The sequence below is a fragment of the Camelus bactrianus genome, chromosome 18 (assembly GCF_048773025.1).
Source record: "Camelus bactrianus isolate YW-2024 breed Bactrian camel chromosome 18, ASM4877302v1, whole genome shotgun sequence".
NCBI classification, from domain to species: Eukaryota; Metazoa; Chordata; class Mammalia; order Artiodactyla; family Camelidae; genus Camelus; species Camelus bactrianus.
In genome coordinates, this window is record NC_133556.1 from 16,987,041 (window position 1) to 17,200,678 (window position 213,638).

The 213,638-nt window shown below is 45.1% G+C and overlaps 3 protein-coding genes and 1 pseudogene across 13 annotated transcripts; 1 reads left to right on the plus strand and 3 right to left on the minus strand.

Annotated features, from left to right (window-relative positions):
- Positions 1-935: 935 nt before the first annotated feature.
- LCMT1 (leucine carboxyl methyltransferase 1) lies at positions 936-47,860 on the minus strand. 2 transcript variants are annotated; one of them, XM_010960998.3, is made up of 11 exons: positions 47,568-47,860; positions 28,541-28,632; positions 26,888-27,009; positions 25,795-25,871; positions 23,453-23,514; positions 17,038-17,140; positions 12,405-12,525; positions 9,043-9,144; positions 7,911-8,002; positions 3,122-3,219; positions 936-1,157 (listed from the first exon to the last, which is right to left on the minus strand). In XM_010960998.3, exons 1-11 carry the CDS (start codon positions 47,675-47,677, stop codon positions 1,135-1,137), a joined length of 1,002 nt encoding a protein of 333 aa, XP_010959300.1. In that variant the 5' UTR covers positions 47,678-47,860; the 3' UTR covers positions 936-1,134. The 2 variants fall into 2 exon arrangements, with proteins under 2 accessions (XP_010959300.1, XP_074202274.1); XM_074346173.1 differs by lacking the exon at positions 47,568-47,860 and adding an exon at positions 34,757-34,881.
- An 8,263-nt stretch (positions 47,861-56,123) lies between these two features.
- LOC105073759 (thyroid receptor-interacting protein 11 pseudogene) lies at positions 56,124-61,862 on the minus strand (annotated as a pseudogene).
- Positions 61,863-62,706: 844 nt separating this feature from the next.
- Positions 62,707-140,577, plus strand: ARHGAP17 (Rho GTPase activating protein 17). Of its 5 annotated transcripts, XR_012500325.1 has the most exons (22): positions 62,707-62,897; positions 92,841-92,880; positions 96,452-96,556; positions 101,109-101,182; positions 103,059-103,170; positions 103,426-103,502; positions 105,159-105,270; positions 107,966-108,034; positions 108,192-108,273; positions 113,075-113,202; positions 114,809-114,920; positions 115,485-115,566; positions 117,351-117,431; positions 119,249-119,362; positions 120,773-120,864; positions 121,961-122,117; positions 123,837-124,070; positions 126,055-126,224; positions 131,966-132,583; positions 133,736-133,783; positions 135,698-135,746; positions 140,088-140,225. XR_012500325.1 is itself a non-coding variant. In XM_074346175.1 (21 exons), the coding sequence occupies exons 1-20, from the start codon at positions 62,845-62,847 to the stop codon at positions 133,780-133,782; spliced, it is 2,559 nt and encodes an 852-aa protein (XP_074202276.1). In that variant the 5' UTR covers positions 62,707-62,844; the 3' UTR covers position 133,783; positions 140,088-140,226. The 5 variants fall into 5 exon arrangements, 4 of the variants coding, with proteins under 4 accessions (XP_074202276.1, XP_074202277.1, XP_074202275.1 ...); XM_074346175.1 differs by lacking the exon at positions 135,698-135,746 and having other exon boundaries at positions 140,088-140,226; XM_074346176.1 differs by lacking the exon at positions 133,736-133,783.
- A 7,674-nt stretch (positions 140,578-148,251) lies between these two features.
- SLC5A11 (solute carrier family 5 member 11) lies at positions 148,252-204,880 on the minus strand. Of its 6 annotated transcripts, none has more exons than XM_010961002.3 (23): positions 204,729-204,874; positions 202,812-203,170; positions 200,696-200,755; positions 200,370-200,512; positions 199,995-200,183; positions 199,833-199,901; positions 198,940-199,456; positions 198,336-198,370; positions 189,506-189,664; positions 186,683-186,754; positions 182,169-182,273; positions 180,927-180,986; positions 174,212-174,316; positions 172,916-173,021; positions 170,015-170,095; positions 164,802-165,007; positions 159,012-159,147; positions 153,653-153,760; positions 153,155-153,305; positions 151,320-151,488; positions 150,710-150,925; positions 149,723-149,891; positions 148,252-148,556 (listed from the first exon to the last, which is right to left on the minus strand). In XM_010961002.3, exons 9-23 carry the CDS (start codon positions 189,638-189,640, stop codon positions 148,351-148,353), a joined length of 2,025 nt encoding a protein of 674 aa, XP_010959304.1. In that variant the 5' UTR covers positions 189,641-189,664; positions 198,336-198,370; positions 198,940-199,456; positions 199,833-199,901; positions 199,995-200,183; positions 200,370-200,512; positions 200,696-200,755; positions 202,812-203,170; positions 204,729-204,874; the 3' UTR covers positions 148,252-148,350. The 6 variants fall into 6 exon arrangements, with proteins under 6 accessions (XP_010959304.1, XP_045377079.1, XP_045377078.1 ...); XM_045521123.2 differs by having other exon boundaries at positions 198,336-198,487; XM_045521122.2 differs by having other exon boundaries at positions 198,336-199,456; positions 202,812-202,957; positions 204,729-204,860.
- Between the last annotated feature and the right edge of the window lie 8,758 nt (positions 204,881-213,638).

Sequence of the window (213,638 nt, forward strand, 5' to 3'; positions counted from 1 at the left end):
TGGAATCTCTCTAGGAGAGGAGAGGGCGGGGGGCTTCCTCACTGTCGTTCTGTGTATGCAGGTTCCAGTTCACAGCCCCAGTCAGATAACCAAAAATTTCATCAGGCGTGGGTAGGCCTTATGTTTTCAAATTGTGCAGTAGGTCCCCTGGAGCCCTTTGCATCTGTAGCATAACTGTATTAGTTTCCTCTTGCTGCTGTAACAATGATCACAAACTTAAGTGGCTGAAAACAACACACATTCATTCTCTTACTGTTCTGGCGATCATAATCACAAATCAATTTTGCTGGGCTAAAGTCAAAGTGTCGGCAGGGCTGGTTCCTTCTGGAGGACCTGAGAATGTTTTCCTGCCCGTTGTAGCATCTGGTGGCCTCCTGTGGTCCTCAACTTCTGCCCTTTCCTCCATCTTCAAAGGGCAACATTCTGGTCTCTGCTTCCAGCATCACACCTCCCTCTGATGCTGGTCCTCCTGCCTCCCCTTTGAAGGAAGGACCCTTGTGATTACACTGGGCCCACCTGGACACTCCCGGATAACCTCCCATCTCAAGATCCTTTACTTAATCACATTGCAAAGCCCCTTTTGCCACATAAGGCAACATGTCCACAGTTTGGGGGATCGGGAGGGGACATTTTAGAGGGCCAAGATCCAGCCTGCCACAAGGAACAAGGTGAAGGAGGACGGAAGCAGGCTAGGGCAGAAACGGGCGCCGAGACGAGCTCCAGCACCTGGTCAAGGTGCTGAATGCAAGGCCAGGTGCTGCAGACAAGAGCACACGGGGGTAAATCCTACGACGGATGCAAGGGAGTGCGCTGTCTGACTCACAGGCAGTGAGCCAAGGTCAAGGTTGGATTCTGGATCTTTGGTTTTAGCTGACACAGAGGTGAACCACAGCCCACCCAGGGGAGCAAACAGTAAACGGCAGAGGCCCAACACATAGGCAATTGGCAACTGAAATTTATTTAACTGATGAGCCAACATGAACAGGAGCTGGGACGACAACCCCAGTAACTGAGGTCCCTCGGAGTGCGGGTGACACTGGTAGCTGGGGCCTGACCACCGATCAGGAAACTCGGAGGGTCAACTCTGGAGAGGTCAGTGGGTTCAGCTCTGGCTCAGCACAAGTCTTGAACAGATCAGTAAGTTATTTCCTTCAAACCTGAGGGGAGGAAACACACAGTCGCTGTCAGGAGACTCTCCCAGGTTGGGGCAGAGAGGATGGAGGTGGGAGAATCCGAGGCTGCCGGCCCCAGGCCCACAGGGACTGGCTCTGGGGCACAGGCCACAGGTCCGATCACCGAGGCTCTGGTCTCTTATGTAAGATGAGATTTCACAAGGAAACAAGAGGTTGGATGAGACTGTGTTTATGGGTAGTTTTACAGGGATTGGGAAACACTGTAACAGTTTATGGACTCTCCGCAGTAAACACCGAGAAAGTCTATTCTTTACATGTTGAACTTCGAGCGAATGCAGACAGACCTTCCCCAAATAACATACAAGTAACTGATTATCACCAAGCAGCCAGGCAGAAAGAGGGCCGAAGAAGTCCCTTACATCAAAATGTTCAATATATTATTACTTTATAAAAACTAAAATTAACTCAATAGTATTACAAGCCACCTATATTTCTAAAAGTGTGGAAAATTAAGTATATTCAAACATAGCCTCATGACAGAATATAAAGCCATTAACATAGAGAGTTTTTAACAGCAAGGGGAAATGTGTATGTTATAATGTTTCGTTAAAAGATGAGGAATCAAGGTTACATAAATATAAAAATTCCATTCTGCTAAAAACAAACAAGAGCTAGAAAAAGAATGGAAGGAAAAAGTTACCAGGGCTTATCTCTGAGTGACGGGCATGTGGGTGATTTTTTTTTCTTTGTCATGTATTTTTTTTAGACGTTTCCAAAGTCTCTAATTACACTGAAAATTACATTGTTTTTAAAAATGGGGGATAATAGTAAGATAAAAATACACTAATATTGGATACAGTTCCCTGTGCTATATAGTAGGTCCTTGTGGTTTATCTATTTTATATACAGTAGTGTGCATCTGTTAATCCCAAACTCCTAATTTGTGTATAGTTGTATATAACTATATTCAATATTCTGTAATAACCTATAATGGAAAAGAATCTGAAAAAGAATATATATGTGTATGTATAATTGAACCACTTTGCTGTAGACCTGAAACTAACACAACATTGTCAATCAACTATACTTCAACATAAAAAGAAAACACACACTAATAAACGATTTTTAAATAAAAAACAATTCAAAAGGATTCTGTGGGCTGAACTGCCCAGCTGGGCAAATTTATAAACTAGCAGGAAGATAAGCCCAAGGCGGGTGGTTAACAACCTGGAATTTTCACACAGCAGACGTCCTGGCCTCTGCCAAGTTCTTTGTTTTGTATCCAATACCTGCCTAAAGCCCTATGTCAGACACATCTGTAGGAAGCCTGAGGGCACCTTTGACAAGAAAGACCAGAACTGGGAACTAAACTGGTCTCAGAGATGCCCAAGGGAGGGGTATCTGCCCGGGGGAAGGGAGGTCAACGTGGGCAGCGTAAAGGAGGAACTGGGTCAAGACCAAGGCAACAGGACACACTGAGACAGGCTCCGCGCTCTGCCCCCGGGGCCGGACTCAGCCAGGCCGGGGAAATCCACCTTAAAGAGAAGATGAGAGGGAGATATTCAACCCGCAGCTGCAGGGGTCTATTAGAGACAGACTGTGTGTTTAACATCTAGTCAACCTGGTTACAAGCCAGTTATAAAGATAAACATTGGTTCCTTTTATTAAGATTATAATAAGACCAAAAAAACAAAAAAAGAGAAAGAAAAAAGAAGATTATAACAAGACTCAAGGTCTTTACCTTCCACCTGAGGAAACACCACAGTCGACCTCTAAAGCGATGTGGGTTTGTTTTGATACATGCGGTTTATCTGAATGGTTCTCCTGGTTTGTGTGCTGTAAAGACACAGAGGACGTAACAGCTAATTCTCCAGCCATGCTCGTGGATACATGGATACGATCCTTTAGTTCTGCCTGGGTCCAAAGCTCCCGTTGTCTTAACGTTCTTTCTATATCTAGGTCAGGTCAGCAACGGTGAAGTCACCTACCGAGTTCACCTCCTCCTTTGGTCGCCCAACAGAGGCAGTAATGCTGCATGAGCTGCTCAAGAAGCTCCATTTCATCCAGGAATTCAAGGGACTCTATCCTGTCAAGAGAATGAAAATAGAACAATACAACAATACAAAGGGACAGAATTAAAATGAAGGCGATGCAGCTTACTTTTGGGTTCAGAAAGATGTTCATGCTATACTAGGGGAAAAGAGGCAGGCTACAGAACAGTCTGCGTGGTGTGGGTCCACTTTAATTTATTTTTATTGACATGAAGAAAAACTACCGTAAGTAAGGTCAAAAATGACAAATGACAAGCTAGAAAAAATGTCTGTGATACGAATGACAAATGGTAATTTCCTTGCTATATGAAGAGCTGTTACACTTCAACAAGAAAAGCTTTTAAAACTTATTTAAGAGGTGGGTAAAAGACCAGTTCACTGAGGAGGAGAAACAAGGACTTTTCCTCTTCTTTATGCAAAGAGAAATGTAAATTACAACACAAGCTATGTTTTCAACTAACAGTTGACAAAGATCACAAAGGCTGATACAGGGAACCCTCCTACACTGTTGGTGGGAATGGAACTGGTACAGCCACTATGGATACCAATATGGAGGTTCCTTAAAAAACTAAAAGCAGAGTTACCACATAATCCAGCACTCTCGCTCCTGGGCATACCCAGAAAAGATGAAAATTCTTAGTTCGAAAAGACACATGCACCCCAATGTTCACAGCAGCACTATACACAGCAGCCAAACATGGAAACAACCCAAGTGCCCAGCAACAGATGACTGGCTTAAAAAGATGGGGGTGTGTGTATGTGTATGTGTATGTGTATATAAGAATATTATTTGGCCATAGAAAAGAAAGAAATATTGCCATTTGGAGCAACCTGGATGGACCTAGAGAGTATTATACTTAGTGAAATAAGTCAGACAGAGAAAGACAAATATTATATGATATATAATACAAAGGAATCTATGTACGAAACAGAAACAGACCCACAGACATAGAAAACAAACTTACGGTTACAAAGGGGAAAGGGTGGTCGGAGGAATAAATTAGGAATGTAACAGGTACAAACTACTATATACAAAATAGATAAGCAACAAAGATTTACTAGATAGCACAGGGAACCATATTCAATATTTTAAAATAACCTACAGTGGAAAATAATCTGAAAAAACATATATATATATATGTTTATATATATAAACATAACTGAATCACTTTGCTATCTACTGAAACTAACACAATATTAAAAATCAATTATACTTCAATAAAAAAAGCTGACACACATTTTATCAAGGCCCTAGAAAAGAGGCGCTCTCATGCGTTACCAGTAGGATTACAAAATAGCACAGCCTCACTGAAGAGCAATTTGCTCCCTTCTATCAATGTTTAAAATGTGTATCTTTTTGCTCAGCAATTCCGCTTTAAGAATTTACCCTGTACGAGTTCAAGAAATCTCACTGCAGCATCATAGCTGCAATGTAGTAACAGCAAAAAACCCTGTAAACTAGAAGAGATGGGTTGAGGAGATAAGAACACATGCATACAACAGGCTACCGCGCAGCCATGTGAAAGGGCCTACTGTTTGCACGTACTGACATGAAACAGCCAGAGCCGCTGAGACACAGCGTGGAATTTAAAAAGCAAGTTACGGGGGGCTGGGGGTACAGCTCAGTGGTAGAGTGCACGCTTGGCATGCACGAGGTCCTGGGTTCAATGCCCAGCGCCTCTGTTAAGGGGAAAAGTAAAAATAAATAAATTAAATAAATGTTTTTAAAAAGACCATTAAAAAAATTAAAAAATTAAAATAAAAAAATTAAGAAGCAAGTTGTTTAGTAAGCAATGAGCACCACATATTACTATCTATGTAAAGAAACAGGAATACATACGTTTGTATATTCATAGGCTACTTTTGGAAAATACAGAAACAACAACTAACTGGTAATGGTGGTTGTCTCTTAGAACAGAAGGTCGTGGACTGGCAGTGAGGGTGGTGGACCAAGGGTTTTGTTTGGTTTTCACTCTATACGACTTTATTCTTGGTTTTTTTTTTCTATCATGTGCTTGTATGATGTTTTTTAAAAAAAATCACTTTAAATGTAAATTTTAAATGTATACACACACACAGAGAAACATGCACAAACATATGAAAACAGCTTTTTAAAATGTTTTCTGTTGAGATATGTGCCCAAGGTGGGGAGGGGGTGGGGAAACGCAGGTATTTCCAGAAAGGATAAAGAAGAAAAATAAAAGATGATCTATGTGCACTATTCACAATAGCCACTGTTAAAATTCTGGTACTGCCACCTGTCCAGGCTGTGTGTGTGCGTGTGTGTGTGTGTCTGTGCGCACCTGCGTGTACAGGGGTTGGGGGCTGTGCACAGTACGTGTTCCTGCATGTTCCTGTATTTGCGTTTCGCTCCTGTCTAGGTCAGCAGGCCTAAGAGTCACATATGAAGTGAGAGTGAGTATCCATGAAGTGCTCAGCACCATGATGAAGGCGCCAGCACGGTTATGACCAAGTTCAACTATCAAGAGACACCAGACTGTGAAGCTGCTCCCCCGAGGTGAGCTCCAGAAAGGCAGGCACAACTTTTGGCCTATTTTGATCGCTGCTGTAACTCTTGAGCTTCGAAAAGTGTGTGGTGCACAGCAGGCACTTGGCATTTGTCAAATCAACAGGCCAGCCTTCGACTTCTTTTTATACAGGGTATCCGGCAAGAGCCCTGGGCAAATGTACCCACCAATTATGAGGCATCCGCAGAGCTGGGAGGACTGGTCAGCCTGGGGTGGACAGACCAAAGCCCGTCTCGCCTCATCACCTGCCTGTTAGGACACGTGCCGCTGTCTGAAGGAGCCCACAGCAACGAGAGACTAATTGCTGCCTAGAAGAAACTTGCGCCCCTTGTGGTGGATGCCAGTTTGACTCCCCTCTGGGTCTCCGGAAGAGTAGCCAGAGCACTTCCATTACAGACGCCAGGCCTGGGCTATTCAAAATAGTTGCCTTGACATGTAGCAAATGAAAACCAGCCTGTGGGAAAGGAAAATTCTAGAAGAATCCAGAAACCACTGACCCGATCACGTGGAGACAACACTTTCACAACCGTCAAGGCTTTGATGGACATACTTGGAAAAAACAGTGATACTTCTAAAAGTTAACAGGAAGTTTGATGAAGAAGCAAAACCAAAAATTCTCATTATCTTGCAAGAGGCCAAAAACTAGGTCCCCAAAAGCAGGGGGAAGCACAAATCAGGAAGGACAAAGAAATCATGGAAAAAGACTTAAGCTGGCATTAACACTGTCCAGAGATGGTATGGTGAGGCTCCCTCCAGAGTGATTTATAACGAAACTACAACAAAACAAAATAAAAAACAAGACCCCACAAGCAAATATCCTGCTGCAGGCATTACTCTCTAATATCTTTAAAGTTATTATTATCAAGGAAACAACCTAAGTGTCCATCAAGGGATGAATGGATAAAGAAAATGTAAGTGTGTGTGTGTGTGTGTGTGTGTGTGTGTATATATATATACACACACACACACACATATATATTAACATGGAATATTATTCAGCCATGAAAAAGAACAAAATCTTGCCACTTGTGACAACAGGATGAAACCTGAGGGCATTATGTTAAGGGAAATAAGTGAGACAGAGAAAGACACCATACCACGTGATCTCTCTTATATGCGGGATCTAAACAAAATAAAACAGAACAGCACAGATTGGTGGTTGCCAGAGGTGGCAGGGAGGTGTGAAATGGGTGAGGGGGGTTCGGGAGCCAAAAGGTACAAACTTATAGTTGTAAAATAAGTAAGTCACAGGGATGTAATGTACTACATGGTAACTATAGGGTAATAATACTATACTGCATATTTGAAAGCTGCTAAGAGTTTATCTGAAAAGTTCTCATCACGAGAAAAAAAAATTCTGTAGCTATGTGTGGTCATGGATGTTAACTAGACTTACTGTGATTCCACAATATGTACAAATATCAAATCATCCTGTTGTATACCTGAAACTAATATAATGTATGTCAATTATACTTCAATAAAGAAACTAACATTCATTTAACATATCTACATATCAATATAAATACTAAACATCATTAAACAGGAATATAGTAGCCCTGAATGTCTTGATATGTAAAGATAAACACAATCTACTGTTAAATTTTTTCAAAGGGATAGTGGTTTACAGACAAATATATGTAATATCCATCTACTGATTCAAAAAATAGAAATCTATATATCAACAAAAACTTATCTTTATATACACAGAGAAAAAGATACACCCCCATTTATAAACAGCTGTCTCTGGAAGCTGCAGCTACAGACTGCACAATGGCTTTATATTCCATGTACTTTGCTCCAAAATTGTTCCAGAAACACACGCATGTATTTCTTTTATAATAAGGGGAAAAGTTCGCTTAAAAATCTGCAAGCAGACTTTTTTTCCCCTTAGAAGCCCTTGGGTAATGTTATTTCTCCTTTTTCTCCAAAACACAGGGATTAGGCAAGATTTCCACTGTCTCCGCCTGAGACAGCCTGTTTTAGCATAAACCTTATCTTAGCTAAGTAGCTAATGAGTTACTCTCAAGGTGCTATCAGTGTTTAACTTATATTTAGCAGGTTAACTCTCTTCAAAATAAGACTAGTTAGGGGGTGGATTTCTTGTTGGTTTTTTGGTTTTCTTTACATTAAAGGATGCAGGCATTTAAACCTTTAATTCACAGCATTTATCAGGGAGCTAAGTCTGGCCCGTCCCATACCTGCTCACTTCCGCGCGAGGTAATTTGCTGTACAAATTCATCATATCGATGGCTGATGCCGTCTCCCACCCGTTCGACAGGAGCCGTTCTTTCTGAAACGTGCGGTGGAGAGAAATGGGGAAGGAGCATGTGCTGTCATACAACTCGAGCCGTGCTCTGGGCAGGCGGGAGCTTCCCTCAGAGGACTCCTCCCTCAGAAGCCCATTCTGGCCCCTATCATCCTCCTTCTTATTTTCCGATTTTCTATACTGAACACACATAGTTACAACAGGGGGAAATGCACTAAAGTATATTTAAAAAGAAATACAGGAAGAAACTTTTCTACAAGCAACAGTTTTTACAAGAGCCCTAGTGGTGACATAATGTAAACCATGTAAAAACTAACCTATTTGAATTTCAGAAGGGGTGGGAAGTGTCTCTTCAGAAAAAAATTTAGAAGTCAGTATGGGAGGGGGACTACTATAGATTCCAAGAGATTTTAAGGAACCTATCAGTCAAACACAAAGTGTGAACCATGTTTGGATCCTGATTCAAATACACCATGAACATTTTTTTTCTAGATGATCAAGGAAAACTGAACATGAGTTGGGTGTTAGATGCTATGAAGGAGTTAGTGTCGATTTGTGAGGTTTTGATAATGGTATTACCATTCTCCTGGGAGTGGGGTGTGGCAGGGGGAAGGTCCTTAGTGGTAGGAGATTCACACTGAAGTATTTATGGGGGAAATGATATACTGTCTGGGATTTGCCTTAAAATATTCCAATGACAACACCAACAAAAGTTTCGGGGAAGAGGGTAAAGAAAATGACAATGACAAAATATTAATTACTGAAGCTGGTTGATGGAACAAAATGGGTGTTCATTTTAACTGTTTGCTCGACTTTTACGTTGTTTGAAAAATGGCATAGTAAAAAGTTAAAATAATAGAAATGTAAGTTTGTATTTTCCATACCAAGATGGCAGCCCAGGGCTTGGATTTCCCCAGTACGATGGCCCAGTGGCCCACGTGGGGCCCTAGCTGCCCGCAGGCAGGCACTCATGAGGGAGTCTCACATTCTCTTATCTGCGAAGGGAGGATGCCCTCTTGGCTGGCTAAGGGTACAAGAGGATGTCCCGATCTCTGCTCTCTGACCTGTGACTCTAACGACTTGCAGGTCTCCACTCCTGCCAGGTCGCACTGTCGTCTCCGCAAGTTCTCAATCATGATCTGCCCAAAGCGATCGTCCATGTTCACCTGGGAAGGGAGAGAGGCTCCTGGGCATTGCCGGAAGGGTTTCTTTGTTTCTTACATATGCAAAATAAAACATCCCATTTCAAACCAGTCAAGGCTTGACATTTGATAATACCCAGCACAGGTTAACGGAAGCCTGAGTGCAGTCCTGATGGAGCATAAACCAGTACAGCCCCTCAAAAGGCAACTGGGCAGTGTCCGTTCATTGTTAACACTCAGCCTGGAATCTAGCAAGCTCACTGCCAGCAACCTGTCCTACAGACAGACTCGCTTGTGCACACAAAGATGCAAGAGCATTTACTGCAGCTTTATGTGTAAGAGGAAGGATCTGGAAAGCCAGCATTTGGGGTTAAATAAATTCTGGCACGTTCATATAATGAAACACTGACAGCTGTGAAAACAAGAAAGGAAGATAGACAGACAGAAACGATCCCTAAAATAAACCCCTGAAAAGTAAGGTAGAGAAGAATGTGTATAGTATGCTCCCATCTGCCTTTAAGGAAAAAAATCCCTTTCTCCGCATTTATGTATGTGTAGGAGAATTCTAGAACACAGCAATGTTGCTTCTCAGGTTAGAGGCTGAGGTCTGGAGTAGATGAGAGAGTTATTTTTCTTTGTCTACCCTTTTGAACTGATTTTTTTAAAAAATTCAGCACGTGACATTATTTCTTGAATTAAAAAACTAGTTAAAAAAAATCTATATAAGTACACAATTGTCACAAAATATTATGTACACTACTGCAGCATATACATTGTGCCTTTGTCATATACAAGGTATCAAAAATTCACCACTTTAACAATATGTAAAATGATTTCTGTATTCATACAACCATGCTGCAAGACAAGAACCAATGTTAATTCTTCCTGGGGGATGCGTTTAGGCTTACGTGGCACTAATGACCGGATCGCACACTATTTATTCAGGACAGAAGCATGTCTGTGAGCACAAACGCCTGCATTTTGTAGCCCAGGTTTGGATCCTGGCTTGACGCTTCATAGCTGTGAGGCTGTGAGCAAGAAGCCTAAGCCCTTGGTGCGTCAGTCCCCTTACCTGTAAAACCAGGACAGCCCTAGGACCTACCTCATGGGTTGTGGTGATGATTAAATACGTTAATATATGTGAAACTCACAAAAGAGCGCCTGCTACATAAGTAATCAAATTCTAAGAATTTGTAATCATTATCATTACTGAAATTATCATCATCCATGTGGTTTTGTCATAAAAGTACTAATTAAAAAATAATGTAAGACGTGAGCAATTGACAAACAGGAGGCTGCCGCTGATTCTGCATGCATTAAAAGTTGATTACTAGCAAAATGAGGGTGGTGGGCAGGGATTTGAACCCATCAAGGGACGGCTGTGGTCAACACACTGAAAACTGGCACATTGCCTGGCCTGCTCCAAAGTGACACGATCTCTGGTCAAAATTCACTTAGCGCACCATCTCTCACGGGCTGCTGAATCGAGGTTTGCTGAATCAAAGAACACACAAATGGAGCAAAGTGAGTGAATACCCGGAACGTGTGGTAACAGGGGGAATGGGACGCCTTTTCCCCAGGTGTGGGATCCTGAAAGCAAAGACAGGTCACCAGGACTTATTCACATCAGAAGGTAAGACGGATGAGGCCACCTACCATTATATGGATATTCACCAGGACTGAAGATGGAGTCTGGGGAATGCCTCCAATTAAAGAGACGAAAGGAATTAAAATCAAGCAACCAAGGACCACCTATACAGGAACCTGGATTGGGAAGATGGGGAGGGATGGTGGGTAAGAGGCCAGGAGGCCAACATCTAGCCCTGGATCTGTCCATAGTTACGTGACGTTAGGCAAGGCCCTCTACTGCTCTTATCTGTGATAAAACTGAATAATAAAATGAGATTAAAAAAAAAGAAACAAAAATCGGGGGGAGGGTACAGCTCAGTGGTAGAGTGCGTGCCTAGCATGCACGAGGTCCTGGGTTCAATGCCCAGTACTGCTCTTAAAAAAATTTATAAATAAACCTGATTATCACCCTCCCAAAATATAAAGTCAATAAAGCTAAACTAAAATAAACAATAAAAGTAGCTAACATGTACTCAGAGCTTATGACCACCCCATTGTTGTTCAACATCTCACGGGTCCCCACAATAATGCAGAGAGCTGGCTATGTTTTTTTAATACACTCAACAAATTTAATCTGAATTATTAAGACTTGAGAGGTACGTATGTTCATGTATAACTGAAAATTGTGCTGTACACTGGTATTTGACATAACATTGTAAAATGACTATAACTCAAAAAAAATGTTAAAAAAAAAAAAAAGACTTGAGAGGTAGGTATTCTTATCCTTTTAAGAACAGAGAACTGGGGCTCAGAGACAGTCAAATAGCTAACTTAGTAACAGCTTACTTAATAGCCGGCAATGCTGTAAGTGCTTACACATATATTAACTCATTCATTAATGATGATTTTGGGATATGATCATCCTCATTTTTCAGACGAGGAAACAGGCACAGAGAGGTTATGTAACTTGTCCAAGTCACACAGCGAGGCAGTCTGCCTCCAGAGAATGACCTCCCAACCACCTAGCCATTCTGCTCAGGTCACAGAGCTGATGATAACGTCGAGGGCCAGGATTCAGATGCGAGCGGAGCTACATAACCCTTGCAGTGCTATATCAGAAAGAAAAACAGGCCACCCATGGGCCAAACTCAGTGATTTTAGAAATTAGAAAATTTTACATTACAGCCCTTGCATTTCAAGTTAGAAACGCAACTTGTCTTCAAAAAACTGGGAGTTCAGGCAACTTTAGGCCCACATGGTAACAAGTGGCTGGAACCAAACCATGGGCATCCCATGAAGTGGGACACAGGGGTCCCAGTTCACCAGTCCACACTAATTACACCTGCCCAGCTTCCTCCATTTGCATTAATATCTGCCTCTGAAGGCATCTGAGTTTGCTACCCCTACACTGATGATAGCCAAAATCCCCTCCATCAAGAGCTACGACTTTATAGTAAACACGATGATAAAATAAGAACTCAAAATACTCTTACAAGGCCAAAACAGACATTCCCAAAGCTCTGGGTAGAAGTTCGCAAGAAGTCAGGAACTCAGGAGTACCAGGTTTGCCAGAATTGGTTAATAAAGAAGATATGTGAGTGGCCGGAGGCAGGAGGAAAAGAACTCAGGGAAAGCATCCATTTGCAGATGCTCAGAGAGGGAAAGTCACCACTGGAGTCCCATGCGGGATGCAAGTTCCTTATGCTTCCTTTTACCTGCTCGTAGTTTATGAACATGGCAGTCTCAAAGCTGTTGGCCGCCCACTTGAGAAGGTTTGCAGACTGCTCCGGAGTCATATAAACCAGCACACATTCAGCTATCAGGAGGGTTGGCAATCTTAAGAGAAGAAAAAAAGGCAGATAACTAAGTCTTCATCGAACTTGGACTCTCCAGTTTCACATACGTTGCAGCACTGGAAGCGCAGCTCACACCCAGGAAAACCAGAAGCACTGGTTTTCGCATCACCTAATCAATGCAGTAATTCATGTGTAATCCCATCATGACCCAGAGTTTTATCCTGTAAAAGGTGAGCAATCAGCAATGATTTTTGTCTGGCTGATGAAAATGTGCTGTGTGTGGTAGGCTGTAAAAATGGCTACAAATTCTTCCCTACTGTGCACCCACACTACGGTGATGTGGACCTGCAGATACTCCCACTCAGGAGGTGGAGTGTATCGTCCTTCCCCTGGAATCTGGGTTCATCATGTAACGTGATTTGGCCAACGGAGCAGGAACAGACATGATACAAGCAGAAGCCTGGACATGACTTGCACACTGGTGCTCGCTCTCCTGCTGCACTTGGAAACCTGAGCCCACCACGTGAATGAGCCCAAGCTGGCTTGCTATAGGAGGGGAGGCCCTGTGGATGAGAATGAGGCAGCCTTGCTAACCTGCCCACTGTCCACACTTGAGTGAACCCCAGGAGGTATCAGCTAAACCTGGCCCCGAGCAGAAGAACCACCCAGCTAAGCCCAGCCCAAACTGTCAGCTCACAGAATGCTGAGCAACTCAGCTGTGGGCTGTTTTTAACTACTGAAGTTGGAAGGATTTGTTACACATCCAAAACTGACAGATACAATCTAGAGAGACTGATACTCATTCAACAGACTATCATTCTTCTTACAGAAGCTTTTACTATCAAGAATTGAAAACAACATGAATAGTCTTCAAGAAACTACATTAGTTATTATGTACTCTGATTTACCAGGCCCAAAGTAATGAATAAATTATGAAATAGGAAAAGCAATAAACTCCTGCAGAAATTTCTAAAAGCCTTAACTTTGGACAGGAAACACTGGCATCCCCAAAATATGCAAGCTCCACTGGTTTACTCCTGGCTTATGTATTACTGCTCCTTCCCTGACTCCTTCCCTGGACCCTCCCCTCCCCCTCTGCCATCTGAATAATCATATTCCTCACTGCTGATTGCTATTTCTTCTACAAAGCAAGTGAGTTATTTTATTGGTGGCAATCTTAGAATCAATTGTGTGAACAAGAAATTATGCAACAGTTGTGCAATAAGAAATTAGTTGCAAAGAACATGGCATATCCCCCCAGTGGACTGCCAGGAAGCTCATACGTATGATGCTTTAGCACTGAATTTACTGACACGGACGCTCTCCATGGTCCCAGACTCCAGCGGCCTCTTTGTTTGCTCCCCTATACTTCTTCAAAGCAGGTACCCCAAGAGTCATTAAAGAGTTCATGCAATTAGCCATTTAATGTCTCTTTTTTCCCCACACGATAATGTAAGCTGTTTTGTTCACGGCTCTCTCGTATCTGTACACAGTAGATTCTCAACTATTTGATGAATGAGTGAATAAATAAATGAACAAATAAGTGAACATACGTACATATATATGCACATACATATACGTACATATCTAGATACATTTGATTTTTTTAAAAGTTCCCCAACTGTATGCAGAGCACAGTCACATTTTAAAGACAAATACATATTTACAAATTTTGGCATAAAATTTATTAAGGTGGTTATCTCTGAGTTCAGGATTTGGGATGATTTTTATCTGCTTCTAGGACCATCAGAACCATCAGCAATAGCTACTAAAACTATCAAAATGAATGAGATTTTTTAAAAATAGTTTTCTACATTATCATCTGTTAACATTTATTGCTGAGTTCTGTTATTTTCTTACTTTTCAAGGAGGAAACTGAGATACACAGAGGTGAAATAAGTTGTCCAAGGTCAAAGTCTAGTGTATCCTTCCCTCAGAATTCAAACCTGTCCAGCCGGACGCAGTGCCATTACTGTGCCATTAAAGAGAAAGGGCACCCGCAAGTAAATGCTGGCTCTGACCTGATGGTACCAACTATCCACCTGCTCTGCCCATCTGGACTTCCCCCTTTTATTAACAGTAAAATGTTATATAACTTATTTAAATATATATCTCTAAATGCTTCCTGGACCCATTTGGAACTTGGTACAAAAAAATGAGGACAGTGATCCAGAGGAAAAATAGTCAAGAACGAGTTGTAAATAAAACTGAAAATCAGAAAGAAAAACATTAAAAAGAAGATTTTTTAAAATTAACTATAGTGTAAGTCTAAAACCTGAGATTATACCAATAGAAATTATTAGAAAAACTGACTGAGGGAAAAATAGTTCCAAAACCTCACCTAATAGGTTGAATACTTAGAGAAATCCAGTTTCAAGCATCTTTTTTAATGCAAAAGGTAACCATTATTTACATAAGATATTGACACATGGGATAGCCAGGTAGAGGTTATATGAGAATTTTTTTTGCAACTTTTCTGCATATTTGAATTATTTGAAAGTGAAAAGTTAAATATTTTACAATGTATTTTGTAAGAGGTCACCATTAGCAATATTAAAAGTAGGATTAATACATTTCAAAATATAAGTGAAGTGGGGGAGGGTATAGCTCAAGAGGTAGAGCACATGCTTTGCACACCCAAGGTCCTGGGTTCAATCCCCAGTACCTCCTCCAAAAATAAATAAATAAGTAAACCTAACTACCTTCCCCCACAAAAATAAAAAAATAATAAATTAAATTTAAAAATATATATATAAGTGAAAGAAAAGCAAAGACAAGACAGCCCATAAAGTAACACACAGAACACAATAAAACCACAAGGAAGAATATATAATTCTAATACTGGTTACATCAATTGTTTTTAGATCTTCAAAACCTCCAGCAATGGTAGCCCTAGTTGCTTATTCCTTTCATCGTTTGCCACTGATTCTTCACGTTCAATTTATTCTTTAAAGTAACTTTCTCTTACCTTCCTTTCAAACCTCCCTTTTGAGTCACCTCAAATATTCTTCAAAGTGTCGTCTTCACCTACATTAGACCATGTATTTGTAGACTTTTTGATGCTGGCCATTCTGACCGGTGTTAGGTGATACCTCACTGTAGTTCTGATTTGCATTTCTCTGATAATTAGTGATGCTGAGCATCTTTTCATGTGCCTCTTGGCCATCTGAATGTCTTCTTTAGAGAAGTGTCCATTTAGGTACAGGACACCATGGAGATGTGCCTTTATCTCCCATTAACTCTTTTTTTTTTTTTAATTGAAGTGTAGTCAATTACTATGTGTCAAGTTCTGGTGTACAGCACAATGTCCCAGTCTTGCATATGCACACATATATTCGTATCTCCCATTAACTCTTTAACTCCAATCTAATTGTGACCAGCATCACTGTGCTAAAATCACACATCTCACTCCACTCCTCTGCTCCCCAGTGGTACTCACTCTCAACAATTTGGTGTGAACCCTTCTGGTCCATTTTTAAAATACTTCTGGGATGTATATATGTAATCATGAAAATATGGTATTTGGGGAGTTTGATTTTGCACATTTGGTATCACTCTCTGCATATTACTCTGCAATTTCATTTTTTAAAACTCAACATTAAGTTGTGGGGGGAGGGTATAGCTCAGTGGTGAAGCATGTGCTTAGCATGCACGAGGTCCTGGGTTTAATCCCCAGCACCTCCATTAGAAAGATAATAATAAATTTTTAAAAATAAAGAAAACAACTATGGAAATTATTTTTAAAACCCTCAACATTAAGTTTCTGAATTCTCTCCAAAGTCATGCATTTTACCTATCATCCATCCATTCTCCTCCTGATGAACATTCAAATTGTTTCCAACTTTCTGCTACTAAAAATGGAGGCCGCAATGAACATCCTCCTTGTACACACACGTAGACCTTCCCAGGGGGATACGCCCGACAGTGGAGCTGCACCAGCACGTGGTACCTACATTTACAATTTCACGAGACACTTCCAGATTGTCCCTTGCAACGATCATACCAAGCTCGCTTCCACCCGTGGTGTACGTCCATTCCTCTCCCCCAACACCCTTGGCAACACTTGCTATTGTCAGACTTTCACATTTTTCCCAACTTGGTGGGAGTAAAATAGAATTTCACCTGGTTACTACTGAAGTGAAATACCATTTTCATATGATACCAGTTTCTTCTTTGAACCTCCAGGCCATCTATCCTTTGCCCATTTTTCTACAGGGCTCTTTTTGTTAACAGTAGCTATTCTTTATACATCAGTGTTAACCCTTTCTTTATGTGTTAACAATCGTATGTTTCTATGTATAGAATTATCTTCCCCGAAATTTTGTATTAGGCATCAGTATTTTATAAAGCAATACAGGTGATTCCAATAGGAAAACAGACTCAAGAAACACTGTTTCTAAAAAAAAATTCAGAAAGCCTTTCTAAACAGCTATGAAATTATAAAGATTACAGGGGGAAAAATGGTACATGGTATGATGCTGTATTTCTAACTGGCCTTATCTCAAAATAGCAGAAAATCACAAATGTAAGAGGTTAAAAAAAAAAACCTCACTGTGTATTCATGTTACATTTCTTTAGTTTCTCTTCCAGTTCAGGTATATCTCGGAGATCTGCTCCCATGATGCAGTATCTCTTTGAATCCAACATGTGCCCGTCTGCAAATGCAAGAAGAGGTTATAATTCAACAGAAGTTAATCAAGAAGAGACTATAATTTAACAGAAGTTAATCAAGAAGAGACTATAATTTCAATGGATATGGCTTTCTCAAAACTAAAGCAAATTTGTTTTTCTCCATTATAAAAATATATGTTCACTATGAGAAAAAGTTAGGTGAAGGAAGGTGAAAATTAAATAAAATCACACCTTCCAAAAATAACTATTAGGGTTTTGGCATATAACATTCTAGCCTTTTTCCTATGTACTTAAACTCATATACACAATACAGACACATCCTCTCCCTCTTCTCTCTCACAAGCACACACCCTGCACAGCAAAAAGAAAATGGGGCCACCCAATACTTGCTTTGAAGGCTTTTCCTATTTAACAGTAGTATCAGGGACATCATTCTCTGTAATGACTTCCCAGTGCTCCACGGAGTGCATAAAACTTACTTTGCCAATTGTCGCTATTAGACACACAGTATTTCCAAGTTTACTCCATCCTAGGCACTGCGGGGAGCATCCTTGTATATATACCATGAAGCACTTATCCAGTTAAGCAGGTTACAATGAGCAGAGTCAGGAGAACAAAGAGTAAGCCTATTTAAATATTGGTACCAACTGGCGGGCTGCTCTCCAAATGTTTTGCCAATCTGTGGGATATCATATTTAAAGGAAAATAGCTTATATACTAAAAGAGTTACAAATAAAATATTTGCTTTAAAAGATTCCAGCAGAGATTTGGATAGAATGGTATATATAATGGTTCTCAAGCTTTGACAGCTATCAGAATCATTCAGAGGGCTTGTTAAAACACAGACTGATGAGGTTCCGCGCCCTGAGGTTCTGATCCAGGAGATTTTCCAAAAGTAGAAATGTGCCATTTCTAACAAGCTCCTCAGACGGTGCTGGTGCTGTCAGTCTGGGACTACACTTTTAGAATCCTGGCGCACTTTTTAGTACAGGCGATAGTTAAAGTCAGGGATGGTACATGGAGATTCATCCATCTAGTCACAGTATTTTTGTGTATGCCTGAGAATGGTTTCAATTAAAAGTTTAAAAAATAGATTATAATAAAAAAGAAATAAAACTGCACGACTGTTTACCCAAAGCATTGTTCACTCAACTTCCCCGGGGTACAAACCATGGAAGGAGCTGGAATATCCGACAGCCGGCCTGCATCGCTGCTGAGAACTCAGGTTCCCATCTGAGAACCCACAGCAAAGGGATGTGGGAAAGACTAAAAGCAGCCGGAGAAGCCCATTTGGCTGATTCAAATACACTTGGCCACCCACCATAAGCTAAAAGAACCACCACCCAGGAACCTGCTAGAAGTCAGGGAACCACCACAGGGCAAGGCCGGGAAACCCGGCATCAGCCCCGAGCACCACAAGCCCGAGTCAGGGAAGGAATACAAAGCACGTGAAGGCACTTGCTTGCCCTGCTGTGGAAACGAGCAACGATTCCCAAACGCCCGTGTGCTTTCTTCCAAATAACATATATATTAATAATGAGTTTTTCCATTCTTAACCACAAAAAAAAAAAAGAGAGAGAGACCATCAGAATGTTGAAGCACGTGGTTCTCTCAGACCACACAAGTCATGGGAGACACGTCTTACTCAGGATGTGGATCTAAAGGTAGCACGCGAGACCGAAATGGCACATGGTCACAATGACTCTTAGAAATTGAGCACAAGGTACGGCAAAACTGCAAGAATCAAGGACGTGGGTGTACCCAGCAGTGGACCAGCCACGGCAAGCCGGCACACGACCTGGGAAGCACTGACCCCAAGGTCTCATTAACGACAGAATCGGACAACTCTAGTTATCGCTCATCCCCCACCCACCATGCTCCCAGGGCTCCTCTGAAGTCAGGGGCTCCTCAAGCTGTATAGAAACAGAAGGCGCATTACCTGCCCTCGAAGGATGCCTTACCTTCACAAGAAGCAGAATGTATCTTGTAGAGGATACAGGGCCCAGGGCAAGTTTCAGGGAAGTTTTACTCCTCTAGAAAAACATGCCATTTTTATAAACTCTAACACTGGTGAGACACCCCAGGCACAACAGAAAAACCGTGGTGCATCTGGAATGCTCCTGAGTGTGGGTGAGAAAAGTAACTTGCTCACCAGAATGAGATTTCAAACTGGCCAACTGCAGATCGTGAGCTACACGGATGGCTGGTGTTTGAAGCCACATGCTCTGCAGTGGTTTGTTACACAGAAAACTCATACAGGCTCTAATCATCTGCCTCATTAAGCTCGTGCCTATGAAAGGCATGAGAAAGGGGAAGATTTACGCGATGTTAACACAGTAGTTAGACACACACCCACACACAGAATCCACAGTGCACATAGTCATGATCGCTTCTGGGACCTCCAAGTCAGCATTTCAAGAGAGATGTGTTCCTAGGTGCTACTGACCTGCAGTGAATCCCACCAATCCCATTCACTGTCTGTCTTCAAGAACAGACTTACTATTAAGGATTGCAAGGTGTTCTTTCAGGCCCACAGATTTTCCTAGAACTCTTTAGTTTAAAAAAAGAGGTTGTAAAATGGAGACGGCCTCAGGTGGGTTTCCTGACCCTAGAGAAGTTTCACTTGTTCACCTGCTCATCTGTCCACCCAGTAATACTTACTGAGCTCTCACTATGTCCGGGGCACTGAGCCAAGTTCAGGGAATAAACTGATGAACAAAAAGATATGGTCCTGCCCCCAGGGGGCCTACCATCCGGCAGGGAAGATGAAGAGTGGGCAAGGCCAAGTGTGGGGAAGGTTACAGAGAAGCAGGCAGTCTTGCGGGAGCACGTGACAGGTTCTCACTTCCCTTAGAATGGAGTCCAAACTTGGCGTGGCCTACGAGAGCGCCCTGCCGCCTTCCTTAGCTTCATTGTGAACCATGCACCCCTCCCCAGTGCCAGCTCCAGTCACGCCAGCCTCTTGCAGGCTCCTTCTTCCCCTAAGCTTGTCTTGTCAGAGACGATCTTCTCCCTAGAGAGCTTCTCCTTCTTAGGGCTCAGCTGAAATGCCTGAAGCCACTCTGAAATGCTTTGATTTGTTGTTGTTTTTTCTTTAGACTCATTCAGTTCCACAGAGGAGTTGAAATGGGTCCCCAAATACCAACGTTCGCGCATTCAAGCATTCAGTATTTATTCAGTCAACAATCTCTGCGCACCAGGTGCTGTTCGAGGTGCTGGGGATATGGGATACAGTCATGGAAAAGACAGGAGAGGCCCCTGCTCACAGGAGACTTATCCCCTAGGGGAGGGAGAGCTGATACATCATTAAAGAATCAAGATAACATCAGAGAATTAAGTGCTATGAAGAAAATAGGAGGAGGAGGAGAGAGGAGGATGCCTAGGCGGGAGGCGGCAGCAAGAATGAGACGTGGGTGATGAGACCGAGCCCATCAAGAAAATTAGAGGGAAAGAGTTCCCGGCCGAGGGAAGAGGAAAGGTTTCAAGTGAGAGCAAGCTTGGCACGATCAGAGGACGGCAGGAGGGCAGTGTGGCGAGGCCATAGTCCCTGTGGTCGAAAATAAAACCGGGCTGGGGGGTACAGAGGCCCGATTAACCGTGTGGATCTAAGCAGGCAAGTGACAGAACCTCACTGACTTTGTAAGAACTCATTCTGGCTGACTTTTCACTGTGTGCCCACTTGCATACTTTTCATTTTTCAACCCCGTGCATATTTCAGCTTAAGAAAACACATATCATCAATTCCAAGCTGCATTTTTTTCTCACATCTTCACATTTCTAAAATCAAGATGCATCTAACAGTCGATAATGTACCAGTTTAATTTGCTGGCATTTTTTCTTTCCTACTGGCAAATACATAGTGGTGATTCTTAACAGTCACAGCCCCACAGGTCTGATGAACTAGGGCAATTTTTAAATGAAATTTTGTCAGTTTTACTACCATCTGCCACTTCTCTCAGATTTTCATTCACATTTTTATTTTTATTCAAATTTTCCTTTCGTAGTATAATGGGGAAGTCAAAAACTATAAAGGATAAGGCTGGAAATTTTTCCTACATAAGACACAAACAGAGTTAAAAAACAAGCAAAAGACTGAGAAAAAAAATCTGCAATAAAAAAAGTTGACAAGGGGCTTGTATCAAAGAACGTATCTTCATGTTATAAAAGGTTCCTAAAAACTGGGAGTGGGAAAAAAAGGAAACAACGCAACCGAAAAAAAAGTTGCACAAAGGAAATGAAAAGGAAATTTATGAAGAAATTCCCAAAGGCCAGTGAAACTAAAGAAAAATACTCCATCTCGCATTCAGAGTTATATAAAATTTTAAAACAACGGGACACCATTACTGCCTATCAGATTGGTGGCAATTTAAAAAAATAATACCTAGTATTAATGAGGGTGCAGGGAAAGGGAATCCTCGTCTACTCTTAGTGAAAATATAAATTAATACAAAGGGTCTTGAAGATCAGTTTGGTAGCAGCCATTAAAAGTCATAACGTGCAGTCCTTTGAGCTAGCAAGTCCTGCAAACACACATATCCACAGGTTTTCTACAACACTGTTTAATAAAAGGCAGCAATCGAAATGACCATCAGTAGGGAACAGATTAAATAAAATGGAATTTCTGTGCAGGAGCACTATAAATGCACTAGAAATGATGAGGTAGGCTTGTATATACTGACATGAAAAGACAGCCATGACTTACTAGGATGAGAAAAGAGCAAGTCACAAAACAGTATGCATAAATTATTCACTTGATTAAAATTATATATAAACCTCTATTTGCATATAGAAGCATAGATTCATTCATTCAACAAATACATGTTGAAGGGATAGATTGGGAGTTTTAAATTTGTAGAGACTGACAGGCATATGCAGAATAGATACACAAGATTATATTGTGTAGCACAGGGAAATATACACAAGATCTTGTGGTAGCTCACAGTGAAAAGAAAATATGACAATGAGTATATGTATGGTCATGTATAACTGAAAAATTGTGCTCTACACTGCAATTTGGCACAACATTGTAAAATGACTATAACTTAATAAAAAAATGTTAAAAAACAAAACAAAACAAAACCCAAATACATGCTGAACTACAGCATGTATTTATTCAATGTGTACATACACTCGTTCAATAGAAATTTACTGAATCTCTTACATGCCAGGCACTGAGTATTTGCGTACATATTTTATTATATGTGGTATTCACCTTTCTCTAGGTATACTGCGCATCCGTAGTAGGAAATACTCTGAACATCAGTTATCTTGGATGGGGGGGAATACGGAAGGAAGGTCTTTACGTTCTACTTTATATATTTCTACATTGACGGATCAAAGTCCTAGCAAAGTGCTAGCACATTCATTACAGATAATCATTCTGACACAAATATTAACCAAATACATAGAGAATTACGGTAGCAAAACTGTGGAGAAAGCAAATAGGCCAGCAAATGGCAAAGCCTGAGTAGGTTCTACTTAGAATTTATGTAAGGGAAACAAAGGACGGGGGCAGATGCTATTTTCTGTGAAAACCTACTGGGAGTCTGATCACGAGGCGGATGACTGAAGCACGGTGGTGTGTGAATGACGCGGCTTGTGTAACTGTCTGATCGTCGCTGTGTTATCTGTGTCGACCCTCTGAGAAGGCCATCCTCTCTGAGCATGCTTTCTAACCCCAATTATTAAGAAGGCCCTTGAACATCTCTGTCAGACACAGACTGAAAATAATGGAAGATTCTGGAAGAGCTACATCATAATTGGAAAGGCTTAGAAATGAGGAAAGTATTGTTGGAAACATTCATAATGAAAACTTGAGGGGGAAAAACTGACTGCAGCGGCCAAGGAGGAAACATAAACAAGGATGTAGGTCAGGTATAAAACAAGAGGGTAGTGGGGACAGAACTGGAGAGGACAGGGACCCGCTCCCCCAAGTGAGGCAGCCCCCGCTCAATTCTTGTAGGAGCTGTGGTCTGATGTCGCCGGAACTGATTTTTCCAGGTGAAACTAGAAATCAATTCTTTGATGAAAAATCTACTTTTGAAATGTTGGCGACTAAAATTCTTTTTAAAAAGATTCCAGGTTGGGGAATCTATGAACCTCTAAGAAGAGTCATACCAAAAATTGTTTTAAATTCCTTCACGGTAACTGCAATGAAGGTGAAAATGTATCAGCAGACACATATGTAGATACGTGTATATGTACACACACACACACCCACACACACACACCCACACCCCCACACACCCACACCCACACACCATCTTTAAAAAGGGGGAAAAGAACAAAAATTGTTATATAGCCCACAGGGTATTACTTAGGTTAAGGATACTTGCCTATTTGAAGTGTGTCCTCTGAATGTAAGTCTAAAATGGGTTTTGATAGGACAGGTTTCAATCTGTGGGAAGATGAGAGAGAGAAGAAAGATGAGTCAGGTAGCTTATTACTGCAAAAATGCAGACACTCAAGTGGATTTCGCTACTATTTAAAGGAAGGGCCACGCCAAAGGGTCTTCTGTTTAATTACACGTGATCCTAGGCACATCCAGTCAAAGTCCAGTGGGTGCAAGTCTCAGTTAGATCAGCTAAGCTTTACACTGAGAATCTGATATCAAATCACAAACCGATCATGAGAGATTTACTTACAGGCTAGCAAGACTTTTCCAAATGTTTCAGTGTTTTCCAAGCCATCTGCTAATGTCTTGCCTCTTCTAAGACAAAACTTTTAAGAGAGCTATTACTTCTCACAGGTAAACTAAAAAGACTGACTCTTACTGAGACCTAAAGTTTAGTTAACATTTATGTGGTAACGTCCCCAGTGAAGAAAATGCAAAAAAACCAGACATCAGAGAGCCAGGTTCAATTCTACAACAACCACACACAAACATCAATGCATTTCTCAGCCCAGGAAACCACCCTGGCCTGAACTGAGAGCCTACTTGCTCTTTTCACTCAGGGTTCTAACAAGTTGAGCCATACTCTGTAGGTCCCGGAGCATCAGAATTGCCATATAGCATCTACAAGGCATAGATAGATAATATATATACTTTTATATTTGGAAAGAGTAAAAAGCTTCTTTTCATGAACTAGGAAAAAACAAGGCTTGAAAATTATCCCCAGTTTGTGAGAATTAGACGCGTCTGAAGGACAAGCTACAACTTCATGCTTATTACAAAAGTTACTGAAGTATAAGAATCAAGATTTTATTTACATGACTAATATAAAAAGGAGGGAGGAAATAATGCCATTTGCAGCAATATGGATGGACCTGGAGGTCATTATGCTAACTGAAGTAAGCCAGAAAGAGAAAGAAAAGTACCATATGATATCTCTTATATGTGGAATCTAAAAACTGACACAGATGAACTTATTTATAAAACTCATAGACATAGAAAACAAACTTATGGTTACCGGGGGGAAAGGGGAGGGTGAAGAGATAAACTGGGAGTTTGGGATTCACAGCTACTAACTTCTATATATTAAATAGATAGGGGGAGGGTATAGCTCACATGGTAGAGTACATGCTTAGTATGCATGAGGTCCTGGGTTCAATTCCCAGTACCTCCTCCAAGAATAAATAAATAAGTAACCCTCATTACCTTTCCCCACATAAACAAACAAACAAATAAATAAAATAAACACTAAGGTCCTCCTGCAGAGCACAGGGAACTATAGTCAATATCTTCTAATTGCTCATTATGAAAAAGAACGTGAAAAGGAATATATACATATATATGTATAACTGAATCACTATGCTATGCACTAGAAATTACCACAACATTGTAAACCGACTCTACTTCAATAAAAAACAAAATAAAAAGGAGGGGAATGAGTGCAGGTTAAAATTATTGGGAAACTTTAACCCTGGTCTTGCAGTCAGGGTTTAAACATCAGCTCCACCCTCTTCCTAGCTAGCTGACCTTACGCAACTTAACTAAACTACTCTGAGCCTCAGTTTCCTCATCTGTGAAGAGAGGCTAAGGATAGCCCTTAATGTATGAGTTGGCTCTGAGGACTGAGTGGGCCAATCCAAGTGAAACATTTAACACAGGGCTAGGCAAAGAAAAGCTCTCAGCAAAGATCAGCAAACTCATAACTTACAACTAAGCAAACTCCTTGAACAGTGGACTTAGAAAAGCCCCCTGAATATCTCGTATATAATAACCGATTAACTTCAGTTTCCCATTCATTCTTGCATTCAAAAAATATTTACTACACATCTATTCTGGGCCAGGCACCTTTCTGTATCCTGGGGTTAAAGAAGCAAAATACACATAAAAATTCAGATTAATAGAGGGGGAAGGGATAGCTCAGTGGCAGAGCAGCATGCCTAACATGCACAAGGTCCTGGGTTCAATCCCCAGTACCGCCATAAAAACAAAAAAATACATATAATTATCTCCCCCCACCAAAAATAGAAGTAAGTTTAAAAAAAATTCAGATTATTAAACTACTATAGGTCATTTTTAAAAACGTGCAGAGAAATTATACTAATGGATAGAAGAGTCACAAGGGAGAGGATAATTCATGGTGAAGACTGCACGATACATTGGAATGAGGGTCCTGGGGCAAGAAAGAGAGAGAGGAGGGGAGGAAAGGAAAGCAGTGCCTGAAAATGAGGCCTCAGAGCTGTTTCTAAATTCCAGCAGGCTCTTCCTTCCGGTCAAAGCCACACTTACTTGATGCTGTGCAGTTTTCTCGTGACTATCATTGGAAAGTCGACTTCAAAGTATTTACTTGGTAGAAGGTCTTCATCCTGAGAAAAAACACACAGTAATCCTTATATAATTATTTATCACTCATACAACCAGCGATCATCTTCAGGTACCAAGTACTAGGCCATGCAGTGCAGTGGGGGTACTTCAGGATTTTAAATCAGGGGAATGATAAGGTCAGAAATGTGCTTTCCAAATTATTCTGGTCTTGGCAGAGGACTGAAGGAGGTTACTGTAGTTGACCAGGTAAGATGTGATGGGGAGCCTGAATCGGGAGAGTAGCCACGGGGATGTTAAGAGGCAGCTTAGAAGCAGGACATAACAGTACTTCTCAAAAAAAAAAAATACAAACAAACAGCTTGAGACCCATTAGAGGAGGTCAAGCAATCAGTCTTGTGGGTTGCAACCAGCAGTTGGGGGATAAAAGAAAATAAAATAGCAAGTATCAGAAAGCATCATATGGAGTGGGGCAAGTATTATTTTGTGATACATCGACTGTCGTCTGTGACAGTGGATGGTACAGAGCAGGCACTCGGGAGCCCGGGGGGCAGGGTTCACCAACCAGCTCCATCGTGTGTTTGCTGAGGCCTTAGGAAAGTCACTAGACTCCCTGGGCCAAGGTTTCCTCATCTGAAAAGTAGAGAAAATGATAATACCTCACAGGGCTGTGAGGATAGTAACGAAATGCCTGCATGACACTCGGAATACCTGCCCTTAGCATGCATCGTGTGTGTGCCTCTATTAGAGCTCAAGCTCAGAACTTCTCCTGATACGTTTCCACACACGCAGAGGGAAACATATGTGAGGATTTTCATTACGACCCAGCGCGTAGCAGCTGAAGGTGAGAAACAGCCCTCCTGTCTTCACTAGTGCCCTGGGGAGATCAAGTACGGGGCTGATGTCACTGTCGGGGGTGGGAGGCCGCAGACAGGGGTGGGAGACAAGCTGTCACCGCACCCCCCTTGATTATATTGTTTTCAGTTTTTGAACCAGGTGAACATCTTCCAAAAATTAAATGTAAACAGCTGGAGACAGAAGAGGGGAAATTTTAATGTACCTTTAACCTCCAGAAGGTGGTATCCATCCCAGCCCCAAGGTTGAGAATTTGACAATTACATTCTGTCTTCCGCAGAAATGCCTTCATAAGCTGATCGACGCCATAGACTCGAGCAAAATATCCTGAGACACAGACAGAGCAGCACGCAGTCAGCCCATGACGACAGAAACAGCGCCTGCAAAGCCCAGTGTGCCTGAGGAGCAGAACGGCACCTGGCCCTTCGTCAGGGTCGGGGTTTATCTGAAGATTTTACAGGGGAAAAAATGGCTTTCAATTCTCTTCCCTTTTTTTTTTTTTTAAAAAAAAGGCTGTTTGAACCAAAGTATGTACAATCAATTTAATGGTGAAATTCATTGTCTTAGGAAAAATAAAATGCCCTATTCTGTTCCTTATGAAAGACAAGCATTTTGTATCAAAATATCTGATCTAAATGTTCTTCTTGAAAATGGGCTTTTTCATGGCTCTCGCGAAAGCTACTCAGTTCTCTGGTAGAACTCAAAACTGTGAGATCGCATGGAAAATAACATTTTGCGCTCAGGAAATTGGGCAGATGGATGTTAAAGCAAAGAAAGCCATACTTCTTACCGTGCTCTTTTCACCTGCACCCTGTCTGGGTTAGAGCCTCTGTGTTTATAAAATGGCACCGCAGATGGGAGGAGGGGAGGCACCAGCAAATGGTCCTAATAAACAGACTTGTTAAGCTCTGGGGTGGGGACCTGGCGCGAAGGAGATGGGAAATGCAGAAGGGAGACAGGAAGATAGAGTCTGTCTGTTACAAAGGCCCACCGCTCAAGGTGTGATTATTTCAAGAACAAAATTTGAGAGGAGTATTTAGAAACTTTTATTGCAACTAGACACAGGGATTTTATGATTTACAGAATATCATCCACAATGGATTAGATTTGAGGGGGAAAATATGTCCCCACCATAGACGTTTGGGATGTGCGCTCCTTCAGGGCTGCAGGTTCCCAATCCAGAGATGCAAACCCAGGAGAGGAAGGAGGAGGCAGGCTGCCATGCTGCCCGGGGCCGAGCCAGTCGCCGTGGCGGGTCCCTGACTCTGGACCGCTCATTAGGAAATCTATCTCAAGAGCACAGGAAGGGGGCTTAAGGCCTCTTCCCTTCTTCTCAGGAAGCACCATTCAAACTTTCTTTGCATTTCTGATAAAACCTACCAACAGGATCCATCTTTAGGGTCAAGATTCCCTGCACACACAGGAATTATGGTCTTTGGTCAATTTCTTAGTCTGAAATGAAGTCACACTCCTGTCTCAAATCCTTTGACTTCCTTGATGGAAATTATGTGCAGAAACTAATAGTTACTAACCCTTTAGTAAGGCAACAACAACAAAAAATAATCCCTTACAGTAAAAGATATATAAATGGCTTTTAAAAACAGAAAAGTGATTTTTCAACCTCACTCCAAAATAAGAGGAATATAAAATTAAATTCCGATAAAACACCATTTTTCAGGTATCAGATTAACAAAAATTAAAAATTTCATAATACACCGTGCTGGTGAGGAAGCTGGGAAATAAGGACTCTCTCTGTCGGAGAGAGTACACGCTGAAACTCTCTTTTTAAGAATGTATTCTTAAAACCTCAGGCCCCTCAGCTGACGAGGAGATGTTGGGGAGGGAGTTGGTCACTTGCCTCTGTTAATTTCAGGGGCCTTCCTCTCTTTAGACAGTCTCACCAAATGCTGGATGTAAGGGTCATGCCAGTAGCCAATGCTCACTGCAAACCTGAAAGAGATGAAAAAGGCAAGTGAGAAGAGAGTAGGTTTAAGCCAGGTTCATGGCCAAGTTCCCAGGAACCAGGTCAAGGAGCCAGAGGAAATTAATCTACCTCAAAAGGCCAAGTCACATGTCATATTCCAGCACAAGATTAAACAGACTCATCGGTCCATCTTTATAGTCACATACACTGCTGATCACATTTCCCCACCATGGTCATTTCTTACCTCTCTCTTTTCTCCTATCACTAACTCCTCTCCCAGGACCCTAGACAGCAGATAACCTCACCTCGTACTTCATAAAGAAGACCTGGAACCATGTATTCATTCAGCAAACTCACTGGCCAGAGCTAGCTGGATAACTCTGCTCAATCAAAAGTTCTGCGTCCAGGGGAAGTGAGACCCAGAAATAGCTGGCCAGCATCACTAACAACCATCACTAAGCATCACTAAGTCTTTCTTCTGGCTCTATATTAAGTACCAGTCATTTCACATCCCTTAAGGAGGTCATAGTGGGGAAGCCAGGAACCAATGAACAAAACAGCTACAACCTGGAAAGTGCTACGGGGGCCTAAACTCTCTCTACCCCCGTCCACACTACACGGAGTTAGAGTGTTAGTGTCCTAAGCCTGGGAGCTGGCGTTCTGATGACCACTGGAAGTCCCCTGGCAACCTCAGTCTTAGGACCACTGAGCAGTCATGGAAAGAACCTGGATGCCTAGGGCCATGCCACGCCCCCGTGGGCCTGCAGCCCCTCTACCTCTCCATGGATATTCAGTGAGAGAACAAACATCTTTACCACTTAAGCCCAGTTGAGTCAGGTTTCTGTTATTTGCAGCCTAAAGGATCCCAAGTGACAGCCTGAATAATACACTCATCGCCATATTGCGTGATAAGTAAGCTGAAACTTAAAGGGTGTGTGTGTGGGGGGGGGTCACCCTGCTAGGTTCTAAGCTCCCAGAAGCAGATATTACATCTTTCCTTTTCTTTTTCTCTTTCTATTATATTGGGGGGGGGGGGATTAGGTTTGTTTGTTTGTTTGTTTTTAACGGAGGTAATGGGGATTGAACCCAGGACCTTGTGCATGCTAAGCACGCCCTCTACCACTGAGCTATAACCTCCCTCTACATCTTTCCTATTCTTTATATCTATCGACGAGGCTTACTGCTGCCTTGATTGCAAAAGGTGCTGAATTCTGTACAAATACGTCCCCCTAGTCTCTTGCATCCAGGTTTGCACATCTGTAAACACCTATAAGGAAGCATATACATTCAGCTACTCAACTCCACACAGAAACATACAAGTCCTCACTAAGGGACACAATTTGCTATAAGCCCAGACTGCCCAAGGAAAACAGCAGACCCACAGAGTTTTACAAGAGGAAACGAGCTCAAGGGAACTATATTCAATACCCTGTAATAGCCTATAATGCAAAAGAATATGAAAAGGAATAGATACACATGTATAACTGAATTACCATGTGGTACACAAGAAATTAACACAACATTGTAAACCGACTATACTTCAATGAAAAAGGGGAAACGTGCGCAGCTGTCTAAAATAGTGCTTTTCCAACAGTAAGTTGTGACCCATCAATATCATAAAATCAATGTAATAGTTTGCAAATCTCCACTTTAGAAAATGAAGTACCAGAGAGTAAAACAGAAAACAGCAGCAGCATTCCACAATGTAAGAGTCAGGACTGTTTTGTGACGCTTTCGTTTCAAGCGTCTGTGGAGGTAAAAGCAGCACGAAAACCAGTGTTCTCACTGTCCCTGGCAGCTGGATGAACGCTGATTTCAAAGGGATCATCTCGCGCCATCTAGTGGTAAAGGCCGTATCTGCAGCTGAAGTAGATGAAGCAAAAAAAACCCGTAGACTAGCGATGAGAACACTCATCAGTTTAAGGGTTGGAAGGGACCTTAGTCCATCCCAACACCCAGTGGAAGAAGCCTTTCAACAATATGGAGCCACTGTGACTACTCCCCACAAGAAGGCACTCGCCCCACTGCCAAGACACTCGAACTGCTGAAGAGCTGATCAATTTGCCTCCAAGTGTTCCTTGTCGGATTTATTACTGCCGTCGTGGATAACAAGGAGCAGTTTCTATTCCTTCTAACCCTGCATTATCGGTAGACTTAATACTATTGATTCAGTCAAGCAAAATTTATCGAGTGTCTGCTAAGTGCCAGGCATTGGGGGTACAAAACAGAGGAGGGACAGAGGCAAAGATAAAGAGAGATAATGACGTATGAGGGAGATAATCATATGGAGGATGGAAGGACCTACTTTAGGGAAGTAGGAAAGGGAAGACCTCTCTGAAACAAGAATGGCTGAGCTGAGTCCAAGCGAACTGGAAGAAGTCAGTTGTGCAAAAGGCATTCCAGACAGGAGGAGCAGCAGAGGGTGGGAATGGACGTGGAGTGTTTCAGAAGCAGGAAGTAGGTAGGGGGCGGGGGGTGTGCTGGAGAGGAGTAAGAAAACAGGAGAAACTGGAGAGGAGGTTGGAGAGAGAAGCAAACTCAGGTTGGGAGGAATGGATTTCCACAGCACACTGAGTGTGGTTGATGACGTCTGGCAGTACAAAAAGGTGGGGAGATGCACAGACGTAACACAGGTACCCCCGGTCACCTGGGGAGATGCACGGATGTAACACAAGTACCCCGATCACCTGGGGAGATGCACGGACATAACACAAGTACCCTGATCACCTGGGGAGATGTATGGACATAACACAGGTACCCCCGATCACCTGGGGAGATGCACGGACGTAACACAAGTACCCTGATCACCTGGGGAGATGCACGGACATAACACAGGTACCCCCGATCACCTGGGGAGATGCACGGACGTAACACAAGTACCCCGATCACCTGGGGAGATGCACGGACATAACACAAGTACCCCGATCACCTGGGGAGATGCATGGACATAACACAAGTACCCCAGCCACCTGGGGAGATGCACGGACATAACACAAGTACCCCGATCACCTGGGGAGATGCACGGACATAACACAAGCATCCTGATCACTTGGGGGAGATGCACGGACATAACACAAGTACCCTGATCACCTGGGGAGATGCATGACATAACACAAGTACCCCGATCACCTGGGGAGATGCATGACATAACACAAGTACCCCAGTCACCTGGGGAGATACACGGACATAAAACTAGTACCCTGATCACCTGGCAAGATGCATGGACATAACACAAGTACCACGATCACTTGGGGGAGATGCACAGACACAAGTACCCCCGGTCACTAGTTCCTATGAAACTTCCTAATGTTTCCAACATGTGTCTGTTTCCAGTCCTTCAGTCTAGATGACTGTCAGTGGTTTCTATGCCCCCAAGGAAAAAGGACCTTACTGATTTGCCTGTGAGAGTGGCCAAGACAAAAAGCTGGACAACACACCATTGGGAAGAGGAAGGAAGAGGGTGCGGCAGGGCACTGCTGCAAGGAGTTCTGAGGGGAGATGAATGCCATGATTCAGAATTTACAAGCCACCAACTGAAGATGAGCTGGGCAAAAAAGAAACATTACCTATATTTCATTACATCTAAAATACCATCCATTATAAGATTAAAAAAAGAAATTAAAACCCACTGCCAATTAGTTAACTTAGTGTTTTTCTTATTGCTCAGAATTTTAATTTGGGGGTTATTGACAAAGCTCCTTTATTTGGACAGGGTGTCATCAGCTCTCTCCTACAGACATAAAAAGGAAAAGATGAGTGAAATAAGTTGGCTAAGTCTTCGCTTGCAGGATGTCTGTGACCTTCCACACAATAATGATCTTCGTGCCGCTGAGAGCGCTGGCGAACATGCACTTCGTAAGAGGTCTCCACCATCCTCTCTGAGACTTTCTTCCAAGCAGCTGACCCTCGCTCTGGAAGTTTTGATTCTGGCTCTTTCCTGATCTCATCAGAAGGTATCATTGGGTGATTTCCAACCACAACAGGATTTGTGCTCCTTCTTCAAATGGCCCTTAAATGATGTATAGACTAAAGCACCAGGTGCTGTGGTCACAGTCATCCAGCCACACCACTAGGAATAACCGCCACGTCCACCGGTAATGACACCTCTAATACGACTGGACAGTGACTGCAGGACACGTCGAGAGTAAGTCACATCTGCTTTCAGAGAAGTTAAAGTGTAAGAATGTGCGTGCCACAGAATGGCTCAAACGGTACTGCCTTCATAACAAGAATGTTTGGATTTCACAAACAACATAAAAGGCAAATACTAACCTAGGAAAAAGATTAAGGAAAAAAACTAATATCCCAGAAGAAAAAGAATGACAAAGGACAAAACTGGAAAATTCACTACAGATGGACAACAGGCACATGAAAAGATGCTCAACATCACTAACTACCAGAGAAATGCAACCAAAACTACAATGAGGCATCACCTCACACCAGTCAGGATGGCCACCATTAAAATGTCTACAAATAATAAATGCTGGAGAGGGTGTAGAGAAAAAGGGACCCTCCTACATTGTTGTGGTGGGAATGTAAGTTGGTGCAGCCACTATGGAGAACAATAAACTTCCTTAAAAACGTAAAAGTAGAGTTATATGATCCAGCAATCCCACTCCTGGGCATATATCCAGAGAAAATTTTAACTGGAAAAGATAAATGTGCCCCAAAGTCCATAGCACTAAATACAATAGCCAAAACATGGAAGCAACCTAAATGTCCAGCAACAGATGAACAGATAAAGAAGATGTGTGTGTATGTATACATACATATACATACACACACAATAGATTATTACTCAGCCTTAAAAAAGAATGAAATAATGCCATCTGCAGCAAGGTGGACGGAATTAGAGATTATCATACTAAGTAAGTTAGAGAAAAACATTATATGGTATCACTTACATATGGAATCTTTAAAAAAATACAAATGAACTTATTTACAAACCAGAAATAGACTAAGAGAAATAGAAAACAAACTATGGTTAAAAAGCAGAAAGGGGTGGGGAAGAGGGATAAATTAGGAGTTTGGGAATAACATATACACATTAGTATACATAAAATAGATAAACAAGGATGTACTGTACAGCACAGGGAACTATATTCAATATCTTGTAATAACCCATAATGGAAAAGAATCTGAAAAGGAAGATACACATGTATATGTATAACTGAACCACTTTTTTGTACAACACTGTAAATCAACTATACGTCACTAAAAAAAGGAAAATTCACAAAAGAAACTGACCAACCCAATGAACATATAAAAAGCCCAGCCTTATCAACGATCAAAGAAATAATTTTTTTAAAAGGCAGAATGAAAACGAAAGCAAAAACAGAGCAATATTTCTCCCATCAAATCAGTGATAAAACTATCTTTTTAATAGAACCCGGCTCTGGAGAGGACTCAGGCCGAGGGTGCTGGAACTGGCCCGGTCGTGCCGCCAGGCACTGCGGCAACAGGTGTAAAAAGCCAGAATAACGTGCAGACACGATGACCATGCAGCCCCACTTCTGGGATGTTTATCCTTAGGGAAAAAACCCAAGAATGAACACAAAGATTTTTTTCCCAAGAACGCAGAACCTGGAGTTACAGTGTCAGGTCCACAAAGCAGGTGACAAGATTATATGGACAGGATGCTCTCAATTTTGTTAGAATGAACGTATACATATAAATAAAGAGTGCCCAGAACAGACAGCAAAACATTAATAGCAATGATCTCTGCACCGCGATACTGTGCACCTTAGTCCTGCCGTCGTCCATTTCCCTGATCGTCTTCTGCTCCCGACACCCAGAGAACACCCCTTCCACTGGAATATCCTGATTTCATGTTTCGCTTCCAGAATCACAGAGCCAAAAATCTCAGCTTTGGAAAGACCTTAAAGATTCACTCCATTTACATTCAATCCACCACTGCTTTGAAAACGTTCACGACACTCACCTGTTCAATGTTAATACGTCCTTAAATCAAATCAATTTTCTTAGGACTCAGGTCGATGTGCTACCTAATATTTTCTCCTAACACACACTGCAATAAATACCTATTAAAATTTGAAACATCTATCTGTGCCCCGCCTCAAACCATCTCGCATTCCTCCCATGGGAAACATGGGTCTGGTCCAACCACCTATTCATTAAAGAAACACTGACCGATTCTGTCCTATTGGCAAATGCGTCCACTCCAACAATGGGAAATTCATGTAAGGTAGGGAACCGCCCTCCAACAGGCATTTCGTGATCTGAGGATTCAGGGAATGGGAAGGGGCCCTCCCTGCTCTCCCAGACTATGAGGATCAAGGCTGGGGCTGGTTTATATCACTTCTCAAGGACACTCACTGAGTGAGTGCTGACTGCATGCCAGGCATTATTCCAAATGCTTGACAAACAGGAACACATGGGGCCCTCATAACAACCCTAAGGTGGTTTCCCCAAGCTGTGGGACCTTGAGGGAAACTAACTTCACTGCTTTACAAGCCTACTTACCTACTTGGATTTACACCCCTCCCCCAACACTTCAGCAGCTTAAATGGTATCTGTGTGTTTCTGTGTGTCTGTGCATAGGTACTGCTTAGCTGCTTACGGATGCACACGTTATGTGTATATATGTATATTCATAAACATCAATTGCAAAAATCAACTGAATATTCTCAGCATTCATTTTCAAATTTGGAATTTTAACTGCATACTGCTTTGTAGTCTTTAAGATACTGCTTTACCTCAATTTTCAATTTGTATTGTTCTTTTATATCTTTTAGTTTTATTTTTTCGGTTTTTATTTTCTGTCGGTTTTATTCTTGGTTTATAAGTGGGAGACAGAAAGCAAGGTCTTACGGGCAATAAACTCTGTACCTAAACAGAGTTTGGATTTGTTCACTTCTTGGGAATTCTGGGAAGCCTCCTGTGGCTTTCCTTAAGTAGATCCGCAAGACTTTAAGTACTGAATCACCTACAAAGCTGGGCCTTAATAATGAAGAAGGCCCAGAGGCTGGTTTCCTCCCACAGGAGACTTACTAGTATTGCCTTTTGGTTTCATCTAATGTCTAATTACTTTACAAGGCATAATATGATCTACAATCTGCCTTCTCTCTCGTAAGCAGTCATTGAACAGTGGGCAAAGTGTAAACAGAGAAGGAACCAACATTCACAGAGTGAAGTAAGTAGGAGAATCCAATCAGCCCCCTTGGTACAACGTCTCACATCTAACTTTTTAATATATATATATATTTGATATAATTAACACAGAACACAGTAACAGGATGCCATCCATGGACCTGAATAATGTTAACACACTTCTGGAAAAAATACAACAGTTAAGAACACGTATTCCAAATATTTTCTCCCAGGATGTGGCTTGTCTGTTCATTTTCTAAGTGTATCTATTTTTCCTTTGTAGTTAGTGCTTTTTTTGTTCTGTACATAAAATATTTACCTTCCCCAAGGCTGCCAAGATAGTTGCCCATGTTTTCACATAGAAGCTTTATGGTTCCAGCTTTTATATTTAGGCTTACAATCCATCTCCAATTAGAATGTGTGTACAGAATGAAGTCAATGTTTCCACCTGAATATGTAGTTGATCCAGAACTATGGGTTAAAAAGGCTTTCCGTTCCCCTACTGAACTGACTTGGCACTCTGGGGAAAAAAAATCAGCTGACAGTTCCGGTTGTAGGTCTATTTCTGAACTCTATTCCGTTTCATTGATCTATTTTTCTACCTTCGTGCCAAAACCACATTTTTTTTGATTACGGTGAGCCTTAAAATTAAGTAGTATTAAGTAGTGTTAAGTTCCCCAACTTTGCTCTTCTTTTGAAGGTTTTTTTTTTGGCTAGTCTGAATCCTTTGTGTTTTCATATATAATTTAGAATCAATTTGTGAATTTCTTCAAAAAAGATGGTTAGGATTTCAACTGGGATTTAGACAGGTGGTGTTTTAATGCTATTGTAAATATTTTAAATTTTCATTTTCCTATACATGTATGTATATTTACAACACATCTATCTGACAAAGGATTCCTATCTAGAATATGTAACAAAACTCCAAGTAAGTCAAAAGCAGCAACATCATCATCAACAAAAATGGGCAAAAGACCTAAACAGATGGTTCACAGAAGATGTAGGAATGGCCGACGAGCGCACAAAGGGTGCGTAACGACATCCGTCAGCAGGGAAGCGCCGTTTAAGACCATAATGAGATGCCCTCTCACACCCACGGACAACACCGAAAGTTTAACGAAGAATATGGAGCAACTGGAGGTTGGAGGCACTGCTGGAGGGAAGTGCAAACTGATAAACCACTTTGGAAATTAGCCTAGCAGTTAATACATACCCACCCTACGACTAAGCCATTCCACTCCTGGGTATTTATCCAAGAGAAATTTCAGACTTACATAAGAATGTTCACTGCACCCTATTCACACAGGCCATAACTGGATGCAAGTCAAATGTTCATCCTCAGGTGAATGAATGAACAAATCATAGTATATTCACACAAAATAAAAAGCAGTAAACAAAGATTCTCTCCTTGACCAACGTCTAGCCAGGCTCCTCTGGGCCCTCTTCTCGACTAGACCTCAATCTTGGCCTGTAATATAAAGACCTTAACACACACTAACAGAGTTTTTAACAGCTCAAGGCCACTCCCCTAGGATGCCTCTAGGCCCCCTCAGTGTACCTGCCTGAGAAAACTCAAGGCTGCCAAAAGAATTCACTGTTTGTTCCAGCCAACACCTGAAGACAGGGCCCCTGTCACCCAGCTAGCAAGTCCAGATGGCAAATCCAGATCTAGACCAACACACTGTCTCCCATTTTCTGTAATTTTTCACTGACTTGACTGAGCTCTTGCTCACCACCTTTCTTCTTCTCTCATTCTCCTTATAAAGTGCCTTCTGCCCAAACTGGAGTTGAGTTTAGTTCACGCTGGATTCTTTTCCCTATTGCAGTAGTGATTGCTGCAGAAAATCTGACCTTACCACTATAGTGTTCGGCTTTGCCTATCTTTGACAATGTGTGTAACATGGATGAGTCTCAAAGAATGCGTCAAAGAAGACACAAAAAGAATTCAGACTCTATGATTCCATTTATATGTGCTAAGATGATACCTTATAACTGCTACCTTATAACATACAAAATAGTAAAGCCAGATGGATGATCTAAGCATCAAAGCAAATCTAACCTGTGTGAACTGAAATCAGAAAATGGTTGCTAGCTCAGGGTAAGGAGACTAACTAGAAAGAGACAGAAAGGAACTTTCTGGAGTTTCAGAAATATTTTCTGTCTTGTTCCAGTGGTCGTACACAGATACATAGAACTGTCAACCCTCATCAAACTGAACACTGTATTCTGTGTAAATTCTCTTCTTCTCTCCCAAACCCTTCCTCTCCCTCCCTCTTGCTTAAGAATACCTAAGAAAATTCTAGACAGGAAAAAAAAAGGAAGCATGTGGGATGTAGTAGACCTTCCAAGTTCTCTTTCCAATAATCTCTCCCTCTTCTTCCTAAGAGGATGTCAGTTTGGTTTGAGGCACCAATCTGCCCTATTTGAAATTCTCACCTCCCCTCTTTCCTGCAGCTAGCAAGGGGTCCATGTGTCCTAATTCTGGCTGATAAGAAGCACATAGAAGTCTAACAGTAGGGCTTCCCCAACAGCTACTGCTTTCCTGATGAAAAGGGACAGACTTAGGACATTCATGTCTTTTGCTAATATCCCTTTCCTCTTCTTTCCTCCTGGAGCTCAGCTGCTCAAATAGACTAAGAAAATTCTGATATCCCTACTACAAACCTTATTCTTCCTCTACAAAGCAAGCTATGGGAGCTTTCAATCCATTCACAACTGAGTAACTTTGAGTCAAAAGTTTTCAGACATCAAAATGAAAAAAAAAAGCAATTTCAACCGCAAGTCAAGAGTGACATATGCACTGCTGTGTTAAAGTACATACAAGAATTTGGTATATAACACAAGTGTCATTTCAAATCAATGGGGAAATACAGACCATTCAATAGATGGTGTGGGGACAACTGGCTAATAATTTGAGACGAAATTAATTAAAACTGCTACTTTATAATATAAAAAATAATAAAGCCAGATGGATGATCTAAGCATTAAAACCAAAACCATAAAATGCCAAAAGAAAATGTTATAATGGTTGAGAATGGTCTTTCAAAACATCACCCAAAACCCACTGAAGTTAGAATGTCAGATTCTGTACCATAACTCACTATTTCTGCATTATGAAATGTACAGAGAGAAACAACAAGGTCCTACTTATAGCACAGGGAACTTTCTTCAATGCCTTGTATAGCTTATAATGCAAAAGAATATGAAAAACAATACATACATAAGTATAGCGGAATCACCATGCTGTACACCAGAAACAAACCCAACATTGTAAATCAATGAAACTTCAACTTTTAAAAGTGGAGGAGAAAACTGAAATGTACAACACAAGCTAAACTGAAAGATGAGCGTCAGCTGGAGAGAAAACCCTGCAACAAACACAGAGGCGAAGGATCACCATCCCAGAGACAAAAGAGCCTCACAAATCGGTAATAAAAATACAGATAACCAAACGAGAAAAAGACAACAGCCTGGCAGGACAGTGACATGGGAGGGAGGGTTCACATCACAAACACCACAGAGTGTGAGTGGACAAAAAATTGCTTGGCCTCACTCTCGAATTTAGAAACACAAATCAAAAACAGGTTATTATTCCCCACCTTCCGGTTGATGAACAATCTAAGAGACTGAGAAGGTCTCAGGATTAGCATCTCCATTCACCACAGATGGAATGGAAACTGATATAACTTGAGCACCATTCTGCAGAAACTTCTCCCCTGAAATCCATCTCATAGGAAAACTCAAACACATGGGCAAAGCTGCTCATCACAGCACGATCTGAAGAGCAAAATCATAACCACCTAGATGTTGGCCAAAAGGACAGCCAAATAAAGTACAAGCACACTGCAGAACTCTGTGCAGCCAGTTTAAAAAAAAAAAAAAAGAGGCGGATCTGGGTGAAACTGCATGTACAATATGTTCATAGTAGGCTCCTGAGTGGAGAAAATGTACAGCTGCCCCTTGAGCAATGTGACAGTTAGGGGCGCCAAACCCCATGCAGTAGAAAATCCACGTATAGCTTTACAGTCGGCTGTCTGTATCCTTGGTTCCACATCCGCAGATTCAACCACCATAGGACTGTGTAGAACTACAGCACATATTTAGGGGGAAAAAAATCCCCGTATAAGTGCACCTATGCAGCTCAAACCCATGTTGTTCAAGGTCACCTCACCTCACTTTTGTCACTTAAACAAATTAGAGAAAAAAATGTGATATTTCTATTCGAGATCTAAGATCATTATCTTTCCCAGATATTTTCTAAAATCTAATGCATTCCTTTTATTTAAAAAAAGAGGGAGGTTGAAAAAAAAAATCAGTGATTTACTTGACCTTCCTGATGGGCAAGTTTGGCAGCTAATGTATCCTCGACAGAATGTTCTGGTTTGAAGGTGACACGTCTTCCCCAGGGATGGAAAACAGCATGACACCTGCCTTCAAAATATTTCAGATCAAACTATTGGCCCTGCTCTCTGGGGCAGAGCTGTGAAGATGCAATCAGTGTGCTGAGAGGCCGGTGCCCTTAGAAAAACGCTGGCTTTCCCCAGAGGTGATCCTGTGAGCTGCTTGCATGGCAAGGCGGGGTAGGTGGGGATATCTTTCAGTTCAGCTGAGAAATCAGAGTAACGTCTATAACTGACACGATGGAGTTTCAGCCTTACAGCCCCTGGTCTGGTTTCTAAAACATTTGGACCACCAAAACCCAGTAAAACAGAAAGCCGGAATTTTAAGAGCTCCTCGGGAAACAATCTTGAACTTTTGCCTTCAGTTGACTTTAGCCATCTGACAAATACTTACTGTGTGTCTTTTGTGTGAATGGCACTAAAGTACACATGTCCCTGCTGGGTACTGGGCTAACTCTGGTGGGGGAGACAAACATTAAACATGTCTGAATTCCACTGGGCGTGCACAGAGTGTTACGAGAACATGTAACAAGGGGCTGTATCTTGTCTGCAGGTGCCAGATGGCTTCCCTGAGATAAAGCCAAACACCTTGGGGTCACTTTCGACCCCTCAGTCTCAGCCCACCCCCCAATCTGTCAGTCCGTTCTATCAGCTCTGCCTTCACAGTGGATCCAGGATCAGGCGGGTTCTCAGCACCTCCACCGCGACCATCCTGCTCCAAGCCACCAGCATCTCTGACTTGGGATATTGTGACAGCAGGTCTCCCTGCCTCTGGGCTTGCCCTCTGAACAGTCTGGCCTCCACAGAGAAACTCAAGGCATCCTGCTGAAACCTGTCAGGTCACAGCCATCTTCTGTCCAAGGCCCTCCAGCGGCTCGGCTCCCACCTCACTTAGAGTGTCAGCTGGGTCCTTCCAAGAGCCAGAAACACCTGCTTCTCTCTTCCCTTTCATTCGCTCAGGCCTTGCTGCTCCTGGGACACACCAACTCCAGCCTCGGGGCCTTGGTTCTCTCTTTCCCCTCTGCCCGGGACACTGTTTCCCCAGATATCCCTCCATGGGCTCATTCCTTTCCCCAGTATTGACCTTCAGCAGGGGGGGGCTTCCCTGGCCACCCCAGCTCACATTACAACTCCCCCCAGCACTCCTGCTGCATCTCCCCCAGCTCACGTGCCAGGTGTTTGGCTTGTGTGTTTCCTGGCCGCTTCTCCCACTGGAATAAATGCCCCATAAGAGCTCCACTCTTGCCTGTTCCATTCCCTTCTGCACCTGCACTAGAACCAGACCTCCATAAGTTGAGTAGGGTCTCAATAAAGAATGTCAAATGAATGTATCACTCCGAGGGATGATGTGGAACTGATCAGACACAGGAGGGTGGGAGGAAGCACTGCGGGAGGGAACGGCCTGCTGAAAGGCCCCAAGGAAGGCAGGGCCAGGGCACACTTGGGTAACTGAGAGGATGGTGGGGAGAAGGGAAGAGGAGGGTGAAGTGAGGCTGGAGAAGCCATACAGAACGGGCAGGGCTGGGCAGACCACATGAGGAACTTTGCTCTTTTTCTAACAATAACAAGAAGCCGTTACACTAGGGAGTGACCCAGTCCGATGTGCCTTTTGCAAACCTCTGGGGGTAGGAGCAACTAGGGAGCAGAGGGAGCAGACGAGTGGCACAGCCCATGACCTCACTGTGGACTGAGATGGCAACAGTGAGGTGGAGAAAAGGAGGTAGATTCCAGAAACATTTCACAGACAAAAATCAAAGGCCTGGGTGATTGATGGCTTTGGAGGTAAGCGAAAGGGCGGTTCCACCATGATGCCTGCCGTGGTCTGAGTGGACAATGGCACCATTCCCTGGGAGGGTGGGGGTGGCAAGGAGGAAAAGACAGGAAGGTGATCTTGAGCTCGGCTTTAGAAATAATTTGAGATCATTCTGAGAGATCTGAATGGCGATTTCCAGGTGGCAGCGGTCAGGCCCAGGGCAGTATGATCATATCAGGAAAGGTGAGGTGTGTCATGCAACGGAGTGTGGATTTTGACCTTGTGGCTGATGGAGAATCTAAAGGTTCCAAGTAACAAAGTGACAGGAGAAGATTTGTGATTCTGAAACATCACCCTGGCCACAGCAGAAACACTTGGCCAGGGGAGGAGGCTAGACTAGAAGCAGACAGAACAATAAAGACGTGTTGCAAGATTTGGGAGCAAGGAGACTGAGCAGGGGCTGTGGCTGACGGGAAGGAAAAGGGAACAGACTTCCTCTTTGTCGCCAGCCCATCTCCCGCATGGCTGCTGGGGATTTTTGAAAACACAAATCCAGATCATGTCATTCTCCCCACTGAAAAGCCTTCACGACCTTCCCCATTTTATCCTTTGACAGTCTTTCTTGAATTCTCTCTTGCTTTCACCCCTCCCCCCACCACCCAATGTCAAGTTCACTAAGACATCATGCTACTTCAGTCTCTATGCTCTTCAGCTCCTGCTATTGTCATCTGCCTGGCAAACCCGTTTGTCTGTTTAAGACTCACCTCCTCCCCTGTGAAAAAATGGAAAGCAGCGCTATCCCCTAGGAGCTGGCCTGGTGCCGTGAGCCGGGATCCAGCGTTGTTAGATGCTGCCTGGTGTTCAGAGGCCATGAAGTCCTCCTGGTGGACATAAACAATCTCGCCAAACAGCTAGCACAAAGGTTGCACAGTGATGAAGTGAAGACAAAACAGGACTGCTTCATAATTTTGTCTAAACAGCCAAAAACAAGGCCACCCGGCCTGCAGAGCAGCAAACGTTCCTCTCTCCCACGTGACTGCCTATGGCTTCTTTGTGAATTACAGCATGTCAGTCTAGTCATACCTCCTTCTAGAAAAGACTGAGCTAGCCAATCCCAGAACTGTCCCCACCTCCATGTCAGCATCCAATCCAGAGCAAATCCCTGCTTCCTGGAACTCTCCCCAAAATTATCCAACCAAAGCCCAAACCCTGTAAGTTCTAACATCCCTTACTGAGGAGGCCTGGAAGCTCCCCATGATGGGAGTTCTCCCTCATTAAAATGAGTATTTAAACTCATTTAACTGTGTGTTTCTAATGGTCTTTGCTGGCGGACGTTGACAACTGAAGCAGTAGGAAAGGATGGTTGAGTTTCTTGGAGGGAAGTTAAAGGTATGCCAATCGGAAGGCATCTATTTTCTATGTTAAGCAATACCCATAATATCATCCTGTTATCTTGAAGATGAAAGAGGGTGGAGTAAATCAGAAGCTTTCGGAAAGTGGAAAATGTCTGATTTAAGTATTGCGGAGAGTGAGAAAGTGAGTTGTTGACCAGACACTCATACTAGAAAGGATGCAGGTGAAGCTGGTTGATGTGAACGCACAGCAGCATTCAGCTGTGCCAGGCTGTATGATTTCCCCCACCGGTATTCAAGGTGAAAGTGGATAATCTGGTCCCACCAGGGTTTGGGGTTTACTAGGATGAAGGGCAAGGGCGATAAAGGCATTCCCAAGAGAATTACAGAAGGATGGACTATGAACTCTAAGCTCAATTGAGAGGGAACAGCCTCAAGGAAGTCTCTCCAGGCTAGAGAAAACCATGGAGGTCCCGAGGAGAAAGATGCTGACGGCGGATGAGAAATAACTGATCAAGTTGGCTGGAAAGAAGAGACTGGGGTTGGAGGGTGGGGCTGTGAGGTGGTACAGCACCTGGATGGAAATGCAGGGTATCGTGGCGGGAATGGTGACAGAGGTGGATGAGAAGAGGTAATCACCGCAGACAAGGTGTTAAAGGAAAGAGCGCCCTGTGTGTAGCTGGGTCCTCCACACACACGCCAAGGATGATGGTAAAAACTGAGGCAGGGAGGAAGGCCTGTGGGCCAGGTGCCAAGGTATTCAACGAAGTAGGTGAATAACCAGCAGCAGGCAGAAAACAATCACGTGGAGGAGGAGAGGGTGCAGGGTGCAGGGGGCATGGGTCTCAAAGAAGTGGGCTGAGGGAACAAAGAGCAGTGGGGACACAAATTTTGAACCTCCCGATCCTGAGACATCCAGGGTATGAGAAAACCGAGCTGTGACTTGAGAGGGCTTTAAGTGAAGGATCTCCCTGAGCTCAAGGCAAAGAGAGGGAGGGAATGGCTGAGGGGAAGCTGAGCAAACGGAGGCAGCTGGTGACTGTGGAGGGGTGGCTTCAGAGGACACACTGGGGGTGGCTGGAGGGGCTGGGGGGGCAAGGATAAACAAGAGTGGGTAACTGATGTGGGGCACCAAATGGTGGGGAAAATAAGAAGGGGAATGGGGACGGGGGAGAGTTAGCTATCATAAGCACTGTATAGATAACTGTTAAGTCAAATGGAACTACCAGGCATAAACCTAGTACATCCACCAGAAGAGTTCTAAGTCAAGAGTTATCGCTGTATTCACTTACAACTGGGATAAAAAGAAAGACACAAAGGAACTTATTCACAAAACAGACACAGACTCACAGACATAGGAAACAAACTTATGGTCACCAGGAGGGGAAAGGGGGTGGGAAGGGATAAACTGGGAGTTCAGGATTTGCAGATACTAACTACTATATATAAAAGAGATAAACAAGTTTCTACTGTACAGCACAGGGAACTCTATTCAATATCTTGCAGTAACCTATAATGAAAAAGAATATAAAAAGGAATATATTATGTATGTGTATGACTGAGACATTATGCTGTACCCCCAGAAATTGACACAACATTGTACACTCACTATACTTCAATAAAAAAAAAAACAGAAAATTAAAAAAAAATTTTTTAAAGAGTTATCACTGTAGGAGTGACAGCCAGGATGATGACAATGATGATGGTTTGGTGACAATGGGAGTGGCAATGGTGTCAGCAACTATCAATTTTGAACACTTACTATGTGCCAAGCCCTGATACAAGCATTCCACATTTAATCCTCACAGCAACCCGTGGAGAAAGATTATGTTCTTACCTGTGGAAGGGCTCTATCCTAAAGGAGGGAGCAAATTAAAACAGAAATAACAGAACTGTAGGAGCCCTGGGAAGCAAAAATGGCTTTTTAAACACTATTTTAGGGATCTTACAGCTGTAATTCAGTGTGGCAGGAGCTAGCCTGACCCATGCCTACTACATATTCAGTAACTTCAAAATAAATAATACTCAGGCTGGAGGGAAATCAAAACCAGCAATAATTTATTGAAGGCTTCACCTGGTGCCAGATCCTGTGTTAACCTTTGTATCGACCATCTCCTTTAATCCTTACATCCAAAGGGTCAGTTACCATTATTACCCCCATTTGAAAGATGAGGAAACTGAGGCAGAAAGAGTAGTATGTCCACAACTCATGCAAAGAAGCCCTATCTCACAACATGACTTTTTTTTTTTTTTTGACAAGACTGAAGGGCTGAACATGTTACGGTGAAGACAGAGATCACAGTATCACAGAACCTGAAAGTCACTGAGTCCTGCAAAGTGTCTTCAGACATTAACTTATGGATTCTCACAATCTCTTTGCATGTTTTTTTCAGCTGAGAGAAAACCCGGTGCATGAAAAGCTTCGACGAAATGCATCCAGGTGGCAAACACGTGTGGTTTTCACCACCCGGGACTTATCCCAGAAGATTCTGATTCAGTGGGTCTACAGGAGGCCCTGAGTACCTTTTAAAAGCCCCCAGGCTATGCTGATGGGCCATTCGGTCTGGAAGCTACTGCCTTAGATTCTCTGCAGTTCCAAATCCAACCCAACGTTTAGATGTCTGTAGACACAGAGGGCATTGGAAACTGAGGCAAAGAAGAGCTGACATGACAAAAAATAGCCGAGAGAGTCAAGGAAAGGCACGCTCTAGTTATACTATTTCTCTGTATTTTTGTGTCTCAACTATTTCACAGCTAATTTTCTTTTTTAAAGTAAGCAAGTTGGCCAAAAATGTTCCCAACAAATATTAAGCCCATACTACCAAAAAATATTAAATAACCCTAACCCTAACATGCTACTGCAAAGTGTTTTATTTCCCCAGGTAATTCTGACCACACTTCCAATTCTCTTAGCAAATGAGAAAAACTGTTTCTGATTCAGCAGTGCTACAGATGTGGTTAATAGCAATGGAAAACAGAAGAAGTAACGTCAGGTCCAATTCATTTAAGTTCACAAATTTCACCAGGGATTGCCTCCAAGCCTTTAATACTTAAGTATGTATTTATCTGTTTATTTAATCAACCACCACTAACACCTACTATATGCCAGACACTGCTCCAAGTGCTCTCCTAATATTGGTTATATTTTCATCTTTACAAGCGCCCATGAAGTGGGCGTTATTATCATCCCCATTTTACAGATCAGGAAACAGAGATGCAGAGTGGTTTAGTAACTTGCCCAAGTTTACAGAGCTAGCAAACAGCAGAGCTGGGACCAGCTTGATAGTCTGGCTCCAGAGTTCATGTTCTGAAACACACTATGCTTTGTTTCCAAGAACCGATAAAAAGTACAAGGCTTAACCCAAAACTTTTGTCTTCCCTACCCTACAGTCCCTACGTGGCCCCAGCTTCCAGGGCATTCATTCAGTTCCTCTAACAGACCACACTCCTTCCCTGCTCTGCCTGAACACTCCAACATCCCTATTTACTTTTTTTTTTTAAGCCTTCTGTTCTCAGCTCAAACATTATTGCCTAAATTACAAACTCTAATGATGCCCCTATTTCTCAGCACTCAACACAAAATCGTAATTATGTTATTTCATGGGTAATTATTTCCTCCCTGTCTGCCTTTTCCCCCTAGGCAGTGAGTTTACCATGTTAATCTTGTTCATCACGTGTTCCCAGTTACTGAGTACCCACCAACCAGCCAAAAGGAAGGGACTTCCACAAAGTAAGATCTAGATCATTTTTGCTGAATGAATGAGTGGAGAACACTCAAGCCTCATACTTTCTTTTTTAGACTTTCAGGAACCTGTGCTCACACCCCCTAAAAGTGTAGACTCCTGGAGCACAGAGGCAAGAGCTCTGCAAAGTACTGATTCTGCACGCGAGTACTATGAGGTCCTGGACAGGTCACTTCCCCCTTAACTTGAGTTTCAGGCGCACAGTGGAGATCATGACTAGTCCCAGTGGAATGTAACCTATAAAAGGAGAACCTGCGCTTCTCCTCATAACCCATCAAGACTGCAGTTACTACTTGCTTCATGTCTGTTTCCAGCAAGACAGGCTCCAAGGAGGCCAAGTTCACGTCTGCCTGATTCCAGTCACGGTATCCCGTATCCCAGTCACGCTATTTCCAGGCTCGTACCGTGCCTGGCACACAAGAAGTTTAGATATATAATTGTGAGTTAAGTAAATGAACCCCTGCTCTATACACTTCACAGGTGTCGCACGAGTTGACGGGTGCCTTTTGGCGTAAAAGCGTATTCCTTAAACACAGGCCCGCCTCCCACCTAGGCCCCAGCCCCCCGGGGACGGCGGCCCCTAACCCCGCGCCGGGCAGGCACCTCTTGCATATAGAAGCATCTTCACAAGTACCGCGCACACCCTCGTCGTCCGTGTCGTTAGAGGGGGAAGAACAGGAGGTGAAAGACGGCCTCCTCAGGCTAGTGGCCATGGGCGTGGAGGCTTCGGGGTGCTGCGCCCACCGGGTACATGGAAGCGGGGTCGACAGACGCCGTGACAAGGAGCGAGCCCCGGAGAAGGTAGAAGAGAGGGGCTGGGCTCCACCCGGCTCAGCTGGCGCGGCTCAGTGACGCCGTCCACGGCGGCTGCCCCAGCAACCTCCGCGCGTATTGGCGCCCCTGTCGAGACGCTCGTTGGACAGTTTCCCCGCCCCCTCAGCCCGCGGAGGTGCCCATTGGATAATTCTTTCGGCCCCGCCCACACAACCCGGAAGGCCTCAGAGAGGGAAGGTCAATTGAAATTGACGCAAGAGAGCACTGCAATGCTTTCCGGGAATTGTAGTCTTAGGTGTTTTGGGAGGCCCGCCTGTTTCTAAACGGCTGGTCAACAAATTTTATAACTGTAATTAACTCAGGGCAGAAGAGCTGGCAGGAGTCTCAGAATTGGAGCGAAGGGCAGAGAAGCCGGAGGAAACAAGTATCAGTGTTTCAGTTAGAACTCAGTCTCATTCAACTATTTTTTAAAACAGCATTTTGTTTGTTGTTTTCTGTTTGTTTTGGGGGGAGGTAATTAGGTTTACGTATTTATTTTTAGAGGAGGTACTGGGGATTGAACCCAGGACTTCGTGCATGCTAAGCATGCTGCTCTACTACTTGAGCTATACCCTCCCTCCTCATTCAGCTATTGAACAAATATTTATTGAGTGCCAACTCTGTGGCAGGAACTGGGTGAACACCTTGGCACACAAGGATCGCCTTTGAAACGCTGTGAGGGAAGGTATGTGTGGAAAACTAATACAATGGAGAACTATGTAGCAGTGAAAATTAATGAACTAGAGTAACCAGTTACAAATATCAATGGCTGAATTTCAAACACATAGTATTCAGTGAAAGAAGAAATACAACATTTTTGCAAAGTTCAACCCAAGCAAAACTATTATTATTTAGGAAAGCACACATATATGGTAAACGAATATACAGGAAAGTAATGGAATGAGGGGAAAAATAGGAATCAGGACATTTGTGACCTTTAGGGAGTGGGGAGGGTAGAAGACTAGAGGGCAAGGGAATGGGGAAGGAGTGCATGAACTCCTCAATAGCTCTCAAGCTGGGGTAGGTTCACATGTGTTTGTTTCATTATTATGTCAATTCAAGATGTTCATTACATATATTTTGTACTAGACTTACTGTAAGACATTTTCTAAATAGATTATTTAAAGTGTGTTTGCATATTCCATTTCATTATCAGTCAGGATCAAGGAATGGATATACTCAAACTTTAATAACTTTGGATCATACACAAACACAAGCAAGATAAACAAACAGCAACAAAAATCCAGTGCACGTATCTTGGGGCAAGATCAGGTATCAAATGCTTGCTTAGTATCCAGTGAAGGAACAAGAGCTCATTGATACCCAAAGTAGAAATGAAAGTGGGGAAGGTTGAAGTTAGGGAGTTTTGCCAGGGGGAGAGGTGATGAGGTGAAATGCACCGCTTTCTCTGAATGGTCCTCTGCCAAGAGGGTAATGCAAACCAGCTTGGCAGTGTACACGTTCCATGAGTGTTAATGGGTAATGTGTCAACAGCGAGCAGTATAAAGTGTCAATCCCATAGGTCTGGATGGTGCAGCTGAGGGTGACTGGCAAAAGGTGGAGGCAGATGTGTTGATACACTTGTTATTTCATGAGCAAAGACTACCTCTAATTTTTACTGAGCCTTTGATTCAGAGAAGCTGATGATTCAGAGAACTTTGGTCAGTTTTTCACCCCAAAAGCTTCCATCAGGCAAGGCCAGCTCATTCCTTTTAAGCTCCATTAAGCAAGGGGCTCGAACTTTATGATACAGGAGTGGAATCTGGAAATGGAAAGCTTACCCATCTCAAGCCACATGATGTCTCGAAATATGAGACTACTTTGGGGTCCCAATCAGACAAAGGTCACTGCCAACTAAATCTGCATCCTCTGATAAAGTCAAGAGACGAGAAACTAGAGTTTAAAATCCCTGTGAACATTAACTAGTACTGGAAGCAAAAAGCTGAGCATTAACCATGAAATTTCTCTGTGAGTGGCCAGAGTGGACATTTGCTGCTTTGACTAGGCATTATTTCTTCTATAACAACAGCCAGAGTTTATTATGGAGAACTAAACTCTCCTTTTAGTCCATGTGGATCAGGTGAGGTTCCATGCCACACATTGCGGTGTGGAACCTTACCAAGGCCTGGCCAATCACACCCAAAACCACTCTAGTTACACTTCAGTAGTGTAGCAGGGGTGCGGGAGGGGAGGGGGGAGAGAGGGGCAGTGGGTTGGTGACCAGATGGGTCAAATCAGGAGTTGAATGGGAGTTGCTAAGTCTGGAAGAGCTCTCTTTTCTGGCAGACTTAAACCTGAGAGGATGTACCTTTGGAGTCCCTGAGATGCACCTTGCTACCTCAGATAGCCTGAGAATGATGCTAATGAGAAGGCTAAAGGAGTCTGGAGCACTGGATGCTCAGTTAGGGGGGTGACCTGAGTCTGTAGTGTGGGGCTGATGGGAAAATCATCGGAGCCTGTGGAGCTGATCAATCAGAAGCAGCTGAATTCAGAAAGATGCAATAAACCGTTACCCAGCACTTGAAGCTTTCATCCTGCTCTGAGTGCACATTATCCCTCCCCTCCCATCACCACCTGGCAGTACCCCCAGTCAAATCATTATCTTCCTTCTTTGCTGGTCCTATTTTCCAAGTTTTTGGCGTGCAGTTTCCTCACAAGCTTTCCATTGCTATAACCTGTTGAAAAGGCTGTGTTTCCTCCTTTGAATTGCTTCTGCACCTTTGGCAAAAATCAACTGAGCATATTTGTGTGGGACTGTTTCTGGGTCTCTCTGTTCATTGATCTATGCGTCTAGCCCTCGGCCAAGACTATACAGTCTTTGTGGCTGCAGCTGTATGATAAGTTTTGAAGCTGGTAGATGGGTTGCTCCCACTTGGTACTTCCTTCAAAACTGTTTTAGCTATTCTCATTCCTTTAGCTTTTTTCCATACAAGTTTTAGAACAATCTTGTCTGTACCTACAAAAAAAAAAAAAAAACTCTTACTGGGTTTTGATAGGAACTGCATTAAATCAATCTATTTAATTGCATTAAATCTATTGATTTGGGGAAATTTGACGTCTTTACTATACTCAGTCTTCCAATTCATGACCATGGTCTTTTTCTCCACTTATTTAGATCATTGATTTCTTTTATCAGTGTTGTATAGTTGTCAGTATACTAGTCCTGGGCATGTTTTGTTAGATTTACACACGTGTTTTATTTTTATTTGCAATTATACACATAGTTTAAATTTTGGTGTCCACATGGTCACTGCTAATATCTAGAAATACACTTGATTTTTGTGTTTATTTTGTGTCCTGTGACTTTATTGAACTCAATGATTAGTTCTAGGAAGGATTACTTTTTAATAGTTTCTTGTGGTATGAGGCTTGAAGTTAAGATTCAATACTGAGAGCTGTCTTGGCATCTGGAAAAACTGAGAGGACCTCAAATGGCCTAAGTACAGTTCCCCACTCCCTCTTCTCCCATACACAAGGTCCCTGAGTAAAATGATCCTTCTCACAGGGACCAGACACAGTCCCTGCTTATTCACGAGCAGCAGGCTTCAGTTCCCTATCAGCCCATGGAATTATTCAGACAAGCCCATCACACCCTCTTGCCAGAACCAGGGCTCACCCCCACCCTCTTGTCGCTACAAAATCTGCCTCCTAAGCCCTTGCCTGTTCACTCTGTTCTGAAGTGCCACCCTCCGTGTGGCCCAGCATGCTGTGTGGTGTCCTCCCCCGGTCTGTGAGACTAGTAAACTGCTGTTCATCCCATCTGTGTGGTGTCGAGTGTTGTGTGTTCACTCAGCCCTGTTAGTCTAGGGTAGGAATCTCTACTCACCAGTGGATTAAAGAAGAAGTGAGTGAAAAACTGGCATCATGAACAGGATGATCTAACCTCACCTGAAGATACCGGGCCAGCTTTAACTACCCGCTCCTTTGCTAGTTAACTGGTTCGTAAGGCAGCGGTTACCGCCTGGGATGTAAGTGCCAGTTGCTGACCCTCCTGGGCTTTAGCTCATGTTCTGTTGTCTCCAACGGATGTTGCCATCTCTTCTCACCCTCACGTCTCATTCTCGCCAACTAGGCGAAAACTATTGTACATTGACTATATCCCAGAGTTAAGGTACCATCAGCTGTGGCTTGTGTCTGGCAGGTGGTCTCCGAGGCTCCTACCTGAGACCAGGGACAACACAATGCCCTAACTGGTGGGTGCTTGACTTCCACTTGCTGGGTGTGGGACTAGCACTTTGGTCACTGTGTCTGGCCTGATGGCCGCCACTGGGGCAGCCACAGAGACTGTGTTTGGGAAAGTGCGCCTGGCCCAGCACTGTCCTGGGGATGACCCCTTGTGCTGTGTGTCCTGTGCTGCTGCTTCCCTTGCTGCTGTCATGAGCTCTCCTGATCCCTAAGAGTACTGAGGTGCACATCCATGGGAGTCCATGGCCAAGGAACTGATGAAACAAAAAGCTGGGGGAAGGGGCCTTGATATTCAACTGCTCTCTCAGTGCAAAACCCCTAATCAATACATGTGGGCTTTGCTTCCTGTAGGTGCTTACCAGCACACCAGAGGACTGATCTGCTCATCAGGGGCTTGGGGGCCTGACCCAGGCCATGGACAAAGTCACCTTGCCAGCAACGTCTACTTCAACCTCCTCTCGGCCAGTTGGCCTTCTCTCCAAAGGGGCACAATACTCTTCTACCTAGTTACCCACAGGGCACCTAGCACCTCTGCTGTCATAGACGATCTTTGCAGACAGGATCGTCACTGCATCCACCCTTCTCCAGGACGCCAGGTATGACATCACCTTGATGACATCCTCCTTTGAGGTCATTTATTTGAAACATTTGTAAAGGACATACAATCGTATCCGACATCTTTGAGTCCTTTTGGGGCTCTGCAGGCAACATGCTCCTTGTTTACAGATTGTGTTTAAGCCCATTTATGCCGTCACTTTGAAATTAGCCCACCTTGAGTGGGAGCCCCACCAACAAAGGACTCTAGAGTCTGTTTAAATTAAAATCAACTGGCACTCCTCTCAGTGAAGAGGATTTAGCAATATCCTCCTGTGCTTCCTGGCGTCTCTGGACCACTTATGATGTCCGTAAGTTGTCCGGGGGCTTCTGATGCAAGAAACTGCCCTCCTTGGGCCTGAATCACATACTATTAGAGCAGGAATTGCTGGCCATGCACTGGGCTTCTCTGGAAATAGAGTCTCTCACAGCCCCTGATCGTCCATACTCAGCGCCCTGTTAGTCCTTGAGCCATGGAAGCGACATCCCACAAGGTCAGTGTGGTCCTAAAGGCCTCCCTGCTACAGGGTGAAACCAAACAGGAGCCCTCTGGCCCATCCCACCTGTTGGTGGGGTTGGCCTCCCACCCTCAGTTCATTGCCAGATGCTGTGGTGCTGGAGGACGTCACCCCCTCCCCCAGACCCCTTGGGGTCAACTGAGTGAACATCAATAGGAAAGAGTCCATAAGCTTTATGTTGTGGATGATCACCTCTCCCTCTTGGTCAAGTGGCAACATCACTTCCTAGGGAAGGACTCCTCCTGTTCCCTAAAAGTCTCAGTCATCACCAAGGTTTAAATTGATATGAAGGTATCAAAGAACCCATTGTGGTATTAACCCTGAAATCAAGATTCAAGCTTAAGTATTGCCTTGACATCTGTTAAAACAGGAGGGCTTCAAATGGTCTAACTTCAAATTCCCTTCCCCTTCTGCTCCTATAGGTCAGGTCCCCGAGCCAAACTACCCTTCTTATCCCCAGGACCAGGCACAGTTTATCCCCAGGTAGCTGCCTCCAGTTCCCTGTCAGCCTGTGAAATTATTCAAACAAGCCAGTCACACCCTCCAGTGGAAAACAGAGTCACTTCCACCCTCTTGTTACTCCTAAGTCTGCCCCCGAGAGCCCCTGCTGGTTCACTCTGTTCCCAAGTGCAACCTCCGTGTGGCCCTGCCTGGTGTCGCCGAGTCTTCCATCCCCTGGACTATGAGTCTATGTGACTAATAACCTGCTATGAGACTCACCTGTTCAGTGTTCAGCCCCTCCCCACAGCTTTAGGGTGGGAATTCCCTCCCCACCAACAAGTGAAGAGGAGATCAATCAAACTCTTCTGATCTGCACTTTGTGGAAGGCATTACCCTGCTATGATTAGCCTCCTGGGCTCAAAGCTATTTGGGTAAGAGTCCATTCGTGTTTGCAAGAAGTCTCACGTGGCTGGAAGGTGGTCCACATGTGGGGGACGAGCAGGAAGTAAGGCTACACAGGCAAGGCCTTGGTTATTCTGTTCAAGTGTGGACTCCGGGCAATGGGGAACCTGAAGTAATTTACAGCAGGAAAGTAACATCAGATCTTCACCTTAGAAAGTTCACCCTCACAGCAGCACCCAAAATGGACCCAAGGGAGCTCGAGAGTGGAACCACCAAGATTAGGGAGGAGTCCACTGTACTAGCCCATGGAAGAGGCAGGAAAGGCTGCATCAGAGCCATGGGAGCAGAAAGGAAGGGAAGGAAGTAAGGTCTATCTGGTAGTTGATTGGCTATGGAGTGGGCGAGTCAGAGAGATCAACCATGGCTCTGACACCTCCTGCCTGGGTGACAAGATGCACAGAGGTTTTATTAGAAGATAAAAGGGACAGAGGAGGAGGAGGAGGGTTCTAAGGGCAAATGCTGAGTTCCCTTTCAGACATGTTGCTTTTGAGAAGCCCACAGACATCCAGCAGACAAGCAGATAAATCAGGGTGGAGTTAGGAGAAGGGTGAGGTTAGACAGAGGCATTCAGAAGTCCCTGGCATCCAGGTGAACATCCAGTCATGGGAGTGGATGAGCTGCCCTGTGCCTGCAGTGAGAGGGAGAAGATCCATTTAGCTGAAGATGGCCCCTCAGAGAACATGCCCACTTACGAAGTGGTCCAAAGACGCTACAAAGGAAGCAGGGAGAAAAGCGCCTAATGTCAGGAAGGGAACCTGAGAGTGGCACCCCAAAAGAAAGAAGGTGGAGAGAATGTTAAAGAATAAAGATGGGGATAACATTTATCTGATGCTACAGAGAGCTTAAGTAACTAAAAAGATGAATTTCTAATGCATCAGGAAATTAGGGGGCATTGAGACAAGATTTTGTGGAGCTTTCAAAAAGAAATCAGTGAGAAATGAGGTGGTGACAAGGAGTGAAGAATTTTTTTCAGAAGCTCAGCTGTGAGAGGTAGAGAGAGAAGTTGGTACCTGAAGGAGCAGGAAGGAGGATGGTTTGCTGGCAGAGGCTTTGGCAGGCTCTTATGTTCAGGGAAAGAGACAACTAAAGATAAAGCAGAATGGAAAATTAGTGGAATGAGGTCTTTGACGAAGTCTGAATGGATAGTTTCCAGGGTACAAAGGAGCCATGAGACGTCAGCTGCAAAGCTGGACCCCTTGTCCTCTGAAACAAAAGGGAAAGAGCAGAGGTGAATGGAGAACAATGGATGGTTGAACGTAGGAAGCAGGTGTGGGAAATTGAGGGTTCTTGACTTCTGGCCTCCAGTATCGAGGGCACGATCGTAATTCAAGAAAGCAATGAAGCTCTGGAGTGCCTCTTGAGATGGGCAAGGGAGTTGGCCATGGCCATTTGATGGTTTTATGGGTTTTTGATGGTTTTATTAAATGCGGATCAATAGGAACTAGTTAAATAAGTTAGGGTACAGTAGGGTACCTCCCCACTACAAACTGCTGTTTTAAAAAAGAATAAGATGAAGTTCATTCACCTTTGGAAGGATTGCTAAAGTGTAGTGATTTTCTTTTTTTAAAAGCAAGTCAGAATAATATACTTCCATATATACAAATATACATATATTTCTAAAAGGCCTGAGAGGGTACAGGCTACCAATGGAATGGTTTTCCAGGCAATGGAAAGAGGACTGGGATTTAGCCAGGAGGATTGAACTTCCATTTTTGAAAATTTTAGGCATCTTGTACTTTTGTGCTGTTTGCCTTTTTTCTTATCCAAGGAGTGTACCCGTGTGTCTACCATAATTTTGAACATTAACACAAGTTAATGTTTTAATTACCCAAGGTATACATAGACACCTGGTCTTTGCAAAAAAAAAATTAAAGCTTTACAAACAATATTTGAAGTATCCTTTGACTACAGCCACCCATCCCACCAAAGCCCATTCTCACAAGGAGTAACCACTGTTTTAAGTTTGGGGAATATCTTCTAAGTCCTTACAACACACTTTTTTTTTAAGTATTAATATTTTTATTAAACAAAGTAAAACTGAAAACAAATACATGGCCTTATTTTTTTTAAGGCCATGTTGTGGTGAGGTACACAAATGTAGTGCCCGGTTTCTTTAGGACTGTCTCATCTCTGGCTGAAGAAGCATCTACTGCTTTGAAAGGTCTTTCGGCACAACTCCAGCGCTCTTGCCAGGTGACAGCAGCAAAGGTGTGTATGTGGGCAGAACATCAGTGACAGCATTTAAAAGAAGATGCTCCGATCCATCGGTTGTAGGTCCAGGTGGGTTAATAAGTGAAACAGCAGTGGAGCAGTGATTCACACTGGGTGTTTTGGGTGCGGCTCCTAGGGTCGTTGTAAGACTTGGTGGGGCATTTTTAGCCAGTTGTTTCCTTCCCGGTGAACTGGGAGTCTTTGTGTCTTCAGTAGACGCTTTTGATGGTGGACCAGTAGAGTGAGATTCTGTTTCTAGAAATTGAGCAAAAAGTTCTGAAAAAGAATTCTTAGGCATAAATTGTTGATTTGGTCTCGGAGGTGTGTTGGGGACACTCTTCGACCCAAGCCACCTAGTCATCCATCTGGTACCACCGCCTTGCTCTTCCTTAAAAACCAGCTCCATTTCTTCCCTTTTTATGCCCAGAGTGTTTCCCAGTAGTTCTAACACTTCATGGCGTTGAGGTCTGGGTGTTTGAAAATACTCCATCAAGAGCTTCCTCACTAAGCTTTTGTCGACTTTTTCTTCTGCTTTACTTACTAAGTCCAGCAGTTTCCTTTGCACATCATCTAGCACTTCCCGTTGGACCTCATTTTGTTTTGTCAAAACTTTAATTTCTTCTTCCTTCAGATTCAAGACAGCTTTTGTCTTCTGCAGTTTCCCTTCTAGATCGTCTGCCTTTTCCATCCATTCAGCAAATTCCATCTTCAGATTAGCTAGTGCTTGTGCATACTGTTTTTCTTGTTCTTGGGACGCACAGAGCTGTTGTGAAATGTCATCTTTTTGCCTGGTGACAACATTCAGTTGTTCCTTCAATGACTCCATCCGCAAGCAGGCTCGTTGGCGTGCATCTTCCATTGCATTAGAAGACAGAAGGAGCTTTTCCTCCAGTGCCTTCGCTTTCATTCTGAGTTGAGCTGCTCTGTCTTCTGCAGCTAAGGCTTTGCGGTTATGAGACTCTTTGGATTCCAAAGCCAGGCGATGGGCTCGCTCTAGATCCTGCTTCAAATGTAGTTCTTTGTTGTGTAAATGTTGAACCTCACTCTGGAGGGCACAGTTTTCCATCTGTTTCTGTTTCAGTGCCAACATGACTTCATCTCTCTCCTGTTGAAAAATAAGTGTCTTTTCTTGCATTGATGTCACTGCATGCAAAAGTTGATTTAATTCCCCATTCTTGCCTTGTTCATTTTCTTTCAATAGTTGCTCCAAGGCAAGAGGTTTTTCCTTCATGGCCACAAATTTCAACCGTTCCTCTCTCCGCATCATAGAAAGCCGCATGTTTGTCTGTTGTAGTGCTTGATTTTCTGTTTCCTTTTCCCTCCATGTTTGTACTATTTTTTCATTGGCCTCTTTGAGTTTACAAATATCCACTTCCAAACTGGCGACTCTCTCCTTCAGGTTGATTACCGCCTGCCTCAAAATTTCATTTTCACTCACTTCATTAGTGAAGTCTTCACTTACAGAAAGTAATTCATCACTTTTGGCTTTGAGCAAGAGCTCTCTTTCCTGGAGTAAGTTTTGTAAGTCATCCTGTTTCTCCCGGAGCTGCTGAAGTTTGGAATCCCTTTCTTCATGCTGTTTTCTGTCGAGTTCTGAGGCGGCCGCAATGGACTCACACAGTCTCTGGTTATCCTCCTGGAGGGTTCTAATTGCTGCATCTTTTTCCTTTGTTGATTTTCTTAACTCTTCTATCTCTTCTTGGAGCAGCTTTGAAGACTCACTGGATCCATCAGACTTAACTGCCTGAAGAGAGGCAGCTGACTCGGAAGGAGGCGATTCGGTGGAGGGCTGCGGTAAGGTCAGTTCAGGTTTCCCTAGTAGAAGAGCCTTGGCATTGCAAAGCTGCTCTAGGCTGAGCTGCATTTGTGCAACTTGTATCTCCAAGTTTTTGAGTTGGGTTTTGTTCTCTTCATAATTTTTGATCAGGTCAGTATAGCTCATCTGTAGTTGAGATTTATTATCACTGTCCATGAAAACCCGTGCCTGAAGTTGTTGAAGCTCGTTCTGAAGATGGGTTGACCCACGCTGCATATTTTGTACCGTGGCCACCACGTGCTGTTTCCATTCTTCCATTATTGAAACGTGTTGCTTTAATTGTTCCCGTTCCCGTAGAAGCTCCTCAAACTGATTAATCTTAACACCATTAACCTCATTACCACTGCTGGAATTCTGCAGAACTGTCAATAATGTCTGACATTTCTGATTCAGTGCATCCATTTCAATGTCTCTTTCTCGAATGATGTGGGATAAATTCCGAATAGTTTCTCTACACATATCCTGATCACTGCTTTCAGCTCTAGGGGGTAGTTTCATATTTGCATCTCGGAGCTTCTCAAGATCTGCCTCTTTGCCCATAATGATATCCACCATTCTGAAGTTTTCCCTTTTAAGAAGGCTATTTTCCTTAATCTTCTCGTCTAAAACAGCTAGTATTTGTTCTCTTTCCAATGCATACATTTGCAGTTGCTGCTGAAGACACCCATTGTCTTGGGTATAGGAAGCTGAAGATATTTTGGTATGAAGACACTGTATCTCCAAATCTTTTTGCTGGATAAGCTGGGTTAGTTTACCAACCTCAGTTTTGGAGAGCTGATCAATCTGTTCAATTAAACAGATATTCTTTTCAGTTAGAAGTTGAATCTCTAATTTTTGTTCTTTTAGTCCTACTAATCTTTCGGCATCAGCTTTAGAAAAGTCATGCTTTTCAGTTCCGTTTTCTATATTAAGACTCTGAATTTTTGTTACTTGAAAAACACCCAAATGTTCTGTTGGCATGTGCTGGGATTTTTCGGGTAACTGGGTTTTGATTTGTTCAATTGTATTTTGTAAATTCTCAGTCTCCTCCCCTCTGGCTGTAAAGAGCTGAGTATGTTTAATATTCATTTGCTCCTGTTGGCTTTGAAGACCATCCATTTCCTGTTTCTGCTCTTGTAAAGACTGACGCTTTTGCATCTTAGTCTGGTTTTGATCTTCAGTTATCTTTTGATCATGTTTTATTTTCTTCTTAAGGTTGCCTTTCATGACACTTGATGGAGAGCTCTCAGAGTCTAGATCCGTAATAGCGTCTAGCATGTTAGGGTTAATCGTAGATTCGGTTTGACTGTCTTCTCTCAGTCGTTCCAGTTCCTCTTTCAGATGACTGTTTTCTTCTTTCATGGATGCAAGACTTGTGTCTTTTTCTTCGATGGTTTGCTGTAGCAGTTCCATTTTTCTTAAGCCTTGAGTATATTTCTCTAATTCCTCCCAAGGATCTGAACTTCCTTGCAGTTTTTCAATAAAAGTTTCTTTCTCTTCTATAAGTTGTTTCAATTGCTCCTGCTCTTCTAAACAAGATGACAGCATTGCCTGAGTTTCTTTATGGTCAGCAATTATCTGCTCAATATTCTTGAGTTCTGCTATTTCAGAATCTTTCTCTTGACTGAGTTGAATTAAACACTCCTGCTCCAGGTGTAAGGCAGAGCTATCTGGGTGATGTGTATTTGACAATTCTTCAATCATTTGCTCGTTCTTCCTCGTTTCTTCCAACAGCCTCTTTTCAGCCTGACACAATTCTGCTTCTGACTGTCCTTTTTCCATTTTTAAAGCCTCCACTAGAGTGTTTTTCCCCAGAGACTTCTGAGTGTTACCAACAATAGATTCTTCCCACTGACGTCTTACATCTTCAAGTGCCAAAACCAACTTTTCATTTTCCATTTTGAGATCAAAAGCCACTTTGCTTAAGTTGACATTGAGCTTTTGCATTTTGGAAAGATTTTGCCTTAAGTTTCTAACTTCGGCCTCCTGTTCTTTAAGTGAGTCAACCTTCACATTAGTGTCTTGATTAAGAGACTGGGCAAATTCATTCTTGATTCTTGAAAGTTCCTTCTCGTTTTCTTTAATAACTTCCTTAAGTTGACAGTTCTCTTTCTGGATGTCGACATTACAGTCTTGTGACTGGTTTAGCTGATGTAATAAATCTTCTACTTTGTCCTCAAGCTTCTGCTTGGTTAAAAGCAAATCATTAGCAGCTAATTCACTTTGAATTAACCTTTCTTTTTGCATATCCAACTCTTTAGTAATGTTCATCTGATCATCTTCAAGTTGACGGACTCTCCTTTTTTCTTCCTCAAGCTCTTGCTTTAGTTTTTGGATGACACCATCTCCTTCATTTTGTTGTTCTGATCGCTGATCTTTCATCAAAACCACGTGCTCTGCAGTTTCTTGTTTCTTCTCATCCAACTCTCCTAATTCAGGTGTCAGTAATTCCTTCTTAGTAGTACTCTGATTGAGTTGTCCTTCCTTGCCTTCCAAGTCACATCTTAAATCATGTACTTTTGAACCAGAATTCATATCTCTTGTAGCTGTACTTTTAATTACTTCATAATCGTTGCTCAATTTGACAAGTGATCGTTGAAGTTCTTCCTTTTCTTGACTTAGCTGTGAATTTTCTTTTTCTAGAACTTGGACTCGTTCCTGAAGTTTCAGGTTGTGTTCGATGACATCGTTATCCTGGCTTAAGCTGCTCAGTCTCATTGGTTCGTTTTCAGCATCCGACAGTGCTTGCTGCTCTCTGAACACTTCCTCCATTGATGTACTTGGTGGAAGCACTTGTTCCTTTGCTGTCATGGCGTCACTCTGCTTCATAACGTAAGGTTGCAATTCATCCTCTTCAGTTCTTTCCTTATTTTCTTCATTTATCCGGTCTTGTTCCCTCCTTAAAACATCTCTTTCACTCTCTACAGATGATTTTCCATTGATGTATTTCATTCTATCCTCAAGTTCTTTGATTTTCTTGGTGGACTCTTCCTTTTCAGCTTGTAGAATTTGAATAGCTTTCTGCATGTCATGAATTTGAAATTCATGAGTTGGTCCAATTCCGGAGCCCCCCTGCAGTAACAGATTTTCCAGTTCTCCAATCCTTTCTTCATAGTCTCTACATTTCTGTCGATGGCTACGACTTACTTCTGCCAGTTTCTGTTGATGAACATTCTGCATTGTCACTATTTCAAGTTGATGGTCATCAATTTCCTTGTATCGATTTTGTTCAAGTTCCTTTATGGTATTTTGCAGTTTGCAGATTTCATTTTGGTCAAGGCTCTCTGCTCCCTGCACTGTGAACTTTTCGGCAATGTGTCTCCAGTGGTTGACATCAGCCTCAAGTCTTAAGACTTTATTTGACAATCTATTTATTTCTTGTTGTGACCAAATTAGGTCAGCAAAGTCCATATCATTATTCCGGACAGCTAAAGCATGGTCATTGGTATCATAACCCAGTGGAGGTGGTAAAGTGACTGGGGGTACAGAGCCAGCTTCAGGGTCTACTGACCGCGAGACTGACTGCAGCTTCAGCAGTTGATCCTTTAGCGCTATCTGTCTTGCTGTAAGGAGTTTGATATCTACATCCTTCTGTTGTAATTGATGTCTGTAACTAGTAGTCTGCTGTCTTATTTGAAGCTCTGAGGCTTCATACTTCTCCTCTAGATCACTATAAAGAGTTTTAAGTCTCTCATTCTCTGATTTTAAAATTGACTGAGAGTCTTCAACCTCCTTCGTCTTAGATTCAGGTACTTCTACCTTTTCACTTCCTTTCCTCAACACATTAGTGATGTGTCCAGTGAAAGATGCTACACTACCACCCACTTGCCCCAGGGAGTGGCCTAGGCCGGAGCTAAGGCCACTAAACCAGGAGGACATTGCTGCGGGTCATAGAACTGACCTGGTCCGCTCCGCGAAAAGCGTCCAGCACAGTAGGACAATCCCGCGAACTGTCCCTGAATTGCAGCCAGCGCAAAGCTAAGAATCAAATCACAATGAGGGGTTTCTAGGCAACGGCGGAGCACAGGAGCCCCTCAACACTCCACCCTGCCTCGCAGCACCCAGGCCTGGTGTGGGACCTAACGAAGGTCCTGTCTCCAATGACCTGTCTCTCCTCGGGCCTTTCTGCCCGTCCACACGTCTTCCCAGCACCGGGGTTAGGCCCTTCTCCCCCAGCTTCCTTGACTGTCCCAGTGTCACACGCCATCCCGACCTCCTGGATGCCGCCGGCCACCATGACAGCGGCTGTGAAGGCGCCGTCTCCAAAGTACCTCCACCTGCACTTAAGCACGGCCCTAGTTAAAGACACTGAACACTTCCATTGCCCCAAAGCTCCCATGTGTCCTTTCTGGTTCCACCTCGGCCCTCCTTCCCCAGCAAGCCCGGCTTCGGTGTCTAGCCCTGAGGATGGATTTTGGCGGTTATCAGACGCCATAGACGGGGGTGTTGCACCATCTACTTTCTTTGTGTCTGCTTTTTTCACCGTGTGTTTGAGACCTAGTCTGGGAAGGGAGTTAAATATCACTCGAGCGGGTGATCGCTGAGCGAAAGCACGCCGAGGTCCTAGGGGACCGCGAGGCCCTGAGCGGCCGCTCCTCGTGAGGCACGGGGAGCGACCCGGGGGGAAGGGCCGGGCGGCGCGCAGCCAGGCCTCTGCCCTGGGCCTGGCCCTCCTCGTCGGACCCGACCCGGCCGGCCCGGCGGGCGGCGCCGCTGGAAGTGACGCGGCGAGGGCGGGGCCGCCGGCCTGGGGAGCTGCCGCCGCCGCTGCCGCCTCGGCTGGGAAGCGATGTAGGAGCCGCCAGGCCGTCCCCTGTCCTGCCCGGCCCGAGCCCCGCGGGCCGCCGCCGCCGCCGCCGCCATGAAGAAGCAGTTCAACCGCATGAAGCAGCTGGCCAACCAGACCGTGGGCAGGCGAGTGCACCGCGCCGGGCCCGCGGGGGGACGCGCGGGCCGGGGGCCGGGGGCCGGGCGCCGCGGGCGGGGGGCGGACCGGCTCCTTCTTGGGCCCGGTCGCCCCGGGGCCGGCCGCCGCCTCGCCCGAGGCCCGCGGGGCTGGGGGCCGGGGGCTGCGCCACGCCGCGGCCTGGCGCCCGGCTCCAGACCGCCGCTTGGCCCCCCGGAGACCGGCTGGGCGGGCCGCGCCTCCCCGCTCCCACCCCTCGGGGTCCCCACTGCCCCGCGTCCCCGCCCGGCGGAGCATCGCCCTCAGGGCGCTGGACCGGCCCTCTGTCCCTTCCTCCCCACCCCCCCGCCCCGAGATCCAGCCGGCCCAGGCCCGCCGCCTGGGGCTGCACCTCCCAGGAGTGTTGTGTCCGAGGCTGCCGGGTTTGGGGGGCGGCATGCTCAGCCTTTCCGGGTTGCCCCGCTGCGGCAAAGCTTTCGCTTACAAGTGCATGATGGCAAAAAAGTAAAGGGTTAGTAAAGCCCAGCGGATCTGCCCAGAGAGTTTCTGAACGCTCTTTGAGGCGGCAGCTGAGAGGTGGTGCCGTCTCCTAACCAGGGGCGAATGTGAGCTGGAGTGCTTGACATTTAGAAATTTGAAAGTGGGAGAAAAGGATTCTGCAAATGCCTAGCGCCAGTTAAAAAAGAAATGATCTTTAAAAAAAACAAACAGGTCTTCTCACTTTGGGTTTGGAGGCCCATCCTTTCTAAGTTTATTTGGGAAACTTGGCATTGATCATGAAATGACAGGAGAGACCAGAGGTTGTGGATGTTCAGGCTTTTGAAAGAGAGGAATGGTTTGTGGTTTGGAGAGCTTCTGGAGGTGACTGTCCTGTGCTGTATTGTCTGGAGCAAATATTTCAAGGTCTTCCAGGGCTAGTTAGCTCTGTGGTACCGATTTTGCTGTTAATTCTCTGATGAGATCTGAAAGTGGGAATTTTTTTTACAGCTTTCGCTTCTTTTCTCAGCACTTGAGTCAAAGGGGGACTTTGGTTTGGCCAGAGCACGTGGGACACTTCTTTTTTGTGTGTGTGTATGAAAATACTTTTACTTCCTCCTGCGTTTTCCAAATTTGCTTTTTACTGTTTCGTTTCCCTCAACTTTTTGCTTAGTTCTGTTGTTTAATTTTTTTGGTACCCTCACCCTATTAGCTTGGTGTGCATTTATCCTATTTTCAGAGTTAATCCCTATCTGCTAAACCCTAGAAGTGCCTGCTTTTCAGGTATTTGTGGGAAAAGGATAGAAATAGTTTTGAGAGGAAGGTATACAGAGTAGTAGTGACAGCTGATGTTTCAACCAAGAATCTGTAAATGAATGACAAGATAATTCCTTGGCAGTTTCCTACCCCCTTAGTGTTCTCAGTAACATGCATGGTGGAATCAATATTTAGTGAATGTCAAGATGCATTTGTCAGAGTCATTTTGGCCTGTTTGTACCTTGTATCAGGCAACTGGTTTTTTTTTTTTTTTTTGAACAGTTCAGAGGCTTTAAAAGCTCCAAAGCCGTCCAGTGTCTCTTGGCCCTGCTTCCTCTGTAGCAGCATCTCTCTTTACACTTTTAAATTCCAGCCATACTTGCCTCCTTTCAGTTTCCAGAGGAGGCTGTGCTTTCTTACATATTAATTAGCCTCTACCTGGAACTGTTGGAAGCCTCTTTCACTGCACCTGCCCTAGGCCACCTCCTGTTCATTCTCCAGTTCTCCCTGTAAAGGTCTCTGTCTCTCAAAGACCTCTCTGATGCTCCAACATAGATTGGATGTGCCCTGCTGGGTGCTTTCATAATTCCTGTTTTTCCATAATGGAATTGTGTCTTTACTTGCCAGTGTCCCCCTTTAGACTGAATGCTTTGAGAGTTTTTACACTTTCTCTCTTGATTCCCAGAGTCCGCTGTGGTTCTTATCACATGGTAGATGCTCAGTAAATACTGTTAAATTCGTGTAAATCCAGTTGTTCCTCGACTGCCCTGGTGGTGTGGGCCCAAGTATGGGAAAACGAGAATTGGATAGAGTAAATGCTGTGATTCATCCTAGGAGTATAATTCTGGCCCTGACCTTTGACTGTTTGAAAATCTTTATTGCTTGATGCAGTGGAAGCGACAGCTATTACAGAGCTATTAAGGGTGTGGCAATTATGCACCTAAAGTCAAAACTGTTTTTAGTGGGGAAGCTGTTGTTTTACGGCTGTTGATTTCTTAGACATATTTGTATTTCCTTCTACTTAATTAATTGTAAAGGATTAGGGAGGGAAAATGGAGGCAGGAGGGAGCCTGCAATTGTTATTGGGCAGAAGCAGATGGTTGCCAGGTATCAGAATCAGGATTCTGGATGTATTTGGGTCAAAATGAAGGCTAGAAAGCAAAGAAGGGGTCCTCCCCTCTCCCCCCGAAAAACTCAATTATAGTGAGTGAAGTTATATGTGTGAACGGCTTGTGCACAGTGTGTACTACCAATTCATAGAGTTGTAGGTGGCATCTTGCAAGGAAGTATTTTCTTCCCAGAATGAGCACCTTGTGGGTAACCCCGCGGCGAGGTTCCATGAGATGGACTCGTGGGAGAATTAGTAATGGCTGGAAGGAGTGAGTTCTCATGATGCAGTTTATTTACAGTGGGTCGGTGAGTCTGTTTCAGAAGACACTTTGCGTACCACAGGGGCAAGGCTTATGAGGTGGTCTCCGGGTACGGGTGTTGCAAAGAAGAGAATTAGGATGGGTCCTTTTGTCCCCCTGCCTTCCGTGGATTCATGCATTCAACAGACACTTGTTCGGCCCAAAGTGTGCGCCATCGTGCAAGAGCCAGACGTGAATAGGACACACTTTCTGCCCCGAGGGAGCTCAACAGATTTGTGGAAGAGACAGGCTAGCAAAGAAATAATTATATATCATGAGATAAATGCTTGTAGAGGGGTGGCTCATGCTAGTTCTTATTGAATAGAGGGAGGTAACAAAAAGACAGGTGAAAATTTGAGCAAAGCCTTTTGGCTTTGTTTCCATGTTCAAGCATATCTTTTAAATTTCTCTGGTATTGATGAGGTCTCTTTGGATTGTAAGAAAACCCAATTCTAACTGCCTTAAATGAAGATGGGAATTAAATGTGACCAAAAGAATCCAAAAGGAGCTTGGCCACAGACTGGGCTGTTTCCAGAGGCTCCACTCTTTAGACAGGCTTGACCCACACCCCACTCCCCCGCCCCCATTGTCCATCCTCCTCAGCTCCTGTCCCAGAGGGACAGAGAATGCTTTTCTCCCAGGCACTGTTGCCAAAGCCCCAAGACTGACTCTGAGTGCTTCTGCCTGGGTCGCATGCTTTTGCCTGCAAATGGGTACAGCATCAACCCCACCTAAATCACGGGACTAAGAGTTGGGGAGCGCAGGCACCCCAGGGGAAACCAGAGTACGGTCAGGAGACAGAAACATCATGTTGAGTATTTGGTAGTCTGGGTAAAAAGAAAGCTATTTTGTTTTCTGAAAATCCTTGATGCAGATAATCCACTGGACACAGGTGTTACTTTGGGGGAGGTGATGCCCTGAACGAAGGAAGGTGTATACAGAGTGAGGAGATGGTTTAGTTATGAGGTTGAAGTGTCCAGGAGAAAAGGAATCTGAGGGCCTAACCCAGAGAGCTATTACCCAGGTGAGGCCCAGGGAGGGAGTGTCCCAGTGGGTGTTGGTTTCTGCCTTATTTGAAGTACGCCCTGGAGGTTCAAATGCTTTCCCAGATAGTTATCTTTAGATAAGCCAAAGCTACAAACTCAAATGCCTAAAGGGTCTGGGCTGGTAAAATAAATGGGTGACTTAGGCCAGGTGAGGTCTGGGGGGCCTCTCCGCCACCCCTCACCCAGCGCATGATTATTGTCTCACCAAAGGGGCATGTGTCAGGATGGACCCAGCATGACTCAACCTTTGCAGCTTTGCAGAAAAGCCTGAAATCTGGATTTTAATGAAAGTCAGATGGCATTAAATGCAAATTAAATAATCACCATGACACTACAGGGGGCTAAACAGCACATCAGTGGCCAGATTTGGCCTGTGGGTGACCAGCTGGCAACTGCTTGTCTAGAAGGACCTAGAGGTTGAGGGTCCCTGTTGTTATTACTCTTGTCCCCTGTGCCTTGCCCCAGTGTCACTGCATTCTTGGGTCTCGGGGTTTATTGAAGAGCTCGTCCTTCCCCTTACAGAAAGCTGTGAAAGGTTTGATGGTACTAATCACTGACGCTGCTCCAGCTGGCTTCGTGCGCCAAGTGCTGAACCAAAGCAGCCGGCGTGGTTCTCACCTACTGGCGATTGTCGTTTCTGTTTTATAAAGGAGGGGAAATGATCTGCCAGGTTCGCACAGCTCCTAGGTGGCCCGGGCTCCCCTTGGGCCCATGGCTTCTGACTCTGGATCCTGTGGGCTCCCGACTGCAGAGTCTGGGCTGCCTTTTCTCCAGGGGAGGATTAATGGTCTTTGGTGCCTGTTAAGCTGCTGGGGCTCAGTGCTTTGCATAAATTATCTCACTGCATTCTTGCAGCAGCTCTAAGAGGTGATGTTATTTGTTCCTGACTTAAGGATGAGGAAGCCAGAACTCAGAGAGGTCATCAAGCTAGCAAATGACAGAGCTGTGCCTTCACACCCCGGTTTCTGATTTCAAAGCAGCTATAATTCCGTACTTCATGTGGGCAAGTCTTACATGAGAAACCCCTTGTTTGAGTCATGAGCAGTGCTTTCATAAAGTCCTGGAGGCCGAGAGCTGGATGTTGATCTAGTCCAGTGGCTCTTACCAGGTGTGGTTTTGCCCCCCAGGGGACATTTGACAACGTCTGGAGACATTTTTTGATTGTTGTGACATGGTTGGGGGAGGGCTGTTACAGGCATCGGGGAGATAGAGGCCAGGGAGGCTGCGGAACGTCCCACAGTGCCCCTGACAGCCTCACAACATGGAATCACCTGGTCCCAAATGCCAGGACTCCTGAGGCTGAGAAACTGTTCTAGTCCTTCCAGGGTGTGGATATGTGAATTATGACAACCAAAGATCCGCACTGCTTGCAGGCCACAGATGTGTTCTCTTTGGCCTACTCCGTATTTATTTACTTTTAACAGCCATTGGCTCATATTTAAAAATGAGGCGTTTTCACACGAAAACCTGGATTTCCAGCTTCTTCTAAAATCTAAAATCTTGGAGGACCCGGCAGTGCCTCTGTCCTCCCGAGTCCAGGTAGGGGTGGCAGAGTAGCAGCTGTCCCATCTGGGTGCGGCATTAGCCATCCAGTTCCCCTCAGCCCCTTCCTGGCTTGTTTTATTCTGTTACATTCTTCCCTGACCCTCCCTGATGACCTTTTTCCATTCCGCCCGGGCAGTGCTAATTCTCAAGATGAGTCAAAATACCTCTGTCCCACGCACCCCCGAGATGTCCTCTGGTGCCACATGGAGTCAGTGTCTCTCTCTCCCATGACACATCCCAGACCATTTCCTTACTTCTGCCAGCATCATGTTCCACATGCCTCACCTCTGCTGCTTCATTTTACTCACACTGATTTCCTCCAAACAGTATTTCCGAGAAAGGGGAAGAAGCTGGGCTTTGCGTCTATCTGAGTGGATTCCATCTGGCCTCAGCATAGAGCAAGGGTGGAAAGGAATCTGCTTTCTTTGCAGCTTCTTCTGAATCTTATCTTCGGGGCCTGATTATGTACTTTACCTATTGTGAAATTCTAGAATATCAAACAGGGTATTTAAAGGTGAATGAAAACTCACTGTTCACTGGGGACAAAAAAGAACGCTAAAAGGATGTGGTCATATAGCTGTAGCATCATTTTCACACAGACAGCAAGTGTGGAGGCAGCATGTTACTCTAATATGGAATTACCTGTGTGCCAGTGATTCCCAGCGTGTACACAGCAGACCACCCCACCTACCCCCAAAGGGATTCAACACTCTGGTACAGGGGCCCAGAGTCAGCATGTGCACTGGGCATTTTTGTCAGACTGCAGATGGTTTTGCATAGATCATTTCTATTTATGTTTCTCAAATGTAGGCAGATACCTTTGTAATGAATGAAGTAAAAATCCATTTAAAAATATTATTACACGCTTATCTGCTTTGTAAGTGTGTGTGTGTGTTTTCTTAAACGTAGATAGTAAAAGTATAACATGACCATGGCCCTTTATCCAAAACTTCTGGGGTAAGATAAGTTTCAGAAATCAGATTTTTTCAGATTTTAAAGGAAAGTATTACTGCACACATGCTGTTATATAATCTCTCCAGTGGGGTCTAGGGCAATAGCCCATAATCAAACATGTTAATATTTCTGTAGCAAAATACACAATATTTCTATAGTGTTTTAAAGATTATACACAGCTTCATGTTAACTCAGGTCCAATTTTGTTGCCAAATGAGTTACCAAAAAAAAACCCTCTTTGTTTTGTAGGTTTCAAAGGATGGATAACGGATTATGGACCTGTAAATTCCTGTTTGAGAGAGTCCGAAATTTTACTTTGCATAATGTCTCCCATTTTCCAAAAAGTTGGAAATCACAATTACATTCTGTAAGCAGGGGTCACAAACTCAAGTGCCAGATCAAGTCAAATTAATAAGTGAAGTGGGAGATAGGTGTAAGACAATAGGGGATGATGAGGACTGCAGTGAACTAGTGAGTACATGTTCGTTTAAGGGGGATGATTGCTCTCGGCTCCAGCCACTGGTTGCCATAGTGAATGTGGGTACCGTGGCGTTGCATCTTCCCATGTTTAATGATATTCCAGAATGCTGATTTCTTTTATTTAAATGTTGGCAACTAAAAGGAAAAGGAAAAAACACTGTGTAGACCAAAGAAATACATCTTCAAGCTTACCTGGTCTTGGGCTACCTGCTTTGACCTCTAGTTTAGAGACTAATTCTTTGGGTGTGAAAGTTGGACAGTGGTGTTTTGCTAATGAATTTCTTCTTAGGACCGGGATGAGACATTTGTTTTTACCACTATTCATCGTACTTAATTAGTCCTAAGATGTTTCTCTCTTCCTCTCCTTTCCCTCAGTTGTGTTTAGGTGTCTTCCTTATCAGAGATGCCTTTCGGTCTAGTAGTCAATTTGATCTCTCCTTGAATGTTTCATTAGCATTTCTTCTGTAGTTTCTCAGTGTTCTTCCACATGGGTTAGCCAAATTTATGCCTCCTGAAGAGTTTAAATCGAAAATCATAAACTATGTAAACACGTATGATATCAAGTATGATGTTGTGTATGTTTTGAGTGTAAAATATTTCAAATTAAGACATCAAGTTGATGGACACTTTATTTTAGAATTGCCTTATTTTCCAGCCAGTGGGAAGTTTTCTTTTTCATCTATGAGTTTGAAACTTGAAAGATATTAATCTTGAAAAAGGGAATAAAAGCCCCAAGTTAAAATCTTTAGGTTAAAGTAGTTAAGGGAAGTTAGGTTATAATGCTTCTGCCTTACCAGGGCCATAGTGACCTGAAGTGACATTGCCCAGCTGCCCTTGTATGCAGGCAGGGAAGTGTCCTTGTCTCCTGTCTTCTGAGACCACTCCCCTGGGTGATCTCAGCCCCATAGCTGCCACCTCGTGCTGACGACTCTCAATTTTATGCCTCTGGCGCTGGCATCTCCCCATCCCTAGACTGAACATCTCCACCTAAATGTCCTGCTGAGATTGAACTCATGAAGTTCATCCTCAAATTGGCCTCCTTTGCCTGGACTCCCTAGTCTACGGGTTGGCAAACTTTGACCTGCAGGCCAAGTCCTGCCCAGTGCCTGTTTTGTGAAAAAGGCTCCTTGGAACACGGCCATGTGCTGCAGCAGCAAACTGGAGTTGTTTTAGCGGTGAGCGCATGGGCTGCAGGGCCAGAGCTATCTACTGCCTGTTCCTTTTGCGGAAGAGTTTGCTGACTCTTGCTCTAGTGTGTTGAGTGCCACCACCCCTGCCCAGCCACCCTCTTCCGTGTTCTTTATATCCAGGCTCTCTCCAGGATCCGGCAGCTCTGCCTCCTGAGTATCTTTTAACTTGGTTTCTGCCTCTCAGTGGCCATTCTTGCAATGACCTTAGTTTAAGCTTTCATTTTTTTTTTTAATTTTTTATTTTTGGAGGGGGAGGTAATTAGGTTTATTTATTTATTTGTTAATGGAAGTACTGGGGATTGAGCCCAGGACCTCGTGCATGCTAAGCAGGCATTCTACCATTAAGCTATAGCCTCCCCCACTCCAGCTTTCCTGTTTTTCACCTGGGCTCACAAGGGTCTTCCAACTGGCTCTGCTGCCTTGAGCTGGTTTTCATCCCTTCTGAGGGACATCTAGGTCTCCCCTTAGTTTTGACATGGCCAGTCATTATTTTAATGATTATGGCCATTCCCCTCTAAATTATTTTTTTTGATGAATTACCTGAAGTTTAGAATCACAACACTTGTAGAAAATTAATATTTATATAGTCAGTGTATTGCCAAATTGCCTTCTAATGTGTTGACGCTATCTTTCGCTTACGGTACAGCAGGCAGTGTCGCACTGCAGTGCCCGTCATTATGCACGACAGGATGAAGGCTGTGTTTCGCCTTCACCCCAGTAGCACCCGACATTGTCTTCCTAAAAATTGACTTCTTATTTTAATTTTTTCCACTAAGGTTGAAGTGGCCGTTCTCCTTACGTTTGTATTTCCTTGTATGCTCAAGTTTTCTGTATGTGTCACTTGTTTATTTAATTGTCATAGAATTACTGTTCGGTTGTCAATTTCATTGTTCAGTTACCAGTTCAGTTCAACGAATATCTATTGAGAACCTGTCAAGTGCAAGCGGCTGGGACTAAAAATATAACCAATTCCTAGGAACTTGAGTGGGAAGATAGCCATACAAAAAGATAATTTGAATATAGCCAAATGTACCTGTTCTAGCTGATCTTAGGTATTAATAATGAAATATTTTAATGCTGTATCTTAATTTATTCATATGTTTTCATATAAACAAGTCTATATTCTTCTTCTAAGACACGTTACTTAAAGCAGTGATGGAATCTTGAGAGAGCATGTCTATGACTAAGTGCAGATTTGATATAAGTTTCAGAAGATAAAGCAGATTCTGTCAACAGTCAGACCCTGTGATGTATATAAGACACTGTTTTTGAATAGGTAGAGCCTATTTGTAGCAAATGATACGAAAACAGTGTTCAGTTCATCTTAGTCCCCCAGGTTGTGAGACTGGTTTCCTCTGTCTTGCTATTTCACATTAATTACAGCTTATTGATTATTTGCAAAGACCACTTCGTTTTAATTAGTCCTAAGATGTTTCTCCCTTCCTCTCCTTTCCCTCAGTTGTTTTTAGGTGTCTTCCTTATCAGAGATGCCTTTTGGTCTAGTAGTCAATTTGATCTCTCCTTGAATGTTTCATTAGCATTTCTTCCGTAGTTTCTCAGTGTTCTTCCACATGGGTTAGCCAAATTTATGCCTCCTGAAGAGTTTAAATCATAAATCGTAGACTACATAAACAGGTGCTCGAATGAATAACAAATATTTAAATTTATAAATGTTCAGAATTGCACAGAAATTCCTCTGTGCAACTACCAGCTACCTGTCACCTGTCAGTGTGAACATTTACACATCTACTAACTTGAATTTCATGTGGTCATTGGATACTTTCAGATGCATGGGCTGGAGTGGCCGCCTGAACCCACGCCCAGCTGTACCTTGGGGAAATACACCCAAGTGTTTCTCCTTCACTAGCTCTGGTGAGTGCTAGGGTAGAGGAGGAACAGACTCAGGTGTGGGGTCTCTGAAATGTGCATGGGGCTCCCTGAAGGCTTCTCCGACATGTGACACTTTAGCAATCTTGATAATAGGAAGGTAGGGCTGATTGGTGATGAAGAATTCCAAAAGGGAACAAAAATTTAGTAGGGGAAAACGAAAACCCTGAAAATGTATTCTTTAATTTGATTTTTTTTTGGTCTATAAATTGAAAAAAGACAACTAAATTTGATTCTTAATGGTGGAAAAACTATATCCAGCTCTTATTTTCAAATTAGGTAGTGAAAGGTTGTGTGTAGATGCATGTGTTCTCAAGTCCAGGATGACTGTATTTAAATTCACAAGTCCCTGGATGCATTTCCATCCAGTAGAGGGAGGAAGTTGGTTCTTCCAAGCCTTAAAAAGCCTTAAAACCCAATATACTCAATTTTCTTTGCCTAGTGTAAACAGATGGCCGTCTTCCCCCCACATAGGCAATTTTGCTATGCACTGAAAGTCTAGTGAGGCATCATTTCTCACAGTGTAACTTTTAGTATCTTTACTTTTCATTATATTTGTTCATCCCCTCTCATAAACTTTTTAGTACTTTCACTGCTTTTGCATTTTTTTGGACATGCCAGGATTAATAACATTCTCCAAAGAACCCCAGCACGGCGGGACTCAAATACATGGCCACCCACGACTTGTGAACACCAGTTTTTGGAAAACGGCAGTATTGACTGGCTTTTGTTCTCAACGGTGGAAGCCAGCATTAGAAACGCTTCTGTTCCAATTTGGGGAGGTGGGGAGGGAATCATGGTTTGAAGCCCACTGCAGTGGAACTGGGGAGCCCCTTCATGCAGAAGGTTGAGATAAGTGGGTGCTTTAGGAGGACAACTCTGGCAGCAGGTGGAGTTAGGGTTGTGGAGGAAGGGGAAGAGGAGAAGGTGAAAGGAGGCTAGTTAGGAAGCATGGCAGCCAGAGCTAAGACGAGGGCATTGGAGACTGACCTGAAACCGTATTTAACTGAGGGGAGGGGATGGCTCAACTGGTAGAGTGTGTGCTTAGCATGCAGGAGGTCCTGGGTTCAATACCCAGAACCTCCTCTAAAAATAAACAAATTAAGTAAATTACCTCCCTCCCCCCACCAAAAGAAAACATATTTAACACCATGATGTTTGGGATGAAAAAAACAGGTGCGTGGTTAGATGTTCTTTACTGAAACAGGAGACACAATGATTTTTCACTTTTCTGTTGTTTTATAATGCTTCTCTTTTTAAAAACATATAATTCTTTTTCTTTCCTCTTCCGTTAATTTCTGGCTCTGGGTATGTGTGTATGCCCTCGGCAATACCGCACTGTTTTCCTAACTGTATCTGTAATGTGTTTTAAACCTGGTAGACCTCGTTTGCTTCAGCTCCTCTTTTCCAGCTATTCTTTCCTGTTTCTGTCTAAAAATGAATTTTGGTATCACTTCTTTGCTAGTTCCTAGAAAAATTCACTTAGGATTTTGACTGATTTCAAGCTCACTTATCCAAGTAATATTTATTGGGTGCCTGCTGTGGATTAGGCCCTGAGGATACAAAACTAACTAAAACCCAGGAATTACGGTCCAGTAAACCTATGAACTAAACCTTGGGGAGAATTGACAGCTTCACAGCATGAGCATGGCACATGTTTTTGTATGCACAAAGCTTTTACATGCTTCCTAAATATTTTGTTGTGTTGAGAATACTGTCTAATTAGTGTAATTGGTAAACCTGGGTGATATTAATGTTTGCATATAATCTGTGCACATACACACACTTGCATATAATTTCGTGGACTTCAAAGACATCCTCAAGCCCTTGGACAAGAACCTCAGGATGAAAGAAGAACATCTCCATGGTCAGTAGCTCAGGAAGCTGACCGGTTATCAGAGAGATGCTGGGCTGCAGCTCCCATGCTGTGAACTGGTGTCTTGAGAAGCGTTGTTTACAGATGGGCCCCTCACACGTCTTTTTGGTGCGCTATTCTGCTCGTCTCTAAAATATACCCTCGAGGTCTCTCTGAGAGATTTCCCCCCAAAAAGCAGAAATCTGGTTCTCTTGATGAGATTTGATGAGTACATCAAATTACTTTCCCTTAATAATCAGCTCTTTGGGCAGTTAGTTAATTTAGTTATGTTTTCAACTTTTTTAGATGGGGACTTTAAAAAACAAACACCACTTTAGGGCAGTTGGGGTGCAGTAAAAAGTGTGCTGGACTCATGTCTGAGGAGCTGAGAGCCTGTCTGCACCGTTCCCCAGCGCAGACCTCTGTGACCTTGGCCGAATTAGCCTCCCTGTTGTGTTCCCACACTTGTCCGCCCAGGGACAAGCCCTGGTATGTTTAAGAAGTTGGCATGTGATAAGGAGGCATCATAAGACAGTCAGGAAACAGTACGAGACAACAGGTTAGTATCGGGAAAAAGAGTCAGGTGAGATTTCATCTCACTGCTATATGCCAACATAAACGGATCAAGAGTTTCTTTTGAAAAATAAAACTGTAAAATAAATAGAAGGAAATATGGAAAGAACTTCATGCTCCGGCATAAAAGTGCAGAGCATGAACAATAAAAGTTAAACGCTGTCTGTCCTATATCATAATCAAAACCATGACAGATGAATAACTGGCAGAAGTTGAGAGCAGCCACAACAGAGGGTTAATATCCTTAATATAGAGAGCTTTCTGGTCAGTTTCAAGACCACCACTCTAATGAGCAAATACCATGATCAGAAAGTCACACACGGCTATTAATATATGAGACTCTTTTCAAAATTACAAGCAATCGAAGAAGCACAAAGCGACTCCATTTTTCATGCAGCAAATTGGCAAAGTTGAAACCAATGCTGTACTGCTGTCTGGGGAGGGGTGAGAGGAAGACTGTGTTGTATGCTGTAGGTGGAGATGCAAACTGGCTTTCTTTTCCAGAAAGAAATTTGCTGGGGTGTGTGTGTGTGTGTGTGTGTGTGTGTGTTTTGATTGAATTATAGTCAGTTAACAATGTTGTGTCCGTTTCTGGTGTACAGGATAATGTTTCAGTCATCCATATACATGCATATATTCGTTTTTGTATTCTTTTTCATTATAAGTTACTACAAAATACTGGGTATAGTTCCCTGTGCTATACAGTAGAAACTTGTTGTTTATCTATTTTGTATATAGTAATTAGTATCTGCAAATCTCAAACTCCCAATTTATTCCTTCCCACCCCCTTCCCACCCCCACCTCCCGCCCCCGGTAACCACAAATTTGCCTTCTATGTCTGTGAGTCTGTTTCTATTTTGTAAACTTCATTTGTGTCTTTTTTTTTTTTTTAGATTCCACATATAAGTTATATCATATGATATTTTTCTTTCTCTTTCTGACTTACTTCACTTAGTATGATAATCTCTAGGTCCATCCATGTTGCTGCAAGTGGCATTATTTTATTTGTTGTGGCTGAGTAGTATGCCATCGTGTTTTACGAACCACTTCTAAAGTCTGAACCCGAATTCTCTGTCCGCCATCTGACCACAGCCTCTTCCCCTTTCAGACTCCTCTCCCAAACCCTTCTTCCTGTCCTTGCTGACACCCCCTGCCTCTCTGGCCTCGGTCCATCCCAGCAGTCTCTCTTTGACATCACGTTCAGAACCTTGTCCAGCTAGCCTTCTCTTTTCACCTGTTCTGCAGAATAATAGCCTGACTCCTCCTTCTTGGCATCTTCACTCCCATACCTGGGATACAGGATGTGGTCCAGAAAGATCATCTGATTGTGCAGGCTGGGGCTGCCAGAAGTTTACGGCCTCCAAGCTCAGCTGGACTTTTAATACTGCCTTCCAGTCCTTGACTAAGTTTCCCATCCCATTTTCCTAAGTGCCTTCGCCAGACTTACTTTTCTCAAACCTACTCCACCCGCTCCAGACACACCCACTCTCCTTGGATGACCTGCCTCCTAATTTCCAGAGAAAACTGGATTCTGCCACCATTTCTGTCCCTGCTGCTGTCGCCGCTTCCCCTCTTTCCCTTTCCCGGGGGCTCCGCTGCCCTGTCTCCCCTCTGCCTGCTCTGCGTTTTCAGTCCCTCTCTGGCCACTGGCTCTTTCTCCTCGGCGGCTGCGGGTTCCGGTTTTTCTCTGCCTTCTTTTTTCCCCACGTGGCTTTGCTTCTCCCTCTCCCCCTCTGCCCTGCACCCTGGCCTCCAGGCACCATTCTCCTCATCCCTCCCGTCCTCTCTGCCACCGTCTGCATTTTTAACCAGTCCCTCAGCTTCCCTTCGCTCCCGGCCTCCCCGGGGACTCCTCTTCTGTCCCCCACTCTGGCTCTTCTGTGTGTTCACAAGTCTTCTGTCCTTACCTGCCGTCTTCTCTGCAGGATCTGCATTCTGAGTGAACGCCCCCAATCCCTGCTTGCTGCTCCTCCTCACAGCAGGCTCTGAATTTCCCACCCAGGTGCCTCTTCTGTGGCATCGTACATACATCAGAGCCAACATCAAAAAACACACTGAAAAAAACTCCACCCGAACGTTCAGCAGATCCCTTCAGTTCAGCATTTCTGAAGCAGACCTCACTGACCTGACCCTTAGGTCCGCCCAAATTTCCTCTCCAGGGAAAGAACCTTATTATCCAGCCAGTCACTCAGCATAGAAACTTGGTGATCATTCTAGGCTCTTCCTTCTCACCCTACACCCACGCCACGTCACTCAGCCCTGTTCATCGTCCCTTTGTAAGAGCTCCCCGTCCCCTCTCCTTCCCCGCTGCCTCCTCACTTGGGGGCAGGCCCCTCGTCTTTACCTGGGTCTCATGTACGCGGGTCTCCTCGTGTTCTCCTCCAGGGTGTCCTGCTCTCACACACCTTCCGCACCGCTGCCAGAAAGGTCCGGCCAAAGAACAATAATGGGAATCAGGACAGCTTGCATTTATTTGGATGCTTACCGATGCCGGGCACCATTCCAAGTGCTAGTCACCGACTGATTCATTTAGTAGCCAGCACAATCAATACTGTGTTATTCCCTTTTACGGAGGGGAAAACAGAGGCCCAGAGACATTCAGGAACTTGTCTGAGGTCACAGAGCTCGTGAGTCTGTCTCCAGAGTCCACACACTTAACTACTTACGTTACAACAACAAGAAAAACCATGTTTCGGGATTTCGAGGAATTAGCACTTTGCATGTATTATCTCTTTCAATCCTTTCAAGTCTGTAAGTTAGAAACTCAATATCTCCATTTTTACAGATGAGGAAATGGAGGCCCAGAGATAAGTAACCTGCTCATAGCTACACAGCTTTTGGATGGTGGGCTGGGCTTTGAACCCCAGCAGGCTTGGTCCACACTTTCACTCGTAGCCTCATTCCCCCGACAAGGAGCCGGGGGGCGGGGGCGGGATTCCTTCTGAACTCACGCTTTTATCAGTTTCCTCCTGTTCTGTGTTCAGACTTGTAGGTGACAAAGGAGATATGCACATATAAGTCGTTTTCACGAATAAGAGCATTTGCAGTGATAAGAAAAGACCAGCGTCCTGTTTGAACGATCTCCAGATTTGTTGAAATGCTAGATTTTCCCAGAAATTCCTTTGCCTGTTTAAAATGCTCTATTCCGACTGCTCCCTCTCTGCCTTTTTATCAGGTGATTTTGCAACTTGGATTTTTAATACAGTCTTAAGAACACAACTATCATAATAACATGTTATGGCACAACAGATTGAACTGTCACCAGTAGGTTCCTGAAGGTATCCATGATGGGAAAATTCTCTGAGAAGGAGAACTTAAGACATTATGGGAGACAGTTTAATTTAAGATAATTGACCAAACATGTGTTTATTTCTTCTCTGCCTTTAAAATCCATTGAAATGTTAGAAGAGATCTTCCTTTAAAATTTTTGGAGATTAAAAAATATGGTACTGAAAGCTATTCAGAAAAAAAAAAAATCCCAGGTGACTTATTGAGAAGTAGCTCTGTGGATGACTAAAGCAAGTGGTGTTTTATCTGCTCATGTGTTGTCTAAGGCAGGACAATGGGATGGAAGAAAAATCCTCAGAAAAGATATTGCACCCACCGTGGGGGAAAAGGGCTACTAACAAAAAGATGCAGAGTTCTTGGAAGTTAAAAACTATTAATACTGTCCCTAACATAAAAAATCTCAAGGAGCTAAAGAACCAGTCTGTAGAAAAGAAGTAAAGCAGGTTTCTATGTCCTTTCATTTTCCAGGTTACAAGACACCCCCAAGTTTCCATCATCAGCAATAGCGCTAATTAAACAAAAAAGAGTTATTTACTAGGTCATTACTCGGAATAGCATCCTTCCACCTCCTCCAGCCTCCCGCCCCATTAATGTAAATGAATTATATTAATCTTCCTACAGAAAGACTGCCACCTCTTTGTCTCTCTGACAACCGTGAAGATTCTTTCTGTTAACCAAATGGTTCTTAACTGAGGGCAGTTTTGGCCCTCCCCCCGACATTTGGCAGTATATCTGGACATTTTTGGTGGTCACCACTGGGGAAGGAGGACGCCCTGCCACTGGCTTTGAAGCGGGTGGGAGCCAGGGCTGCTGTTAACGTTCTGTGATGCTCAGGACAGCACCCTGAGTAAGAAGGAATTATCTAGACCAAAATGTCGGTAGTGCCAAGGTGGAGGAATCTTTAGCTCTAAAATGCCGAGCACGCTTGTAGCCAAAACTTTTTCTTTCTCTCCCAAGACCTCAGAGACATAAGTTAAAGTCCAAAAGCTGGAAATTGGCAATCTTCTTGATGTTAAACTACCCCGATACTTTACTAGAAAATAGAGAAAATCTCCAACATTTCCTTGTGCCTAATCTGCCTGCACGGTGAAACTAGGGTGTGACATTAAGTTTGACATTTACCCAGGAGCAAAAACATCCACTGTTAGAATGATTGACACATCTTTCTGCCATTCTGTCCTTGTCAGTCTGTCTGGTTCCCAGGGAGTTTGGTTGCAGCCTCACAGTCCCTTTTTGACTGGGGCAGCAGACAGCTGTGACTAACCAGAGGTGGCATGGGAAGTAAGAGCTAAGACCTTCCCCACCCCAGACTGCATCAGTATAGATGTCTTAATGCCCAAGCTCTCTCCGTCTCCCTCCTCCTCCCCAGCACAATGTTGTAGTGATCTTTAGAAGATGAAATCTTTTTAACCTTTGTCTCTCTGAAAAAAAAAAAGGCTTTATTTTGCCTTCATCTTTGAGGAATATTTTCATTTGATGTAGAATTGTTGGTTGATTGCTTTTCTCTCTCACCACTTTAAAGATGTTCTTCCATTGTCATCCGGTCATAGTAGTTCTGATGATAAGTCAGCCATCATTCTTATTGTTGCCCTCCTGTATGTGAAGGGCTGAGCCTTTTTAGTTTCCAGTCGGCTTTCAAGATTTTCTCTTTATCTTTGGTTTCCAGCAGTTTGACCTTGATCTTTTTAGATGTGTTTTTCTTTGTGTTTGTCTTGTTTAGAGTTCTCTGGGCTTGGATCAGTGGTTTGCTAGTGTTCATTAAATTTGGAAACTTCTTAGCCATTTTTTGGTTCAGTGTTTCTTCTGCCCTGTGTCTTTTTTTTTTCCCTCTAGCACTCTAATTACATTTATGAAAAACTGATATTGTCCCGTAGATCTTGGATATTTTGTCCCAGTTTTTTCCTCTTTGTATTTTAGCTTGGATAATTTGTTTCAGTTTCCAGACCTCTGCAGAAGTCCCTCATCTATTCATGCATTCTGTCCACCTTTCCCACTAGCTCCTGTAATGTACTTATCATAGTTGTTTTAAAGTCCCTGCAAGATAATTCCAGCATCGTGGCTGTCTTTGGATCTAGTTCCATTGACTATTCCATCTTGATAATGCATATTTTCTGTTTTTTCCCCCCATGGTAAGTTTTTTTTTTTTTTACTGTGATCAGTTTTGGTTGAATGCCAGATGTATGGAGAAACCAGGAGTGCATGCCTCTTCTGTCAGGCCATTTGTGTGAGGGCTCAAGTCAGTCTAGAGTGTTGTTGTGTGACTCTTGGCTTGGTTGTTGCTTTTGGTACATTCAGTTCATCACAGGCTTCAACTTTCATCCCAAAGGCGGGATGAAAATTTTCCCTCTGGCAGGTCTTGTTTAGCTCAGTTTTCTTGTTTACCCCCACATTTAGTAGGACTTGTGTGCCTGCATCAAAATAGCTTTTCTCAGCTCTCCTGTCCCTCCCTGTGGCACTGCCTGGTACTCATTTTTTTCTTTTTTCATGTCTATTTTGTTTTGTTTTGTGGGGGGGGGGTAATTAGATTTATTTATTTATTTACTAATGGAGGTACTGGCGATTGAACCCAGGAAAGCACGTACTCTACCACTGGGCTATACCCTTCCCTGCTCTGATACTCAGTTTAAGGCCCAAAGGCCTGCAGGGTTTCTCTCATTTTTCCCAGTTGTTCTTCAGCAGGCCCTGCATGCCTGTGCCTTGGGTGGCCTCCGAGGGGGATGTGTCAGCCCTCCCGCCCCTCCCTCGGTGGTAGACTGCCACCACCTCCCACTCTGTGTGAGGCCCCAAGTACCCGAAGCCTTCTCAGTTCCCCAGCTTTGCCCTCAGACTTCAGCGGGCCCCTCACACCTGAGCTTCAGGTAGGGCCTTCCCCGAGCCGGGTCACCTTGTCTCCGTGCTCTCTCTCTCACTTCTGTCCTCATTACCTTACTGTCCTCTATCCAACATTCGTGCTTCGAACTCCAATTCATCCACGAGGCCTCAAAAGGCATCACTAGTTTCAGAAAACCTTTCTGGTATCCTCGATCTGCATTAGATGCCCTCCCATTGCTCTGTAACATTTGGCAAGTAAATTAAATTCTCTGTGCCTAGGTTTCTCGTCTGTAAAATGTGTACAATAGTAGTACTGATTTCATAGCTATCCTGAGGATTAAATGAGTGAAAGCACGTAAAGCGCCTGGAACACAGACGTTAAGAGCAGGATCTCTGGAGCTCAGAACTGCCCAGGTTCAGAGCCTAGCTGTGAAACCTTGGGCAAGTCTCTGTGCCTCAGTTTCCTCATCTGTAACATGGAGGTAATGCTACTCCCCCCACAGAGTTATTTTTGACCTTTAAGGAATTCATTCTTAAAAGCACCTGGAGCAGCGCTAAACACATGGCCCCAGCTCAGTGAGTGTTCTCAGTGGTAAGGATGACTGATGACCGCCACTCTCCGGGGGGCGCTGTGCTCCACCCATCGGCGTGCTCAGCGCACTGGAGCGACATGGTTTATTTTCCTCGAGAGTCCCCAGCTTGTCAGGGCAGGGGCCGTATCTCTTACTCATGATGGCTCATGGAAGGGAACCCAACAAATATTTGTTCAGTGACTAACCACATGGAAGGGTTAGAGGCAGAGTACGCATGGCAGCAGTCTGTGGCTGAACTCAGTGGTGGGCTGCCAGCTCCCCTGAGTTAACATTTCATTTGAGTAAAAGCCTTTTGGGTAAAAGCCTCGTTTGAAAAAAATCAGTGTTCTATCTTGAGTCACCCACAACATCGTTTCAGCCCTTGTGGTGTCGGAACACTCTTCTTTGACCTTTAGAAAAGGGCGCGTGGAGATGATGGTGTTCTCCACCCAGAATCTATCTGTCATCCGTCCAAAGCAGCCTCACCCCAATCTTCCAGGTGACTGTATTTTCCCTTCATTTTGTGCACCACACTAAGCGTGGAAATTTCTGGGCTACATCTGTGATGTGTATTCCTTGTAGAATCTTAGAGGGTCTGCACTTACCCAAATTCTCAGCATTCTTTGCCTTTAAAAAAATATGTTTATTGTTATTTATAGAGATACAGCTCTACGTTTGCAAAGCGTGGTTTTGAAATATCCTCTCATGTGCTATTGTGTTGTGGTCTTTGAAAAGTTGTGTGAGGTTGTCGATGGAAATATAAATAGAGATACAGAAAGGTCAAGGATGGGTTTTTAGATCATATGGTTAGTTTGTGTTAAAGCCAGCCCCAGCATCTAGCATGAAAATTAATTAAGAGAGACTCCACTTTGGTTAATGAGCTTGAAATTGTTCTCTTTCTGGGGGTCCACAGACTTTGTTTCATTATGTGATTTGTTTAATGGGTGCCTGCCTCAGTTTCCACATCCCCGAAATAGGGATAATAAAAATTGCCCTCTGAGGGTACATGTAACATAGTAAAAATGGAATAATACATGTGAAAATGCTTTCACTAAAAAAGAGAAGGTAAAAATTCAAAGTATTACTTTTTTTTTTTTTTTTTAGTGTTGGAAATCTGGTGATTTATGCAGGGTATAATCCATGAATTTTTGTTTCTGTGTTTGATTTATTTCTCGACCAGGGAGCGCTCCAGATTTTTATCAATTCTTCTTGAACTTTTAAAAGTGTTTTTCAAGTTGTGAGTTTACAGTCAGTGATTCTGCCATCCTATTTCTGATAAAATAGCAACTTGTCATTGGCCGGGATGAGACTGTTAGGGCTGGGCGTCCGGGTCCTTTTTTGTCTCCTGGGTAACTGCAGAGGCCCTCCAGGTGTTCTTTCTACCCCCATACTGTACCCTGCTATCAGAATTGTCATTCTAAGATTCAGATCTGGGTTTCAGACGTGCCACTGCATGGCTGAGAAACCATCAGTGGCTCCCCATCGCCTCCTGCTTCCTTAGCACCAAAGCCTTCGCTTCAGCCAGGTCCCCTCCTCCCCTGCTCCTTGCCCTCGTGCAGGACCCTCTCCAGATCCCTTCCCCCGCGCTCTCTGGATGTTGTGTCTTATCTGAGATCTGTCTGGACAGCTTCCCTGCGAAGCCTCTCCTGGCTGCGCAATCCATTCCTCCCCTCTCTGTGCTCCCACAGCTCCCAGCGGACTTGTTTACATTTCTGTCTTTCCCATCAGCTCCGCAAGGGTGGGGACTGTGGTTCATTTCTCTCCTTTTTTCCCCTTCCCCAGTTCTTCACATGGAGAGGGAGCTCCATGAAGACTGGCTGAATGAATGAAGATCTAAACTATCTGGTGGCAAGTCCGCCCTCGGGCGGTTTCTATCTGGAGAGTTCTCTGGCCCCCCACTCTGCATGTACACCTGAGAGCCACCAGCGCTGGCACCTTCACAGCCTCGTCACCACCCGTGGGAGGCTCAACAGCTTAAGACGCTGATCCTTTGATGAAGGGTTTTGCTAACTCACCACATATTTGGTCTCTGGGTTTCTGTGTATTGTGTGCCTGTGCCTCTCTTTGGTGGCCTCCAGCCCACACAGCGTTATCACAACCAGCCCTTTGTCTTCACCCAGCAGCCTGCCCTGCTCCTGCTGTAAGCGTGACATCGCTTTTTGTCTTTGTGTGGTCTCGGCTGCACCGCGACTTCTTCCCGGAGAAGCTGCAACAGCTCAATGGCTGTGGAAGGGTCTTTCTTAGAGAAAGACTTACTGCTTGGGATTTATCTGAAGGTGGTTGTTATTTGCTCTCAGAACGGCCAACACTCCATGCACCCTCCCTGGGTGCCAGGGACCGTGTTTATGAGAGCAATAAGATAGATAAATGAGATAAGTGGCGTTTCCAAACAGCCACTACGGTGGTGTTGTTGTTGTTGTTGTTGTTGTTGTTGTTGTTGTTGTTGTTGTTGTTGTTGTTGTTGTTATTCCCATTTTACGGTGGAGGAGGTGGAGACTCCCATTTGCAGCTTACCAAGTGACGGCACTGGGATTCAAAGTCAGGTCTGTCTGACTTCCTGAGCCCTGGCTCTTGGCTCCTACCGTGTTCTGTTTCCTTATCCTTTGCCTGAAATGAAACTTAGAACCTGCTCTCCATTAGTTTCTTATCACTCCGCGTACACTGCCTGCGAAGGCAAGAGAGTAAACTCAGTCGTGACTCATGCACTTCAGACCACATGCGGGCGGTCCTGACCTAGGAGGAGTGCGCGTGGGGCCGGCTATAGGGCAGCACCGCGGCCGCCTGCCTGCCCTTCGCTGCCGGAACCCCCGCTCCACCGTGTCCTGGTACACACTCTGCCGCCCGCAGCTCCTGGTACTCTGCCCCTTCTGCTGCAGGGCTCCTCAGCCCTGGTTCTCAGCCCTGGCTGCGCTTTGGGATGGCCTGGGGAGCTTTAAAGCGCACACAAAAAAACCCCACCCCCCAGAGGTTCTGATTCAGTCATTCTGGGTTGGGGTCCAGCTGTTGTTTGTTTTTTTAATAACTTCATTGAGGTGCACTTTGTATATCATAAAATTCGTCCATCTTAAATGCACGATTCAATGACTTTTAGTAAATATACAGAGTTGGGTAACCATCACTGCGATCTGATTTTAGAACAGTGTCACCATCCTGATAAGATCCCTTGGACCCCTTTACAGCTAATCCTTGCTCCCACCCTAAATTGCCCTCGGCTAACCACTAGTCTTCTCCCTGCCTCTATAAATTTGCTTTTTCTGGCCATTTTTTTTTTATCGATGGACTCACCTGCATTATTTTTCAAAGCCCCCTGATTGTAATGTGTAACCATGGTTGTGAAACACTGTTATCTCCTAGTTTTTTGTTTTATTTTTTAACCACCATTTCCTGGGTTCGGCAGATGCTTTCAAGGGCTTTCATTTAGATAAGCTGTAAGCGAAGTGGGCCTCTGTAAGCTGCACTGAGAACATAAAGATCATTTATAACTTGCTTTCTATCGGAACATGCTTTTCAAAGTCCAACCGTGCTGGCTTAGGAAGACGCACCTGGAAGAGAGCCTGTGCGACCTTGTCTTAGGATGCGGAGTGCCCCTCCTCCAGTGGCCACGGCCCAGTCGCAGCCGAGCCCTGGAGTTGGTGTGGCTTTGCCCTTGGCACTTTTGATTTCAATTTTCTGCATGGCTTTTCGGCTCCTCCTGGCCTCTTGCCTTGCCTGGCAGTGAACAGCACCCACTCCTTCCCTGATCCTCCCCCCAAGAGGTCTCAGCTCCACATGCACTTCCACTGTGATGTGTTGCGAAATATTTCTCATGTATTTTTGCCTATTTGAGGAAGTTCTGAGATCTCAAACTCAGCTGCCCCCAGGCCCAAGCAGGTGCTGTGAATGGTTAGAGCAGGCGGGGAGGGAGGCACTTGGACTTCCCCCGGAAGACTGTTGAGGGGTGTCGCAGAGTGTGCCGGTGGCCCTGCCGCTTCTAACTTTGCCATAAGCAGGAGTCCTTGGTGGAACTTTCAGACTTAGCACATGGTTACAGCAGGGACAGCAAATAGATTCCATTCCATGTGCCAGAGGGGAGAAGCCAACTGACCAAACACAAAGCTGCAGGTGAAGCTGACGTGTGTAGGAAAATGATAAAACCCGATTCAACTCCTTTTAAAATGTAACAATTCATCTTAGTCATTGACTGGGAGTCAAATAATATTATGGAGATTCAGTGAAGTTTGATAGGGTTTGTTATTGTTATTTAAAGTAAAAAATAAAGGTTGCTTATCTTAGAGAAGCTGTAAGTATATGGGTAAAATTCCATCACTTGGGGAAATAAATCACAGCATAGAACTGAGATGTATTTCACCCATACTATTATCAAAATACTTTCTGCTTGTTCGTTTTCTCCCTGATAAATATCCTAGTTCTTTCCAGTATCATGCGTGGAGATCTTTTCTTTCTTTTTTTTTTTCCCTTTTCTTTTCCCAGATTACCTCTTTAGAGTTCTGTAAACTCCCTTTTAAGACTTTTTAAATTACTTTGTGGAATGTGTAACGAATTGATTCATTCCTAAAGTGTCAGAGGGTCCTTTATTTTTAAAATCCAATTAAGTAGATTTTAGATTCCTTCCCAGAAATTTAAGAAGACGGCTAATTTAATGAGATAAAACAGGAAAAATTCACTCAGTAGTTCCCTGTCTCACTGTGAAATCGGATGAGTGAGTCCAAACTCTGTGCAATTCTCAAGTGGATTTTATAAACACTTTAACAGGAGATGACAGTGTTGCACACAATCTGGTTCCCAGCAGAATTAAATGGACTACTTCGCCGTGGGTCTGGCCACTGTAACTTCCCTGAGAATACCAATGCCTGGGCATGCACTGACTGTGCGGTATTGTCGCCTGCTGTGCAATATTGAGAATCCTCAGGAGACTGGTCAGAGTTCTTCTTACTCATCAGAGGTGCATTTGGATATTGGCAGATGACCAGGATTTGAAATCAGCTTATTAAAAATTCTCTCCATGTCCCATTTCTTTCTTTTTTTAAAATTTTAATTGGTATATCAAAGTGAATGCATAAGTTAAAAACCGACAGAACCATGATCCCTTACGTGAATTTGTAAACCAAAAAACAGCAGCACTGTGATCTTGGGATGACAGTATTGGCTCCCAGGCCACCTGTTGCCATCCCTGAGTAGAGAGTGTGCTGGGGTGGGGGTGGGGTGGGGTTGCAGAAAGATGAGCCCCCAGAGCGAGTGAAGGGATGGTAGGGGAGTCATCTGGTGGAGTCTCGAGAAGCCAGTGTCTCTCAGCTCCTGAAATGCAAGTTGGGAAGGTGCAGAAATCCCCCTTCAGAGTCAGAGGAGTTTGGAAGTGATGGAAAAGGACTGGCGTTTCACAGGAAGGGAAATTTCATGGCATTTCACTTGAACAGGGATTAGGGGTCAGGAAACTGTGGCCTATGGGCCAAATCCGGCTGCTGTAGGCTCAGAATGCTTTTTGCATTTTTAAGTGGTTGTAAAAGCAAAATCAAAAGGAGAGTGATATTTCCTGACATATGACAATGATGTGAATTCACATGTCACTGTCCATAAATAAGTTAATTGGAGCACAGGCGGGTTCATTCATTTCCATGTCATCTGTGGCCGCTTTTGTGCTGCCACAGCAGAGCTGAGTCGTCGCACCGGGGACCATCTGGCCTGCAAACCTGAAATATTTATCATCTAGTCTTTCCAGGAAAAATGTGCGACGCTTGACGTAGGCAATGGTATTTATTTACATCTTGTCCTGGAATATGTTTATAAGTAGGAATCAGGAAGAAAAACTCATTATAATATGTGTTTTGGGGGGACGTGGGTGGGTGTAGGTGGGTAGGGAAAGCGGAAACGCGTATCACATACTAATTTTAGTCATCCTGGGTTTTACAGTGGAAGGCAATTCTCTGTTTTCCTATGGCCACTTTTCTGCCTTAGAGTTCCCGAATTTTTTTCTTGCTATATCTCTTCTGAAATCTGGAAAGTTCTTTTCTTCAAACCTCCCTCTGTCACTGTGACAGCCATTTCCTTTTCTCATTCACCCGTTCAGTGCATATTTACTAAGCGCCCCCTGTGTGACAGGCAGGGGCTAAGCTGGGTGCTGGGGAGGGCTGATGGCTAAGGTAGACCTGGCCTCTGCCCCCACGGAGCTCTCTGGCCGGCAGACACGAGGTCAGTAATGCTCCACGCTTGGATGATCACAGCGGGCATTGAAGGTGTGGACTTGAGCATTTATTGCCATGGTTCCCATAATACGTGCTTGCAGCAGATGTCTGTGCCCTGAATGCGGTCCTCAGTTTCCTGGGAAACAAAATGGTGCCTCAGGATAGTGGCCTCTGGCACTGAGTGTAGCAATGGGGGAAACTCTTCCAGAAATCAGTCCACGCTTAGAGATGGAGATTGTCAAGGCCAATTGGAAAATTTCCTTTGACCCCGTCTCCTCATTTGAGCATGTCTAGGACAGGTGAACCTTTCTAGGCCTGCACAGCCCTGCTGCTTTTAGGCTTTGGGAATGAGGAGGAAAGAAATCTTCTGCTTTACCAGAAAGTGACAAATAAATGAAAAATCCTACCTGATGTAAGCCTGGTTTGAGTGACTAGTGAAATCACACAGCAGCTAGCGTAGGAAAAAACAACTCCCAGAGTAAGATGGTGAGTGGGAAGTGCCTTCCTGCGGTGTATTGTTTTTCCAGTTACAGACAGGAAACATCAAGTGTGTTTTCAAGCACAGAACGCTGGACACAGAGACGGCTCTGACAAAGCAGAAAAACACCCATGTGCAAAAAGTTTAGGTCTGTGTAGCAACATGTTTGATTTAAAACAATCCGATTTAGCAAGTATTATTTTTATGATTGGATCACATTGTCTTGTTACATTCAATATGCTGCTCCATCCCCCTTTGCTTTATTTATGAGTTTTAAAAAACTGATCAAAGATAACAGATCTCAGCAAAACCAAGTTTCTTTGGTTTACATAAATGGCTTTTTAAAAAAAAATTATTTTAAAAAATTTTTTTGTTTTTAGGGGGGTAATTAGGTTTCAATATTTATTTACTTTTTAAGTGGAGGTACCCAGGACCTTGTGCATGCTAAGCACGTGCTCTACCACTGAGCTATACCCTCCCCTGCACCGTAAATGGCTTTTGAATGGGCACCTTGGCCAGTATTCTGAGTGCTAATTGCTGAAGTTCCCTTAGGTAAAATTTTCACATCTGTGGTAAAGATGAATGTTCCAAAACACTTCAGCGTAGAAAGGGCTGAGCCTTGGACAAGTCACAGTGATGAGGGAGGTCAGGTCATTTGGACCACATATTGGGGGAAGTGGGGACAGTTGTGGGTCCCTAAAATTGAGATGGGGATTGCACAGGCCAGTGGGGGGATTTTTGTGTGAAGGAGCCACCCCAGTTTATCACATTCCCCAGTTGTGATTTGTCACTTAAAAGTAATCCTCCCTAGGTACCTCATATTCATGGATTGCAAGAATTAGTATTGTTAAAATGTGCAAACTACTGAAAGCAATCTACAGATTCAGTATAGTCCCATCATAATGGCAACTGGACCCTTTGCTTTAAATTTAGAAGCACTTTACCTGAAAAGGTATCTGCAGGCTGAAAAATACACAGAACATACTACATGAAAATGTTAACATACAGTTTAAAAAATAAGTTTACCCTGTGTTTTCTGCCTTTGAGAACACTCTGTTTACTACATTGATAAAGTTAATTTTAGAAAGAGATTCAATGCATCTTCTTAACCAGATTTTAGGGTTCACTGAAATTATTTAAATTGCCTGTAATAAGGAAAAATTATTTTCCCCCAGCTTTACTGAAGTATAATTGACAAAACTGTACATATTTAAAGTATACAATGCGATGATTTTATTTACATATACATTATAAAATGATTACTACGATCAGATTAATGAACATATCCATGACCTCCCATAGTTACCTTTTCTTGTGACAGTTATGAGAATGCTTAAGACCTACTCTCTTAGCAAATTCCAAGTCTGTATTATTAACTGTAGTTGCCATCCTGAACATCAGATCCCCAGAACTTATCCATCTTATAACTGAAGGTTGGTACCCTTTGACTAGCATCTCCCTATTTCCCCCACTCCCCAGTCCTGGTGACCACCCTTCCACTCTGTTTCTATGAGACTGTCAGTTTGAAACAAAGACAGTAAATATCCTGATTTTTGCCTTGTCATTTGGGTACGCTGAGGTCTGTGCTCTGTTGTACTTGTGTACAGACTGACAGCTGGACCAATGACTTTACAGTTGATGTTACACTTCACTTAAAGTTATGCGTCACTTGAAACCATATCAAGTATGATACTTAAAAAGGTAACTAACATACTGTTTTTAAAAATCTGATGCAGTTTAAAAAGTCAGATAACAGGAAAAGGCTTATCACAACGTACAGTGGAATCTCTCCTTATTCATCCCACTTTCCCAGTTGAGATTCTCCAGCTGAAGAGACAAGTACTTTCAAATTTGAGCTGTTTATTTTGACATTTACTCGTATCCATATTTATAGATAATATGTGTAAACTGCTATCCTTCACGTTATCAAGTTTAGGCATTATTTATTGGCTTCCTGTTATGATAAATGAGGGTTTGGGGCTCTTGTATAACCTTCCTCTCTCCTTCTGCTCCCCCATCCTTCCAGTGCAGTCATATTATAATTTGGGGATATACTATTTGATATTTACATTACTATATCCAATCAATTTTTTGTAGCTGAGCATAGTAGTGGACCATGACTATCTTGCCAAAGGACTTTTTGTTTTTTTTCTGAAGTTAATTCTTGCTTTCTTTTTACATTGACTTTCTTTTTCCTTGTGATGCTCACAGTGCTGTGGCTCATATAACTGACTCTCAAAAAAAAAAAAAAAAAAAGCCCTGGTTTATGTTGTTTGCATTTGTTTGCATTCTATCTGATTTTTCATTTCAAGTTACCAGCGTGAGGTCGGTGAACAAGGAGCTGAGACAAGATGCACACAATTGGTTCTCCTGGACCATGGAGCTATTACTAACTCTCTCACACCTGCTAAGCACCCACATTTTAAAACTAAGTTTTCCTCTTATATTTTTAAAATAATTTTGTTTCATAAGAAGACACACTTGCTCTGAACCTCCTCTTTTGAACTTGTGAATATTTTAATAGGTCTTGGGACTTCCCTCCGTGTATACTTATTCTTTCAAAGGGACATTTCAGAGTTCTGCCAGAGGTGTCCAGGGCCTTGTCCAGATCGTTGGGTCCTGGCCAGAGGAGACAAGGTGAAAGTTACATAATCCAGTGGTGGTATTTTGCTAGAGGAGGGGCAAGGCTCTTGGTGAGAGGGAATCATGGAGAAGCTATGGTGGTCTCATGCCAGGTATGTCCCTGCTAGGCTGTCAGGGTTCTTTCTGAGGCTGGCTTCTTGAGCTCATAGTCAGCTGTGGTCCTACTCCATTTCCCCAACTGGCGTGACTACCTGTGTTTGGCGCTTCAGCAATGCCTGGCACCACATGTGCCAAGCAAGGGCCGAGATGGCACATTTTGGCTGGCTGCTTGCAGAACGTGCTCAGAGAGTTGAGAGTTCGCCTCTTCTGGAAGCTGGGGCCTTGGCCTCATCTCCAGGCTCTGCTCCTCTGGTCCTGGGGAGTATTTGAGTCAGGTCAGTGTTCCGGTCTCCTGCAGAAACCAAGCCACTCCTATAGGCATCTCCCAGTTAACTGGGGCACTGCTGTGACAACTGGTATTGGAATTCTCTGTGGCAACGCCTGGGTTTTACCGGACATGCCATCACCCACGTGTGGGCTGGAAGTGTGTGCCACCACACTTCTCGCGTCTAGCACTGCTCTGAGCTTAGCACTGTTTTGCGGTCATTCTAGGGGGTCCCACAACCTTCTGGCCAAAGGGCTTTCCCTTCTCTAGTGTTGGTTCATAGGCAAGATCATGTAGCCTTCCATTCTGCAGTTTATCTCATAAAAAGGCTTCAGATTTTCTGGTTCACTAATGGTCTTCACACAACCCTCCCGCAATGTTCAGAGCTGAAACAGATTTTTTTTCTTTTTCCTTTAAAAATTTCTTTGTTTATTTCAGTGGGAATATGGTAGGATTGTTAAATGACTTGGCCTAAATCACTTTTTGGACTGCGGAGAAAAGTCTTCTTAAAAAATTACTGTGATCTGGCAACTGAGAATGCTCTGCTGATTGTTGGCTGCCCTGTGAGTTTTCTGGAAAGGGCACTGAAGTCAACAGTGGTTCTAAAGCACAGATGAGGGAAAGTTGTAAAAACACTTCGTTTCTAAAGTAAAGATGAGATAGCTGAAGGAAGGAAGATGCAATTGTCATTATTGTGTGTGCTTGATTGCATGATGTTTCTAGACTTGTGACAAACTTGTTTGTTGTGAAACTCAGAAGTGATCATTTTAAGAATTGAAGTTCAATGTGCTCTAGAAAATTGGCTTATTTTCTTTATTTCTCTGGAGCAATCAAAGTGCGGTCTATAGGTCTCAGGCTAGGGAATTCTGGGCTGGGAGGGGAGGGGCTTGTTAACAAAACACAGGATCTCACTTCAGACCTACTGAATTAGAAACTCTTGAGGTGAGACCCGGAAAATGGCATTTTTTTTTTAATTTTACTTTTTAAAATCTGCAAGGTTTTTGTTTTGTTTTGCAGAGAGAGGTAATTAGCTTTACCTATTTGTTTATTATTTTGATGAAGGTACTGGGGATTGAACCCAGGACCTTGTGCACGCTGGGCACACACTCTACCACTGAGCTATACCCTCCCCCAGAAAGTGGCATTTTTAAATCAGTGAAGCTCCCCATCCCCCCTGTTGAATCTGTGCATGCTCAAGTTTGAGAACCACTGGTCTCAGTCATTTGTTCTTATCTGGGGTTGCTATTCTCTGCAAACTTTCATTTTGTGTTTCTTTGATTTTGCTTCAGTTGCCCTCAGGTATAAAAACTGGTAAAAATTTCTCCCCTTGTTATCATTCATTTCTGCCTGCTTTGTTTTAAGCTCCAGGATAATAATTACTCAGTTTCATGAGTTGCTTTCTATTTCTGGATTTCTCACTCTGAACTTTTAATTTTTCCCACAGAGCCGAGAAAACAGAAGTCCTCAGTGAAGATCTGTTACAGGTAACAAAATAAAGACTTTCTGAAATGTTCTGTTTAAACAAACCAAAAAAAAAAAAAAAAAATCCCATAGGTGAGAACTGAAGCTTCTGGTGCTTTGTTTTTTGTTTGTTTGTCTGTTTTTTGCCTGAAACAGAATTAGCACAGTTAGCATGGTTTTGAGCCGGAAAGAAAAGCAGTTGAATCTCACATGATAAAAAGGGATCTGAGACCTTGGTGGCATGTTATGAAGTTCCGACAGGACTAGTCCCGCATTCGAGTGCCAGGTGTTGGGGTGGGGCCGGGGGCGGGGCTTGGCTGACCCCATCAGCCCACTGGCACTCCAGCCTGGTCACGGTCCCGGGTTGGCTGCTGTGATGGTGCCCTTGAGGGGACAGGCTCCAACAGCTGCAGCAGAGCTGGCTCCAACCTAGAGTTGGGATTTTTCGCTCCCTCTCGTGAACTCCAGCCTGTGGGGTCCTGGAGGACTCAGAGTCTCAGTGACAGCGACCAGATCTCTCAGAACCACCCAGGGGCCCTCGGGTGGCCTCACCTCATCAGGCCGGACTTCCCTCTCTGTAGGGGGGCGCCTTTCCCACTAGGAACCTTGGCCAGGGCCCCCCCATGCCTCCTCTCCAGAGGTCTCTCTAACTTTGGGGGTGAGAGTTCCTCCCCAAAGGGCCCAGACTCTTTATACTCTTCACTTCACCCAACCCTGCTCCATCCCCACCCGCACAGGACGCTTCTCAAAGGACAGGACCCCTTCCTTCACCCACACGTAGCCTGGGGTTTCTGTTCAGCCTGCTCACCTGTCTCCTTGCCTCTCAGCTGTGTAACCTGCCTCAGGTGTACCCCAGTGAGTCCTTGGAGACCAAAGACCTGCTCCCAGGTGACTTTTTGTCTCTTCCCATGGAGAGAAAGAGGTAGATAATTTAGAGAAACACTGCGCCCACCACCCCAGGCCGAAATAAACCTCTGAATTAGAACCACCGTCTGCAAGTAGAATATTTTAAGGCTTTTTTTTTTTTTCCTATTTTTGAAGACTTCAAGTTTTTAATCAAGGACTAGAAGGGTTTTGGAGGGGAAGGTATAGCTCAGTGGTAGAGCGTGTACTTAGTATGCACGAGGTCCTGGGTTCAATCCCAGTACAAATCAATCAGTCCATCAAATTTCCTCCCCCTCCAAAAAAAAAAAACTACAAAGGATTAGAAGGGGTTTTTTTTAAAGATTTATTAAAGAATCATAATCTTAAAAATTTTTTATTGAGGTATGGTTTATGTAGAATATTATATAAGTTTAAGAAGCAGATTCTTTAAAATAAATAAATAAATAAAAGAAGAAACAGGTTCTTAACATTATTTCTCTACTGGTCTTTATCAGATAGTTCAAGTCCATGGTCAGACCTTTAAAAATATCGTCTGGTCCAGTTGCACTAGGTTTTCCCATCAGCATTCTCCCTGCCACATCCCAGGTTAGTAACACGCGTTATCCCACTTAATCCTGGAAGCCCTAAGAGGAGGCCAGAAGGCCTTGCAGACGGGTGGAGGGTGGCAGAGATGGCGTGGGACTCGGGCAGCAAGTTCTTGTCCTTCTGCCCGGACATCCGCTGGGGCCCGAGGGCTTTGCTAGCTTCTAGGAGCTCCTACTTTTATGGCACAGATACTCCCTGTCCGCGGTCATTGTGACAGATGTCTCGCCGCTCTGACTTCTGTTGTTTTCAACCACAAACAAGGCACGTGATGGTTCAGGGTGCTGAGTCTGTGACCAGCCACCTGGATGCCCCTCCCACGTCTGCCCCGGACCAGCTTGGTGGCCTCAGGAGCTGATTTATACCCTCTCTGTGCCTCAGTTTCCACTTCTCGAAAAGGAGGGTAATTGCTGTATCCGCCCCACGGGGTGGGTAAGGGGGGCTCACAAGTGAAACGTGGTGAGCGCTGGGAACAGAGCCTGGCACGTAGTAAGTGCTAACGATTAGATATTTGTTGTCCTGGTTACCACTATCGCAAGCCACAGAGATGATTTTGTTTCTGGTGTGAAACTTCCCTTAACTTGCTCTGTGTTCTCCGGCCTCGTTTCTTGGGTCTCTGTTAGAGCAGCTCAGGAGGCTGCCTTATTATTTTGTTTGTACGGAGTTTCCCCAGGAGGCTGCGAATCCCAGGAGGGTGAGAACCGCAGATGATTTCCTGTTGTTCTTCTAATACCGTGTACAGGGATTCAGCATATACCCCTTGTTTTGACAAATATTAAGTGAACACCTTCCGTTTGTGGGCCAGGCAGTGATCTAGGCACTTGGAATAAATCAGTGAACAAAACAGGCCAAGGCCCTGTCCCTATGGACTTCCTCTTCCAGTGGAAATTGGAATCAAAATGAAATGAACTTTTGTGGGTTTTCTTCCCCCCCCCCTGCTTTTGTGGCAAATGAAGAAGGAATATTAGTTTTCCAGTTTTTAGAACTGGGTTGTTATAAGATTTGGAGCAAGTGATGTGGCTTCTGGTCCTAAACACATGTGCCTGCAGATCAGGGTCCCGGGAAGGGGCCTTGGATCTGGAGAAGGGCTGCTTGAGAAAAAGGCACAAAACCCTCTCATTGGGTAAAGGGTTTGGGGGTAAAAATGTGTTCTGCTTTGAATTTGTTGATTTTTCTTTAAAATAGAAAGCATCCCTAAGGGCCTGCTCTCATTCTTGATGAGTCATCAGAATACACATTTTTGGCATTCCTTCCTGTAAAAAGTGGCTCTCTTTGCCATAAACAGCCACATCCCAGCGCTAATATTTTGGGAAGTTGATCATGATGTGTGGGTCCCCTCAGTCGGGTTTCTCACTGCTGGTTGTCAGTTATTCTGCCTTAGAGGTTTATTATTAAAAAAGAAAAACAAAACAAAACAAAAGCAAAGACAAAAAAAACCACCCCAAGCCCAATAAGGAATAATTTTGAGCACACTGATCTTGAGTTTCAGTCGTGGGTCATTTCTTTTGACTTTCTGTCTGATGCACCGTGTGTGGAAGGCCCTACAGCCAGGTGCAGGAGAGCCTGACTGTCCCTGTGGCTTTTCCACTTGGCAGTCGCTCTGGGTCCGGGCGTAGGCTGTTCATTTGCGGTTCTGCTGGTTGGAGCTGGGGCTTTGCCGGTGCTGTAGTGTGTTAACTTTGCCACCACTCACCCCTCCCCTTTGCACACAGATTCAGCCATTAAGGGATCTAAAACCTCTAAAACCTCAGTGTAAGGGAAGTCAGGGGTTCTCAGCCAGGGGCGAGTTTGCCTTCTGAGGGGATATTTGACAACATCTGGGGGCATTTTCGGTTGTTGCACTGGAGGAGCTGGATGCCACTGGCATCTAGTGGGTAGAGACCAGAGATGATGTTGAAGATGCCAGTAATGCACAGGACAGCTGCCCACCACCCAGAATTATCCAGCCCAGTTGTCAGTAGTGAGAAGCCCTGGGGTAGGTGCATGGAAACCATCACCATTTACACCCAAGACCTGGAAAACTCGACCACAGGTTGCCCTTCCTGCCTCCATGCAGACACCACACGAGGAAGAGGCTGAGTCTGTTCGTGAACCCTGCCAACGGCTCGTTTGTCTTTGTTCTGTCAGATCGAGCGGCGCCTGGACACGGTGCGCTCCGTGTGTCACCACTCCCACAAGCGCCTGATGGCTTGCTTCCAGGGCCAGCACGGCACCGACGCCGAGAGGAGACACGTGAGTACTGGGTGGGTCCGTGTCTCTGGGAGGCTTCTCGCCCTGTATCGGTCCACTTTCCCTGAGCAGCATCAGCAGATCTGCCTGCAGATTTGTTTCTTAGATCCCCACTCACGCTCCTGATACCTGCCTGACCATAACACGCTTTTGTGCTTACATCATGGAGCCGAAAGCCCTGCTCACACTGAATTGTCTCCAGGGGCTTTTAAAGATTTGTCTTCCATCAAAGAATGGATATGTCAGTTAGGACTCCTTTGATGGCAAAAAGCTGAAAGCCTGTCTTAAATTGACTTAGAAAGTAGAATTTATTGGCTTACTGAGAAGTCCAGAAGTTGGGATGGACTTGAGGTAAGGCTCGGTCAGTCGAGCCTTTCCGTGATGTAACCAAAACCCCAGTTTTTTCCTTCTCTCCTTTTGGCTGTCTTCAGTGTCTGCTTTATCTTTCATGGTTACGAGTTGGCTACCAGCAGCTTCCGTGGGCTGCTCCACACAGGTGCACGTCCAGCAGGAGTAGAGAGCGTCTCTTCCGGTAGCTTTCTTAGTGGGGTGAGAAAACTTCTTTTTCCACACCCGTGGCAGGTAGAAATTTCTTCCCGTTGCCTTGATCTGCATGGAGTCACGTTCTCTGTTTCTGAACGTTTCCACCTCCTCAACACCCCGACCCGCACTAGCTACCAGGGGTAGGGGGTGAGGTTGGGTGAGAAGGTGGGATGTGTTGATCGACTTACACTGATCACTGCTCACCCCAGAGCATGGGCTGTGGTCCTACCTCCAGCTCATAGGCTTCACTGAGGCCAGGCTAGATCCTTAGGAGAACTTAGGGTGCTGCAGTAGACAGGAGGAAGAATGGGCCCTGGGAGAACAATCGAACGCCCACCCCGGGATACGTCTGCTCAGAGCATCCAGCCCCCCGTGTCCCACCGGCAGAGCATAGCAGTTTTGTTCATTCAGCAGTTTCGTCCTTAGTTTTACAAGTTCCTGGCTTATGAGCACACACTGCCCCTTAGAAGCCCATAAAACATTAAGGTGGGAGTTGCAGCAGCGTACAGGGAAGCTGTGACTTCCCACATTGCTTTGTTTGTCACCAGATGTCTCACGAGGAAGACCTGGTATGCAGATGACCTGTGTCACCCTTCTTTTGTATTTCCTACACGCGTTTCTGGCCATCTTGACAACAGGGTTACTCCTCCCTTGCACGATACGTAGTTTTCCCACCGCGATGTCTGTCTAAGCAGCGGAAGTTTGTAAACACCTGCGATTCCAGGAGCGTCTGCTGCAGGTCCTGTCCGTCAGAACCAGACTCGGTCTGCTGGTTCCGCCCCTGCTGCTCCCTCCCTTTCTCTTGCCACGGCTTCTGCTCTGCCTGCCCTTGTCGTGCTGTTTCCTGAGGTTCTGTCCTTCACCTCTTTATTCTCACAGTCACATTCCTTGGGCCACCCCTTCGGTTCTCATGGCTTCTAACTGTTGTGTTTATTCAGGGACTTGTAAACCGTTTTCAACCAAACAGAATACTTCCTCCCCTCGTTGTCTGTTTAAGTGTGAGTAACTAGTTCTTCCCTCTGTGTTGACTCTTAAATTCCTTCCACCCTATTATGCAAGCCAGAAACTGTAGGGTTATCTTATACTCCCTTTTATTTTATCCCCACCCTCCCATAGCTGCTGGATGAGCGAGTCCTGTGATTCCCTCTGTGAATATTTCTTGGATTCCTCACTTCCGCTCCATCTTTACCACCTTCGCCTTAATGAAGACTCGATTCCCTCTCACCTGGCCTGTCGCGGTCACCTCTTGAGCTCCATTTCCTGCCTCTAATTTCCTTCTTTTCCAGCCTTTCTTCAACCTGATCACCAGAGTTGGTTTCTTGAAATACAAATTGATCCTGTCTTCCTTCTGCCTGGAAAAAAAAAAAAAAAGTCTTAAGCTTAGCTGTGCTCAACCAGGACCAGAATTACACTCCTGGGGATATTTGGAAAAGTGTAGAGACTTTTCTGGTTGCCATCAGGTCTGGGGGACACTACTAGGTTTTGGAGGGTGGGGACCAGGATGCTGAACACTCTTCACTGCCTGGAGGGATAGCTGCACCCAAGGAAGTGTCCCATGGTGCGGGCAGTGCTCTGGTGGGGACACCGGCTGGTTCCCATCGCCTGGTTTAATGTCCAAGCTCTTTTTTTTTTTTTTAATTCAAGTATAGTTGATTTACAATATTATATTCATTTCAGGTGTACAACATCATGATCCAGTATTTTTTTTATAGATTATACTCCATTTAAAGTTATTAGAAAATATTGGCTGTCTTCTCTTTGCCGTACAAAATACCCCGAAGTCGGAGCTCTTTAGATGACGTAAACCCTTCACAATCTGCTTGCATTTCCCTCGTCAGTCTCAGTGTTGCCCACTTCCTGTTACTCATGCTATAGGCCATCATCGTCACACAGTTATGTCTTGTTGGTCCTTTTGTCTGCTTTGAGACACAGCCCAGGTATTGCATGTATTCATTAAAACACAAATGCAGTATTTATCAAACACTCACTGTGTACAAGTGCCGGAGCTGTAAAAGAGTAAGATGTGGTGTCTGCCTTAAAAGGTGCTCACAGCCTGGTGGAGGAGGCTCCCCGCCCTGAAATGGTAATTATTAAACAACATGCTAAACAGAATGTGCACAGGGTATTGTGGGAGGACCAAGAATGGGCACCAAAGGAGGAGGGGGGAGGCAGGGAGGCTTCCTGGAGGCGGTGGTGGCCGAGCTGTAAAGGAGGAAAATGAGTGGCTGGTGATGGGTATATTCCAGGCAGCAGGGGCAAAGGTGCCTCATTTCTAAGACCCAGTGCCTTAGCCTGCCTTTTCCAACCTCAAACCAAAGCCCTCAAGACAGGGCTCTGGGGATGTTTACACTCTGCACGTGGGAAGAGGAGTCACCGTGAAAACAACAGACAACAGGTGACCACGAGAGGTCGGTTGTATGCAGAAAACCACAGCAGATCTCTAGGGCTCTAAAAAACAGAGGAGGAGCTTCCCAGAGGCCCCGCCTGCAGCTCCCATGCGAGCGAAGAGGCAAGAACTGGAAGGGACCCATAGAGCTCCAGAGCTGCAAAAAGTGTATTTCTCTTAATTACTGCCCTTATCCTACATTAACTTCCCTTAGAAAGGCTGCGTAACTAAAAGGTATCACTTACCCTCTATTTTGATCCAAGCTCACTGCCCGTTTTCACGTGTCTTCCTGGGCTGGAAGTGTGAGAGCCCAGGAGACGTGAAGCCTGTTATTTATTTATTGGAAAATAACTCAAGGAGGAGGAGAGATGGGTAAATATGTTTGTTGCTACTTATTGTTAAACTTCAGTGTGCTATTTTGCATGGGCTGTCCCATTTACACGGTCAAAATCCATGATAAGAGAAGATGAAGTGAGGTCTCTCCCAGCCCTGTTCCCGGGCTCCCCATGCCCCTCTCCAGGACCGCCAGTATTAGCAGCTTCTTGTACAGCTTTCAGGAGATACTCTACATGATAGAAGCAGGGACGGGCACACCTGTATCAGGTGCAGCCCTTGAAAGCAGGAAAAGCAGGAGACATGCCTGAGGTCGGGGCGGAGCAGTTCCCCCCAAGGTGGACCCTGGGTCTCTGACGTGAGTACCCTTTCTACTGGGAAGGCAAAATTACATGGAGTCCTGTAGCAGTGAAAGCATTTTTTGTTAGCAGATTATGGTGTTACAACCAACGCACTTGCTGCTTTCCAGGCCTCTGCTGCCCACATTCTGACATAAGCCATCAGCCGGTGGTGGACAGACTCTGAACCTGGGCTCGGGCCGTCGGTGCTGAGGTCTGGCTCTGTGCCCCCTCACTGGGGTGCCTGGTCATGCATGTGAGCCCCCTGGGCTTCATGTTGCTTGACTGCACAGTTAGAACAGTAATCAGATGACCCTTACAGTCATTTCCAGCTGAAAAACAAACCTCTGATAGGAAGTGAGTGGCTTCGTGCCTAAAAAGCCTTTTTTGTTATTTAGCTAGGTTTTTCCAGATCTTTAACGAGAGCTACGACTTTATGATTACAGCCAAATGAATAGCCAGTTTCAGAAAGAGTATTCTAGCTAGAGTTTTTGAAATTGAGCACTCCATTGCATTCATTTTTCATAATAATCAGAGAGCAAGGTCTATGTCTTAGGTCCCCAGTGCCTGGGACATAGTATGCCCTTGACTTATTAGTAATTATAATAATAGCAACAACCACAGTAATAATAGCTGTGAATGTTTATTGAGTCCTTATCACGTGGGAGGTACTGGACCTTGAATATCTCCTGTAGTTGCCAGGCAGCCCTGGGACCCTCGCACTGTTATCCCTAAATTCCAGGCATGAGGAAACTGACACAGAGGTTAAGACACACGACTCGTAACCTTTAAGACCAGAACCTGAACCCAGACAGACTGTCTCTTATGTGCAGTTTGCCTGGAGGAGAAACCAGTGACTGATAATCTGAAGCAGGTAACTGAGAACAGGGTATCATTTGTAATGGGAAGAAAAACAAAAAACAAAAAACAAAACTCATTGTCTTCTTCCTTCCAGAAAAAACTCCCTCTGACAGCTCTCGCTCAGAATATGATAGAAGCATCGACTCAGCTAGAAGACTCTCTCCTGGGGTAAGAGTTGGCCGCTTTCAGAAGGAGAACCAAGCGCCCCGCGGGTCAGTGGAAGTGGACAGCTGGGTGGGGTGCGTGGCAGCCACCCGTGTGACCACAGGGACCTGAGCATGATGCCATGGCTCGTTTGCCGGGAGAACAGCTCAGGCTCTGTGGGAGGCCGCTGGGATGCAGGAGAAGCTTCCTTTTAGTGGAAGCAAGGATGGATGATGCAAAGGGCTGCTAATGAAAGTAATTGATAGGGCCAATATTTATTCCCTGGATATAAAGAACTCAGTCCCTTCCCTGTTCCAGGTGTTTACTCAGATTTATAAGCCCTGACCAGTCCCTTCCTGTCCTTAAGAGTCACTTATTTTATTTAAAAAAAAAAAAAATTGGGGGGGTATTTAGGTACTTTTATTTTTTTTAATGGAGGTGCTGGGGATTGAACCCAGGACCTCGTTGATGCTAAGCACGCGCTCTACTAAGAGCTCTCTGTGCTCCCTCCCTGCTAAGAGTCACTTATTTTAAAGGCAATCACCATAATGTCCATGGAGGTTGTCTCAAAGTAGTATCCTTTCTGAATTATCTGGATTGTTTTTTCACAATGGGCATGTATTATATTAATACTTTAAAAATCTAATAATAAAGCTGTTTGCATTGTTAAGAAGGAAGGTTTTCCCTTCCTTGTACCTGCTTCTCCACGAGGCCAGTGTCCTTTGATCCAGTCTGCCCTCTCCTGCTGTAAGACGGGCCCTCCCTTCCCAGCCAGGTATATGGCCTTTGGACTTTTCAGCCTATTTCCCGAGGTCTGCCATGCTGTGTATCCTACAATTCTCCGTGGTTCTTGGAGGAGACAGTGGTTTCCTCTCACTCTGCACCCTTCCTTTGTCTTCTCTGTGCTCCCGTACTTGGGGGCACTGGCCTTGAGAGGAGGGGATGCGCGCCTGCATGCTGGCACCCCTCCCTCCAGCCTGGATGTGTTTCCGTGTTCATACTTCCTCCTCCTGCTGCCGACACCATCGCCACCCTGGTTGGCAGAGTGCTTGCCGTGTACCAGCACTGTTCTCAGTGCTTTTCCAGTAACAGCTCATTTAACCCTCGAGCCAACCTAGGAAGATGGGGAAGTAGTATTAACATCCCCATCTTACAGATGAGGAAATTGACAAACAGGGAGGGTGAGTAAATTGCCCAAGACCGCACGGCTGGCAAACAGCCACGCCTGCATCCACACTGGGGCAGCCTGGCACTAGAGGTCACTGTTCCTGCCTGCGGCACTGTGGCCACCTCAGGCCAGCACCACACACGTTTATTTATAATTTCAAAAGGACCTCACAGAGAACTGGAGGGGGAAGGGCAGAGACAGAGCCATTAAATTCTTTGCAGGTATACTTCGTGTGCCATCAACGGTAGTACGCTCCCAGGAAGGAAGAGGAACCACGAGTTTCATGTGACGCAGCCCTTAAGTGTTAGCCCACCGGCTCACTTGCCCAGTGGCAAACCAGCACTTGCTTTAACTCTGGAGCAAACACCGCGTAGGCTGGACTCACTGGCAGACAGAAAACAATATAGTATAATGAACTTTACCTATGATTTAAAAGATTTTTCAGGGTGCTTTTGAGAATACTTGATTTCACTTGACCCAAGGACCTAATCTTTCAGTGAGTTGTCACCCCACTGTTAACCCACATCCCACACACACAAAGTATACCTCAGATAGCCTTGTTCATTTTAAAGCACAAATCTGTGGACTCGCACTCTAAATTTAGAGTAGTTTTTCATTGTGTAGCACCCTAACGTGTTCCCATCGCTTGGCGAGCCGGGCTGGCTCGTGGTGGTAATCAGGTGCCAGATTTAACGGGCGTATGTTTGTTGTCGGGCGTCTTGTTTTTTAAAGGAAGATGCTGGAGACGTGTGGGGATGCTGAGAATCAGCTGGCTCTGGAACTCTCTCAGCACGAAGTCTTTATTGAGAAGGAGATAGTGGACCCTCTGTACGGCATAGCAGAGGTGGGTGCTTGGCTGGGGAGCCAAGACTGGTGGGGGCTGGGTGGTGAGTGGTTGTTCACTTATGTCTAAAATTTTAACAATAACCAAGGGCTTTGACTTACACTTCTTTTTGGAAATAAGGAAAGTTAAGTTGAGGGTACAAAATCCTTTGCCTAAGAGAAAAAGAAAATAGTAAGTAAATATTGCACTTTCAAATGTTAAACTGAAAACCTCAAAGCTCTTCTCGTTTGGTATGTGATTTGTTCTTCTTTCTAGGTGGACATTCCCAACATCCAGAAACAGAGGAAGCAGCTCGCCAAGTTGGTGTTAGACTGGGATTCGGTCAGAGCCAGGTAAGGTGAAGCTGCCAAAAATGACCAGTAATACAGTACCGTGTCACGTCCCCCCAGCCACCCCCACCATGGACGAGAGAAGGACCACTGGGTGGACAGAATGGAAGTCCTCACACATTCACACACTGGACCACAGCCTGAGACACAGCCTACTTACAGCTGCTTTCTGTCCTCCTCCTCCCAAGCGTGGCCATGGGATGACGGTAGAACACCCTGTTCCTAGTCTAACAACAATGAAAGGAGGCAGGAAAAAAAAAAAAGAAACCTAAGGAAGTGTATTTGGGGGAGAAGGGATGGTGGCAGGCAGGTCTAAGAGTGTTGCTCTTGATTCCAACACTGGAGTGTAGGAATAAATAGATCTGTGATCTTAACAGCTTCTAAGGGTCCCACTGGGTCGAAAAAGCCCATGTGGTTGTGATTATTTTTCACAATCGAGTAATGCTGTGCTGAAAAGGTAGGAACTAAGTAAAACCAAGTAACCATCCTGGAGGGCTGATGTCAGACGGCCCGTCTGTAGGACTCGTGGCCAGGCTCCAGCCTCAGCTCCATCCTTGAGAACATCTGTGTCAATGACTCATGAGAGGAGGAGCCAAAAGGGAGGGAGGCGCCGTGGGCCCCACCCTTTCTCATACCTTATCACGAGGCCCGAGGTCACACAGCTAATGAAGGTAGAGCTGAGCTTCAGACTGGAGCCCATCAGACTCATGCTCTCTGCATGGCCAGTTTTGCTTCATTCGATTTACGGAAGCCCTGCTGTGGAGGAGTGCGTCGCATGAGGAACGTGACGGAGGGCAGAGCAGAGCATTTTAGGGGCAATTCAGGTGTCTGGAAAGCCTGATAAGTTGCTAACATGGGTTTTCATGCTACATCTATATAATATCCATGTTTAAGTTTAAAGTGTTAGAACTTTCTGCATGGGCAGTCATGTCCCTGTTTAAACAGAAGGTCGAAACACCTTGAAAACCAAATAGAAATTGTCTTAGATTCGTATTTCCCATGTACCACCCTACTATTGCTATGCTATTATTGGTGGGGGGGATCCTTTTGACTTCCTATAAAGGGAATGTAAACATTCCACATCATGTTTCAGATTTGCTATAAGTATTGTCTTTGGAATATTAATTCTTACAAGTGATTTTAATTCTTAAAGTACGTTCATGGCTACATACTAGCGACGTGACTGAAGTTCTGGCTTTCACTTGCTGAGAGTAATCAAAGGTCAGGACAGTAGGAGGTGTTATAAGGGGTCTTTAAGAGCAGCAGCTGCCTCCCAGTGGCACAGGGAACATTCTAGATCAAAGCAAGACAACAAGGAGGTCATTCATGGCAAGAATCCCAAGACTGGACACTAGAGGAAAGGCGTTTCACGGATTGATTGCCAGCAGTGGAGTCTGTGTGAGACAAGATGTGGTGTCAGTTCTGCTCAGAGCAGAAGCTACTCCCAGCACTATGGGAGTCCTGTCATGGTGGGAAGCCGATGTCGCCTTTGCCTGTTTCCATTCTCAGAGGATAAACTTGCAGGCATCCCAGGTACTGATACCTGTCCCAGGGAGAATTGGTTTTGGGGAAGGAGTCTGTCTCCATCAGGTCCTTGACTCCATAAGGTTGAGCATGTACCGCTGATTCTCAGATAATGGCCACGCCTGTGCTTTGCAGGTGGAACCAGGCTCACAAATCTTCAGGAACCAACTTCCAGGGGCTTCCATCAAAAATAGATACCCTAAAGGAAGAGATGGATGAAGCTGGAAATAAAGTAGAACAGTGCAAGGTAGGAGAATTCCTTAGTAAATATGTACTTACACCAATCTTTTGGCTTTTGCAAATGACAGATGAAAGGTCAAATACTGCCAATTTTTTAATGTTTTACATAATTCCTATTAGAATTCCCTGAATGGTATTAAAGGTGGTTTTTATTTCCTTCTTCCTTCTCTATTTTTCCAAGACTCTACATTACTTAATAATCAGAATAAAATATTATTTTAAAAAAATTCAAGTATTTAAAATAAAGAATAGGGGAATAAAAAGTAAAACTATAGAAAAACATCATACATTTACAGCAATCAAAACAGTGCACGATGGGCACAAAAATAGATTCATGGAATAGTATAGGTTTTCTAGAATGGATGCTGTTATATTTACAAGTTGAATATATAGTAAAGGGGTCATCATATATCTGTAGAGAAGGGAAGGGTTTTTTTTGAAATGTTGCTTGGACAATTGGTTTGTAATTTGAGAGAAATGCTACTTTGTATCTCATAAATTAAATTCCAGACTAGGTGGTTAAGTGAACTCACTCTCTATGCATCTATCTGTGAAGGTTGATGTTTATTCCTAACGTTATTTGAGGTGGTAAAGAAACAGGCCTGTGGTGATTCTTAGGATCATTGCCTGAGACTTTTCTTCCTCTTAAACTATTCATCATTTTCCAAAAACGGTCTCTTTGTTCTACTAGATAGCATTAAGATGACTATATTTTAGTGTATTCAGATCATGCTATAATCCACTTTCCAAGATAGCAAACCTTGGACAGTTAACTGCAGTAAAATGACTTGTTTAAAATAATATAATGGGTAAGAATTCATACCAAACTCACAAAGTCGTGCCATACCCTTTATAAAGGTAATATTCACACAAATGCTTCTGATGAAAGTCTCACACTGGCTTATTTTTGTTCGGAAGAGCTGTAGCTTGGCCATATCATTTACCCAGCAGTCTTCTTCATATCTGGTCTAACCTTGATCTTGGCCATTGGCTACTTATTGGATATAAATTTGGCTGGAGATTTGGGGAGTCTGAACTGGTGCTCTATGGACTAGTGTCTGTTCTCTCACCTTCCACACCATGGCTTGTCAGACATTCAAATGGTGAAAACTTATGAAAATATTTTCTGTGTCCTTTCTCTTTATGGTAACTTCTGGATACTTTCCTGAGATTTAATTTCTGTTTCACTGATTCTCTCTTCAGCTGTGTCTGATCTGCTGTTTAACTAATTAACATTGAGTTTTGAATTTCATCGGCCATATTTTTCATTTTAAAGTTCTAATTCTTCAAGTCTGCCTTTTTTAATAGTGCATGATTCTTTTTCAGTATTGATTTTTTTAAAATGTTTTTAATCATTTATATGCACTTATTTTAAGTCTCTGTTACTTCTGTTTTCTGAAGTTCTCGGTGACAGTGGTGGGAGTTTCCTTTATGGTGGACTGTTGTGCAATTTTGCACTGTGAGCTCATTTTAAGAGGGACTTTATCTGTGGGACTTCTGGGGATTGGAAGTGAGTCTCCCAGAGAGTATTCCCAGTCCAGTAACCTTTCTCGGTTTGAGGGTTCCTGGATCACACATATAATAAATTCAGACTTCAAACCCTCATGAAAGCATGTCTATATATATTTATGAACTCTCAGGGAAATGTTTTACTTTTCCAGACCCAGAGCCCAACCCCAAACAGATAAACTCCCCAGAATTTCCATGCTCTGCTGAGAGCATAGTTTCTTAGGAATGTTATCTTTATGTGTGACATGTCTCATCTTCTCTCAGTGATGGCATCTCACCTCACCAGGCCCAAGGCTTCATTTTCTGTCCTTTGACCCCTCATGACTGCTAGACTCAAAACCTTGGCCAGAAGATTAGCACAGACCCACCCCAGGTCACCCCCAGCTTCTGCTCATGCCCGGCCTTTTCTTAATTTTTCTTTTCCTTTCTCTTTTTCTCCTTCTGTCTTTTTTTGGGGGGCAATTGGAGTGGGACTTCCTGAATTTACTTTGTTGCCTTCCCAGTTATTCTAAAAGAATGTTTGTTACTCCTAACTAGCATTTCATAAATGAGAGGGCCTTCATGTTAGTTTGTACAGCTTGATGCTAATGACAGAAGGCAGTACATTTAAAATATATATATGTGTATATATGAAATTTTTATATATATGTATATGACAATGGGAAATATGCATATATCCAATTGCCCAATCTATCTCTTTCACACAGGTTATTTAATTTTTATGTAAGTAATTCATTTACATTTAATTCAGATATCAGAAGTATAAAACAATATATAATTAGACATTAGGAAGACAGGGGACTGTCCATTGCTCCCAACAGGTAAGCACTGTTAGTGATTCTTGCTTTTTCTTCTAGGGGTCTTTTTTTATACAGATAATGGCAATAAAAGTATTTCCTTTCCTTTTTTTACCCAGATAGGAACATACCATAGCATAAGTGGTGCTCTGCGCTTCTTAACAAGGCATATTAACAGTAGACCTTGGAGCGCTCTCTGCATCCATCCACAATAAGCTTGCTTACTTTTCCATCATCCCAGTATGTGATCGCACCAGTCACTGATGGCCATTTCATCTGCGGCCGTTTCATCCCGTTTTGCTCTAGGACTAGGCGCTCACGGAGGTTAATTCTCAGGTGTCCCTTTCTTTCGCCTCTTTTTCCTTCAGTGACATATCTTCTCTCCCACTCACCCAGGATCAGCTTGCAGCAGACATGTACAACTTCATGGCCAAAGAAGGGGAGTACGGCCAGTTCTTCGTGACGGTAAGCACTTTGCCCTGACGGGATGGTAAAGCATTGTAAAGTTGAGCCATTTTAGCTTTTTTGCAAAAGATGTCATTTTTGGTTTTGCTCAGCCATTGTGTGTGTGTCCATCCAATGCTAACGTTACTTTTGTTTTTGAATGTGGGTCTGTTCTCAGTTATTAGAAGCCCAAGCAGATTACCATAGAAAAGCATTAGCAGTCTTAGAAAAGGCCCTTCCCGAATTGCAAGCCCATCAAGGTAATGTAACCTGTGTGCTGGCCTGATGCCTCCTTCTCGCCTCTGCCACTTCTGCCTCTGTTCTTCTTCACCCCGACTCCTTTGCATGCGTTTCCTTTGGATAAAGCCGCTCTGCCCAGGCAGGCACTGTTTCCCAGCATACTTCCATCTTCCCTTGCTGCATTCTCTAATTTCTCCCAAACCCAAATTAACACACTAATGGACCATTTGCAGTTCTTCTGACATCTTCAGTTGAAGAGAAGGCTGCACCCTTTGGGGAGTGCCTGTCTTTTTTTTTTTTTTTTTTTTTCTCTCTCTCTCTCTTCTAAATAGGCTCGAAAAATTCTAGCCTCTGATTATCTTTTCCCAAATCAGTTATTTATTCCAGAGGGCTTTATTTCTAGCCCTGTGTCTCCAAGAGCATACATTCGTGGGAAAATATTTCAGACTGAGCACCTGCCACCCCATCATCAGGCATATAGTCAGGATGATTGGACCGTCAGACCACGGCCACCTCTCTCAAATCTCTCCTCTGTCCTTACACTTGCTTTTGTTTGTATCAGTACTCCGTCTGCCCACCATGTTCAAGCACATTGCAGATCCTACTCTCAAGTTATGAGTGGACTGAACTTTCCCCCAGTGTTTGCTTTTAAACTGAACCTTAACCCCTTTGATTCTAATTCTCTCTGATTTGTCATGAGAGCATCCATCAGCAGAGATCAGTAAATGTCGTGGAGGCAGGAAATTGCTCTGTCATCCTTGGACGTGTTGCAGTAGTTTGCTAACAGTGTAGCCCCCACATCTGGCGCTTAGGTGCACCCGGCAGAGCCACTGGTCTTGAGCCGAAAGAGGATCAGCCAAGTGCCGAGTTCAACAACTCTGTGATCAGGAAAGAGTGAGCACGTGTGAGGGCGGGAGTGGCCCCCTCCAGAATGCCACTTCTCCCCTAGATTGCAGGAGATTCCCAACAGGCTGTGGCTTTGTGCCTGAAAGTTTTTAGATTTTGGAATTGGAAAATTCTGTGTCTTGAGCGGCCCCTTAGCCAGCTCTTCAGCCATCTCGAGTGCAGGGGGTCTGAGTTACTGGGCCATTCTCCCTTACGTTCCCAAGTGACCCCATTTCCAGGTTCGTGGATAATGGGGTTGAGTCACGGTGCAAAGGAATGAAGCTGCTGGAAAACGTTCAGCCTGCAGGGGCCCGACCCTTGCTGGACACGTTCAGGGCACCGGGAGCCTGTGTTTATGGGATACCTTCTGGGAGCAGGGCCCTGCAGAGGACAAAGTAGTAAACATCGCCATCCTAGCCTTTGCATGGCTTCAAGTCTGGTTTGGAAGAGTTGACTAACAAGCACAAAAAAGAGATTTTTTTAACAGCACCCCTACATTTTCTTTTTTTTAAACTCTTATTCTATTTTTTCCCCAAGACTGTTTTCCCTAGAGAAGTATGTCACTCATGGGGCACAGGCAGGGGCAGGGAAGAGGCTGAGGATGGGACAAGGAAAGCTGGCACGTGAGGGGACGGGCAGCGAAGGAAAGGAGATTCTTCTTTCCTCCTAAAGGTGCCGCCTGCACCCAAGCCTTGGCTTTCAACGCCGTCCCCCTCCGCCTGTCCTCGGTTCTGTCTCTTACCTTCGTCCTGTCTTCCCCTTCTCCTCTGTTTTCAGAAGACTCAGAGTGTCCTCATGATAGGAAAAAAAGCCTGACCCTCTGCCCCCCGGGCCCCACACACCCCGACCGCACACTTACGGCCTTTATCCGGTACCAGCCTGTCCTCCACGGGGGCCTCATTACAGCGCTTTCTCCTTCATTTTTCTTGTAGGCTCTGTGAGTGACCGATTTCTCCCGGCCGCCTCTGTTTTCTAACCACCTTCCCACCTTGCAGTCTGGTTTCTACTCCCAATCACTCTGCTCTTAAAAAAAAAAAAACAACAGAAAAAACCACTGCAAGTCCCCTATGGACAGATGATTCTGAGTTGTCGGATTCTTGGATGTGACGTGGCCGAAGCCGTCCCTTCCTTGCTAATTTTTTCCCCTCATTTCACTTGATTGTTTTCCGTCATTGCTGGGGCTCTGTTTTCTCCATTTCTGTCCCCGGGAGTCAAGCCTTTTCTGCGATCCAGACCTTGCTTCTGTGTTCTCTCCCTCGCTCCCTCCCTCCCCGACATTTTCTCTCAAAATCCCTCCGTTTTGATGGCTTCACCTCTCACCTGCATCCTAATCTTCACAGCCTCCGTGTCAGCTCCCTTTGAGAACTGTCACCTTAAACTCACTGTAGCAAGCTGACTCTCCCCCACCCCCGCTGTCCTCTCCTCCCGCCCTGTCTCCTGGGTCCCTCCTTTCTCCAGACAATCCAGGTTTCAAACTTGGAGCCATCTTTTCCTTCCTCTCTGATCCCCTCTCACTGGGTTCTGTCCATTTTTCCGTCTGCTGTACCTTCCTCTCACCCCCACTGTCCCACTCGATTCCATGACCTGTCGCCTCGTATATGAGCTGTGGGATAAAGTGTAAATTTTCAGACTCAGGGTCCCTGGTCTTTTCTCAGCCTACGTGTTCTTGGACTTTTTAATTCTTGTCCATCTTCTAAGACCTTCGCCAAGTTCCCCTCCTTTGAGAAGCCTTCTCTGACAACTGAAGCCAACAGTGAACACTTTCATCTCCTGAATTGCCGTAGTGTGGATGGTCTACACCAGAAGTCGCAAACAGCCATATCTCATTTAAAAAAAATTTTTTTTTTTCCCAACGAATTGCCATGATTTAAAAACCAGACTCTTTCACATAACAGTCCTAATTCCCGGCTTCTCTTGAAAATTCAGAAGATCTGGTGACGCTGGATGTGCTTTCCTGCCCGGCGACATGGGTCTGGCCCCGGGAGCAGCTGCTGCCTTTTCAGCAGACCACGCGCTCCCTTCCCGGATCCGGCACTAGCGGGGCCGTGTGGCCCCTGCACACGACTGAGTTTGCGACCCTCGTCTATACCATTTTCCTGCCATGATTTCGCAGACATGTCATGTCCTGTTAATTACTGTTGTGTGTTTACATGTGTGTCTTGTATTTTCTCCACAATTAGATGGCTCTCATCCTGAGGTGGGAGAGGTTTCTGTGAACTTTGGGTGCCCACTGCAGGGCCTGGTCTGTTGTTTAAGAGGCCAGCCCCTACGGTGAGGTTTGCCTCCAGAGTGGTCTTGAGGTCAGCGGCTCTCACATCCACCCTCCGCCAACATCACACTAAGGTGGGGGGGTGGGACGCACCTTTCAGTGTTTACTAGAAAGTTCCAGGAGAGGTCTGGAGGGCGCCTACCTCTCAGCATTGCAGGGCCGGGCATGTGGAGGTGATGGCAGGTGTCATTTGCAGAGCTCCCTCAAGTGATTCTGAAGTATCCCCCCACCCGGGGAAGGGTCAGCTGGCCCTTTTCTACCTGTGTGGAGAATCATTGCTTTAGATAAAAGGGACAAAGTATTCATGGTAAGATCTGGCCTGTGAGAGGACCCAGAGTCCCAGAGCTCTGTCTTCCTGGAAGAGCCAGGCCCTGGATGCTTTTTCTGTTAGGAATTCCACTGACCAGGGCCAGGGCCGAGGCTGGAGATGAGGGGCCTCCCAGTAGCTCTGAGGGCATGATCTGTCCACTGCCCCTTGCCCCCTCACCCCTTTCTTTACCCTTTACCCCACTTGCTCCTCCTGTCAATTTCTGACTTCTCACAAGCGCCCTGGTCTGCGGATCTGTAGGATTTCACGTCCCTTCCTTCCCCCTGTGCTGGTCCAGTGACGGCCCCGCCTGCTGTTATGTGCATGTCAGTGTCAGAGGACATGCTAGGACAGCATCACCTACTTCAAATCCGGGATTCAGATAGCGAAGTGGCTGAAGGACACGTGTCCACCAACAGTGGTGCTGAAGACACGAGCCCTTCCTGTCTCTGGAAAGGACCAGGTGTCCCCAGGGGAGCACTTCCACTGACCGGTTTCCCTCTTTGGCTCCTGTGTGCTTCTCAGCAGGTGCCAGGTCCCCACACCCACCCAGGCAGGCTGAGCCCAACCATACACTTCTTACTGCGACCCCGTACATCCATTTCCTAAATTCCTGTTTCTGTTTTACTGCTTTCCTGTATGTCTTTCTGCTGAGCTGCCTCAAATCCTTTGTGGGACGAAGCAGAGCGTATGATGGGAAAGTCATGCACAGTATTGCTTTACTGCGTCGGTCCAGCCTTCAGCCTAAGCTGCATTGGGGCTGCATCCTCTCCTACTCAGGCTCTTTTGGACCATTGGGGATACGGGGCTCGGAAGCACTGCATGTCCTGGAGATGTTGCTTTTAGTAAGAGCTCACTTGGCCATCTCCATGGTCCTGTGTGACAATGCTTGGCTGGTGTTTAAAATTTTTAAGAAATTATTTCTTTTTCTAATTGAAGGAGTCGATTTCTTGTCCTCTAGGTAGAAAGCCAGTGCTGCTTTGCATGGCTAGGGTGAATTTTTCAGTGGAAGCAGTGCGCTCAGGTGGACCGGGGTTTTAGCGCCAAGCAGCCCACCTGGCCAGGGATTAATGCTGAAGTGATGCGGGGGCAGGGGCACCATCGCAGCTCCTGCTGGGCTTCTGGCGGGGGGGGGGGGGCACGTGGGCGTGTTCAGGGATCTGCTCCAAAGGTCACCTCCCTAGCCTGGCACATATTTTGTGCTCTCGTTAATGATAAATAACAGATAGAACAGATGTTTCCCATTTTCCCAAAGCCTCGGCTACAGGCTGCTTAAAAAAAATCCCTGTTGGTAGTCTGGAGAAGGAACTTGGTGATGCCTCAAGGCTGGAGTCTCTTACTGAATGGCTTGCTGCTCTAGATAAGTGGGCGGAAAAGCCCGCCTTCGGGACGCCTTTGGAAGAGCACCTGAAGCGGAGCGGGCGCGAGATCGCGCTGCCCATCGAGGCCTGCGTCATGCTGCTCCTGGAGACCGGGATGAAGGAGGAGGTGAGGGGCGGGGAGGAGGAGCGAGGGGGCGGGGCAAGGGGGACAGGGGGCGGGGCTGAGGAGGGGGAGGGACATGGGAGAGGGGCGGGGAGGCGCCGGCCAGCGGGGTGGCCCTGGTGCCCCGTCTGTGCCCCGTCTCCGCCCCGAGCACCGACTAGACCACATCGTCACGTCGGGGCTGTGTAGACCCGTGGCTCTCAAACTGCGTTCACCGTGATCATGTTTTACACTGAGACCCCGTCCGTTTTCCCTATTGTAGACGCTGTAAATGAAACCGAGAACAGTGGTTACCTCGCCTACCTGCAGTACATGCTGCCTTTTTTTCCTTTTGTCCCATTTGTTTCATGTTAAACACTGGTTATGATTTGTGAAAATGAATTCTATGATGCACTGGTGAACCAGGGCTGCCGGGAGCTTTAGTGTCTGATAGCAAGGATCTTACATTTGCGTAGTGCTGTACAGTGGGGCTGGGGACAGGTATTTATATACTTCTTAAAATGAAATCCTTACCCAGAAAACCCCGTGAACCAAGCAGGGTGGGTCTCATTACTCTCCCTGTGTAGATGAGGGATTCAGCTCGCAGGGAATTCGTGCTGGAGCAGAGCCAGGATCAAAACATGAGTCTTTTTTTTCTTCCTTTTAAAAACTTTTTATTGAAGTATAAGGTCTGTATAGAAAAGTGCGTGTATCATAAGTGACCAGCTTGATACATTTTCACCATCCGAACCCCACCCATGTACTCAGCACTCAGACCAAGAACCCCCCACCCCAGGAGCCTTCCTTGCATTTCCTTCCAGTCACTGCCCCAACCCCAACCCAAGTCAATGTGGCCCCAAACTCCTAATAGTCTACATTAGTGCGTCCCAGGGCCAGTTTCTCCACCCTCCCCATCCCCCCCCCACCCCTCACCCCTGGACATTTGGAAACATTTTTGATTGTCACAACTTAGGGGCAGGGGGAGGACTTTCTACTGTATATCTAAGGAGTAGACACCAGGGATGCTTCTAAACATCCTTCAGTGCACAGGACAGCTTCACAGCAAAGAATTACCTGGCCCAAAATGTCAGTGCTGTTGAGGGTGGGAAGCCCTGCCTAGATGAGTTTTGCTTAAAACCCAAATCTTACAGCTCCTGGTCCTCTGTCTTCCTAGGCCCACCTCTCTTGGTTGACCTTTCATCTGTTTTTCTCTAAGTAACATTTCGGGCAGTGAAAGTGACCAGTAGCCAAGTCTAACAATTTTTCTCGAGATGTCACTTTTTTAAAAAATTCCTAAATTGAGAAAAGCTATATAGCAGTGAATCCTGTGGAAATAGAAAATATTGCTTCTCAATAGATTTCTAATAGTCAGGGATATTTTAGCAATGCGACAGGGCACAAGCTAGCACTGATTAAAAATGGACTGCTCTCTGCCTGCCCCTCGGCCCAGGGAAGTAGCCAGGCCCTCCTCGATCCTGGCTCCCCTAGAAGAGCTGTGCTGGGGTTGGGGGTGGGCGGGCAGAGGGCTCTTCCAGCAGATCGTTACTGCATTCGTGCGTTTGTTCATTCATTCGTTGGTTCAGGGTGAGGCTCACAACTTGAACTTGATGCTCATGGCTTCTGTCCTCAGGGCCTTTTCCGAATTGGGGCTGGGGCCTCCAAATTAAAGAAACTGAAAGCTGCTTTAGACTGTTCTACTTCTCACCTGGATGAGTTCTACTCAGACCCCCACGCTGTAGCAGGTGAGCTGCGAGTTGTCGCCCTGGAGGTGGGGGGTGAACCCTGTCTCAAATCATCACTTAAAGATGCAACTTTAAGTGACAGATAAAACTGCAGTGGTCTCCTTATAGGTCTAAGTGACTAAAGCGAAATGACAAATACAACTGAAAAGCTTGTGTATGTACACTTACACTGCACATATCTTTTCCATTCCTGTTTTTTGGGTTTTGTTTTAATTTGATTTCCTGATTAAGTAAAGGTGAAAGGTAGCTTATCATCCAAATATTTGGAGGCATGCTTGTATTTTCTTCCCTTTTATGCCCCAAATCTCCATCTGCCTAGAGAAGTGATGTCTATTAAGAAGATGGCTTTGAAGCTAATTTCATTTTCTATTGATCTCTCGATACATTTTACAAGGGATGGAAATTGTTTTATGAGTATTTCATTCTCTAACCGCTCCACCAGTTCATGATTTGTTCTATACATTGTAAACCATTAGAGTTGACATCTTTTCAGTTTGCAAATAATGTCTTGAGATTCCTGGCCTCACCCCTTGTCATGCTCAAAGAGAGTCTTAATAATTTCAGGTGCTTTAAAGTCCTATTTACGGGAACTGCCTGAACCTTTGATGACTTTTAATCTGTATGAAGAATGGACACAGGTTGCCAGGTAAGTTTTAAGAACACTAAGATTTAAAAGTTGAAGGAAAAGATGTGATACTCTGTCCCATTTGTAAATTGTCTTGTTCTTAGGGATCATAAAATAACATTAAAATAGCATATTTTGAGCTGTGTGGGAACCTCAGCTGTGCAATAATTTAATACTGACATTATGAGTAACAGTAGTGCTTACTGAGCATTTCCTGTGTGCTAACTGCTGCCCTGATCTTTATGCCCATAACTAGTGATATAAAAGGCAGAAGTTGTTATCCTCATTTTACAGATGAGGAAACCAGGGCTTAGGCAGGAATGGAGTCAAGGTAACAGCAAATAATTGGCGGAGCTGCAGTTCAGACCCAGACCTGTCTGCCCCAGAGCCTGAGGCCCCGCAGTTTATCCCTTCTCTTCCGTTTCCAGCTTCGGTCTGTCTTGAAGCAGATGATTTTAAGCAAGACAACCTTGTTGCAAAAAGTTCTAAAGACATCTCTCCAGCCAACCAGCCCGCCTCCTTGTTAACTTGTCCCTCCCGATTCTGACTGGCTTCCTCTAAGAGGTGCCTAATTCCCCAGCCATAAGGAAAGAGGAGCAAATCTCACCTCCTGTCCTAACCATTCCCCATCTTCAGACACCGTCACCCCTTCCCATCAAACGGGCCTTGATGAGAAATCAGCTGTGTGCTGTGATGGGTTATACCTCGGTGAGGTGTGAGTCTGTCCCCCATCACTTTAACCAGGCATTTGAGTTTTTCTCTGTAGCTGTGGAAGGAGCATAGACGGTGGGGATTTTAAAATCAGTTGTGTCCTTGGGAGCCCAGCCTGCTATAAGTACCCGTCTGTAGGAGGGCTGGATAAATGGGACCCACTGATCAGCGTCAGATTGCGGGGTTCTGGGGTCTTATTAGGAAGGCTTCTCCACTCCTCCTAAGCCTTGACTCTTCTCTCTGTTCTGAGACTCCCAAGCTCGTCCCTGAGAGGAAATAAGCTGTTAAAAAAGGTTATCTGTTATTGGTGTATTGGTTCTATGCTGGAGAAATATAGTCCCCTCCCGGTGACAAATTGGCCTCTGAAGTATAATTATGTTGAACCCCTGCCTGTAACTTTCCAGACTGGTTCAGTTGGGGAGGATATTTTAAGTCCAAAGGTTTGTTGTGTGGGCAACTTCTCATGCTCTCTCCCACGGATGGGCAGAGTTGACTCTGCTCTGCAGGCTCTGATCTGGCCCTTTCTGCGTCTATGAGAGCTTGCACATTGAAATTCTCTAGCAGAACAGCTCCTGCAATAGCTTCACAACAGAAAAGGGCTGCTTGGCCCAGAGCCTTTGAGCAGAATTGAGCACCGGGAGAGAGCTGGGGGTCTGGGTACCTGGGAGCTTGGCCCATTCATCAGTGCCTGGGCTACACTGAAGACAGGAGATCTGGGCTCCATGAAGACATACACGAATATACATGTTTTCTCAACAGAATTTTCAGTGGTGAATGTCTCCCAAGTGCCAAGCAGTGGTCTAGCGGGTTTTGTATGGTTATACCTCTGAAATGTCATAGTCCCTTGGCAGAATTAACGTTCTTATCCCCACTTTGGCCCATCAGGAGACCGAGGTTGACTAACTGCTCAGCGGATGTTCATTTGTTCATTAGTATTTGACTCCAAATTTGCTTCTTTCCAAAATCTGTGTTTTCCAACCGTGCTTTCTCTGTCAGTGAAGCATTGCTGTTAATGATGAAGTATTAACACAGGGATTCCAAACATGAGTATTCATACATGGTTGTGAATACACTTTTTTTTTTTTTTGTCTCAGTGTGCAGGATCAAGATAAAAAACTTCAAGATTTGTGGAGAACCTGTCAGAAGTTGCCACCACAAAATTTTGTTAACTTTAGGTATGTAGGATTGGCATTCTGTAAATTAAGCCACCAAGGATGGTGAAGAACATTTTAGTCTGCAATAGAGGGACCATTTAATCCAAGCATGTTTGGCACAGCAAAAAATAATGCTCTGGAGAGTAACTGGGGGTTGCAGGGATGGGGTTTGATACAAATCACTGTGATGCATCTGAAGCCCCTGCATCACGCCTGGCATTAACAGGTAAGTCACTTGATCATCTTACCACTGCAGCTACTGGGGAAAAAATTCTGGTGAAAAGTTTGATTGATGGTATGTTGGATTTGGGGTCTAAATTATCCAGTATCTAAAAAGCAAAAATTAAACAACAGTTGTACTTTCTATAATATGTTTTATACGTGCTACAAGATTTATCCTAAGCAGAGCACAAATTATCCTGCTACATACACTTTCAAGAACTGGAGATTATATGTTATTTTATAGAGTGACTATGTTTCTAAGGAAATTTACCATGGAATAAATTCTAGAACTTAACCTCTGTTTTCACTTTGACTTAAAATGTAACCGCGGAGCAGTACAGAGAGAAGGGTAAAAGGTAGCCCCAGGTAATAAAGTCATTTAAGACCAAAGAAAATGCTGTAAGAGGATTTGGTTCCGAAATGACAAATACTTTACCAGTGAAATTTCTGGTATGCTACCTGTCCTTTCATTTCAGTCTTGGATTCTTTCGCTAAGCTACACGAAATATTTTCTTTTAATGTCTTAAGTATCAGCCTTGCCTTGACGTTTACAGCATCCCTCATTGACTTAGTTAACACAGCCAGCTCAGAACTGCAGATGCTCTTACTCTGTTTGATGTCTAATGAGGAAACTGAATTACAGTTCTTGGTCCTTTGGGATTTGGCCTTTTATTTTGTTTAATTTGCTCATCATGATCTTTAGTAATTGTTTTTTGAACAGGGAGTACATTCCTATGGTTCAAAATCCAAAAGGTACACAGTGGGAAAAGCCCTCTCCTCTTCTTCTCTCCCAGCCAACTGCTTGCTCTCCCGAGACACAGTTGATGTTTTCAGTTTCTTATATATCCTCTCAGCAAAAATTGATGCCTATATAATCAGATATATATACACATACATATGTACAAACAGTTCTTTCTCTTACACCTTTCACTTATTTTTTTTTAAACCAAGTGGCCGTGTATTTTATATACATCATTCTCCTCCTTGCCTTCTTTGCTCAAAATACATGCTGGAGATTTGTCCGTATCAGTATGTAACAACTTTTTATGGCTGCATAGTACTCCACTGTATGGATATACTGTAATTTACTTAATCAGCACCCTACTGGTAGATGGTTGGGTTGTTCTTAATTTTTTTGCTTTTATAGTGCCATTCTTGTACAAAAAGAGAGTATATCCATATGATAAATTGGAAATTTTCATAATTACAGCCTCAAGCATTTTCAAATACAGTTTTCTTTAAGCAATATACCTATACTTCTTTTCTTTTAATTATGTTTGTATTAAAAACATTGATCCTACTGTTAATCATATTGTAGTCTGTTTCGGGGCAGGTAGATAGGGCATCAAGGAGAGATGGATTAGAAATACACAGCCTACAGAGATGGAATCATTGAGCCTTCCATTTGAGCTGTTTTCCCCTTCCAAGCCCTAAACAGTTTTCGGAAACCAAGAACTCAAGGAACCTGTAAAACACTTGGCCTGAGCCAGATGCTGACATAGTCACAATCTGCAGTTGGCCCCTGAGCGATCCGGGACTGAGCCCCCGGGCGGGAAGGTACTGTTCCTCCAGGTATTTCAGAGTAGGTGCTTTTCCCCTTCTCTCTTGTTCTGTAGGTATTTAATCAAGTTCCTTGCGAAGCTCGCCCAGACCAGCGACATTAATAAAATGACCCCCAGCAACATTGCAATCGTGTTGGGCCCTAACTTGTTATGGGCCAAAAATGAAGGGTGAGTAATCTTTCCCCATATCCTGTCGTTTTAATTTCTTCCTTTCCCACTTGATAGGAAGAACAGACATAGAACTCAGCCTTGAAGTTGATCTTCCCGTTTCACCGACTTTCTCGGGACACTGCTGTGGGCTGGGTCCTGTCCCAGAGGCTGGTCACACAAAGTGTAGAGACATTGTCCCGGTCCTCAGAGGGCCCCACTCTTGGGCAGTCAAGAGGATAAACGGCTGCACTTCTTTGTATCACAGACATCATGAAGGATGAGGACAGTGATCCTTGTTGGAGGAACATGACGTAGGCTGAGAAGTTCGGGGAGAGCTCTGCGTAGGCAGTGGCACTTTAGCTGTTGATGGATGAATGGCTTCCTGTAGATGGGACCTGAATGAGTCGCGGCATGGTGGCTGAGAAAGGGCCTGGTCTCTGTGTTTAGGGCGTGTCACGTGGTCTCATATAACTTGAGCACAGGGCACGTGAGGCTGTGGCCAAGGCTTATGAGGCCACAGCCAGGCTATGAAAGATCTCATATATCTTGCTGAGATGTTTGGCACTTAGTTGATGGATCACGGTTGTGGGTAGGGGAGGCATCAAGATTTCTCAGCAGAAGAATGACTTGATCAAATTGCATTTAGAGAGAGAAACTTTTGAAACTGAGAATTATAGATTGACTAAAGCCAAGGGATCGGGGAGGTCAGCTCAAAAGCTCGTGGGAAATCACACATTGATGTCCACTCTGTTTGGTGGCCTTATGATGGTCTCACAAATAACCTTTTTCAATATACATAGATTTATTTACTTTATTTTTATTTTATTTTTTGAAGGGGGTAGGGAATTAGGTTTATTTATTTATTTTTGACAAAAGTACTGAGGATGGAACCCAGGACCTCGTGCATGCTAAGCACACACTCCACCACTGAGATAGACCCAACTACCCCCCAAAAATAACCTTTTGAAGTAGGTACTTTTGTCCTCATTGTTACAGATGAGGATGTGCAGGCTGAGAAAGGACAAATCATTTGCTGAAGGTCACACAGCAGGGCAGCGGTGGAGACCACAGCCTGTCCTTAACCTCCGCCTCCCTTCCCTGCCTCCCATCACTGCCAGTCAGCTTTATAAAATCATGAGTGATTCAAGTTTCCATGATAAAAGAGCAGGGACTTTCTGAATCAAAATCTTTCTGCCTTGGGCTGAGAGTATAGCTCAAGGGGTAGAGTGCAGCCAGGTCGGGGTAACTCTTCTTCCTGGGTGATCCCTGCCACACCCAGAGGCCAGTGCCTTGTGGATTTAACTTCTGCATCAGTACTTCACTATTTTATCCTTTAAAAATAAATCAAAATAAATTGCTGTGACTCAACCTGCAGAAATGAGGGGCTGCCTAGGGGAGGTGTGTTAACCCTGTGAACTTCCTTTGCAGAACACTGGCCGAAATGGCGGCAGCCACGTCCGTCCATGTGGTCGCGGTCATTGAACCCATCATTCAGCACGCCAACTGGTTCTTCCCCGAAGGTAACTTCCCCTCCAAGCTCACTGACTCCCAGAGCAAGAGAAAAATAGTTTTAAAAGTCTTTTTACAAAGCAGATACACCAGTAATCCCTTCATGGTGCCAGAATTGGTTTCACTTTTTCACGATTCTTTTTAGACTATGTGCATTCATATTTTGACATAATAGGAGCCACATTATTGTGTATTTCATTTTGTTTCACTCAACAGAGCTTCCATTGTTCAGCGAGTGTATAGGGAATATTCACTAGATGCCGTATGTTTGCGGGTTAGACATACTGTCTTCCCTGGAGGAACTTGGCCACTGGAGAAGGAGGCCTCCTAATCAGAGAAATTGTAATACATAGAAAATCAGAAGGACGGTGGATGGAGAATGACTTGAAAAACTCAGATGCTGGGCACAGAGAGCCAGGGATTGCTTTAGAGAAGGGACATCAGATATGCAGGGGTCCTCAGAGGTCCTGTGGCCCTCCTTTGGAGGTCCTGATTGGACAAGTGTTGGGAGTCTGGACCTCCCACCCCTGCTTTGCCCAGAGCAGCCCTGCTGTCACATCCTCTGCGTGTGAGCTCTGTGGGGCCTGGGCGTGCACATCTCTTCTTCACCATCGACTCCCTGATCAGGAGTCACCCCACTCACGTAAGCTTGCGTGGTCAGCGTTGGATAGATGAGTTAATTTTGGTGCTCTGCCCAAGATTTCCTTCGAGAAAACGAGTCTTCAAAAACTGCCCAGGCAGTATGGAGTTAATGTTACCCTTTATTTTTATTTAACATCCAGCTGTGAATTTCTTTTTACTTTTTTTTAATGATTCAGATAACCTGAGCTCACGGTCCTTTTCTGTAGTCCATGATTTTTTTTAACAAAGAAAAAAGCAGGGGAGTTATGTAACTTATATTCTGAATCATCCCGCCTCCCGTATCTCTAGTTTTCCTAGTTTGAGAAACCATCCTTAAGAAGATGCGCGTGCCTGGGGCTTCCACTTGTGAAGCACTGAGGGCTGGTGGATGGCAGAATGAGGCTCCTATTCCACTGGGTGTTTCCAGACTCTCTCAGCCCCTGTGCTCCGTGTCTCATATACACTTGTTTCTTTTCCTTCTGGCAGAGGTGGAGTTTAACGTATCGGAAGCCTTCGTACCTTTCGCCACCCCCAATTCCAATCACTCGTCTCACACTGGAAATGACTGTGACTCCGGGACCCTGGAGAGGAAGCGGCCGGCCAGCATGGCGGTGATGGAAGGGGACCTGGTGAAGAAGGAGAGGTGTGTGTAGACCCGTTCACTTCCACACCAGCGGTAGATGTCGCGTAGAGGAACTGCTGAACCCATGGTCTCGGGCGCTGCCTCTGTGGACTTGTAATCCGGGAGCGACCCACTCGGCACCCAGGCCTGTTGCAGTCCAGATAGTTTCAGGAATTCCACTCTGGTTCATCCGAAACGTGAATCTGACCCCAAGCAGGCGTGTAGTTTTGTCAGTTAACTCTCGTCCCTCGTGCATTCAAGCTTTACGTGGTGGTCTGTGAGAGCCCCACATGGTGGCATCTCACACATCTAAGTGTACCTGATTGGGGGAAAAAGAAAAAGGGGGAAAAAAGTGAAATACTGTGGACGTATGTCCCAAAGTGAGTGTGAGAACAGCCCACCTCTCACAGCAGCTTGTGTGACTTGGTGTTTAAAGAGTCGTAGTTTTAGTATGACTTGGCTCTTCCCTGGAAGCCACCCACTGAATCTGCTTTTCAGCTGGAGAAACCTCAGTTTGTGCCAATCCTGGAAGAAAAAAACGTCTGTGTTGGACTTAGTGAGAGACAGTATGTCTCTATGCTAGGCTCCATCAGTGATTTTCGCAAATTATTAAGGCTATTTGTGGTTTTTGCCTTCGATGCCAATCTAGCCAACATGTGTAGTGAAATGCCACTGTGTTCCCCAGTAATGCTAAAAGTTAGAAGTAACATGCTTTTCTCGCATACATGTAATAATAATGTTACTGGAAATAGTTTTATACTAAGACTAAACGAGCTCTTCTTTTAATTACCCAATCTTACAGGGGGGTGGATTTTTTTTTAAGTTTGTTTTTGTTTTTTGTTTGTTTTTTTTAACCCACAGCAAAGAAAAAAGCTTTACTTTTCTCTTCTGTTCCTCTGGAATTCACACTTATTCTGTGCAAAAGTTTTACATCTCTGAACCCACCTTCACACATGCAGTAGTGCCCCCGATGACAAACGCCAGCCTCCACAAAGTCAGCCTTTGTATATTTTAAGTTACAACGTGCAATGTTACAGGTCTAGTTAGCACACAATAAACAATTCTCAGCTGTCTTCCTGGATAGGGTTCTCCCCGCCGACTGACCCAGTAAACACAAGCTCAGGGAGCCATGTACTTTTTACTTTTTGAACTGGGAAAAAATTTTACAGTTCATACACCAGTGGGCTTCAGTGATGAGTGAGTCTTCCTTCCACCTTATCCTCCAGCCACCACCCCAGCCACTTCTCAGAAGCAACCATTGTCCCAGTGCTATGCATCCTTCCAGATGCAGTCTTTGCATACACGTAGACCAGCGTGTCCACATCTCAGCCTGAGAGGCAGTGTGATGTGACGGCATTACGTTGCCACACTTCTGCACTCGCCTTCCACCTTGATGCCCAGGCGCCCAGCGCCGAGCTGATGGGCTTGTACGTAGCACTGTAGAAAGACACACGCCAACTGACGTCACTCACTCAAGATGAGACCTGCCTGTTCGCTTTCAGCTGCTCACACCCACTTTGAGAGAGGACACTGATCAGTACCAGGTCCACGTTTAAAGCCAAGTTGAGTCGCTTGCCTGGGTGATAGGAATGACCGTTAATCTGGTCCTTGCCGCTTCACTGCATGCCGGGCAACTTGGGTGGCTGTCCCCGCGTGCGAGGTTGAACACGCGCGGACTGATGGGCTTCTGTGTCAGTCGTTGGCTCGCAGGTGTGTTGACTGTTTCTTCTCTCTGTGTAGCTTTGGTGTGAAGCTTATGGACTTCCAGGCCCCCCGGCGGGGTGGCACTCTAAATAGAAAGCACGTATCCCCTGCTTTCCAGCCGCCACTCCCGCCCACAGATGGCAGCACCTTGGCTCCAGCGGGCCCAGAGCCCCCTCCCCAGAGCTCTAGGGCTGAAAGCAGCACAGGGGGTGGGACTGGCCCCTCCTCTGCGGGCACCCTGGAGCAGGGCCCAAGCCCGGGCGATGGCAGGTAAGGGGCCGGCTTCTGCTGGCAGTGGGTGCTGGACGCCCCAGCCTTCTTACAGGTGCTGGCCTGCGGGCGTGGCCTCCGTGCCCAGAGGATCGCTCAGCACGGAGTGAACCCAGTTAGCCTTCACGCCTCCGGTTGGCAAAGGATGGAAATAAAGACTGCAGAATGCTTGCTTCCTTTCCTGTTTTCCAAAGAAAGCAACATTTGTTTGCATTCTTTACCATACCGCTTTGGTGCTGGAAGCCAGAAGCCCGCAGGTGTCTAGCAGTCCTGTCTGATGTGTGCTCATTGTTCATGTACCACTTGCTTGTTGTCACCCACTACGCTAACGAGCCAGCATTTGACTGTAACAGGCTGTTAGGTTATTGTATTCCTGGCATTCATGCATTCGTTCACTTACTCATCCATCCATCCATCCACCCATCCCATCAGATTTACTGAATAACTAAGTAATATATCCTGGATGCTGTGCTGTGCACACTAGGTCACTAGGCTACCCCCACCCCCTAGCTTTCAGTCTTGTAGGGGCGCTGATCCACGAGAACAAGGTGGAAAATGTGATGATTGGCTTTCTTAAAAGGCTCTTTTGTTCCTTAGAGCCACCTGGAGTGGACTACAGATATACAGCAATTTTAAGAAAAAAAAAAAAACAAACAAAAACCTTTTGAACTTGAGACTTTAATTTCATCTGCATAAATCCAGTGCTCTACTCTGCCCAGGCAGATGACCCCCAGAGGCCACTTCAGGTGGTGTCCCGGGTCGCTCTGAACTGGCAGCTGCTGTAAAAGTTGAGCCCCTCTTGTAGGTGTGGACATCTTTATTGCCTAGGTCTAGCCTGGCTACCTGTAAAGCACTACACGATTGTATAGAAAGTGAAATAAATACTGAAAACCGGCGTGGCCAGTTCATCCACGTCCTTTTTTCTGCCCCGAGATGAACCTGCCTTGGGAGAACTCCCTTACCTCATCTTTAGGTGGGGAGAGAGTGCCGACGAGATAAGAATCTTGTTAAATCCTCATAGCTGAACTCTGCGGGGCGTATGCTTTCTTGAATTCCTTTCTTCCCTCATAATTTGAGGAAGTTCACTCTTTGGTTAAAAATAACTAAACCTTCAAACTTCCTAGTGCTTCGTGTGCACATCATAAGCTCCACATTGGCCTGTCCATTAGCTGTTACTGTATGTGTATTCGTTTTGGCTTAAGTTTTTTTCTTTTGAGAAGAAAACTCTTAGCAAACGCAGACATTTTCATTTACCTGGAGCGTTCAGTTTGTTTAATCAAGGCTAAATACATTATTTAAGACAATAATCAGTCTTCACTGCAGAAGGACAAATAGAATCACTTTGCTCTTTGTTTTTTATGCTCTGCAGATATTTTTGTGTACATTTCACTAATGGCATTCACTCTTTGGTGACCGTGACAAAATGGAGCTATAAAGTTTAGTATAAAAAGTTCTGAGCCAGGAATTAGTAAACCTGAGTTCTGATCTCTACCCTAATATTAACTGACTCTGGACCTTGAGCAATCATTTAGCCTCTCAGAGTTTCTATTTCTTCAAGTCCAAATTATTGATGATAATTGAGTGCTTTGTCATTAATTTTGTCCAGTGTATATGTCAAAGTTGCATTATTATGAAGTCCAAAAGCCCTTTCATTTTTTTTTTTTAATATTGCCCAATTGAAGTACCAGCAGACCAGAACTTGAAATTTCTCGTTGGTTGCTGCAAAATGGGCCCTATTATGATATTTGACTGGCAGAGTAGTTGGAAGACAGTCTGATGCAATGAAGCTCATAAAATCTGTAGTCCTGTGTGACGCCAAATAAATACTAGCTTTATAGACCCAGTGGGAGCTATTTAAAATTGCAGATGACCTCCTTGCTGGCTTCAGGGAAAACTCTGGTCGGAACCTTATATTTTACAGCAGGCTTATTAGCTTTTCTGGCTGGGAGTGCCTGACATCTAATTGGTCTTCTGTTCCCCATAGTCCCCCAAAGCCCAAGGACTCTGCACCGGCACCTGCCCCTGCACCAGGGAGAAGCAGCGGTCAGGCGGCCTCTGGCCAAAACCCGGCCCCAGCAGCTGCCGGCTCCCATCAGCTCTCGGTCGGCCCGGCGCACAATTCCGCTGGCCCAAGCCCTCACACTCTGCGCCGAGGTAAGTGGCCACCTTTACTCCGTGCCCTCGGGTAGGGATGACAGACCTCCCCGGGTCCGTGCAGGGATCAGGTTGAGAAGCCTTCCAGCTCATCGGTTCCACGTCTGTTATAAAATGGCAAGCCGAAAAGCCAGTCGTTAAGGAAAAGAATCATCAAAGGGAGATGAAAAAATGGGGAGCAGGAAAGCACACATTTACGAAGATGTTCAAGCTACAAAGCTTAGCAAACAGTCATTTCTCCAGAAACGCTCTCAGGTTCCCAGGACTCGGCGTTCCAAGCCCTCACTCTGTTTTGGGACTGCCCCAGCTAGGCTTTGTGGGTCTGCAAGCCCCTGGACCCACCGGCCTGGGGTCGGGGCCTTCTGGGTCCCCCATTCACACGGAATCTGAATTGTTCCCACCTGGGCCCTCTAGTTCCCCGCCCAGCAGCTGGGGGAATGGCTTTTTTTTTTTTTCAATTGAATGAAAGATTCTTCAAATTCTGTAGTTCTTTGCTTTACGATTTTCAAAAGTTTCACATACATGATTTCATATAATTCCATAATAATGCCCTTTTTTCCCCAGTTCCTACCTGCCTCTCTCCACTGCTCTCTCCTCACTGATAGTCACTAGTTTGTTCTCTGTATCTGTGAATCTGCGTCTTTTTTTGTTTTATTCACTAGTTTGTTGTGTTTTTTTAGATCCCACATATAGTATTTGTCTTTGTCTGTCTTATTTCACTGAGCATAATGCCCTCCAAGAGGGGAATGGCTTTAAAACACAAAGCAGGTCATGTCACCTCTGGGTGGAACTCTCCAGTGGCTTCAGTGCCGACCCCCAACCATCACCCTGCGGGGTCTGGCGGAGCCGCCTCTGAGCCCAGCTCTTACCCCTGCCCCTCTCGCTGCACCTTCAGCCTCGCTGGTCTGCTCTCTGTTCCTCGGATGCACTAAGCTTTTTCCCTCTTCAGAGCTTCTGCACGTGTTTTCTCTTCCAGAACAGTCTATCCCACTTCTTCACGTGGTCCCTTCCTTCTATTTTACTTTCTGTTTTATTGGGGTAAGAACACAACATGAGATCTGCCCTCTTAAATATTTGTGTACGGTGTACAGTCGCGTCCTGTGAAGTGTGCAGTACAGTGTTGTACCGCAGCTCTCTAGAAGTTATCTGACATAATCGAAACTTTATGCCTGTTGACTACCAGCTCTCCATTACGCCCCATCTTTACTCCCTCCCCCCAGCCCCTGGCAGCTTCCGTTTCACTCTCTGAGTCCGAGTTTGACTGTGTTCCATACCTCCTATAAGTGCAGTCATGCAGTGTTTGTCCTTCTGTGACTAGCTTATTTCACTCAGTACAATGGCTTTAAAGTTTGTCCGTGTTGTTATATATGACAGAATTTCCTTCTGTTTTAAGGCTAAATAATATTCCATTTTATGTATATACCACTTTTTTTTTTTTTAAATCCAGTCATCCATCATTGGGCATATAAGTTGTTTCCACATCTTGGCTGTTGTGAATAATGCTTCTGTGAACATGAGTGTGCAAAAAGAAATTTCTTCAAGACCCTGATTTCAGTTCTTTTGGATAAATATCCAGAAGTGAGATTCTTGAATCAATATGGTAGTTCTATTTTTAAATTTTTTTAAGAGCCTCCAAACTGTTTTCCTTAATGGCTGTGCCAATTTACATTCCCAATAGTGTACAAGAGTTTCAGTTTCTCTGTATTCTCACCAACACTTTGGTCTTTTTTTTTTTTTTTTTTAAAGCCATTCTAACAAGTGTGAGGTAATGTGTCATTTTGGTTTTGATTTGCATTTCCCTGATTGTTAGTGCTGTTGAGCACTTTTTCATATGCAACTTTTGGCCATTTTTATCTCTTCTTTGGAGAAATGTCTTTTTAAGTCTTTGGTCCATTTTAAGACCAGGTTGTTAGTGTTTTTGCTATTGAGTTACAGGAATTCCTTATATTATTTTGGAAATTAACACCTTATCAGATACACAACTTGAAAATATTTTCTCCCTTTCTGTAGGTTGTCTTTTTATTCTGTTGATTGTTCCCTTTGCTGTACTGAAGCTAATTAGTTTGATATAATTCCACACATCTATTTTTGTTTTTGTTATCATGGCCAACACCAGTGTTATGAAACTTTCCCCTTGTGTTTCCTTCAGAGATTTACAGTTTCAGGTCTTACGTTTTAAGTATTTAATCCACTTTGAGTTGACTTCTGTATATTGTGTAAGATAAGGGTCCAGTTTCATTCTTTTACATGCAGGTATCCAGTTTTCCCAGCATCATCCTTTCCCCATTGTGTATTCTTGGTGCCCTGTTGACGATCAGTTGACCAGATGGGCGTGGATTAATTCCTGCTCTCTCTGTTCCATTCTACATGGGGTTGCTTCTTATCATTCAGGTCTCAGCTCAAAACCTTCCTCCCCCGTGAGCCCTCCTGGACTGCCCAGTCTGAGCTGATGACCACTGCCAACCCTACCAATCACACAAGTCATTCTCTATCATGTCACTCTATTCCTTTCAGGGCATTTTTCTCCATCTGAAATTTTTTATTTTGTTTTTTAGTAGATTGCCAGTCTTCCTTTGTAGCTCTCACATAGCTGGGATTTTACCTACCCCATACGTTCCAATATTCCTATCCCTGGGACTCTGTCACAGAGAGGGCCCTCAGTAAATATGTGTGGTCTGGGAGCTCCAGGTGCCTCTTAGATCTAGAACGACTTGGGATATTTGGCAGATGCAGATGTTTTTGGTTGTCACAGTCAGGAAGGGGAGTGGTATCAGCATCTCGTGGGTGGCGGCTAAAGCCAATTAAATTCCTTGTGAACCAGGATGCCCCGTGTCTTAACTCCCAGTTGCATTTATCGGCGTATGGGTGGTCTTCAATATAAAATGACACATATTTTTGAATTTGATATAATTTTAGACCTTAAGGAGAATTGTAGAGATAGTATTGAAAATGCCCATATAGTCTTCACTGAGCTTCTCTTAATTTTAACATTTTACAGAACAACTATTGAAATCAGGAAACTAACATTGATACAGTGAAATTGGCTAAACTTCAGGTTTTGACCAGATTTCCCCAGTCTTTCCTGTAAAGTTTTTCTTTCTGCCCAGCATCAATCCAGAATCCCATGTTGCATTTATTTTTTTAAGGTGATGATTTAATGTATGTGAAATAATTACCACAATCAAGTGGTTAGTATCCAAAATATATCAGAAACTCATACAATTCAATAGCAAAAAGGCAGATAGCCCAATTAAAAAATGAGCAAAGAATACATTTCTGAGTCCATATTCTTTTATTATTCTCTCTGTAACAGGACTAGGGAAATAGAATAAATAACAGTTTTGCTAATGGAAAATCTCTTTTTTTTTAAATAGACTTTATTCTTTTAGAGCAGTTTCAGGTTCACAACAGAATTGAGCAGAATTTATTTGGTACAATTGAAGAACCAACATGGACACATTATTATCAACCAAAGTCGCTAATGGAAAATCTTAAGAAGGTTCTCCTCCAAGCCACCATCATCTTCATCTGTATCCCAGCTGATGCTTGCGGGAAATTAGGCCTTTTCTCCCTGGATGCCAGCTATACCCATGCTTTCCAGTTGAGATTCCCTCGTAGCCCCGTTAGGAGTCTTTCCTGCTTCCCTTTTCCTGCAATCATAGATCTCAGGCTTCCTCACGGAAGACTTTGATCCTTTGTGTGCCGTGCCCCACACCGCGGACCCCAGCTCAGTCTCCTGGCACCTTCATAGGTGGCCTTAGACAAGGCCTGCCTTTCTCCCAGCCTGGCCTCCACCTGGGACTCGGACCTTGTCACCCCACTCTCATGTGTCCTCTCCTAATTCCCTCTGCACCCTTAAAGGTCAGGAATGATCTTTTATTCAATGTGAATTTACCGTTAATATTGCTGAGAACAGAGAGTTGCAAATTTTTCTTTTTAAATTGCCTATAATAACTAGAGAACTGCTAATATTCCAGATTCTTTCCTTTGTCAGCTTGCTGTGGGAAAAGTTCTTCCAAGTTCCAGGGTCAAAAGTTCTAGGCCAGCAGAGCAGAGGAGACTTTATACCCTTTCCATTTCTGAATTCTGAGCCCTGCGAACAGGGAGCCAGGCGGTGTAGGAAAGAGGGAGAGGTAAAAAGAGTCCAGGGAGGCCACAGGCCGTGGTGGGAGCCTCTGTTCTGCCACCTAGCAGCTGTGTGACCGTTTACAAACACTTGACCTCTCTGAGCCTCCGTTTCCTGCACCGTGAAATGGATATAACAATGCCTGCCTGGCAGTGAGTTGATGAGACTCCGATGAGACAGTCTATGTAAAGAGCCCAGCCGGTGCCAGTGACGTGTTAAGTGAATGACACACGTTCATTCTTCCCTTCGTTTCCCTCTCCCTTTCTTAGGGGATTAGTAGGATCTCAGCAGAATTTGAGAAATGCTAACGTCTCTCCTTTCCACCCGCCCCTCCCAGCCCCAAATCAGTCTCCACACTTGTTTCTCCCTCCTACCCTGCCCTCCTCAGTACCAAATTCCCACCCGGCAGTGATGCTGATCTCAGCTGGTGTAGGGACGACAGCGATGTGACTCGGCTCTCCTTAGAGAAGTAATTCTAAGGCAGCCTTCAGATTTGTACTTTTATTTAGAATATATCTGTTAGCACAGATGATTCTGGAATTCATAGAATTTCTGTTACCAAAAAAAAAAAAAAAAAAAAATCAAGCTCTCTAGAAGAATATGGCTTAGGGCAGGGGGCCAGGGTTATGTACTGGCAGACCAGTCATGCTTAGGGGGCCCTCCTTAGCTGCTCTTGCTTCTCTGCGTTTCTCCTCTCGAGAGAAGGGTGCTGACCGGCAGGATGCCAAGTGGGTTTGGAGCAGAGACTCCACATAGGTGAGGCAGCCTCTATTCACTGAGTGCTCTAATTATTGAACTTTTAAAATGAGAGGTCTTTAAAGACCTATATGTGTATAATGTACTTTTAAAAAATAACCTTTTTATTTGGAAATAATTTTAATTTTAAAATGTATTTTATTTATTTATTTTTGCCAGGGGTGGGGAGGAAACTAGGTTTGTTTGTTTGCTTGTTTTTAAGTGGAGTTACTGGGGACTGAAGCCAGGACCTCCTGCAGGCTAAGCAGGTGCTCTGCCACTGCACTAACCAACCCCCAAATAATTTTTAGATCTACAGAGAAGTTAGAAAGATAGTCTGAGAGTTCCCCTATACCCCCCTTCCACTTTCCTCTATTTTTAACATCGTGCATCACCTTGGTACATTTATCACAGCTAAGAAACCAACACTGCTACATTTTGGTACATTGCTACTAACTAAACTCCATGCTTGGTTCAAATCTCACCCGTTTTTTCCACTAATAGCCATTTTCTGTCCCTGGCTCACTCCCACTAGGAGAGCACATGGCATTTATTCCTCACAGCCCCTTACTCTTCTTTGGTTTGGGCCAGTTTCCAGGCTTCTTTTGTTTTTTCATGGCTCACCAGTTTTGGGGGGTACTGGTCGGGCATTTTGAAGACAGTCTCTCAATTTGCGTTTTTCAGATGTTTTTCTCATGGTGAGACTGAGACTGTGGATTTTGGGGAGGCGGACCACGGGGTGAAGGGTCACCAGACCGCATGGTGGTGGGTACTGATCTCGGCATGGCTCACACGGCGAGGTTAACCTCGGTGCCCTGGTCCAGAGGGCGTTGGCCATCACCGGGCTGCTCTTACTGAGAGGTGTTTTCCCTTTGTGCAGCCGTTAAAAAACCTGCTCCAGCACCCCCGAAACCAGGAAACCCACCTCCTGGCCATCTCGGGGGCCAGAGTTCTCCGGGAACGTCTCAGCATCCCCCCAGCCTGTCACCAAAGCCGTCCACCCGAAGCCCTTCCCCTCCCACCCAGCCCCCGGGCCAGGCCCCGGGCCAGCCGTGCGCCGCCTCGCAGCCCTCTGCACCCCGGAGGTACTCCAGCAGCCTGTCTCCGATACAAGCTCCCAATCACCCGCCGCCGCAGCCCCCCACGCAGGCCACGCCGGCTGCGCTCGCCAAGCCGGGCAGCCAGGGCGCGCCCGCCCCCGCCGCCCTGCCGGGGGAGCACGGACTCGAGCAGGCACCCCACACCCCTCCCCAGACGCCAACGCCCCCCAGCACCCCGCCCTTAGGGAAGCAGCACCCTGGCCTGCCGGCTGCCCAGACCCAGGCGGTGAGCAACCCCGAGGCTTCGGCGCTGCACGGAACCTTACCGAGACCGAGACCAGTACCGAAGCCGAGGAACCGACCCAGCGTGCCGCCACCCCCGCACCCTCCCGGCGCCCACCCCGCCGGCGAGGGCAGCCTCAACATCGCAGCGCCCACCGCTTCCAAAATAGTAACGGGTGAGTAGGCAATGGGTTCACACACTTCCCCCTCTCCACTCGACCTTGCTTTTGCAGGGCTCCCCGTCATTTAGCCTTTGATTTCTATCAGGGGTGGGCAAACTACAGCCAGTGCCCAAATCTGGCCCCCAGCTAATTTTTGTAAGTAAAGTTTTATTAGAACATAGCCACGCCCATTCATTTACATACTATCTCTGGCTGCTTTTGTGCTAAAACAGCAGAGTTGTGTAGCCTTCTCAGAGGTCGTACGCTCTCACAGCCTTAAAAATTACTACCTGGTTCTTGGAGTTTGCCACCCCCTGATTTATAGGTTCATTTTGTGTTTACAACCGTCTATGGTTACATTTTTCTAGGTCTAATGTCCTAATCCAGGGGGAAGGTATTGTGCAGCTTGAGCATGACATTGATTTCTTAGTGAATTCCCCATTAAAATGCTTGTTTTCCTTTTAAGAGTAAAAATATTCATAGTAAGTGAAGCATTTCAGTATAACCATGAAAAACGTGATTTGTGCCAAACTGGGTGCCCTGGGAAATGAGATTTGGGGGCATGACCCTATGAGAGTGCTAGCCTCTCCTGGCAAAGGAGAGAAGAATCAAGATTTCCCCATCATTCCATGGAAACCTGGTTTGGGTGTTGAAGATTGTACAGATTTTACCTACCTAATGGAATTTTTCAAAATAAGCAGTCTAGAGCATAACTATTTTATTTAATTACGATTTTAAAAAATATTTCCATCCCAAGTGTTCTACTTTACTATTTGATTTAAGGATGGGATGGATGGATTTTTTTTTAATGCGTTTTTTAAAATGGTAATTAGGAGCTTTGAATCATTTCTTAGAACAGCCTAGTCTTAAATTTTTCGAAGTGGGGCTGTTTTTAGAGAAGAAGCTAAAATACATCTTTGGGCCCTCCAACCGTACAGAGTGACTTTTCTGCTGAAAATGAGCAAAAGGTACACCCTGAACTGGTACCCGAAATGGTGAGGGTTAACCGACTAGTCTCTCTTTTGATAACTTTTTTTTTTTTTTCAGGAGAATAATGTGTGATTCGCGTGTGTTGTAAATTGTTAACTTTTTTTCTGATGACACCTCAGCTTTTATTTTTTTAAAACAAAGTCGCATTGGTTTGTTTGTTTGTTTGTTCCCCACTAGATGCCCTTCCTAGTGCCCTCACAGGTGGGGAAGGTTTCCAGGACTAAGGTCTGTAACCACCCCCCAAGCAGCTTGCCCGCAGCCCCAAATGCTCCTGCTTAGCATACGTGTTTTGCATACGTGCTTTTGACTTTGTGCTCAGGAGCAGCCATCTGACCCCCTGCCATCCGTTCTGTAGCGTGTAGACATCACTTTTTGTTTTTATCAGAAGCACTTTGAGCTGCAATGCTCCGAATTCAAGAGGTAGATGTCAGTAGCTTGCAAGCCGATTTCCAGCTGCTCAGATAAGATAGTAAGACTTGTCTCCTTTCTTTCTGGTAAGCTCTTCAAAGATGTTCTGCTCTCCTCGGGGTGATTTCCCTGTCATTGACTGGCCGGTCAGCATTCATCCAACCAAAGAGGATTCGGGTGCAGTTAGCACAGAAAATTGTGTCCCCTGTGTCTTAAGCTTTTAATTTTTAATTTTACATCTTAGTGCAAGTTAACTGCATGGTGCTTCTTAATTTGGTGTTTGAAATTTGCAGGACCAAAAAAAAAAAATCTTCCTCCAAAGATCCCACACTAAATTTCTTTGCATTATGGCTTACTTACATTTTTGCTTTCTTAAACCATAGGAGCTTTTTGAAAGATACCGTGAGGGTCATCTGAATTTTGCCTTTAGGTCCATATTTGGATGGCATAAGGCTCTCATTGTGTATATAACTGCTTTAATCAGCTGATCTGAGCCTTAAGCTGTCAGTGGGCTACTTAGCCAGAATTTTCACTGCTTTGGTTTGACCAAAACTTTCCGTAGAAACCAGAAGGGGAAAACAAGAATGCAGTCTTTATAACACAGAGTGGGGCATAGGTGTGATTACACCTTCCTGACTCCTAGATGATAAACCCAAAAGTCTGGGGTTGCCCAGTTGGGTGTGGAAGTCACTTATAGAGTGAAATGACTAAACCCTAGTTAAGGCTGAGCCTTTTAACACTTCAGTACTTATGAGACATCAGAAGTTTATTCCCCAAACATTCCTTTTGTTTAGACTCAACTAGAATTAATGGCTATTCTTTAATACCATTGTTATCTGGGGTGTATTTATTCCAGAAGGTTATTTTATTGATCTGCTATGACACTGTAATGGTCTGTACTTTACAATTGTCAGATAAGTGAAATTTTATATTATTGATGCTTCTCCTTAGGATATGAGCTAAATATTTGAAAACCAATCTATGCTTTGAATTCTCCTAACTCAGGAGATTCCACAGGTCACCACAGTTATCTTTGTATTACAGAATTAATTTTTAATTTCTTAAAATCCCCTAGATTGCCGTTAGAAGTGCACAAAAAGCTAGAATTTAATAGAATTCGTGAATCTGCGGTGGGGGAGGGTAGAGCTCAGTGATAGATCACTGTGCTTAGCATGCACAAGGTCCTGGGTTCAATCCCCAGTACCTCCGTTAAAAATAAATAAATAAACCTAATTACACCCCCTCCAAAAAAAAGAAAGGATTCATGAATCTGCTAGTGTTGATCGTGCTGCTATTAACCGATCTCGGGTAAAGCCATTGGGTATTTCAGGAAGAAAAAAAATGTGACTTCCTTGGACAGGTAGTCGTTTATAATGATTTCACTTGGGAAACTCTGTACAGACAAATTCCTGAAAACAGGTTATTCGTTATCGTTTAGAGGATTTGACCTTAAAAACTGAATTATGGCCGGGGGGGGGGGGTGGAGATTAAGATAAGCTCCTTGCGGGAGATTTTTGCTGCCAAACAGGTTTGGCCGCCAGTTCCTGGCAGCCCTGCACCAGAGAAAGGAGGGACTCTGCTGTCCGTCGTTTCGAATCTCTTCTTCATCGTCCCTCAAGAAAGCAGTAGGATTTGAGCTTCGCAAGGAAGAGCGTTTACATCTTGCTGTTTTTAAAGTAATAGATTTTAGCCAAGAGTGTTCTAATTTAAACATTTTATTAAATAATTTAGATGTATGACCTGCCATATTCAGTAAGAACTGAAATTGGAATATGTAATGGTAAGGAAAAGGCACCTGATTGGCCGAAGCGTTTTTGCTACGTTATGATCATGTTTGCGCACTAATGCCTGTCGTTAACCGGTCACTCTAACCCTGCCTGCTTGCATCCCCACTAACAGTGCATGCACTCCAGGCGGCTGGCCGCGTCGTGCTTGCTGTCAATGACTCCGAATACTAAGCGTGCTCACAGACGTGCCCCAGCTGGTCACCTTGTTACCTCTTTAACTTCCAGTCTTTTCTATACCAGGCAGGCTTGAGGGGTAGTGGAAAGAGCCCACACCAGAATCACACACGCCTGAGTTATATTTTCAGCTCTCCGTGTAACAGCAGTCACAGCACAACCTGGTTGATCTGTAAAATGGTGACATTTGTGAGAATAACTTTCAAAGGGGTTACATCAGATAACATACAAAAAACATCTTACAGTTCTTACTACACAGTGGGTCTAAATAAATGGTCACTATTTATGATCATTTTTATGAAAAAATAGATAACCAGAGTTCGATACGAGGTTCGCATGTCACCATTTTAAAAACTCATATGCCTGGACCCAGACGCAGGCGGTCTGGAGCCCAGGCATTTATGTTTTGATTCTGATACACCAGTTGGTGGTGGGTTAAAAAGACAGTGTTCTGGAGTAACAGGTATTTCTTAATTTGGTGAGCCCCAGAATTCCCTCAGAGTCGTTCTTCCACTGCGCGGTGGTGGAAGAAAGCACATTACTGTCATTAGATACCCGACACTGTGCTGGCCCTCACGGTCTTGGCTCTCTAAAATTAAACTCTTTTTATATCATGAAAGTAATGCCTTTTAAAAATAAGTTCAGATCCTAAAGCAAATTGGGGAACTAGAAATAATACGAAATCACCCTTCCAAGATTGAAAAAGTCCACTTTTCATATTTCATTTTTTCCTTTCTAGGTTTTCTTTTTTTTTTTCCCTGAAAGGCAAAGGAGGGGTGCATGATCGTAACTATTTGGCACATACAGATTTTGATCTTGCGTTTTTATTTCACTTTACCTCATACACTCTTTCCCATGTTATAATGTAGTTTTCATAACCATCTTTTTCAGTGACTGCATAATAATTTCATTAAGCAGATGCATTAACTTCTCGTAGTTAGACATTTAAGTGACTTCTGCTTCTGCTTCCACTTTATTTTTAATAAATAGACATCAGACTTGTATGAAGATAAATATCCAGTGAGACTTGAGCAGAATCTCTCCTTTGACTGAAATAATGACAAGTTGGCTCAAAGTCTCTTATAGACTAGTCGGCCTCTCACAGCCCTAGAAAACTAAATAAAGAACCGAAGGAAGTCATTCCCCCAGACTCTAGTTTAGACAAGAAGGATGAAAGATCGGGAGGGGGTGGATTCACGCTGCAATTGTTCCTGTAACGTTCAGTTTCAAGGATGTGTTTGGATCTGTGACCCGTCCAAGTGACTATCAAAATAACCTTGGCTTTTTTGAAGGGTAGGTTTACAACCTAGAGCACATAATCGTAATTGTTGAAGTGACAAGTAAACTTTCTAGAACCATAAGAGAATGACCGTTCTGACCCTCAGAGAACCTAGTTCCTGGATCCAGATGCTCAAACAACAAAGGACCCAGGTGACATCTGTCAGCGCCCCAGATCTGTGGCAAGCCACGTCACATTCTGCCTGTGCATGGCGGCTGTGACCTGGGCCTCTGTTTTTTTTTTTTTTTTTTTTGCTTATCTTTTGGTTTTAAACTTAATATCTGTCAGGTGAGCTTAGCTCCCAGCAGTGTGCTCAGAGACCAGCCCTTCTTGGAATGCATGTAATGAAAAACGGAACCTTGAAAATTCATAGCCAGAAAGTTTTTTAGAGGTATTTTAAAAAAATAAATAAATAACTGAGGGTTCCTGCAGGTACCTTTCTAAAATAACCTTTATCGCTCTTGTGCTAAAACGAACCCGAGTGTTTAAGACTCAACCCATGACCTCCTCAGATACCATCTTCTCTCCCAGGTCCCTCACCGTGGGACCCACAGCTTCCTCTGGGGAGGAGGAAAGGCATTCTGCATATTAAGAACCAGACGGCAGAGCCCGACCAGCCTGGCTTTGACCCTCCGTTCGATGCCTGGACAGAGAGCTCAGCCTCTCCGAGTCTCCCTTTCTCACCTTACTGTGGCTCTGATGCTGCCTCAGGGTGGTTTCCCGGGGATTCAGCGAGATGCTGTGACGACGCGTGTGGAGCACTTCATACCGTGTCGAGTATACCAGCGGCTCAGCTGTTGCGGTTTTTCTTTCAGAAAGCTGGCTCTGCCCGCGTGCTGTGATTCTTACTGCTTTCTGTGTGTAAACAGATTTGCCGTTTTCTCTCAAGAAACGATTCATATGAAAGTGAGAGAGGGGCTGGGGAAAGAGACGCACCTGCCGGACAGGGCAGGCAGGAGGTGGAGTGAAGGCATGTTCCTTACGCTCCCACCACACTTTTTTTTTTTTTTTCTGAGTATATAAGGAACATGCATTCATCGTAATAGAAAAATTCAGAGAAGTACAAAGCCAGAGATTATTTATTTGTGACGTTAAAAAGACAGCAAGTTTGTCCTCCAGAAAAGGTCTGTGGCTGATAGATGTTAGTCTGCATGTAAACGGATATTAACAAATAGAAATCTAACTAGTATGTACACCCCCTTTGCACTGTGCATCCCCCACCAGGCATATCAGTCCGGTACTTCCCTGCAAGCTCTTCGGGCCAAGAAGAGACACTGGCTGATTGCACTGTCTGTCTTGTTGGGTTAGGATAATGGTAAAGGGATTGAATTTGCAATGAATTTTCTGTATCAGGGCTGTCTTCAAAACATGGCTTCTTCTTTACATGAGGCTATAGGAAAGGAGAATTGGAAAGATGGTCGGGCTGGATGACTTTTTATCTGTCCCTCTGCCCATCCATCCAGACAGGCAGTCACAACATTTATTAAATGTCTGCTTTTAACAGTCCCTTGGGTCACTGCTTCAGTCAGTGCTTTAAGTCACTATTCTAGGCACTGGGGATACACCGAGAACCAGACAGACATGGTCCTACCCTCGTTGACTTTTGTTCTGCCAAGGACAAATCTGAGACAGCCTTTATTCTGTACACATAGACCACCCTCGACTGTACCATTAGATAGTGAAATTCAGCACCATTTAATTGGTTTTACAATTATTGTAAGACTTGAATTGTCTGAAAGGGTATTCAGCACCTGAATTCTTACACGCTTTTGCACCTCTATAAACCTAGCAATTTCTCTGAGTTGAGGTGCATAGGAAACCTTGAGGGATGGGTCAGCCAACCCAGGAGTCACTGGTAGAAAAGAGACGCCCTAGGAAGTAAACAGATCTTGCAGAAACAGATCTACTTGGGAAACAAATCCTTCTGTCTTAATTAGGACCTCTCTCCCTGACTTGGCTGTGGGCTTCATTAAAGCTGTGTCTGGCTTGTTCACGGTTGTGTCCTCACAGGTACAATGTGGTAGATGCTCAGTAAGTGTTTGTTCATGAGGGAGAAAATATAAGACTCACCGCCTCACTAGGTGATGGTTACGGTGTCTTTGTGAGCACAGGAGTATTTCCCATCTTGAGGAAGGAGTTCCAGCCAACATAATAAGACACGAAAAAGGAATTATAAGTATACAAGTGTTAGAAATAGATGAGAAAATTAATATTTGTGGAAGATTTGGTGATTTACCCCAATGATTGTCAGCCTGGAGGGACTGTGCCCCCAGGGGACATTAGGCATTGTCTGGAGACCTCTTTGCTTGTCACACTGAAGGAGAGAGGGCTGTGTGCTACCATCATGGAGTGGGTAGAGGGCAGGGAGGCTGCTAAGCATCCTTCAGTGCACAGGACAGCCCCACAACCCAGAATGATCCAGCCCCAAATGTCACTAGTGCCAAACTTGAGGGCATAACATTAATACCAGGAGGAAACTCACCAGCCTCAGTGGAAGGAACTCTCTCCAGTGAAGCTGAGCTGTTCCCACAGCCCAGATGTTGTCAGGGCGTTTCAGTCAGTGTGTTAGAGGCACGAGTAAGAGTAAGGCTTCTTTTCCTCAATCAGAGCGAGCACATCCTTTGGGGGTTGCAACTCTGAGGATTGCCCTGGGCTCACAAAGGACCACCAGCGCCAGGAGGTGGAGCTGTGCCACGCGGCTGCCCCTGGGGTCTCAAAGGCTTGACACAACTTCTAAGGGCTGATGGTGCCTCTAGTAAGGGAGTGTGTGTGCATGGGCTGACTCTCCATCTTTCCAACTTCTCCTCTTCTCAGAGCACCTCGGGCGGCCTCTTGGGCATTACCACGCATTGATACCGTGTCTCCCCGTGTTTTTGTCCAGACTCCAATTCTAGGATTTCAGAACCGCTTCGCAGCATCTTTCCTGAAATGCATTCAGACTCAGCCAGCAAAGACTTGCCCGGCCGCATTCTGTTGGATATGGACAATGACACAGAAAGTACCGCCCTGTGAGGAAAGCTGCCCCCGCCCTTGACCCCTTCCACCCTGGCGAGTGGAACAGGGGCAGGCAGACATTGATCTTCGCAGACCAAACAGTGAGAAGCTTTCAGTGGAGGGAGGAAGAAGGCCTTACCACGCAGGACTTGGCCTTCTCACAGCCCGAGGAGAGAGCGGAGGCTGACACTTAAAGCTGAATGACCTGTGTCTTGAAGAAGTTGGCTTTCTTTACATGGGAAAGAATCATGCCAAAACAAACAAACAAAAAAAACAGAAAGAAGAAATACCTAGAGCAGAAAGAGTACCATTGCCGAGATGTGCAGGAAGCTTTTGTCACCGCTGTTAACACAGACGGTACCAGCGGCAACTTGGAATGAATGAAGAGCAACGCGTTAACTATCTATTTAATAAAATGCATCCATTACGCAAGTCGCCTCTTTCCTGCTCCTGGGACTTTCGTTCTTATGTATCCCAAGGGAGGTCCCCGTCCTTCCGACTTGCTGCAGAATCATTTTGTATGAAGTATGTTCTGTGTCTCCCCGACCCTGTCAGAACCACGAGCATCAGTGGTGACTGCTGGATCCGTCACCTCAGCAAACTGGAGTGCCTGTGCCTTGTTGGATTGTCAGAATGTAGCGAGAAATGTACTGTTCTTTTTTTTTTTTTTTTTAAACAATGTAATTGCTACTTGATAAGGACCGAACATTATTTTAGTTTCATGTTTAATTTGAATTAAATATATTCTGTGGTTTATATGAAAACGTTATCCTTCTTGGAGGCAAAGCTGTGGATTGTGTGTGTGTGTGAGTGTGTGTGCATGTGCGTGTTGTCACTTCACTAAACAGAATTGTGATGGGACCTGTGAGGGTCCAGTTGTGACTCTAGAAGTTTGAAAGACTGGAGAGCAAGGTCGCAGCGTGAAACCAGCCCCCGGGTGCCCCAGAGACCTCCCGGACTGGCTGTCTCTCAGCGAAAGTTCTGTGGGTAAGGCTTCTCCTCTGCTCTCACCAGTCCTGATCCTCTTTCTTGTCCAGAGACGCTTGTCTTGTCTAGAAACACTCAGATTCCCGGAGACCAACTCCCAGTAACTCAGCCCCACAACCTCATTGCAGGAGCCAGAGCATCTCTTATCGGGGGAGCTCCGTCTTCCAATCTTCTTTCCCAGGATTGAAATACTTGGGAAGATTGTGTGGGGCACTGGAGCGAGGTGAGGCTGATGGTCTGGACGGCTGTTCTGATGACAGCCCCTCTCCGTGGCCCAGGTTTGGCATCTTCTCTTGGGACACCTGCTGCCATGTTGGTGGCTGAGCGGTTGAAGTGATAGACTTGCTTGCTCGGTGCATCAGTGACCTGTCCCTTGCCTAGAAGACACTGGACTTCCTTCTACTGTGAGTTGACTTAAGTTTGAACTTGAAAAGGGCAACCACTTTTTCCTCTTGAAGTTTCCTGTACCCCAAAGACCTCCCTGCTCTTAGTGATTACATTGAAAATCTGTACCTATAAGTCCATTTCCCCCTATATCTTAAATTTGTGTTTGCTGAAGACTCACTTGTTCCTGCCTCCTGCACCATCCCTGTGCTATTCTCTTTCTCTACCCGCCCCCTTCATCTATGGAACAAGCCAAACCCTGTAGAGAAGGCAAAGGTGTCCGTGTCTGTCGCCCGTAAGCATTGACCCCTTCTTCAAGGAGCCCAGCTGCCCACAGTCAGGCGTCTCCGCAGCACCGTGGAAAGGCCTCCCCCATGATGCCTGGGCTCGCACCGGGAGGAAAGGGGGACATGGCGCTTGCTGAGGAGACGGTGTTGGTGCCTGGAGACAGGGACAGTCCAAGATGAACACCCTCCCCAGAATGCAGCATGTGTTTTATCGCTGATTCTGAACTAAAACAGCCAATGCCCTCATTATTTTAAGAATGGTGTTCAGTTTTCACTCCCCTGTTGTTTGTAGCAGTCTCCCTACCTCAACAGCTCCAATCTAAAGAAAAATGAAACTTAACTTGACTCCTACCGGTGTCAGTGGCTACCCTCCATCTTCCTGGACGGACGAGTCATGGTGTGGGACTTGGCGGCTCAGCTCGTGTTCACAGCTGTAGTTGCATCACGGTGGAAGCACCTCCCCGCTGCTGCAGAGCCGTGGTGACCACTGCTGGGGAAGTCGCCACGCTGCTGTCACCTTGCCCTGGCATTACACTCGGTGGATCCTCTTTTCACCAGACCCACCCTCCGCGAGGTCAAGGAGTCTGTCCTCTAAACTCATGGCGGCCATTCCTGACCATCAGGAGGGTGATGTGATGCTGGGATCTGCCCCCTTCACGTTGTCTCCTTCCCTTCTCCACAGAAAAGTTCTCATAGAAAGTCTAGTCCCATGTGCTCAGGCCTTCCGCTCCCACTGCCCTGCCCACAGCTGCCCCAGGGCCGTGGACCTGTTCCTCTCAGCACCCACACCTTGCATGTAGCACCCATCCCGCCTGTTCTTGATCCAGCGTTTTGGAGACTGCAGGGGGTCAGAGCATCCCTGGCTGCCTTGAGTGTCCTGTGTTCGACCCTGTGAATTCCCAAGAGTTCAGTTGCAGTTGGAGTGACTGAATTCTTGGGCTTTCTCGATGGCCCTGGTTCCCTTAGGAGTTCCATGCAGGACTCCTGTCCTCCTCTTGCGGCTCCAGCTCCTAGTGCTCCCCAGAGCCCAGTGAGTCCCACAAGTGCTCATATTTGAAGGTCTTAAGACAAATCCTCCTTGTAGCTTCTCTGCCTGTGATCTGTTCCTGCCACCTGCACGGCAGACCCAATGGTCTGTAACCATATTTCAGAGCCTACACCTTCTCACAGTTGCCGCTCTACCGTCTCTACTCCCGGGTCCCAAGTGGTCTCTGGCTCACAGTCTGGTCTTGCATCAGCTTGGGTAGCACCTCACTGATGGGTTTTTTCAGATCAGTGGCTTCCACTTTTCTAATATCAGAGTGATGGAGCCAAGGAGGAAAGATCTGCTGGTATGGCGAAGCCACTGGCTTTGAGGCAACCAAAAGGCCGGAAAAAAAAAAAAAAAAAAAAAAAGCTGCCAGCCAAGGGGAACAGGGCATGGGGTGGTGCAGAGTTGGGACACCTTCTCTGGAAGCCACTTTTAGATATGTCTGTAATCCACCCTCCCTCCCGTAACCCATCCACATCACTGAGGCCATTCTGCATTTCCTGCCCTGGTACCTTCACAACAAATACCCTTTTTTGCATAAACTTTCTTGGGTTTGTCTCTGTTGCTTGCAATCAAATCTCTCCTATTTGATACACTCTCCAAAAGAGGCTAAAAGAGGCTGTCCTCTTCCACCCACCCTCAGGCACAGAGCTGTCCAGACCCCTCCTTACAGCTCTGCAGGCAGACTTCCCTCTTCCCACATCTCCCCACCCAGCTTCACCCCTCACAGCCACCCAGGCATCCATAAACCACACACACCGTCTGTTATCTATTGCTATGTGACAAGTGACCACAGACTCAGCAGCTTTAAACAGCATACATGTATTGTCTCATAGGGTCAGGCAGGAGTCGAAGCACAGCTTAGCTGGGTCCTCTGCCTGGGTCCCACACAGCTGCCGTAAAGGTGTCAGCCAGGGCTGCGGTCTCATCTGGAAGTCTGACTGGGGAAGAACCCGTTCCTAAGCTCCCTCAGGTTGTCAGAATTCATGTCCCCGTTGTTGTAGGGCCACATGCTCTGAGGGCCCTGGCTTCTTGCTGGCCATCATCTGAAGGATGCCCTCAGCTCCTTGAGAGCTCCTGCAGTTCCTGGTCATGTGGGCTTCCCCAGTGGGGCTGCGACTTCAGCCAGCCAGCAAGGACAGCCTCTCGAGTGAGTCTGCTAGCAGGACAGTTTCCATGCTATGATACAATCACAGGCTGACATCTCGTCACCTTTACCATATTACATTGGCTAGAAGCCAGTCACAATTTCCGTCCACACTCAGGGGGAGGGGATTACACAAGGGCATGAACACTGGGAGGTGGGGATCATTGAGGGTTACCTTGGGGGTCTATCCTCCACACACATCAAACTATCATTACAAGGAAGTGGGTGTAGCTCAGTGGTAGAGCGCATGCTTAGCATGCATGAGGGCCTGGGTTCAAACTCCAGTACCTCCATTAAAAATATTTTTTTAATTTAAAAAGACAGCAAAAAATATTACAAATGACACATGTCAGGGTAGACTTGAGCCAAATATATATAATATATTTTTATTGAAGTATAGTCAGTTTACAATGTTGTGTCCATTTCTGGTGTACAGCACAATGCTTCAGTCATACATGAATATACATTTATTCATTTTTATGTTCTTTTTCACCATAAGTCACTACAAGATATTGAATATAGTTCCCTGTGCTATACAGTATAAACTTGTTGTTTATCTATTTTATATATATTAGTATCTTTTGAAAGAACCAAAACAAAAATTTATCAGGGTTCTGTTTTTACCCTCTATCCTTGTATTTGAATTCAGTTTTCCTACACATCAAGCAATTATTTGAATGACCAGAAATTTTTTTAATGTCATTTCATGGTAGAAATAACATTTTTGCTTTCACACAAGGATGCTCAGAATTGAAGCCATGTCTTAAAAATAATTTCTATGTTTCCTCCAGGTGAATATAGAGGGCTTACTCTTCCAAACACTGGCCTAGACCCTGGGGAACCAACCTGAATCCTACAAACGTTGCCTTGGCCCCCAGGAAGCTTGCAAACAGATACCGAGGAAACAGGGAGAGACTGCAGAGATGGCAGGAGCCAGAAGAGCCCATAGGAGGAAGGCCATCTTGATGGAGATGGAGATGAAGGCAAGCACTCCAGATGCTAGGAACGGCTTGTGCTGCAGGTGTGGGGTGAGGGCATGGAAGTAGATGGGGGGGGGGGCAGGCAACGAGGCTGGGGAGGTGAGGAGGAGCTAGAGTATGAAGGACCTGACACCCCGTGTTGGGATGTCATGCAGGGGAGGAGGCTGCTGTTGACAGAGGAGGAGAGTGATGGTCGTATTTGTATTTAAGATCCTCGTGGCTGCAGTGCAGAAAATGGATGGAGTCGGGGCAAGACTAGAAGCAGGGACCCCTGAGAGAGGAGCTGGTGGGGCCCCTCCTGAGGTAGAGGCAGTGGACCAACGAAGATGTTGTCCAGGAGGCAGAGTCCACACGACTTGGTGATTGATCATGGGCCTTTCCCAAAGGTGAGAGCTGGTCCTGAGGGCAGCCTGGCAACTGTCGTTTATGGTCAAGGAAGGCTTGGAAGTTACATTGTTTCCAAAGGGCAGAGGACGGGTGATGGATCACCCATTCAGTCACCTCCATGAGCTCAGACCTCAAGGCCTGAGCTGGTGCAGGAAGAGTGGGTGTTCCTTGGTCATAGGTACCTGGGCAGGGGTGGGCAGCCAGGCCGGGTAGGGTGGCTGCTGGATCTGAGACAAGCAGCCAGACACCTGTGTTCTGATGGACTTCCATTCGCCAGGCTGTGCCAGGCATCCTTGCAAATGATGCCTGCCCTCATGGAACTTTTTGTCTAGTTGGGAAGATGGTTAAGCCATCAATGATAAAGTGTGATCATGCTTTGAAGGTTCCTGTCAAAGTGGGTGTGGGATGACCAGGAAGGCTTCCTGGAAGAAGGGATGTTCAATCAGCGACTAGAATAGGAGTCAGCCAGGAGAGGAAGCGGGGATGGTTTAGGCAGAGGGAAGAGCAGAAGCAAAGACCTATTTGTTGCATATTTATAACCATACGTATGGGGCCCACTGGATGTCAGCCACTGTACCAGGCCCAGCGGTGGGACAGCGTGAGCATGGGCTGACCCTAGAGTGCAAAGGGAGAGCCGTCAGAGTTGAAACTGGAAAGAGGCCTGACCATCAGGGGTCTTGAAATTCCCACCCAGGAGTGTGGATTTCATCCAGGGAGTAAGTGGAGAAGTGGCTTGCTCAGCTTTGCTCTCTCTGCCTAAGGCTGGAGAGTGGGCCAGGCTAGAGGCAGAAAGACCAGGAGGCTGGTGGCAGTGAGCCAGGGGCGAGGTGGCAGCGGCCTGAGCTACTGCGGTGACAGCGCCCATCAAAACGCACTTCTTACCCCAACCAGCTGCAGCAGAGGTCTTGGTGGGGGTGGGGGGCTGAGGGCCAATTGGGGAAACCTCCCAGGCCTCCCACTCCCCACCTTTGGCCCTTGAGAGGGTCACTCCGCCTCCTCTGGAGCCCACTTGCCCCAGACGCCAGCTCAATCTCTTGCCCAGAGCCAGTTTTAGGTCTGGATAGCAGCCGCGTTAGCCAACAGCTGCCCACACAGGTCCTTTCCTAGGAGGACTGAGGAGCCCGGTCCAGCCCACAGCTGTCATTCGGGCCCGTGGGGAAAAGCCAGGCCTCTGACAAGGATAGGTGTCGAGGCTTTACCTTTGGACCAGGTTGGGCCAGGTGTTGAGCTCATCAGGTAGGAGGAACTCAAAAGATACCCTGAGTGACTGGGTGAGCTGGTGGCTCCTCAGCCCCAGGGTTTCCCAGCCATGCTATTTTGAAGTCTGGGCTTCCAGTCGTCAGGCCAGCGAGTGGTTCTAACCCACCCCAGCAACCCCGCTAATCTCAGGACTAGAGTAACATCTCAGGGCGCCTGGCTACCCCAGAGATGGTTTCAGGGCTGACTCTGCTGGCCTGCGCTTGCTGCTCTCATCTGTGCATATGGTACCCACAACCCCTACAGTTCATTCCATCGGGCCCCACCCATCAGGGCCCGGAACAGAGACATTCGGATGGACAGCTCTACATGGAACAGGATAGCTGCTCTCCAGGTCATAAGCCCCATTGCCCCTCGTCCAGCAGTGACTCATTGTGGAGCTGCCCGGCCTGGCTTCTCATTTTAGGGAAGCATCATTGTGTGGCATCAAGCAGAGAAGCCCAGGCTGAGGCAGAACTTGGGATGGGCACATCGTTCCCTGATTTCCTCATGGCACAGGATTCCAGGGCACCAGCTCAGGTCTACTTTCCAGAGATTGTAATGAGGAGCAAGCTTCACAATGAGAAAATCTTTGGGGGCCAACTCTTCCTTTACCCAAAGCCAGCAACAGCGAAAGGCGGGAGGCAGGATGCAGCTCCCACTCCCTGCACTTGGAAGGTGAGTTGGGGAGGGTTCAAGTCCTCACACTCAGCCCAGGAGATGTGGCTCCTGGGGGCCTGGGAGTCTCTTTGCTTGTCTATTCCTTTGAATTTGGTTGTTGATGTTACATGATGGACAGGAAGAGTGAAAAACTAGCCTTTTGAGACATGGAAGCTGTATGCTTCTCTTTCCAGCGTCTAACCTTCATTCTCTTTTCAGAAGAAAAGGGCTAAACATCATATTGAAAATGGCCCAAACATACATCCAGTGGACGTGCTAATTCAAAAAGACACCTGCACCCCAGTGTTCACAGCAGCACTATTTACAGTAGCCAAGACATGGAAACAGCCTAAATGTCCATCAACAGATGACTGGATGAAGAAGATGTGATGTATATATACAATGGAAAAACTACTCAGCCATAAAAAAGAATAGAATAATGCCATTTGCAGCAACATGGATGGACCTGGAGATCATCATTCTAAGTGAAGTAAGTCAGAAAGAGAAATAAAAATACCATATGATATCACTTATACGTGGAGTCTAAAAAAAAAAAAGTCAAATGAACTTATTTACAAAACAGAAATAGACTCACAGACATAGAAAACAAACTTATGGTTACCAGGTGGGGATGGGGGGTAGGAAGGAATAAATTGGGAGTTCAAGATTTGCAGATACTAATATATATAAAATAAATAAACAGCAAGTTTCTACTGTACAGCACAGGGAACTCTATTCAATATCTTGTAGTAACCTATAATGAAAAAGAATATGAAAAGGAATATATGTATGTATATGTATGACTGAAATATTGTGCTGTACACCAGAAATTCACACAACATCGGAAATTGACTATCCTTATATTAAAAGGAAGAAAGAAAGGAAGGAAGGAAGGAAGGAAGAGAGAAAGAGAGAAAGAAAGAAAATAGCCCATAAACACTTTTGAAGCCTCGTGGTAAACAAACAAAGCTTTATTATTTTTTTTCCCATCATTAAAAAAATCAGGGCATTGAAAACAAACTGAGATCGTGGACCCCCGGGCCCACCCCACGTTAAGCAAAGTAGCCCCAGAGGAAGACGGCACAGCTGACGCAGACGATGAGGTTGACGTCCAGAAGGGTTTTCACCAACGGGGTTTCTTCCAAGGACACTATGACAGGGTCCGCCCTGCCCGGGGGCCCCTCCTTGCCCTTGCTGTCCACTCCACAGAGCCACAGGATGGCTTTCACCACTTTGGACCGCTTTTGGGTCATGTCGCCTAAAAAGAACCCAGCAAATAAAAAGGTCATGAGGATGGGCTGTGTCTCCCAGACAGGAGCGAAGAGAGACCAACCAGGTGTGTTCCAGACACTGTGATAAATGCTGTATGTTTTACAATTGTGTGTTTTCTGGAAGGTATTCATTAATACCTTAATTCCGGAAGACCGTTTTGTTCTGGAAGATCGGTATTTCCTGACTTTTCACTATTTTCAGGTGCAGAATTTCAGGTGAAGGGGTAGAGGCTCAGACTCATTCGAGTGAAGCCACACCGCTGCTGAGCAGCGGCAGAGGTGGGTTTAGGACCAGTTCTATCTGACTCCCTCCTCTCGGGCGCACTGCCTGCCAGAAGGCTGAGCTGGGCAACCTTGTGGGAAACTCTCTTTCTCCATCGAGAGCTGGGGCTGCAAAGTCAACTGCTTATGGAACCAGATAGGTAGGGGATCGGAGTCCAGGCAGCTGATATGCCGACTAAACATTTCGAAATATTCTTCACCTCTACCAAGAAAGCTCCTCTCTCTCATTTTCCTTGGAACATACGGCCTTCTAGATCTATCCCTGGGTTTCCCACTTTGGGATGACATGGGTTCACATCCACAAGTATTTTTTTTAAAAGCCATGTGTGATGATTAATAATAACTACAACCTTGGGGTTGTGGAGACAGTAGGGACTGGTGGGGACCTTGGCTAAATGCACATCCCAGATCTAAGGAACAGCTGCTTTACAGCTCCAGACAATTTTGCCTGCATGGGCTCTGTGTTGCCAGATCTTCCAATTTTTCAAGAGAAGATGGAAATCTGGAGTGTTATATGAAATCTCTTGATTTTTAAATAACTCACATTTTATTAAAATAGTAGGTGGGCCGAAACAAACTAGGTCTACAAGCTGCCAGTTTAAAAGCAGTCATTTAGAGAACACCAGAATTACACCCTCCTGCCACGGTTCTAGTAGGCACTCAACAAGCCTTGGCTATCACTGCCCACCTGAGGCATCTGTTACTGACCTTTCCAGTGGCCACAGAGTGAAGAAGGACCAGACCCTGGGAGTCAGGAGATGCAAAAATTCCAAGTCTGCCCCTTTTCCCTTTTCTGGCTTGTGATCTGATGGGAAAACGTCCCCTTAAACATATGATGCTCCTACTGCAACTGAGGAGCATGGCAACTCACTGCTGTGGGGTTTAGACGTGCTTTCTTGAACCATCTCGAACTGGATGTTGGTGCTGCCGGCCTCTGACGTCCCATTCTGGGAGAGGGTGGGAGGCAGCGGAGTTGCTGGTGGCACCTGTTCCTTCTGGACCAGGGGGTCATGGCGAGTAAACCAGGTCAGGCGACTGACCTAGGGGCAGAGGTGACTTGTGAGATGAGGAGTGGGCTGGAGACCGTCATCCCTTCCTCCCATCACCTTCCAACACAGAGCTCAGACTTCACGTCCAAGTCTGCCCCAAGCTCACCCTCCCACTCCACCCTCTAATGAGTTTCTAGTCCCCGCACTTTTCAGAATCAATGGACATTTCCATCTTTCTTCCACACAACTCTAATTCCCCTGTTGGGATCCCACCCGCCCTCATTCTAGTCCCCACAGCTTAACCCTAGCCCTTGGGTGTCGTGGGATCCAGCAATCAGCCATTCAGCTGACTCATTTCTCTGGCCACAGGGATTAAGCTGGTTCAGTGTGTCCTGAGCTGACTCCATCAATGGGAATCAGGAACTTTACCGGAAATGCTGGGACAAAACTGCTTATGCTTTTGCTTAATGAGGTTAAGAAAGCATGAGGGGGAGGGGTGTAGCTCAGTGGTAGAGTGCGTGCTTAGCATGCACAAGGTCCTGGGTTCAATCCCCAGTACCTCCATTAAAAAATAAACAAATATAATCTAATTACCACCCCCCCCCCAAAAAGACCAAACAAACAAACAAAAAAGAGAGTATGTATTCCTAGAAGCTGCTGGCCCCACGTGGGGCCTGAGACTAGAAGCAGAGTTGAGAGACAGATTCTGGTGGCCTTTTCACTGTCCTGAAATCAAGTTCTTCCTAAAACCCAGCCCTGGACTTTTCAGCTTTTTGAACAATCAGCCCTTTCCACTTAAGTCACGTGGGTTGTTTTCGGTCACTAGTAGTGAGGGGTCTCAATGGATATAGAGTCAAACCCAGATGTACCATCTCCTGGGAGGGCGGCTGTGTGAACCAGCTCACGGTGGACACGGTGATCAGGGTGACCCCGGACAGAATCATGGAGAAGTAGAGGTAGTGGACATTCTTCACCACAGCTGGGCGATTATCTGGCTGGTCACACCGAGGCTGCTCATAAATGAAGTCCAGGACCAGCCGAACCAAGCCTAGGAGAAGGCCCAAGATGAGACCTGAGAAGGCACCCTGCAAAGCAGAGGAAGGCCATCTTAGACCCGTGCAGGGCTCGCAGGCGGCCGGCACGGGTCTCCACAAACCTCAGCAAGCCCTTTCCAGACTTTGTCCTTCAAGTGACAGTCACCGCAGGGGTCAGTGATTCGAAAAGGGTTGGAGCTACTTTTTACATTTCACATATAATTAATCAATTACATATCATTCTCTGTTGATTCAGCTTCCCTATTTAATGAAAAAATGCATCAAAATAGAACCCCTCATTGCTATTTTTTTTTAAACACCCTCTATGTATCTCCTATATAGAACTCATCCCCCTCCAATGACACCGAGTCAAGACATCCTCATGTCCTCTCTCCGGTCACCTTCTCTCCCATCTTCATGGGCTGAGGGGCTGATCCAGAGCTACCTTTTCATTGGTCCGCTTCCAGAAACATCCCATGATGAAGATCACGGCCACAGGCGGCTGCAGGTAGGAGCTGATGGCCTGGATGTAAATGAAGAGTTGGCCGCCCTGGCTGGCCTGGACCACAGGGATCCAGAGGATGGAGACCAACACCAGAAGCAACACAAACACCCTAGTACCGGATGGAGAGAAATCCCCCCATTAGCGCTGTCTTCTCTGAACAGTTCTCTTTTTTATACAGCTTTATTGAAGTAGAATATTATATACCATAAGATTCGCCAATTTTAAGTGTACAATCCAGTAACTTCCGAGGAATTTATAGAGTTGCACAACCATCACTGCAAGCAAGTATTAGAACATCCATCGCTCCAAAAAGTCCCCTCATGCCCATTTATAGTCGATTCCTGTTCCCACCCTAAATAAGCTTCTGTCTCTACAGGTTTGCTTTTTTTGGACATTTCACATAAATGGTATCATACAATATACGGTCTTTTGCAGCTGGCTTCTTTCTCTTAGCAAGTCTTTGAGTTTCATCACGGAGGGAGGGTATAGCTCAGTGGTAGAGCTTATGCTTAGCATGCACGAGGTCCTGGGTTCAATTCCCAGTACCTCCATTAAAACAAACAAAACAAAACAAAGCAAAAAAACCTGAGTTTTCTCACAGATCACGTATCGGTATGTCATTCCTTTTTATTGTTGAGAAACATCCCATTGCGTGGATATGCCGTCACGTACTGCTGTTTCTCTTTCACCTGTCAGTGGCCACTTAGATTGTTTCTACTTTTCAGCTGTTGTAAAAATATGCCACTGTGAACATTTGTGTACAAGTCTTTGTGCAGACATATGGTTTCATTTCTAGGAATGCAATTCTAGGGTAAATTTATGTTGAACTTTTTAAGAAACTGCCAAACTATTTTTGAACAATTGAACTATTTTACCTTCCCACCTCTGATGCATAAGCTTTCCGACTTCTCTGCCTCCTTGCCTGTCGTTTTGATTATAGCTGTTCTAATGGGTGTGTAGTGCTATCTCGCAGTGATTTTTCTAGATTACTATCTTGTTTTGTAGATTATTCTAGATTACAAGTCCTTTGTCAGATATATGACTTGCAAATATTGCCCCCAGTCTGTGGCTTGTCTTCTTGTTTCCTTCATGGTGTCTTCTGAAGTGAGAAGGTTTCAGATTTTTATGAAGTCTAGTTCATCTCTTTCTTTATGGATTATGCTTTTGGGGTCATACTTCTCCCTAACCTATAGGTGAGATAGCCCTTTGGATGTACCTCCTTGAGGGGCAGAGTCCCAAGATGCCTACTAGCATGTGTTTTACATTAAATGTACGTGCCACTCATTCTGGTCATTTTCATTCTCCCCGTCAGACTTCAGGACTTTGCAGAAAGCTTGTTAGAGAAACCTTCTCCCCAAGCCCCAGAACATCCTTCTCCCTTTTACCTGGCTAACTCCTATTCACCCCTCAGAACCCAATCCAGGTTGGAGACTTTTCCTCTGAATCCCTAGGTCTCCTGACTCCCCAGTCATAAGACTCATCGGGGTTATACCTGCCTGTTTCCTTATCCTTCTCTTCTCTTATCTCCACAAAGGCAAAACTGACTCTTTTCTTTTCACTGACACATAGTAGGTGCTCCCTGCACATCTCTTGAATGAATGAGTGACTGACTCATACATGGGGTCCTAGTGTACTTCACCTTTGCCATCAGAGGAGGGGGAGAGCCAGCCTGCAGACGTCGCTGGTCGGACCTACCTCTGGGTGACTCAACTTTCTCCTCCCTGGATATCTAGACTTTTCACACCCCTGCCCGGCCCCGCCCAGTGAGACTTTACCTGCCCACAATCATGAGCTCCTTCTCAGATGCCCGAGGCCGGAGGTGGTTCCAGAGGTCCATGGTGAAGATGGTGCTGGCACTGTTAAAGATGGAGGTGAGGGAGGACATGAGCGCCGCCACCATCACAGCCATCATGAGCCCACGGAGCCCTGGGGGCAGAAGGGAGGTCTATGGGCCTCAGGCTTTTGCTGCCAACAGCTGCTGCTCTCACTCGTGACTCCATTTCCCCAGGCCCATGGCCAGCTGATCCCAACAGGTTCAACCCTGAGGAGGCAGCACTCAGGGGTGGGAGCCAAGAGGAGAGACTCAGAGGAGTGGGCTGGGCAGAGCCCCCTGGATAGCCTGAGCTTCATTTAGGGCTTAGTCCATCAGCTCAGAGCCCATTCCCTCCCGCATCCTCCCATCTTGTCCACACCCCCACCCAGATGAGAGCCCAGCCAACGTCCTCCTTTCTGGGTGCGCCGGAGGACTCCATTTAGAGGTGAGAGATCATTACCCACAGGCAGGAGTTCCAGCACAAGTTTGGGATATGCGATGTCAGAGCAGCCGGCGGGGTTGCTACAGACCTTCTGGCAGATTTCTGGGTCTGCACAAGCCACTTGGTCTACGGAGGAAACAAGCCCAGAGCTGAGCAGACAGACCCTCAGAGCTCCAGGAACAGCCAAAACCTGGCCTGGCACAGCCCAGCACCAGGAGACAGGATTACTGTGGATAAGCGTATAGTTCAGTGACATAAAAAGGAGCCTAGACTTTACAAACTATGGCCTTCTTACTTAACCATCCTGAACCTCAGATGCCGTATCTGTTAAATCGGGACAGTAACACAACTCCTCTTCATACGATTATAGTGAGGATGGGCTGAGATGACACACTTAGCACGCAGTCTGACACGGAGGAAGCACTGAATACATTTCAGTTATTATGACTGTAACCCAAATAAAGCTGAGACACCTAGCGGCCAGTCTCAGCACAGAGTCCTGTATCAGGATCCTCCACTCCCTAAAAAAGGACCCAAGAATTCACATCTTTACTAAGTTCATCAGAATTGCAAAGGACAATGCCGTCACTTGACACATGGCAAATCTTTTTCAAATTCCTCTTTCTTCCCAACCCCTTCTCAACAGCTGTTCCTCATTTTAGACTCCTAAAAATCCAACCAGGCTCTGAATTTCTCTCTCCTCCGCTTTCTGCATTTCCGCGTCAATTCTTGTCTCACCTAAACAGCATTCTGATTTTCTAATGTAAATCCACCCTGACTTCCTAGCATCTCCATCTGTACCTCTCGCTCGGAAGACAGAAGAGGAGATAAAAATTATAATAGTGTGTGTAGAGCACAGGGAAGTATATTCAATTTCTTGTAATAACATGATGGAAAATAATCTGAAAAGAAAAAATACACATGTATGTATATGTATAACTTAATCTGCTGTACACCCGAAACTAACATTGTAAGTCAACTACACTTCAATAAAAAAAAAGTTGTTTTTAATTATACTAGTGTGTAGCACAGAGTAGATACTCCATACATTTTTGTTGGGGAGAAGGTATCTGTCTCATTATTGTTACCTTCAGAGAGGGGAAGGGACACAGCAAGGCTGTGTTGGAGGCAGAGCTTAATTTAAACACGGGTCTCCCAACTCCCAGTCCAACCTTTCAGGGAAGGAAACCATCTCAGTGCCAGCCCAACACCACTCGCCTCCGCTGGACCACTTACTAAATTCTCAAGTCTCTTCTGCCAGCTGGATCTAGGAATAACTCCCATAAGTACTCCCAGGCCCTCTTTCTGCTCAGTCCAAAGGCATGTTTTTTCCTCATTCTCATGGGTGCCACTGCCTTCCAGCCTGCCTTCAAAGGCAAGTGGAAAGCACCCCGAGCCTCAGTTTAGGGGTGAGCTTGGGTCCCTTCACTGCTCATGCCCATCTTCTCCCGGGTCCTGATGCAGCATCAGTGTCATGATGATCATTCAGTTGAGGCCTCAAGTTCACAAGTGGCCTCGAACGCAGATGTTTGACAGTATTTCCAGATGAGGTTGTCTGTCTCGTCTTCATATTTTTATCTGCATTAAAACTGTTAGTTGAATCAATGTAAACATTTAAAGTACATCACGACTTTTAAAATCTAGTGTTGTTGATTCTTCATTTTCTTTTTTGAAATAGCCTAATGCCTAAGGAATGGAAGTCACCCCAGGGCCCTTCATCCATTAGGAAGCCCAAGAACTAGCTGGTCTTTGTTAAATTTCTCCACTCACTGTCTTGTCTTCTCAAGGCTGGGACCCTCCCTTCCCTCCACTAACACCCACCAATGGGGGAGGCAGTGGGTGCTGTGGCCACAACGAATAATACTATGGAGGAACTGTAGATGGCCTGCATAACTCTAGTTCAGTCTTAGACAAAATTAAGACTGCAGACCAAAATGATATTTGACAAGAAAGATTGAGAAGAAACAATCTTGTTGGGAAAAATCCTTTTGAGAGGTCAAAGTTCTTGGCTTGTTTATGACTCTTAGCGTAGGAGAAGATTATAAAAATGTCACATTCCTCTGGCCAGGACATGGTATGGAGCCTCCCCGGTGGGGCAAAGATCTTGTTTATGTTCAATCTTATGGGTCCTGACTCTTGTTGTCCAAAAGCTCCGCTCTTCAAGGTCCACCAAGAAGGAGCCAGACCCTCCCTGAGATAGTTCAATTAACTACCTGGTTTTTGTTTAACCTTCTAGGAATGTAACCTTCAACCATGAAACACGTGACAGACACAGAGTTTATAAAGCAAGTTTGTGGCAGAGAATGGTGTTTGTTCATTCAGGCTAAAGGATATGCTCATCATAGGGAAATTAGTCGGCTCAGCTAGGTTACAAACGAAACTAACAGCCTTACAATCATTAACACGCCATTCACTAATATCCACTCATCTGCCTTGGTTTAATTAATCAGCCATTTCATACATGGAGTGGTTTCTCTTGTCAGATCCTCCGATGCTTGAAATAAAGGATGGCTCTAGCAGAGTCCAGTCCAAACATAGCACCAAACCTCCTTCTCCCACAGATGCCAACATTCACGGAAGGTTCACTGTGATTCAGATGTCGCCAATAAACACAGTAATACACCTTCTCGTGTAATCTTCACAACTCCAGGGGAAAGATACTGTTATCATACTTATTTTCAAGACAAGTAAACTGAGGCCCAGAGAGGTTAAGTAGCGTCCCCAAATCATACAGCTAGTAAGTATCATGGGTAGGACTCAAAACCTTAGTTTATTCTAAAGCTCAGGTAGAGAGGACTGGCTGGTAAACAGATATATTCCTAGACTCCCGTGTTTTATTGTTTTGAGGGTTGTTTTGCTTCTTGCTTGGTTCCCACTGAGGTTCCTTTACACGTGTGTGCCATGTCTCAGATGGACAAAGTGGAAGAAGGTGTTGCCCAGGCTCATGAGAACTCAGGATCAGAGCATGCTTTTAGGCAGTGCTGGACCCATTTGAAGATTCAGAGAGGAGCTGGGGCAGCTGAGACAGAGAAAAGAGTGGAAATGGGTATAAACAGTGGCTGGCCTGGCACCTGGCCTTTTACACCAGGGCTTCTCAATCTTCTGGTGGGCTCGTTAAAAACAGATTGCTGGGCCCCACCCCCAGAGATTCAGATTCAATAGGTCTTGGATGGGGCCTGAAAGTTTGCATTTCTAACAAGTTCCAAGGTGACCCTGATGCTGCTAGACTGAGGACCACACTTTGAGAAGCTCTGGTCAAGACCTTCAAATACACCACGTCCACCTCACCATCTCCACCCTACTTCCCTCCCTTAGATTCCTTGCTCACTTATGGCTGGTGCCATACACTAGAGTGTTTTGATATCTATTTCCGCTTACTTTTATCATGAGTACCAGACTCATCTGTTACATTACAAACTCCCTAGGGGTGTGGAACATGGCACTTTGTTTCACCGAATAATCATCATTGGCTGGCTGACTGCTGAGAGTGATGGTCAGGCTCTTGTCACTGACCTGCCAGATAGTTAAGATGTGATTTGCCAAGGGAGACAGCAGCATGATTAAGAATCAAGTTTTAGAGGCAGATACACCTGGATTTAAATTCTGTATTACCCAGTACCAGCCAAGTAATTTCCAGCAAGTCACCCAACCTAGGAGAGATCTTTGACCTCTTTCTTAACCTCCTCATCCAGTCCATCATTAATCTGGTTGGCTTCAGTCTAAAACATATTTTTGAATCATCCACACGGACCAATTGTCGTCTCTTCCCAGAGGTCATCCCTGGAAACCCTGTCAGAAGTAGCCCCCACTCAGCATCCCCTGCGAAGTCTCCCTAAGCATCTTCCTCAGAGCACTTTGCAATGTCTCACTTAGATATTTGCTTATCTTTGTCTGTCTCCTCCACCACTAGAGTGTAATGCAAATACTCCACCATAACTGTATGTCTTGTTCATTTACAGAGCCCCAGAATCTTCTAGAATAAGACCTGGCAGATAATTTGCCCACAAAATATTTGTTGCACCCATGAATGAATCCATTAATTTCTCTGAGCTTCAATTTCTTCATCCGTAAATGAAAATAACAATGATAGTACCTACCTCATAAGGTCGTTTGAGGAATAAATGAGGTAGTAGATGTATAGAATAATAGGAGTGAACACTTCTATAGTGCTCACCATGTGCCAGGAACTGCCTTCAGCCTTAGGAAATAGCATCCTCATTTTACAAGTGAGGAAACAGAAGCAAAGAGAAATTCAGTGATTTATCTGGTCACATAGCTAGTAAGTGGCAGAGCCAAGACTCAGGGAAGGCAGTTCAGATGAGAATCCATTCATATTCATAACCACCACACTCTACTGCAAAACTCGTCACACAGGGACTGGCCCTTAGCACAATGAATGTTGGTTGCTTTAAGCCACATTCTTTGTTCACATGTCATCTTGTCCCATAGCTGTGTATTTTCCCATCAAGTCATCACAAACCCCAAGTCCCAGTGCTTATTCCTCCCATCTGGGCTTTTTCCAGCCTTGTGCCCCTTCCCTGGAAATAAGACCAACGACTCCCTGGGTTCTTCGTCTAGCCTGATGGAGCACAAGCCCAGTGTCTAGCACCACGGACAGCTCCCCACCCCCTTCCCTTCCCCAAGTCTTTCCACCTAATTCTTATTGTTCCAAATTATTTTGACAAAACTTCTGGACCAACTAACTTGGCATTTCATCCTACCTTTTCTTTACCTCTGCATGACATCATGTAGGATGAGGAATAAGGGAAGGAGCTTTCTGCTCCTTTGAGTTAATAACAGTGTTGGCAAAAAAGGAGCTTTCTTCCATACAGATCACTGATTCCTGACATCACAGTGATTCCCAGTAACATCCTCCACCCTTAGTCCTGTTTAATCCTCATGGTGCAAACCTCATCCCTTTACCATATTTCAAAAAGCAAAAGCTAAGGCAAATACTCTAGAGGCTTTGATATCCCTGATTTTGTTAAGAAAAGTACCCCTAAATGAGCCCCACTGGGCCAAAGTTACCAAAGGGCTCAACACCAAAGCTTGAGGGGAAGTCTCATGTGAGATTTCACGGAGCTGACATCTGGGACCACAAGATTTTAGCCTAGTCTGTGGTTTCAAAAAACATGTAGTTGAGACTCCAGATAGGACTCCACTCGATTTGGTCTGGGGCATCTACAGGACATTCCCATTGAACCAATGTTGGGAAACAGCACAGAGTCCATAGATGCCAGGATGGAGCTGCCTCAGTCGAATCACCAGGAAAGAACTCCAGCTGCATTCTTGTGGGGCAGTCAGTAATACATTTAGAACACTCCACAGGGTCCGAGACTCACAGACAGGTGAGCTCTCCTTTCAACTGTCTTCTCACCTGGAAAGAGGATGCGGCTGACCATACCAGGGAACACCATAATGAAAAGAGGCAGCACCTTCAGGTATGCAGCCATCAGAGAGCCTCCTTTGGCATGAGAGAGGTTCTTGGCAGCCAGAGTCCGCTGAACAATCACCTGGAAAACAGTGGGGTGGTTGGAAGCTGAGATGCCTTTCTCTTCAAGCAACCTAAGTGTGCATATCTTCTTGGTAGGCATGGTGGACTCAGGAGCTTGGTTTCCTGTTCTCAATCCCTGTGGTCAAGTGGTCCAGCTGGGGTAGCTATGCCAAGGCAGAGAAAGCAAGAGCAGGAAGGAGCAGAAAGCAAGAGCAAATACTCAAGGTTTGACTAGAAGTGATGAGTGAAGAGGAAGAGACAGAGAGAGAATCTGAGATATTGCTACCATCAGGATGGGTGTGCCTGGGCTTGATGTTACTCTGCCTCGGTCTTATCCTGACCTCCTTCTCTCTGTTGAGTTGGGTGAGGTTAGTCTTGCCAGAATTTATCCACTCAGAACAGACTGTTTGTGGCCAGAGACAGAGGGCAGGAGAGGGCAAAATGGATGATGGGGGTCAAAAAGTAGATTTCCAGTTATAAAATTATAAAATAAATAAGTCTAAGGGATGTAATGGACAGCATGGTAACTATAGTTAATAAAATAATAATAATAATGGATTGCATATTTTTAAGTTGCTAAGAGAATGGATCTTAAAAGTTTTCATCACAAGAAAAAAATCTGGGGGGAAAGGTATAGCTCAGTGGTAGAGCACATGCTTGGCATGCACAAGGTCATGGATTCAATCCCCAGTACCTCCATTAAAAATAAATAAATAAACCTAATTACTCCCCAAATGATTAAAGAAAACGAAAAACAAACAAAAAAAGATTTTTTAAAAAAAGGTAGATACATTTGTGATTCTGATAGAAATGGCCAAACTGCCTTCATTGGAAACCAACTTGTATTCCCATCAGCAATGAATAAAAGTTACTATTTAAAAAAGGAAGAGGGTCTTTTCCAGTAGGCGGCCTGAGGTGACCTCTAAAAATGGTTCACTATTCACTTGACCCAGAAAACCCCACAAAATTATGTAAATCAAGAGGTTCAAATCTTCGTGTTCACTTTAAGAACACTCATGAAACTGCCCAGGCCACTAAGGGTATGCATATCTGAAAAGCCACCAAGTATCTGAAGGACATCACTTTACAGAAGCAATGTGTGCCGTTCCGTCGTTACAATGGTGGAGTTGGTAGGTGTGCCCAGGCAAAACAGTGAGGCTGGACACAGGGTTGATGGCCCAAAAAGAGTGCTGAGTTTTTACTGCACATGCTCAAAAATGCAGAAAGTAATGCAGAACTTAAGGGCTTAGATGTAGATTCACTGGTCATTGAGCACATCCAGGTGAACAAAGCTCCCAAGATGCGGCGCAGGACTTACAGAGCTCATGGTCGGATCAACCCTTACATGAGCTCTCCCTGCCACGTTGAGATGATCCTTACTGAAAAAGAGCAGATTGTTCCTAAACCAGAAGAGGAGGTTGCACAGAAGAAAAAGATATCCCAGAAGAAACTGAAGAAACAAAAACTTATGGCCTGGGAATAAATTCAGCAAAAAATAAATGCAAATAAAAGTAAAATAAATAAATAAATAAATAAAAATAAATAAAAATAAAAAAGGAAGAGGGTGGATCAACATACACAAATCAATCAGTGTAATACATCACATCAATAAGAGAAAGGACAAAAACCACATGATCATCTCAATAGATGCAGAAAAGGCATTTGATAAAATTCAACACCCATTTATGATTAAAAACTCTCACCATAGTGGGTATAGAGGGAACATATCTCAACATGATAAAAGCTATATATGACCAACCTACAGCCAGCATGGTACTCAACAGTGAAAAACTCAAAAGCTTCCCACTAAAATCTGGGACAAGACAAGGATGCCCACTATCACCACTCCTATTCAACATAGTCTTGGAAGTCCTAGCCACAGCAGTCAGGCAAGAGAGAGAAATAAAAGGGATCCAAATTGGAAAAGAAGAGGTAAAAGTGTCACTATATGCAGATGACATGTTACTATACACAGAAAACCCTAAAAGGTCCACACAAAAGCTACTAGAGCTGACTGAAGAATTCAGCAAGGGAGCAGGTTACAAGATTAACGTTCAAAAATCAGTTGCATTTCTTTACACTAACAATGAATCAACAGAAAAAGAAAGTAAAGAAACAATCCCCTTTAAAATAGCACCCAAAGTAATAAAATAACTAGGAATAAATCTAACCAAGGAGGTGAAAGAATTGTACACAGAAAACTATAAACCATTGATGAAGGAAATTAAAGAAGACTTTAAAAAATGGAAAGATATCCCATGCTCCTGGATTGGAAGAATCAATATTGTTAAAATGGTCACACTGCCCAAGGCAAACTACAGATTTAATGCAATCCCTATCAAATTACCCAGGACATATTTCACAGAACTAGAACAAATCATAATAAAATTTATATGGAACCATCAAAGACCTAGAATTGCCAAAGCATTACTGAAGAGAAAGAAAGAGGCTGGAGGAATAACTCTCCCAGACTTCAGACAATACTATAGAGCTGCAGTCATCAGGACAGCATGGTATTGGTACAAAAACAGACATATAGACCAATGGAACAGAAGAGAGAGCCCAGAAATGAACCCACAAACTTTTGGTCAACTAATCTTCAACAAAGGAGGCAAGAATATACAATGGAATAAAGTCTCTTCAGCAAATGGTGTTGGGAAAACTGGACAGCAGCATGTAAAGCAATGAAGCTAGAACACCCCCTTACACCAAACACAAAAATAAACTCAAAATGGATCAAAGACTTAAACATAAGACAAGATACAATAAACCTCCTAGAAGAAAATACAGGCAAAACATTATCTGACATACATCTCAAAAATGTTCTCCTAGGGCAGTCTACACAAGCAACAGAAATAAAAGCAAGAATAAACAAATGGGACCTAATCAAACTTACAAGCTTCTGCACAGCAAAGGAAACCATAAGTAAAACAAAACAACAACCTACAGAATGGGAGAAAATTTTTGCAAATGAAACCAACAAAGGCTTGATCTCCAGCATATATAAGCAGCTCATATGACTTAATAAGAAAAAAACAAACAAACAAATCCAAAAATAGGCAAAAGACCTAAACAAGCAATTCTCCAAGGAAGAAACACAAATGATCGATAGGCACATGAAAAAATGCTCAATATCACTAATTATCAGAGAAATGCAAATCAAAACTACAATGAGGTATCACCTCACACCAGTCAGAACGGCCATCATTTAGAAGTCCACAAATGACAAATGCTGGAGAGGCTGTGGAGAAAAGTGGTGCAGCCACTGTGGAAAACAGTATGGACATTCCTCAAAAGACTAGGAATAGACTTACCATATGACCCAGGAATCCTGCTCCTGGGCATATATCCAGAAGGAACCCTACTTCAAAATGACACCTGCACCCCAATGTTCTAGCAGCACTATTTACAACAGCCAAGACATGGAAGCAACCTAAATGCCCATTGTCAGATGACTGGATAAAGAAGATGTGGTATATTTATACAATGGAATACTACTCAGCCATAAAAAAGAACAAAATAATGCCATTTGCAGCAATCTGTATGGACCTGGAGATTGTCACACTTAGTGAAGTCAGTCAGAAAGAGAAATAAAAATACCATATGATATCACTTATATGTGGAATCCAAAAAAAAAAAGACACAAATGAACTTATTTACAAAACAGAAATAGACTCATAGACATAGAAAACAAACTTGTGGTTACCAAAGAGGAAAGAGAGGGAGGGATAAGTTAAGAATTCGGTATTTGCAGATACTAACTACTATATATAAAATAGAAAAACAGCAATGTCCTACTGCATAGCATAGGGAACTATATTCAATACCTTGTAATAGCCTATAATAAGAAAGAATATGAAAAGGAATACATATATATATATAATTGAATCACTATGCTGTACACTAGAAATTAACACAACATTTTAAACTGACTATAGTTCAATTTAAAAAAAAAAATAAAACATACAAAGCACTCAAAAAAAAAAAAAAAAAGTCACGGGGCCCAGGGAGGGGAGGGCTTGGGTTTCTGGGCCCTCTCGCCCTGCCTGGCATTTGGAAGAAAACTGAATAATCCTGGAATAGGTCCCCGGGCTCTTGAATGATGAGGGGTGGGTTGGAGGTGGGCTTTTCGGGGTGCATGCTGGAATCCCAGCTAGTGAGGGTTTGAGGTATCTCAAGTAAACATCTGCACAGATTAATAAATATAAGCTGGCGAGCTGTGTCAAGAACAGTAATGCAAACCATAGCAAAAAATGTTTTTAATGATTTATTAAATGTCCCTGCAACAAAAGGACTGTGACCAGATTCCTCCTGCTGCAGTCTTTTGTAATTCTTAGTAACACCCCGCCCCCCCTTAACAGACAAGGAAACAGTGGTTCAGAGATGTTAGTGTCCCAAGGCTATGCCACCTGAACTTGATTCCAGGCTTGTTAAGGTTAAAACTCACACTGTTAGCCTCAGGTGAACTCAGGTGAATTGTCTCCCAGGGTCTCTATTGCCCAAGATTTGCTAAGGGTGGGAAGAGGTTCGCTCTCTTAAAGGGGCAGCCCCTACGTACTGCACCCATCTGGGAGGAGTTCTGACCTGTGGGGAGACCTGGAATTCATTCTGTGCAGTGTCTCCTACATCAATCCAGTGGTTCAGCTCCATGATCATTACTACAGTTAAACTCTCAATAGCCCTGACTATGCAATTAATAGCCTCCAAAATGGCACGCTGACTTCTGATCTTTGATGCAACAGAGAAAACCACGTCAACAGGTAATACATTCACGAGGCTTGAAACCTGGGAAAGTATAAACAGCTGTGAGGGTGAAACAGCTCCCATCCATCCTGGCACATCTGTCCGCCTCCCTGCCCAGGGCAACCGCTCTTACTGCTTTTATATACATCCATCCAGAGTTGCCTTCTGCACATACAAGCAAATGCAAATATAGATTCTATCCCACCGCCTCCCCTGCACCTTTTAACACATCGTTGTGCCTTATGCTTTTCTAATTTCTTTTTTCACACCAGTTACATATTTGCTTTAAGAGCTTTGCATTGACTGGTCCCTCTGCCCAAAACTCTCTTCCTCCTCCTTCGAAGCCTTTGTTCAAAAGTCACTTCTCAATCACATCTCCCCTGACCACCCTACTTTAAATTGCCCTCCCACAGTCTCAATCTCCCTTCCCTTCCCGCCCTGGTTTGCTTTTCTTTTTCAAGTAAGTTATCACCTTTTAACGTTCCACATAATTTACTTATTTATTGTCTGTCTACCCCCATCAGAAGGTGACCTCTGCAAAAGGGAGAGCCCTGCCTGATGTGTTTACTCGTGATTCCCACGTGGCCAGTGCTAGAGGACACCTAGTGCGTACTTGTGGCACAAATACCGATACCAGTTTTAACCTCCATTTAAAGTAAGCAATCTCTTTTGCTTACTGGATCTTTCCAGTCAGTCAGCAGGATGTATCAAGCTTTCCCTCTTTGCAAATACCAGCAGCTTTGGATTTGCCAGGACCCGAGAAGAGCAGGAAGTAAGATAATGTGTAGAGTTTTATAGAGAGAAAGGAGTTACTGAGGATGGTGGGGGAGAAATGCAAATTTGAAAATAGATTAAGGGAGAAAAAAAACCCAGACACCCCCAGGAAAGAAGCATCCTGGAGGGTGACTTGCTCAGTCTGCTGCACTGTACCTGATCCGTGCACCAGTACCAGAGGGACGGGATGGACATTCCAAACAGGATTCCAGGCCATGGGAGATCAGATGTCAGTGGGTCTCGGAAAATATGGAAGGCATCTTCCCGGGGCAGTCCGCAGCTGTTGTTCCCTGTCCGGTTGCTAGCCAGGGCCAAAAAGTATTTCTCCTTCAGGCCTTCCATCCCGCCGACTGCAGCAAAGCCTAGAATTCAGAGGAAACTCAAATTTGCCAGGAACTCAGATGGGTCTACAGCAAGTAATGGCAGGGCGGGGCTGTTTGCAGATCAGTGAAATCCTATTTAAAGCAGCGCTACCAAGGAAAGTTGGTTGCCTTTAAGTTTCTTCACCTCTTTTTTTTTTTTTTTAAATACCTTTAACTATGGATTGCGTCTCAGAATATCATTTCTAAATACATGATACAAAATACATACATTGTTAAGGAGATCAAATATGTTGAAGGCCCTCATCAAAACATAAAAACTGTGACATAGTAATTTATTTATTTGCTACATCAAATAAGACCCAGTAGTCAGTCTAAAAATAATTTAGTTTTAGAGTAACCACAAACAGTGTTTCAATACATCAATAGCACCTGTAAAAACATTCAGATAAAAACATCTGGGTGTCTTTTGGTAAAGTCACAGATATTGCTAATATTCCTGTGGGTTTTTTGGTTTTTTTTTTTTGGCCACATTAATAATTGAAAACTGCTACATTTCAATGATGGATTTAGGAAAAAACAGATCGATTTTTTTTCCCCATCCAAGATTCACAAAACCCCTGAATTCTGCTCATGGACCCCAGGTTAAGAAACTCTGTCTGAAGGAGACATTCTTTCCCCTCTGGATTTCTTCTCAGCTACTCTGAACACACGGTTATCACAAGAGTGGTCCAAGTAACTTCTGGCCTTGGGCAAGTCACCGCCCCCTCTGGGATTCCGTTTCCTCATCTGCAGGTGGGGATGGTGTAGCGCCAACCTCACGGGGCTGGGGCAAGGACTGAGTGAGATAATGCACCTGAAATACACCGCATTAGGCACAAACCCGAGCTGTTCTAAAAAATAATAAAGTCGTGTAGTTTGCAGAGAGTTTGCTTCTTCTCATTAATTGAGAGGATTCAAGGTCATCCCCCAAATAACATTGCTCTCACTGGATTACGTTCTGGAAGGCGTCTGTTTGTTTGTTTGTTTGGAAGAGAAGGGTTTCATGTTACCACTTGGGTAGGAAGGATATGTAATGTGCAACCTGGATGATCTTTACTGAAGATTGTAGAAAACAATAGCTACTAAGGGGAAAATAAAGTGATGCTAGATTTTTGGCATGCTTTATTTCCATGAAAAATTATTTCGTGCCTGTGGGTGGCTGGTGGGGAGGGTATGCTTTTTATCAATCATTGGACCTGCCCATCTGAGTATGTAAAGCAAGTGCAATTCACCCAGGATACAGAGCATAGCAGGTAGAAAAACTGAGAACAGAATCACCCCATCATGCGTGGAAATGAAGTAGGCAGCGTGTCGTAAACTTGGAATCACCTGGGAACCATTAAAAAGCGTGTACTGATTGATTCAGCAAGTCTGCAGTGGCGCCTGAGTTTCTGCCCTTCTAATGGGCTCCCAGCTGGCCCTGATGCTGCTGGTCCATAGACCACACTCAGAGTAGCAGGAACGTAGGAGACATTTGGGTACCAAATGAAACTAGCAGTCCCCCTGGCATAAAGCCAAGTAGGGGATTATGAATATTAATCCTGATTTCAGCCACTTTAATAAATAAGCTCCATTTTAGGTTAGTTTTTCAATTTCTCTTTTCTTTTTTTTTTTTCTAGATAACCAGTCATATCATCTGCAAATAATAATAGTAATTTTATCTCTTTCTTTTCAATATGTATCTGTTATGGGATTTATTTTTTATTGCATAAATAATGAGGCTATTCTCTTTCTGGTTCTAATGAGATTACTTACAGTTTTCTTGGTGCCCCTTTTGGAAGGGGTTTTTAAACAGATGTACTAATTTCTTTTTTGATGATTGGACTATTAAAGTTTCCTAATTGAGTCAAATTTAGTAACTTAGATTTTCCTAGGAAAACAGATTTCAAGCAAGTTTTCATATTTGTTCCCCTAAAACTTTGTTAGCCTATAATCTAAATTTTTTCTCTGTGCTTTTTGTTCTTTTTCTTATTCCTAAGTACTGCCTTGTTTTCTCCCTTTGATTTGCTGCTGTATTTTATGGTTCTTTTCAAGGAAAGAGATATTGGAGTAATTCATTCTGAAGTTTCCTATTTTCCAATTCATTCCATTGGACTTTCATATTCCTGGATATAAATGTTTTTCTAGGATTATGGCTCTGACTTCATCATTCAGTTTGAAATGTAATGTTCTTGTCATTTTTTTCTAAATAGTTTGTAGCTGCAGTTTTTATTTCCTCCTGGACCTGAGCGCTATTTAGGAAACTGCTTTACATTTTCCAAGTAATTAGATTTTCTAAGTAATTTTTTTTAATTCACACTTTTCCCAATGAATTTAACTTTTTGGTTTTGCATGGGTAAAATAACGCAATCTGGAAAATGTATGGGGATTTTTGCAAAATTTGGTTATTTTTTTCAGTGATCCATTTTTGTGGATGGTTGTATGATGCTAGAAAAAGCTATATTCACTATGATGAGAATGCTTATCATTTATATAATTTATAACCTCCAAATCCTTATTTATGTTTCAGCTCCTTGTTCTGTCATGGGTTAAAGCCTTCTGGTACTATTTTGGTTTCTGTCCATTTTTTCTATTTCTAACAACTTTTATGTGTCTTGCAGCAATGTTATTTAATACACAAACATTATATCTTCATTGTAAATTTGCTATTTTTCAATATAAAATTACTTTCCCTTCTGTTTAGTGCTTTTTGTCTTATACTTCGTTTTACATGTGCCACTTGCAAATGATATAAAGTTGAATTTTCTTTATCTAAACTATAATCCTCTAGTTTTATTGAGAAAATAAGCAATATATAACTAAATGAAAGAATAACAGCCAAACAGCCATATACTCACCACACAGATTGAAATTGATTTCAAACGCCTCTACAAAGCTATAGTAATCAAAACAGTGTGGTATTTGCCTAAAACCAGTCATACGGATCAATGGAACAGAATTCAGAGCACAGAAAGAAACCCGTGCATATCCAGTCAATTAATTTTCAACATTTAAAACCTGCAGATGCCTTGGGAGAAAGTCTACTAGATATAGCAGAACAATGAAGGTTGCTGAAGGTCCATCTGAAATCTCTCTCCTGACTGATTATAATGAGTTAAGTAACAGAACTTCCCCATTGAGACCCTATACTTTTTGAAAGAAAGAGCAGGAAGTTTGAATAAGAACAGACCATGGGAAGATGCATCTTTTGGCTCTCCTGCCTCTGAAATCTGAAGTGTTGTAAGTCACTTGTGTGGCACTGGGAGGTTCAAAGTTTTGCTACCTATGACAACAACCACACCAAATGTTTATCCAGTGAAGATGGACATGTGTCCTTACCTATTTATTATTCATTTATATGTCCTCTCTATATACACCAGCAAAGTTTTTCTTCTTCATAAGGGTCCAAAACATTTCCTGCTAAAGTTAATAATAAGCAAGTGTTGTTGCTGTCTTTGTCGTGAAGCTCATTTATTACTCCAGGATTCTTTCTTTGAATTTTTGGCTTGAAAGATGAAAGTTAACATATACACAAAATTCAGACTGTGCAGAAAGGCACAGTGTTCAGGTAAAATTCTTGTCTATACTCTTTGACCCCTGCTCCTAGACTCTTCCTTCAAAAGTCATTACCAGGCAGTATGGTGGGGAAGGGTATGTAATCTGCTTGGGTTTGAATCCTGGCTTTGAATCCTAGCTTTGGGACCTTGGGTTTGAATCCTGGCTTTGAATCCTAGCTTTGGGACCTTGGGAAAGTTTTAACAGTTGGGACCCTAACTTTCTCACCCCAAAAAGGGGGTGACAATAATACTGATATCATTAGGTTATTATGAAAATTAAATGAAATGGAACATCTGGCTCACATATATTTTAATAGCTGTTAATTTTTAACTTTTTATTTGGGGATAACTTTAGACACGCAGAAGAGTTGTAGAAGCAGTACAGAGAGTTCCCATACACCCCTCATCTGAAGGTGCTATCTTACATAGGAAGAGTGAAGTTATGGAAATCAAGAAATTAACACTGGTGCATTATTATTAACTATATTACAGACTATTCAGATTGCACCACTAACGTTCTTTTTCTCTTCTGGGATCCAGTCCAGGATCCCACATTGTTTTTATTTGTTGGGTCTCTTTAGTTTCCTCTACTCTGTGTAGTTCCCCAGTCTTTCCTTATTTTTCACGTCCTTGACACTTTTGAAGAATACGGGTCACAGTTAGTAAAACGTCTCTCTGTTTCGGTTTGTCTGATGTTTATTCATGAAGAAGTTGAGGTTATGTATTTTTTGGCAAGAATGGCACAGAGGTAATGCTGAGTCCTTTCTCCATACATCAGGCAAAGAGCTGCATATCGATATGTCCTATTACTGATATTAACTTTGATCGATTAATTACAGCAGTGGGTGTCATGTTTCTCCACTGTAAAGTGACTGCATTTCCCTTTGTAATCAATAAATATTTTGGACATGATGATTTTTGTTAATATTTTTTGGTGGGGGAGGTAATTAAGTTTATTTATTTAATTAGTTTTTTAAGGGAGGTCCTGGGACTTGAACCCAGGACCTCATGCATGCTAAGCATAAGCTCTACCACTTGAGCTGTACCCTCCCCCCAGACGTGATACTTTGAGACCAAGCAAATAGCCTATTTCTTCATAAACTCTCACCTGCTAACTTTAGCATCTATCACTGGATCGTGCCTGCAGAAATTATTACATTCCATTTCCCTCACTCCATCTGCATGTATTAATTGGAATTTTTCTGCAAGGCAGAGTTGTCCCTTTGCCCCCTTTTATTTGTTTGTTTAATTATTTATCCATATCAAGAGAGGAAGAGCCATACATGTTTCCTTCACAAGAGTAAGATTCCCTGATAAGCACAGTTCTCTTCCAACTGAAATAACTGTGCCTCAAGCAGGGATCCCCAGCTGGATTCGACAGCTAGGTTTGCTGATCACAGTGATGAAAGCAGATGTCCCTGCTTGAGAGAGATGCTGTCATCCACCCCAGCGACCCTGGAACCCCACTTACTGTAGCCCATCAGGATGAGTGCTCCTATAAGCATGATCAGCGTCTGCAGAGCATCCGTGTAGATCACAGCCGCCAGGCCACCTGGTGGGGAGATGAGCAGTGAGGTGAGGCTCAGGTGCTCTGATGGAGAGGAGTTACCCTCTGGGTGGCAGAGGGAACCTGCAAGTTCAAGACCTGACTGGGGAGCTATCTTAGCGTCGATAGTTTGCAGCGGTGGCCACAACATCTCCATCCTGTGTGCCTGCCCATTCTGCAGTGTGGCTTTGCAGCTCCTTTCGTATTCAGGTGAAGTTGATTTCTCTACCTCTTACATATGGCTTGGCCAAATGGTTTGCTTGAGCCAACAGACTAGGATGGAAGCACCATTGTACAGCTCCAAGCCTGGGCCTCAAGGAGCCTGGAAGCTCCTGCTCTGGTTCTTGTGTTGCCCCAAGACCACCAAGCTTCTTTAAGAAGCCCGGTCCAGCCTCATGGAGGATGATGGCCCAAGCTAACCACCAGCCACCTGAGGGAGGCCATTCTCTTCCAGGTGCCATCTAACTATAATTCAACCAAGCCAAGTGAGAACAGCAGAAAAACCACCTAGGCAAGCTATGCAATGAATTGTGGGGGAAGAGAAACTATTGTTGTCTCAAGGCCCTAAATTTGTGGGGAGTTAAACAGTAATTGCTAACTGACATAGGAAGTGATGCTTGGACCACAGTCCCCAAGCTCTGAGCACATTTATTTTTATTGATTGATTGATTGATTATTTTTAACAGCTTTATTGTGGTATGGTTCCTGGACAGTAAACTACACATATGTCAGATGTACAACTTGAGGAATTTTGATAGATGCATATATACCCATGAAACCACCACCACAGTCAAGGCATTTCCATCACTCCCCAAGAGGTGCGATTTGCAAATTCCCAGTTTATCCCTCCCCACCCGCTTTGGCCCCTGGTAACCATAAGTTTGTTCTCTATGTCTGTGAGTCTATTTCTGTTTTGTAGATGAGTCCATTTGTCTCCTTTTTTTTTTTTTAGATTCCCCATATGAACACCTTTATTTTAACTTTGGAAAAAGGATTGAGTACTACGTCTTCAGAGTCTAATAGGTTTTCCAGACAGGGTCACAGTGGTTGGCCTCAGGGGACTCTGACTGGTTTCACTGCCTAGAAAAATCTTTGTCATGACAATCATGGCGGCAAACCCAGCAGCACCCAGACAGAGCAGTCTGTCCAGTCTCTTCCCGACCCTTCCCTCTTCCTCTTTCCCAGCAGAGAAGGGACACTCATCTGATACGAACATGTTTACTCACGGGAAAAGTCACTGCAAAACAAACACTCGCATGGGTGTGGAGTTCTCCTATGATTCCTCCTTCCTCGCCCCAGGAATGGTGCCCTCTCACAAATGGAGAGAGACCTGGCTGAGCATCTGGCCCCAGCTCTTCGCTGGCCTGAACTTTGGTACCACGGACACCCACCACCATTTCTGTACTAACGTTTGTTTATTGAGCATTTATCATATGGTGGATAATGGTTTTTATTCAGTCACTTTAGTGGTTTGTTCAATCATTCACCAAACGTCTGGTGAGCACTCAACCTAGTTCTACCTGGAAGGGATACAGAGTTAAACAAAACAGCATGTTCCCTGACTCCACAGAGCTTATAGTTTAGTGGTGGAGGCACACCCCCAAACAAGGAAACACACAGATAAATTGGCAACTGCAAATGGCCCTTCCCTTTCCCTGAGCTCCAGGCACGTGGCCGCTTTCAGTGCTGAAAACTCAGCCAAGATCCTTGTGCATCAGAGGGCTTTGCATTCGTTGGATCCGGTCACTGTTCTGTTTAGGAGACCCCGGTGGGGTTCCACTAGGACTAAATCCCAGGCTCATTTGGTTTCTTTCAAGGCTCCTGTCCTGCCCTTTCCTCCACTCCTTTCTCCTGCCATCAAGGCTGCAGCACAGCACGATGCCAAGGATGCCACTGTCACGCCGGCTTGTGGGAATGGCCTCTCCCAATCTGCTCGCTCAGCTTCAGCCACCTAGACCCCCTTGCCGTTCCTCAAGCAAGCAGTATGCGTTCTCATCTCAGAGTCTTTACACATGCCTCCCCTCCACCCGGCATTCTCGTCCCCTGCACTCCTCCTGCACATTTCCTTCACATCATTTAAGTCTGGTACATACATCACCTTAGACAGTCCTTACCCGAACATTCAATGTAAAAGAATTCTCCCCCCTTTTTCCCTATCTTGTTATAATAATACACTCCGACATTATTCATTGGCTTCCTTGTTCATTGTCTGTCTCCCCATCCCCCTGACAAGGGAAGTTTCTCTGGGGCAAAGATTTTGTCTGTCTTGTTTACTGCTTTGCTCCAGTTCCCAGCATGATGCCTGGCTTTTAGTAGCTGAGATAAGGATGTGGATACTTGCCGACTGAATTCTATTGCACCAAGAGGAGGCAGAGAAGGATGAAAGGGGTGCAGAAGACAAGAAGGTGAATATTCAAAGGCAGATACATGTCTAGACCCTGTGATACACCAGCTCTTCTGGGGTGCAAGTCCGAGGGGGAAATAAGAGGCTGCAGAATGACGGTGGTTTGTGATCTAGCTTTGTGCAGCGTGTGTGAATCCATATGCTCAGCGCTTAGAAGGTTCTAATGAGCAGTTCTTGAATAAATAAATCGCAAATAGCTTTATGCAGTTGTGGTGTATTTTCAAATTCTCCCTCTTACCAGGCAACACTTTTCCTTTGAACGTTGGCCAAGAGAATTCATATTTTCTGGGGTAATGGACTGAGGCTTAATGAAGACATGGTCTTAACACACTGGGACATCAGAAGATGGACCAGGAAAAGACAGGATGGCCTACAGCCCCTGCCCACCACCTCTCCCAGCATCACCCCTCATTCAGTCATACCTGCAACGGTGTATAGCGCCGTGATGGCCAGCAGCCCGACTATGGCCAGGTACAGATTCAGCTGCAAAGACTGCTGAATAAAGATGGCGCCTGCGTACATGTCCACCTGGAGAGACATGACGTTGATGGGTGAATGAATGAATGAATGGGCATTTTAGCACCAGGCTGTAGCCTAGATCCTGGCAAACGCAGAAGCATTGTATACTATCTTTGTTTCATCTATCTCTTCCCAGGTCAGGGGTCTCAAATGGGAGCCCTGTGGGCAATTATGTTTGAGACCCCCTTCACTGGGCTAATACAAGCTCCTCCATAGTCTTCCTGCTTCTGTTCTTGGTCTTCCTACACTGCCCCCTCCACACTGCAGCCTTTATCAGATACCACAGTGATCGTATCATCCTCTCCTCCTCATTAAAACTCTCAGTGGCTCCCTATGGCCCCCAAGATAATGGCCAAATAAGTAAGTTAGAGCTGCCTGCCAGGCCCTTCCTGGTTTGCCTACCACTCGACCTCATCATTCCCTTCCCTTGCTTTGTGCTCCCAGTCCTCCAGGCAAGCTGAAATACACCGTTTCCCTAACAAGTCATGTTTGTTCTTTTGCTTGTTCTGTCCATCCACCTGGAATGCCGGTCCCCCTTAATCTACTGGAAAACTCCTCCTCAGATGTGATGCTTCTGGGGAAGGCTTCCCCACGTCCATAGCTTCCCACCAGAATGAAAGGGAGAGCTGTCCTTCTATGTCTGTCTTTCGCGTCTGGAGCTGGCACAGAGTCTGTCATTGTCGTTTGGATTGAATGGAATTCCTCCCTCCCCCCTCCCCCACCTCACACAGACAAGCTCTCCCCCAGCTCCAGCTGGAAGGGAAGACGGCGCCAGTGAGTCAGGCTGAGCAGCACGTGCCTGGTGGCTGCAAAGCACCTGCTCTTGGCCAATCACCAGGAGATCTGCCCATCCAAAGGTCAGGGTGGGGCAGGCCCAGTGGGCTTCAGCACCTCTGATGAATAGCTCCTAACTTCCCAGTCCCAGGAGGAAGACAACAGATCCACCCAAGCCCCATTCAGTGGAGTCCGATTCGGTGACAGGCACCATCCCGAGATGCTGCTGAGGAAGATTTGGCAGGAGAAGGGGAGAGGGAACTCTACGTTTTCTCCATCTTTCCTCCCCCCACGTTACCCTCCCCCACCCCATCTTCCTCAACCTCCCAGAAGCTTCCTCGAGTGGCGGAGAAGGTGGATGGGGAGGAGACACCACAGCAACGGGGCTGTCACTGACCTTCTCACCAGCTGCGCCCCGACCTTACCGAGATCTTGGTGAAGATGTAGATAAACAGGTAGAGCACAGCTAGGGTGACGGCGATCCTGCTGCCGCCAAAGCGCTTCCTCAGGTATTCTGGCATCGTGGTGACCTGGGGACCAGAGCTGAGCTTTCATCACCCAGCTGATGTCAGGCACCAGCCCTTCCTCCCCCTCCCCTCTTCCCCCCAAACCCAGGAGTACAGATGGTCTTGGGATTCTCAATGGGAGACTTAAGGGGGAGGAGAAAATGGGGACAAAGGGGGTGGAGTGAGGATAAACTGGGGGTCTGTGCGGAGGTATGTACCCAACTGTCTCAAGTGTATCCCCCATTCCAATGTTTGCCATCTCCTGTATTACTCATTACTTAGCATTTTCCTTTAAATCAACTCACATTTATATTTAAATAAACTTGCCTAAAAAGAAATCTTTAAATCACCCTGTAAATGGAAAACCAGCCTAAACTTAAGGGGACTAGCAAAAATATGGTAATAGAGTAACGACTTTATGTTCTATTTTTTTCTGGCAATTTCCTGTTGTACATCCCAAACCCAGGGCCCAGAGCCTACTCATTCTTTCTTAGAAAAAAAAAAAGTTGTTGGAAAAGGTGTTGGACAGATGTTAAAGGCATACTGGCACCAGCAGGAGACTTTCCCTTTGAGCTCATTAAACCACTGGAAGATGATGGAAGAGGAAATAACTTCACCAGCTGACTCAGCGTAGTTGGCGCCATGTCTAACACCTAAAATCATCTCAAGAACCTCCATTTGTCCATGTCCTAAACTTTAGGGAAATTGCTCTACTGAAAACCTCAAGCCAAGTTACCAGGAGCAGAGAATTTTAGTAGCACAATGTGCAGGCTCCAGAGATGACAGAGAGACCAGGGAGGCACTGAATTATAGCAGCTCTCTCGTGGTCTAGATGGGTGGTCCACAGCCAAGTGTCATTATCGTATGGGGCACCCCAGGGGCTGGGGCATGCTGGTAAGAACCATTACTTGGGTGGCACTTTTCTTGGTGGATGTCATGTCCTTTTCCAGTCTCCTCACTATACCCTCAGACCTGGGGTTGAGACAATACCATGTCTAGACTCTGGAACCTCAAACAAACAACTGTTCTCCCATGAGATCATAGGTCTTGGATGGGGAAGGACAGAGTAGCGACACTATTTGCAGAAATGATTGCAGCCCCTCCTCCAGGCGGTTGCTGCTTGAATGTCCTCTAATCTAAACCAGGGAGGAGATGAAAAGGTATCTAACCATGAGCTGATGAATGGCAAATCATCCATCCTGGGGCCAGATTGTGAAGTCAGAAAAAGCTGGGAGGGGAAACTGGGAGAGACTAGATGGCCAGATTTGATTCAAGAAGGGCAAATTGTTAGTAGTAGAATCTGGGTACTCAAGACTATAAGGGTGTCTGGTGTAAAATTATTTCAACTCTGATAAAATAGTGGCCAAGAAATGAACTCTAGGAATGAATGGACACCTTAAATTTAAAAAGAAGGAAGGAAAGAAGGAAGGAAGGAAGGAAGGAAGGAAAAAGCATCTCTCTCCTCCCTGTCTCCTCAAAAGGGTAATTTGGGATTCTGAGCCTGGTGAATGTCTTGCCTCTATCCTCTGATTTGCTGCAAGACAAACACAGTAGGGGTTTTCCAGATGCACATTGTACTGAACTCTGACACTCTTATCAGGGAATAATACATGGAGAGATTCAGCCAAACCGTACTGAATGGACACACTCTTGGTGATTGTGAGAGCTAATTAGAGAAAACTCCTCAGAGCTTCAGCCCATTCAGATATGTAGACCGAGCGGACGCTCCCCACATGGATTCCCTGTCTCATCTGTGAATGACAACCTCCTTGTCTTGCCTGAGAGCTAGATTCCTATCATTAGCTGACAGCCTTTTTTAAAAAATAAATTGACCTTCGTTTCTATCTATAGAGAGCAGCACAGCCTCCACTCGCAGTGTGGAATTTCTAACAAGCTGAGAAAGCAAAGAGGCATGAAAATCATCAGAAGGCGGGCAGCAGTGGTATCCAGAAATCAAACTCCAGGGAGAAATGTGAAGCTAGCTGACAGATGGGAGGCAGAGCCCAGGCCGTTTGTTCTAAAGTAGCTAAGAAGGCAATTTGCCAGCAAGCCAGGGTGAGAGAGACAGATTGACAGAGACAGAGAATGACTGGCTGTTAAAGGAACCACCATCTGGGCGTCGCTGGGTGAACGAACAGGAAACAAACGCAGCAGGTGGGAGCTACCCCCTCCCCCAGCACCGCCCTAGTTCCTTGCTCTGGAGACGGCTTGCTCTCTCTCCTGGGGGTGGAGAGGAGAGCGGCCAGGGGACTTCAGCATCTGGCTTACTCCCTCTAGACTTGCATCCAGACTGCCACACTCCATCCTTGCGTAAAACCCCTCCCTTCCTCCGATACGCCTGCCATCTGGCAATAGCAACTTCCGCCTGCCCCAGCAATGAGAATTTCAGCTCCTTTGCTGTCTTCCTCCCTTTCTTGACTTTACCCCAGTCTGGAAGCCGCCTCAAGGACAGTGTGGAGAACCCACACGGGACCCCAGTATCTGAGTTTGCTTGGCCCCAGCAATGGGAGGGCTTTTCCTCATCAGCAACCCATTTCTCTGACCCACATCCAAACCTTGTCATCTCCAGGACCCTATTCATTTACAATACCCAAAATTTTCATCAGTGCAACCCTCTCATTTGCTAACTCTGTTGACCCCTGGCTTTGGGACTTGACCAAGACTTCCAGTCCCTCTTTTTTTGGGTGTCATCTCATCCCTTACCTCACTTCCTTCTGAAGTCGTGGGCCCTGCTATCAAGGAATTTCAACAAATATTTTCAAGTATCTACTGTGTGCCAGGCACTATTCCAGACACTGGTAGAAAGCAGAGATGGTTCTTGTCCTTCTGGAGCTTAAAGTCTAAGGGGAGAGACACATAGTCTAGTGCAATGGCTCTCAGTGGAAGGAAAAAGATTCCATACCTCCCCAGGGAACACTTGGCAATGTCTGGAGACATTTCAGCTGCCACAGTCCGGGGGGTATTGGCATCTAGTGGATAGAGATTGAGGATGCCGCAAACATCCATCCTACAGTGCGTGGAACACCCCTCACACATACATATACACACACAACAAAGAATGATCCTGCCCCAAGTGTTACTGCTACTGATGCTGAGAAAGCCTAGAATAGTGGGAGAGGCACACAATCTGATGAGGTGAGGCGGGAAGCCCCATAAAAAGACAGGCAGGAACCCCAAGCAGGGCCACTACTCTCGAGCCGGCACCATCCAGTTCCCTGGCCCAGAGGCTCTATCTCACTTTTTGCCTCTGAAACAGCTTACTTACCCCTAAAATTCTATCGGTTCCCTGAGCTCACTTCTGATTGGTTATTTCCTTCACTCCTGATTGGTTATTACTCTCCCTTCTGATTGGTCCACTTCCCTAACTTCTGATTGGTCCATTTGTAGTACTTCATTTACATGGAGCTCACTCCTGATTGGTTATTTCTCTCACTCCTGATTGGTCTATTTCTACAAAGCTTGTTCCTGGTTGGCCAACTTCTGTTATACTCTATTTGCATATGATGTTGCAAAGTGTAAACTGGTAGCCTATAAAAGCCTGTGTAAACCTACAGACAAGATCCAGAGCTTGGAGTGTTAACTTCTCTGGGCCTGCTGACATAATAAACCTGAGTTCTCCAACTCTGTGAGTGCTCCCTCCCCTGGATCCAGGTTGCTGTCACAACTGAGCTGAAATACTGAGCTGTAACACTGAGCTATAACACCAAGCTGTAACACATTTTCCGCAACAAGGGAGGCATATTAATTTAACAATCACACAAGCAAATGCAAAAGCAAATGCAAATGCAATGAAGGAGGAGATTTCACCTACTCAGAGAGTTCCGAAAGGGCTTCCTGGAGGAATGGTTGCTTGAAGTAGGATTTGGAAGATGAACAGAGTTCACTGAACCACAAAGGAAAAGGAAAAGTTTCCAGCCGGAAGGGGAAGCATTGTGATGGGCTGGGGAAGCAGAGAACCCGGTGAGGATGAGGAGACGTTGGGACAGTACCTGGAATACAGCTGGCATCCAGCTCAATAAATGCTTCTTCAATGAATGAATAAATGATGAACTGACAGAAGTGTACTGTGGATGGAGACTTGGATGGACCCCTAGGAGGATAGTTCATTTTCCATATTCATAAATAAAATTGGCCTGTAACTTTCTTGATGGGAAATCTTCGCATTATGCTAGTCTCAAAATATGGCAGACAAAAACCAGTTCTAGGTGGATCGTTGACTTAAATGTGAAAAGTCCTAGAAGGTAATATAGGAAAATATCTTTACCTTGAAGTAGGAAAAGATTTTTTTAAGCAAGACGTAAAAGATAGTAATTAAGGGAAGATGATACATGGGACTACATTAAAACTAAAGTCTGTTTGTCAAAAAACACCATTAAGAGAGTTAAAAGCAAGCCACAGAGTAGGAGGGGAAGAAAGATACTTACAACACAGATAGTCAACCTAAGGGCTTCTTTCCAGAATGTGTAAGGAACTTCTATCAATAAGAAGAAACTATGTAACGTAATTGAAAAGTTGGTAAATGTTACTTCCCCAAAGAGGAAATCCAAATGGCCAGGAAGATACAGAAACAGAATTGCCAATGGAAAGCACACTGAGACATCAATACGCACCCACCACATTAGCAAGAGTTTTAAAGTTGGAAAATACCAGGTGTCTTCAAGGATGTGGAAAAAGCCAGCAAATGGAATCTGCACACACTGTTGGTGGGAGGATAAACTGATAGAGCTACTCTGGGAAAAAGCCTGGCAGTATCTATTGAAGCCAGATAAACACAGCCAATGACCCAGAAATTCCACCTATAAGTGGATTTCCCCCATAAATGCACGTTTACATGCATCAGGACACTTGTATAAAAATGTTCATAGCAGCATTGTCCATCATAGCATAACACTGGGAACAACTCAAATGCCCATAAACAAAAGGATGGACAAACATATTGGGGGTACAATCGTACTACATGTATACTACATAGCAGTGAAAATTAACCTGCCGGCTACATGCAATGGAAGAGTATGTTGCTCCTGATCCCATGTATATATTGTTCCAAAACAGTAAAATTCTACCTTACTGCTTAGGTATGCATAGTTAAAACTATAAAGAAAAGTAAAGAAGTGAGTTTGATGAAAGTCAAGGATAAAGGAAGGCAATAGGGGAGAGTGTTTCAGTTTTGTGTCTTGGTCTGGGTGTTCACTCTTCAGTAACTTGTTAAGCTGCTCATTTGCGTTTTACCACTTTTCTGTGTGTTTATTTCCCAATAAAAATGGATTAGGTAGCTTTTTATCTTTTCTCAGCACTCTGGCATTTATTATCTGATCTGAGCTAAATCTCCCCTTTGAATGAGATGTTGTCCGAAGACTGTCTAAAGCCACAGGAAACTTTTATTGAACAATATAGCTTGGAGGTCCTTCCCCAGCAGCACAGCTTTGTCAATTTCAGCCCTTTTCCCGGCATGATATTCACAGTATGGATGCCCAGCCCTGCAGTGAGAGACACTGTGGGTGTCCCCAGGTTTTTCGATTACAAACAATGACAGCAGTCATTTCAACTCTTCATGCCTCTTAACCTTCAGCCACACGAGTTCCTTCCTCACTCTCAGTGGATGACACCACCTTCTACTTCCCAGAGAAAATGGAGACCATCAGCTGAGAACGACTGGCCACCCTACCTATGAACTAACCTCCATCTGCACCATCCTTTACTCCTTCCTATAGCAGGTGCTCAAGAAATACTTACTGAAGCTTTGCCCCAGAGATCCACACTCCCAGTCAGAGTTGTTACACCTAAGATATTTTGTCTAGATGGGATCGGAAAGACCCAGACCCTTCACTCACCAAAAGTTCATGCTTTTAGTCTCAGTATTATCTCCGAGCAAAATTATTTCTCCCTACATCACTGCCCTTTGCCCACGATTGCCTTACTTCTGGTACATAGAGATTTTTTAAATGATTTCTCTGGTCGTTAAGTAGTTCTTTCTACTTTGTGTATTTTTTAAAAACTTCCATAATAAAAAGTTAAAAATCAGTTATCTCTTGATGAATAACCCTGTGATATTGTATGATCTTGTTCTGTCCAGTAGAACATCTAAAATAGAATAAGTCTAGCCAGCATGCATTCCAGAAATCTGTTAATAAGATCAGAAATGATTTTTTTCAAAAAGTCTAAAGCAGCATGATTTTGTAACAAAAATGTTGCCATTTCACATCAGCCAGAAATAACTCAGTTATTATGGTTTTGGGTGCAAAGGAAGAAAAAAAATCACTGGATCATAAATATATATATAAGTATATATTTTTAGTTAAAAGCAGTAATATGTTACTGCTTAAACATTTAGAAGAGGCTGTGGCTTTTACATTTGTGTTTTAGCATTGAAAAAAAATTCTGAGCCCCCATTTCTTCCAGCCCCTGGAAGCCCCACATGTGTCTTCAGTGTCCATTACTAGGTGGGAACTGCTAAGGACAGGGTTCCTGATTGTCTCACCGCCCATCAGCCCTCACCAGTGCAGAATCTCTTAGGGACTATGTAAGGGATGTCCCAGGGCAGAGAGGGGGACGCTGGTGGGAGGGAGGGAAGGCAGGGCTAACCCTCCCGAAGGGTCCTCCTATTCTATCGCACCGCGACCCCCCTCAGACTCACCTGACCAGCGATGTAGATCGGGAGGAAGATCCAGGCCAGCATCAGCACGGAAAACAAGCCCTGCGGGAGGAAACAGAGTCCGGACTCTGGACATCGTGGTGCGGATTTGGATTTCCCTCGGCGCCTGGCCTGGCTACGCCTCTTACTGAGTCGCTCCCTCTCCTTGGGCCGTCATGTTTCCACGTGTAAATGGGAGACGTGGATGAAGCAGGGAAGGGCGGAACTAGTGCAGCGTCTCCTAAACCTGGCGTCCCCCTTTCACACACTTTTGTCCCCCCACCCCCCACCCGGTTCCCCTCCTTGGACGGTGGTTAAAACAAGGCTGTGAGGTCAGGGGAGCCACACTGATGAGTAGCTGGTGATGCTGGAAGAGTTTACACAGGTCTCTGAGACTCACTCTTCTCACCTGTGAAATCGGAATCACAGAGCCCCTCTGGGCTGTGGCAAGGAAATCAGTGAGATGGTGCTCCCTGGCACTTACACTACTCCAGTCATTCCTCTGCACACTTTGCAAGCATTCATTCGTTTAGTCCTCGTAACGACTCGATATAGCAGGTACCATTATTCTTGTTTTACACATGGCTCAGAGAGGTTAAATAACTTGCCCAAGGTCACACAGAGTGTAGGTTTTAGACCCCAGGTGTGAACCCAGGCAGTCTGGCTCTAGTCTGTAATTGAGTTCCATAATATGATGATGGATGTGGTCTGTGCCACAGAGCAAGAACTTTAAAAATGTTAGTCATCATGACGATGAAGATCACTGTTAATAAGCGTATCCCCTCCCACTCAGCGAAAACCACATCCTGAATGAGCTCCGTTGCACAGGAGACCGCATCCTATCTCTTGGGTATCTATGAGGTTGCAAAAAGATCAAGAACCACTGAACCCTGTTATTTTTGTGATGGTCAATTGATACGTAATACACAGAGATACCCTCCAGTCCCACAATACCGTCCATCTTCTGCATCCACATGGGGGAGAGTATGAACCTTCTTCACACATATGTGTGCTGGGGTCATGGTTTTATGGGCTCCCATCAAGCAAACACAGGGAGGGGGCCTGAGACTTGTAAATCAAACTGATTTTGCTAACCGAGAGCACCCTTGATGTTTGTGTTTGTGTTTTCATAAAGCACCACCCTGTTTTTCAAAGTGCAGGGCAGTCACACAACTGACCCCCAGGATCTACCTATTAGATAGAGGGTGAGCAGGGGAGCTGTCCGTGCCCTGGTAAAACACTTACATTAAATTCATAAGCAGCTACGGAAAGGCCCGCAGCGGCCCCTGATCCTGCCAAGCCAACGAAGTGTCCACTCCCAACGTTGCTGGCAAACAAGGATGCCCCCACCTGTGGGGAGACGGACAGGTCAGATCTTGGAGCCAAGGTCTGGAGTAGCTTCTTCCCACCCCCAGTTCTTCCCATAATCCAGAGGGACCAAGACAAAAGAAGTGGAGAAAGCGGGGCCATCCCTTACCTATCTAAGCACCTTTTTTTTTTTTTCAAATTAAGAAAAGACTCAACTTCCCAAAGGCTCTTTTACTTCCAACTGTCAGAAACTGGCATAACAAACATGCAGATCTATGATGCCTAAATTGTGGATTGTGCCCCCCACCCAATAATGCTGCCCAGGGTTGTGCGGTGCACAACTTGAACAACTGTACGCAGCATCCCTCAGGGGGAAGTATGACAGAAAGTGCTCTATGATGAGAACCAGTGGGTCTGTGTTATTCCCCAGCTCTGCCTCTAACTTAGCAAAGTAGAGAACCCTCCTCCTAGTAGGGCCCTAAGCAGCCAAGACAATCACTCGAATCCCTGGTCTCAATTGACTGGAACAGCTAGACCTGGGCACCTGGCCTAAGCTGGGCCAATTACCTTCTCTTTCCTGGGAATCTGGAACTGGGAGTCCATCCAGAGACTGGGGGGGGGGGGGGGTTGTGACTCAAGGAGGTGTGTGTGTAGAATGGGGATGGGGGTGTTGAGTAGCATGTTCAGCTGTGTGCCCATCACTGCCACTCTGCTGAGAAAAAGGAGAATGAGGGAGACGTGCAGAGAGGACAAAGTGCAATGGAGACAGAGCTAGAGAGAGATGAGAGTGGGAGGGAGGGAAGGAGGGAGGGGGAAAGAGAGAGAGAGAGAGAGAGAGAGAGAGAGAGAGAGAGAGAGAGAGAGAGAGAGAGAGAGAGGCTGTTTGTAAGAGGGCTGCAGTGCCCCCTATTGACTTTCTAGTCTCTGGTTCTCATCTGAGTCTATTCCATTGATCCATCCTTATGCCAGGGTCACACTCTCTTGATTACTGCAGCTTTGGAGTACGTTTTGAAGTTGGGAAGTATAAGCCCTCTGACTTTTTTCTTCGTTTTCAGGATTACTTTTGCTATTCTGGGTCCCTTGCATTTCCATATGGATTAAGGATCAGCTTGTCAATTTCTGCCAGAAAGGTGGAGTGTGCGGCTGAAGTTTTGCTAGGGATTGTGTTGAATCTGTAATTCAGTTTGGGGACTATGACCATTTTAGTATTGAGACCTTGAATCCATGAATCCATGATGTCTTCCCAATTATTTAGTCCTTCTTTAAGGTCTTCCAGTGATGTTTTCAGTGTACGTGTGGCTCTTCTTTGGTTAAACTTACTGTTTTATTCTTTTGATGCTATTGTAAATGGAATTGTTTTCTTAATTTCATTTTTAAATTGTCCATTGCTAATATTTTAAAATGTTAATCTTTTTTTATATTGTTCATATTCTGCAAATTTACTAAATTCATTTATGAACTGTAGTAGTTTTCTCTGGGTTACATACGAGTTTCTATATACAAGATCACATCATCTGCAAATAGAGATAGCTTTGTTCCTCTTCAACCTGGATGCCTTTTACTTATTTTTCTTGCAAGTTGGCCTTGTTAGAACCTCCAGTAAATTGCTGAATAGAAATGGAGAGGGGGGACATCCTTGTCTTGTTCCCAATATTGGGGGAAAAGCTTTCTGTCTTTCCCCACTAAGTATAATGTTAATTGTGGGTTGGTTTTTTTTTTTTTTTTTTTTTTTTTTTTTGTAGATGTCATTTGTCAGGTTAAGAAGCTTTCTTTATATTCCTAGTTTGTTAAGTGTTTTTTTTTTATCATGAAGGCCTGTAGGATATTATCAAATTGATTTTTCTGCATGTATTGCGATGATCATGTAGTTTTTGTCCTTTATTCTATAATATGGTGTATTAGACTGATTGACTTTTTAGTATGTTTAGCCAACCTTGCATTCCTAGGTCTCACTCAGTCTCACTTGGTCTTGGTGTATAATCTTGTCTATATGTTGCTGAATAACAATCTCTTATTGTTTCCTTCTTTCTGTTTGCTTTGGATTTAGTTTGCTCTTCTTTTCCTGGTCCTTTTGGTAAAATGTCAGGTTATCAGTTTGATGTCTTTCTGTTTTAATATAAACCTTTACAGTGTAAATTTACCTCTAAGCACTGCCTTAGCTGCATTCCCTCAACAGCCTGGCAGCTTTCATTTTTGCCCTTTGGAATCAGATGTCTTGTAAAAAAACAAAACAAAACCAAACCTTGGGCCAGGCCACTAAATGATGAGAGGCAAATAGAGAGAGTGAAGTCCTAGCTTTCCAGCCATTTCTGCCAGAGCTCCAATCTATGGATAAAGCCATCTTGGACTTCCAGTCCTTCCCAGCCACCATCTAAATGCAGCTGCATGAATGGATCTAGAGTACAGGGGAGGAACCACCCCGTCAAGCCATGCTATCATTAGAAATAATACACTCTAGTTGTCGTAAGTCACTAAATTTATGGGTGGTTTGTGAGGCAGAAATAGCTAACTGATGCACTTGTTCCAAAGCCCATACTCTTAACCATACCTCCTTCATGTTGATGTCACTCTCCTTGGGTGAAGAAAGCAAAGAAAGCTCCAAAACTTCCCTTTCCTTCCTGACCTGGGGGAGGGTAATCCAAGGTGTACAAGTAGAGAAATGGTCCCAGAAGTGACATGCAAAAGCAGACATTTTTTTGTGGGCTGCTGTATTCCTACTGAATGCTGGGAACTCAGTATCACTCATCACAGAGACCATTAGACCAGCATTTCTTAAAACGCACTCATCGAGTACTTCCTTTGTAGCCTTCTCTGTGTCCCTGCACCTGCTATTTACTTAATATTTTACCTTAAATTGGCTTCTTCTTAATCTCATATATATGAATTATATATTATATGATTCAATTAGTATATTACATATTAATATATATATAATATTAATACTATAATTTTAAGTGACTATATATATATTCACAACCTTAAATGGAAAACCAGTATCACATTCTCTACATAGAAAAGAACTATACAAATAAAATGAAAATAAAAAAAAAATTAAATTCTGGCTATGGTTGTCTGGACTACGAAGTTACTTAGCTTAAGACTTGCATTCTTTTTGTTGAACACAGAGATTAGTCATTGATGGTAAAGGCATATTAATACCAAACTGTGCCTTTTTCTTTTATGAAACCAGGAGGATTGACAGCGAATAGGAAAAGAAATGGTGTTCCCACTATGTAATCTGACGTTATTTAATGCAGTCTGTGTACATCTGAAAGGTCCTGGACAACTTGTTGCTCATACTTTGGGAAACACTACACTAGATTACAAGCTCCCTGAGGGTGAAGACAAGCTCTCTGATGTGTCCTGTGTTTGGCACAGTGCTGGACATATTTCTCAAGGAAATTTTTTTTAATGAATTAGTTGAATATATAACCCAGAGTTCATTTTTGGTATCTTTTGAAAACAGAATGGTCATTGTCTCGAGACATTTCATTATTCAGAGGCTCAGATACCTGTTATCTCTCTGCATCTTAAATCCTACATCTTTTGGACTCACTGCAAATGGGAGATGTCTTCCCTCTTCTTAGTTCAAAGATTTAGCGCTTATTTTAGGAGATCATAAATAAAAATTATTATTGCTGATCCCCTACCCAGGGCGCATGAAACAGAATCCTGTGTGCACGTGTGTGTTCATGTGTGTACATGTGTGTGCATGTGTGTATTTGGTAATGCCTTTAGATTCCCTTGAAAAGAAACTATTAATTGGGCTGTTGTATTTTTTAGTTGTTTTCTCCACATCCTTTCCACCTTGTCCCAGTAATGGTCTCCAGTTTTCCTCCAGGGTCCAGTCCCTCCCATTTCTCATCACATATGCTTCAGAGGAGGCTCCATGCTCCCCATCCCTTCCAGCTTAGGCATTGAGTGTGTGACCCAGGCCTGAGTCAGTTAGCACATCAGACTGCTCTGGTCACAGTGATTGGCACAGAGAGAGGCATGGGGCACCATCAAACATGAGGGGTTTCCTAGGCATACTGCCATGGAGGCAGGTGCTCTTCCCATGCTGGGCTGGAAGTTGAGAGGATGAAAGTGTCCGCCATCTTGTTGACACAATGTTGAACCTGTTGGGGATGGCACCCTCCAGAAGAAAGCTGACAGACAGAAAGAGGGAGAGGGAGAACAAACAGAGAGAGAACCAGGTCCTAGTGGCATCACTTGACCCTGTACCCTGCCATAGCTGAAACCAGACCAACCCTAGGTTTTTCCCTTGGGTGAGCTAATGAATTCTCTTTTTGTCCAAACAAATTTGAGTTGAAGCTAAGCCTTCTCTAGTTTAGACATTGACTTCCAGACAACATGGAGCCAAAGAGTCCTGAGAGAGCAAAGGCTAGACAGAACACCAGCACTTGAAGGGTCTTTGAGAAGTGACTTTAGTTGGACCAAAGACTACTCACTGGCCACCACAACATGTCCCCTCCGGCGAGAAAGTAGCCTTTCACTGTGTCTCTTTTGGTCTTCACTGTGGACTGAAACAAAGAAGAGGCATGAGTGAGGGAAAAGTGAGCAATCAGAGGCATCCCAAAGTGGTCTAGGGCACAGATTATCAACTGGGAGTCCAGCAGGCCAGACTTGGACGTCAAATATATATATATTTTTTCTTTTTGTTTTTGCTTTTTTTTTTTGTCTGTTTGTTTTGGCAAGAGTCCCTGAGTGATACTTCCCATGGGAAGTTGTTTACCTGAAATGTGTTACTTCACTCTTCTTTTTTAAATTGAAGTACAGTTGATGTACAATATTATATATTACAGGTGTACAATATAGTGAGTCACAGTTTTTAAAGGTTATACTTCATTTATAGTTATTATAAAACATTGGCCACCTTCCCTGTGTTGTACAGTATATCCCTGTAGCTTATTTTATACATAATAGTTTGCACCTCTTAATGCCTTAATCCCATATTGCCCCTCCCTTCTTCCCTCTCCCCACTGGTAACCACTAGTTTGTTTTCCATATCTGTGAGTCTGCTTCTTTTTTGTTATATTCACTAGTTTGTTGTATTTTTAAGTTCAGATAGATTTTATTTGACCATTGGTTTTTAAGAAGATTTTCATTTGAATGCCTTTAGAGGAGACATAAATTCTTCAGGTCAGCGCACCCCCTATTACTCCTTACTTCGCATATGTATAATAACCTACTTGGCCATCCTAGGCATTTGAGTTTTACGCCCATGGCTTGTCTATGACAGCTCACAATGAATATCATTTATTGAGTGTCAGTTCTATGTGCCAGACACTATGCTAAGAATTTTAAAGCATTATCTCATTTTCATCAACGCCTATGAGGTTGATGTTCTTAGGCCAATTTAACAGATGAAGAAACTGAGGCTCAGAAGTAAAGTCACTTAACTAGTGCCACGTTCCTAGAGAGCTGGGCATTCATGCCCACGTCAGCCTGATTTCAGAGCTCTTTAGGAGTGAGCTGGCACTACAGGTGCTTCAGCAGACACATTTTGACCACTAAGCAGCTATGCGATCTTGGATAAGTTGTTTAAGTTCCTCTGAGCCTCTAGATGTGGATGTTGGCGAAAGGAATATTTCTGGATGGGGGATGATGTAAAATGGTAACTTTTCATCCCTGCAAATGATCTTACTATAGAAAACAGACACCATGACTCATTCCTGCTGAACCCTGACACAGGAAGTATTCTCCAAGAGTAAAGAATTCTTTGCGCTAAAAGGGATCCTCTAAATCCAGGGCTTCCCAAACCAGTCAAATACATCAGCATCTCCTGATTCTCTTGTGAAAATATAAATTCCCAGTGACTCTAACCCTCACCCTAATTCTACCCGTACCACTAATCCTGATCCCAATCCTGTCTGACTCAAAAGCCCTGACTCTTAGTATCTCATCCAGCTCAATACGTCCTGCTAAGGTGGAGGAAACAGAAGAAGGTCACATCCGTGGTCCTTGGGATGTCCAGCACTTTAATCTCCTTCTTGATTTGGAGGAGGGGAAACTAAGAAGTAAGAGTAGAGAAATGATCTACAAATAGTCGAATTGAAGTGGGGAAGTAGGCTGCAGTTTTTAAGTCCTTTGACCTGAAAATCAGATAGTAGCACCTCCTCTCAACCATTCTTATCCCAAAGTTACTAAGCTCCTTGATATGTAAAGAGTTCCTAGAAATTGATAAAAGAAAAACTTAATGGGGAAAACAGTGAAACCATACATAAAGGAAACAAGTGGTTCTTAAACATATGTAAGGATGTCCACCCCCACTTATTATAAAACAATAATACATTGAGATATTGTGTTTCCCTGTCAGTTTGGCAAAATGAAACAGTTTGACAATGCAGTGTTGGTGTGGATGTGATCATGTGACTTTCTCTCATACATTTAATGATGTGCGTGCAGACTGGCACTACCCCTAAGAGGGCAATTTGACGAAAACTATCATAATTGCAAAGGCACATATCCTTTAACCTGACAATTCCACTACAGGGGATTTATCCTTCATTATAGTTGCACACATTCCAAAATAATGTGTCCAAGATTTGTTTATTGCAGCATAACTTTTAGTAGTAAAAGATGGGGGACAATCCAAATAACCCTCAACAAGAAACAGGTTTAAATAAATTACAGTATGATCATCTAATGGAATACTGTGCAACTTTTAAGAAGACGAGGAAGCTTCTGTGTACTGACATGAAAAGATATCCAAGAGACACTGATAAGTAAAACATATCAAGGTAAAAAACAGTATGTATAATAACCTACCTTCTATGTAAGAAAATGGGAAATATACACATTTATATTTGCTTGGATTTACTTACAGAAACTCTGAAAGAATACATTAATGTACTAAAAAGTAACAGCAGACAGAAGGGTAGTAGTAAAACTTTTCACTGTATGTTATTTAGTTGTTTTTGTTTCTGAACCATGTGACTGAATTGTCTCTTTTAAAAACATTTTTTTAAAAGAACATGGATTTCAAAGTGAAAGAAGTAGAGATTCTAACCCCGGCTCTAACTTACTAGCAGAATAAGAAAATTAAATTATTTGAGCTTCATTTTCCTTATCTACAAAATAGGTAGAGTAATAGCACCTTACTCACAGAGACCTGTGCAAATTACACGAGATAACATAAGTCAAAGTGCCTAACACAGTCCTTGACACAGTCGACACTTACTGCACTTTAAAAAATTTTTAGGTTCTGATTATTTTCTGACGGTGAGCTAGTCTCCTGCCCCGCCCCTTTGCCTCCCCCTGGCCTGGCTTACCCATAGTCCAACGGCAAGGACAAAGAGGAAGTACAGAACCAGCACTGCGATGTCACCTGGTTCCAGTGTCCTCTGGGGAAAGGCTTCCAGGGGATCTGACTGCGTGGGCTGAGGGCTGCTGGAGCTGCTCTCCATGGTCCTGAACGAACTCTCTCAACCCTGTAGAAGCGCAAATACTTGTCAGATGCCAGAACCCGGTGCCACTCTTCTCACCCTCTCCGTGACTGCCTCCTTGGGGCATCCAAGCATGACACGTGCAAGGATGTGTGATGGTGCCAGAGCTCAGGAAGGGAGGTCCATCCATTCAGCAAATATTTACAAGGAAGCCCCATCAAATCTACAGTTAATTTTTACCAACCCAACCACTCACTTGGCAATACCTAAAGAATAAATGATTTAAGTAGTAAAGTTGGTTCACCGCCCTCTTCCACATAGCCAGGAGTGAGAGAAAAACAAGATAGCGAATCAGTCTCTGTTTCCCAGGTACCTCACAGCTGGGTGACAGACAGGCCAGCAACTTTGTCTGAGGCTCAGCCAGACAAAATGCATTTTTAAGATAAACACCTATATAATATCTACTACATGTCAGGCATCATCTTAAGTGTTTATAAACCTACAAAGTGAGCACTGTTGTTATTATACCATCTTAAGATGGACAAAGTTGAGGCACAGAGAAGATAAATAACTTGCCTAGGGTAACACAGCTCAAGTGGTAGACCTGGGATTGGAAGGCAAATAATCTTGCTCTAGAATCCATGTTGTGAACCAATATCCTAAGGTATTTCTCAGTATATTACACCTCCTTGGGCAATTTGAAGGATTCCTGGGGTGGGTAGAATCAGGTCCCTCTCAAAGATGTTTACTCCTAATCCTCAGAACCTGTGAATGTGTTACGTTATATAACAAAGGACAATTACATTTGCAGATGGAATTAAGGTTGTAAGTCAGCTCTTCTCAAAATAGGGAGATTATCTGAGTGGGACTAGCGCAATCACAAGGGGCCCTAAAGAGAGAGGGAATCAGATGAGACGATGAGAGAGATGACAATGTGAGAAGGTTTGACCCAATGTTGCTGGATTTGATGTTAGAGTAATAGGGCCATGAGCCAAGAAATGCAGGCGGCTCTAGAAGTTAGCGAAGGCACATTAATGGAGTCTCCCCTAGAGCACCCCGAAGGAAGTCAGCCCTGCTGTCACCTTGACTTTAGCCCAGCAAGACCCATTGAGAACGTCTGACTTCCAGAATTGTGAGATAAGAAACTGGTGCTGTTTAAGATACTAAGTTTGTGGTAATTTGTCACAGCAGCATTTGAACACTAATAAAATTCCCAGGGATAATTTTTTACTTTACGTGATTTGGGCTTTGATTTATTCCTGTGTTAAGATGCGACTCCACTCTGAGGGTGTCAGTCTCGAGGGGTTCAGGAATGAAAAACTCAGGCCTGCCTTCCATAATGCACAGCCTCATCATCAGGGAAACCCACTTATAGGTAATAACACAGCATGACACTTCATTCAGCAGAGGTGCACAGAGATAGATGTATTAAGGGTTCAAGCTTAGGGGTCATCCAGCTGACGCTACCACTTACCAATCCTGAGAATTTGGACAAATCCCCTAACTTCCCTAACCCTTAGCTTTCCCATCTGCAAAATGAGGCAATAAGAGTTTACATTTCAGGGAGGTGGGCATGGCTCCATGGTAAAGTGTTCACTTGGCATGCTTGAGGTCCTGGGTTCAATCCCCAGTATCTCCATTTAAAAAAGAGAAAAAAAATTAGTCACATTAAACCATCAATTCTTGATAAAAAAAACTTTTTAAAAAAGAGTTTACATTTCATAGATCGCTGTGAGCTAGTACCTATGAAGTGCTGAGAACAGTGGCTCGCACAGCTGTGCTCTGTAAAAAGCTCTATTGCTATAATTACTATTACCATTATTTTCTACAACGTGTGGGAAGGCAAGGACCGCCTAGTTTTACACGGAGGAATCCAGACGGCAGCCTGGATGAGTAGGTGGCCTGATATGGCATGAGTGGGGGTGGGGGAGCATGCCAGGCCACGGCAGCAGTCTCAGCAGACGCTGCGATGGGAGAAAGCACACCATGCTTAAGAAACCATCAGATTCTTGCCTGAGGATTAAGCTAGATCGGGACGAGGGTGATGGGCAGCGGGGCTAGTCAGCTATGAAGACATTGTACCAGCTCTCGAATGTTATTCAAAAACTTCAGAAGGTCAGTAGTTTTCAACCTATCAGACATCATCCCCTGTTTTCATAACAAATATGTTGTACTACTCCTTTTGCTGAATACTACAATGAAATGCATGGTTAATGTTACCTACCTATACACATCATTAAAAAAAATCATTACAATGCTCTAACTCTGCTATAAAAGAGAAATTTTTTAAAAAGCCATTTATGATAAGATGATGGATAATTCAACACATAACTGCTCCATCTGACTCCACTGGAAGACCCAAAGGGGCAGTCAGATCCTTTCACCTATTATACTGAATAAGTTTTGAATTTAAGAGAAATATGGACAACAGGTCACCTCGCACCTGGGCAGGATGTTTCCTGTCCTTGAAGCGGGGTTTTTGATCTGTAACGGCATTTTGGACCAAGGAATTCTTTGTTATGGGGGCTGCCTTGTGTATTGTAGGATATTTAACAGCATCCCTGGTAGCTACTCACTAGATGCCGATAGCACCTTCCCCGAAGTTGTGACAGCCACAAATGTCCCCTGGGTTGAGAACCACTGCCTTAGAGCCCTGAAAAAAGAGGCTGGATGTTCAGTTAGAGCCTCAGGGGGGCGCTCAGCGACCTTTAACGTCCCTTCCCATGCCAAGCATGTGTTGAACTTCTCTCCCTGGGGTTGGTCCTTGCTCTTCTTCTGTTGAGAGGATGCTCATAGCTTCTCAGACCTGGGACGTGGTGGCCCTCTCCATGGAAGAGAAGACCCAAGCAACCATGGATCCATAGTATTGATCCAAAGACGGATGGAAGAGAGAAGGAGGGAAGGAGGAAAGAGATTTGCCAGGATCAGGCAAACCCAGCTTAGACACTTGCCTGGCTCTAATGCAGGAAGGTGTGGCAGAAGGCCAGATTCCACCCCCGATCACCCCTCAGCCCTCTCTGCTTCAGTCCAGCCTAGGTTTCATGATCATTGTCATCTGTCAAATGGGATGATAATAACCTAACTGAACCAGACACCTTGCAGGGGAGGAAGTGGGAAGGGAAGACTGGTGCTGGAGACACACCCTAGGGGGGAAGTAGAGATTCTTAAAGGAGCGTCTAACCAAGAGGCAGATTCTGGAGACTTGGGGAAGAGGAGTTAGATGTCCTTAAGTGTTGTTTTCTCAAGGATAAAGCCCCTGTTAGGTAGGTAGTTCCGTCACCGAACTCCCCAGTCAAAGAAGTGAGGATGTGGTCTTACGCAGCTGGTAACTGTCAGAGGCAGAACTTGAATCTGGATCTACCTGATTTCAAAGCCTGCATTTTTTTTTTCTTTCTTTTGGCCAGTTTTTTTTTTTTTATTGAAGTATAGCTGATATACAATGTTGTGTTAATTACAGCAAAATGATTCAGTTATATATATATATATTTTTTCAGATTCTTCTCCATTATAGGTTACTGTAAGATATTCAGTATAGTTCCCTGTATTATACAGTAGGACCTTGTTGTCTATTTTATATATAGTAGTTAGTCTTTGTTAATCCCAAACTCCAAATTTATCTTTCCCCTCCCTTTCCCCTTTGGTAACCATAAGTTTTCTATGTCTATGAGTCTGTTTCTGTTTTGTAAATAAGCTCATTTGTGTCATTTTTTTTCTAGATTCCACATATAAGTGATATCATATGATATTTGTCTTTCTCTATCTGAATTACTCCACTGAGTGTGACGATCTCCAGGTCCATCCATGTTGCTGCATTGGCATTATTGCATACTTTTTTATGGCTGAGTGGTATTCCACTGTATAAATATACCACAACTTCTTTATCCAGTCATCTGTCAATGGACATTTAGGCTGTTTCCCGTCTTGGCTATTGTAAATAGTGCTGCTACGAACATTGAGGTGCATGTGTCTTTTTGAATTAGAGTTTCCTCTGGATCTATGCCCAGGAGTGGGACTGCAGAATGATATGGTACCTCTGCTTTTAGTTTTTTAAGGAACCTCCATATAGTCCCCAAGAGTGTCTGCACCAATTTACTTCCCACCAACAGGGTAGGAAGTTTCAGAACATGTATTTTTTCAAACACTTCAACTGCTTTGATGTACTTTGCTGCTTCCAAAACAGGGGGCTTGGGGAAGATGGGGACAAGTGGCATAGGAAGCAGCTTAAGGTGGAGATGGACCCTGAACTGGGGAGTGGGGCAGATTGTTCTAGAACCCAGCAGTCTGAAAGGGAGGAAACGGAGGAACGAGGGAGGCAGGGCAGCGGACAGACTGGTGAGCCAGCCCTCCCCCGTCCACAGCGCCGCTCCCAGCTGCCCCTTCCAGGCCTCTGCCTGCCAGGCACCGAGAGGGGTGGGAGCAGATAAACAAGTCATTCATCACCGGCTCCGGGCAGGCTGGCACCGGCTCCAGGCTCTTCCCGAGTCCCAGGGAGGTGGGGGCCCGGTCGGCGGCCAGGAGGGACCGTCTGTGTCTTCAGGGTGGGAATAGGACCTAGAAGAATGCGCCAGAGAAGCTGCGGACACCAAGTGTGGCTGCCTCAGCCACGTACTCCAGACGGATCCCTCCGCAGGCCCTGGTTCAGCAAAGCCATTATTACTGTCGCTGTGACAGTAATAATCTCTAAAACTTACTGAGCACTATTTATGGAAGTGCCAGGCCTGCAGCTCACCTTACACATGACCTCTTATCTCATCCTTGCCAGCCCCCTGAGGCAAACATAGTACACCTCCATCTTACAGGTGGGAAATGGAGCCGCCAAGAGGTGAGAGGGAGCTGGGTTCGGGTCCTGGCTGCGCCACTTTCTGGGTCACAGGAAGTGCCAGAGGTGGGATTCGAACCCAGGTCTTGCACCGAAGCTCACTGTGTCATCCAGTACTGGCTGGTCTGCCTTCCTTTCCTCCCTTCCTCCTCCCCTTCTTCACTCCTCCCCTCCCTCTATCTCTGGGTCCTTTTTTTTTTTAACGGAGGTACTAGGGATTGAACCCAGGACCTCTGGCATGCTAAGCATGCGCTCTACCACTGAGCTATACCCTCCCCTCGACCTCCTCTACCTCTGTTTCTTTCCCATAAACATTCATTAGGCATCAGCTGTATGCCAGGCTCTGTGCTGGGCACTGTGGACCTGGCCCCCATCCTTGCAGGTTCTCACCCAGCCCCTTGCAGCATTGTGCGTGCCCAGAGCCATCCGTGGCACTGCCCTGGGAGGGCTTCACCTCCTGAGGGCCCCTCCCCTGTGGGAGGCCAGGGTTAATTGGAGTCTATGCAAAGCGGGTGCGGTAACAAGGGCTTTGTTTGCAAGAACACCCTGCCCTTGTGGTTGCCAACTGGCCAAAGAACAGAGGAAACTCAGCAAGCAGGGTCGCCTGCTCACCCTTTTCCTTTTGGCCACTTACATCATTTGCCAGAGCAGATGTGGGAATTTTCCGCACCCCAGTGTGAAACAAAGATGGGGAAGGGGGCAGGGCTCTGACTGTATTCGCTGCCTTTGGTTTTCAGTCTGGCTCCTGTGTGTCCACTGAGTGGGCTACGTTATTCTTTATGACTTGTGTGCGCCTGAAATATTTTGCAATGAAGAAAAAGAAACAAACGGAACAAGGTGTACAGCATAAAACCACACGTGTCTACTAAATGCATTCTGAGACAGAAAATATAGTACCAAATATAGTACAGTTTTGCCAGGATGTGGGCACATTTGCTGAAGAATAGCAAACACATTAGCAGAGACAGAGAAAGGGAGAAGCAGACAGAGGGACAGAGAGATAAACTAAGGGAGGACCCTGCCCCGGCCAAAGATGACAATGGCCATCTAATTAATTACAAGTTTAATTGTTGACAAAAACTCCCTGGGAAACAGATGTGTCGTGATCAAATGTAAAGATGTTAGAACTGCATTTCCTGGTTCAAGTCTCCACTCTACCTCTTATTAGTTCCGTGATCTTGAGCAAATAATCTCTCCAATACTCAGTTTCCCCGTCTATAAGATGGGGATATGAATCAGACCTACATCAGTTTTGCTAAAAGTATTAATCAAGTTCATTATGGATTTGATCAGGCCCAGAATACTTGGTCTGTCTCCTTCCTTCTTGTAAAATCACTAAAAAAAAAAAATGATCATAGATTTTGTGGTCAGACAGACCCTGGCCGCTACATGTATGAGTCTCCTTTTAAGCACATAGCACCCCTAAGAAGTCGGGTGTCTGGTTAACCCCATTGAACAGGTGGAGAAAACAAAGCCCAGGCTGAGGCCCCAAGGGCACAGGTCACGCCATTGGTAAATGACTGACCTGGGGCTTCAACCTGGGCTTGACCTTCAAGTTCCTAACCATTGCTCAGCATGTGGGCCCTTGGCAGGGAAAATTCCCGAGGTGACACAAGGGCTTGCAGAGGCCACACCTCCCAGGCCGGTAGGCACTCACACCCTTTCCTTCCAGTCCAAGGCCACAAGCCCGGTCTTTGGCTCAAGTCCAGGATGCCCAGAGAGGGGGATGGTGGAGGCAGCCCAACCAGAGGCAGGGGGTCAGTTCTGTAACGCTGAGCCGGGAGGCCAGAGCCTAAAACTGCAGAAGGGAGACCTGAAGGAGGACCACCTCCGGCCTCCTCAGCCAGCGGATGCTCTGCGGTTCATTAGAAGCAGGTCTCTGGACGAAGGCCCAGAGGACAGATGCCACGGGTCTTTGAGATGAAGCAGAGGCTGGGACTGTCCCCAGCCTGTCGGAAAGAGCCACAGCTCTGGCCATTAGGGAGGAAGCCACAGGCACAGTAGGGCCTGGCAGCTTTCCCCAAAGAGTGTCCCTGCTAACAAGTTTGAGTGCAAGGGACCCAGGCGAGCTTTCTCCTCCACCTGCCTCACCTTTTCAGTGAGGACCTGGGCTCAGGACTCCTAGAGAGACTAGATGTCACAAGAGCATGTTGGGAGCCCCAGACCTATCCATCCAAATGACAGCATGGGCTCTCCTGAGAATGCCGGGTCAGCGTCTCAAATGCAACACATCCAACTCGGAGACCATGGTCTTCAATGGCTGCCAGTCCTCCCATCTCATGAAATGGCAGCTTCATCCACTCTGCTTCTCATGCCAGAAACCCGAGTCATCCTTAAGTCTTGCATTCATTCATTCACTCACTCATCCAGTGGTCTGTAAGCACCTCCTACCTGCTGGGCATGGTGCCTAAGCACCAAGGCTGCCAGGGCTCACAAACATCCCACCAAAGACCGTACAACGTCCCTTTCTCAACTTCTGGAATCTACTGAACTCTAGTTCCACCCTTTTCTACTTCCAAAGACGAGCTTGAATCCATCCATTTTCCCTCACCTTTACTTCTATCGCTTTCATTCAAGCCACTGTCACTTCCATGTAGACTGGAGCATGTACTTCCCACCTTGCCTCCCTGAGGCCATTCTGGCTTCCTCCTCCACCCTTCACATGGAAGCCCGAGGGATCTTTGAGCATAAATCAGGTCAGTTCCTCTTCCTGCTCCAAGAATCTCAGCACCGTCTGACGCGCTCTGCCGTGGCCCCAGCCTCATCCCGCACGGTCTTCTATCTATCCCTGGAGCACTGTTTTGCTTCAGGGTCTTTGCTGTTCTGTTCCCTCTGCCTGGAATGCTCTTCCCTACACTCTTGGCTTGAGAAACTCCTACTCACCCTTCAGATGGCGCCCCACTGTCACCGCCCCCCCCCCCCGGGAAGCCTTCTCTTGGCTTCAGTCTAAGCTGGATCCCCAAATGATTTGCCATCATAGCAAACATGACCTCTCACCCCTGTTGAATCAAACATGCCATTTGGTTTGTATGATTCTCTCACTGCCGCCCATCCCCGCTGCATGGTAAGCCCCACGAAGGCAGGGGCCGTGTCCGCCTCACTCACATTGTGCCCTCAAAGCAGGCACTCGATGAACACTGGGATAACAAACAAATGTGGAATTATCTGAGCCTTTGCGTATACACCCTGGAGACTGTGACCCCCTCAGAGTGGGAGGAGGGTATCTCTCCCAGTCGCTTCCCCAGAATCACTTGTCAAGATGTCACTGGAAAACCAGATGTTGTGGATAAGCTCATGGCCGTGGGAGCTGAGTCTCAGCTTCGCCAACTCACTGTCTGTGTGAGCTTGGGCACGTTTCTTAATGGCTCGCGGGCTCTGCCTGTGAATTCGGGCAGCTGCGCCAGCTCGACCTGGCCCGGGCTGTGATGCGCTCTGCACGTGTCAGCCGTGTACCAGTGGCTCCTGTCTGCCTTACAGTTAAGAGCGGCTGCCTCGCGGCAACACATCTCCCAGCGTTTTGCTGTTTATGTGGATGGCTTCCCCTCCTTATCTCTCAGGTCATGAGGACACCACACCTGTGGGCTGGGCTGTGCTGAGGTTCACGGTCTCAACTGACAGATAAGGAACCTGAGCCTCAGTGAGGTGAAATGATCCGCCCCTTGGCCCTGAACTTGGTTAAGTGGAAGAGCTGGGACCCATGCCAGGTGCGCTGGCTGTACCCACCCCTGCCAGACACATCCCGCTTGCCGGGCGCAGGATGAGTCCTCTCCCAGAAGAGGAGCTGGGTGCCCCCGCCCTGCCATCCTTCCTGCCAGCACTGTCTCCAGTCCCCTGCGCAGATTCCCCAGTTGGCAGAATGGGTATCAGGTGGAGGGGTGAGGGTGGCAGGAATCTTACCTTCCTCTGGGGACAGAGTCCACCTGGCCTGGGTCCTGTCGGTGGTGTCCGAGAAAGAGGAGACAGAGGTGTCTGTGAGAAGGGAGGAACTGGGCTCCTCTGCCCTTGCAGGCTTGAGAGGACAGCGGTGGCCCTCCCTCCGGCACCGCCTGCTGTTGAGAGAGGCTCCTCACAGGTCAAACTCCAAATTCCAGCCTTGGCGGCAGCAGGGGTCAGAGGAGCCGTGAATGATCTCCCAGGGGTAGGGGAGAGGTCCTGGGGCCAGCCCCAGCCCCTTGAACTTGAACTTGAACTCCATGCAGGCCCCCATGGGGAAGATGGCCTGACGTGAGCTCCGCCCACAGAGCCTCACCTTCTCTGGGTCCTCACCTGGTGGGGGGCCCATGGTCAGGAAGGGGAGGGGAGCGGCTGCAGCCTGGGGCACCGTCCTGCTCCCCTCACCCGCTCTGCCACTGGCCCGCCTCCACGCTGGGGACAGGCAGGCTTGGGACGAGCCGGAGGAAGGGGGAGGGCAGATGCTGGCAGGGGAGGCAGGGGACAGAGGAGAAGTCCCAGGAGGGCACTTGAAGCAGCCCCACCGCTGCAGCCGCATAACAGTGACCACCTTTGTTCGGCTCCTTTCCTGTGCACTCTCCAGACCAAGGCAGGACAAAGACAGGCGCCTGCAGCCCAGAGGAGTTGTCAGGAGTGACCGAAGTCCAGCCCACAACACGAGGACAGGCAGTGGGGGACAGTGGAAGGCTTTTACTGGATACTCAGAGCATTCAAAATTAAAAAAAAAAAAAGAGTTACTAGCATTTGCAAAACGAGAGATTTTGAATAACACTCTGGATTTCCCACTTTACTAGAACCATCTGAGGGCCTGGCCAAACCAGGCCCACATGGCCACAGGGCAGCCGCTGCCTGGGGCAGGGTCGTGGCCACCCCGCCCCCCCACCACAGTCCTGACCTCCGGCCCACCTCTCCCCTGCCCTTGGCCTGCCTGGGCCCTGGGCGGGGGCAGCCCCTGGCGCAGAGCAGGTCAGGAAGCATGGCGCTCTGGTCGAAAAGCTTCTGTGTCTCTGCTCGCTTGGTGTTTCCAACACGCCTCTAGGACAGATCCTGTTAGTATCTCCATTTTACTGAGAAAGGGGAAGAGAAGGGTGCGTAACTTGACCAAGTCACCAGCTGCGAGAGGCAGAACCAGGGCGGGAACCCCCATTTCTGGCATTTCATCCCACAATGCTACGGGGGCAGCGGGGCGGCTCAGAGACACATCCCGCTGGACGCAGGGCGGCCTGGATGTGCAGAGACTTAGCAATTGGCCTGACACCAGCATGAAGCAGGGCCTACAGCTGGTGGCCAGCCTGGGGGGACCAGTGTCCAGAAGGAACAGCTAGGATTGGAGGAGGTGGGCAGACAGACAGAGCAGGGAAAGGACAGACAACTTGACCCTGTGATCTGCCGCCAGAGGATTCATCACCAGGAGGGCAGTGGGGGGCACGTTGTTCCACCCACCTGAGGTCCAGCCCTGACTTCTTGGGGTCATGTCTGGGGAACCACGGTTATGTTCCAGGGTCAAGGTGGCTACAGACAAAGCACGTGGATGAGACAGGCAGGTCAGGTGGGGCTGTGAACAGCTGAGCCATGTCCCAGGTGAAGGGGACAGCCACAACTCACCTCCAACTGGGGAAACACAGGCCCAGTGGGGTCAGACCTTCCAATTGTTCTAGAAAGATGGGAAGTCCATAATTTTAGCTTCAGGACTATAAATCAATAAGGGGGTGATTGTGGCCCACGGGCCACTGGTGTGTCACCTCCAACAGTCTCTCTGATTGCCAGGTGCTTTTTTTTAACCCTCTCTTGGTGCTGTAGAAAACAGGAGAGAAAGATGGTTCAGCCAGTTTGGAGAATATTTTGGAAGTTTCTTAGCAAGTCAACAAACCCCTACCTTATAAGCCCAGCAAATTCCACGCATAGGTATGTATCAAGAGAATTGAAAAACACATGTTCCACAAAGCCTTGTACCCAAATGTCCAGAGCAGCCCTGCTCACCATCGTCTCAAAGCGGAAATAGCCCGATGTCCGTCGGCAGATCAGCGGACAATCCGCACCACCGGCATACTTCATGGAAAACCACAGTTGTTTCCAGTAGGACTAACTCCTGACACGTAACGCCATGAGTGAATCCCAGAAACCTGCCAGACACAAGCAAGTCCACCCTCTGTGATTCCATTTATATGAAGTTCAAAAACAGGAAAGATGAATCTATGGTGATGGAAGTCAGAGCGTGGGAGGTAAGAACTGACCAGAGCACTTTATGGGGAGTATTTAATAGATTCCCATACCCTAAGTGGGGAGGTGATTACACGGGCACATACCATTGTTCAGACCCGTTGGACTGGATGAGATTTGTGTGTTGCTTTTTATGCAAATGATGCCTGAAAAAAAATAGGGTGGGATGTGCAGTCAGTGAATTTAGCAGATGCAGGTCTTGCTTCTCTGGTGGTGAAGGCAGTGGCCCTTACTCAAATCTTATTCCCGGGAGTCAGTGCCAGCCCAGCACCTCCACATGGGAATGTAGGTCCCACGGTTTCAAAGCACCTGATTTCCCAAGAGAAATCCCAAAGTACGGACTTTTATATGAACGCTCCTGATTTATAGGGATTGGCAAGTAATTTGGAATTAACTAAAAACAGCTAAAATGCTGCACAGTCAGCCTTCTGTATCCACAGGCTCTGCATCCTGAGATTTGACTACCCATGGATCGGAAGTATTCAGGGGAAAAAAAAAAAAGATCTGGAAAGTTTCAAAAAGCAAAACTAGAATTTGCCACGTGCCAGCAACTATTTAAGTAGCATTTACCTTGTAATAGGCAGAATAAGGAATCTAAAGATGATTTAAAGGATGTGGGAGGATGTGACATGTGTGGGTTACATACAGACACTATGCCCTTTTATATAAGGGACTAGAGCATCCTCAAATTTTGGTAACCACGGGGGGGTCCTGCAACAAACCACCGCCAGATACCGAGGGACGACTCGGTATATATCAAGCAATGCATATAGCATTCAGTTTGTGACCCTGTGTGATATTGTGACTTATAGTAAGAAATACATACTTGGTCTTTGTCCCCATTTCTGTCACAGCTCTCCTAAAACTTTTGGAACTTTCTAAGTGACCAGAGCGAGCAAGGTGTCTTTTGTTGGTGAGGTGACTTCCGGACCTCATCTGTGTTTGGGGGCTGGTTGCCAAGGGAACTAGCCAGGTGATTAGAGGGTTGGGATTTTTTTGGTACCCACCCCCACCATCCCGACCACCTGGAGCAGGAGAGGGGCTGGTGGTTGAATCAACTGCCAATGGCCTGTGATCTAATCAGTCATGACTATATAATCAAAACCCAAAAGGATGGGATTCTGAGAGCCTCTGGGTTGATGAACACGTGGAGGTTTGGGGAGAGGAGTGTGCTCAGAGAGCGTGGAAGCTCCATACCCTTTCCCCAGGCCCTGCCCTGTGAGTCTACCGGGCTGTTCCTGAGTTATATCCTTTTGTAACAGACTGGTTATCTAGTAAGTAAAATGTTTCTCTGAGTTCCATGAGCGTCTCTAGCAAACTGATCAAACCTGAAGAGGGAGAGCCTTTGGAAACTCCGATCTAGAGCGGGTGAATCAGAAGCCCACGGCAACCTGGATTGGTGACTGGTGTCTGAAATGGTGGGGGGTGTCTTGGAGGACTGAGCCCTTAACCTGCGGGACCTGACGCTGCCTCCAGGGAGACAGAGTCACAACTGAGCTGAATCGTCAGAGCATTACTTGGTGGCCAGGGGACAGGGGGCTGGATGGAGGGACGCACACGATGGTATTGGTCCCAGAATCTTACCCTATGTCCCCAAGTCACACGCCCTGCTCGTCTGGAATCCAGGCTGAGCTCTACATAAGGTCACGATTCTGTCCTGTATTTTCTACAGCTTTTTAGAAACACATCTTCACCCCCTCCCCCCCAACACACACTGTCCTCCAATGTTGCTATTTATAGTAACAACTGAGAAGAGCAAACCCTAAACACCCTGAAATCGGTAAGCTTTCCTGGCCAGCAGGCAAGGGTGATGCAAGGAGCCCAGCTCGAGGGTAAAATGAGATATATTTTTTTGACTTAGTAACTGTGAGGCCTGGGGTGAGTCACCCAGCCTGTCTGAACCTTCAGCTTCCACAGGTGCCACCACGTGTTTGCAATGCCTGCTCCACAGGGGCTAAAACGAGGATAAAATGAGATGCCACAGGGATGCACCTGTGTCTTGGTAGGAGGTTCTGGGTCCGCACTGGCTCCTTCCCTCTCCCCGGACCTAACCCCAGTTAACCTCGGGCTGCCGGCCTTCTGTTGAGTTGCCACTGAGAATGTCAAGGCTCACTCTTTCTCCTTCTGATGGCTTCACCCAGGAAACACTGTGTCCCCACCCCTCCCCCGTTCCCCGCTCCGAGAGGCACGTTTCTCACAAACCTGGGTGGCCTTTCATCCCCACGGGCAGCAGGACAGTGTTCTGGTGAAGAGGCCACCGATGGGGGCACATCCCTGCCCTCCTCCTGGCTCCTCTGCTCCTACCTGCGTGACCTCGTGGAAATCTGCCTGAATCCAGACTTTCTCCTCTGAAAAAGGAGATGTCATAATAACGGGACCGAGCCATTTGATCAGAAAGACTGGAGATTAATCCATATGACATTCTTCGTAATACTAAGGTGTTATTTTTCTTTCTTCTCTCATTATTTCATGAATGTCCAGTGGCATCTCTGGAAAGCTACAGGGCATGAGGCATCCCGACAGGCTGAATGCAGAAGCAGGTGTCAATAACCAGCTTTCTCCTGTGAAACCAGCCATCAAAGAGCTTTACAAACATGTAAAACAATGCCACTCTTCTCACTCGATCTTTTGGGGAAAATATGGCTGTTTTTCATAAAAAATGTTATTTACTTAACATGCAATGAGGTCGTTTTGTTCTTTTAAAATTAATTGATATTGTAAATGGTTTCTTCATTTAAACATCTAATTTGGTCAATATCTCTGTATTGATAATCCACATAAATGAAATGACGGGGTCCTTCCTTGTAAAGGGACCCCGAGACCCAAAAGCCTGAGAATCACTGCACTGTGACAAATTTGACAGGAGCCCGGGCATCTGGGAAAACTCTTGGAAATGTGCTGTCTGAACCCCAAGCCACACAATTCGCTAAAAGGTGCATTAAAGCAGGCCCTACCTGGGAAGCCTGCTCGTGGCAGTAGGGTCTGTGAGAGACAGTTGTTTGTAACTCGGGAGACCTTGCCGGTCAGTGTAGAGCGGATCGTTAATGAATCAACAAGGACTCTCTTTAATCACTAAACACTTTAACAGCAGGTCATCTGCGACACGGAGGTTGAAGTATGGAGTGTGACTTCCATACACTTGGGGATTACTGGAGTGGAACAGGGTCCCGTGAAAGTCAACTTGACCAGAACTGCCACGAGCACACATCTGGGTTCCAAGAGGTGGTTTAGTGACGGCCCTTTGTCCTTGGCAGCCTGCGAGTGCCAGTGTGGGGCCAGCTGTGTGGCGGTCCTCGGGTCCCTGGGCTCTGCCTTCCGTGTCTGGTTAAAACCTGGCTCTATCAACTTTGTGGCTTACGGCCACCTCTCTGCTTCACTGCCCTGTGCCTCAGCCTCCCCATTTGTCAAATAGGGTTGTCGTAAGGATGAAATAAAAGGGTTATCTGAGGTGGGAATTGGCCAGCAAAATCTGCCCTTCTCCCTCCCCATGTGACACGTGTGGCCGAATGTGGCCAGTGGAACAGGAGGGGACAGGATCTAGGTGACTCCTGCCTTCCCTGGATCCAGTGAGGGTCAGTGTGTGTCGGGGTGGGTGGGGGGCGAGGAAGTCAACACTCCTCCCTCGGTCCAGGCTTCTGAGGGTCATCCCTCCCTTACTTAAGAGGGAACTCAGGGCTGGGGGGTGTATAGCTCAGTGGTAGAGTACATGCCTAGCATGCACGAGGTCCTGGGTTCAGTCCCCAGCACCTCCATTAAAATCAATCAATCAATTAATTTAAAAATCTAATTACTTTCCCCCCAAAAAAGTTCTCAAAAATAAAATTTTTTTTAAAGAGAAGGAGCTCGGGTCCCAAGCTGCCACTCTTTCCTGCCTTCCCTCAGGTCGGGGTGGTGACCTCTGAAACAGCCTTGGAGGCACGTGCAGGGGGCAGGACGGCTGCAGCCGCCTGGGCTCCTGATGGAGCAGAGAAGCCGCCCAAGCGGAGCCTCTGTGTGGACTGAGGAGTGAAACAGAAAGGACTTCCGTTCCCCAGCCATGTCACCGCTGGGGCTCTGGTGACCAGGGCACTGCTTTCGACCCTCAAACATCCGAGCGTAGCGCTTGGAAGGGCGTCTTACCTGGGATGAGCACCGGGTAAGCTTTGCAATAAGGACCCTGCTGTCCTGCTCGGGAAGGACACACGGCGTCCTGTCTCTCATCACAGGAAACACACACAGAACACGTTCTTAATCTCCGGCGGTGCCGCAAAGACACGTGACTCTGCTTTTAGGCGCCACGGTGCGTGACCCGAGCAAGCCACCGCCCCTCCCTGGGGCCGCTTCAGCATCTCGTAAATGAAGGAGAGAAGAGTGCCTCCCACACGGGGTAGCTGGTGGTGAGGCTTCGATGAGCTAATCCATGCCAGCTGTCGAGTTTCATTCTGCAAGTGCTAAGCAGATGTGTGCTCTTACTTTAGTGACTGTTTTCAGTGTCTGTGGTTGAGATGGTCTCAACCATTTCTACCTGGTGTGGCTGTTCTGCGTGTCACTGATGGCTCCCAGCTGAGCTGCTCCCCAGGCATTGTCCTGGACCGAAAGCAGCAGCCTTCCCTGCACCCAGTGAGGGTCAGTGTGTGTCGGGGTGGGTGGGGGCGGGAAGTCAACGCTCCTCCCTCGGTCCAGGCTTCTCTGAGGGTCATCCCAGCCGCACGTTCCCTGGAGGTGGGCTCAGGTCTCTGTTGCAGCTTCTCCCGCTTCCCAGTCCTGCCTCCCTCACTCTCTCACAAGTGTCCTCCGTGGGCACTTCCCAGCAAACCGCCTCCACTCAGATCTCCAACTCAGAGTGTGACTCAGAGAACCCAACCAACTTCCGCCATCCGGTACCCCTGACTCCCCGGGGACAACGCACTTGCCCCTACCCTGCTGATGGCCTCCTCTGTCACACATGCATGCTTGGCTTCTCCTCCCAGATTTTTATCTCTTGACAGGCAGCCTTTGAGGATGTGGCTTTCTCCTTCCCTGAAATGTGCCCTCTCCAGCTTCTGAGAGTGAACTTTCCCTTGCCGCCCCCACCTCCTTTCTCCTGCCTCTTTGAATTTTTAATCATCCTTCTCAGGCACCCAGGCTCCTTTCTGCTTCTCAGATGATGATGTTACTTGAAACTTTATTCTACATCCATTTCCATTTCCATGGTGTCAGCCATCACCTCTGATGGATAATCCCAAACTGATGTCTCTACCTAAGACCTCTTCCTTAAACATCCATCCATCCATCCATCTATCTGTTCATCCACCCACCCTTTCAATCACCCACCCACCCACCTACCATTCATCCATCCAGAAACCCGTTCATCCATCTACTTACCCATCCATCCATCCATCCCTCCCTCCCTCCAACAAATATTTTCTGAGTACCTACATTGTGCCAGGCTCTGGGCTAGGAGCTAAGGAACAAATATCATATCCACATGACTTAATCCCAGATGCAAACTAGGCAGCTCCTCTGGGCTGTTCCCAGGATCCTTGCCTCAGCAAGACCCAAAGCAAACTCTCTGCTATTCCCTCCACTATGAAACCTACTCTTAGCCTCTAGGATCCCTTCCCTTGGCTACCAGCAGTTCCCAAAATCAGAAATGTGGGGGTCCTCCTAGACTCCTCCCCTCCACTCTTCAGACCCCAGAGTCAGTCTCATTGATTCTCCCTCTTGCACTCATTGCCTCCCCGCCCAAGTTTTATACTACAGTCCTGGTTCAGGCTTTTACAATTTCTTGCCTCAATTTCCATATGTCTCCCAGCTAGCTTCAAGTCCTACCCGCTTTCAGTTCTTCCTCTGCAACCTTCCAGGAGGAGATGGTTAATCTCTACTGTTCAACCACATCTCCCACCCCGGATCCCTTTTCCACACTTCCCACTGTGCTCTGTGCCCCAGGAGGCTGATTTCAATGAACTGTATCACCTGGCCTCCTTTGCTTTCTGGAATCCACCTAGACTTGGCCAGTGGGAGGCACCAGCAGGCGACTGGAGGGTAGAGGAGAGTGGTTGGGTGTTTGTCCCTTCCTCCTCCCCACACCTCCCCCACCCCCCGCTTGCTGCCTCCCTGTGGTCCCAAAAGTGGCTCCGCTGCTCCATGGCCACAGCTCTGCAGAGCTCTGTAACATTGTTTCCTCCTTTCCAGCCTCGAGATACCTGCTCCCCACAATGACTCTACTACGGTGCTTCACCAGCCCTCACTGGTGCCGCTAACTGCCTAAATCTCACAGCACAGTCCCTTTATGAAATAATATTTGGCTAAATTCTTTGCACTGAGCTATCTCGCCCATGCTGGAACCCTGACTCACAGGGCTTCCCCACTGTCTGTAGGAGAAATTCCACATGACACACTACTGGAATTATTCTTCCACAAGTTTACCTCCCTTCCTCTGTTCCTGGGATTTGGGTGTGAAATTTCCCCCATTTTTTTGTCATAAGCTTAGCAAATTTTCCAAGATAAAGGCTTTCCTAGGTCTAGCTTTTCCAAACAATGGTTAAAAAAATTTTTTTTTTCCTTCAAGCAATAGGAAGGGGCATCACTCAACACTCTTTTGGGTGTGAACTACAGAAACCCAACTCAAACTAATTTAATTTAATCTAGTTCAAGCTAACTTACACAAAACTAATTGACTTACACAAAACTAATTGGCTTACACAATTGGAACGTGCCAAGCTTCAGGTCTGGTGGGATCCAGGGTCTCAGATCATGTCAATGTGACTTGATTTCACTGGCTGCGCTCTCTTGTCTGGTCTTTGTGCTCAAGCAGCCCTTTTCTTCACCATGGTCTTGAGAGGCTCCAGGTACAGCCACGCAGGTTCAAGTCCAGTAGGAAACCAAGAGTCCCCAGCAGACTGGACAACAGTCCTAACCATCCTTTGTCCACGCTGGGACACGTGCCTCTTCCTGAACCAGTTGTCTGGGCCACAGAGTGCAAGCTCTTTGTCCCTGCAGGCTGTGAGTTGTTCCCCAAGAAAGTCAGATTGGTATTTCTAGAAGAAGGGGGAGGGTAAGCTGGACAGACAAAACCAACGGACATCCACTGCCTTTGCTCATTGGCTCGTTACGAGGATCAAGCGACAAGTGCTTGCCTGGGGCATGGTTTGGGATGGGTTCTCCCACAAATGTGTGGCTGCCTCCTTCCCCTCCCAGAAATCGAAAGCCCCAAATCCCTTCCGTGAGAGGGTGGACGTGCCCAAGAATGGAGACACTCCTTTATTGTCTTTCCAGAACTCCTTTCTATCACTTAATGCCCCGAGGATACATACCCTCCCGTGAACCATTCCTGACTCTCTAAAACTAAGCAATGTAGGCATAGAATACTTGTGTGAACTACTGATTTTATCCCCCCCAAATAAAAATGAGATGATACTAATATCTCCTGCAACTGTATTTTTGCCACTTACCTCTGTCAGCGACGCCTTTCCGTAGTGGTTTATACACATCTGTCTCATTGTCTTACTGCCTGGATATTCCAGCTTCTGGATGAACGATAGTTTATTTAACTGGCCACTATTGTTGCCCAATATCCAGTTCCCCCTTTTTCACTAATAACGCAGCGCTCTCATTGTCGCTGGGGACATGACATTGCGAATGAAGACTGCCAGTCGCCACCTTCCAGCTCTGCATGACTTAAGTTCTGACTAATGGGAGGTGGCCATAACTGAGGCATCAGAATGGGGGTCCTGCCCGTAAAGAGAAGGGGCACGCCCTCTCCATGACACTGTGCCTCTGCTCGCTGGCTAGGCTGTGACTGGGAGGGCGAGCTCTCCGCCCACGCAGAGCAGGGCAAGGCTGCAAGGATGGAAGGGGCCCTGCCTGACTCCTTCCAGCCAGACGGCTCGCTGACAGATCAGCCACAGCAACACAGTTCTGCTGTTGAAGCCACTGCCTTTTGGGGTCTCCAGTCCAGCTGGTGAGCCAGTACCCCCAACCACAATACCAGAACCACCTGGCCACGCCCCAGACCTAGGGAATCTGACCCCACATCTTAACAAAATCCCTGGGTGGTGCCACGCACATTAACGTCTGAGAGGGGCTGATCTGATAGACTTAATGAAGGGTGGTTCCCCTGTCTGCGGTTTTCTACTACAAGCGAGTGACTACTGTGGTCCGCTCTCCTAGACTAGAATCTCTCTGGGTGAGATTCTAGGCATAGGATTGCTGGTCCATGGCAGATGGACCTTTACCAAAGTTTTTGATGGTGGTGTTTTTTAGCTGTTTTGATTTTTTTTTTTAAAAGATTTAAGAAGGGTCTCATGGGAAAGCCTGCTAATCTCTCTCTTAGATAAATGTACTGCACAAAGCGTCTTCCAGAAAAAGGGAATCAGAGTGCTCCCCCTGCTGGCTATTTTCTCCACTTACAGGCAAGTGGGTCCAGGGTTGAAAGACCTTGCAACTCCAAGCCCTCCAGGGGTTGGTAAAACCGCGGCAAATGAGGAGGATTCCGCCCTCACCAGGGCTGGCTGGAAGGCTTCAAGGCTACCCCCCCGCCAGAACGGAACCACTGCAATGGGCATGCAAGTGAAGGGTTGTTGGCAAGAGTACTAACACGCTAATGCAGGACTGACCAAGAGGGAGTCTTAAAAAAAGGCTAGACGGAAGCATGATTGATGTACCACAAACCACGCATATTCAAAACATCTAATGAGGGGGAGGTGGGAATAGCTCAGTGGTGGAACGCACGCTTAGCATGCATGCACGAGGTCCTGGGTTCAATCCTCAGTACCTCCATTAAATAAATAAATAAAATTTAAAAATAAAAAATAAACCATTTCTTTAAAAAAAAAAGTCCAATGGAGAAGTTTCTAAATTGAAGAATAGTTGATGTACAATATTATGTAAAAGCCTCAGGTGTACAACACAGTGATTCATAATTTGAAAGGTTACACTCCATTTATAGTTATTATAAAACATCAGCAGTCGGCATGGAGGGGAGGACGACAGTGCGTTCGTTCTGGAAGGAGACAGTGTGTGGACTCCTTGGAGATGGTGAGAGATGCTATGAAGAAAGTAAAACAGGGCGCATGCTAGACCCACGCTTCTCACCCTCGGCTCTGTGGGCACGTGGAGTGGGGTCACTCTTTGCCGTAGGGGCTGTCCTGTGCGTTCAAGGGCATCTGATAGCATCCCTGATCTCTGCCCACTGGACACCAGCAGCAGTCTCGCCTCTCCCTAGATGTAACAGCCAAAAATGTCTGCAGACATTGTCAAATGTCCCCCAGCTGAGAATCACTGTGGCTGCAGAGGGGAGAGGACTATTCGAGAAGGCTGGGGAAGGGTTCCTTGCAGAGGCTCCTCTGCTTGTGGTGGGATCAGGACCCAGCCAACTGAATACTGGGGGGGGATAGGAGTGATTCAGAGGAAGAGGTTATGCCCCGGGGCAGGAATGAGAAAGGAGGTCTGGGGAAGATGGGGAGAGGGGAGCAGGTCAACAGGGGTTGACCGCCCCAGGCCTGCCAGCCTGCAGGCTGTGATAAGGGGCTTGGGTTTCATTCTAAGTGCTACAGAGGCCACTGATGGGTCGTAAACAGGGTGGTGATTGAGCTGAGGCCCTAGAGTTTAGGGGCACAAGGGACTTTCTGTGATGGTCATGGGTCAGATCTTAACTGGGATAGGGGGGCTACATGAGTGAGGACATTTGCCCAAACCCACTGAGCTGGACACTTTAGAACTGAGATCCTGAATTGCATGAAAGCTATGTCTTTTTAAAAAGACAAAAAGCCAAAGAGCACCGTTACTGTTGCGGGAAGGATGGACTGTGGGGCAGGAGCAGAAGCTGGGAGACGAAGGGGAGGCTCTGGCAGGAGATGTCATGGCTGAGGTCATGGGGATGGGGATGGGGATGGACAGATGGTTGGATTAAGGCTCTGTCCTGGAGAAAGAGCAGATGGTTTGGATGTTGGGGGTCAGGGACCGAGCTAGTAGACTGTCTGATGGGAATTTCAACTCCTAACTCCAAAGGCCGCGCGCCCTTAACCGATAAATGGTACCTACTCTGAAGGGCACAGATGGGTCCGTCCGTGGAAAGAGCTGTCCCTCGGCCATGCTCTCTGGCCCTTAGGCACTCACGACGTCCCGTTTCTGCCCATCACCTGAACTGCTGCTTCCGGAACTAAGACCATCTTTAAATGTGGCTCATTTAAAAAGTAAAACTTGAATGTGTTTATTTACAAGGAAACCCCACAAACAGGCATGACTTGTTACATCTAGCAGGGGGCAATAACGACCAGCCCAATAAAAACAGGCAGTGTTAGTGAACGAAAAATTCGAAATAAATAATGAAATACCTGAGAAATCAATGCCCAGAGAAGAGTAGGACTTTGGATGCTTATGTAATAAGGGCTGATAGTCATTGCCAGTTCTCACGGTCTCTCACTGGAGTCCTTAAAAATCTCATCTTAGTCACTTATCTGTGTTTCCATGGGAACAAATATTGAAACAGAAACCAAAATAAAATAGTGACTCTAGGAAGTGCAAATGAGGGTTTGGGGCCCTTGTTGAGCCCTGGGGTCTGGGGGTCTGGCCCGGCACATCCACCACAGCCAGGGAGAAGTTATCACTATTGGGTTGACATTTTTGTTTGCTTGTTGTTTTTTTTGGGGGGGGTGGGGTGGGTAATTAGGTTTATTTATTTACTTTTAGAGGGGGTGCTGGGGATTGAACCCAGGACCTTGTGCATGCTAAGCACATGCTCTACCACTTGAGCTATACCTTCCCCCCTGCCATATGTTTGTTTATTTTACTTTTTGTTGTCAATTTATTATTTACCCCTTTGCCAAAACCCAACTAAGCGGGCATTCATAAAGGGGTATAGGTTTTTATTTGGACACGGACATATGCACAGAGAGAATGCCTTGGGAAGATGAAGGAAGAAATTGGGGTGATGCTTGCAAGGGTCGCCAAAGATTGCCAGCCAACCAATTTTTTTAATGAATGTTCTGAGACCTCAGGACCTCATGCATGCCAAGCACGCGCTCTACCACTGAGCTATATACCCTCCCTCACCAAAAGCTGATTTTAACAACCTATGAAATCACGAGAACCCAGGTGGTTCAGTGATATGGTAGGATGGCAATGGGGGTCCATGCATTGGATTCAGGCCTGCAGGGTGTTTGGGCCATTTAAAGCTTGTCTTCTGGAAGTGGGGCTGGACTATGGATACAGCTTCCCTCACTACCCAGAGCTGAGCCCTGCTCTACCAGCAGGTTGGGGTTCTTCCCTACCTAGTGGGCCAACAGCCGGCCAGGACAGGGGCATCCTGGACCTTGAGGACTGAGACAGGCCCAAGGTCTCAGGGCCGGGAAGTCACTCTCTTGCCCCTGCACTGGAGCTGTCTCTGCCACTCAAGCCATGCGGAGCTGAAACTCTCCAGCTGTGCTTCTGCAAGTGGGGTGTGTGGGCCTTACTGTGGCTCATCCTTCCGAGGCATTAGGGGCTTCCTGAAGAAGAGCAATTTAACTGGCTGTTTGAAACACTGTTTTTAGATGAAAACCTTATAATGGAGCAGAATGAAATACTCACATGCAGCTTTAACCAAAATTGCAGAGTTTAAAACTCTGCCCCCAGATCCTAAGGGGATCCGCATCGTCCATCCTCTCCTTGGCTTTGGAAGGGTGCTGGTGGACAATTTGAGAAACTGTACTAGGACTTTGTGTTTCCTATTCTACGGCCAGTCTGGGGTGCTCAGAAATTAAGTAAGAAAACACACACAAAACACTAGCTATGTAGAGAACCCTTAACATTCTGTTACCCCCCCTTCCCCACCACCCTGCAAATGCCTCCTCAGAGGAAGTGCCACCAGGGCCACAGGCCTGGTTCTTTGTAAGGGGCTTTCGAGGTTCATCTGGGTTGTTTCTGGCTCTTGTTCAGCGACCCTGCCGCTCACATCTGAAATCAAAGGATCAAAAGGAAAAGGTCTCCTCAATTCTGGAGAGGGAAAATTCAGTCAAGTCCCGATGCACGGAAGCAATCTCTCAGCCGAACACTGAGCCAGCTTGCTCAGTGCAACTTCTGTCATTCCTTTTGACCCAAGTATCTCGCCCTTCCCCTCAATTCCCATCTACACACTATTTAACCCAACTTAGACCCTGTCAGGAACCTCACCTCCACTTCCCTGGTTCATCCACCCTCACAATTGAATGGCGTGGCACTACCACAACCCTGGGTCCTCAAATGTCAACAGGTAACAGCTGTCACTCCTTCAACACCTGTTCAGTGAATACCTAGTGTGTGACCACGTGGATTACAGAGACTAGCAAGAGGTTATTCATCGGCTGAAGCTCAATGATCACCAGCAGTGATGAGGGGATAACATTTTTTGTGGCAGGCAGCAATGGGAGGCGGTGTCTACACTTGATGGGGAAAAAAACCCCGGGGAAGCTGACCACAGCGATCACCGTCTTTGAGGGTAAGGGAGCGCTGGGCAGGCTGGTGGCAGGTGTGGAGCGGGACCAGGGCAGCTCAGTGTGTCCAGGGGAGCGGGAGCAGGAGCTCAGTGGCCCTCGGGAGCTCTATTTGCAAACGCATGACTGGATGTATTAAGACGTTTAGACTGACTCTTACAGGCTGTCAGTGAGTCGAGGCCACTCAGCCAGGGGGATATCGTGGTCAGACTAATGGCCTGGACTAAGGCACAGGCAGCTGAGAGATGGAGGAGGGCGTGGGAGTAACACAGCCACTTAGGCGAATAGAGCTGTTTTCTTTAAGGACTAGGCAGACAAGGCAAAAATCAAACCACTTTTACTTTTTTAAATCAAACACTTTATTTCCACATAACAAGCGCAAAAAACTCCCAAACACTTTTAACAATACAATTAACGCAATTATGAAGTCAATTATATACTACTCAAAGCCCCAAAGGTCAATCAGCTTAACGTTCTGAACATTTCCAGACGTGGTTTTTCAAAGCTACGTTTGGTTTTTGGAAAAACCAGTATGGAAGTCGATATACATTGAATGCATTGAACAACATTAGCTTACACCTGGCAAGTTGGAGCATGATTTGAAGTCATACACTGAAAT

Excerpts from the sequence above, each read along its gene's own strand:
- ARHGAP17 (XM_074346174.1), top strand. The coding sequence starts at position 62,845 with ATGAAGAAGCAGTTCAACCGCATGAAGCAGCTGGCCAACCAGACCGTG. Across the intron at positions 108,035-108,191 it reads ACGGCCAGTTCTTCGTGACG|TTATTAGAAGCCCAAGCAGA; the intron begins GTAAGCACTTTG and ends GTCTGTTCTCAG. Across the intron at positions 117,432-119,248 it reads CAAAATTTTGTTAACTTTAG|GTATTTAATCAAGTTCCTTG; the intron begins GTATGTAGGATT and ends CTTGTTCTGTAG.
- LCMT1 (XM_010960998.3), bottom strand. The coding sequence starts at position 47,677 with ATGGCCACTAGCCTGAGGAGGCCGTCTTTCACCTCCTGTTCTTCCCCC. Across the intron at positions 17,141-23,452 it reads AGAGGACACACTTCAAATAG|ACGGGCACATGTTGGATTCA; the intron begins GCAAGTATCCTT and ends TTGCATTTGCAG. Across the intron at positions 8,003-9,042 it reads GCAAGTCGTTAGAGTCACAG|AAAGAACGGCTCCTGTCGAA; the intron begins GTCAGAGAGCAG and ends CGCACGTTTCAG.
- SLC5A11 (XM_010961000.3), bottom strand. The coding sequence starts at position 189,640 with ATGGAGAGCAGCTCCAGCAGCCCTCAGCCCACGCAGTCAGATCCCCTG. Across the intron at positions 174,317-180,926 it reads CGATCTACATCGCTGGTCAG|GTCACCACGATGCCAGAATA; the intron begins GTGAGTCTGAGG and ends TCTGGTCCCCAG. Across the intron at positions 151,489-153,154 it reads GAGCTCATGATTGTGGGCAG|GGTGTTTGTGTTGCTTCTGG; the intron begins GTAAAGTCTCAC and ends ATCCGGTACTAG.